The 264,398-nt window shown below is 36.7% G+C and overlaps 2 protein-coding genes and 1 non-coding gene across 7 annotated transcripts; all 3 read left to right on the top strand.

Moving 5' to 3' along the window:
• Positions 1–24,779: 24,779 nt before the first annotated feature.
• Positions 24,780–64,967, top strand: NDUFV2 (NADH:ubiquinone oxidoreductase core subunit V2). 2 transcript variants are annotated; one of them, XM_037805756.1, is made up of 8 exons: positions 24,780–25,001; positions 40,860–40,925; positions 42,402–42,464; positions 42,550–42,666; positions 47,715–47,883; positions 49,187–49,296; positions 52,305–52,381; positions 64,790–64,967. In XM_037805756.1, exons 1-8 carry the CDS (start codon positions 24,948–24,950, stop codon positions 64,881–64,883), a joined length of 750 nt encoding a protein of 249 aa, XP_037661684.1. In that variant the 5' UTR covers positions 24,780–24,947; the 3' UTR covers positions 64,884–64,967. The 2 variants fall into 2 exon arrangements, with proteins under 2 accessions (XP_037661684.1, XP_037661685.1); XM_037805757.1 differs by lacking the exon at positions 24,780–25,001 and adding an exon at positions 25,279–25,607.
• Positions 64,968–71,940: 6,973 nt separating this feature from the next.
• ANKRD12 (ankyrin repeat domain 12) lies at positions 71,941–230,276 on the top strand. Of its 4 annotated transcripts, none has more exons than XM_037805909.1 (13): positions 71,941–72,419; positions 101,376–101,513; positions 134,237–134,384; positions 142,212–142,280; positions 146,171–146,317; positions 149,274–149,474; positions 155,448–155,590; positions 168,628–168,775; positions 202,253–206,958; positions 212,720–212,818; positions 225,197–225,340; positions 228,286–228,381; positions 229,009–230,276. In XM_037805909.1, the coding sequence occupies exons 2-13, from the start codon at positions 101,427–101,429 to the stop codon at positions 229,192–229,194; spliced, it is 6,174 nt and encodes a 2,057-aa protein (XP_037661837.1). In that variant the 5' UTR covers positions 71,941–72,419; positions 101,376–101,426; the 3' UTR covers positions 229,195–230,276. The 4 variants fall into 4 exon arrangements, with proteins under 4 accessions (XP_037661837.1, XP_037661839.1, XP_037661838.1 ...); XM_037805910.1 differs by lacking the exon at positions 71,941–72,419 and adding an exon at positions 100,215–101,164; XM_037805911.1 differs by lacking the exon at positions 142,212–142,280 and having other exon boundaries at positions 71,942–72,419.
• Positions 227,518–227,727, top strand: LOC119511947. Its single transcript, XR_005212288.1, has one exon.
• Positions 230,277–264,398: the final 34,122 nt, after the last annotated feature.

The raw sequence follows: 264,398 nt of genomic DNA on the forward strand, positions 1-264,398 counted from the left end.
TTGCAGGCATGGAAGGTTTGCTGAATGAATGAAACACACCACCTTACAGCTACTTGGACTCTCTTCCATCATGTCCTGTTTCGAAAACATCTATTATCACTATCATTAAGCCTCTCATCATTTAAGTAACTCCCACTGGCCTTTAAAATAATATTTCCTGGCAGTGAGAATAACAGAAGCAGAGTACATCATAGAGAATAATTTACCACTTCCCTGAGGCGAGGCTATACTCAGGGTCCCAGTCTCCAGGGAACCCGGTGCCTCCTGCCCATCCTGCAGATTCCAACCTAGCAGCCAGCCCTTGGCTCACGGCTCACATCTCAATGCTCAAAGAAGGCTTCCATGAGCCCCTAGCATGGACACAGCTCTGCCATGCACTGCCTTGTAGCACTTAAAGTGCTGTTTTAATTAGTTGCTTACTATCTATTTTCCTCTCGAGTATAAACCTCTTCTACACTGCGTCCTCAGTGCCTTGGACCAGGCCTATCCCTAACTTTTGTAGAACCCAGGGCAAAAAGGCAAATGGAGGCCAATGTACCATGTGTTTAAGTATCCAAAAGTTGAAAATCAAATTAATGTGCTTAGGGGCGGGGCAAGATGGCAGACTGGTGAGCTGTATGTTTTAGTTATTCCTCCAGGAAAGTAGGTAGAAAGCCAGGAACTGCGTGGACTGGACACCACAGAGCAATCTGTCTTTGGGCATACTTCATACAACACTCATGAAAATGTCGAACTGCTGAGATCAGCGAAATCTGTAAGTTTTTGCGGCCAGGGGACCCGCGCCCCTCCCTGCCAGGCTCAGTCCCGTGGGAGGAGGGGCTGTCAGCTCCGGGAAGGAGAAGGGAGAACTGCAGTGGCAGCGCTTATCGGAAACTCATTCTACTGATCCAAACTCCAACCACAGATAGACTGAGACCAGACACCAGAGAATCTGACAGCAGCCAGCGCAGCAGAGAGGAGACAGGCATAGAAAAAAACAAACAACACGAAAAACTCCAAAATAAAAGCAGAGGATTTTTGGAGTTCTGGTGAACACAGAAAGGGGAAGGGCAGAGCTCAGGCCTTGAGGCGCATATGCAAATCCCAAAGAAAAGCTGATCTCTCTGCCCTGTGGACCTTTCCTTAATGGCCCTGGTTGCTTTGTCTATTAGCATTTCAATAACCCATTAGATCTCTGAGGAGGGCCCTTTTTTTTTTTTTTTTTTTTAATCCTTTTTTCTTTTTCTAAAACAATTACTCTAAGAAGCCCAATACAGAAAGCTTCAAAGACTTTCAATTTGGGCACGTCAAGTCAAGAGCAGAACTAAGAGAGCTCTGAGACAAAAGGCAATAATCCAGTGGCTGAGAAAATTCACTAAACACCACAACTTCCCAAGAAAAGGGGGGTGTCCGCTCACAGCCACCATCCTGGTGGACAGGAAACACTCCTGCCCATCGCCAGCCCCATAGCCCAGAGCTGCCCCAGACAACCCAGTGTGATGGAAGTGCTTCAAATAACAGGCACACACCACAAAACTGGGCGTGGACATTAGCCTTCCCTGCAACCTCAGCTGATTGTCCCAGAGTTGGGAAGGTGGAGCAGTGTGAATTAACAAAGCCCCACTCAGCCATCATTTGAGCAGACTGGGAGCCTCCCTACACAGCCCAGCAGCCCAGAACTGCCCTGGGGGGACGGCACTCACCTGTGACATAGCACAGTCATCCCTCAACAGAGGACCCGGGGTGCACAGCCTGGAAGAGGGGCCCACTTGCAAGTCTCAGGAGCCATACGCCAATACCAAGGACTTGTGGGTCAGTGGCAGAGACAAACTGTGGCAGGACTTAACTGAAGGATTAGACTATTGCAGCAGCTTTAAAACTCTAGGATCACCAGGGAGATTTGATTGTTAGGGCCACCCCCCCTCCCCGACTGCCCAGAAACATGCCCCACATACAGGGCAGGCAACACCAACTACACACGCAAGCTTGGTACACCAATTGGGCCCCACAAGACTCACTCCCCCACTCACCAAAAACGCTAAGCAGGGGAGAACTGGCTTGTGGATGACAGGTGGCTTGTGGACGCCACCTGCTGGTTAGTTAGAGAAAGTGTACTCCACGAAGCTGTAGATCTGATAAATTAGAGATAAAGACTTCAATAGGTCTACAAACCCTAAAAGAATCCTATCAAGTTCAGCAAATGCCACGAGGCCAAAAACAACAGAAAATTATAAAGCATATGAAAAAACCAGAAGATATGGATAACCCAAGCCCAAGCACCCAAATCAAAAGACCAGAAGAGACACAGCACCTAGAGCAGCTACTTAAAGAACTAAAGATGAACAATGAGACCATAGTACGGGATATAAAGGAAATCAAGAAGACTCTAGAAGAGCATAAAGAAGACATTGCAAGACTAAATAAAAAAATGGATGATCTTATGGAAATTAAAGAAACTGTTGACCAAATTAAAAAGATTCTGGACACTCATAGTACAAGACTAGAGGAAGTTGAACAACGAATCAGTGACCTGGAAGATGACAGAATGGAAAATGAAAGCATAAAAGAAAGAATGGGGAAAAAAATTGAAAAAATCGAAATGGACTTCAGGGATATGATAGATAATATGAAACGTCCAAATATAAGACTCATTGGTGTCCCAGAAGGGGAAGAAAAGGGTAAAGGTCTAGGAAGAGTATTCAAAGAAATTGTTGGGGAAAACTTCCCAAATCTTCTAAACAACATAAATACACAAATCATAAATGCTCAGCGAACTCCAAATAGAATAAATCCAAATAAACCCACTCCGAGACATACTGATCACACTGTCAAACACAGAAGAGAAGGAGCAAGTTCTGAAAGCAGCAAGAGAAAAGCAATTCACCACATACAAAGGAAACAGCATAAGACTAAGTAGTGACTACTCAGCAGCCACCATGGAGGCGAGAAGGCAGTGGCATGACATATTTAAAATTCTGAGTGAGAAAAATTTCCAGCCAAGAATACTTTATCCAGCAAAGCTCTCCTTCAAATTTGAGGGAGAGCTTAAATTTTTCACAGACAAACAAATGCTGAGAGAATTTGCTAACAAGAGACCTGCCCTACTGGAGATACTAAAGGGAGCCCTACAGACAGAGAAACAAAGACAGGACAGAGAGACTTGGAGAAAGGTTCAGTACTAAAGAGATTCGGTATGGGTACAATAAAGGATATTAATAGAGAGAGGGAAAAATATGGCAAACATAGACCAAAGGATAAGATGGCCGATTCAAGAAATGCCTTCACGGTTATAACGTTGAATGTAAATGGATTAAACTCCCCAATTAAAAGATATAGATTCGCAGAATGGATCAAAAAAAATGAACCATCAATATGTTGCATACAAGAGACTCATCTTAGACACAGGGACACAAAGAAACTGAAAGTGAAAGGATGGAAAAAAATATTTCATGCAAGCTACAGCCAAAAGAAAGCAGGTGTAGCAATATTAATCTCAGATAAAATAGACTTCAAATGCAGGGATGTTTTGAGAGACAAAGAAGGCCACTACGTACTAATAAAAGGGGCAATTCAGCAAGAAGAAATAAGAATCGTAAATGTCTATGCACCCAATCAAGGTGCCACAAAATACATGAGAGAAACACTGGCAAAACGAAAGGAAGCAATTGATGTTTCCACAATAATTGTGGGAGACTTCAACACATCACTCTCTCCTATAGATAGATCAACCAGACAGAAGACCAATAAGGAAATTGAAAACCTAAACAATCTGATAAATGAATTAGATTTAACAGACATATACAGGACATTACATCCCAAATCACCAGGATACACATACTTTTCTAGTGCTCATGGAACTTTCTCCAGAATAGATCATATGCTGGGACATAAAACAAATTAATGTGCTTAAATACTATTTTTTTTCATTCTTCTACCTTGACAACTCTGCATCCATAATGACCTAGAAGACCAGGCTGGAATTTTGAAAGCTCACGGAAACATGTGGCATGGAGCTGGCCAGCCTCTGGCCCATCCTCCTTCTCTACCTATCTGGGGTTCTGCAAAAGGTCTTGAGCACACGCTCACGCACACCACCATATCACGACATTCTATCGCTGTGTAATAAATCATCCCAGACAACTACTTATTATCACTCGTGAGTTTGTGGTTTTTACTGATTTGAAGATGGGCTTGGATAATCTTTTTTATTATTTATTTTTATTACAGAAGTTGTAGGTTTACAGAAATATCATTCAGAACTTACAGAATTCCCATATACCTGCCTCCCTCACACATACAGTTTTCCCTTTTATTAACATTTTGCATTTGTGTGGTATCTTTGTAACAACTGATGGACCAATATCATTATGATCATATTATTAACTATATAGTCCATACTTTACATTAGGACTTACTATTTGTCTTATACAGTTCTGTGGCATTTAATTTTTTAAAAAGTTCTGGTAACATATATACAACTGAAAATTTCTCATTTTAACAACTTTCAAGTATACAACTCAGTAGTGTTGATTACATTCACAATGTTGTGCTACCATCACCACCATCCATTGCCAAAACTTTTCCATCACCCTAAACAGAAACTCTGTACCACTTAAGGCTTGGGAATTGTTGGTGGGGCTTGTTCATGTATCTGTGGTCAGCTGTGAGGTCGTCTGGGGACAGCTGGTCTAGGATGGCTTTGCTTCTGTGTCTGGCAGTTGGCCAGCTGTTGGCTGGTGCAACAGATGTGACTGGGCACCTGCCTCTCATCATCCAGCAGGTTAGCCTGGACTTCATCTCATAGGGGAGGGGCAGGGCTCCAGGTGAAAAGTGAAAGCATGCACAGCCTCTTGTCATCGAGGCTCAGAACCGGAACCCTGTCACTTTTGCCACATCCTAGTGACCGAAACAAGTCAAAAGACCAAGCTGAGAGTCTGTGTATACTACCAGAGGTGTGAAAAATTAGGTTCACAATCAATATGTTCCCCTCTTTCTGCAGAAACAACCCCTTGCCCACCCCTCAGGGCTGTGCACATTCAGAGACTGCAGTGCTCTCTGAAGGAATAATCCCAAGAAAAGTCCATGCAGGCCCTGGAAGCCAGCACAGGGCTATTAGGGCAAGAAACTTCACATACCCAGGTACCCAGAACATGGTCTGCGTGGAAGGGTATGTCCTCTTGGCCCATGGACTCTGTGATGGTTGGGTTCATGTGTCAACTTGGCTAGGTGACCTGGCTGTCTGGTCGGGCGGGAACTGGCCTGATGGTTGCTGTGAGGATATTTGAGGCTGGTTAATAAACCAATGGGCTGGTTTGTTGGATCATCAGTCAATTGACTGCAGCTGACTGATGACTCATCAGGGGGCGTGCCTTCCACAATGAGAGAATGCAATTGGCTGGATTTGGTCCGGGTGATCAGTTGAAGGCTTATAAGCCGGATGGTTAGAGAACCTTCACTTCTTCTTCGGCTGCCCAGTGAAGCATCTCCTGGGGAGCTCGTCGAAGTTGCCAGTTCGTTTCCTGAGGAGTTCATTGGACATCTTCCTTGGAGTTGACAGTTTGTTGACGGCTCTGCAGAATTTGGACTCGTGCATACCCACAGTTGCGTGAGTCACTTTTACAATTTGATAATCAGAGACATCTCTCATTGATTCTGTTTCCCAAGAGAACCCTAACTAATACAGACTCCTTACCCCAGGAAGAGAGGAAAAGTCAGAGGAGGGCCAGAAGAGGGCATTTTAAAATATAGAGGCCCCTCTGTCTAAATCTGAGAAAAGTACTCATAGCAGGTGCTTAATAAATATTTTGGGAGAAGTTTTCAGCCATTATCTCTTCAAATATTCTTTCTGTCTTTTTCTCTCTCTCCTCTCCTTCTGAGACTTCCATTATGCATATGTTGGTACCCTTGATGATATCCGACAGTTTTCTGAGGATCTGCTTATTTTTCTTCACTTTTTTTCTGTTTTTCAGACTGGAAAATCTCAGTTGATTGTCTTCAAGTTTACTGATTCTTTCTTCTGTCTATTCAAATCTTCTGTTGAACCTCTGTAGTGAATTTTTCATTTAGGTTATTGTACTTTTCCACTCCAGAATTTCTATTTGAGTCTTTTAAAATTTATATCTCCTTATTGATGTTCTCTATTTAGTGAAACATTGTTATCATGATTTCCTTTAGTTCTTCAGATATGGTATCTGATTTGGTATTGGTACAGTATTTTAAAAAAAAATTTGGACATATTTAAAATAGCTGATTTAAAGTCTTTGTGTAGCATTGTGAATTGAATTGTGTCCCTCAAAAGTCATGTTCAGATCTTAACCCATGGTCCTGTAGGTGTGAACTAATTTGTGAAGAGGATATTTGAAGTTCTTATTAAGATGAGGCCAGACTGAATCAGGGTAGGCCTTAATTAAATATGACTGAAAAGAGGAAATCTAGACACAGATGACTGAGCTGGAGGAGTAAGAAAGTAGGAGACTGAAGGAGATAGCCATATGATGGAAGCAGAATTTGAATTAAGGATTGCTGTCAAGCCAACACAACAACACTATAGACTTTGTTAAAACATAGCCCACTGAAGTCTTGAATTTGGACTTTTGGCCTCCAAAACTGTGGAACAGTAAATTCCTGTTATTTACTACAACCAGTCTGTGGTATTTGTTTTAGTATCCCTGGAAAACTAATATTTCTAGTAAGTCCAAGGTCTGGGCACCTCAGAGAAAGTTTATATCAACTGCTTTTTTGCCTGTGTATGAGCCACACTTTCTTGTTTCTTTGCATGCCTCATAATTTTTGTTGTTGCTGAAAACTGTGCATTTTAAATAACATGGCAAGTCTGGAAATCAGGTTCTCCACTTTCCCCAAGGTTTGCTGTTTTTGCTGTTTGTTCTTGTTTTTCATTTATTTAGTGACTTTCCTGAACTAATGCTGTAAAGTCTGTATTCTTTCTCTCTGCTCAGATAGCTTAGTGGTCAGCTAATGATTGGACAGAGATTTTTCTTAGATGCCTGGAACCAGTCTTTACTGAGGGGCTCCTTGTGTATGTGTTGGGGCTTTCAACACTCTGCCAACCTGCTTAAAACTCTGCCTTAAAATATATAATCGGGCCCCCTGAGGAGCTGGGGGAGGATGCGGAGGTGTTGGACTTCCTCACCTGGATTGTTGCTGATGTTCTTACAAACACTGGGGACTGACAGCTTCACATGCTGAGCCCTCTGTCTTGGGGCTTGCCCCTATGAAGCTTGTTACTGCAAAGGAGAGCCTAAACCTGCTTATAATTGTGCCTAAGAGTCTCCCCCAAGTGCATCTTTGTTGCTCAGATGTGGCCCTCTCTCTCTAACTAAGCCACCTTGGCAGGTGATCTCACTGTCCTCCCCCCCTACATGGGATCTGACACCCAGGGGTGTAAATCTCCCTGGCAACGCAGGATATGACTCCCGGGGATGAATCTGGACCCTGCATCATGGGACTGAGAACACCTTCTTGACCAAAAGGGGGACGCAAAATGAAACAAAATAAAGCTTCAGTGGCTGAGAGATTTCAAATGGAGTCAAGAGGTCACTCTGGTGGACATTCTTACGCACTATATACATAACACTTTTTAGGTTTTAATGTATTGGAATAGCTAGAAGTAAATACCTGAAATTATCAAACTCCAACCCAGTAGACTTGACTCTTGAAGATGATTGTATAACAATGTAGATTACAAGGGGTGACAGTGTGATTGTGAAAACCCTGTGGATTGCACTCCCTTTATCCAGTGTATGGATGGATGAGTAGATAAATGGGGACAAAAACTAAATGAAAAAATAGGGTGGGATGGTGGATGATTTGGGTGTTCTTTTTTATTTTTATTTTTATTTTTGTATTCTTATTCTGATTCTTTCTGGCATAAGGAAAATGTTCAAAAATAGATTGGGGTGATGAATGCACAACTATAGGATGATACTGTGAACAGTTGATTGTACACCATGGATGATTGTATGGTATGTGAATATGTCTCAATAAAACTGAATTTTAAAAAAAAAAACTCTGCCTTAGCCTTCACTTCCTCATTGTGCAGAGCCCTATGGTCAGCCAGAGGTGAAAACCTAGGGACTTTTCTGGTCTTTCCTGAGCACGCTTACAGTCCTACATATGTACATGGCCTTCTAGATTCCTATGAACATGTGTGAATTTTTAAAAGCTCATTCTACAGACTTTTCTTCTAAGCTTGTTGGTTAGCCTCAGGCATCCATGATGTTCAACAATTGCCCTGGATTGTTTTCACCTGGGGAAAAAGCTGTTTGCACTGGAAAACTCAGAGTCAGCTCATATAAAGACAGTCTTGCAAGTGGGGCCTTCCAGGAAACCACCAGACAGGTCAAATAATGACAGTTCTCTGGGAATGGGGCTTTGAAGGTGCTCCAATATGATTTTGCCCCATCTAGTGGCTGCCAGGCTGCTGGTTTTCAGTGTGATTGTAGGCTGCTGGTTTTAAAGGCTATTGTGGAACTGGGGAGGGAGGCTGGGAATAGGCAAGTTAAAACACCACAAAGCAGATATTCTTAACAAGATTCAGCTATTTTTCTTGAATAAACACTCTCCAGAGAGCTGCAAGCCTTTGGTTAATTTCCAGAGTTCTGAAAAAGTTGATTCTGATAAATTTTGCCAGTGGTCTAATGGCTTGTATAGAGGACAGACTATTTGGAGGCCCTTTATGCACTACTCTTGCTGATATCACTCCTGAATAAATATTTTTTTCATTGATGCTCTGCACTGAGATTATGCACATTAACTTCTTAACATAGCTGTACTTGTAATTAATACATATTTTAGTTATTTTATGTTATTCTTATGTCCCAGGTACTTTATATGTTACAACATTTAAATCCTACTGCAACCTTATGAGAGAAGTAGCATTATTTCCATTCTAGCAATGAGGAAACTGAGTTCAGAAAGGCTAAACAATTTGCCCAAAATCACCCTGCTGGAATGTTGAGAGACTGGATTTAAACCAAGGATTCCCAGATTCCAAAACTTTTGCTCTCCATCACTGTCTCAGCGAAGACTCAGCTTCTTCTTTGCTCCCCTTGCTGAGTCCATGACTTGGCGCATGTTTAGTAATGAAGTCTCTCTAGTGCTGAGGCCCTGGTTTGTTCCAGCAGCTCATCCTCTGAGGACAGAAAGCTGCCCCAGACCCTGACTGAGGGAATGACTGAGTCTAGCTCCCTGATGCTAGTATTCCCTATCACCGTCTGGTTGCCTGGATACCCAAGCATGACCTCAACTTACCATCACTGGGATCTCCTGTCTGATGAGGTATCAGATTCCGGCAGGCCAGATCCCTGAGCCAATGGTTTACATAATCATAAGTTCTTGTTGCCACTCACTTTGGCTACTGCCCTGGGGCCAAATGTGCTCTTATCACCAATAGCTGGATGTTAAGTTCCCAGTGCTTACCCCACTGGAGTGAGTGAGTCAATCTACAAGTCCTGCCCCTCCCATCCTTCCCCACTGGATCCCAATGAGTGGCTGAAGATAGCACTCACCTTAACATTGTACTACCGTTAGTGTCCTGATACTCCAACTATCCTGTCAACTATTTCAGAACAGGGATAATTTCTGTATTAGTTATATATTGCTGCATAAAATATTACCCCTTAGTAGCTTAGAACACTTGCATTTATCATCTCACAATTCCTGAGGGTCAGGAATCTGGGCACAGCTTAGCTAGGTTCTCTTTATCAGAGTCTTTCACAAGTTTGCAGCCAAGATGTTGGCCAAAGCTGGCTCTCATTGGAATGCCTGACATGGGAAGGATCTGCTTCCAAGAGCTGATGGTTTTTGGCACAATTAAGCTCTTCAAGGACTGGTGGACTGAACACCTTAGTTCCTAGGTGGCTGTTGGCTGGAGACCACCCTCAGTTCCTTGCCAGATGGGCCTCTCTAACATGGCAGCTTGCTTCACCAAAGTGTGCAAGCCAAGAAGTCAAAAGAGAGAGTCTGCTCCTAAGACAAAAATTATAATGTTTTCTAACCTAATCATGGAAAGGACAGCTCATACTATTGGCTAGGAGCAAGTCACTAGGTCCAGCCCATGTTTGAGAGGAGGGTATCATATGAGGCCATGAATACCAGGAGGCAGGACCATTGGGGACCATTTTGAAATTTGTCTACCACAATGTCTTTACCACTTGGTTATAGTAGGTGCTCAGTAATATTTGCTATTTTAAGCATTTATTATTCCTAAGATGACAGGACAAGTTGCAAAATTGTACTATAGCAAAAAGAACAGCAGGTTCCAGAAGGGACAGATCTTGTGATAATAATAGGAGAGTGTGGGACTGTGGGTTTCATTCTCTTTAGCGGACAGATCTACCTAAGAACCAAGTCATGCACTAATGGCTAGACTGTGAGCTCCTTGAGGGAAGGACTCTGTGTTTATATCTTTGTTCTAGTTTGCTAATGCTGCTAGAATGCAAAACACCAGAAATGAATGGCTTTTATAAAAGGGGGTTTATTTGGTTACACAGTTACAGTCTTAAGGCCATAAACTGTCCAAGGTAATGCATCAACAATTGGGTGCCTTCACCGGAGGATGGCCAATAGTGTCCGGAAAACCTCTGTTAGCTGGGAAGGCACGTGGCTGGAGTCTGCTCCAAAGTTCTGGTTTCAAAATGGCTTTCTCCCAGGACGTTCCTCACTAGGCTGCAGTTCCTCAAAAATGTCACTCTTAGTTGCACTTGGGATATTTGTCCTCTCTCAGCTTCTCTGGAGCAAGAGTCTGCTTTCAACGGCTATTTTCAAACTGTCTCTCATCTGCAGCTCCTGTGCTTTCTTCAAAGTGTCCTTCTTGGCTGTAGCAAGCTTGCTCCTTCTGTCTGATCTTATATAGTGCTCCAGTAATTTAATTCAGACCCACCCAATGGGCAGGCCAACACCTCCATGGAAATTACCCAGAGTCATCACCCACAATTGGGTGGGGAGCATCTCCATGGAAACACTCAAAGAATTTCAATCTAATTAACACTTATATGTCTGCCCACACAAGATTACATCAAAGATAATGGCATTTGGGGGACATAATACATTCAAACTGGTACAATCTTCTCCACTTAGCGAGCCCTTCCCTGACTCATGATAGGGACTTAACAAACATGGAACGCACTGAAGAATGATCCGGTGAATGACAGACCAAGTCTGTCCCTCTAAGGTCATTTTCCCTCTGGGTTATACATTTAACAAAATACTATGCTAATTGTAAAAAGTGATCATGGAAAAGGGATATTTGCTATTGCAGGAAAAAGGTACTAAATAAATATTTGATTAAAGGCACACCAACAAGAAATTTCCCATGCTGGCTCTGGGTATCTTGATTTTTCAATAACACACCTTTAAACTGCTGATCTGAAGCAACCTATAACGTGGACAAATAGAAACTGTATCCAGTAAAATTTGCACTTGTCATTATAGTCACAAAGAGTCTTTATAGCAAAGGCATGGAGCAAGTGGAATTTAGAATTTAGGTTTAATCTAGAGAGGTTGACCAGCTGGTCTGAGGTGCTGCACGTACTCTGGTGAGCAGAATCTTGCAGAGATTTTTAGAGTCAAAGTGCAGCAGAAGAGCAAACCTATGTGAAAATTAATGCAAGCCTTTTTCTAAGCAAAGACAGCATAAGTTTTTGTAAACTCTTAGAAATCTAAGATTGCAGTGGTGTTTAAGAATTTGTTCATTTTCTCATTTACCTCAGATCAAATGTTGGTTAGAAAAGGACATTCATTTATTGAGAGAAATGAATCCTTGGTCTCAGAACTGATGTACTTTTCTCTTCTCGCACTTTTCTTCTCTTGTCTTCTCCCTTCCCTTCCCTTTTCTCTCTGTTTCCCTCACTTTCTCATTCCTTCCCTATATCTTTCTTCCCTCATTTCCTTCCTTTCCTTTCCTTTCTTCTCCTTTCCTTTCCTTTCTTTCTTTTCATGCATGTATGTTCCATTTCACTGGAAAATTCCATAAAAATAACTGAGCTTTTCTGAGCTGTTCTTATTTTTAGTCTAAATAATATTCACAACTATATCCTACCTGCAAAAGCAGATTGAATTGAAGAGGAGGGAACACTCCCTAATCCATTCTAAGAGACCAGCATCACCCAATACCAAATCCAAATAAAGATATCACAAGAAAAGAAATTACAGATCAATTTTCCGTATGAATATAGATGTAAAATCCTCAACAAAGTACTAGCAAACTGAAAGCAACATCACATTAAAAGGATTATACACCAGATTTATCAGAAGTGCAAGAGTGGTTCAATATGAGAAAATCAATCGGTATAAAACAACCCATAAATAGAATGAAGAAAAAAACCCCACACAATCACATCAATTTATAGAAAAAAGGCATATGACAAAATCCAGCACCCTTTCTTGATAAAAATACACAGAAAACTGGGAAATAGAAGGAAACTTCCTCAACATGATAAAGGGCATGTATTGAAAACACAGTTAACAACATCAGTTTTCTCCCTAAGATCAGGAACAAGACAAGTATGCCCATTTTCACCACTGCTACTCAACATTGTATTGGAAGTTCTGGTCAGAGCAATTAGGCCAGAAAAAGAAATAAAAGGCATCCAAATTGGAAAGGAAAAAATAAAACTATCTCAATTCATACATGACATGATCTCATATCCAGAAAATCACGAAGAATCCATAAGAAAACACTAGAACTAATAAATGAATTCGGTAAACTTGTGAGTTACGAGAGCAACAGAAGAGCAACTGTGTTTCTATACACAAGTAATGAACAATCCAAAATGGAAATCAAGAAAACAATTCTGTTTACAATAACATATAAAAGTATAAAATATCTAGGAATAAATTTAGCCAAGGATGTAAGAGACCTGTAAGTGGAAAACTACAAAACATTGCTGAAAGAAATGAAAGAAGGCCTAAACAAATGGAGAGAAACCCTGTGTTCACCGAATGCAAGATTTAGTATTGTTAAGACAACAATACTACCTTTGGTGGTTTGAAGATGTATGTACCCCAGAAAAAACATGTTCTTAATTCTAATCCATTCCTGTGGTGTAAACCCATTGTAAGTAGGTCTTTTGATGAGGCTACTTCAGTTAAGGCTTGCCCAACCTCAGTCAAGATGGGTCTTAATCCTATTACTGGAGTCCTTAATAAGAGAATGAAATTCAGACAGAGAGAAAGCCACAGGAAGAAGCTGAAATCAAAGAAACTCGAAAGAAAAGGGAACAACCAGGAGATACTGCCATGTGCCTTGTCATGTGACAGAGAAACCAAGGATTGGGAAGAAAGCATCACTTTGACGGAAGTTTAGATTTGGACTTTTTCCCAGAATCAAACTATGTTAAGCCAAACCATTTCATGATATTTGCTTAAGCAGTCTAGAAAAATAAAACACTATTTAAAGTGATTTTCAGATTCAGTGCACATTCCACATTCCACAATGTTTTTTTGCAGAAATGAAAAAGCCAATTATTGAATGCATATAGAATGGCAAGGGCTCCTGAATAGCCAAAAACATCTTGAAAAATAAGGATATAGTTCGAGAACTCAAACTTTCTGATTTCAAAACTTACTACAAAGCTATAGTAGTCAAAACAATATAGTACTGGTACGTGGACAGACAAATGGACCAATGGATTTGAATTGAGAGTTCAGAAATAGACCCACATATCTATGGCCAATTATATTTCACCAGCGTTCCAAATCTACTCACTGGAAAGAAGAGTTTCTTCAACAAATAATACTGGGATATCCACATGCAGTGAGTGAAGTTGGACTCAGACCTCACACTATAGACAAAAATTAACTCCAGATGGATCACTGGCCTAAATATAAGAGCTAAAAAACTATAAAACTCTTAGAAGAAAACAGGCAATTATCTTCAGAACCTCGTATTAAGAAATGGATTCTTAGATTTTACACCAAAAGCATGAGCAACAAAATTAAAAAAATAGATAAATGGGACTCCATCAAAATAAAAAACTTTTGTGCATCAAAGGACATTACTAAGAAAGTGAAAAGTCAATTTATGCAATGGGAGAAAATATTTGGAAACCACGTATCTGATAAGGATTAAATAGCTAGAATACAGAAAGAACTCTTACAACTCAGCAACAAAAAGACAAACAATGTGGGTGAATGTGGTGGAAAGAAGTTTAGAGTCATGTATATTACCAGAAGGAAAGCTGGGAATGTATAACAGTGAATCTTGTGGTGGAAGATGACTGTGATTAACTGTACAAATATAAAAAAACTCTTTCGTGAATTAGAACAAACGTTTAACACTGCATGTATTTTATTAAGTGATCTAACCCTACCACTTTCCATTCCATTCTGTCATATACTACACTATATGTCTGCATGGTTACACAAGGTAGAACTGGTCTCTCATGATTATCTTAGAAGCCAGTTGTTTTTTTTTTTAATAATTCAATTTTGTTGAGATATATTCACATATCTGCAGTCATACAAAGCATACAATCAATTGCTCACAGTACCACCATATAGTTGTTTGTCCATTACCAAAATTAATTTTTGAACATTTTCATTACCACACACAAAAATAATAAGAATAAAAATTAAAGTGAAAAAGAACAATTAAAGTAAAAAAGAACACTGGGTACTTTTTTTTTTTTTTTTTTTTTGCCCCTGTTTTTCCACTCATCCATCCCTACACTGGACAAAGGGGAGTGTGATCCACATGGCTTTCCCTTGTGAACCCTCATAAGCTACATTTTTATACAATCATCTTCAAGATTCAAGGGTTCTGGGTTGTAGTTTAATAGTTTCAGGTATTTACTGCTAGTTATTCCAATTCATTAGAACCTAAAAAGGGTTGTCTATATTGTGTTTAAGAGTGCCCACCCAGAGTGACTTCTCGGCTCCTTTTGGAATCTCTCTGCCACTGAAGCTTATTTCATTTCCTTTCATATCCCCCTTTTGGTCAAGAAGATGTTCTCCATCCCATGATGCCGGGTCTAGATTCCTCCCCAGGAGTCATATTCCACGTTGCCAGGGGTATTTACACCCCTGAGGGTCAGATCCCACGTAGGGGGGAGGGCAGCGATTTCATCTGCCAAGTTGGCTTAGCTGGAGAGAGAGTAGAAGCCAGTCTTTTGTACCTTTCTCAAGGTCTATCCCTGAGGAAGTAAGGGAAGACTTTCTTTTCTTGGAGTAATTTGTCTATCATTTCCTCTTGAGGAAGAGGAATGTCCTGATTGTATTCATGTAAGATTTTGGTGGAACGTCACCAACATTACTGGCCAATTCAGCCTTCTTGTTCTGTTTTTGGTGATTTACATGCATATTTAATCATGCATATTAATATTAGCATTCCTTAGAATATTGAAAAATAGGGAAGAATCATATTGTATTGTTAATAAGAACCACAGGGGGTTCCCAAGGATTACAAATTTCTGCAGAATGAAACCTTTAAGTAAATAATGGAAAACGATTGCTTATTTTTAAGTCTCTTGAAAAGTCAGAAAATGATGCAAAAGGAAAGAGCTCATTTTTCTTAGTCAGCTTTTGACCTTTGACTATATAAACACAAGAAATACATGAGCTAGAGCTAGGAAACAGAGCATTACTTCTTTATTATCCAGATGGACCAGAGTAAATCTCCCCATTAAATTCCACGGAGATAACTAGAGCGCCATTACATGCAACATTACATTTAATCATTTATTAATGAAGATGGCCATTCAGGATCGTAGCAATCTTAGGAACATTTCATTTTTAAATCTGGAAAATGAGACGATTTGATAGATGTTTTCTAGTCTTTCTTGATCTAAAATGCTGATACAAGGACTCATCAAATCAGGCCATCTTGGAAACCATACAACAAGTCCTGTCTTTCCACTTCTCTGATACCATGAACCCTTATCTGGTTTGAAAATTCTATCATCTGTCATCTTGTCCTTAACACAGTAGTGGGTAAGTTTCTGCTGAAGCATCTTGCTTCTATGAAAGATGATGTAGCCCCAGTACCAACATCAAATGCCTTTGTTACTGTGCATTGAAATTACCTGGTAGGAAGTGGTCCCCAGAAGAAGGTGGAACTGCCTCCTCTAACCTTTTTCATTATTGCAGTCAGTTCAAGAAGTTAGTTATTTGCCACCATGGCCTTCTAGCTGCTCTCTAGTTTCTTATCTCCAAGAAACCCTATTTATGACAAATTCCTATGTGGCTTTCAAGTGTCAGTCTGCGTGTCACACACCCTGTGAAAGCCTTTCTGACTCCCCAAGGGAGACTTTGGCTCTCCATACTCTCAGTTCTCATTTCATCTTGCACACACACTCTGTCTTTTAATTGCTTCCCTGCCAGTCTGTAAGGTCTTCCCAAAAAGGGACTACCTTCCTTCACCTTTGTCTCTCCAGTGCCATAGTGCCTGGCACATAATAGGGGCTGAAAAGATATGTCACAGTAAATGAATGAGTGAAAGTCTTTCCTGACCACTTTTACCCCCTTCTAATTACTCTTTCATAATATGCCTGTTTTAGTTTCTCAGGTTTCTCAAAGCAAATAACATGAAATGGGTCGGATTAACAATGGGAATTTATTTGTTTACAGTTTTGAGGCCAGGAAAATGTCCGAATCAAGATATCATCGAGGCAATGCTTTCTTCCCAAAGACCAGCTGCTGGTGATCCTCTGCTGCTCTATAACATAGTAAGGCCAATGGCGGACTCTGCTGATCTCTCTCTTCTCTTCTGGGTTTCTTTGATTTCAGTTTCTTGCTGCCATTGCTTTCTTTTCTTTGTCTGAATTTCATTCTCTTACAAAGGACTCCAGTAATAGGATCAAGACCCAGACTGAATGAGGTGGGTCATACCTTAACTGAAGTAACCTCATCAAACAGTCCTACACGAATGGATTAAATTTAAGAACATGTTTTTCCGGGGTACATAAAGCTTCAAACCACCATACTACCTTAGGCTTTTTAGACTCCACCACACAGATATATGAAGCAATAGATGAACTTATGAGATGCAATATAATTTTTCTTAGTCAAGGAGTATTTTATGTGCCCAGGAAAAATTGGCTATTTAAAGAAATTCGATATGAATCTTTTAGAAATTAACATGAATTTATGTATGCCTCAGAGGTTTCAAGAAGCAGCTTGTAGGAGGAGTCCAGAACCATTTCTTCTGCCTAGAATTAAAGCTGTGTAAAGATCCTAAGAACTAGCCATTTCCCTCTTCCCAGCCCAGGTTTGTGGATGCCCTAAATGAAAATCTGAATAGAAACCAATAGCAGATAAAGGAAGAAGTTTTTCATCCATAAGAAGAGGTTTTCGTCCATAAGAAGAGAGTGTAGAAGGGAATTACCCATTTTTCACTTTCATTTTTCCCTTACTGTTTCTCAAAATGAACACAACTTTATTTTTTTCTAATAATAAGAATAACACATGTTTCTTGAAATAAATCCAGACAATACAAAAAGGTATAAATAAAATATAAAAATTACCTTTCATCCAATCACCCTGAGAGAACTCTTACTAACTTTTTGATGTGGGCTTTTCCATATTTTTCCATACACACACAAAAAAGTTGTCATATTATACATGCCACTCTGTAATCTTCATATAAAATTAAACTTATGGGCATCTTTCCTTTACAATAAATAGTGATCTTCATTGTTATCTTTAAAAATCTGCATAGCAACATTCCACTCTCTGGCTGCATTATAGTTTATTTAATTGATTCTCAGTTGATGAACATTTAAAGGGTTTCCAGTTTTTCACTATTACGAGTTATGCTGTGAGGAACATATTTGTACATGGAACCTTGCATACTTTTCCAGTTATTTCCTTAGTATAAATTAACAAAAGTGAAACGCTGGGTAAAGGGTATGCATATTAACAAACTGAATAGGTATTACCCTCTAGGTAGGCTCAGCTTGTTTATACTACTGACCTCACTGGATGAGTATATTATGTCCCACACCTTACCAACATGAGGTATTAGCAAATCTTAAGATTTTGAGCTCTGTTAGGCAAAAATTATATTCATTATTATTTAATTACGTAGTTTGTTCTTGAAGTCTATATAGTAAAGTTATTGACTGTTGATTTTCATTTCCCCTTTTGGTCCCACATATTCAAGATTAAGTTGAGAAGAACTTGGGAGGATCATGAAAGATCATTGACCTTATGATCTCCTTCATCTCACTGTGAAATGGAGTGAAACGGATCTAACACTTCAGCTTATCACTGTGACTAGATCACTCTTTTTGCATCCCCAAATTTCCTGATTAAAATACAGTGTGGTTTTCTTTCTTTTTTTTTTTTTCAAAAACTCTCTCTGACTCATCCCTTTCCCCCCACTTCCGTTGAGTTGACCTTATAACAACTGGTTCTTAGCTGCTTTTCTTTCCTCAAAGCAGGACTGGATCTGCATCTCACATTATTCATTGGAAAACTCAGTGAGGTACACAGGTCACTGTTACCATATGCAGGCATGCTGAGGGGCAGAGTACATGAAATGCCTGTGGATACTTGAATAAGTAGGATGTGATTAAGGAGATAATTATAATTTAGAATACCTGACTAGAGGATTCTACAGGTGGAGTGGACTACCTTGTCAGGTATGGGAAAGACATCGAGCTTTTCGGAAACTTTACTGTGTGCCAGGCACCATGTTAATCACTTTCCATATTCTGAGATGACTTGATGTTCTAATTATACTTCCAGAAACCGAGGACTAGTGCTTCACAGAATCTAGTTATGAGGTCAGAATTCAAATCCAAGTTTATCTGATTCCAAAGTTCATGGTTTTCATTGCACTGTGTCCTCTATAGCATCTATTTGTGATGGTTTAAATGGAGAAGAAATCATAGCAATGGCAGAGCCAAAACTCCTATATTTGGTCATTTTCCTAGCATTGATTCTAGCTCCCTGGTTCCAGTTACCAACTGCAAACCAACCTTCCCCTTCATTCCCCCACCACCCACACAATCTTTATTTAAAGGATTGGCCGCTGTAGTTTGAGCCAATTTCCCTGGTAGGAGCGCTAACTTAGAATAGTGGGATATACCTAACCAGGCAGCCATAATGTTCATTATTTATATGTAATCAAGTCAATTTGAATCAAGCCTACAGGGGTAGGTCACTAATGTTTGAAATCACTGACGTCTGTATTGGGCTGTTCCCAGAAACAATGGCTTTCAGTGGGAAAGGAAGAATAGGGAGTGTTTTCAAACAGCTCCAGTAAGAATTCTGGGGAGAACAGTTAATTACGCATCAGGCTGCTTTGAAAGTGGGGTGGCTCTAGAAATGAAATCACATTACCAAGCATCCTGACTTTCATACTTGAGAGTTATTTGGATTGGAGATGGGCCTAAGCCACACTGGACATTAACAAACCTTTCAGACTGGCAAACCAAGTGGGGTCATACTATTGTCAGTTGAATGACTGTTGAACTGCAAGCATTTTACTTTCTGCATCAATTTAGAGAAAGTGTCAGTGGGCCAGATACTCTCTCAGACCTGATCCTTAATGTTTAAACATAGCTCTTTGCATTCTTTGATTCCATTCATAGGTAAGAAAAATTGGGGACACCCGATAAGTTCTTTGATTACTGTTGGACATTGTGGTAGATTGAATCATGTACCCTACAAAAGATAGGTTCTTAACGTTAATCCACATTTCATGGGTGTGAGCCTTTTGAAGAAGCATTATTAGCTGAGGCGTGACCAAATTGAATCAGGCAAGTCTTAATCTGCATTATTAGAGGCCTTATAAAGAGAGGAAATTTGGCTGCCTTCACTCAGTAGAAACCAGAAATCAGAAGAAGCTTTTAAGACGTAGAAGCCAGAAGTCAGAGAAAGCCACTGGAGGAGGCCAAGGACATCATCATGTGACAGAGGCAGAGATGCAAACCAAGAAATCTCTTGGCTTGTGGTGAGCCATCACTACAACACCATTACTCCAAAGCAAGTGTGGCCTTGCTGATGCCTTGATTTGAGACATCTGGCCTAAAATCGTGCACCAATAAATTCTATTGTGGTAGACATGATTAGTTGCCTTTCCAAGTTTATTCCTTCAGTCCCTTCCTTGCTGGCAGAGCTCCCATTTTGTTTAGGAGCTCACTGGCCCTGAATGGACCCTTCTACTCTTTTTCCCAGTGATTGGTTTAACGATTATAACATTATAATACCTTGTTATAAGATGAGCATGGCCAACACTTACTGAGCACTTAATTCTGTGCTAGGAACTTTAAAAAGCACCTTACAGGTGTTGACTCACGTAATTCTTCTAACAAAGTGATGAGGAAGGTACTATTTTTTATTCATTTTATTGAGAAATATTCACATACCACGCAGTCATACAAAACAAATCGTAAATTCGATTGTTCACAGTACCATTACATAGTTGTACATTGATCACCAAAATCAATCCCTGACACCTTCATTACCACACACACAAGAATAACAAGAGTAATAATTAAAGTGAAAAAGAGCAATTAAAGTAAAAAAGAACACCGGGTGCCTTTGTATGTTTGTTTGTTTCCTTCCCCCATTTTTCTACTCATCCATCCATAAACTAGACAAAGGGGAGTGTGGTCCTTATGGCTTTCCCAATCCCCTTGTCACCCCTCATAAGCTACATTTTTATTCAATTGTCTTCAAGATTCATGGGTTCTCGGTTGTAGTTTGATAGTTTCAGGTATCTACTGCCAGCTACCCCAATTCATCAGAACCTAAAAAGGGATGCCTATATTGTAAGTAAGAGTGCCCACCAGAGTGACCTCTCAGCTCATTTTGGAATCTCTCTGCCACTGAAGCTTATTTCATTTCCTTTCATTTCCCCCTTTTGGTCAAGAAGATGTTCTCCATCCCACGATGCCAGGTCTACATTCCTCCCCAGGAGTCATATTCCACGTTGCCAGGGAGATTCACTCCCCTGGGTGTCTGATCCCATGTAGCGGGAAGGGCAGTGATTTCACCTTTCAAGTTGGCTTAGCTAGAGAGAGAGGGCCACATCTGAGCAACAAAGAGGCATTTGGGAGGAGGCTCTTAGGCACAATTATAGGGAGGCTTAGCCTCTCCTTTGCAGCAACAGTCTTCCCAAGGGCAAGTCCTGTGGTAGAGGACTCAAACTATCAAACCACCAGTCCCCTATGTCTGTGAGCACATTATCAACCATCGAGGTGGGGCAGGCCAATACCCCTGCATTCTCCACCAGCTCCTCAAGGGGGCTCTGCATATTTTTTCTTTTCTTTTTTTTTTAAACTTTTTTTTAAAGCAACTGTATAAAAAATAAAAAAATAAAAATAATTTAAAACATACAATAAAAGAACATTTCAAAGAGACCATAACAAGGGAGTAAGAAAAAGACAACTAACCTAAGATAACTACTTTGCTTCCAACATGTTCCTACTCTACCCCAAGAAAGTAACCTAATATAGCAACATTTCTGTGAATTTGTTCCTACTATATCCATCAGAAATTAACAGACCATAGTCATTCCTGGGCATTCCCAGAATGTTAAATTTACCCACAATAGCTTATCTGTTCTTATTGGATTATCTTTCCCCCTTCCTTAATTGCTCTCTATCGCTAGCTCCCCTACATTCTACATTATAAACCATTTGTTTTACATTTTTCAAAGTTCACATTAGCGGTAGCATATAACATTTCTCTTTTTGTGCCTGGCTTATTTTGCTTAACATTATGTCTTCAAAGTTCATCCATGTTGTCATATGTTTCATGACATCGTTCCTTCTTACTGCTACGTACTATTCCATCGTGTGTATATACCACATTTTATTTATCCACTCATCTGTTGAAGGACATTTGGGTTGTTTCCATTTCTTGGCAATTGTGAATAATGCTGCTATGAACATTGGCGTGCAGATATCTGTTCGTGTCACTGCTTTCCGATCTTCTGGGTATATACCGAGAAGTGCAATCGCTGGATCGAAGGGTAACTCTATATTTAGTTTTCTAAGGAACTGCCAGACTGACTTCCAGAGTGGCTGAACCATTATACAGTCCCACCAACAATGAATAAGAGTTCCAATGTCTCCACATCCCCTCCAGCATTTGTAGTTTCTTGTTTGTTTAATGGCAGCCATTGGTGTGAGATGGTATCTCATTGTGGTCTTAATTTGCATCTCTCTAATAGCTAGTGAAGCTGAACATTTTTTCATGTGTTTCTTGGACATTTGTATTTCCTCTTCAGAGAACTGTCTTTTCATATCTTTTGCCCATTTTATAATTGGGCTGTCTGTACTATCATCATTGAGTTGTAGGATTTCTTTATATAGGCAAGATGTCAGTCTTTTGTCAGATACATGGTTTCCAAAAATTTTTTCCCATTGAGTTAGCTGCCTCTTTACCTTTTTGACAAATTCCTTTGAGGTACAGAAACTTCTAAGCTTGAGGAGACCCTATTTATCTATTTTTTCTTTCATTGCTTGTGCTTTGGGTGTAAAGTCTAGGAAGTGGCCGCCTAATACAATGTCTTGAAGATGTTTCCCTACATTATCTTCTAGGAGTTTTATGGTACTTTCTTTTATATTGAGATCTTTGATCCATTTTCAGTTAATTTTTGTGTAGGGTGTGAGGTAGGGGTCCTCTTTCATTCTTTTGGATATGAATATCCAACTCTCCCAGCCCCATTTGTTGAAAAGACCATTATGACTCAGTTCAGTGACTTTGGGGGCCTTATCAAAGATCAGTCGGCCATAGCTGTGGGGGTCTATCTCCGAAATCTCAATTCAATTCCATTGATCTATATGTCTATCTTTGTGCCAGTACCATGCTGTTTTGACAACTGTGGCTTTATAATAAGCTTCAAAGTCAGGGAGTGTTAAGTTCTCCCACTTCATTTTTCTTTTTTAGAGTGTCTTTAGCAATTCGAGGCATCTTCCCTTTCCAAATAAATTTGATTACTAGCTTTTCCAAGTCTGCAAAGTAGGTTGTTGGAATTTTGATTGGGATTGCATTGAATCTGTAGATGAGTTTGGGTAGAATTGACATCTTAATGACATTTAGCCTGAGGCAGGTACTATTACTTGTCTGAAGTCCAGAGAGACTAAATAACTTGTCTAAGGTCACACAGCTAGAAAGCAATGGAGACAGGTTCTGTACCCAGGCAGTCTGAGTCTCCAGGGTCTGCTCTCAAGCAGCATGGCAGGCATGTTAGTGAGATATAGGGAAAATCTGCTAGCGAATGTCTGGCATGCTTGAGAGGCAAGAGATTTTTTTTCTTCTGTGGAATGCTACCTCCTGCATCTGATACTTGGAACTGCTGTGGCCATCTTGTGACCAGAAGAGGCATGGCTGAGTGCGGCAGTAGAAAGATGTAAGGCACTTAAATTTTTGAGGACATTCTTGAGTCAATGGAGACAACTAACTTTGCAACTGCTCTATCTCTGGAATTCTTTTTATGTGAGGTAATAAAACCAGTATTGTTGAAACCACTTTGGTTAAGTCTCCTATTATTTGTAGTGAAAAGCATCCTCACCGATACACATACGAATAAGTGTAATTCCAACCAGAGAATTACAATTCTTTTAAAGAGGTGGAGTATTTACAGTATGTGCAACACTTTTACTCACCAAATATTAATTGCCTTCTGTTTACCAGAATAGGTAGTTGTCAAACTGATAAGATGAGCATGGTTGGTTTTTGCACCTAGTACATGCTATGAAAACGGGAGCAGGAATATTTAGAGAAGGTATCCTGAGGTCTAATTTCGACTGGGAGGTCAGTGAAGGCCGTTTGGCATGCACAGCAAATTCGAAGAATCCAGGCCATAGCGGTCAGGATCATCCCCTTGTAAGTTTGTTTGGATTTAATTTGCAATTATGTTTTGATTTTAGTTGTATAGCTACTAGAAGAACAGTACTTTGTGTGTAATAGTGTTGGATGCATATGTTTTCAGGTTACAATGTAATAAAAGAATTTAAATCAAAATTGAGTGTGCAGATATTTTTCCTGTTTAAAGGGAAATACTGAACCCTATTCAGGAGAACACACTAAAAAAAAAGATAAAGCAAAGGAGTGGGAACCAAGGCCTTTGGCAAATATCCTTAGCACACTGGGTCTTGAAAGCTATAATTTGGAAAATATGATTTATACGGAGTCGCAACAGTTGATCTGAGAGTTTTTGAGCTAAGGAAAGACACATTTGTAAATCGCTGTGCTGCTGGGAAAAGTTCCGGAAATTATTCACAAGTTTATTAAAGCAAAGAAAAAGGGCAAAAGGAACAGGACGTGACAAACAAGAAAAGAAGGCAGAGAAGGGGGAAACCGGGAGGCAGAACGTGCCGGGTAAACGCTCCACGGGAGGAACCAGAGCTGCGCACATTCTAGTAGTTACTGAATAAATACTTGCTGGAATTTCCAGAGATGACCAAGCAAACACCACGAAGGAAGTGGCTTTTTTTTTTTTTTTTTAAGTTTTACTATGGAAAATTTCTAACATATACGAAAGTACAAAGAACAGTGATAAGAACTACCACACATGAGCTCCCATGCCCCATAACTCTGAAGCAAATTCCAGATATCATATCATTTTCACCCCTAAGTCGGCACTCATCTGTAAAAGTCAGTTTTTGAAGAGGAGCCACGTAAGCACAATGAAGAAACGAGGGGGCTAAATTGGCACAGAGCTCTACAGGAAGAAAGCGTCCCAAAAGAACCTAGGGCGGCGCCTTACTTCCCCAGGAGCCCAGCGAGCCGCCGCCGAGCCCTTCCTTTCAAGGACTCCAGCCTTTGGGGCGTGGCCCACCATCGCCCCGCCCCCCAGGAAGTCTCCGCCCACGGGGCCCTAGCGGCCCCGCGCACCTCGCGCGCCCCCGCCGGCCCCCGCCGTCTCGGCGTCGGGAGCGGCGTGCCGCCCCGGGGAAGCTGGGCCCGTCCCGGGGAGCGCGCACGCTGTGCGTCCCGCGTTCGCTTGGGAGCTGGCGGGGCGCGCGGGGGGAAGGTGCACGGCTTGTCCCGCCATGTTGTTCTCCGCGGCGCTCCGGGCCCGGGTGGCTGGCCTCACCGCCCAGTGGGTAAGGAGGCTCCAAGCGAGCTGGAGCGCTGCCGCCGTCCTCCCTGCTCTTGCCGCGTCTCCGTGTGTCTGGGCACAGGAGGGTCCTGGCTCGGGACGGGCCTTGCAGGCGGCGGCAATTTCGCCGCGGCCTTCGTCTTCTCTCCAGGGAGGCCGCAGCAGCGCCACCGCGAGCGGGGAGCCCTGAGGGTGGGTCGGCAAGTGTAGCTGCTGTCGGTGCGTGGCTGCCCCGCGAGCGTGGGGAGTTGACGCTTCATTTGGTCGAGGAGAGGAGGAAGGAGGGGTCGCTGGGTGGTCTCTGTTTCGCTGTTGGGCTTTGTGGCGGGACATAGGCCTGCCCGGGATCTGGCAGGTCCGCTCCCAAGACCCCCGTCCCGGTGGCAGGAAGCGTCCGGCTTCGTGACCTTGTGACAATGAGGTTGCAGCGTCCCAGAGAGAACTCTTCCAAGTGGAGACTCTGGTTTTCTTGGTGAAGGAATTACTGAGCTTTTCCTCAGGTCAGGAGAAGGTTGATCGGTGTTTCAGGTTTTGGAGTTGTGCTTGCACATCGGAAATGCTCGGTAAAGAATCGTCACAAACAAATCGACCTGGAACGGCGGCGCTACAGGTAACACCCAGCTAAGGAATCGTAGGACTTGAGAGCTTGAAAGGTCTTCTGCGGTCATCCAAGGACGTCTTATTATAGGCAGGGAAATTGAATCTCAGAGAGGTAGAAGTGCAAGTTAATTTTAAAAAAGCAGATTCCAGAAATGACGATTATTAACAACGAGGCGTTTACTGGAAAGAAGTCTTAATCTTTTTCTAGAGAAAAAATAGAAATATGGGTTCAGTCTTCAGCAGGAGATAGTGTACATTAGTAATTAGAACGGACTTTGGGTCATGGCTTCAGGCCTTGGGCCGTTCATCTTTCTCATCTTAGTCTCCTCAGTTGTAAAATGGGAATATTCCAATTTGCAGAGTTTAGTCCATCAAACATTTTAAGTCCTGCTGTGGGTCACGTGCTGCTGGGCTCCAGGGAACGTTGTGGATGTTGATAGGTAACGTTTGTTGACTTCTTCCAGTGTGCCAAGCACTGTGTTAAGTTTTTACATTCTACATTTCATTTAATCTTAATAATAGCTCTTAGTCCTTGCTCTTGTGGAATTGTCTTATGTAAGAGGGGCTCTTAAATGAAGGTAAATGTGATACAATGTAAAAGTAGGATGTTAGAGATATGAATAGGGTCATTAAATTTGGTTTGCAGGCGGGATAAGAGTTTTCCTGGAGGTAATACTAACATCCTAGGCAGGCTGGGGAGACAGTATTATAGGTGGAAAGGACAACATAAGAAAAGACTAGATGTTGGCAAGAAAAATACTAGATGTTGGCAAGAAAAATCTTGGTGTGTATAGAAGCCTTAAGTGGTGTTGCTGAATGCTGTTTGAGGTTAGGTGTATTCTGAGATGAAACAAGAGAGGCAGGCCAGAGGCCCCGTCTTGAAGCTCCTTGCAGGTCATACTAATGCATTTGACTTTATCTTAGAGGCAGTGGGGAGTCGTGAAGGGTTTTAGAGCAGCAGAGGGACTTGGTCAGTTTTCTGTTTTGGATGGATCGCTGGGTGGGACTGAGGGTGGAACAGTTTCATTGGAGCCAGAGGCAGGGAGACTAAATAGAAGAGACACTTGAGGAACCCCAGTTGAGAGATGATAGAATCAGAACTTGTCTACTAGTCGAAACAATGGAAAGAAGAGTACAGATAGGGTACTTTTTGCTTGTTTTGTTTATTTTATTTTTGAGGTGAAGGGGTTAGAGATTTGAATTGAAAAACAATTTAAACAATGAAAAAGAGCTATAACTTCATGTAGTTGAAGAAATTTTTATATTAGTTTCTGCAGCTTAATTTTGTTTTTTACAAGCAGTACCTGGTATGTATACTGTGTGCCCAATAAATATTTGTTGAATTGATGAATAAGTTTAATTTTTATTACACAAGTAATACATTGTAGGAAAAAAAGAATACATTGTAAAAAATCAGTACATTGTGGGAAAAACAATATTGACAAGTAGAATATACTCAAGAATCTCCATTGCCACTGTTAACATTTTGATATCTACAATTAACAGACCTTACTATGCAGAATTTTTTACAAACATGGGATATATTGTTCCTGCAGTTTTGTGGCCTGCTTTTTTCCTAAAACATTTTGATCAGCTTTCCTGGGAGGTAATATCAATAAATGTTCCTATACTGTCATTTTTAATGCTTTATGGTATTTCAGTTGTAAGGATGTTCCGTAACATATAACCAGGTCTCTCATCATGATTATTTTCAAACCTTTGAGAAATAGCAGGTTATCAGAATGAACCTAGCAAAGATCAGGAAACACTCTTCCTGAGTAAAGAGTTCAGTCTAAGAAAGTTCCTTTCTTGAAATAGAAACCTTTAAACCATTTACATTTCCAAAGAAATTGCCTATACTGTTATAATTTCTGCTTTATTAGCTAGCTGCCAGTCCCTCTAACCACAGGCTTTTCAGTTCAGCAATGCTTAAAAAAATGTCCAGAACTTAGTACTGTGACTGGAGGTGCCTAGAAGACACTAGTTGGGTGCCCTTGAGCCATATTTCTTTGTCTCTTTGAGCCTCATATTACTCTTTTTTGAAGGGGGTGATACCTCATTAGGTGATTGTAAGATAGCTAGAAATGATGAATTATGGAGCAGTAGATACTCAGAATGGATTTAATCCTCCTTCTTTCAGTAATTGCCGTGGCTTTCTGTAATGTTGACACTTTTCAGTTCATCACTGCCTCATTCCCCAGCCATTCATTACTTTCAGTTTGGTAAGGGTGAGAGTTTTGTGGTGGCATTTTCAAATATTGTTGTTTTGTTTTTTTTTTTTTCAATTTTAGAATTTTAATTTGGTTCTTTTGTATAGTTTCTATTTTTATCCTTTCATTGTGAGGATATTTTTCTTCTGGAGCATGGTTTATAGCTGGTATTCTCTTGATTGTTTTTTCTCTTGAAAACAGGTGATATTTTCCCTTTTCTTCATATATTGAGTAATTTTGGATTGTATCCTAGACATTGTGAATGATATATTTTAGAGGCTCTGGATTCTGTTATATTATGCAAAGACTGTGTTTTTTTGTTATAGCAGGCAGTTAACTTAACTGAACTCAAACTTGAATCTCTGTCTTCCTTGTAGTGGGCTGCAGTTCAAATCTTGGTCTTTCATTTAGCTCGGCTGCTTAGAATCTGCCCCATGCATGTGCATGATTTTGGGTAGCCAGAGATATGGGTAGATTTATACTCAGAATTTGGAGTTCCCCCTCTGGCTCTTCTGTTTTTCTGATTTCTCACTTTACATTCATTTCCTTGCCCAAGGTTATTCCATACTCTATCCCCTGGTTCTCAAACCATGATGGTTGCATGCTTTTTCTTAGGAGTTTTAGCTGCTCAGACTGGGACTTGACTTCTGGTTAGAAAGTGTAAAGGAAGAAAGAAAAAAAGAAACGCATTGATTTCTTTCAGGTATGGATTCCCAGCTGCTTCTGCCGGCTGTTGGCTGTGCTCCAGTGCCTTCAGAAAGTTGTTGTTTTTGTTTTTTGTTTTGTTTTGTTTTGTTTTTTGATAAATTTTATCCAGTGTCTATAGTTGTCACCCATTGCGTTGGCCTGATAATATCCACTCAGCCATACTATAAGCAGAGCTTCTTGTGGTGACATTTTTCTTTTCAAATTTTAAGTTTTGTAGAATGAAAAATGTTTTTCCCATTCCATTAGAGAGTCTTAAACCTGAGTTGGCAGTGTCCCACAGTGTCTACATTTTAGTTCAAGGACCCTCTCTCTTATAACATTAAAAAAATAGCCATTGTGTTAGTTTTATATTGCTGCTGTAACAAATTACCACAAGCTTGGTGTCTTAAAACTTAAAATTTATTATCTCACAATTCTGTAGTTAAAAGGAGGTTAAAAGTCTGTCACTGGTCTCACAGGGCTAAAATCAAGTTGCTGGCAGGTTTGTGTTCCTTTCTGGAGGCTCTACAGGAGAATCCAATTCCTTGCCTTTCCACCTTCTAGAGGCAGCCCTCAGTCCTTGGCTCAGGGCCCCTCTTTTCTCCATCTTCAAAGCCAGTAAGAGGGATTGAGTTCTACTCACATTGTATCACCCTGACCCTGCTTCCCTCAGTCATATCTTCTCAATCTCTGACCTTCTGCCTCCCTCTTCCACTTTTAAAGACCCTTTTGATCGCATTGGACCCACCTGGGTAATCCAGAATACTCTTCCTATTTGAGGATCACTTGATTAGCAACCTTAATTCTACCTGAAACCTTAATTTTCTTTTGCCAAAAAACCTAACATATCCAAGGTTCTGAGGCTTAGGATGTAGGCATTTAGGAGGCCATTATTCTGCTCCTCACAGCCATAGACAGTTTAGGGAAGAGAAAATGAGCAGACTTTTAAATTTATTCAGTGAGATTCAGTAAGCCACTATTGTAAACTGAAAGCTGATGTCTCTGTATTGGAGGTATGAACTCAGTCTCCATTTCAAAGATGTAATACAAGAACTTCCTTTCTCTTCAGGCACTGTTTATTACCTAGCTAGAACATTGAGTAATAAATTATAGGTTCTTTGACTATATATAACCTATTGGGTGAAAGTAAGTATGGTTTTCAATGGGAAACCTTGACTCACTAATTTTTTTGTTAAGTTTTAATTTTTTTATTAGAGAAGTTGTAGGTTTACAGAAGAATCATGCAAAAAATACAGCGTTCCCATATAATCCCCCTCACACACAGTTTTCCTTATTAACACTTTGTATTAGTGTGCTTCCTTTGTTACATTTGATGAAACAATATTATTATAATTATGCACCGAATTGTAGTTTACATTAGGGTTCTCTGTATTGTATAGTCCTGTGGTTTTTTAAATTTTTATTTTAGTAACATAAATAACAACCTAAAATTTCTCCTTTTTACCGCATTTAAATGTATCGTTCAGAGGTGTTATTCACAATGTTGTGTTACCATCACCACCACCCATTACCAAAACATTTCCATTACCCCAAACAGAAACTCTGTACCAAATAACCCTATTCCCCATCCCCATCCAGACTCATGGTAACCTGTATTCTAGTTTCTGACCATGAATTTGCTTCTAATTATTTCATAATCAGTGAGATCATAAATATTTCTCATTTTGTGTCTGGCTTACTACATTTAACATGATATCTTCAAGGTTCATTCAAGTTGTCACATGTATCAACTTGAGTAGGTTGTCTTTTCACTTTCATGATGAAGTCCTTTGCACAAAAATTTTTAATTCTGATGAAGTCCCATTTACCTATTTTTTTCTTTTGTTGCTTGATCTTATTTGATATTTTCATATGTGAGAGGGTTCAGAACCTACCTATTGGCAAAAATACATGACAAAGCTACAAATTACATTCTGGTAGAGAAGCACCTGTTCAGGATTAAATTGCGGAATTGTTATCTATGACGGTGAGTGGAAAAAGTTCAATTTTATCAGGGTAGTAAAAGTATGCATTTTGGGCAAAAATTAGGAAATTTTGTTTATAATTTGAGGTTCTGAGCTGTGATTTGCAGTCTAGAAAAGCAATCTTGTTATTATAGCCATTTGTTTAATGTGGTGTTGTGGTAAAATGGAGACTTATTAGAATACTTAGAAATGGTCAATATAGACTGCTGGAAATAATAGCAGAATATAATTTTATCTTTTTACTTTATTTTTTTGTCTTTACCAATTTAAAATGCACATGGAATACTGCAGTTTTTAATCCCCTTCAAGAATGACACAAAGAAGCTAGAAAATGCCCAGAAAATGGTAACTAAAATCAAATGAGTGTTTCAGCTCCTGTATGAGGTCAGACTTAGAAAACTGTGAGTACCTGAGAAGGGACAGTTTCAGACAGGAGAAGCACCATATAAATCATGAAGGGCAGAGGATGGGTAAAAGACTTGTTAACTCAATCAAAAATAGGAGTAGTTGATATTTAAAGGAAATACTCTTGAAGGAAATAAAGGAATGTAAAGCTCTTCTAGGATATCATGGTAATATGTGAAAAAAATTACATAGATTGAAAAATACAGGGAATGTTATGCCATGCTCAGTTGGTTACATTTATTGTATTGTGTAGCTCATGACTTTAATCTTTTGAAGTATGGAAAAGGAAGTTTCTTCTAATTGCTGGCTACATATTCCTTAATACTTCCAACAGTAGAATCCTGGGTTGGAAAAGATGGCCTGGCAATTCTTGTTCTTGTTTTTGGGTTCATTAGCATTTTGAAAATTGTTTGTAAAATGCACGAACCGTGACTTCAGAATACCTAAAGCAGTAGTTCTCAAATCTGATCAAAAGAATTACCTGAGATGCTTTCAAAAATATGAATATTTGGGCTTTTCCTAGAGATAGGTTTATTAAATTTTAAATGAATATATACTTATCTGAGTGTTAGTGCTTAGGATAATAAATAAAACTGTAAATTTGTACAGCATTTGCTTGTGTTTATTTAGTTCTCATGTTAAACTGAAAAGTTTGTCTTTAATTTTACCCGTTAATTCTTTCCAAAAACTTCTTAAGTCATTTATCATTTTGAAAATGGAAATTTGCTCTTACAGTCAACTATTTATTTACTAGAGAAGTTGTGGGTTGAAAGAACAATCATGCATAAGATACCTGATTCCCATATACCACCCTTTTATTGACACCTTGCATTAGTGTGCTTTGTTTGTTACAACTGATGAAAGCACATTTTTATAATTGTACTATTAACTATAGCCCCCGGGTTAACTTAGGTTCACTGTGTGTGCATGCAGTCAACTCTTAATTATTCAGGGCCTCGTCTGTTTATGAGATTATTGCCTCCTATTGTTTGGCCCTTTGTTTCCTGCAGTAGCTTTTTAGAGTTAGCTTTTTTTCAAACCCCTCATCCCATCCTGCAATGAGAAAAAAAGATAATGGGGTACTAAAGTGCTACTGTTTAATTAAAATTCTAATAATAGTAATAGTAGATAACATTTGTTAGTACGTAGAGTACTGACACTATGCGTAAACACTTTATCTCATTTGATTTTCATAACAACACTTTAAAATAGGGACTGTTAATTTATAGATGAGGAAACCGAGATGCAGAGAGGCAGAACACCTTGTTCAGGGTTACAGTAATTGGAAAAGATGAGCGTAAATACAGGTCCATTGACTAAAATGTTTGGGCATTTTAGTTCTATGAATTATTCCTGTCCTTAGAACAATTGAGTTTTGCCTGTATAGTTACTGGATTTTAGATATCTAAAGAATGCTTTGTCTAATTTATGATCAAGATGGCTGAAACCAATCATTATTATGGCTATCTCCATCTTAATGCTCCTGTAATACCTGGGCTATTCATGTACCTCTTCTATAATATAAAATTTAACATTTTATTTGTTAGTTCTCATAGTGCGTGGGAAAATCACTTACAGTTCTTTAATCTGAGTGGACATTTTCAGTTAAAATATTGATGCAGTTTTTTTTTTTTGCATTAATGTACCTTTATTATAATACATGAAAGTACATTTTTATAATTGTACTGTTTAACTAAAGTATATCATTTATAGTAGGGTTCATTGTGTCGTGCAGCCCCATGTGTTTTTTTTTTTTTTAATTCAGTTTTACTGAGGTATATTCACATACCATACAGTCATCCATGGTGTATAGTCAACTTTTCACAGTACCATCTTATAGTTGTGCATTCATCACCCCAATCTATTTTTGAACATTTTCCTTACACCAGAAAGAATCAGAATAAGAATAAAAATAAAAAAATAAAAAAAGAACATCCAAATCACCCTCTCCCCCCAGTCCCACCCTATGTTTCATTTAGGTTTTGTCCCCGTTATTCTACTCATCCATCCATACACTGGATAAAGGGAGTGCGATCCACAGGGTTTTCACAGTCAACACTGTCACCTCTTGTAAGCTACATTGTTATACAGTCATCTTCAGGAATCAAGGCTACTGGATTGGAGTTTGGTAGTTTCAGGTATTTACTTTTAGCTATTTCAATATATTAAAACCTAAAAAGTGTTAATTGAGGCAGTTTTAGTCGGAGAACCTTTGTAAAATATAGCAAAACTTAAAATAGTGGTAAAGGCATGTAACCAAGTGAAGAAAACCTATATTTGACTCTGGCTCTTCATTTATTTAGTTGTGTGATCTAGGGAGTGTCCAAGTGTTCCCCCCCCCACCCCCCCTTAACCTTAGTTTTCATATCTGTAAAAGAAGGCATGATGATAATACCTGTCTCGTAGGGTTACTCTTCAGAGTAAATGAGTTACATTTGTGAAGTTTGTAGCATTGTATCTGACACAGAGAAAGCATTGATATTTATTATGCTCAGTTTGGAAATAGATTTCACATTTACTATTAAACCATCGTCTGTTAACATAAATTGCATTGAAAACCTTTCATCTTATTTTTCAAATAAGTAATTGTAAAATGTAAAAAAATCCAACTGGACACTTAATTTTTTGCGGGGGGGTGGCTAGAGTTTTAGTTTTCTCTTCGTACATTTGTGCTAGACAGCTGAAAGGAATGACTTGCTAGAGCTGGTAGTTGAGGTCTGTAGGTAACAAGCTAGCAGGCTTTAGGGAACAATGGGAAAAAAAGTATGGAGAGATCAGACATCACTTTTGACATCAGCTGTTTGTACATGTGAGTTGTGACCCCTGCACAGGTGCACCCATATATTGTGGATTTAATCTGTAGATGTTATGATACTCTAAAAGGTAAAGTCCTTGCTTGAGCTGACTGCTAATAAAGGAAAAGACTGTTTTTCAATTGCCTGACCTTAACCTTATTTTTTGACTGATTAGGTTACTGATTCTGTCAGTTTTGTCTTAAAGCTTCCTTGTCTCTTACTGAGTTCCCCTCCTCTGGCTGGATGTGGCCTGCATGCTGCAGATGTCTGATAGAACTGAAAGGTGGGCAGAATTAGATACTACCAGTGCTTGAACAGGAGAAGAAACGCTCTAGAAAAGAGTAGGGCCCATGAAAGGTAATTAAGGGATCATACTTTCGGGGAGAGGGTAGAAGAATGCAACATTTAAATTTTTGTCATTTTATGCTATTGAAAGAGCACAGGACTTAGATTCAAAAGGCCTGGGCTCAAAAACTCAAAAAATTCCAATGAATTGATAACCATTGACTATATTATAGATATTTCAGGGTCTAAGGAGAAGGTGGGGAAAACTCAGCTTATTCTTTGAGTTAGTCCAAGTTATCTAAGTTGTTTTTTCCAGTTCTAACATCCCATTTCTACAGTGGTCCATTAAGTAGTATAAGGATGTTAATTCAAATTTTTATAATTTATTTATTCCTTTATTGAAAGTGTCTGAGATGGATATTAAAACAAATGTAGAATAGGTGACTTTCTTAAAGAACAAAAAACAGGGCAGGATTAAGATGGCAGAATGAGATGCTTCAGAGCTCTGTACCCCCACAGAAGCTTTGAACTGCTAGCAAGAACTGGGAGAAACATTTTTCTAAAAGCTCCAGAATATAGTTAAAAGACTGCAGTAATAGGGCAAGGATGAAATCAAGAAAAAGGCTCATTTTTAGTAGGTTCTTCTGTACCCTGGCTTGGCCCTCCCTCACACCTTACCAGCTTCTTGCAGAGCCAGCCCATGCTCCCAGTATGGATCCCTGTTCGGGTTCTGGAGGGAACAGAGTAAACCTCATACTCGTACTGGAAGCATGTACGTCTGGCTCATTGTGTCTGGTGGTGGTCTGAGGGACTCACTATCTCAGAACTTGCCCTGTCTGTAGAAGGCAGCTCACTGAGCTCTCCTACCGTATGCTGTGGGGGGGCAGTCTAGCTGTGCTGCCTGGAGCAAGGAATATTTGACTCCCCTTCCTAGGGAAGGGGAGATGTTTAGAACTGCATAAACCAGGCAGTTCACAGGGCCACGTGCACATGCCCAACATTGGACACATGTACAGAAAGGATCAGGAAGGACTCTACACTTGGGTCTGTGGCTATTTTCCAAACTCATGGAATGGATAAGCCCTGAAGGAGAATATTCCCATGGGTCAATTTGCAAAGACTGGGAAAGATGTTTTCTTTCTTCTCTTTTGTTATTATTATTATTTTTTTTTGATAGCTCCTGGCATTGAAGGAAAACTCTGTTGAAACACTCCTTAGATACAAGCTGAAGGAACAGACAACTCAGTCCAAATTCCAGTGATAACCCTCTAAAATATCAAAATGTCCAGGTTTCTACAAACGTTTACAAAACATACAGAGGAACAGGAAGAGGTCAAAGCATTAGAAACCATCAGTGAGGAGGATCAGGCCTGGGACATTACAGAGAAAGACTTTAAAAAATGGTCCTAAATATGCTCAAAGAGATAAAAGAAAACATGGACAAAGAACTAAAGGACATCAGGAAAACAATCGATGAACACAAAGAGGATGTTGATAAAAAGATGAAACTTATGAAAAGGAACCAAACAGATGACCACAGTAACAGTGATTAAAAATTCCCTAGAGAGGTTTGTTTTGGTTTCCCTGACTGATGAAGCAAATATCATGCAAACAGTTGGCTTAAAAAATGGGAATTTACTGGTTTTGAGGCTAGGAGAGTCCAAAATCAAGGTGGTATCAAGATGATGCTTTCTCCCAGAAAACTGGCATTCTGGGGCTGGCTGCTGGTGATTCTTGCCCATGTTTCTTCCACATGGCAGTGCACATGTTGGCCTCTCATGGCTTCTCCATTCTGTTGACTTCTGGCTTCCTTCCTGTGGCTTTCTCTGTGACCTTCCCTATAAGGCCTTCAGTAATAGGGTTATGATCTACCCTGAGTCAGTTGGACCATACCCTAACTGAAGTAACCTCATCAAAAGGTCCTGTTTACAGTGGGTTAACACCCATATGAATGGATTAATTTTAAGGACATGTTTTTCTGGGGTATATAGCTCCAAGCCACCAGCTTGGAACTGGCAGAAGAAAGAATCAGTGAACATGAAGATGAGGCAAGTGAAATCATCCAGTCTGAGGAGCAGAAAGAGGAAAGAATGAAGAAAAGTGAACAGAGCCTGAGGAACCTGTGGGACAGCATCAAATGTACCAATACCCACATTGTGGGAGTCCCAGAAGGAGAAGAGAGAATATTCAAAGAATTAGTGGCTGAAAACTTCCCAATTAATGAAAGACATGAATATACACATTCCAAGATGCTCAACAAACTCCCAACAGGATAAACTCAAGTGGATCCACACCATGCCATGTTATAATCAAACTATCAAATGCCAAAGATAGAATTCTGAAAGCCACGAGAGAGAAGCGACGTGTCACATACAAGGGAGACACAATAAGGTTAAGTGCCAGTTTCTCAGAAACCACGCAGGAAGGAAGGCAGTGGGAAGACTGAAAGCAAAAAATTGCCAATCACGAATTCTGTGTCTGATAACACTGTATTTCAAAAGTGGAGGAGGGATTAAGACATTTCCAGATAAGTGAAAGCTGAAGGATTTTGGTCACCACTATACCTGCCCTAGAAGAAATGCTAAAGGGAGTTCTGACTAAAGGACACTAGACAACTGACCGAAGCCACATTAGGAAATAAGAGCTCCGGTAAAGATGATGACATGGGTACAACTGTATTTTGATTTGTAACTCCACTTTTTACTTCCTACAGGATCTAAAAGCTGTGTGTATAAAATGTAATGTTAAATCAGTGGCTTTGGACTCATAATGTATAAGTATGTAATATGTGACAACTACATAAAGGTGGGGGGACAGAGGGGTACAGGAACATTGTTTATGTAAGCTATTTAAGTTGTTAAATTGGTATGAAAGCAAATGACATTATTACAGATTTAGGATGTTAAATTTAAACCTCATAGTAACCACAAAGAAAATATCACAGAATATGCTAACTTATGAAGTCAGAAAGGAGAACAGGATACCAGGGGTGAGGGGTAGGGTCAGTGGTGAATTAATGCAAAATAAGTGTAGGATTTCTCTTTGGGTTAAAGAAAAAGTTCTAGGAATGGATAGTGGTGAAGGCAGTGCAACATGGTGAATGTGATTAATCCCACTGAATGGTATGCTTAGGAGGGGTTGGGGTGGGAAGATTTGTGTCATATATATGTTTCCAGGAAAAAAAAAAAAGAAACTAAAAAAACAAAACAGGGCGGCTTTGAGAATGGCCAGACGCTAACTTGCTATGGGTGAGTAACAGTTATTTGAGCTCTTTTTCCACTATGAAGAGGTTGACTTCAGACAATTGACTTTTTTTTTCAATTTTTGAACATTTTCATTACCACACACAAAAAAAGAATAAAAATTAAAGTAAAAAAGAATACCCCAAACCTCCCATCCCTTCCATCCCTCCCTATTATTCATTTACTTTTTATCCCCATTTTTCTACTTACCCGTCCATACACTGGGTAAAGGGAGTGTGGGTCAAAAGATTTTCACAATCACATGATCATACAGTGTAAGCTACGTAGTTGTATGGTCGTCTGCAAGAATCAAGGCTACTGGATTGCAGTTCAACAGTTTCAGTTATTTCCTTCTAGCTATTCCAGTACACTAAAAACTAGAAAAGGGTATCTACATAACACGTAAGAATAATCTCCAGAATGCCCTCTTGACACCATTTGAAATCTCTCAGCCACTGAAACTTTATTTTGTTTCATTTTGCTTCCTACTTTTGGTCAAGAAGGCTTTCTAAATTCCATGTTGCCAGGTCCAGGCTCATCCCCAGGAGTCATGTCCCACCTTGCCAGGGAGAGTTACACCCTTGGGAGTCACTCATTGAAAATTGTTGTTCAAATGCTGTACTAATTATTTAAATTCTGGTTTTCTGCAGGAATAGAAAAGAAGTTTGGCAAGGATAGAAAACAAATAAACCAGTAAATAACTTGTTTTAAATAGAGTACATACATGCATCCTTCTCTTTCTAAATAGGAGCCTTGTGAACCATGGGAGGCAGGTTTTTTTCATTTCTAATCTTTCTTTCTATATGCCTGCTTGGTTTCTTTCCTAAAACTCCTTGGTTTTTTAGATCTGTTTCTCTAGAACTTTGATACTATCAAGGAAAATAATGACATCTGAGTGGCTAATAAGGTCATGGCCTTTGTAGTCATATGGCCCTAGATCTAATGTAAGTCCTGCCTCTAATTAGTGATGTAACTTGGAGGAGTTCCATAACTAGTTTAAAATCACTGTTTTCTGGAAATAATACCCACTTTGAAAGAGGACTGTGAGAATTAATGTGTACAGAGCTCAGTGCCTGGCTCGTGGTACTTCTAATAATAATGGCTCATGGTAGGTAACCCTAATACCGTACTTACTACGTGCCAGTTAGTGCACTTTAGTTAGATCATCTCTTAATCCTCACAACAACCCTATTTTACATACTGTAATGATCCCCATTTTACAAATTAGGAAACAGGTTCTGGAGCTGGGTTCTTAACTGCTGTGCTCTCTGGAATATTAGATACAAGTGATACATCCCAATTTCAGAATGTTAGAATGTTTTTTAGAAATAGCAAAACAGACACTTTGTATATTTGAAGATATTTGGTATCAATCCTCTTTCATACCACTATCACCATCAGAAGGACAGTATTTTTAAGATTAGTTCGGTGACATAGGACAAGATGATTTGGATTGGAGGAGGGGTAAACTAGAAGACTTACAGAATGCACAGACATGGAATCATGTCTGAAATAGAGTAGAGATAGGAGCAGAGCAAAGAACTAAAGACTAGTAGTTTTAAAAAATTGAAGTGTAATCCCTGAACATGGCAAAAAATTCATACAGTATATAAGATTCTAGTATATAGTAAATGTACAATGATATGTCAATTATAGTACAGTGTAGGGATGCAATGATACGTGTCATGGTAAATATATACTATATATTACAGTAAAGAGTAAATTTCTTTCCCACTCTAGATCTTTGGTCTCCCTCCCTAGAGACAGCTGTGGTTACTGGTTTCTTTTATAATATCTGTATTCACAGAGATGTTTTGATAGAAAAATTAATAGGACATGGGGACCAATGTATTTCTGGAATTTAATGACCTTTTTGTCCGTTGTCTTACTTGTAAACTAGCATGTCACCCTGCCCCAGTTTCATGGCTGCTAGCAGAAGACACGAGACTCCCAGGTCTGAGACAAAGGACTTGATTACTTGTGGCACAGGCAGCACAAACTTCTTGTTTACAACTTGGTTCCCTTTGACCGTCAAAGGCCATGGGCATGACACGGAGTGGCCCAAGTAAATGTCATATATCACAACTATAGAACCCTGAGCTTAGGAAATTCTGGCTGCCAGAAAACTTGTCCAACCTTTGCTCCATGGAGAGACACTATCTCTCTACAAAAAAATCCTTGAAAAGATTGTCTGGAACAAAAGTTGTCAGTGCCTCTGTTCACAAGATGTGCAAAAATATGAGAGACCCATGGAGATCCTCCCAGTACTTCTTCCTCTGCTTTCTTTATTTTAAGTAGAAAAGAACTTTATATTTTAATTTCAGAGGAAGTAGGTGTATTTTTCTTAACCATCTAAAATAGATTATGCTTTGGCCAGAAAAACTGATAGCATTATGTGAAGATAAAAAGTTAATAAATACTTACATGCAAATACAAGAAACTCTCAGTAATCTCTTCTTTTCGACTGTAAAAAATGAATTATAGAAAAGCACACTTTTAAATAAATGCATTCAGTTTTTAAAATGCAATTGCTTGAATTTTCCTTTTTTCAGCTATTAAATGTTTTATCTCCATGTCAGCTAAGCAAATGATAATTCCTTAATAGATTATATAGTATTTCTGGGAAACTTTATTATTTGATCCTCAAAACAGCCCAATAAGAAAATACTGTTTTTAAGAAACACGATTTTTGTTAGCTTTGTAATATTCCAATGTTGGAATTACCAATATTTATTTAAAACCTCCCTATTTTTGGTTGCTTTTGTTCTTGCTGCAGTAAGCAACATGGATTTTTGTTGTTGTTGTTAAATGAAGCAAGTGTTCCATGCAAACTTATTTCTTCAACTGAAATATTGTTTGGACCTACAAGAAAGTTATGTCACTGCTTTTACTTTCTTCTCTATTATGTTTGCCTTCTTTGTATTGTCCATCTCTTTGCCAGTTCCAGGCTCGGTTTAATTCAGTGTTCTGTCATCTGTGATTAGAACTTTGAAATTGGAGGATTTCAGGACTGTAGGTTAATTGCTTTCTCAGGGAGGCAGGGAGGAGAGAATAAAGAAGCATGAGAAATGAAATGCAATGGAGAGAGGAATCTAGTGGATTCCTTCCAAAGCAGTTGAACATGATCAGTTTGCATTAATCAGAATCATAACTAGCTTACTGAAATTACTTTTAAGGCTAAAGTTTCTGAACTAATTTAGTAAAGAATTGAAAAGAGGGATACAATTGACTTATTTGTACAGAATGAAATCATGTTTATGAAGATTCGCATTAAATGAAAACTGACATGCAACTTGATTCAGGCAAAAGGGAGAGGCAGTAAGTTAATGGTACATTAACTCCCAAGTGTATGCCAGAGTAGTGTAGAAAGAAGGCTACATGACTCAGAGTCATGGATCATCGTGGGTCATCATCCTGGTTCTTCCATTGACTTTTTTTGTGTGACCTTAGGCAAGTTAATTACCTTTTTGGCTCTCTATTTCCCTACACTTCTGAAATAGAGATGGTCAGGGCATAGAGTATTTGACCATATTTCTTAAGATCGTTAACTTATAAATAGAGTCCATTGTTTTAATTATGAATATTAAAAAATTTCCTTATGGAAAAATTCTTAAGGCTTGTGATTTACTAGACTTAAATTTTTTAATTTTTAGGGAAGACATACAAGGAATTTGCATAAGACAGCTGTGCAAAATGGAGCTGGAGGAGCCTTGTTTGTGGTAAGTAGATTTCTTTAGAATGAAAAGGCTTGTAGATTTGGGTCAATTTTTAATAATTTAGATTATAATAATCCAAAATATTTTAAACACCAGTGTCTTTGGTATATGCCATTATGGGAACTTAAATATAGTGATATGAATTTCCTACTTTTTAAAAGATGTGTGGTTCTAGCTGAACCTCTGAAGTTTAAATTGGCACTAGGGCAACTCCGGGATTAAGAATTTAGATGATTTTATGGTGAAATTATTGTGACTGCTAACTTGATTTCTGGTCATACATTTTGGTTCACTGAAGATTCTGAGGCTGTAGCCTGGGAAATCTCAAATGGCACCAGTTTGAAACTCATGGATTTTAGGGTTGTAGTAAGTATATTAGCAGGTGGCTTTTATTTTTGGTTTATAGTTTAATTGCATATAGAGGCCTACAACCTCCCCGGCGTAGCTGCAAAGTCTCATTAAGAAACCTAGTATTGTAAATATTGCTTCCCTTTTCTATTTATATTGAGAAAGGATGGGATAGTGTTATCCCCTTTCTCTGACAAGGTACAGTTTTCAGGTATTAATCTAATATTGTTTAAAGGCAATTTAGTGGATTTATATGATGATTTAGTCAGTGGTATAGTTTTGTAAGCTGAGTTATTTCTAGCCTGAATCTTAACATATGAGTTAGAGTTCATAATATGGAGAATTAGATTCCTGTTTTATGTTTTGTCATCTTTGTCTAAAAACATTCAAATCCACCACATATTTAAGATGGTTGTCCAAAGTTTCCATTTTCTTTCCTCTTTTGGTTTATGTCCTTGAAAAAGCAGAGCTATGAGAGTTAACATAACATATCAAGGGATTCAGCCTGTATTCACCACACAGACAAAACATTAAGAGATGTGTTAATCTCAGTGTGACTCACTTGATTTCCTGTTGACATGCAATTTCTTGTCAGTTTATGAAGAGGACCTGCTCTGCTCTTTTAAGGAGTTTCTTGGGGGAAGAGATGGTACTTTTGAACCTTCTTGAAAGTAGTGGATTTTAATCTTTTTGGGTACTAGACCCTTTGACAATCTGAAACACTCTTGGAAAAATGCATATAGTTCACACTCCAATAATTGGTAATGTTTTTGTAATTATAATTAGATCCTATTTTCCAGTCAAGTTGGATAATACTTTTGTTTGCTTGTCTGCTTTTTGTTTTTCTGGTCCTAAAGCTACTTCTCTTCACATTTAATAGGTGCTTTCTAAAACTTTTCTAAAATTTTACAATTTGTTAGAAGTTAGTTTTTCATATCCCACTCCCATCATAAATACTCATTTGGTCAATAGTTTAGTCCTTTTTAATGGAAGGATAGATTGATATTTATCATGTTAGAATTAAGGTGAAGAGATTAAACAATCAGTACCAGTATAATAATGTTCAGAAGTTAATCACACTTTTGAGGGAATTTTGATAATTTTGGAAAACCTTTTTTTTTCTTTGTGTAGCACCGAGATACTCCTGAGAATAACCCAGATACTCCATTTGATTTCACACCAGAAAACTACAAGGTATGACTAAATTAATGTTATAATTAATCTATAGATATTTAGTGTTTTCTTGATGTGTAAAACAGGTGCTTTTTCTTTTATATAGAGGATAGAGGCAATTGTAAAAAACTATCCAGATGGGCATAAAGCAGCAGCTATGCTTCCAGTCCTGGATTTAGCTCAAAGACAGAATGGATGGTTGCCCATCTCTGCTATGAACAAGGTATTGAATTCATTTTTGCCTTCTTTTGAAAAGAGGAGCGATTTTGTATGATAACTTCCTTATGTACAAAATTCCTCTTGACAGTCACGAATGCCAGAATTTTAGGAGTTTGGAGCACTTTAACCATTTGTTTCCTCATAGGAGAATTGTGTTTTTGTTGTGAAATTTTTAATCGGAGAACTCAAAAGGCAGTCACATTATGGTGAAAGACAGCCAACCCTCCCCTTTTAAGGAGATGGCCATAATAAAGATAAAAGATCCCAAATGTGTATAATTTATGCCAAGATGTTCTGAAAATTAATGTAATATTTAAACACTAGACTTACAGAGAAAAGAATCTGTTCACAGCTAGTGGGCAATAGACATGAGCACATTAATTTCTATTTAGTAAGGCAAATGCTGATAGAGGTATGTAAAAAAAGAGCTGTAGGAGCTAGCCTAGGACTACTTGAGGGCAACAAGATCACAGTTAAGGACAACTTGGTAGAAGATGAGAGGGTATGACGAGGAAAGACCTGAAGAAAAATCAAGGGTTTGCTTAGGGAACAAAAGAATGTAAAGGAACTCAAACAGAGGAGTATTAAATATAAAAAGAGATACAAATAGAAAATTTCACTTTCTAAGTATTTGAAATGCCATGAAACCCTTTCAGAGTGTTGAATCTTTTTAATATTTTGCATCTTTGGCTATAGGCTTTAATAAAAATCTGAATATATGTGGTATTTAAACAATTGACTATGGCATCTTGGAATCACCACTGTAAAGAAATGATATGTCTTCATTTTATATGAAATAAGTCTATTCAGACATATTTTAAGATTCATTTTTTCCTAATAGTATCTTCAGTAGTAATCAAATTTCAAGTTTATTCATATCTATTGTTATAATAACTACATTTATGTGGTATTATAATGTAGTTTTTAGTTTACAAAGTGCTATACAAAAGCACATATTTGATTCTTATCAGAATCACACAACTAATAAGCCAACATGAGCTGAGAGATCTGATTTTTGGTCCTGGCCATGCTGCACACTTAGTTTTGTGAATGATGGTCCTAAACTCTCTAGACTTCCTCATCTGCATGATGGAGGCTTTGAACTTGTTAGACCTCTCCCAGTTACTAAGTAATGATTTCTAAGTGATAGAACTGGGATAGAACCCAAGTCTTCTGATTTCCAATTCAGTGCATTGTCTACTCAAATGTCATAGGGATTCTGCTATACATCATTCTTCTTATCCCTTTCTGAATTTTATCTTGTTCATAACTATTGGTGTATAGACTATTATGTTTCTTGGAGTATAGGAATCAGTTTTTTATCTAAAGGAATCCCAAATGCAATTTTTAGATTTAGCTCATTAATCTGTTTGTTTTGTATACGATCCTAACACAATTATGGACCCTTAATATTTTTTAACTATGAAAAAAAAAAAGTGGCATATTTTGGTGGTCTACAAGTTTTTTGTATTATAATACTCAAGTTTCTAAATGATGATTTAGGTATATGTCCCTGATCATAGAGTCTTTTTTTGTTTGTTTGTTTTTGCAAAAATTCATGATTTTAATAATGGCAAGTCTGTTAGCAATCTTGCAGAGTGGCAAGCTTAGCAGAGTGAAATAAACTGTGAGAACATTTCAAAACTATTGTCCTTTTTGAATTGGGTGTATGCGTGGGAGAGTAAGGAAACAGCATATAGAGAATAGAATCAAGATTGTTTCCACGTTATTTCTTTGCCCTCCCACCCCAGCAACCCCCAGAAAAGCCCAGCCTTATAAGAAAAGCAAAATTCAAAGGCTTGCTTTTTAGTTCAGTAACTATTACTAAGGCCAGTTTTTCCAGCACCATAATAATGAAGACATTATTTTTTCCCCATTGAATGTACTTGGTACCCTTATCAAGAATCACTTTGGCTGTAGATGTTTGGGTTTGTTTCTGGGCTCTGAATTCTATTTCTGTCTATATGTCTACCTGTCCTTACGCAAGTAAGGATTACTGTGGCTTTGTAGTAAGTTTTGAAATTGGTAAGTGTGAGACCTTCAACTTTGTTACTCTTTTTGAAGATTGTTTTAGCTATTTTGGGCCCCTTGTGATTCCTTATCAATTTGAGGATCAGCTTTTCCATTTCTGCAAAAATGGTTGATAGAATTTTGATAGGGATTGCAGTGAATCTGTAGATTGTTTTGGGTAGAATTGTTGTCTTAACAATATTAAGACTTCCAATTCTTGAACATGGGATGTCTTTCCATTTAATTTAGTTCATCTTTAATTTCTTTCAGTAGTGTTGTGGTTTTCCATATACAAGTCTTTTACCATCTTGATTTGATATAATCGTAGATATTTTATTCTTTGAGATGCTATTGTAAATAGCAAAAATAGCAAAAAATGTTGAACCACCCTGGCATTCCTATGTCAAATCCCATTTGATAATGGTGTATAATCCTGTTAATGTGCTTTTGTTTTTGGTTTGCTAGTACTTTGTTGAGGATTTTTCTTCTGGAATTTTTTTTTTTTTTTTTTTTTTTTTTGTGATGGCTTTATATCTGGCTTTGGTAATCAGGTAATTCTGGCCTCATCAAATGAGTTAGAATAGAATCGTTCTCTGCTTTTCAAATTTTGGGGAGAGTTTGAGAAGGGTTAGTGTTAATTCTTTGAATGTTTGATAGAATTCATCTGTAAAGCCATCTGGTCCTGGACTTTTCTTTGTTGCAGGGAAGGAGTTTATCTCTTTGTTACAGGTCTGATGTTATATTCTATTTCTTCTCAAGTCAGTTGAGGTAATTTTTAAGCTACTAGAAATTTGTCCATTTCTTCTAGATTATCTGATTTCTTGGCATATAGTTGTTCATAGTATCCTTTTATCATCCTTTTTATTTTTGTAAGATCAGTAGTAATGTCCCCATTTTGTTCAGATTTGTTATATCTTTTTGCTTTTTTCTTTGTCAATCTAACTAAAGGTTTCTGTCTTTTTTGAAAAAATCTTTTCCAAGAACTTTTGGTTCCATTGAATCTGTCAGTTGTTTTTCTATGCTCTATTTCATTTATATCTGTTCTAATCTTTCTCATTTCCTTCCTTCTGCTAACTTTAGGTTTGGTTTGCTTTTTTCCAAGTTCCTTAAGATGTGTAGTTTGATTATTGTTTTCAGATATTTTTTAAAAAATCAATTAAAAATTTGATTGCAGTAACATATACAACACAAAGTTCCCCAATTTAGCCACTTTCATATGTCCGATTCATTGATACTACATTCACGCCATTGTGTCATCGTCACCACCTCCATTACCAAAATTATTTCATCATTCCAAACAGAAACTCTGTACCACTAAGTAATAACTCCTCATTTCCCCTCCCCCCATTCCCTGGTAATCTATAGTCTACTTTCTGTCCCTATGAATTTCCTTATTCTAGGTATTTCATATAAGTGAAATGATTTGTCCTTCCGTGTCAGGTTTATTTCACTTAACATTATGTCTTCGAGGTTCATCCATGTTGTAGCATGTATCAGAACTCTTTTTTTTTATGGCTGAATAGTATTCATTTGTATGGCTATAACCCTTTTTGTTTATCCTTTCATCTGTTGATAGACATTTGGTTTGTTTCCATCTTTTTGGCTGTTGTGAATAATCCTACTGTGAACATTGTTGTACAAATATCTGTTCAAGTCTCTGTTTTCAGTTCTTTTGTTTTTATACCTAGTAGTTGAATTTCTGGGTCATATGTTAATTCTTTGTTTAACTTTCTGAGGAACTGCCAAACTCCTTTCCACTGTGCCTGCACTATTATTTACATCTCCACTAACAATATGTGAGGGTTCCAATCTCTTCATACCCTAGCCAACACTTGTTATTTTTTATTTTTTAAAAATAATAGCCATCTTAGTGGGCTTTCTCCTTTTTTCGTGTAGGCATTTACAGCTGTAAATTTTTGTCTGATTACTGCCTTTGCTATGTCTCATATGTTTTGGTGTGTTGTTTTCATTTTCATTCATATTAGATGTCTAAACATCTTTTGAGAAGAAATTCCCTTTAGAATCCCTGATTATGAGAAAGTTCAAAATGACATTTAATGAGCTCTGCTTTCATGTTAGGACATGGATAAATGCATAATTTTTAAAAACATGAGTTATCAAATCTTTAAACATGATAGATTAATGTAACCCTAGAAAATTGTAACCAGTATTATAGTCATGATGGACTCTGTGTGGATCAACCCAAGCAAACAGCTAGAAAGCCTCTCTTTTTCCTAACAGACTTGTCCTGAGCAAGAGAGTGTGCTGAGATAGTGAGTCCATTGCTCCTTAACCTCCCCACGATGTGAAGCATTGGGACATGGAAGAGCCAGCTTTTGTGAAGAGTATTACAATATGTGAAATAGAAGTAGTAGTGGTTTGGGTTATTCTGGAGAGTACATGTATGTGTTTGTATGTCTACATGAGTTTGTTTATATATGTCAATACATAAAATTTTGTTTTTACATATTTAAAAGCAGATATGTGAAGAAATATGGGCTAGTAAGTGAGCTTTGCTTTTCCATACCATTTGCAGATATTGTCAAGCACTATCAGTAACATCAAGGCTTTCTTAAATCAATGAAGGGTTTAAAAATTCTAAGTGTTTCATTTATTGGAGCTTGGTCGACATATTTTGTAATTTAAACTTTCTAAACAGCAAAAATTGTCGACCAAGCTCCAATAAATGAAACACTTAGAATTTTTAAACCCTTCATTGATTTAAGAAAGAGTTGAAACGATCAACGTTGATATTCTTAATAGTGAGAGACTTAGTGAAGGGTATTGGGGAAGGAAAAGGAAGAAGTGCTGTTCAACTCCATTAGTCTGTGGGCTCTGTGTGCTTTAAGTATAAAGTATCTGCAAACACTGAAGGGGCCTACCTCTACGTCACAACTGTCAGGTTTAAGTACATTTTCTGCTTTTGAAGAATGTCCTGTATTTAGCAAAGTGAGGCAATGTTAAAAATTATACTTTTTAAGACATATCTAAAAACTAACAAAAATTACGATTATCTTACTTAAAATTTCCCTAATATTTTAGGTTGCTGAAGTTTTACAAGTGCCCCCAATGAGAGTATATGAAGTAGCGACTTTTTATACGATGTATAATCGAAAACCAGTTGGAAAGTATCACATTCAGGTCTGCACTACTACACCTTGCATGCTTCGAGATTCTGACAGCATACTGGAGGCCATTCAGAGAAAGCTCGGTATGGGACATACTGTATTTGTAACTTTCATGAAAAATAGGATTGTTTTTCTAGATAGGATCTATTTCTACCTCAATTTTCCAACTTCTTACCTTTTATTGGATATATACTTCCCCAGTAAATTTTTGTCTTAGTGTTTGCTCACTTTTATTTCTTCCTATTTTTGTGTTCTTTCCTAGTTCTCAGCTTCAAAGCTGAGTTTTCACCTTTTTTTCCCTAATCATTAAATATGTTTGAAAAGTTTCTAAGAGCTTTAAAGCTTTCGTTGCTTAGAAAATTTTGTATGTAGCATGTGGTACATAAAAAAGTGAGTATATTGTCCTTGTACTCTTCTTCAAGAGCCAGGGAACATACAAGATATGTGCATAGTAAAAATGCCTCAGAAAGGGAAATTTGAAATAGATGTTGTTATACTATTATTTACAAAATAAAAGGGCATTTTCCATACATATAAGTTTCCATATATATAAATTTTCCTGCATTTATAACTATATATTGCAAATGAAATAGCAGGAGGTATCTTTTAATTTTGTTGTTGGACATAAAATACTTGTTTTATATGTTGTAAAAATAGTTGGGCAGTATTGAAGTATATAAAACTGAAAGCTAAAAACTGTTCAAAATCGTACGCCCGGAACTCCCAAGAAATACATTCTAATAACAGTTATAACAGTTTTATATTTTATATTAATTATTAAATACATAAATGTAATAGATTATGCTATCTTTTACACTTTATTTTGGCTATCTTTCTACAGCACAATATGTATGTTTGCTTCATTTTTCTATTAGAAGTTAAGTTACTCTAAAATAACTTTCATGTACACATATCTTTGCATACTTGTCCTGTTGTATACTAAGGTGGGTTACAAGAACTAGAATTGCTGGGTCAGCTTTACTGTATTTTGCCAAAATGCCTTCCCTAAAGGTATGAGAATACCCATGTTTCCTCCTAGCCTTAATAATATTTGACATTATTAGATTTTTGAGTCTTTGCCAATCTGATAGTGTGACTGTTATTTTAGTAATTTAATTTCACAGTCAGATGAAAATAATGCAATCTGATTCTTTGCTATGTAACAACAAAAATTGGAGATGTATCCCTTTAAATTTTATTGTTTTTAAAGGAATAAGTCCACTTAAGAAATCCTTGAATACTACATAGTGTATTTATAGAGTTTTATTTAAATTTAGTGTTCCTTATATTTGTATATCACTATAATACATTTTTTGTTTGTTTTTCTTAAACCAAATCACTATTCAAATATAACATGGACCTTACAGTGATCATTTATATTTTTAGGAATAAAAGTTGGGGAGACCACACCTGACAAACTGTTCACTCTTATAGAGGTGGAATGTTTAGGGGCTTGTGTAAATGCACCAATGGTTCAAATAAATGACAACTATTATGTGAGTATATCAATTTATATAAATTAAAAGTTGTGTGATGTCATATTTTAAATATTTGGTTCCTGTCCTATATATATTGGTTGTTTCTAAATTATTCATTTAGAATAAAGTGTTAGCATAAATACACAGAAGGTTTTACTTCAGATACTATCGTTGTTGTTATTATCATTAGTTAGAAATAATACAGATACTGGTGAAACCACCTAAACTCGCCCCAAACCCTCTTCCCTTCCTTTCATCCCAGACATAGCCACAATCATAGAGTTACTCTTTCTGGATATGTTTTCCAAATTTTTCTAAATATATCTTCATACTAGTATGTGATATTATGTATTGTTTTTAAAATTTTGTAGAGATGGTGTCATCCTTTTTTAAGTACTACTTTAGCCAGATCTTTCGAGTTTTGATAAATAATGCTTTATCATTTAGTTCTAGGTATTTTGATTTTCTTCTTTGACCTATGAGTTTTCTTTTTTTTTTTAAGAAGTGTTTCTAATATTCAAGAATGGGAGTTTTCTAGTAATTTTTTTTTTAATTGCTTGCTACCCTAAATATATGTTGTGGTTTTCATTCATGATACATTCCAGGTTAGCCCATATTTCTTAGAACTTCCTTTATGAAAATTCTTTGAGGCCTGCGTCGAAGGTGGATTCTTCAAGATGGCTTTTGCTTTGCTTTTTCTCTTGCTCTTGGAAGTGCTAGGATCACTTTAAATTAAATTCTGTGCTAGAATTTATAAAGACAGTCCTGGGGAATTCCCTAAAAAAAGCGCCACTCTTTATGTCCCTTCCCCTCTCAAATGCACAAGGTTCCAGACTAGCACTTTTCTTTGAGGGATAGTTTATTTCTAGTTTACCCTTATATTGAGGATGTAGCTTTTTGGGGTCTTAAATTTGTGTGGTGTGGACAGTTTCTTGTTAGACTTCCTTGGGCTGGCCTCGGGCTTTGTCTTCTGCCACTCTAGGCTGTGAAACCCTGAACCCAAGTATGCTTGGAGTTCCATTGGTCTGTTTGTGTTTTCATTAAGTTTTTGGCCTCTGGGTATTCCATATTTTCTTGTCAGCATACTGATGAATAAAGTTTTTGTTTGTTTTTTACTTTACCCAGCAATTTTAATTGTTACAGGAGGTTCAGTCAGGGATAGTTAGTCTGCCATTATATCTGAAATGGAAATTAAGTTACTTTTAAATGAAGATGAAATTTGATTTCTTTGGTCTTTTTTATTTCTACAGTGATTTTATTTGCTATCATGACAAGTGATTCAAATTTCTTACCCTCCCTCTTTATTTCCCATACTTTAAAAAAAAGTTGAAAAATATGGCAGTTCTGCAGTTTACTCATAATAATGAGGATCCTGATGTAAACAGGAATTAGACAACACTATAAGGCTACTAAATATAGTTGCTTACAGATTGGTTCAAGAGACAGACATTCTTTCAGTTAGTTGTAGGATGATTTTGGGCAAAGCAGATAATTTTTATAGATCTCAGTTTACCAGTAGATAAAATGAAATTGTCACATAAACTTTGGTAGTTTGCCGCGTCACACAAACTGCTATCAAATACACTTTGAGGATGGTTGGGTAGATTTGAACATAGACTTGACATTCGAAGGTAATTAGTTAATTTTCCTGAATGTGGTAATGGCATTGTGGTTACTTAAGAGAATATTCTTTGAGATGCCTGCCAAATTATTAAGGCTGAAGTGTCATGGTATCTACAACTTGCTTTCAGATGGTACATCCAAAACAAAAAATTTATGTGTACATCATGCAAATATGGCAGTACTAAAAATTGTTGAGTCCTGGTAGTCCATGCACATTTTTCAAATTTTCATAACAAAAATTTGAGAGAAAAATAAGATCGTTAGATGAGCTTAAAGATTCTTTCTAGCTATGAGGTTCTGAGCATCCATTGAATCTTAAGTGGTTTGAGAGCAGCTTTTTAATTTCTAAAAGTGTTTAATCATTTGACAAATATTAAGGACTTTCTATGTCCCAGGCACTATTCTAGGCACTGGTCTTGAATCATGATTTCTCTAGTATAGTATCTGAAGTAATTGTCATTGTCCTCCAGTTAACATTTTCTTAAGTACTTAACAGTTTTCGAAGGGTGGGGAGATAAAATGCTCTGTAGTGATTTTTTTAAATATTATCCATTCTGTTTTGACATCCCCTTCTGGTTAAACTTAGGCTATAGCAAGGCCTCTGTCCCACATGCGTTTTAATTATATTTTTTAAAATTGAAATAACTGAACCGTTTCTTAAAGTAAAATCTTACACAGGATACAGGCACATAGTATACAAAACAGAACTGCTCTGGTTGATATGGGAATCGAGGGTTCAGGATCATTAAACAAAATAAAAGTGTCAAAAATAGTGCTTAAGTGTTTTTACCTTTCCCTTCCAAAATTCAGTGAATTTTGAAACAGGGTGAATTTCAGCTGGGAAAGAAAGAAGATACTCTTTCTTTAGGGTGCTGGATCTTTAGGTTAGGGATATATATTAAGCATCTACTTATAAGTCATTACCACTACTAGTACTAATTAATTACTCTTTGTACCGCCCTGTGTTTCCTCAGGGGTATAGCATTTGTTGAGCATGGGCCTTGACAATGGTTCTGCTGTGTATTTTTCCCTATTTAATCCTCAAAACACTGAAGTAAGGTTTACAGATTAACTTGCCCAAGATTACTAGGTTTTAAGATGTGGAACCAGGACTCAAATGCAGATGTTTCACTCTAGAGCAGTACTCTGTATTATTAGCTCTTCAGCTACAATTCTTATTGCATACTGTATTTAGCATTCTGTACTATATCTCAGAGTTACTCGTTGTTGCTACCTTGGTAACTGTCCTGTGAGCTGAGAGCAAGACAGACAATAAACTGTTATTAGGGATTTATACAGATTTCAGCAAGTAGGAAGTAATTTTAACATGGCTATTGTAATTTATACAGATATCAGCAAGTAGGAAGTAATTTTAACATGGCAATTGTAATTTATTTTTTTAGGAAGATCTGACTCCAAAGGATATTGAAGAAATTATCGATGAGCTCAAGGCTGGCAAAATCCCAAAACCTGGGCCAAGGTATGCTTTTATTTATAGAAAATAAGTTTTAATGGGTTAACCTAAATTTTAAAAATTTTATACCCCGAGTTTATAGGCGTTGGAAGGAGCCTTGAATAGTTATCTAAACCAACTTGTCGTCTATAGCAAGACATTTTTTTTTCTCTCTAAAGTCCTATCAGATGATCATCTTGTTTCTGCTTGAATTTTTATAGAGAAGGGATATTTATTATGCACAGAAATCTGTTCCGTTGGTTAAAAGTTCATACCGTTAGAAAACTGACCTAAAGTCTTTCTCTTCTTATTTCTACCCAAACATCCAGTTCTGCCCTTTGAACTAATACAAGAAAATTTTAATACCTCTTTTGAAAGACAGCTCTTCAGTTATTTGTCAGATCGAATATCCACAGTTCTTTTACTGTTTTTCTTTGTGTGACATAATTCTGGTCTCCCTCTGTAGGTTTTTTAAACATCAGTTGGCTAGTGACTTTCCTAATGTGATTCTTAAAGTAATCACAGTATTTGAAATGTGAACTGAGCAGTGCAGAGCATTATGGGACTGCCTCCTTTGTTACTGACATTATACTTGTCATAATGCAGCCTAATTACATCATTTCAGAAACATTATTCAATTAATCGAGCTTATAGTCAATTACAATGCCTAGATATTTTTCATCTTATCTGCCGTTTTGCCAAGTTGCTCCCATCCTTCAATTGTACTAATACCTTTTTCTTTTTATTATGAACTTGAAGAACTTTTACCTCTAAACAAATTTCTATTCCATATCTAAGTGTTCACATAACTCCAAATTATCTCTTAATGCTGGCAAATGTCTGCATAGTTTTAATATTCCTCTGTACTTATTTCTTTTTCTGCTTATGCCTTATAAAATTTTCCTTCTTTCAACATATTTGTAAGTTATAAAGGGCATGTAGTATTCTTACGGTTAAGAGGTATAGCATGCTTTTTCCACTATTTTTAAATATTTTTCCCAATTTTTATTATAAATAATTCCCTGAATTTGAATTGCTAGGTCAGAAGGTATGAATGGTTCTATAGTTTGAACTTAAGAGGTACTCACCCATTCTTCTGACAGACTAATAACCCTACCTAATGAGAAAACGAGGCCAATTCAGGATGACTTAAGTTTAGAAAACCTAAGTTTGCCCCTACTGACATTGCCATAGTGAAGAATCATCCTCCTTTATGAAGGCAATTGATGTGAAATCTTGTCATTTGCTAATATTACAGTATCTTTTTCTTAGCTAGTAATCCTATTCCTTACTTAACGTTTACTACAACTATAGGTCCCCCCTGCCCAAAGTTTATGCTACTTTTATATTTGTACTTAAACCCGTAACTTCTTTCAACATAGGGGTACTTAGTTTTAATATCTAAAGTGCAGATTTCCTTGTGAAATCAACTTGGTTTCTAATTTGAATCTTCTCTCTTTTGATGAGATGTTGCCAATTCTGTAGTCATATGTTTACAGCCTCCTGCCTTCCGTCTTGTGATCCTGGGATCTGTGGATCATAACATTAATCTGCTGCCCCACAAATAGACAAATAATTGCAATGTCTACTTTATTACATTTCCTTACCATTCAGTTTTTTCAACAAACATTTTTTGGGTGCCTGCTATGTGCCAGGCACTATTTAGGCTGTGGATACAAATGTGAGCAAGACGAAGTCTCTTATATGTTCTAGTGATGGAAATGGACAATTAAAGTTGTAAATATCTCATAATGATAAATGCTATGAAGAAAAATGAAGCAGGGTTAGGTGATAAAGAATGATTAGGAGTAAATTTAGTCAGAATAGGCCTCTCTGAGGTGTAACATTTGAGCCTTAACGTGAATGATAAGCAAGAGGGAACTGTGCAAAGAGCTGGAGAAAGAATGTTCCAAGCAGAGGAAAGGCATGTGTAAAGGTCCTGGAAGGAAAGAAAGCAGGCTTGTTTGCAGTCAAGTGATGGAGTAGGAGAGTGGTAGAAGGGGTCTGAGAGGTATAGACAGGCCCAGATAAGTAATTTGGATTGAGTCCTAATTATAATAGAAAGCTGTTGTTGGAGTGTTTTTAAGTAGTAAATGGCTTGAGCGATCTTGTTAAAAATATTGACCTAGTTGATAAGTGAATAGTTTAGAATTTAGTGGTATTGTGGACTGCAGGAATTATGGGAGATTACTAGCTTTTTGGCCTGAGCATCTGGGCGGTTCACCTAAAACAGAGAAGATTTGGGGTAGAGCAGGTCTGGGGAAGAAAAGTCAAGAATTTTGTGTTGGACATGCTAAATCTGAGACAGCTATTAAAGATATCCATGGTAGAATGCTGAAAGGTCAATATGAGCCTGGAGCTTAGGGAATAGATGAGGGCTGAAATAGGAATTGAGGATTCATCAGTTATTATACATGGTATTTAAACCTGTAAGATTACCAAGGGTGAAATTAAGTTTTGTTGTTCTTTTTGCTAATAGATAATATAATATCATTGTATTTTTTTTAAATTTTTTTTTAATTCAGTTTTATTGAAATATATTCATAAACCATACAGTCATCCATGGTATACAATCAACTGTTCACAGTATGATCATATAGTTATGCGTTCATCACCACAATCTATTTCTGAACATTTTCCTTACATCAGAAAGAATCAGAATAAGAATAAAAAATAAAAGTGAAAAGAGAATACCCAAACCATCCCCCCATCCCACCCTATTTGTCATTTAGTTTTTACTCCCATTTTTCTACTGATTTTTTTTCAATTTTTTAACTTTGTTTATCAAAAAATTAAAAACAAACAGGCAAACAACAACCAAAAAAACCCCACAACATTTCAAACAAAGCAATGGATTAAGGAAAACAAATAACCTAAAATAACTACTTTGCTTCCAATATGTTCCTGCCATACCCCAAGAAAATTAATAAACCATGTCCAAACAGAGGAGTAAGAAAAACAAATAATCTAAAATAACTACATTGCTTCCAACATGTTCCTACCATACCCCAAGAAAATTAACAACCCCTAAGAAAACAAAGGAATAAGAGAAAAAAAAAACCTAGAATAACTCTATTGCTTCCAACATGATCTTACTATATCCAAGAAAGTTTACAAACCATAATCATTCCTGAGCATTCCCATAACATTGAGATTACCCTCCATAGTTTATCTGTTCTTATTAGATTATCATTCCCCCTCCACTAATTGGTATCTCTAGGTCCCCTACATTCTACAGTATAAAACATTGTACATTTTTCACAGAATTCACATTAGTGGTAACATACAATATCTCTCTTTTTGTGCCTGGCTTATTTTGCTCAGCATTTTGTCTTTTTTTTTTTTTTTTTTTTTTTTAATCTTCATTTTATTGAGATATATTCATATACCACGCAGTCATACAAAACAAATCGTACTTTCGATTGTTCACAGTACCATTACATAGTTGTACATTCATCACCCAAATCAATCCCTGACACCTTCATTAGCACACACACAACAATAACAAGAATAATAATTAGAGTGAAAAAGAGCAATTGAAGTAAAAAAGAACACTGGGTACCTTTGTCTGTTTGTTTCCTTCCCATATTTTTCTACTCATCCATCCATAAACTAGACGAAGTGGAGTGTGGTCCTTATGGCTTTCCCAATCCCTCCACTCATCTGTTGAAGGACATTTGGGTTGTTTCCATCTTTTGGCAATTCTGAATAATGCTGCTATGAACATTGGCATGCAGATATCTGTTCGTGTCACTGCTTTCCGATATTCCGGGTATATACCGAGAAGTGCAATCGCTGGGTCGAATGGTAACTCTATATCTAGTTTTCTAAGGAACTGCCAGACTGACTTCCAGAGTGGCTGAACCATTATACAGTCCCACCAACAGTGAATAAGAGTTCCAATTTCTCCACATCCCCTCCAGCATTTGTAGTTTGCTGTTTGTTTAATGGCAGCCATTCTAACCGGTGTTAGATGGTATCTCATTGTGGTCTTAATTTGCATCTCTCTAATAGCTAGTGAAGCTGAACATTTTTTCATGTGTTTCTTGGCCATTTGTATTTCCTCTTCAGAGAACTGTCTTTTCATATCTTTTGCCCATTTTATAATTGGGCCGACTGTACTATTGTCATTGAGTTGTAGGATTTCTTTATATATGCAAGATATCAGTCTTTTGTCAGATACATGGTTTCCAAAAATTTTTTCCCATTGAGTTGGCTGCCTCTTTACCTTTTTGAGAAATTCCTTTGAGGTGCAGAAACTTCTAAGCTTGAGGAGTTCCCATTTATCTATTTTCTCTTTTGTTGCTTGTGCTTTGGGTGTAAAGTCTAGGAAGTGGCTGCCTAATACAAGGTCTTGAAGATGTTTTCCTACATTATCTTCTAGGAGTTTTATGGTACTTTCTTTTATATTGAGATCTTTGGTCCATTTTGAGTTAATTTTTGTGTAGGGTGTGAGGTAGGGGTCCTCTTTCATTCTTTTGGATATGGATATCCAACTCTCCCAGCCCCATTTGTTGAAAAGACCATTATGACTCAGTTCAGTGACTTTGGGGGCCTTATCAAAGATCAGTCGGCCATAGATCTGAGGGTCTATCTCCGAATTCTCAATTCAATTCCATTGATCTATATGTCTATCTTTGTGCCAGTACCATGCTGTTTTGGCAACTGTGGCTTTATAATAAGCTTCAAAGTCAGGGAGTGTAAGTCCTCCCACTTCGTTTTTCTTTTTTAGAGTGTCTTTAGCAATTCGAGGCATCTTCCCTTTCCAAATAAATTTGATAACTAGCTTTTCCAAGTCTGCAAAGTAGGTTGTTGGAATTTTGATTGGGATTGCATTGAATCTGTAGATGAGTTTGGGTAGAATTGACATCTTAATGACATTTAGCCTTCCTATCCATGAACATGGAATATTTTTCCATCTTTTAAGGTCCCCTTCTATTTCTTTTAGTAGAGTTATGTAGTTTTCTTTGTATAGGTCTTTTACATCTTTGGTTAAGTTTATTCCTAGGTACTTGATTTTTTTAGTTGCTATTGAAAATGGTATCTTTTTCTTGAGTGTCTCTTCAGTTTGTTCATTTCTAGCATATAGAAACATGACTGACCTATGTGCATTAATCTTGTATCCCGCTACTTTGCTAAATTTGTTTATTAGCTCTACTAGGTGTATTGTCGATTTCTCAGGGTTTTCTAGATATAAGATCATATCATCTGCAAACAATGACAGTTTTACTTCTTCTTTTCCAATTTGGATGCCTTTTATTTCTTTGTCTTGCCGGATTGCCCTGGCTAGAACTTCCAGCACAATGTTGAATAACAGTGGTGATAGTGGGCATCCTTGTCTTGTTCCTGATCTTAGAGGGAAGGCTTTCAGTCTCTCTCGATTGAGTACTATGCTGGCTGTGGGTTTTTCATATATGCTCTTTATCATGTTGAGGAAGTTTCCTTCAATTCCTACCTTTTGAAGTGTTTTTATCAAAAAGGGATGTTGGATTTTGTCAAATGCTTTTTCAGCATCTATAGAGATGATCAATTGATTTTTCCCTTTTGACTTGTTAATGTGTTGTAATACATTGATTGATTTTCTTATGTTGAACCATCCTTGCATGCCTGGAATAAACCCCACTTGGTTATGGTGTATGATTTTTTTAATGTGTCTTTGGATTCGATTTGCAAGTATTTTGTTGAGGATTTTTGCATCTATATTCATTAGGGAGATTGGGCGGTAGTTTTCCTTTTTTGTAGCATCTTTGCCTGGTTTTGGTATTAGATTGATGTTAGCTTCATAAAATGAGTTAGATAGTGTTCCATTTTCTTCAGTGTTTTGAAAGAGTTTGAGTAAGATTGGTGTCAGTTCTTTCTGGAAAGTTTGGTAGAATTCCCCTGTGAAGCCATCTGGCCCTGGGCATTTATTTGTGGGAAGATTTTTGATGACTGATTGGATCTCTTTGCTTGTGATGGGTTGGTTGAGGTCTTCTATTTCTTCTCTGGTCAGTCTAGGTTGTTCATATGTTTCCAGGAAATTGTCCATTTCCTCTACATTATCCAGTTTGTTGCCATACAGTTGTTCATAGTATCCTCTTATAAGTTTTTTAATTTCTTCAGGATCTGCAGTTATGTCACCTTTTTCATTCATTCATTTTGTTTATATGGGTCTTCTCTCTTTTTGATTTTGTCAGTCTAGCTAGGGGCTTGTCAATCTTGTTGATCTTCTCAAAGAACCAACTTTTGGTGATATTTATCCTCTCTATTGTTTTTTTGTTCTCTATGTCATTTATTTCTGCTTTAATCCTTGTGATTTCTTTTCTTCTACTTGGTTTAGGATTGGTTTGCTGTTCATTTTCTAGCTTCTTCAGTTGATCCATTAGTTCTTTGATTTTGGCTCTTTCTTCCTTTTTAATATATGCGTTTAGTGCTATAAATTTCCCCCTTAGCACTGCTTTTGCTGCATCCCATAGGTTTTGGTATGTTGTGTTCTCATTTTCATTCGTCTCTATATATTTAGCAATTTCTCTTGGTATTTCTTCTTTAACCCACTGATTGTTTAGGAGTGTGTTGTTTAACCTCCAGGTATTTGTGAATTTTCTAAGTCTCTGATGGATATTGACTTCTAATTGTATTCCATTGTGGTCAGAGAATGTGCTTTGAATAATTTCAATCTTTTTAAATTTATTGAGGCTTGTTTTATGTCCCAGCATATGATCTATTCTGGAGAAAGTTCCGTGAGCACTAGAAAAGTATGTGTATCCTGGTGATTTGGGATGTAATGTCCTGTATATGTCTGTTAAATCTAATTCATTTATCAGATTGTTTAGGTTTTCAATTTCCTTATTGGTCTTCTGTCTGGTTGATCTATCTATAGGAGAGAGTGATGTGTTGAAGTCTCCCACAATTATTGTGGAAACATCAATTGCTTCCTTTAGTTTTACCAGTGTTTCTCTCATGTATTTTGTGGCACCTTGGTTGGGTGCATAGACATTTACGATTGTTATTTCTTCTTGCTGAATTGCCCCTTTTATTAGTACATAGTGGCCTTCTTTGTCTCTCAAAACATCCCTGCATTTGAAGTCTATTTTATCTGAGATTAATATTGCTACACCTGCTTTCTTTTGGCTGTAGCTTACATGAAATATTTTTTTCCATCCTTTCACTTTCAGTTTCTTTGTGTCCCTGTGTCTAAGATGAGTCTCTTGTATGCAACATATTGATGGTTCATTTTTTTTGATCCATTCTGCGAATCTATATCTTTTAATTGGGGAGTTTAATCCATTTACATTCAACGTTATAACCGTGAAGGCATGTCTTGAATCAGCCATCTTATCCTTTGGTTTATGTTTGTCATATTTTTCCCCTCTGTCTATTAATATCCTTTATTGTACCCATACCGAATCTCTTTAGTACTGAACCTTTCTCCAAGTCTCTCTGTCCTTTCTTTGTTTCTCTGTCTGTAGGGCTCCCTTGAGTATCTCCAGTAGGGCAGGTCTCTTGTTAGCAAATTCTCTCAGCATTTGTTTGTCTGTGAAAAATTTAAGCTCTCCCTCAAATTTGAAGGAGAGCTTTGCTGGATAAAGTATTCTTGGCTGGAAATTTTTCTCACTCAGAATTTTAAATATATCGTGCCACTGCCTTCTTGCCTCCATGGTGGCTGCTGAGTAGTCACTACTTAGTCTTATGCTGTTTCCTTTGTATGTAGTGAATTGCTTTTCTCTTGCTGCTTTCAGAACTTGCTCCTTCTCTTCTGTGTTTGATAGTGTGATCAGTATATGTCTCGGAGTGGGTTTATTTGGATTTATTCTATTTGGAGTTCGCTGAGCATTTATGATTTGTGTATTTATGTTGTTTAGAAGATTTGGGAAGTTTTCCCCAACAATTTCTTCGAATACTCTTCCTAGACCTTTACCCTTTTCTTCCCCTTCTGGGACACCAAGGAGTCTTATATGCGGACGTTTCATATTATCTATCATATCCCTGAGGTCCATTTCGATTTTTTCAATTTTTTTCCCCATTCTTTCTTTTATGCTTTCATTTTCCATTCTGTCATCTTCGAGGTCACTGATTCGTTGTTCAGCTTCCTCTAGTCTTGTACTATGAGTGTCCAGAATCTTTTTGATTTGGTCAACAGTTTCTTTAATTTCCATAAGATCATCCATTTTTTTATTTAGTCTTGCAATGTCTTTTTTATGCTCTTCTAGGGTCTTCTTGATTTCCTTTATCTCCCGTACTATGGTCTCATTGTTCATCTTTAGTTCTTTGATTAGCTGCTCTAGGTGCTGTGTCTCTTCTGGTCTTTTGATTTGGGTGCTTGGGCTTGGGTTATCCATATCGTCTGGTTTTTTCATATGCTTTATAATTTTCTGTTGTTTTTGGCCTCGTGGCATTTGCTGAACTTGATAGGGTTCTTTTAGGATTTGTAGACCAATTGAAGTCCTTATCTCTAATTTCTCAGATCTACAGCTTCGTGGAGTACACTTTCTCTAACTAACCAGCAGGTGGCGTCCACGAGCCACCTGTTCTCCACAAGCCAGTTCTCCCCTGCTTAGCCTTTTTGGTGAGTGGGGGAGTGAGTCTTGTGGGGTCCAATTGGTGTACCAAGCTTGCGTGTGTAGTTGGTGTTGCCTGCCCTGTATATGGGGCGTGTTTCTGGGCAGTCAGGGAGTGAGGGTGGCTCTAACAATCAAATCTCCCTGGTGATCCTAGAGTTTTAAAGCTGCTGCAATAGTCTAATCCTTCAGTTCAGTCCTGCCACAGTTTGTCTCTGCCACTGACCCACAAGTCCTTGGTATTGGCGTATGGCTCCTGAGACTTGCAAGTGGGCCCCTCTTCCAGGCCGTGCACCCCGGGTCCTCTGTTGAGGGATGACTGTGCTATGTCACAGGTGAGTGCCGTCCCCCCAGGGCAGTTCTGGGCTGCTGGGCTGTGTAGGGAGGCTCCCAGTCTGCTGAAATGGTGGCTGAATGGGGCTTTGTTAATTCACACTGCTCTACCTTCCCAACTCTGGGACAATCAGCTGAGGTTGCAGGGAAGGCCAATGTCCACGCCCAGTTTTGTGGTGTGTGCCTGTTATTTGAAGCACTTCCGTCACACTGGGTTGTCTGGGGCAGTTCTGGGCTATGGGGCTGGCGATGGGCAGGAGTGTTTCCTGTCCACCAGGATGATGGCTGTGAGCGGACACCCCCCTTTTCTTGGGAAGTTGTGGTGTTTAGTGAATTTTCTCAGCCACTGGATTATTGCGTTTTGTCTCAGAGCTCTCCTAGTTCTGCTCTTGACTTGACCTGCCCAAATAGCAAGTCATATCATTGTATTTTAACATTAAATAGGAGAAACTAAAACTGTAGCAATAATAGTGATGTTGCTTATCATAATTGTTAAGTTCTTCACTAGGATTTTGTTGACAGTGTTCAGGATTTGAGCCAAAGACTTAAAAATTACTGGTCTCTGAACTTATTATTTTTTATTTTCTACTTATAATTTCTTATTTAAAAAGCAGAAATTAACCTTTTTTATTTTTCAGTAACTGCATAGTACCCACTAGACATGCTGATATTACAGTGTCTTACCAGCATATGTACACAAGAATCTTTCCGTCTCCTTCCCTGAGTTAATTTTTTGGATATGGAGGATAGACAGGGATGAGAGCTAACCAAAATACTATTGTTTTTCTTTAAATTAATCAAAGCTGGTTAATTCCTTTCTGTTAATTTTTTATAATAAAGCACTCTGCTCACATATTTGAAATAAGTACTGATTATGAATCTTTGAGTAAGGAACCTCAGTTATTATATGTGGCTCAGTAATGACCTATTTCTGAATACCACCTCGGCAAAATTTAGCATCTTTTATTATTTTTGGTAAATGATGGTTAAAAAGAAAATACCAAACTAATAGTAAGAAAATATTATTTGTTGATTTTGACATCAATAAATATTTATGTCCAAGATTGTTATTTTAAAATAAAGTACTGAAAATAATTTCTAAAATTGCTTTCAAATTACTAAGAAATAGAAGTTTTTTGGTATGAATTAGCTAAAACTAATTTTAAATCCATTTGAATTCTTCATCTTTAGTTTTATAAATATCTTAAATTTTGCAGAACTCTGTGGGGTGTAGGTAATAGCTGAGATGTGAAAAGATGTTAGCTAGGCTAGTCCCAATATGATTGGAAATGAAGTCACTTTTTTTTTTTATACTAAAGGTGGGGCAGTGGCAAATATGTTGCAACAATATTAAAAGAAAAGCAGTAAACTTTAATAAAATAGCTTGTCTGTATACATTTTAAAAAGCCATAAAAAGTTTACAGAAAGGCCAAGTTTTCTAAAATGCAAAGGAGTTCAAATGAATGTACATATAGTGTTGCAATGGCCAAATAACCAGGTTTACTTTTTGAACTGAAATGCAAAGAGCAAGGTAATAGATGATATTTTAAGCAAAACATATCAGGGAAATCATTTTTTGTGTTTTATTAAGTGAAAATCCTAGTGCCAGTTGGGGCAGTCAGGTGAATGAGGGCTAAATCACTGCTTCTCACGTGTTCTGAAGCATGTTTACAGATGAAAAGGGAATACAAAGTTAAATGATTTGTAGATTAAACAAAGGTTACAGACTTTACTGCAGGATTTTTTAGGCTTTATATTGTAATGTGCTTTGTGTGAGTGGTAGGTGAAGGAGGAGACATTTCTCTTAAAGCATGGCATGCGACCGTAATTTCATGGAACAAGCTTTAGGAAACTTGGGAGCAGATTATTGCTAAAATTACTTCCATATATAAAATTCCACAATCCTGTGAAGAGCTGAGGCAACCATACATGATTAATTCTCCCATTTATTGTTTCTGGACACTTCAGTTCTTATAAAATCTTCCTAAATTTATCCTTTGTGTTGATAAAGAGAGTATTAAGGAGTTTATTAATTTGAAAGAATCTGTGTATCTATCCAAATGGGTAAGATGCTTTAACATAACCCTCTGAATGCTCAGCTTTTAGGAGACTTCTAAACAGAAGCATTTAAATCACATTCCATTCTGACATTTGATCAAGAGAAAAGTTTTAGGCAGAGAAGAATTTGACAGAAGGGGTAGGTGAGTTCAACCACAAGAAGAGGAACCTAGTGGAAGGAGGGGGAAGGTCCTCCAAAATAAATTCATCAGCAGTGAAAGAACAGCAAATATACCTGTGTTACTAGTTAGTATTTAAAAAATGACAAATCCAAATACTTTTAGTTTCACTTACCCTACAAAATTAGTTTTAGAGTGACAGCACACAGTGGTTGCTTTTTCATCTGGTTTTGATAGTGAACAAAAAGACCTATAATGCAAATACGTTAACTAGTTTCTGACTTGATAGGCGTTCTTCTTTAAAATACATTACTTAGTTGTATTTTGTACTATGACAACTGGAAAGATCTTATGATTGTGATGTCATTCTCCTGTCCCCTCCAAAAAAAGAAAAAAATGATTTTCTAAAGCTCTAAGGAACAGAATTAAAGGATTGATCACAGAAGGTGAAGGGAAAGCCAGAGTGGGTTAAAAATACATGAAGTGAACAAATTCTTCTGCTAAAATAGGAGCAAGGTAAATTAGTAAAGTCAGGGAATAGGAGGGGTGAAAATGACCTGGAGTACGTGCTGAACCGTGGCTGTAGCCCCAGAGATCACAGAGGTTAAACAACTACTTGGAAAAGTTATGTGTGGGTGTGAAAAAAAGGACAGATGGGTTCTTCTACCTCTGTACTGCCTCTCTTCGTAGAGCCCTTCATCAGAATCTGTTCCTGTTTTCTTTTCTTCATAGTTGTGGCAGTTACCCAGGTCTAGAACCTTTTTTTTTCCTTCAAAATTAATGACATTAATATAGCCTTAAGAAAGCATAAACACAAATAATACTTTGACTTTATTGCTTCTAAGGGACAGCCTCCCAAATCTTCCAATTTCTTCAGTATTCACATACAGAGTATACTAGTTAATTACAAGTGTATTCCCTTCTGTTCACTGTGACAGTGGATCTTGATCTACATAAAATTCAAATATAAAAAGAACAAATGTAGTGGTCACTTATTAAAATATGATTTCAAATAATGTCCTCTGAGGCTGGGTTGTCTTTACCATAGTATTTTGCTCTGATTCTTGTACAAATGCTTCATCCCTCCAAGGCTTGGTTTCTGCTGCTCATGGGATTGTTTTAAAGATTAAAGGAGCTACTCACTGTTCAATAAATGGGAAGCATTTTATTTTTGTATTTTTCATATTTATGTTTTCATAGTATTTAACTTCAGGAGGACAAAATCTTGCAGAAATATCTGAATTGAGTTATCCATGCTTATTCTTGGAGGAAAAAAATAGTTCCTTAACTTGTCTCTTGTTGAGGTAACAATTATAGTGTTTTAAAGTAAAAGTTTACAAATGTTAATGCTAATAATCAATAAAATGTTACTTGTTTTTCTTTTTCAGGAGTGGACGCTTCTCTTGTGAGCCAGCTGGCGGTCTTACCTCTTTGACCGAACCACCCAAAGGACCTGGCTTTGGTGTGCAAGCAGGCCTTTAATTTATATTCAACTGTATATATATATATATATATATATATATCACACAAGAAATAAAATACGAATCTCCTGTCTACTTAAACTTACTTTTTATATTATGTGTTAATTCATACGGTGATGGTTAATCCAGTCGGTGTATACCTTAGTGATAACCTAGCAACTTGAAGTAGTATGTATCATGTTAACAACACATAGCACCATTTTAAAGTCTTCTGATATCTGTGGCTAACTATGAAGACATTACTGCATAATCTAGTTAAAAGTTACTCCAACTTCAACCATTTTCAACTGCCAGGTCACTTTTGTCAATAATGTTACTGATGAAATAATAATTAGGTTAAAGTAAGTATTAGGTTACTACTATAAAGTAAAAGACCCACCAAATTTCATATGTTTGGCTTTTCCATCATTAGTCACAGCCAAGTCTGAGTTAACATGATCTTTCTTAGATGTCATTTGTCAGTATTTCATTTAAACATTTTATGAAAGAAAGTCAAGAATGTAGTATTGGCAGCTCACAATTGTCACTACATTTCCAACTGGTAAGTAATACTTCAGGCACACTTTAGGTATAAGGAGGAAAAGGCAGTTTTCTTTAAAAAGCATTGCTCATCATTTTTAAAGAAGAAATGTACAAAATACTTTGACATTATTCTCTGGCTATTTGGACACTGCCAAGTATACAAAAAAAAAAAAGTTGGGGATTAAATTGGAAGTATAATCTGATTTGGAAAAATTAGTGGATATGCAAAATATACTCTTCAGTTGTACTGATGTTATAACTTTAAAAAAAAAAAGGATAAAACCTTTAGTGTATTATATACAGTTCAAGAAGTTAGCCTTAGTACATTAGTTTTGCAAATAGGAAAAAAAAATAGCCACCTATTTCATGCATGGCTAAATCTAATTCAGTTGTTTCAGGATTTCTCAAAGTCACTATCTGGCCTTCCTCTTGAGACCAACTAGTAATTATTCATTAGGAAGTGTTCTGGTTTGCTAATGCTGCTGTTAAGCAAAATACCAGGAATGGATTGGCTTTTATAAAGGGGGCTTATTTGGTTACAAAGTTAACAGTTTTAAGGCCATAAGTGTCCAAGGTAAGGGGGTACCTTCACTGAAGGATGGCCAACGGCATCCAGAAAACCTGTTAGCTGTGAAGGCACATGGCTGGCATCTGCTCCAAAGTTCTGGTTTCAAAATGGCTTTCTTCCAGAACATTCCTCTCTAGGCTGCAGCTCCTCAAAAATGCCACTCTTAGTTGCTCTTGGAGTGTCTGTCCTCTCTTAGCTTCTCCAGAGCAAAAGTGCTTTCAAAGGTCATCTCCAAAATGTCTCTGTAAGCTGCAGCTCCTCTCTCAGCTCCTGTGTGTTCTTCAGTGTCCCTCTTGGCTGTAGCAAGCTTGCTCCTTCTTTCTGAGTTTATATAGTGCTCTAGTAAACTAATAAAGGCCCATGCTGAATGGGTGTGGCCACACCTCCATGGAAATGATCTAATCAGAGTTATCACCTACAGTTGGGTGGGTCGCATCTCCATGGAAATACTCAAAAGAATTACAATCTAATCAACACTAATACCTCTGCCCACACAAGACTGCATCAAAGATAATGGCATTTGGGGGGACATACATTCAAACTGGAACAGGAAGTATGCTGACTAAAAACATAATTGCTTATTTTTAAGTATGTCTTGTTAAAAATTAAGTTTTTGGTTTTTAATTGAGAAGATAAACAGTAATACATGATTATTTTTCAAGTGGCACAAAAACGTAACACAATAAAAATATCTTCCTTCTTGAACTTCCAATAGGCAACCATTTTTACCAGTTACTTTTATAAAATAATCCATACATATTGACTATCTGCTTATCCTATTTATTAATGCTGTTAAGCCTTTTATTTAAAATTATGGAACACAAATATTCCTGTAAGTACACTTAAAGAAATTTAATGTTGATGTAAAGCTTACATTCTATATTCCAATTTTTTCCTATGTCCCAATAATGTCCTTTTGACCCTTTCCTCCTCCATTCTTAGATGCCATCCAGTATCATGTATTACATTTAATTATCATCTCTTTAGTTCTTTTTTGAAATTGTGGAAACTTATACAACATAAATCTTCCCATTCCAACCCCTCCCAATCCTAACACTGAGATTAATCACATTCACAATGTAGAAGCACCCTCACCACCATCCATTACTAGAACTTTCCCTTCACCCAAATGTAAACCCTACACTCATTTTTCATTAAATTCCCCATTGCTCCTGCTCCCCACCCTTGGTAACCTATACTCTACTTCTGGTCTCTGAGTTTACACTCTGGTATTTTGTGGTTACCATGGGGCTTAAATTTAACATTCTAAATCTAGAATAATCCATTTGCTTTGATACCAACTTAATTTCAACAGTATACATAACATATTTCTATACCTCTTCATCCCCACCTTTATGTAGTTCTTGTCATATACTACATACTTGTACATTACGAGAACCATTGATTTATTAGTCCATTTTATGCATTTGCCTTTTATATCCTATAGGAAGTAAAAAGTGATGTTCTAAATCAAAAATACAATTTACTGGTATTTATATATACCTATAATATTATCTTTACCGGAGATCTTTATTTCTTCCTGTGGTTTCAGTCATTTGTCTAATGTCCTTTCCTTTCAACCTGCACAACTCCTTCAGCATTTCTGTCCAGTGATGATGAACTCTCAGCTTTTGTTTCTCTGGGAATGTCTTAATTTCGCTCTCATTTTTGAAAGAGTTTTGCCATATAAAGAATTAATGGTTGGCAGTTTTTTGGTTTTAGCACTTTAAATGTGGTTTCCACTGCCACCTTGCCTCCCTGGTTTCTGATGAGAAATTGGCACTTAATCTTATTGAGGCACCCCTTTATGTGACACCTTGCTTCTCTCTTGCAGCTTTCCCTTTGGCATTTGACAGTTTGATTATAACATGGTATGGGATGGGCCTATTTAGGTTTATCCTTTTTGGAGTTTGTTGAGCATCTTGGATGTATCTAGTCATGTCGCTCATTAAATTTGGGAAGTTTCAGCCAATATTTGTTTGAATATTCTCTGCTCCTTCTTTCTTCTTCTGGGACTCCCAGAATGTGTATAATGGTATGCTTGCTGGTATCCCACTGTTCACTTTTTTTCATTTTTTCCTCCTCCTACTCCTCAGACTGGATGATTTCAGTTTCTTATCTTCAGGTTCACTGATTTTTCTGCAGCTCCAATTGCTCCTGAACCCCCTTTAGGGAATTTTTTAATTGCTGTTACTATGGTCTTCAGCTCTTATTTGATTTTTTCATAATTTCGATTTCTTTGTCGATATTCTGTATTCATCTATTGTTTCCCTGATTTCCTTTAGCTCTTTGAGCATATTCAGGAACATTAAAAAAAAACTTTGTCTGGTATGGCCTAGGTTTGGTCTTCCTCATTGATGGTTTCTAATGCTTTACCCTTCTCCTTTGCCTGAGCCATTGCTTCCTGTTTCTTTGTAGGTTTTGTAATCTTTTGTTGAAAGGTGGATATTTTGATATTTTAATGTTTTATCCCTGGAATTTAGGGTCAGAGCCCTCTGTTCCTTAAGCTTGTCTCTACCTTGTGTTCCTTGAATGCCAGGAGCAAAGAAAAACAAAAGGAACAAAAGAAAACACCTTTTTCAGTCTTTTGTAGATTGGCCTGTGCAAGCACTCTCCTTATGAATTTGGGGAATAGCCTCAGGCATAAGCTTAGGGGCCTCCAGATCCTTTCTGAGCATGTCTGGTCTTATCTTGGACCTGCGAATGTAGCCCTGGGAATTCCTGTTTACAGATACAAATATCCCCTTTCCTGGGATAGTTTTCCTAGTCACTGTTCTGTATTCCTATAGCCAGCAGTCCCTTGCCCAAGACAGCACAACTTGATCTGCTCTCTCCTAGCAACTTTTTAGGTGCTCACTGAGCTGCCTTCAACACACAAGGCAGGTTTTAATATGCGTAGTCCCTCTGTCCACCACCTAACAGGGTGGGTCAGACATACATGGTCCTAGTATGTGCACAAGGATTGCTCTGCTCCCTCCAGAGACTACAGATCCATACTGTGAGTGCAGGGCTGCTCTGCATGTGAAGGGGGGGAGGAGGGATCAACAAGGGCTCCATGCAATCCTAGGGCTTTTAAGGAGCTTTTTTCTGAATTGGGAGCTTGCCTCAATCCTTTAAACGGTTTTCTGCAGTTGGGGGGTGGGGGACTTGAAGTGTCTCACTGCTATCTTGATCAGTGTGTGTGTGTGTGGGGGGGGAGGATGTCCAGATCTTTCCGTATTAGGATTATGAGTTGAGCCATGCGTAATTTTTTTGCCCATTTTTTCTTGGAGATCTTATCAATTTTAACACAGACCACCAATTTTAAAGACAGTTTTCTGATTAGCTTTTAAAAACACTAGGTACAATTCTATTATCATAATCCAAGATGGTTTCAAATTGTATATGATCACACTGATTAAAATCTCCCTGCCAGTTTTCAGGAGTTGGAGATGACAGCTGTATTTCAGCCTATTTCCCAAACCAGTAGGGAAAGAGAGGTGGGCATTAATTATAAATATACCACTACAGGCTCACCCATTTCCTGTTCTCAGCTCTTAACTCTCTATAATTTTGTGCTATTATAAAGGGGCCATTTGGGCAGGAAAGTTTACTCATTGCTGTTAGATGGCAAAAATAAACTAACAACCAATTCAACTTTATTTTCATCTTCCTTGTTGGCAAAAAAAATTAATAGCTGTTTTTGTTTTCTTTACAGAATGTCTACTGAAAATTGCTAGGTAAACTTACTAATTATTCCGAATTTCTTCCTGTAAGTGGATGGTTCCAATCATATTTACTGCAAAGACATTGCAATCTTGTAGACTAATTCATGTAATAAGTTATGATCTGATGTTGTATTTTTCATTTACTACTTTCAACTTCCTGAAATGTGGCAGCATCTTTGGGATCATCTGTTTAACTAGACTAAAAACATAATAGTAGCAGTTGATGATTCTAAAGAAGTACAGAACTAAATTACAAGATGGAAAGATATTAAATTTTGCAGAATGGTTTCTATGTCAGGTATTAAATATACACATTTTAAGTTTTTGCTGGTGATCACCCTAACTGTGTTAAAACTTTGGCTACTTTGGTAAAAAATTTGGTGAAAAATAACTTGTGCTAAATTTCCCATAAATTTATAGTGGTTACCCTTTTGAGTCCATTTACTCATATTTAATACAAATAAAAATATTCTAATTTCTGATAAAAAAAACTAAGACATCTAAAATTGGGGTCCTTGACGGGGTACATTTCGCTATAATAAAGAATTGGTAATGAGTACGAAGAAAACGTTTTAGCTGCTTGCTGGAAAATAGATGTCCACAACTTCTGACAAGGAAAGACAGGACTGTTCAACAATGAAGCCTCAGCACCTTACTATATAGCATAAGGATGTAAATAGCACAAGGATATAATAGCACAAGGATATAAAAGTTTTCTTCCAGCTTTTTTTGAGACCTTTATTCAGAGCACAGTTTTTGACTATGGCCTTAATTTTTCTATTACAATTAGATTTCTTGATTCCATTTCTTTCACACTGAAAAGGAAAAGTAGCTCCTTTTGCTTTCAAAGTTTCACTTGGACCTTTTGAATAATAAATCCTGGCTGATTTATCATTTTTCATGTTTGTAGATTACCAACTATAATCTTAATGAGTTTTATTAACTTTTTTTTTTACAACTTTTAACTCTACAATGAACTTTTCTGTTATAGACAGTGATTCTATTGAGCATAGTCCATACAGTGCACTGGCTCACACTTGCTTTATCAGAGGTTTATTAGGCTCTAGCTGTTGCCATAAATTTATGCTTAATTTATTTCTGCAAATTTTAAATCAAGATTAGCTACCTTTCTTCAAAGCATGGTGATGGTGGTAGCACATCATTGTAAATGTAATTAATGCCACTGAATAGAATACTTAAAAATGGTTAAAATGGTAAGTTTTATGCTATATATTTGTTACCACAAGAAATAAGAGATAATTGGCCACCTTTCCATTTTAAGTGCGGCACTACTTCTACAGAAATAGCTCACTGCCATGCAAGCAATACTAACTGACCTACTCCCTATGCCTGGGTAAATGAGAACCATTTCAATGACTTAGATGTAAAAAAAAAAGAGAAATAAGTCTCTCAGTTAGACGCAGGAGAAATCGGGAATCTAGAAAAGCGAAAAATAGTTATCTTTAATACAAGTTTATGCTTTCCCGTCATCTGCGATTTGTGACTACGCGGTGGTGTGGGAATTCGGAGGCCACCATTAGCGATGAAGGAGAAGGTGGTTTCCTTCCAATTATGTTAACACTTTGGTGGTTAACGCATGAACAAATTCTCGCAGATTGCCCTCGAGGTATAAAGCGTCCCGAAAGAGGTCAGAACCCACGCTGCTGCTACGCGGTGTCAGCTACAGCGACGGTAAATGTTCCCCACGCGCTACTCTTCCCCAGGCCCCTCAAGTCATCAAGCCCAGAGTGGGCACTTGCAGGTGTGAGTGGCAGCGGGCCTGTGCCACCATCCTGGCGCCCGCGAGTCTCTGCGTTAGAGGTAGCGACGGCGACCCGCGCCATCCACGCCGGCTAGGCGCCGGGCGGCTCCCAAGCAGCCCCTCCGCGGTAGCGCCTCCGCCCTCACACCATGACCTCCGCCCCGGCAGACGCTCGCAGACACGCTCCCCCAGCCCTGCAAAAGCAACGCATGAATACCCCATGTGGAGCCTTCTCGTCATCGCCGCCGCCGCCGCCGCCATTTCCAGAAACTTCCAGTCACATCCACTGCCATGGTCGCCACCACCAGCGGCTACGGAGCCGCTTGCTCGGCTGCGCCAATGGCGCCTCTCCTCGCCCCACTCCGAGTACCCCTCCCCTTCCGTGCCGGCTGACAGGGCCGGGGGAGGCGGCGGTGCCCTGGGGCGCCCGGGGCGGGGGAGAAAACGTCGTTGGTTCCCGGGCGAGGAACTGGCACAAAGGGAGAAGTCCCAGCCTCCACCCCCGACGCCGGCTTGCACTTGGTACGTCCCGCCCCCGCCCACGGAGCGGCGCGCTCCGCCAAAGCCCTGCCAGAGCGCGTCTGAGCGCAGGAGCTGCCGGACGGAAGCAGCGGGCGCCCCGGGGCGGGGCTCTCGCCGTCTGTCCCGTGCTGCCGCGTCACGTGCTGGCGCGCAGGCCAATCGCTGGGCGGCGCCGCGCTGGGGAGCGAGGAGGCTGTGGTGAGGGACCGACGGGGACCGGAGATGTTTTCAAGCCCGGTCCCGGCGGTGTTAGTGGCGGTTGCAGCGGTGGCGAAGACGACGACAACGCAGAGTCCCTCGTCCCGGAACTAACGCCTCCCGTGCAGGGCGTGACGCGGAGTCCGTGTGGGAGAGGGGGCGTGGCGAACGGGGAGGAGGCAGGAGGCTTGGTACGGAGCTGCCCCGGCGCCTGAGGGGACCCTCGGGTCTGCGCTGTGCCGGTCGTGCCCGAGAGAGGTAAGGGCCGCCCCGCTGTCTGCGGATGACAGGCCGTTACCGCCTGCCGGGTTCCCGCCCGCCCCGGGTCACCGCCGCGGTCCGGGGCGTGCGGGGGGCGGCGGCGCAGGTGCGAGCGGCCGGCCGGGGGTGCGCGGCGGCGCGGGGCGCTGTCAGGGACGCGGGGCGGCGGGCGCGGGACGGGGGCAGGGCCCGGGGGGCGAGGGCAGCAGGGAGAGGGAGGGCCCGGGTGGTTTCGGCGGGGGCGCCTCCCTTTCCTCGGCGCCACCAGCCTGGGCGCGCTCGGCGCCGCCGCCTCCGGTAACATGGCGGGGCTGGCGGAGCGCGTGTGCGCGCGTATGAGTGCGCGAGTGTGCGCGGCCGCCGGAGTCCGCGGGCGGGTCCTCGGCGCGCTAGCCGCACCCCGGGAGCTGACGGCCGCCGGCGACGGCCCAGCGACTCTTGGAGGCCCGGGGGCTGAACCTCCTGCCGCGAGGGCCAGAGGTGCCTGGGTGGCAGTGGAGAGAAGGGGAGGTGGCCGCTTCGATAGCTTTCGGCAGAAAGGAAAGCGGCGACGCTGCAGTTCCTTTCTAAATGTCAGTATCATTTCTCCTTGCCGCATTGGCTTGTCGGTTCACTGCATCGTTTGGTGTGCGGGTTCGAACATGTTCGTAGACCCTTGGAGCAAGTGAGGTTCTTAGATCTCATTTTGAGGAGTAATGTGCTGTGACGCATCCTGGAGGATCCCAAAGCGTTGCCTAAACGGTTGTACAAAGAGGCTGCCGAAGCCCAGCTGACAGCTGTTTTAGTAATAACAGTATAACACTGTTTAGGATGGGAAGTTAGCAGTATTGCACCAATTGAAACGGTAGGAGAAATTTTAAGCAGTGTATTTACTGGGATTGTAATTTTCCCTGCATACCCGCAGCTAAACTGAGAACGCGGGTGAATTGCGTTGCTGATCCAGTGATCTGTTAACACTTTGGAAGTATCTCTAATCCTGAAATTAAAATGGACCTTAGTTCTCAATAAAGTATTTCTTATTAATTTAATTTATTTAACGTTTTATGTTGAAATATTTTCAGTTTACGGGACAGTTATAAAAATAATACAAACCCCATATAGGGAAATCCAGCATACCCCCTTCTCTCCGATACCTAGATCCACCAAATTTTATGTTTTGCCACATTTGCTGTATCATTTTATCAGCCCATCTATTTATCCATGTATGTGTCCTTTTTTTTTTTTTATTTTAAAATGCTTTATGTAAATTATAAAGGAAGGCAAACTAGTAAAATGTAACTGTTTATTAAAAACATATGCTAAAGTAGGCTGTTAAAGATCCTGGGCACTGATCTGTTTCAATTTCTTCAATCATTATAAAAGGGTTTCCTGGAGATTAGCTCAGAATTGGCAGAACATATGCTGTATTGGTGCCAAGTGGCTTAAAAACAAAATGAGATTGTTGTCGACACATAAGATCAAATTGTTATATTAACTAATCTTTTTGTTGGAAAAAGTCTTTAATTTGGGCTAAAAGAAAAAAATGTTTAAAGATTTGAAATGTTTCCTGCTAGAAATTATAGCCAAGGGAAAACGCTTTCCTACTTAAAGAATTTTGGGGGTTGACCCAAGCACTAACTAAATTTCTCAAGGACTGCTGACAGCTTGACTAAAGTCAAGCATGACTGTTCAGGTATGCATTCGATTTTAGAGACAGGCAAGATGTTAAAATGAAGGAAAACCTCCGTGTTACGTGGTATGCATGGAAGAAAAATTGGAATAAAAGAGCAGGGTGCCTTTAATCTTGTGAATCTCTTATGATTTCTGTATTAGTCGTTAGAATAGTTTTATGAAAGAAGCACACCTGGGAAAGTGGGAATCTCTGGGTGTGTATTACATGAAGAAGAGGAGGAGTAAAGAGAACAAAACTATTCAGCTGAGGAAAGAACTTAGTAGGTGAAAATATATTGTGCAATATGTGGTAATTCTTTAATATAAGGAAGGGGAAAAAGTTTCTTTTATTTAAAGAGAAATGTCAAATTGTTGGAATAAGTTTAAAGAATATGATTTTATCAGAATGTTGATATGTTAGAAGTTGTTGAAAAATGTATATTGGAGAAATGGTAGTAAAGACATTTGGAAAACACTTTGTTGGAAAAGAGATTTTTATTCTAAAGAATATGAAGAATAATTGTAAAAATATTATTTCAATTTTTTGGTGTTAGTTGACCAGTGGTTAAATTTTTCTTTAAACTCCTTTTATGTTTTAAGAGTGTTATTTCAATCTAAAAGGAGACTGGTTAGTGAGATTTGTCGTTTCTGTCATAGTCCATGAGAGATTTAGACTGCTTTCTGTACATTAATGTGATGTGGAAGCAACATCTATCAGAGATGAAGAATTTGTCCAAATAGGAATTTGCAATAGGTTGTTTAAGAACTATTGACACTACTTGCTTATTTGGAATTTGTTGCTAACAACAACATGTACTTGTAAAATGCCTTACCAACACAAAGAGTACAATCTTGGAGATTTATCCTTAGAGCTGGAAGGGACCTCAAATTTTCTACTCCAGTTTCCTCATTTTACAGATGAGAAAATCAAGACCTAGAAAGATGAAATGACTTACCGAAGGCAACAGAGCTAGTTAAAACAGTCTGTGGTTTGGCCTAGAGGTTTCTTTCTGTGAAGATGATAATTTGCCTCTTTCTTTAGAAGTAGCTTCATGAGGTAGTGGAACTTGAAATGTAAGTGAAAAGGCCCAGGTTTAAATTCTTGATTTGTCACTTCCTAACATTGTGATTTTTGACAGATCGCATGAACTTTCAGAACTCTGCCTTCTTAATCTACAAAAATAATTTTCCTTCATAATTTTTACAAGGTTGTTGGATGGAGCAAATGAGAATGTTATATGGAAAGCACTTTGTTCAAACTTTTATGCCACTAAAAATGATGTTTGTTTGTTTTTTAAAGAAAATATAATTCTTAAAGTGTAACAAGTTGTCTAGATCCCTAGGTTTGTGCTTAGCTCTTGTTTTATCATTTTTCAGCATCTACTGGTTTACGGATTATCACTCCCTGTAGATACATTTTCTGATTCCCACTTTGTTCTAATCTTAGTAAAGCCTCTTATGAACATTTAAATATTACAGTTGTTAGAGCCTGACTTCCTCTGGTGAATTTGTTGTTTCTTCACATAGTTCTGGAAATATTCTCCTATACACTCATTCACACATAATTTGTCTTTTTTTCTTTACCATACAGTAGCTTTTAAGAAGTAATAGTGAAAATGTCTTAAATTCCTAAAACCTATAGAAACATAAACCCTAAATGGGGATGGTCTGTTTCTAGATATGGCAGTAGCTGGAGATAATTTTCTTTATAAGCTCATTGTTGAATAGTTCATGTTGAGGTCATATGGTAGATCTAAGGTATATAGAAATATTGAAAGTGTTTTTCGTGGTTTGTTTTTACCGTTAAGTTTAAAGACCTTTTTTTACTAGTGCTTTAAACTGAAAATACTGGTAACAAGTATATAAATACTGTAATGTTACATAGATTTTCAGAGTACTTGTATGCTTGAAAATAAGGGTAATGATAATCATAGATAACATTTGTTCAGCACTTGGAATATGCAAGTTTCTGTATTCCAAGTGTTTCAGATAATTTTCCTAACAACCTGTGAAATAGATACTATTAATATTCTAATTTATGATTATGGAAATTGAGGATTTGAGCATTTATGTGATGTGTTGATACTCATACAGCTAAATAAGTGACAGCAGGAATTCTAACTCAGGCAGGCTGACTACATTATCTCCACTTTTAACCATTCCTGTAGTGTTTAGCTGGTTTTGAAGAGTTTTAAAGAAATACAAGAATGATAGATGATAAGCCAACAAGCCTTTTATTAATTTTACTTTTATTATTTTCTTTTTATGAGAAGCTGATACAGTTTTTTGTTCCAAATATTAGGTGTCAGAAGCTGCTTATTCTCACTAGCTACAAAAAGACGATACTTGTTAATGTTACAAGAGGCTATTCTAAAAGACCCCACCTTGATATTAATGTTATTATTCTTAAGAGGCATACTGAAATCAGAGTGACTGAAGAAAAAAATAAATAAGCAATCTCATTCAGGATTTTAATAAAGGAATAGATTCAGCAATATAAAGTTTGAGTTTGTCTTGGTTAGAAAATAGCATCCCAAACTAGGTTTTCTGATTCGTGAGACTTTGCAAAATTCAAAGAAATTTAAAATTGAAACTTAATTCCTGCGGATATTAAGTTTAAATTCAGAAATGTTTCCAAATTGAGATAAGTAGAAGAGGTAAGTTATGAAGCTGCAAGTTATAGGGTGAAATGATCTTTGGCTTTTAAAAAATTGTAAATTAAAAAACCTGTATTCTTTGACCAATTCCTTGGCATCTTTCCTTAGACTAAAATTGTTTCAATACTTGTAGTAATTTATTTTTCTGGTTATCTGTTTGTATTTGGACATAATTGGGGAAAATATCACAGATGTTAGCAACTAATGTCATATTTTTAACTACTTTATTGCTTGAAAGAGTTTTGTGGAGAGCCTTGTAGCTTCTCAGATTTCAAATTGTTCTTCTTCCCACATAGGTCCTGTGACATTCTGACTTCTTAATAGAGAACAAAAACCATGTGTGGCTCTTTCTTCTTCCTAGAAGTAGCCATATTGACTCAGTAAAAAAATAATAATACCTTTGAAAGTGTAATGCATTGTAAATTCACAAAATACTTTTCACATCCAATCTCATTTGAATTTCACAACTCTGTGAGAGAGACAAAACAAAGATTGTCAGCTCATCTGATGTATTGAGCCGTGGATTGAATCCAGGTTATAAATATCTAGAGTAATGCTGGACTTTTTTGAAATTTACTCATGAAAGGGAAGCATTAGCAAACCTAAACGGAGAGGAAAGAAAGACATATACTTTCATTATCTTTTCACTGAAGCCACATTGTATACAGTTTTCTTTCTTTTCCATTATACATTTTCTGTGACTTAAGTCTAGTGGAAGTAAACATTAAAAAACACTATTTATACCACTTTAATAATTAGTGGTAGTAGTTAATGATGATAAAGAGAATCATAATACGTATTTACAGAATCTTTGTTGAGGATTTTTAAATGTTTGAGTCTCAGAGGTAGTGGTGAATATTAATATCGTGTGGAGTATAAGAAATTTAAAATTTCACAGAACGTTTCCTACCATAATTTGTACAAGATTGTTGTTATTTAGGATTAAAGCCTTGGCTTACTTTCCTGTGTTCTATATTCAAGTCTTGCAAACTGAGTTAAAATAAACCATTTTCACCAGAGTTTAAGTCTCACTATTTGGAAGTTTCTTATTTTGAAGTTTTGTGTACTAGTTGTTAGATACTTTCAAATATATTATTTTTATATGTGATCAGAGTAGATGTCTTACCTATCTAGTTAAGGAAACGCTTTGAAAAGTTGTCACTGGAATTCTAGAGCTTATTACTCAAGAACTAACTTGAAGTTTAGGAGGTATTATATAAATTTAAGTCCATTACTTTGAAAGAAATTGTTTCTTCATTAAGATCAATTCAGTTCATTCATATGTTTGTAGTTGAGGTGATCCATCCAGTAGTGATTATTCAACCTTCAGAAAGTATCCCTGTTTTCCAGGATTCTTATAAACATCCCCAAAATGAAATTGAGTAACTCCCTTTAACCTCCAGTTGAACAGGACAAAAATTACCTCTTTAACAAGTTGCTATTTGTCTTCATGTTATTGAAAGTAAACAGGAACGGTTAATAGCAAATTGGCTTACTCATTCTTCCGTTCTTTTGTCCTTTTTCCCCCTTACTGGTTTTTCCTTCCCCTTCAGGCATTAGTGCTCTCCTACTTTGCACATACTCTCCCGGTGAAATTAAGAACTATACCTTTCAGTTGTTGATGAATATTTTAAATTGTGTTACTTAATTCAGATTACAAGTTGCCACTTATATTTTACATTTTAAGGCTTTTGTCTTTTTATCTAACTACAGTAATTTGGAGAATGAGTTAAATAATCATTTGCATTTTCTCTTCTGTGAATTAGTTCTACTTGTGCTTTGGCCATTTTTCTCTCTCTGTTTCCTCTTAACTCAAAACTTCCTGAAGTATACTTGTCAAAAATTTAAACAAATAATTTTTTAACATTTTTATTGGGGTTTTAAAAAATTACGAAGTTAATAAATGCTTATTGTTACACTAAAAGCTATATAAATGAAAAGGTTGCTAATTCTTTGACCTTTGCATATTCTTTGTATATTAGAGAGTTTTCATATTTTGTGTTATATGTTACAAATATTTTTCCTAATCTATCATTTATCATTTGACCTTAGAACTTTTATTTTATCACAAAGCCCCCAAAGAAACTGGCTCTCTCCAAACCATCACCTTATTGGGGTGTTAACCGTTTAAGCACATTTTCTATGCCATTCACATCCCTAGACCAAGAATTTCCCTTGCCTATAGCTTTTGTATGCTCAAAATGTTGGGGAAGAGATAGCAGAAAACAGTGAGAATCCTTTGAACTCGGGAAAAAATGAGGAGTCTGACACTTGAGTCATATTCATTATTAAATGCTAATTGACTGGTAGTCACATAATTGCAAATACTCTGTAGTTGATAATGGGCTCTCCACTTAAATTTTCATTCACTCTTTGCAGTGGCCTTGTGAAGTTTATCTTATTCTCGTTTTACAGGTGAGGTTCAAGTTGTCATTTAAAGTCACATATATCTAGTAAATGATAGTGTGACTATTGCTTCCTTGTAAAATTATACCGTCAAAGAATTGATGCTATTACTAAGAGAAAAAAGGATAAAATGGTAGGCAAATTTTGAGCCTTTTTTAGGGAAAGATAAGTATTATGAATTGTGGATTTTACAAAGACTGAAAGAAAAGTCTTGAAGGATCTAGTCTGAAAACATGAGTTATCTGCATGTTGGACTTCAGAGGTGACTGGAATTTTTGTCTTTCTACATCTTTTATTTTTCTGGTTTTACTGCAGTGAACAAATATTATCAATATAATAAAGTTTTAAGCACTCTGTTCAGGTAACAAATGTTAAGGTGATGGCTCTATGCACAGCACTGCACTTGGCATTGTTGAGGCAGGAGTTTGGGGTAGGAAAAGACAAGTGAAGGCAGTCTCATAGTCTGTGTCTTTTTAAGGATTTAACTCAGGAAACAAAGCATAGACATGTGAAATAGCAGAACAGTATTATTCTTTAATTATCCAAACTGTTCTCTAGTTGGTGCAGGAAGGAATGCAGTAAGGACTTGGGTCACGTCTGTCTTCTTCACTGTTGTATCCCCAAATGCATGGCATTGTAAATGATCAGCTTATATTTATTGAATGAATGAGAATCACTTCTGCTGATGACAGAGGAATGACAAGAAAAGGTATATAGCAGTTTAGAAAAGGCTGTGATTATTAGGCTGAGGAACTTAGCATGTATGAATTTCCAGGATGGTGAATGATATAATACAAATTCTCTTAGATAATAAATCTGTGAGATGTATGGAACTCAAATTGGAGTCAGTGAGATCATTGAAATGGCTATTAGGTATTAGAGTTTTAGGTCCCTATGCTAAGCATACATCTGAAGACATTCTCTGCTCTGGTGGAGCTTAACATCTAGAAGAGAGAGATATTTAAACAGGTATCTGTAATTACGGAGAGGTTCTATAAACATTTTGAAGTTATATTGCAATTTTTTGTGTGTGAATATGTGTTCAGGAAAAAGGATTTGTGGATTTTTGGCTCTGAAGTAAGTCTACAATCCAAAAAAAGCTGAGAATCTCTGGCTTAGAAATTTAAGTTCAGTTTTTGAGGTAGAGCTATTACATTTTTAAATAGTCCTAAGCTTCTTTATTTAGGCATTATTTTTTCGTAGTATCTTTTCTTTAACAAATAAAGCTGCTTAATATTTGTATTGTTCATGGAATTTGCCTTTTTATTCAGTTATGTGCATGGTTATAGATCAGGAAATGTTTTATTGTAAAAAGAAAACTACCATAAGACTCAAAAGAAAACAGCAATATGGACTAATAATAATGTGCAAACTCTGAGAATTGAATCTGGGGGCATGGGTTATATAAGGGGAAGGCTTACCTAAAAGTTCCTAGATTGTAAGCTCTTACAGCAGTCACATATGTTCTTGAGCTGTAACAGTTATTTCTGAATTTTGAGATTCTGAGCTGTTTGTGTGTGACACTCAGTCCCTGGAGCTTCGGGGTCTGTGTGGTGCCTGGGACTCGGAGCCAGAGTTCTGCAGCTGTGAGTGTTGGCATTGCCCCGTGAATTAACTGTTAAAGAGGCTGAAAAAGAAATCAAACTTCGATTGGAGATATGAGATGAAATGGACTTGGTTGAGATTGGGGTAGATTGGGCTAAAGGGTAGAGGATGATATTAACCGTGTTTTGAAACTTTGGCTTCTGTGTGAGACCAAAGGAAGAGATGTTTATATGGTGCAAAATCTATATTTTCTGTAGCATACTATGTAATTTAACTTGTTTGGTCAGTTTATGCAAATGCCATAATTACTTGGAATCTTGACTAGGGAGTGACACCTTGTTGGTTAGTACAGGTTAGCTTGAAGCCCTGATACAACCCAGAGTAATTTGGGCAGAAAATAAAAAGTATTTACAAAGCCCCCTTGAGGGACTGGGGAAAAATGTGGAAATATTAGACTTCCCCAGCTGGGAAATTCCTGATATTCTCACAAGCATTGGGAACTACCAGCTTAGTAGGCTGAGACCTCGATCTTGTGGCTTGCCCTTATGAAGCTTTTTACTGCAAAGGAGAGGCTAAGCATACTCATAATTGTGCCTAAGAGTCACCCCCAGAGAACCTCTTGTTGCTCAGATGTGGCCTCTCTCTGTAAGGCAACTCGGCATGTAAACTCACTGCCCTCCTCCTACATGGGATGTGACTCCCAGGGGTATAAATCTCCCTGGCAATGTGGGACGTGACTCTCAGAGATGAGCCTGAATCCTGCATTGTTTGATTGAGAAAGCCTTCTAAACCAAAAGGTGGAAGGGAAATGAAACAAAATAAAGTTTCAGTGGCTGAGAGATTTCAGATGGAGTCGAGAAGGCATTCTGGAGGTAACTCTTAGGCCTTATATAGATATCCCTTTTTAGTTTTGAGTTTATTAGAATAGCTAGAAGGAAATATCTGAAACTGTTGAACTGTAATCCAGTATCCTTGATTCTTGAAGGCAATCATATAACCATATAGCTTATATGGTGTGACCATATGATTGTGAAAACCTTATGGCTCACACTTCCTTTACCTAGTGTATGAACAAATTAGTAGAAAAATGGGGACAAAAAGTAAATGAATAATATGGGGGAGGAGGCATATGGGATGTTTTGGGTGTTCTTTTTACCTTTTTTCTTTCTTATTTTTATTTTTTGAGTAATGAAAATGTTCAAAAATTGTAGTGATGAATGCACAACTCTATGATGATACTGTGAACAGTTGTTTTACACTTTGGATGATTGTATGGTATGTGAATATATTTTAATTAAAAAAAAAAAAAAACGTAAGGGAGCAGCTTCATGACCTTGGATTTGATCATGATTTCTTTGTTATGACACCAAACTCATGAACAACAAAAGAAAAAAGATAAAAACTTTTGTGCATTGAAGGACATTATCACAAAAGTGAAAATACAGCCTACAGATGGGAGAAGATAGTTGCAAAGCATTTATCTTGATAGAGTTCAATATCCAGAATATATAAAGAAGTGCTACAACTCAATAACAACAACAATAATAACCCAGTTAAATATGGGCAAAGGACTTGAGTAGACTTTTCTCCAAAGAAGATGTATAAATGACCGATAAGCACATAAAAATATGCTCACCGTAATTAGTCATGAGGGAAACACAAATCAAAATTGCAATGAGATACCACTTCACACCCACTAAGATGGCTATTAATAAAAAAAAAATGATAAATGTTGGTGAGGACGTAGAGAAATTGGAGCCCTCGTATATTGTTGGTGGGGTTGAAAACTGGTGCAGCCACTGGGAAAAAATGTTTGGGGGTTCCTCAAAGAATTACATATGGAATTATCATATGACCTCGCAATTCTGCCCTTTGGTGTATACCCAAAAGAGTTGAAAGTAGGGACTATCACAAATACTTGTACATCAGTGTTCATAGCAGCATTATTCACAATTGCCAAAACAACCCATGTGTCTATCACAACAAAAATAAACAAAATTTAGTATATACATATAATGAGATAATATTCAGTCAATAAAGGAATGAATTTCTGATACATGCTGCAACATGGATGAAATTTGAAAATGTTATGTTGAGTGAAATAAGTCAGATGCAAAAGAACAAAAAGTTTATGATTTCCCTTATATGAAATATCTAAAATAAAAAAATTAGTAAAGACAGAAGTAAAGCTACCAGGGAAAGGGGGAAATAGGGAGTTTTTGCTTAATATACATGGAGTTTGTTTGGGGTCATGAAAAAGTCTTTGTGATGGATGGTGGTAGTGGTAGCAGAACACTGTGAATGTAATTAATATCACTGAATTGTACACTTAAAAATGGTTAAATTGGGGCATTTTCTGTTTTATATGTGTTGCTACCTTAGGGAAAAAAAAACCTAATAGATACTTATTCTTTCCCATTGACATTGGAGTTTTCAAAGTACCAACCTTTTCAAGTTACTTCCGTAGATCAGCAATTAGAATACAGTGAATTTACTCACTCTGATCCCTTATTATGATAATTCTCATTGTCCTCAGCATGTTGTTTTTTTTAAATTCAGTTTTATTGAGATACGTTCACATATCATACAGTCATCCATGGTGTACAATCAACTGTTTACAGTACCATCATATAGTTATGCATTCATTACCCCAATCTATTTTTGAACATTTTCCTTACATCAGAAAGAATCAGAATAAGTATAAAAAATAAAAGTAAAAAAGAACACCCAAATCATCCCCCCCATCCCACCCTATTCTTCATTTAGTTTTTGTCCCCATTCTTCTACTCATCCATCCACTAGATAAAGGGAGTGTGACCCACAGGGTTTTCACAATCACACTGTCACCCCTTGTAAGCTACATTGTTTTACATTTGTCTTCAGGAGTCCAGACTACTGGTTTGGAGTTTGATAGTTTCAGATATTTACTTCTAGCTATTCCAGTACGTTAAAACCTAAGAGGTGTTATCTATATAGTGCATAAGAATGTCCACCAGATTGATCTCTCGGCTCCATTTGATCCTCAGCATGTTTTTTTGATTCATAAGAATGTCCACCAGATTGACACCGCGGCTTCATTTGATCCTCAGCATGTTTTTTTAATTAATTTTATTGATATATTCACACACCATAGAGTCCATCCAAAGTAGACAAACAGTGGTTCACAGTATCATCACATAGTTTGGTATTCATCACCATGATCAATTTTAGTACATTTGCATTACTCCAGAAAAAGAACCCCAAACATCCCATACCCCTTACCGCCCCCATTGACCCCTAGTATTGACTCTATGCAATTTTATGACTTACAGTAAAGGTAGGTTAACTAAGACTGTGTAGTATTGTCAGAGATGTATAAATCAGTGGAACAGAATAAAACTCTAGAAGTAGATGCATAGAAATACAGGTAACTGACTTTTTTTTTTTTTTCCTCCCTCTATAGCTATACAGTCATTTAAGATAATAATGGATTACAGCTCAATAATTTCTGGTGTTTCCTTCTAGCTGTTCTAATACACTAGAAAATAAAAAATATCTATATAATAAATCATTAGTCACAGTAATTTGTTAAATTATTTCTCAGTTATTCCTTCTCCCTCTCATTTGATCATTCTCTCAGTCTTCAGGGATATCTGGGCAATGACCATTTTAACTTCATGTTGGAAATGGGTGTTGACATGGGGTAGAGGAACGAAACTGGTTGATGTTCTTGGAGAGACTGGTACCTCTGAGTTTCAGGGCTTATCTGGCATACAACAATCTGGAGGCTTTAAGTTTCTGAAACAATAAACTTGCTAGGCAGAACATTTATAGAGTCTTGGATAGAGCCCAGGATGTTCTTTAGGGTTTTCAGGAGTACTGTTGGTTGGAGCTTGGCATACTGTGGCAGTTTGCGATATCTGGCTGAAACTTGCAATAATAGTATCCTCCAGAAATGACCTCTAGACTCTATTTGAAATCTCTTAGTCACTGAAACTTTATTTTGTTCCATTTCTTTTCCACCTTTGGGTCAAGAAGGCTTTCTTAATCCCACGGTACCAGGGCCAGGCTCATCCCTCCTCAGCATGTTTTGGCAGGGAAAAGTTTTTCTAAATTGCTCTGCACAAAAGAGCTACCAATGATACATATGTACTACTGCCCTAAATCAGTTTAGAACCTGTTGGGTTTTTTTAATATACAGTTATTTAAAAATACAGTTATTTTGAATTCTTGTATGAGAGATTGTATTGATGAGAGAGTGGGAGACAGGAAAAATGAGATAGTAGATTATAGCTAAAATAGAGTGCAGACTGTTCAACCCTGATATGAAGTTATACGGAAGCTATAATTTTAGGCTGTAACTGAAGCGGAATTACTCCTGACCCCTTTTAGAATCTGTAATTCCTTCCACTGTTGACCGTGAAGTGAATATGGTAGCTATTAGATTTCTCCTTTCAGGATTGGTTAATTTTTTCAGCATCAGCTGCTAGTGCCAGAGATGCAGGTAAAGCTCCCTTACCACTTTCTCTGAGCTGTTGCAGCCCTCTACTGGTTTCTGGAAGTTGGAACACTTTAGAACCAGGTAGGGCTAGAAGGAGGTCAGTAAATTAAGTAACTCATTTTTACAATCTTAGAACCTTAGAAGTAACCATATATGTATGCCAACTTCTGCAATTGCGATGAATAGCCCACATGCCTGTTTTAATTCTAGAATGTGTTTGTGTGTGTAGTGTGTGTGTGCATGTGTTAGAAACCCCTCAGGGCAGATAGATAATTGTAAATGCAACTGCCTGTATTACTTTCTCTACAAACTCTAAATGTATTGATGGAATGTGTCCTTTATAGTCAGATGTTTGACATGGTCTAACTAATCTAATTAGTTAGATTGTTCAAACTAATCTCTTTTGTAAATTATTATCTAATGAAGTAATGAGAATTTTATCTTTTAAAAATTTGAGGCATTGCTTAATTATTAACTCTTACAATATAAATGCAACATATAAATGCTAAATGCTTATTTTAAATTATTTTCAAAGCATTTTTACTTCTGCTTATCTATTGCTGGGACCAAAAACTTAGGTATCATTCTAGCCTCCTTGCTCTTGTTACTCTACTCCCTCTCCCCGCTACAATCTGGTCATTATACTTTAAGTGATCTCCTTGTCTCTCATCTAATTTCTCTTCAGTTTGTCTTCCAAAGTTTCACCAGGGTCACTTTTTAAAATACACTACTCAAATTATGGCATTACCTTTTAAAAAGACTTTAAATTGCAGCTTCTCACCATAAAGATCAAATTCCTCAATGACAAGGTGCTTTGCTACTTTTTTTAGCCTCATTTTCTTCGCACACTGTGCTTCAATTTGTGCTATTCTTCAGTGCGGCCTGCTCTCAGGTGTGGATATGTGTGAGTTTGTGCACATTTGCGTACATATTTATCCTTCTCCTACCCCATATCTATCTGTCTCATAATCATCCATCAAGACTCCTTTAGGACTCTGTTTTAGCATTCTTCTTCTTGGAATTCCCAGCCCCTCTCCTATAGACATGCATCTGATTTGGCTGATAACCTTTGTGCTACTACTGTGATACTTCTGTAGCATTTATTACTTGCCCCTTTAAAACAGTAAATTCTCTACAGTCTAGGCTTGTGTCCTGTTCATTTTGAGTTCCCAGTGCTTGGCAGATAGATGCTTAGTAAATGTCAAATGATTAATAATTGCATGAGCAAACCGCAGGTATGATAGCTAAAGGAACTTCCCATATTTAAGTAATTTGAAGTCACCCAGTTAATTTTATTTTGTTAAAGTTAAGATGAGAATCAGTTCTAGACCAGTGCTTATTGGGCATACTTGTCATGATATATCTGTATTGTGGAAAGGAAGCAGGAGGTTAAGAGTGGTAGAAATTTAGAGTTGGAATGGGCCTTATTTTAAAATGAGGAAACTGAAACCCAAAAAGTTTACTAGAAAGAGTTAAAACCAGAACACAAGTCTTCTAGTGCTTGTTCAACTTCTCTAAACTCTCCTAATATGTTTTGTCTTAGACTTAGTGACGCTATTGGTTGTTTATATTTCGAGCAATTGAGCTATCTAAATATTACTCTATTTTATATTACAGGTTTGCCTTTGTGGAATTTTAAATGTAATATACACATATAACTAAACCAAATTGGCCATTTATAAAATATATTTACTTTATATAGTTCCAGTTTGCTGAAGCTGCCGTTATGCAGAATATCAGAATGGATTGGCTTTTATAAAGGGGATTTATTAGGTTACACATTTATAGTTCTAAGGCTGTAAAAGCGTCCAAACTAAGGCATCAACAAGAGGATACCTTCAGTGAAGAAAGGCCAGTGGCGTCCAGAACACGTCTGCCAGCTGGGAACACACGCGGCTAGCGTCGCCTGGTCCTTTGCTCCCGGGTTATGTTTCAAAATCGCTTTCTCCAAAATGTCTTCGGGCTTCTCCCGGGTTATGTTTCAAAATCGCTTTCTCCAAAATGTCTTTGGGCTTCTGTCTCTCTTAGCTTCTCTGAGCTCCCTGCTTGGTACTCCTGGTGCGTTTCTCTCTGAGCATCTGGGGGGCCTCTCTTAGCTTCTCCGGGGCAAGCTCTGGGCGTCATCTCTTAGCTTAGTATCTCCAAACGTCCTTCTGCCTTCATCTCCAAGTGTCTCCTAGCGTCTCCAAGCATCTGAGTCTGTTTGGGCTCTCAGCTCTCTTAAAGGACTCCAGTAAACTAATCACTGGATGCATGGGGTCACACCTCCATGGAAATGATCTAATCAAAAGGTCTTGCCTACAGCTGGGTGGATTACATCTCCATGGAAACAACCTAATCAAATGGTCCCACCCTAATCAAAAAGACTAGTAAGTCTGCCCCCACAAGATTGCATTAAAGAACATGGCTTTTGTAGAGGACATAATAGATAAAACGAGCACAAAAGTGTTCTGAATTATCTGCCACATTCAGATTCCTGAAAGATACAACATTTAGCAGTGCCAATCCAAAATGTAGGTTACATTTACTGGATTGACCTTCTGTCCTAAATCTTTTGCTTCTTTTACTATTTTGATGACTGGCTTGGAAAGTATGTTAGTACCTTTTACCTTTTCCCTTCTACCTCTATCTGAAGCAGTCTCTTACTGGCCATCTCATGTATTCTTTCCCCTTGGGTTCAATCCAGAACGCTGTAGTTCTCCAGAACAAGTAGGTACCAGATAGAAGTGGACCTGTTTTATTATTATTATTTGCTGATTATAAAAGTAGCACATGTTCATTCTAAAAGTTAAAACAGGATTGAACTGTATTAAGTTAGAACTAAGCATTAGTTTAGTGACATCGCTACTAATTATTTATCCTTGTTTGATTAAACTTTAGAGTGGGTATAGTGATGCACATTTTTAGCAATAGTTTTTGGCAGTTTTTTCAATAACTGGACTTCTTAAGCATGTGTACATTGTGTCCTTTTGCTAAAGTAATGCCTATGTAATCTAAGGAAATTTGCTTGTAGATTGACTGTTTTCTCTTCGAAAGAAGGATTGTGTAAGGTAAATAGATGTTGATCTCTTTTTCAACACCTTAAGTAGGTCAAGGCTGAGAAATTTGAGGTACAGTAGCTTGCTTTCAGTTGTGTGATTTCCCCCCACCATCAAAAGCAGTTGAAGGAGGCTTTGAAAAAGGCAGTTTGTAAAACTTAAATCATTTTCTACACATAATCTAAAAGATAGAGAAATGATAAAAACTTTTAAACTGTTCTTTGCAAGCTTCTGTTGAGACTGTTTTAAAGTTAAAAATCTACAGAGGACAGTAACTGGCCAAGAAAAATGTTCTACCTGAAATAGAGGAGAAAATAGGCTTCTAGAGAAGCCAATGTTAAAGGTTGTCATTAAGAGGCAATAACAAGAAACCAGTAAATACGACCTATCCTACACAGAAGAAAAATGGAAACAGATCAGTCTACAAGAAGAAAACTATCTAACATTTATGGCATAATTAAGAATCAGTAAGAAAAGGGACAAACTAAATATGTGGTACAAGTATTTGAATGCTTTTGAGGATCAATCTTCTTGTAAGCTGAAATACTATCTGTTCTGGTTTGCTAATGCTGCTGGCTTGCAAAACACCAGAAATTGTTTGGCTTTTATAAAGGGGGTTGATTTGGGTACAAAGTTACAGTCTTAAGGCCATAAAGATAAGGTAAGGCATCAACACAGGGTCTGATGGCGTCCGAAAACCTCTGCTAGCTGGGAAGGCACATGGCTGGCGTCTGCTTGCTCCCACGTGGCGTTTCAAAATGGCCTTCTCCAAAATGTCTGTGTCAGCTTCCAAATGTGTCTCCCAGCTGCAGCTTCTTTGAAGTCCTTTTGTTTCTGAGCTTTTATGGGGCTCAAGTAGTTGAATCAAGACCCAAGCTCAATGGGTGGGGCCACACCTCCATGGAAGCAGTCCTATCAACAGGACACACCCTAATCAAAGGTGTTACTAGTCACATCTCCATGGAAACAATCAAAAGGTTCCAACCTAATCAACTCTTAATAGGTCTGCCCCCACAAGATTGCATTGAAGAACGTCATATTTTGGGAGACATAATGCATACAAACCAGCACACTATCCCAAGGAGTTATCATCCTGTAAAAAAAAAGAAATGAGCATAGGAAAAAAAAATTAAATGGGAATCAGGCCACCTAATGTAGTTATTTTTAAATTAAGAGGATACCTTCTCCCCTCCCCCATGTATGTTGTGTATGTATATATTTTGATATGGTGGGGAAATCTAGTATTTTAAATTATCCTAAGTGAATCCTTTTCAAATGAGATGTTTCATAGTGTCATTAAAACACTCCGTAAATTAGTTTTCAAACTTCCCAAATTGTAAGAACCACCAGGATACTTAATAAAAATACAAATCCCTATACCCATTCCAGAACTACTAAATCAGAATCTCCAGGGAAGAGGCCTGGGAAATGTATTGTAACAAATACTCCAGGGGATTTTTATCATAGAAGTCTGGGAAACTACCAAAAGTTATTTGCTTGATAAGTTGGAATATAATGTTATAGATTACATTTTCTTAAGTAAAATAGTCAAGTAACTGTATGAATTAACTCATACTAAGTTCTGATTTTCTGACCATTAGGGAGCTATGAAAACTTTTAAATGTATTCTTGAGAGTGGCATGCAGGTAAGAAGGAGGAGAAAATGGGATATGAGGTGCTATGATACAGAATGGTTTTAGATAATTATGTTAGCCAACCAGAAATGTTCACCCATCTGTTACTCCCCACTATGATAGAAATTTTTAAAGTATTTTGTATAATTTGGACTGGGTTAAGAAACACCTTTGTTTTTAAGGAGTTCTTAATACAACTTCTTCAACCAAATGATGTTAAGTTCACAGTAGCATTTTTGATGTTGTTAATGGTACCTTGGTACCCTTGAATAGCAGCTAGAATGTTTCTTTCTTCATTAAAAACAAAATTATTCAGAGAGAGTGGTGAGATTTTTGTTTTTATTTTTTTAGTTCAATTTTATTGAGATATATTCGCATACCATGCAGTCATACAAAGTGTACATTCAGTTGTTCACAGTACCATTATATAGTTGTGCGTTCATCACCAAAATTAATTTTTGAACATTTTCATTACCACACACAAAAAAATAATAAGAATGAAAATTAAAGGGAAAAAGAACAGTGAGTGCCTTTTTCTTTTTTTTTTTCCTTCCCCCATTTTTCTACTCATCCATCCATAAACTAGACAGAGGGGAGTGTGGTCCATAGAGGCTTTCCCAATTACATTGTCACTCCTCATAAACTACATTTCTATGCCATTGTCTTCAAGACTTAACGGTTCTGGGTTGCAGTTTGACAGCTTCAGATATTTACTGCTAGCTATTCCAATCCACTAGAACCTAAAAAGGGTTGTCTATATTGTGCGTAAGAGTGTCCACCAGAGTGACCTCTTGGCTCCTTTTGGACTCTCTCTGCCACTGAAGCTTGTTTCATTTCCTTTCACATCCCCCTTTTTGGTCAAGAAGATGTTCTCCATCCCACGATGCAGGGTCTAGATTCCTCCCCGGGAGTCATATTCCATGTTGCCAGGGAGATTCACTCCCCTGGGTGTCTGATCCCACGTAGCGGGGAGGGCAGTGATTTCACCTGCCCAGTTGGCTTAGCTAGAGAGGGCCACATCTGAGCAACAAAGGGTGATATTTTTAAAAATACATTTATTGTCCCTTGAATTATTACAATAAATAGTAATGCCATTAAAGGAAAAATACCAAGAGAATACTGGGTTATTTTATTTTAGAAGAAAATATATTTTACTGCTGAAGTTAAGTAAAGTGGAAAAGCTTGCAAACCTAGTTGCATAGTTTTACAAGCTATCAAGCCTGGCAGTGAGTTGCTGTTAGCTGAATATGCATAGACTGTGGTCTGTAGGGAACAGGAATGTATTTATTTCAAGGGTGTACTCATCTTTGGAAAGGCAGAATCATATTTTAAGCTCCATATTTTAACCTCAGCAACTGGAATTGTTGAATACCAAAGTCCAAAGTAGAACTTAACAACCAGTTGGCTTTAAACAAGGAAATAAATAGCCTTTAAAAAGTGTTGATGCTTTTGTGCAGCCTTCAGGTTAAGGAGATTGAAGTACAAGCAGTGTTGACAGCCACTAAAACTGTTATTTAAAGAATGACAGGTTATGAATAATAATTCTTAGTCACATGAAGATACCACCAACTGTTTTCATTTATAAAGTAGCTATACCACTTTGCATTTCCACTCCAGCCCCAACCCCCAGCAAGGTATAAGTATTCCAGTTTCTCCATCTCCTTATTAATACCTGGTATTCTCAATCTCTTAAATTTTAGTCCTGGTGGATATGTAGTGGCATCTCATTGTAGTTTTAATTTCCCTTAATTTTCAAAGAAATTTCTAAGAAATTTCCTTAATTTCTTTCAGCTCAAACTGACTAAAGAGGTTGAGCATTTTTGCTTGGGCTTATTTGCCATCCATTATATATTCTTGGTGAATTTTGTTAAAATCTTCTGTTTTAAAAAATTTGGTTGTTTATCTTATTGATTTATGAGGTTGTTATATATTCTATATATAAGTCCTTTATAAAGACATGGTTTCCAAATAATTTCTCTGTGTATGTGGCTTGCTTTTCATTTCTTAACATTGTCATTTGAAGAGCAAGGGGTTTTGACTGCGAAGTCCAGTTTATCCTTTTTGTCTTTTTGGTTAATTTTTCCTGGCTCCCTAATCTGCTTTCTACTTCAGTGAATTTCCTTTTTCTAATCATCTCTTATAAGTGATACCATACAATTTTTGTCCTTATGTGTATTGCTTATTTCACTGAACATAATGTCTTCGAGTTTCTTCCATGTTGCAGCTTATCTCATAACTTCATTCTTTCTTATGGCCAAATAATATTCCACTGTTTGTATGTACCACATTTTTTTTATCCATTTGTTTGTTGATAGAAATTTGGGTTGTTTCCACCTTTTGGCAATTGTAAATAATGCTGCTATAAACATTTATGTACAAGTATACGTTTGTGATGCTGTTTTAGTCTTTTTGGGTATACTGTATACCTAGAAGTGGGCTTGGTAATTGTGTATTTAACTGGTCAAATTGTGGAAAATAATATGGCAGTTCCTCAAAAAGTTAAATATAATTCTATATTACTTTCCACAGTGGTTGCACCATTTTACATTCCCAGCAACAACATACTAGAGTTAGTTTCTCTGCATCCTCTCCAACACTTTTTATTTTCCTTTTTTAAAATAATAGCCATCCTTATGGATGTGAAGTGGTATTTCATTGTGGTTTTGATTTGTGTTTTCCTAATGGCTAATAATGTTGAACATCTTTTCATGTGTTTATTGGCCATTTGTATTACTTTATTTAGAGAAATGTCTATTCAAATCCTTTGCCCATTTTTAAATTGGATTTTTCTTTGTTGTTGAGTTGTAGGAGTTCTTTATGTATTCAGGATATTAAACACTTATCTGATAATATCATTTGAAACTATTTTCTTCCATTCTATATGTTGTCTTTTCACTGTTCATTTTTAAATTTGAAAAATCATATTTGTTGTTTCTTTTGTTGGTCGTACTTTTGTTGTTGTATCTAAAAATCCATTGCCTAATCCCAGGTCATGAAGACTTGCTCCTATGTTACCTTCTTAGAGTTTTATGGTTTTAGCTCTTATAGTTAGGTAATTGGTCCATTGTGAGATGATTTTTCTATATGGTGTAGGGAGATATGTAACTTCAATCTCCTGCATGTTATGCCAACACCATTTCTTTAGGAGACTATTTTTTTTCTCACTGCATGTACTCAGCACCCTTATCAAAACTGAATTGGCCATAGATGTGTGGGTCTATTTCTGAACTTTCAATTTGTTTGTCTGCCTTTGTGCCAATACCACACTGTTTTAATTTCTGTCACTTTGTAATACAGTTTGAAATTGGGAAATGTGAGTCTTCAGCCTTGTTCTTTTTCAAGATTGTTTTGGATATTCAAGGCCCCTTTCAATTCCATATAAATTTGAGGATCAGGTTTTCCATTTCTGCAAAAGAAGGCTGCTAGAATTTTAATAAGGATTGCATTGAATTTGCATATTGCTTTGGATAATATTGTCATATTAAAGCTGTTAACTCTTTCAATCCATCAACATGGGATGTCTTACCATTTACTAGATATTCCTTAATTTCTTTCAGCAGTGCTTTATGGTTTTCAATATGCAAGTCTTTTGTATTCTTAAATTTATTACTAGGTATTTTATACTTTTAGAAGCTATTGTAAATGAAATTGTTTTCTTTATTTCTTCCTTGTATGGTTCATTATGAGTGTCTAGGAACACAATTGTTTTTTGTATGTTGATTTTGTACCCTGCCATGTTGCTGAGTTCATCTATTAGCTCTAATAGTTTTCTTGTGGATTCCCTTGGGTTTTCTGTATATAAGAGCATGATGTCTGCAAATAGAGTTATGTTCTTTTTTTCCAATTTGGATACCTTTAATTTCTTTTTCTTGCCGAATTGCTCTGGCAAAAACTTGTAGTACAGTTTTGAATAGTAGTGGTGAAAGTGGTCAGTCTTACCTTGTTCCTGAGCTTAGGGGGGAAGCTTTCAGTCTTTCATAATTGAGTATGATTTTAGCTGTGGGTTTTTCATAAAAGGCCTTTATGATGTTGAGAAAAGTTCCCATCTATTCCTACTTTTCTGAGTGTTTTTATCAAGAAAACGTGCTGAATTTTGTCAAGTGCTTTTTCTGCATCAGTTGAGAAAAATGTGTTGTTTCTTTTTTTCCTTCATTCTATATAGGTAGTGTATTACTTTGATTAATTTTCAAGTGTTGTACCACCTTTGCATTCCTGGGCTGAATCTCATTTGGTCATGGTGTATGATCTTTTTAATATACAAATTGGATTTGGTTTGCTAGTATTTTGTTAATAATTTTTACATCTATACTCATAAGGGAAATTGGCCTCTAATTTTCTTTTCTTGTGATATCTTTACTAGGCTTTGATGTCGGTAATGTTGGTCTCATAGAATGAATTAGGAAGTGTTCTCTTGAATTATTTGGAAGAGTTTGAGAAGGATTTTTTTTAAGTCTGTTTAAATTTGATAAAATTTACCAGTGAAGCCGTTTGGTCCTAAACTTCTCTTTGGTGGAAGGTTTTTGATTATTGAGTCAATCTCTGTACTTTGATATAGGTTTGTTGATATTTTCTATTTCTTCTTGAGTCAATTTGGATAACTGATGTTATTTTTAGGAAGTTTTGTGTTTCTTCTAAGTTATCTAGTTTGTTGACGTACAGTTGTTCATAGTATACTCTTATATTCCTTTTTATTTGGAGGTCAGTGTGATAGTACCATTTTCGTTTCTGATTTTAGCTATTTGCATCTTTTCTCTGTCAGTCTAGCTAAAGGTTGGCCTTTTTTTTTTTTTTTTTTTTTTTGCTTTATTTCAAAGAACAAAACTTTCTGTTTTGTTTCTCAATTGTTTTCTCTATTTTAGTTATCTGTGTTGTAATCTTATTTCCTTCTGCTAATGTTGGGTTGATTTTGTTTTCATTTTGCTAGTTTCTCAAGATATAAAAGTTAGGTTATTAATTTGAGGTTTTTCTTCTTTTTTTTTAAATATAGGTACTCCATAGCTATAAATTTCCTTCTGAGCACTGCCTTCACTGTATCTCATAAGTTTGGGTATGTTGTGTTTTTGTTTTTAGTTGTCTTAAGTATTTTAGAATTTCCCATGTGATTTCTTCTTTAACCCATTGCTTGTTTAAGAGGGTGCTTTTAAAATTTCTATGTATTTGTGACTTTTCCAGCATTTCTTCTGTTACTGATTTCTAGCTTCATTCTGTTTTGGTCAGAGAGGTTACTTTTTATGATTTCAGTATTTAAAAATTTGTTTAGACTCCTCTTGTGCCCTAACATATGATCTCTTCTAGAGAATGCACTTGAAAAGAATGTGTATTCCACCATTGTTGGGTGAAGTGTTCTGTAGACATTGGTTAGATCATGTTGGTTTATAGACTTGTTTGGGTGCTCTGTTTTGTTGTTGATATACTGTTTAGACTATTTTTTTCTGGTTTTATTATAGCTATCCTTGCTCTCTTTTGTTTACAATTTGCTTGAAATATTGTTTTCCATCCTTTCACTTTCAACTTGTTTGTATCTATGAAGCTTGTAAATAGCATATAGTTGGGTCATGTTTCTTCATTGGTTCTCCCACTCTCTGCCTTTGATTGGAGAGTTTAATCTATTTACATTTAGGGAAATTACCAATATGGAAGATTTACTTCTGACATTTTTGCTAATTGTTTTTTTTAAGTTATACTTTTTTTGTCCCTCCTTACCTCCATTACTGCTTTCTTTTTTTGTTTAGATTATTTTTAAAACATTTTTTTTATTGTGAAATATATGTATGTGGAAAAGTGATAAACTCAAAATACAGTTAAACAAGTAGTTAATTCAGGAACTGTCAAAGTATGATATGGATTATAGTTCCACAATTTCAAGTGTTTCCTTCTAGCTATTCCAATACAATAGAGACCAAGAAGAAATATCTGTTTAATGATTCAGTGGTCATAATTGATTGTCATATCCTATCTTCTCCATTATACCTCCTCTGTCTCATTTGATCATTTCTCTCCAACTTCAGGGATATTTGGGAAATTGAGCATTCTAACTTCTTCATGTTGAAAAAGGGGTATTGACATTATGGGGTAGGAGGATGCAACTTACTGTGTTCTTAGAGAGATTGGTATCTCTGGATTTCCAGGTTTATCTGGCATAGGAACAATCTGGAGGTTTTAAGTTTCTGAAAAATAAACTTAGCGAGTGAAACTTTTGTAGAGTCTCAAATAGAACCCAGAGTATTCTTTAGGGTTTTCAGGAATACCGTTGGTTGAGGCTTGGTATACCATGGCAATTTGCAGTATCTAGTGGAAGCTTGCATACGGTAACCTCCAGAATAGCATCTCAACTCTATTTGAAATCTCTGAAACCATGTAATGTTACATTTCTTTTCCCCCTTTTGGTCAGGAAGGCGTTTTCAATCCCATAATGCCAAGGCCAAGGCTCATCCCTGGAGTCATGTCCCATGTTGCCAGGGAGACTTACACTCCTGGAAGTCATGTCCCACATAGGGGGGATGGTGATCAGTTTATTTGCAGAGTGGGCTTAGAGAGAGAGGCCACATCTGAGCAACAAAAGAGGTTCTCTGGAAGTGACTCATAGGCATAATTATAGGTAGGCTTAGCTTCCCCTTATAGAAATAAGTTTCATAAGAGCAGGCCTCAAGATTGAGGCCATGGCTTATTAAACTGGGAGTCCCTAATGCTTCGGAGAGTATCAGCAGTTTCCCAGGTGGGGAAGTTTAATAGTTCCATATTTTTTCTCCAGTCCTTCAAGGGACTTTGCAAATACTTTTTTTTTATCTGCCCAACATACTCTGGAATGTGTCAGGGTGTTACATTAAGCTCTACAAAATTGCAAGATCTCATTCCCTCTTCTGGGTTCCATGTGTTTAGGTTCTTTAAATGAACTGGCCAGACACGTTAAGTTAGATTGTGTGCTGCAGAAAACTTAAATTTTGTACAAAATAAACATCTCTTCTTTTGGTCTCACACAGGAGGTGAAGTTTTAAAATATAGACATTATTATCTTTTACCCTGTATTCTGATTTAACTTAGTCTCAACCCGCTCAGCTTCATTTATAAATCTCTAATTGAAGTCTGATCTCTTTTTCGGCTTCTTTAAGAGTTGCTATATGGAGTAATGCTGACTTTCAGAGCTGCAGAACTCTAAGTCTTAGGTGTCACACAGGTACCCAAAGTTCTAGGGAAATAATCAGGTTATACACAGCACAGCATCTCAGAATTTAGAAATAACACTCAGGAATAAATGTGACTGCTTTAAGAGCTTAGAATCTAGGCCCCAATTTTCTTATAAGTATTTTCTAAATGAGACCATACAATATTTGTCCTTTTGTTTCTTGCTTATTTTGTTCAACTTCATGTCCTCACAGTTCGTTCACCTTGTTGCATGCCTCACGATTTCATTCCTTTCTGTAGCTGCACAATTTTCCATTGTATGTATATGTCACAGTTTGCCCTTCTTCTCCTTAGTTGATGTACAATGCTTCAGCCACCTCCATCCATTGTCTGTCATAAATAATGCCACCATAAAGATCAGTGTGCAAGTGTCGATTCCAGTCCCTGCTTTCAGTTCTTCTGAGTATAATCCTGTGGATCCTGTGAATCCGCTGCATTACTCCCTAGAGGGGCTGCACCATTCTGCTACCCTACCAACACTGAATAGGTATACCTCTCTCTCCACATTTTCTTTAGCACTTAAATCAGTTTGTCTGTCTGTCTGTCTATCTATATGTATCTGTCTGTCTATCTATCTATCTATCTATCTGTCTATCAGTCCTCTGCAGGTTTTGTTGAGATATATTCACATAACATATATTCTATCCAAAATAAACAACCATTGTCTTACAGTATCCTTTTAGTTGTATAATCATCATCACTCTCAATTTTAGACGATTTTCTGTGCTCCAAAGAGAAAAATAACAGACACAGCCACACCAAAGAGAAAACCTAAAACACCCCCAATTATTTACCTGTAGTATTGGTGTGGTACTAGTGACATATTCCTGTTAAATATAGTCCATAGCATGCAAAAAGTAGTTTTCCCCATATACCACTCTATTAACTTTTTGTACAAGTGTCATACCTTTGAAGTAGTTCATGCAAGAACTTATTATATTTGTAGTGCTAATCAGTGAGGTACATGATTTTAAATGGGCCTCTTTCAATCATATTCACCTTCAATATGGGACTATTACTTGTTGTCCCACTAATGACTATCATTACCTCTATCCATTCCCATATGTTTAAGCTCAACCTTGTTAATGAGTCTTACGTATTAGGTAACTGCTCCCCCTTCTTTAGCTTCTATCTCTAGGTCCCCTATATTCTACATTTTAAGACTCTGAGTTTACATTTTTTTTAGGGGGTTCATATTAGTGAAATCATACAATACTTATCCTTTTGTGCCTGGCTTATTTCACTCAGCATTATGCTAGATAATCTTTTATAATGATCCATTTTGAATCACTTATCCTTTCCTTTTTGTGTGGATATTTTAGATACTTATTTTATCCATGGGGATTACACTTAGCATACTAAATCTATTACAATTTAGTTTGTGCTGATTCCTGCTTGACTTCAATAGCCTACGCATACATAGTACCTATATCCCTTCATCCTTTCTTTTTATATCACAAATTATATCTTTATGCATTGTGTATCCAGTAACAAAGTTTTATACCTTGCATCTGAATTTTCAGCCTTATAAGAAGTAAAAGATGGAATTAAAAATGAAAAATGGAATTATACAGTCATATATTATCCATATTGTTACACTGAGTTCTTTATTTCTTCGTTCAGCATTGAGTTGCTGTCTAGTATCCTTCCCTTGAATGTGAAGGACTTCTTAAGCAGTTCATGTAAGACAGGCCAGTGATAATGAACTTCAGTTTTTGTTTATCTGGAAATGTCTTAATTTCTCCCTCAGCTTTGAGAGATAACTTTGTCAGATTTATTATTTTCAAGTAACAGTTTTTGTTTTTCAGCATTTGAATATGTTCTCTCACTGCCTGCAGGCTTCCATGGTTTCTGTTGAGAAATCAGATGTTAATCTTATTAAGAATCCCATATATATGACACTTCCCTATATTTGCAGATGACATGATCCTGTATACAGAAAAACCTGAAAAATCCGCAACAGAGTTAGAGCTAATAAATGAATTCAGCAAAGTGGCGGTATTCAAGATGAACACCCAAAAATCTGTAGTATTTCTCTACATTAACAATGAACAATCAGAAGAAGTAATCAAGAAAAAAATTTCCATTTACAATAGCAAGTAAATCTAACCAAAGATGTAAAGGACTGATACACAGAAAATTATAAAACATTTTGTCAAAAATTGCATATTTATGCATTATGAGACCACAACCATTGATAGACATTTTATGCATTTGCCTTTTATATTGTGTAGGAAGTAAAAAGTAGAGTTACAAACCAAAAATACTGTAGTACTGGTATTTATATTTACCCATGTCATTGTCTTCATTGGAGATCTTTATTTCTTCCTGCAGCTTCATCTGTATTCTTTTCCTTTCAACCTGCAGAACTCCTTTTGGCATCTCTTACAGGATCCGTCCAATGGTTATGAACTCCTTCAGCTTTCGTTTATCTGGAAATGTCTTAATTCTTCCTTCATTTTTGCAACAGTCATTGCCAGATACAGATTTCTTGGTTAGCAGTTTTTTGCTTTCAGTGCTTTAAATATGTCTTCCCACTGCCTTCTTGCCTCCCGGGTTTCCAGTAAGAAATTGGCACTAAATCTTATGTGATGTGTTGGTTCTCTTCTGCAGCTTTCAGAATTTTCTATTTTTGGCCTTTGACAGCTGGTTTTTAACAGGGTAGTACTGTGTGTCTATTTGGGATTATCCAGTTTGGAGTTTATTGAGCTTCTTGGATGTGTATATTCATGTCTTTCATTAAATTAGGGAAGTTTTCAGCCATTATTTCTTCAAATACTCCTTTTGCTCCTTTCTTCTTCTGGGACTTCACAGTGTGTATGTTGGTACACTTGATGTTGCCCCACGTGTTCCTCGGACTGTTCACTTTTCTTCATACTTTTTTACTTTCTGTTTCTCAGATGATTTCAGTTGTTTTATCTTCAAGTACACAGATTGTTTCTTCTGGCAGCTGTAATCTGTTGTTGATCCCCCTTGGGAATTTTTTTATTTCTGTTACCGTGGTCTTCAGTTCTGTTTGGTTCCTTTTCACAGTTTCCATCTTTCTATTGCTAGTCTCTCTGTTCATCTGTTGTTTCCTATTCTTGCTGGTTGTTCAGAGCTTCTGTATGGGGCAGAGCCTTGGAGTGTCTTATTCCACCATCTTCATTAAGGCAAGTATTCCACTTAAGGGATTTTTTTATTTTTTTTATTTTTTTTTTTTATTTTTCCAAAACCAAACAAATTTTAAAGCACCAGTATAACAATTTGAAGAACATAGATTTTATTTATACCTTTTTCAAGGTTTCCAAGTTTTAATAATTAACATATTGAAAGACAGCTGACTTAGATCTGTAGTATCCATTTACAGATTTATTGCATGATATAGTAAAACACATCAGCTGTTCTGTTTGTTCTTCCAGCCCAAGTAAAGTACCTCTTGATCAACAGCCTTAGTCTAGCCCATTGCTTTGCAGTAGAGCTTTCTGTGATGATAGAAATGTAGTATATCTACGCTGTGTTGTATGGTAGCTGTTAGCATACATAGCTATTGCACCCTTTAAATGTGGTTAGTATGACTAAGAAAATGAATTTTAATTTTAATTAATTTAAAATTAATTAGCCACATGTGGCTAATAGGTTATTGGATAGCAGCACAGGTGTAATATCAAAGCTTTCCCCTTTATAGCTAAGACCTCCTTCCTGGTATTTTTTCTGGATCTCAAAGCATAAGCTTGCGCATATGCATTAGCTTCTGGGAGGGTCCTTGACCTATTAAATCAGGCTGTGGAGCAGGAGAGAAGGCTGAACAAATTTTAAAGAAAAAGATTTGGAAAGTGATTGTTACGGTACAACCTAAGTATTATACCCATGAATAGGATGATGAAGTGACTAAAATGCCTGGAGTTGTCCCGCAGTTTGGAGAAGGAAAAGAAACCAGTACTGGGATTTTAGCTAGGAAGGGGTTTAATACTTAATGTGGAATTAAGTATTGTAAAGTTACTGATAAAATCTGTCAGGTTCTAGACTGGGCCTTCCAGACCATCACAGAACTACCAGGGGAACTGTTAGGACCTACTACCTCTGGACCATGCTGGAATGACAAGCCTCTTCTTCCACTTCTGCTTTTTGCTGCTCATTAAGGTGGAGATTGGATACTAGTCTAGAGAAGGTGGGAAGATATATAAAAGTAGTTATTTTTCTCTTCTTAGCAACAAACTGAGTAGAGTTGAATAATCAAGAACTTTAATTAGAAGCTTAGGTTATTAAATGAAAACATTTAGTGATAGGATAGCTTGCAGTTATTATGTAGGTTTTGTTAGCCTATTAAATATATTCTTTTGAGTATGCATACAAATAACTCATATATCCATTCTTTACAGATCCAGGATGAGAAGACTGATAAAGGAAGAAGCTAGCTGAACAGCTATAAGATGCCCAAATCTGGGTTCACAAAACCAGTTCAGAGTGAAAATTCTGACAGTGACAGCAATATGGTAGAGAAACCATGTGGAAGAAAGGTATATAATTATACTAAAAATATGTTGACTCTTTAAAAATTATGGGAAAGAAATTCCCAATTTAGTATTACTCATAAAATAAAATCAGTATGGGTGACAGACTTATCCTAACCTTAAAAAATAAAGTATTTTTTAAGGAAACACAATTGCTGAAATTTAGTTATTTAAGAGAGAATCATTGAGAGGTGAAGGAAAAAATTCAAGACCTTACATCATTTGGCATTTCTCCCCACCCTGCCCCAAACCCATCCCCTGTTGGCAAAGCACACATCTATGTACACACCCTAGCCATTTCATTTTCTAGGTTATAACCTTGGATAAATTTACATAACTTCTAACTTCAGTGTTCCATTCTGTAGTAAAGGACAGTAGTGCCTATTTTATATAATTGTGACATTGAAAGGGTGTAAGTATTTTGTTTACACAATGCCTGGCACATAGTAAAGAATCAATAAATGTTAACAGTTTTGTTTGTTAGTAGTAGTTGCCAAGGACCTGTGATTCTTTCCTTTTACATCCATCCTTTTTTCATTCCTATTTAATAGAGACCTACAGAACTTTTCGTTTGGATTTCTGAAATAGTCTCCTACCTGGTCTCACTAGCCCTAGTCTCTCTGTTATCTGGTTTTGCCGCATTATCACTGGATTAACCTATTTTTTTCTATTTTCTTTTTCTGTAAATCTTTCCTTTCTTTTTAATCTGTTCTATTTTGTTAAAAGACGTCTGAGATGTTCCCACTTTTGTGCCTCTATGGTAAAGCTGCTATAAACATTTGCTCACAAATCTTTTTTTCGTAAACAGCTTTATTGAGGTATACTATACATATCATAGCATTCACCCATTTTAAGTGTAGTATTTTATGATATTTAGGATATTTATAGGGTTGTACAACCATCATCGCAACCCAGTTTTAGAACGTTGCTGTCATGGCAAAAAGATCTTCATGCCCAATTACAATCAGTGCCTCCTCTCACCTCTATGCTCAGGCAACCCCAAATCTGCTTTCAAAATCAGGAAATATAAACCTTCATACTTTGTTCTTTTTCAAAATTGTTTTTATTATCCAGAGTCCTTAGCATTTCCGTGTAAATTTTAGGATCTGCTTGTCATTTTCTTTAAAAAAAGAAAAAAAAGGCTGCAGGGATTTTGATGGGGATTGCATTGAATTTGTAGATCAATTTAGGGAGAATTCTCATCTTACTAATACTCAATCTTCCAATCAGTGAACATGGGCTGTCCATTTATTTTAGATCTTCTTTAGTCCCTTAGTAGTACTTTGTAGTTTTCAATATACAGTCTTGCATTTCTATTGTTAAATTATTTGTCAGTTTTTTATTCTGTTGTAAATGGAGTTATCTTAATTTCATTTTTGGGTTGTCTGTCGCTACTACGTAAATATACAGTAGATTTTTATATAAAGAGCTTGTATCCTATGATCTTGCTGAACTTATGTATTAGTTCTAATAGTTTGGGGATTCCTTGGGGTTTTCTTCATTTGGGTTCATGTTATCTGCTTTTCTTTTCCAATCTGGATGCCTTTGATTTCTTTTTCTTGATAGACTGCATGGGCTAAAACCTACAGCACAGTGTTGAATAGGAGCTGAGAGAGCATACTTCCTTGTTTTTGATCTTAGGGGAAAAGCTTTTAGTCTTTCATCATTAAGTGTGATGTTAGCTATAGGTTGAGGAAGTTCCCTTCTATTTCTGATTTGTTGAGAGCTTTTATTAGTGGGTGTTTTACTGTGACAAAGCTTTTTCTGTATCTGTTATCATCTTGTGATTTTGTCCTTTATTCTGTATAATGTAGTGTATTATGTTGGTTGATTTTTGGATGAGGGACCAACCTTGAATTCATCAGATGAGTCTCGCTTATTCATACTGTATAATCCTTTTTATATGTTGGTGGATTTAGTTTGGGAATATTTTATTTAGAAATTTTACCTCTGTTAATGAAGATTATTGGTCTATAGTTTTCTTGTGATGTCTTTGGTTTTGGTATCAAGGTAATTGTCATCTCATAGAATGAGTTGGGAAGTGTGTTCTCCATTATTTTGTAAAACAGTTTGTGAAAGATTGGTATTATTTCTTCTTTTGATACTTGATAGAGTTCACTATTAAATAATTATGGGGTTAGACTTTTTTATGGGAAAATTTTTAAAGAGATTTTGAATTATTACTGTAAATTACAAATTAACAAGATTTTAAACTTGAAACTACTCTATTCAGATTTCATATTTCTTTTTGAGTTAGTTTTGGTAATTTGTGTTTTTCTAGAAATTTCACCTAAGTTGTCAGAGTAAAGTTGTTCATAATAGTCTCTCATGATCCTCTAAATTTCTGTAGAGAATATAGGGATGTATTCTTTTTCATTCTTAAATCTTGTACTTTATGTTTTCTCTCATTTTTTCTGATCTGTTTAGCTGGAGTTTTATGTATCTCATTGATCTTTTCAAAGAACTAATTTTTGAAGTCATTGATTTTGCCTATTTTTTCCTTCTACTTTCTGTTTACTTGATTTCTGCACTTAACTCCCTAATTTCTTTCTGCTTTCCTGCTTTGGGTTTAATTTGTTTTTTGCCTGTTCCTTAAGGTGGAAGTTTATATTATTGATGTGAGACCGTTATTCTGTCCTAATATAGGCTGTTGAAGCCGTAATTTTCCTATCCACACTGCTTTAACATTGTTTAAAAAACATCCCATAAATTTTTAAAAATGTAATTGTTTTTTAGAGACTTAGGTTTACAGAAAAATCATGCAGAAAATACAAGTTCTATATACCATCCCTATTGTTAACCCCTTGCATTAGTGTGAGACCTTCGTTACAGATGGTGAAAGAATATTGTTATAATTTTACTATTAACCTATCATCCACAATTTCTATTACACTTCACTGTTTGTGTTGTACAATCCTTGTTTTTTTTCTTTATTGAATTTTTTTTCTACTAACATATACAACCTAAAATTTCCCTTTTTAAACCACATTCAAATATATAATTCAGTGTGGTTAATTACATTCACAGTGTGCTACTGTCACCATATCCATTACCAAAACCTTTCCATCACCCCAAACAGAAATTCTGTACCACTTAGGCATTAACTCCCCATTTCCTACCATACCACCTCCCTCCAGCCACCTGTATTCTTGTTTTTTCACTATGAATTTGCTTAAGCTAATTATTTCACATCAGTGAGATCATAGAATATTTTTCCTTTTGTGAAATTATTTCACTTAACCTGATGTCTTCAGGTTTATCCATATTGTCACATATATCAGATCTTTGTTCCTTTTCTCAGCTGAATAGTATTTCTGTGTGTGTGTGTATGTGTGTGTTTCCATTCATTGGTTGATGGACGCTTTGGTTGCTGTGCAGGTTGGAAACTGTTGTGGACCCCAGAAGGGCTATGATCTTTTAATCCAGTCTTGTTGGGTAGGACCCTTTGATTGAGTGTTTTCATGGAGATGTGATCCCCGCCCATTCTGGGTGGGTCTTGATTGGATCACTGAAGTCCTTTAAGAGAGCATGCAGACAGAAGGAACTCAGGGAAGCTGAGAGAGATATTTTGGAGAGAAGCTGGGAGCCAGCACAGATGCTGATGCTTGGAGACACTTAGGGATGCAGACAAAAGGACATTTGGAGATGCTAAGCTAAGAGATGAAGCCTAGAGTTTGCCCCAGAGAAGCTAAGAGAGGATCCTCAGATGCTTAGGGAGATACTCCCTGGGAGAAAGAAATAAAGATGCACAGAAACAGAGAGAGAGGAGCGAAGACAGAAGCCCAGAGAAATTTTGGAGAAGGCCATTTTGAAACACAACCCAGGAGCAAAAGACTAGCAAACACCAGTTGTATGCCTTTGCGGCTGGCAGACGTATTCCAGACGCCATCTGCTGTTCTTCAGTGAAGGTATCCTCTTGCTGATGCCTTAGTATGGACACTTTTATGGCCTTATAACTGTAAATTTGTAACATAATAAATCCCCTTTATAAAAGCCAATCCAGGAGACTCAGGCAAAATGGCGGCATAGAGAGGAGTGGAAGCTAAGTAGTCCCCCTGGAACAACTACAAAAAACCAGAAACAACTAGTAAATAATCCAGAATAACTGCGGGGGGATGAACGAGACCATCCATTCATCATACACCAACCTGAATTGGGAGGAATGCCTGAGAACACAGCATAAAATCTGTAAGTAAAACCTGCGGAACGGAGGCGGGGCAAGATGGCAGACTGGTGAGCTGTATGTTTTAGTTACTCCTCCAGGAAAGTAGGTAAAAAGGCAGGAACTGCGTGGACTGGACACCACAGAGCAATCTGTCTTTGGGCATACTTCATACAACACTCATGAGAACGTGGAACTGCTGAGACCAGCGAAATCTGTGGGTTTTTGCGGCCGGGGGACCCGCGCCCCTCCCTGCCGGGCTCAGTCCCGGGGGAGGAGGGGCTGTCAGCTCCAGGAAGGAGAAGGGAGAATTGCAGTGGCTGCTCTTACCGGAAACTCATTCTACTGATTCAAACTCCAACCATAGATAGACTGAGGCCAGACACCAGAGACTCTGAGAGCAGCCAGCCCAGCAGAGAGGAGACAGGCATAGAAAAAAAACAACACGAAAAACTCCAAAATAAAAGCAGAGGATTTTTGGAGTTCTGGTGAACACAGAAAGGGGAAGGGCGGAGATCAGGCCTTGAGGCGCATATGCAAATCCCGAAGCAAGGCTGATCTCTCTGCCCTGGGCACTTTTCCTTAATGGCCCTGGTTGCTTTGTCTATTAGCATTTCAATAACCCATTAGATCTCTGAGGAGGGCTGTTTTTTTTTTTTTTTTTTTTTTTTTTTTTTTTAAATCCTTTTTGCTTTTTCTAAAACAATTACTCTAAGAAGCTCAATACAGAAAGCTTCAAAGAATTGAAATTTGGGCACATCAAGTCAAGAGCAGAACTAAGAGAGCTCTGAGACAAAAGGCAATAATCCAGTGGCTGAGAAAATTCACTAAACAACACAACTTCCCAAGAAAAGGGGGGTGTCCGCTCACAGCCACCATCCTGGTGGACAGGAAACACTCCTGCCCATCGCCAGCCCCATAGCCCAGAGCTGCCCCAGACAACCCAGTGTGACGGAAGTGCTTCAAATAACAGGCACACACCACAAAACTGGGCATGGACATTAGCCTTCCCTGCAACCTCAGCTGAATGTCCCAGAGCTGGGAAGGGGGAGCAGTGTGAATTAACAGAGCCCCATTCAGCCATCATTTGAGCAGACTGGGAGCCTCCCAACACAGCCCAGCAGCCCAGAACTGCCCTGGGGGGACGGCACTCACCTGCGACATAGCACAGTCATCCCTCAACAGAGGACCCGGGGTGCACAGCCTGGAAGAGGGGCCCACTTGCAAGTCTCAGGAGCCATACGCCAATACCAAAGACTTGTGGGTCAGTGGCAGAGACAAACTGTGGCAGGACTGAACTGAAGGATTAGACTATTGCAGTAGCTTTAAAACTCTAGGATCATCAGGGAGATTTGATTGTTAGGGCCACCACCCCTCCCCAACTGCCCAGAAACACGCCCCACATACAGGGCAGGCAACACCAACTACACACGCAAGCTTGGGACACCAATTGGGCCCCACAAGACTCACTCCCCCACTCACCAAAAAGGCTAAGCAGGGGAGATCTGGCTTGTGGAGAACAGGTGGCTCGTGGACGCCACCTGCTGGTTAGTTAGAGAAAGTGTACTCCACGAAGCTGTAGATCTGATAAATTAGAGATAAGGACTTCAACTGGTCTACAAACCCTAAAAGAACCCTATCAAGGTCAGCAAATGCCACGAGGCCAAAAACAACAGAAAATTATAAAGCATATGAAAAAACCAGACGATATGGATAACCCAAGCCCAAGCACCCAAATCAAAAGACCAGAAGAGACACACCTAGAGCAGCTACTCAAAGAACTAAAGATGAACAATGAGACCCTAGTACGGGATATGAAGGAAATCAAGAAGACCCTAGAAGAGCATAAAGAAGACATTGCAAGACTAAATAAAAAAATGGATGATCTTATGGAAATTAAAGAAACTGTTGACCAAATTAAAAAGATTCTGGACACTCATAGTACAAGACTAGAGGAAGTTGAACAACGAATCAGTGACCTGGAAGATGACAGAATGGAAAATGAAAACATAAAAGAAAGAATGGGGAAAAAAATTGAAAAACTCGAAATGGACCTCAGGGATATGATAGATAATATGAAACGTCCGAATATAAGACTCATTGGTGTCCCAGAAGGGGAAGAAAAGGGTAAAGGTCTAGGAAGAGTATTCAAAGAAATTGTTGGGGAAAACTTCCCAAATCTTCTAAACAACATAAATACACAAATCATAAATGCTCAGCGAACTCCAAATAGAATAAATCCAAAAAAACCCACTCCGAGACATATACTGATCACACTGTCAAACATAGAAGAGAAGGAGCAAGTTCTGAAAGCAGCAAGAGAAAAGCAATTCACCACATACAAAGGAAACAGCATAAGACTAAGTAGTGACTACTCAGCAGCCACCATGGAGGCGAGAAGGCAGTGGCACGATATATTTAAAATTCTGAGTGAGAGGAATTTCCAGCCAAGAATACTTTATCCAGCAAAGCTCTCCTTCAAATTTGAGGGAGAGCTTAAATTTTTCACAGACAAAGAAATGCTGAGAGAATTTGCTAACAAGAGACCTGCCCTACTGGAGATACTAAAGGGAGCCCTACAGACAGAGAAACAAAGACAGGACAGAGAGACTTGGAGAAAGGTTCAGTACTAAAGAGATTCGGTATGGGTACAATAAAGGATATTAATAGAGAGAGGGAAAAATATGGCAAACATAATCCAAAGGATAAGATGGCCGATTCAAGAAATGCCTTCACGGTTTTAACGTTGAATGTAAATGGATTAAACTCCCCAATTAAAAGATATAGATTCGCAGAATGGATCAAAAAAAATGAACCATCAATATGTTGCATACAAGAGACTCATCTTAGACACAGGGACACAAAGAAACTGAAAGTGAAAGGATGGAAAAAAATATTTCATGCAAGCTACAGCCAAAAGAAAGCAGGTGTAGCAATATTAATCTCAGATAAAATAGACTTCAAATGCAGGGATGTTTTGAGAGACAAAGAAGGCCACTACATACTAATAAAAGGGGCAATTCAGCAAGAAGAAATAACAATCGTAAATGTCTATGCACCCAATCAAGGTGCCACAAAATACATGAGAGAAACATTGGCAAAACTAAAGGAAGCAATTGATGTTTCCACAATAATTGTGGGAGACTTCAACACATCACTCTCTCCTATAGATAGATCAACCAGACAGAAGACCAATAAGGAAATTGAAAACCTAAACAATCTGATAAATGAATTAGATTTAACAGACATCTACAGGACATTACATCCCAAATCACCAGGATACACATACTTTTCTAGTGCTCACGGAACTTTCTCCAGAATAGATCATATGCTGGGACATAAAACAAGCCTCAATAAATTTAAAAAGATTGAAATTATTCAAAGCACATTCTCTGACCACAATGGAATACAATTAGAAGTCAATAACCATCAGAGACTTAGAAAATTCACAAATACCTGGAGGTTAAACAACACACTCCTAAACAATCAGTGGGTTAAAGAAGAAATAGCAAGAGAAATTGCTAAATATATAGAGACGAATGAAAATGAGAACACAACATACCAAAACCTATGGGATGCAGCAAAAGCAGTGCTAAGGGGGAAATTTATAGCACTAAACGCATATATTAAAAAGGAAGAAAGAGCCAAAATCAAAGAACTAATGGATCAACTGAAGAAGCTAGAAAATGAACAGCAAACCAATCCTAAACCAAGTAGAAGAAAAGAAATAACAAGGATTAAAGCAGAAATAAATGACATAGAGAACAAAAAAACAATAGAAAGGATAAATATCACCAAAAGTTGGTTCTTTGAGAAGATCAACAAGATTGACAAGCCCCTAGCTAGACTGACAAAATCAAAAAGAGAGAAGACCCATATAAACAAAATAATGAATGAAAAAGGTGACATAACTGCAGATCCTGAAGAAATTAAAAAAATTATAAGAGGATATTATGAACAACTGTATGGCAACAAACTGGATAATGTAGAAGAAATGGACAATTTCCTGGAAACATATGAACAACCTAGACTGACCAGAGAAGAAATAGAACACCTCAACCAACCCATCACAAGCAAAGAGATCCAATCAGTCATCAAAAATCTTCCCACAAATAAATGCCCAGGGCCAGATGGCTTCACAGGGGAATTCTACCAAACTTTCCAGAAAGAACTGACACCAATCTTACTCAAACTCTTTCAAAACATTGAAAAAAATGGAACACTACCTAATTCATTTTATGAAGCTAACATCAATCTAATACCAAAACCAGGCAAAGATGCTACAAAAAAGGAAAACTACCGGCCAATCTCCCTAATGAATATAGATGCAAAAATCCTCAACAAAATACTTGCAAATCGAATCCAAAGACACATTAAAAAAATCATACACCATGACCAAGTGGGGTTCATTCCAGGCATGCAAGGATGGTTCAACATAAGAAAAACAATCAATGTATTACAACACATTAAAAACTCAAAAGGGAAAAATCAATTGATCATCTCAATAGATGCTGAAAAAGCATTTGACAAAATCCAACATCCGTTTTTGATAAAAACACTTCAAAAGGTAGGAATTGAAGGAAACTTCCTCAACATGATAAAGAGCATATATGAAAAACCCACAGCCAGCATAGTACTCAATGGTGAGAGACTGAAAGCCTTCCCTCTAAGATCAGGAACAAGACAAGGATGCCCGCTGTCACCACTGTTATTCAACATTGTGCTGGAAGTGCTAGCCAGGGCAATCCGGCAAGACAAAGAAATAAAAGGCATCCAAATTGGAAAAGAAGAAGTAAAACTGTCATTGTTTGCAGATGATATGATCTTATATCTAGAAAACCCTGAGAAATCAACGATACACCTACTAGAGCTAATAAACAAATTTAGCAAAGTAGCGGGATACAAGATTAATGCACATAAGTCAGTAATGTTTCTATATGCTAGAAATGAACAAACTGAAGAGACACTCAAGAAAAAGATACCATTTTCAGTAGCAACTAAAAAAATCAAGTACCTAGGAATAAACTTAACCAAAGATGTAAAAGACCTATACAAAGAAAACTACATAACTCTACTAAAAGAAATAGAAGGGGACCTTAAAAGATGGAAAAATATTCCATGTTCATGGATAGGAAGGCTACATGTCATTAAGATGTCAATTCTACCCAAACTCATCTACAGATTCAATGCAATCCCAATCAAAATTCCAACAACCTACTTTGCAGACTTGGAAAAGCTAGTTATCAAATTTATTTGGAAAGGGAAGATGCCTCGAATTGCTAAAGACACTTTAAAAAAGAAAAACGAAGTGGGAGGACTTACACTCCCTGACTTTGAAGCTTATTATAAAGCCACAGTTGCCAAAACAGCATGGTACTGGCACAAAGATAGACATATAGATCAATGGAATCGAATTGAGAATTCAGAGATAGACCCTCAGATCTATGGCCGACTGATCTTTGATAAGGCCCCCAAAGTCACCGAACTGAGCCATAATGGTCTTTTCAACAAATGGGGCTGGGAGAGTTGGATATCCATATCCAAAAGAATGAAAGAGGACCCCTACCTCACCCCCTACACAAAAATTAACTCAAAATGGACCAAAGATCTCAATATAAAAGAAAGTACCATTAAACTCCTAGAAGATAATGTAGGAAAACATCTTCAAGACCTTGTATTAGGAGGCAACTTCCTAGACTTTACACCCAAAGCACAAGCAACAAAAGAGAAAATAGATAAATGGGAACTCCTCAAGCTTAGAAGTTTCTGCACCTCAAAGGAATTTCTCAAAAAGGTAAAGAGGCAGCCAACTCAATGGGAAAAAATTTTTGGAAACCATGTATCTGACAAAAGACTGATATCTTGCATATACAAAGAAATCCTACAACTCAATGACAATAGCACAGACAGCCCAATTATAAAATGGGCAAAAGATATGAAAAGACAGTTCTCTGAAGAGGACATACAAATGGCCAAGAAACACATGAAAAAATGTTCAGCTTCACTAGCTATTAGAGAGATGCAAATTAAGACCACAATGAGATACCATCTAACACCGGTTAGAATGGCTGCCATTAAACAAACAGGAAACTACAAATGCTGGAGGGGATGTGGAGAAATTGGAACTCTTATTCATTGTTGGTGGGACTGCGTAATGGTTCAGCCACTCTGGAAGTCAGTCTGGCAGTTCCTTAGAAAACTAGATATAGAGCTACCATTCGATCCAGCGATTGCACTTCTCGGGATATACCCGGAAGATCAGAAAGCAGTGACACGAACAGATATCTGCACGCCAATGTTCATAGCAGCATTATTCACAATTGCCAAGAGATGGAAACAACCCAAATGTCCATCAACAGATGAGTGGATAAATAAAATGTGGTATATACACACGATGGAATACTACGCGGCAGTAAGAAGGAACGATCTGGTGAAACATATGACAACATGGATGAACCTTGAAGACATAATGCTGAGCGAAATAAGCCAGGCACAAAAAGAGAAATATTATATGCTACCACTAATGTGAACTTTTAAAAAATGTAAAACAAATGGTTTATAATGTAGAATGTAGGGGAACTAGCAGTAGAGAGCAATTAAGGAAGGGGGAACAATAATCCAAGAAGAACAGATAAGCTATTTAACGTTCTGGGGATGCCCAGAAATGACTATGGTCTGTTAATTTCTGATGGATGTAGTAGGAACAAGTTCACTGAAATGTTGCTATAGTATGTAACTTTCTTGGGGTAAAGTAGGAACATGTTGGAAGTTAAGCAGTTATCTTAGGTTAGTTGTCTTTTTCTTACTCCCTTGCTATGGTCTCTTTGAAATGTTCTTTTATTGTATGTTTGTTTTCTTTTTAACTTTTTTTTTCATACAGTTGATTTGAAAAAAGAAGGGAAAGTTAAAAAAAAAAAAAGAAAAAAGACAAACAAGGATAAAAAAACAAAACAAACAAACAAAAAAAAACGATGTAGTGCCCCCTTGAGGAGCCTGTGGAGAATGCAGGGGTATTCGCCTACCCCACCTCCATGGTTGCTAACATGACCACAGACATAGGGGACTGGTGGTTTGATGGGTTGAGCCCTCTACCATAGGTTTTACCCTTGGGAAGACGGTTGCTGCAAAGGAGAGGCTAGGCCTCCCTGTATTTGTGCCTAAGAGTCTCCTCCTGAATGCCTCTTTGTTGCTCAGATGTGGCCCTCTCTCTCTGGCTAAGCCAACTTGAAAGGTGAAATCACTGCCCTCCCCCCTACGTGGGATCAGACACCCAGGGAAGTGAATCTCCCTGGCAACGTGGAATATGACTCCCGGGGAGGAATGTAGACCCGGCATCGTGGGATGGAGAACATCTTCTTGACCAAAAGGGGGATGTGAAAGGAAATGAAATAAGCTTCAGTGGCAGAGAGATTCCAAAACGAGCCGAGAGATCACTCTGGTGGGCACTCTTACGCACACTTTAGACAACCTTTTTTAGGTTCTAAAGAATTGGGGTAGCTGGTGGTGGATACCTGAAACTATTAAACTACAACCCAGAACCCATGAATCTCGAAGACAGTTGTATAAAAATGTAGCTTATGACGGGGTGACAGTGGGATTGGGAATGCCATAAGGACCAAACTCCACTTTGTCTAGTTTATGGATCGATGTGTAGAAAAGTAGGGGAAGCAAACAAACAGACAAAGGTACCTAGTGTTCTTTTTTACTTCAATTGCTCTTTTTCACTCTAATTATTATTCTTGTTATTTTTGTGTGTGTGCTAATGAAGGTGTCAGGGATTGATTTAGGTGATGAATGTACAACTATGTAATGGTACTGTAAACAATCGAAAGTACAATTTGTTTTGTATGACTGCGTGGTATGTGAATATATCTCAATAAAATGATGATTAAAAAAAAAAAAAAAAAAAAAAAAAAAAAAAAAACCTGGGGAACCAGGTCAGGAGACCCCCTCCCCCATACCCCGAGCTGCAAAGCCTCGTGGTGCCACAGAGAAGCTCTCTCCCAGCAAGCGAATACAGCTCAGCTGAGCTCCAGCTGGGGTTTTAAGTAGCGAGTGTGAACTGCTCACTACAGGTACGCAGCCCCCAAAAAACAGACAGAGGCTTTGAGTGACGACTGACCTTGGAGAGCCGGAGGGTCGCCTTGGACTGGGTCTGAAGGGGACTGTCTGTTTCTTTTTTGGCTCAGTGGAGAAAGCCCCAGTCATTTGCAGTTTCCAGGACTGTGACTCTGGGAAGGGTGGAGACAGCACAAGCAGAGAGCAAGACCATTGAAATGCTAATGACCTCCACCTGAGGGGTCTGTCTTCTCTAGGAGGAAAGGGGTGGGGCCCTTTCCTTTCAGAACCAGACCCCAGAGCCTGGGGGAACACGGCCGTACCTCCTCACACCAGTCAAGAATTATAGGCTTACAGGCGTCACCTGTTGGGCAGAAAAGCACAGTGACCTGAGGCATCAAAGGGTGGAGCAATTTTCTAAGACACACCCTCAGGGAAACCAGATACTGAATACTTCTTCCCTCTGGGACCTGAGCCTGTTCTGGTCTGAGAAAACCTGATTTGGATAACCAAGGAAACCATGCCTAGACAACAGAAAATTACAACCTACACTAAGAAAAACAAAGTTATGGCCCAGTCAAAGGAACAAACGTACACTTCAACTGAGATACAGGAATTTAAATCATTTCAATTCTATTGATTTCAATGCTAAATCAATTCAAAAAGTTTAGAGAAGATATTGCAAAAGAGAGGCTGTAAAGGAAGCACTGGACATGTATACAGCAGAAATCAAAAGTTCAAAAAGCCTACTAGTAGAATCTATGGAAATGAAAGGCACAACACAAGAGATGAAAGACACAATGGAAACATACAACAGCAGATGTCAAGAGGCAGAAGAAAACATTCAGGAACTGGAGAACAAAACACCTGAAAGCCTACACACAAAGGAGCAGATGGAGAAAAGAATGAAAAAATATGAGCAACGTCTCCGGGAACTCAAGGATGAAACAAAATACAATAATGTACGTGTCATTGGTGTCCCAGAAGGAGAAGAGAAGGGAAAGGGGGCAGAAGCAATAATAGAGGAAATAATTAATGAAAATTTCCCATCTCTTATGAAAGACATAAAATTACAGATCCAAGAAGCGCAGCGTACTCCAAACAGAAGAGATCTGAATAGGCCTACGCCAAGACACTTAATAATCAGATTATCAAATGTCAAAGACAAAGAGAGAATCCTGAAAGCAGCAAGAGAAAAGCGATCCATTACATACAAAGGAAGCTTAATAAGACTATGTGCGGATCTCTCAGCAGAAACCATGGAGGCAAGAAGGAAGTGGTGTGATATATTTAAGATACTGAAAGAGAAAAACCACCAACCAAGAATCCTGTATCCAGCAAAGCTGTCCTTCAAATATGATGGAGAGCTCAAAATATTTTCTGACAAACAGACAATGACAGACTTTGTGAACAAGACACCTGCCCTACAGGAAATACTAAAGGGAGCACTACAGGGTGATAGAAGACAGGAGTGTGTGGTTTGGAACACAATTTTGGGAGATGGTAGCACAATAATGTAAGTACACTGAACAAAGGTAACTATGAATATGGTTGAGAGAGGAAGTTGGGGAGCATGTGAGACACCACAAGAAAAAAGGAGGAAAGATAAAGACTGGGACTGTGTAACTTGGTGAAATCTAGAGTATTCAACAATTGTGATAAAATGTACAAATATGTTCTTTTACGAGGGAGAACAAGCAAATGTCAGCCTTGCAAGGTGTTAAAAATGGGGAGGCATTGGGGGAGGAATGCAGTCAGCATAAACTAGAGACTGTAACTAATGGAATCATTGTATTATGCTTCCTTTAATGTAACAAAGGTGATATACCAAGGTGAATGCAGATAAGAGGGGGGGATAGGGGAGGCATGTTAGACACTTGACATTGGTGGTATTGTCTGATTCTTTATTCTACTTTGATTTAAGGTTATTTTTCCTTTTGCTGCTTCCTAGCTGTCATTTTTTTGTTTCCTCTTTCTTTTACCTCTCTGCCTTCTTTGACTCTCCCTCCTGCCTTGTGGAAGAAATGTAGATGCTCTTGCTTAGTATGAGCAGAATGTTCAATTAGGATGAACTTAAATGTTTGGAAATGAACAGGGGTGTTGGTAGCAAGATGTGAGAATAACTAACAGTGCCGAATGGTGTGTGAATGAGGTGGAAAGGGGAAGCTCAGAGTCATATATGTCACCAGAAGGAAAGTTGGAGGTCAAAAGATGGAAATGTATAAAACTGAATCCTATGGTGGGCAATGTCCATGATCAACTGTACAAATACTAGAAATCACTTCATGAACCAGAACAAATGTATGACAATACAATTAGAAGTTAATAATAGAGGGGCATATAGGGAAGAACTATATACCTGTTACAAACTATATACTACAGTTAGTAGTATTTCAACATTTTTTCGTAAACAGTAACAAACGTACTATATCAATACTAGGAGTCAACAATTGAGGGGGGTTGGTTAGGGATAGGGGAGGTTTAGAGTTTCCTTTTCTTTTTTTTCTTTTTTCATCTTTCACTTTATTTCTTGTCTAGAGTAATGAAAAGTTTCTAAAAATTGAACAGAAATTAAGTGTGATGGATGCACAGCTGTATGAGGGTACCCAGGGGCAAGTGATTGTACACTTTGGATCTTTGGATAATTGTATGGTACCTGAACAATCTCAATAAAAATGAAAAAAAAAAAAAAAAAAGCCAATCCGTTTCTGGTATTTTTCATAATGGCAACTCTAGCTGAGAGAACTGAAAAAGTTGCTGCTTCTTTTTGGTAGTTGTGAATAATGGCACTGTGAACATTGGTATGCAAATATCTGTTTGAGTCCCTCTTTCAATTTTTGGGGGTATATACCTAAAAGTAAGAATTGCCAGGTCATATGTTAATTCTATGTTTAACCTTCTGAGGAATTGTCAAACTGTTTTCCATGTCACCTACACCATTTTACATTCTGCTGGTTGTGAACCTTGTGTTGCTGTTTCTCCACATCCTCTCCAACACTTGTAATTTTCTGTGTTGTTTTTTTTTTAATAGTAGCCATTCTAATGGGTGTGAAATGTTATCTCATTATGGTTTTAATTTGTACTTCCCTAATGGCTAATGATGTTGAGGATTTTTTCATGTGCCTTTTGGCCATTTGTATATCTTCTTTGGAGAAGTGTATTTCAGGTGTTTTGCACATTTTAAAAATGGGTTGTCTTTTTGTTGTTGAATTGAAGGATTTCTTTATGTATTCTGGATATTAAACCATTATCAGATATGTAGTTTCCAAATATATTTTCCCATTCTTGTCTTTTTATTTTCATGAAAAAGTCCTTTGCATAAAAATTATTAATCTTGATGAGGTCCCATTTATCTATTTTTTCTTTCATTTCTTGTGCTTTTGGTGTAATGTCTAGGAAATCATTGCCTCACATGTGCTGAGGATGTTTCCCTATGTTTTCTTCTAGGAGTTTGATAGTTCTGATTCTTTTGCTTAAGTCATTAATCTATTCTGAGTTGATTTTGTATATGGTGTGAGGTAGGAATCAACTTTCATTCTATTGCATAAGGATATCCAGTTTCCCCAGCACCATTTGTTGAAGAGACTGTTCTTTGCCTATTGAGTGGACTTGACACCATTGTCAAATCAGTTCACCTTAGATATCATGGTTTCTTTTTGAAGTCTCAGTTTGATTCCATTGGTTTATATGTCTCTCCTTGTGCCAGTATCATGCTTTGATTACTGTGGTTTTGTAATAAGTTTTAAATCATGAAGTGAGTTCTCCAACTTTGTTCTTCTTTCTCAAGATGACTTTCTTTTTCAAGATGACTTACCCTTCCATATACATTTGATGATTGGTTTTTCCATTTCTACAAAGTAGGCTGTTGGAATTTTGATTGAGATTGCATTGATTCTGTAAATCACTTTGGGTAGAATTGACATCCTAATAATATTTAATCTTGCAATCCGTGAACATGAGCTATCTTTCCACTAATTCATGTGTCATTTGCAAATAGGGAAAGTTTTACTTCTTCCTTTCCAATTTGGATACCTTTTATTTCTTTTTCTTGTCTTGTTACAGCTGCCTGATAAAACGGCCATTTTATCATTATGAAATGTCTCTCCTTGTCTCTGGTAATGTATCTTGTCTTGTGTGGTTTCTCTGATGTTAGTATAGCCACTCCAGCTCTTTTATGGTTAAGTTTTTAATAAGTTATATTTTTCCAAGCTTTTACTTTCAACTACTTTAGTTTCTTTGAATCTGAAGTGTATTCCTTGTAGATAGTATATAGTAGGATATTGCTTTTTTAATCCATTTTAATCCATTGATTGCAATATTTAGTCCATTCATCTGTAATGTAATTGTTGATGTATTTGAGTTTACATCTGTCATTTTGCTTTTTGTTATTTACCTATCATGTCTTTTTTGTTTCTGTCAACTGTATGCTGTCTTTTTTGTTTAGAATTTTTTTTCAATGCAACCTTTTAATTCTCTGATTTTTTTAAACTATTTTTTGAATTGCTAATTTTAGTTGTTGATCTAGGGGTTATAATGTGCATCCCAATTATCCTAGTCTACTACAAGTTAGCATTGACTCAATTCTAGTAAAATATAACAACTTTCTTCCAATATAGCTCCATTTTCTTCCCTTCATTTGTATTATTTACAGAATATAAATTGTATTTCTTTATGTTATTAAGCTAACTACACAGTGTTACAATTATACATTTTTATTTTTTAAAGAAATAAGAATAAATGAAAAAAATATATTTATATAGTTCCTTATATTGAATTTATAAATTTTGGCACTCTTAATTTTTTCCTATGGATTAGAGTTACTGTGTGATGTCTTTTAGAGTTTCTCTTACAATTTCCTGTAAGACAGGTCTTCAGCCATGACTTCTCCTCTTCATTGATGTAGGTTTGTCTTTATTTTGCTATCATTTTTTAAAATAGCTTTATTGAGATGTATAAGTGACATACCATATAATTCTCTCATTTAAAGTGTGCAATTCAGTAATTTTTTTGGTGTATCCACAGAGTTACGCAGTCACCACAGCAATCTATTTTAGAACATTTCTACCCAAAATGAAATGCTGTGTGTCCACTCACAGTCATTCCCCATTCTCTCTCCCAAACCCCCAGCCCTAGGGAGCCACTAATCTCTCTGTCTCTATAGGTTTGCCTTTTCTGGACATTTCATATAAATGGAGTTATGCAATATGTAGTCTTTTTTTTGACTGCCGTCAGTTTTTTTTTTCGCTTTAGTGCAATTTTACTGAGATATTCACACACCATGCAGTCCATCCAAAGTATATAGTCAGCAGCTCAGAACTGCATAGTTATGTGTTCTTGCCACAATCAATTTTCAAACATTTTCATTAATCCAGGAAAAAAAAAAAAACTTGAAACATCCTGTATCCCCCCCCCCCCAGCCTCCAGCATTGGTGCAGTATATTTATTACTGTTGATGACAGAATATTAAGATATTACTGCTAACTATAGTCCATAGTTTGCAGTAGTGCATTTTTTCCCGTATACCACTCTATTAATTAAGTCCTTGTAATAGTTTCATGTATTAGTTCCAGTTCATGGAGGAAATTTTTTGTATTTGTCCTATTAATCACAGCCATCATCCACCACAAGATTTACTGGATTATACATTCCCATGTTTTAACCTCTGGCTTTTCTTCTCTTGATGTATATGACTCTAAACTTCCCCTATCAACCACACTCACACACAATTCTGAATGATTATTTATTCACACAATAATGTGCTACCATCGCCTTTATCCATTTCCACTCATTTAAATTCAACTGAGTTAAAAATTCTGTGTTATCCTAAGCAACCACTCCCCATTTTCTAGCCTCATTCTATCTCCTGGTAACCTATATTCTAGATTCTCTGTCCATGAATTTACACAGCATGATTAGTTTATGTTAATGAGATCATAAAATATTTGTCCTTTTGTGTCTGACTTATTTCACTCAACATAATGTCCTGAAGGTTCATCCATGTTGTTGCATGCTTCAGGGTGTAATCCTTTCTCATGCTGAGTAATATTTCATTGTGTGTGTATACCACATTTTGTTTGTCCATTTATCAGTAAATGGACACTTGGATTGTTTCCATCTTTTGGCAGTTGTGAATAATGCCACTGAGAACATTGGTGTGCAAATGTTCTGTTCGCGTCCCGCTTTCAGTTCTTCTGGGTATATACCACGTTGCAGGATTGCTGGATCGTAGGGCAGCTCTGTACTTAGCTTTTTGAGGAACACCAAAACTCCTTTCACAGTGGCTGTAACATTTTACATTCCCAGCAGCAGTGAATAAGCATTCCTGTTTTTCCACATCCTCTCTAACACTTGTAGTATCCTGTTTGTTTAATAGTTGCCATTATAATAGATGTGAAATGATATCTCATTGTGGTTTTGATTCGCATTTCCCTAATAGCTGGTGCTGTTGAACATCTTTTCATGTGCTTTTTAGCCATTTGTATTTCCACTTTGGAAAAATGTCTGTTCATGTCTTTTGTCCGTTTTTAAATTGAGTTGTTTGTCTTTTTATTGTTGTGTTGTAGGCTGTCTTTATGTATTCTGGATATTAAACCCTTATCGGATATGTGGTTTCCAAATGTTTTCTCTCATTGAGTCAGCTACCACTTCATCTTTTTGGCAAAGTCCTTTGAAGCACAAAATTATTCAATTTTGAGGAATTTTTCTTTTCTCTTTCTTTCTTTCTTTCTTATTTTATTTTATTTTTTGTTGTTGTTGTTGTTTGAGCTTTGGGTGTAAGGTCTAAGAAACTGCCTCCTACTGCAAGAACTTGAAGGTGCTTCCCTTCATTTTCTTCCAGAAGTTTTATGCTTCTAGCCTTTGTATTTAGGTCTTTGAACTACTGGGAGTTAATTTTTGTATAAAGTGTAAGATAGGGTTCCTCTTTTATTCTTCTGGATATGAATATCTAGTTTTTCCTGTACCATTTGTTGCAGAGACTGCTCTGTCACAGTTGGGTGTCCTTGGCTGCCTTGCCAAAAATCAGTTGAACGTAGATTTGAGTCTATTTCTGAACTCTCAGTTTGTTTCTCTTGGTTAATCTATGTATCTTTATGCTAAGACCATGCTGTTTAATCATGGTAGCTTTGTAATATGTTTTATAGTCAGGAAGTGAGAGTCCTCCAACTTCATTTTGGTTTTTTTCCAAGATATTTTTAGATATTCAGGGCTCTTTACCCTTCCAGATAAATTTGGTAATTGGCTCTTCCAGTTCTGCAAAGTGGCTATTGGAATTTTGATTGGGATTGCATTGAATTTGTAGATAAATTTGGGTAGAATTGACATCTTAGTAATACTTAATCTTCCAGTCCATGGAATTGGATTGTCCTTCCATTTATTTATGTCTTCTTTGATTTGTTTTAGCAATGTTTTGTTGTTTTCTGAATACAGGTCCTTTACATCCTTGGTTAAGGTTATTCCTAGGCATTTTCTTTTAGCTGCTATTGTTAATGAAATTTTTTTCCTGATTTCCTCCTCAGATTGCTCATTACTAATGTATAGAAACACTATTGATTTTTACATGTTAATCTTGTATTCCTTCATATTCCTGAATTAATTTTTTAGGTTTAGTAGCTTTGTTGTAGATTTTTAGGTTTAGGTTGTAGATTTTTAGGTTTAGTAGCTTTGTTGTAGGTTTTTTGGAACTGTTTATGATAGGATCATATCATCTATAAATAGTGAAAGTTTTACTTCTTCATTTCCAGCTTGGATGCCTTTTATGACAGTGGGCATCCTTGTCTTGTTCCCCATCTTACAGGGAACAGTCTCTCACCATTGAATACAGTGTTAGCTATGAGTTTTTAATATATGCCCTTTATCATGTTGAGAAAGTTTACGTCTATTCCTATCTTTCAAAGTGTTTTTATCAAGAAGGAATGTTGGATTTTGTCAGATGCCTTTTCTGCATCAATCAAGATGATCATGTGGGTCTCTTCTCTTTTGATTTGTTAATGTGGTATATTACATTGATTGATTTTCTTATGTTGAACCACCCTTGTATACCTAGCTTGAAACCCACTTGATCATGGTGTATAATTTTTTAATGTGCCGTTGAATTCAGTATGCGCATATTTTGTTGAGAATTTTTACATCTGTATTCATTGGAGAGATCGGTCTATAATTTTCCTTTGTAGTATCTATCTGGTTTTGGTATTAGAGTGATGTTGGCTTCATAGAATGAGTTAGGTAGTGTTCCCTCTTCAGTTTTATGGAAGAGTTTGAGCAGGATTGGTATTAATTTTTCTTGGAATGATTAGTAGAATTCACCTGTGAAGGCATCTGGTCCTGGGCTTTTCTTTGTTGGGAGGTTTTTGTTTGTTTGTTTTTAAATGCAATTTTATTGAGATATAATCACATAACATACAGTCATTCAAAGTGTACAATCAGTTGTTTACAGTATTGTCATATAGTTATGCTTTCATCACCATAGTCAAACTTTGAACATTTTCATTACTCCAAAAAATAAATGAAAATTAAAATGAAAAATGAACAAGAATATCCAAAGCATCCCATTCCCCTCCTCCCCTCATTGTTCGTTTATTTTTAGTACAGTTAATTGAGATATATTCACACACCCTACAGTCATCCACAGTGTACAATCAGTTACTCATAGCACCATCATACAATTGTGCATTCATCCCCAGAATCAATTTTTGAACCTTTCCCTTACTCCGAAATAAAAATAAAAGCAAAAAAGAACACCTAAATTTTTCCATTCCCTCCATCCCACTCTACATCTAATTTTTGTCCCATTTTTCCATTCATCTGTCCATACACTGGATAAAGGGAGTGCAAGCCACAAGATTTTCACAGTCACACTATGCAATGTGCATAGTTACACAGTTGTCTTCAAGAATTAAGGTTACTGGGTTGCAGTTTGACAGCTTCAGGTATTTCCCTGTAGTCATTCCACACAGTAAAGACTAAAAGGTGATATATCTGTTTAATAGCGCATAAGAATACCCTCCAGAGTGACCTCTCAGCTCCACTTGAAATCTCTCAGCCACTGGAACCCTACTTCGCTTCATCTCTTTTCCCCCTTTTGGTCAAGAAGATCCTCTCAATCCCGCAGTGCTGGGTCCCGGCTCATCTCCAGGAGTCACTTCCTTCGTTGCCAGGGCGATTCACACCCGTGAGTCACGTCCCACATAGGGAGGAAGCTATTGAGTTCACTTGCCAAGTGGGCTTAGAGAGAGAGGGAGCCACATCTGAACAAAAAAGAGGCTCTCTGCGGGGGACTCCTAGGCAAAATTGTAAGTGGGCTTAGCCTCTTGTTAGGAGGTTTTTGGTGATCATTTCAGTCTCTTTACTTGTGATTGGTTTGTTGAGATCTTTTTTTTTCTTTTGGAGTCAGTGTGGGTTATTGGTATGTTTTTAGAAAATTGTTCATTTCATCTAACTTGTGTAGTTTGTTGGTGTACAGCTACTGATTGTTTAAGAGTGTGTTGTTTAACCTTCATATATTTGTGAATTTTCCAGTCCTCTGTTCTTGATTTTCAGCTTCATTCCATTATGGTCAGAGAACATGGTTTCTATAGTTATATATATATATATATATATATACATATATATATATATTTTTTTTAACAATTTTATTGAGATGTATTCATATACCATGTAATTCATCCAACATATGTAGTCAGTGGCTCACAGTATCCTCTTATCGGTGTGCATTCATCATCACAGTCCGATTTAGAACATTCTCATTATACCCCCCCAAAATAATAACAATAAAATGAAAATAAATATATAAAACTAAAAAAGAATACCCCAAGCCTCCCATACCCCCCTCCCCCCATTATTTATGTATTTTTGTCTTTATTTTATTACTCATCTGCCCATACGCTGGATCCAGGGAGTGTTTCACTTAACAAGGTTTTCACAATCACACGGTCATACAATAAAAGCTATATATTTATACAGTTATCATCAAGAATCAAGGCCCCTGCATTACTGTTAACAGTTTCAGGTATTTCCTTCTAACTATTCTAATACACTCAAAAGTAAAAAGGAATACTTATAGAATGCGTGAGAATAACCTCCAGAATGGCCTCTCGACTATTTGAAATCTTTTAGCCACTGAAACTTCAATTTGTTACATTTCTCTTTCCCCTTTTGATCAAGAAGGCATTCTTAATCCCACGATTTCATGGCCAGGCTCATCCCTGGGAGTCATGTCCCACATTGCCAGGGAAATTTACACCCCTGGGAATCAGTTCCCGTTTGGGGTGGGGGGTGGGGCAGTGAGTTCGCCTGCCAAGTTGGCTTACCCAGAGAGACAGGGCCACATCTGAGCAACAGAGAGGTACTCAGGGAGACTCTTTGGCACAGTTATAGCAGGGCCTCTCCTTTGCAGTAAGGAGCTTCATAAGGGCAAGCCCTAATACAGAGGGCTCAGTATACCAAATCATCAGTCCTCAGTGTTTGTGAGAACGTCAGCAGCAACCCAGATGAGGATGTCCAACCCTTCTACATTTTCCCCAGCTCCTCAGTGGGGCCCTGAAGATACATTTTTTTATTCTCTGCCTAAATTACTTTGGGATGTGTCACTATTTCAAACTAACGTGTACAAACCTACCAGATCTCATTTCCTATTCAAAGTTCCATGTAATTGTGTTGTTTGAACAAACTATACCAGTTAAATTGTTTAGAAAATACAGATCCTGCACCAAAGAAACATATCTTCCCTTGGGCTCACAGGGAAGTTGAAGTTTTAAAACACAAGTCAGTATCGTCCTTTACCCTTTGGCCCGATTTGTCCTAGTCCTAACCAGATCTACTTCATTCATATCTCTAATTGAAGCCTGGATTCTTTTTCAGCTTTTTTAACAGTTGCTGTAGGCGCTAATACTTACATTAATATCTGCCGAGCGCTAGCTCTGAGTTTCAGGTGTCACACAGATATCCAGAGTTCCAGAGACCGATCAGGTTATCACAAAAGGATCAGCATGTCAGAATCCGGGGATAGCCATTACAATTCAGGAATAGATGTGATTGCTAAAGAGCTTACAATTTAGGGACCTTTACAATAAGTGTACCCCTGATAAGCTGTGCTCTAAGATTCAGTTCTGAGTTTACACATTGTAGTTAGTCCATGTTGGTGAGGCATTATAATGTCTGTCTTTGTTTCTGGCATACTTCATTGAAAATGCTGTCTACAGGATCCATTCACCTTGTAGGTCTCACTGTTTCACTCCTTCTTATACCAACATGAGGGTTTTTATTGCTGCTTTTGTTTTGTTTTTAATAAAACGTTTGGGCTTTCCTTTTAGTATTTGTCTCTTTCACAGTGTATGATCAATTTTGTTTTTTTTTTTTCTTTTTTTCTTTATGTCTGGCTTCCTAGGGGTCAGCCCTTTGTTTGCAAAGCTTAGTCAGCAGCCATTGATTGGTTAGATATTGAGCTCAAACATGGTCAGCCAGTAAAGAATCCACTCTTTGCTGACCACTGTGCTGGTGTTTTGGGGAGTGCATTCAATGTTAAGGCATTTTTCAAGTATGCCTCTGCATTTACTTTTCTTCCTGTTGCCATGTGTGCAGTCTCCCAGTCAGTTTATAGAGAGATTTAAAGAGGTGTAGAGCGTTTGTACCCACTGCATGTCAGAATCTCTCAGTAAGGGTTATATGGCTAGATTGGCCTCTCTCAGGTTTTTCCTTCATATGAGCACAGCACTGTCAGCAAGGGATATGTGGTGATCTTATCCAGCATCTTCTGTTGCTCTCTAATTTCTGCATTTGCATTGTTACATTTCTTGGTAGCCCCACCAGTCAATTGCTCTCCTGCACTGGGACTGCAACCTTAGGCTAATAGAACTGTGGGTTTTCTCCATTGGTTTCCTACCCTGTTTGCTATTTTTATCAACAGTTCTGTTAGGGGTGGATTTTGGCCCTTCACACCAGTTTAAATCAACACTCTCTGGCATTGAAACTGCTGGTTTTCAATGCCAGCTCTGCTCTAGCAACACTGCCATGCAAACTAAACAAGGGCCAGGGTACAGGAGCAACCCCAGGCAAGACTGCACAGACTCCTACTATTCTTACCTACCTCGGGTTCAGGAATTTTTTTTTTAATTAATGCTTTTGAGTTTCTTTTTCTTCTGTTCAGTTTCCAGAGCCTCAAAATGGTTGTCTTGGACAATTTATAATTGTGCTTTGGGAAGAGGAGTTGCCATTATCTTCTTGCTGCCATAGACTGCTATTTCCTCAAATGCATTTCAGTGTGTTAAAACTCACTGCATCCAGCAACCTTATATTGGATTTTCACTGTGCTTTGTGCCTGGTGCTATCCTATGACCCTGGAAAGAATACAGAGAGTGGTTATGGCATGGTCCAAATCTTCATGAAGACTGTTCAGCTATTTACCAGTGCTCTGAAATGTTTTGCTCTCAGGACTTAATACTCTTAAATACAATTGAGGATCATAAAGAGGTTTTTTGTATGTGGTTTATCCATTGAAAAAACAGTATCAGAAATTAAATGAGAAATTTATTAATTGGCTTAAAAAACAAAACTATTACATGTTAAAATACATAATATGTTTTCATGCATAATAGTTAAATTTTCAAAAATATTAGTGACAAAAATGTCATTTTTTTAATTCTTTCATATGTCTTTAATGTCTAGCCCAGTAGTAGACAGCCAGATTTTCATTTGTGCTTCTGCTTTCAGTGTATTGGGATATCATTTCTCATGTATTCTCTGAGAAACTCCAGTATACATTCTTGAGAGAGAGAGAGAGAAAAATACAAATAATACCTTAACGTTATTATGAAAATTCTTAAATAGTTCTGGCCTCACAGATCCCGTGAAATGCTCTTAGAGAGCAAAAGAAAGAGACCATTCTTTTTCTTTGAAAAGAACTGCTGTATGCTCTCTAATGAAAGCATTGAGTATATAGTGATGAGGCAAAAAGGAGGGAAGTGATCAGTTCTATTTATTGGGGTTCAGGGGTGGTCTCAGTGGAAAAGATAGTCTGGATTTTTAAGGATGGGAAGTTTGACCAGCAGGAAAGTGGAAGCAGAGATAGTCTAAGGAGAAGAAACAGCAAATGTGAAAGCTCACAAGCATGAATCTTCTATAGTACTTATGCTAGGTTGGGATGGAACCTGTGAAGGATGGAGGCATAGGAGATGAGTCTAAGCATTAGGCTGGGGCAGTTTATTATGGCTGTGTGCCTTGCTAAGGATCTTGGGATTTTTTGTGTAGCCAGTGAGCCAGAATGGAAGGGCCACAGTGGATGCCAGTTAGAATGCTATTAAACAATCCAAGCAAGAGGCAGGGTGGGAAGATAAACTGTACTTCATTAAAACTAAAAATGTTGTTTATTGAAGTACATTATTAAGAAAGTGGAAAGACAGTCTACAGAATGAGAGAAAAATGTTTGGAAACCATATTATCTGATAAGCATTTAATATCCAGAATATATAAAGAACTCCTACAGTTTAACAACAGAAAGACTAACATCTCATTTTAAAAATGGGCAAAACTCCCTGCTATGTGGGACCTGACTCCCAGGGGTGTAAATCTCCCTGGCAATGCAGGATGTGACTCCCGGAAATGAATCTGGACCCAGCATCTTGTGATGGAGAACCTCGTCTTGACCAAAAGGGGGATGTGAAATGAAACAAAATAAAGCTTCATTGACTGAGAGATTTCAAATGGAGTCGAGAGGTTACTCTGGTGAAGATTGTTACACACTATATAGATACCACTTTTTAGGTTTTAATATATTGGAGTAGCTAGAGGTAAACATGTGAAACTACCAAACTCCAACCCAGTAGCCTTGACTCTTGGAGACAGGTGTAACAATGTAGCTTACAAGGGGTGACAGTGTGATTGTGAAAACCCTGTGGATTGCACTCCCTGTATCCAGTGTATGGATGGATGAGTAGGAGAATGGGGACAAAATCTAAATGAAAAATAGGGTGGGATGGGGGTGGTGGTGATTTGGGTGTTCTTTTTGTATTTTTATTTTTTATTCTGATTCTTTCTGGTATAAGGAAAATGTTCAAAAATAGATTGGGGTGATGAACTCACAACTACAAGATGGTACTGTGAACAGTTGATTGTACACCATGGATGATTGTATGGTATGTGAATATATCTCAGTAAAACTGAATTTAAAAAAATGGGCAAAAGACTTGAATAGACATTTCTCCAAAGAAGATATAAAATGGCCAATAAGTACATGAAAAAATGCTCAGCCTCATTATCCACTAAGGAAGTGCAAATCAAAACAATAAGCCCCCTCAAATCCACTAAAATGGCTGATATTTAAAAAAAAAAAGAATAGTAAGTGCTGACAAGGTTGTGGAGAAATAGGAATCACAGTTTCTTCTTGGTGGAAATGTAAATTGGTACAGCTGTTGCAGAAAAATGTGACAGTTCCTTAAAAAGTTAACATAGAACTTCCATGTGGTCCAGCAGTCCCTCTGTAGATTATATCCAAAAGGATGGGAAACAAGGCTTTGGACAGATATTTGTATATCACTGTATTATAGCAGATTATTCACAATAGCCAAAAGGTGGAAACAACCCACTTGTCCATCAACAGATGAATGGATAAACAAAATATGATATATGTATATAATCAATGGAATATTCAGCTGTAAATGGAATATATTTCTGATACATGCTACCACATAGATGAACCTTGGAAGCATCATGTTGAATGAAATAAGTCAGGCACATAGGGATTCCACTTATATGAAATAGCTCAAGTATGCAAATTCGTAGAGACAGAAAGTAGAGTATAGGTTACCAGGAATAGGGGCAGGAGGAAAGCAGGGAGTTGGTGCATGTGGGTTAAGGCATCGCTGTTTGGCGTATGGGAAAGTTCTGGTATTGGATACTGGTGAGGATAGCACAACATTGTAAATGGAATCAATCATACTGAATTGTATGCTTGGTAGTAGCTGAGATTGTATATATGTTTCAGCAGTTTAAATGCAATACATGATCTTGAACTGGATCTAATTATGGATGAGAAAAGCCCCAAAGGACATTATTGGGACATGAAAAAAATTGGAATATAGAGTTTAAGCATTATATCAATATTAAATCTCTTGAATTTGATAACAGTACTTAAGGTGGTTACATAAATGAATATCCTTATTCTTAGGAAATGTACATGGATGTATTAAGTGTTCAAGAAGCATGATGTATACAACTTTCAGATGTTTAAAAGATGGATAGATAGAATGATACTAGAAATGTGCAAAATGTTAAAAGATGTTGGAGCTAGGTATCTGGGTTAGGAGTAGGTCTCTATATGGGTTTTGTATTATTTTTGCAAATCCCGTGCATTGAAATTATTTCAAAATACAAAGTAAAGAAAAAAAAAGGGCAGCGTGGGCAGAAACCTAGACTGGAATTAAATGATGAAGATTTATAGAAATGGAAGCTTCGGGTCTGGCAATGTCACCCAAAGAGGATACATAAAATGGGGCAAGAATGAGGAGGGTATACCCTGAGGAATTCAAATATGTTAGTGGAGTAGAGAGGGAGGGCAAGAAGAGGGCAAGAGAGAACCAGAGAGGTTACACAGAGAAAAGTGACTCAGGGAGGGGAGACTCTACAGTTCCAGATGCCATAGAGAGGTTAGATTAGTGGGAAAGATGAGGGCAATGGATTTGTCAGTTGAGATGCCTTAGAATACCTTAGTAAAAGTAGTTTCAGGGAATTTGGGGATCAGAATAGAATGTTACAGTTGCAGAAAGAATTAGAACTTTTATTTCTAAATGTTTATAATGAATTTTACATTTGTGAAAATTCATGCAGGAGTTGTTACTTTTTGAGTTTGAATTTATAAGCTAAAGTTCTTGACGTTTTTATTCCTCTTAGATACTGTGTATGTACCTTTTGAAAGCTGCCAGTAAATATAAGGAGTGTGAGCACTGCCCTCAGATCTGAACACTAGACTTCTTAAAAGTCTAGAGGCAAGGGCAAAAAGCAAACACTTTCCACTGACATATTTTTATTAGAAATATTGCTTAAATAAGTTAAGAATTCTTATTAATCATTAGATTCATAAAATAAACAGGAAGAATAAATACAGGCTGTTAGATCCTTCATTTATTAGCCATTAGTTTCCATAAAGGGTTATATTTAACTCTTCTCAGTTTTTGTTTAATCATACTACATATTTGCTAGATCACATGTTTGGGTAAGGATCAAAATCTTTTCTGAGGCAATATAAGTGGTGCTTAATTACTGCCATGCTTTGGAGTTTCAGAACTGTTGTTAGAGGTAATTTTCTTCATTTTTTTACTAGATACTTAATTCCTAACTTATAGTTTAAAAGAAGGGCCATAATTTCCATTCTAAAATTCTTGCTTATAGACCCTTTTGCAGTTGTTTCTTCAGACAAAAGAAGCAATTAGAATCAAAGGCAGGAGGGAAAAAGAAGACGGGACCATGTTATGCACCTATCTATTTGCAATGCATATTCTTATGATTGTCTTTTCCTAGTGAGTTATTGGCCTTGAAGCCAGCTTCTGGGTTTAGTTGGGTTTCTTTTTTTCCCATAAAATTTTAGAAATGAATGTAGGGTTGTTCTTTTAGGTAAATGGATAACGTATTTGCAGTTTAATATGCAGAAATATTGCTGTTATGAGATCCTAAATTAATAACATGAACCACATTTGAATTCTTAAATGTACTTAAATAGAACATAGTTTTAAATAGTAATGACATTCTGTAGCAATTTTTGTTTATATGAAGTGTTTTCATTACCTCATATAAAAATCACAGTAATCAAGGGTTCTTCAAGAATATCTACTCACATTTTTTTTAAATATATCCTTTCACTGCTTATCTTTGCTCTTTTTTTCCCCCATTGACCTTTAGTTTAGAAATTTCTTCACTGCAGTTTGTAGCTATGAATCAGTGTTTGAAATTTTAAATACTGATTTATATTTGTAATTTATATTTGTGTTTATATTTGAAATTTCTTTTATAAAACCTCACAGAAATCCAAAACCAGGGCTAAATTCATAAGTGTGAAAGTGTGGATGTTAAACATTCTAACCTTATAAATAGTTTTGTCCTCCCCTTTCACTCTTGGTGTAGCTCGGATCCTTGTTATCTCTTCAGACCCTCCTTATCTCCTATCCAGGTGATAATATAGAAATTATTTTCTTTTAGTATTCAAGTAGTATAATACATGTTCATAGGAGAAAAATTTTTAAATATATATATATAAGAATAATGAAAATGAAAATCACCTTGTCAGTAACTGTAAAGGATCTGAAATTTTACCCTATTTACTGGCTAACCAGTTTCATGAATGCTGGCAGAAGGCATCTGACTCCTGGGTCAGAGATAAAGTAAAGTTTATTCATCATAGCAATAACAGTAGCCAGATTGTCAGCATATTTGCCGGTTCTCTGAGCCGCATTTCACCCAGAGGGATGCAAAGATAGTAACCTGTATCTCATTATCTTTATTATACTGGACTGTAAACACTGTCTCTTATCTTCCAAGGTTGTTCCCTGCACAAACATCCTTGAAAAGATAATCCTGAATAAAGGTAGTCTGTGCCTCTGCTTTGCACTGTGTTCAGAAATGTGCGAGATCCTTGGAGAATTGTCTCCCAACACACCTCTAATGCTACTACCCCCAGATAGCTAGTACTAACATATTGGTTTATATTCTTCGAGACAGTTTGTTATTAACATATGCACATATACATATATTTTCTTGTTTTCTAGTTAGACGATTTTTATCTCATTTCTTTTTTTTTGTATTACTGTGGTGGTCAGTGCTCTCCCAATACATTGTTTAATAGCAGCAATGATGGCAAGTCACTCTTATCTTGCCATTGATAATTTTATTACTATCTATGATAGTTGTTGTAGTTTACTGAGCAAATCATTTCAATTTAAATGAAGAAGACTCTTAAATTATTTTAAAATAATAAACTTGGCAGAATCATAGACTTATTTATGTCATGGATATGGAGGAAGATTGTGCCAATGATTCACTTCTGAACTGACAGTATTTTAATAACAAAGACTCATATTTCTAAGGCAAGTCACTGGAATTTTGTTGGTTAACTTTATAATCAAAATTCATACCTGTGGGTGTCTGTTTCATTGGCAGAAATGAAAACAAGAGAGCAAGAGGATTTTACCCTCTGGGAAATAAAAAAGATTTTTATTCTTAAGTAACCTTTACCAGATTAAGATATAAGGAAGACATATCTCTTCCCACTTTGCTAATAGATTTATCAAGAATGAATGGAGAATTTATTCAGTTATTATTCTTGTCACCTATTAAGATCATCATATGGTTTTTCTTTAACCTTTTGACACAATGAATTGTCTTAATAGGTTTTCTGATAATAAACTATCCTTGTATTCTTTGGATGAATCTTGCTTGTTTATGAAATATTGTTTTTCTTTATAAGACACTGAATTTGATTTGAAAGTTTAGGATTTTTGCATCTGTGTTTATGATTTTTATCTTGTACTATTCTTTAGTAATCAGTTTTATTTAAACTTATAAAATGGATCAAGTTGCTTTTTATCTTTATTTCCATTCTGTACTATTGCTTACATGAAATGGGAAATGTGTATTCCTTGAGTTTTTGGCAAAACTTTCTTGTATAGTCTTCTGGGACAGGTGCTTTTTTAGATGCAAAATCTTTGGCTATGGATTTATTGTCTTCTGTGGTCATTGGTATATCCAAGTTTTCTGTTTCTTTTGTGAGCCAGTTTTCAGTAGTGCATGTTTTCCTAGAAATATTTCCATTTTCCCAAGACTTAAATTTTTTTTTAAATTAAAACTAATTTTTATTTACCTAAGTTTCTTTGGTAGTCAATCTTAGCAAAAAGTTTGTTTTCTTTAACTACCATTTTGACTTTTGATTATTAAATCTGTATTTATATTAGGCTTATATGTCAGCCATGCAAATGGGGTATGCATGTGTAATGAAAATAGCAGCAACAATAGAATTTATCCCGAGGTCAAGGGAAACCAAGTCCCAAGTCCCCAAAGCTCACTCTCTCCAGAGTCCATATAAAAATGCACGGGCTTCTATTTAGCTCCAGGTATCATGATAATTAGCCATCATTTATTAAGCAACTATGTGCCAGGTGCTTCATTTACAACTGCTACTCTTCATAGCATGTTAACAGGGATCAGTATAATCCTAATTTTTCAGATGAAGAAACAACTCAGAGAATGCCTGCTCATAGTCACTCAGCTGGTATGGGGAAGTGAAGGACTGCAGCCAGACCTGTCTGCTAATCTCATGGTCATTCACGGGGCTACTCAGCTGTTCCAGTCCCAGTAGCTTTGGTTTAGGTACTCTGAAATCTAGTCCAAGGCCTCTGGCAGAACTGTTTAGAAGTGCCTTTCCAGAAGCAAATGGATTCCTAAACTCCCTGACCTATCCCCCATGGCCTGCATATCCTGTGACCCTGAGGCTCAAGGAATACCTGGCACTTTAACCCCCAGAGGCGAAGGGACCTTGGTCATAGTCACAAATCAAAGGGAATTAGGGCAGGGTTGAATAAGAATAGGAATCCAAGGAATGGAGTCAGGGGCAGAAGGGCTGGATTTTCAGCTGGTTTCTGGACTTTAATGGGAGCTACCTGTATAAGGCATGCGGGCAGTTTTTGGGGGGTTGGGAGTGAGGTTTTAATTTTTACTTTGGTAACCTATGTAAAATATAAAACTTCCCATTTAAACCACTTTCAAGTACCATATACAGGTCAGTGGTGTTAATTATATTTACAACGTTGGACTACCGTCAACTCCATCTCTTACCAAATCTTTCCTGGTACCCCAAACAGAAACTCTGTATCAGTTAAGCATTAACTCCCCATGTGGGCCCTTCTTAAATCTAGGAAAAGGGCCATCAGTGTAGTTGCTGGGCGTAAGCATCTAGCCCAGGCTTGGTGTGGCAACTGTAAAGAAGGTGTTAAAAACCTTGGGCAGGTCTTGACCAAAACAGGGAAAAGAAGGGAAACAAAATAAAGTTTCAGTGGCTGAGAGATCTCAAATAAATATTTTCATGGTACAAAAATGAACATAGCGTTCTTTTACAGCTTTAAAAAATATCTATTGTGGCAGTGTACCTATAACAGATGATTTGCCGTTTTAACCATTTTTGAGGGTACAACCCAATGACATGAATTACATTTACAGTCTTTTGCTATCATTACCATTATGCTTTACCAAAACTACTTTATCTCACTTCAGACAGAAACTTTGTATATGTTAAGTAGTAATTCCCCATTCCACACTACCCCTGGACAATATTAACCTCTAATATACTTTGTTTCTGTGAGTTTGCTTATTCTAGATATTTCATATATCTTCATAATATTTTTATTGTATAAAAAATGGTTTGTAATACCTCTCTCTACTTTTGTGTATGTTTGACAAGTTCCTTAAAGCTATTTTTTGAAATTCTGTAGCTCAGCTCATATTGTTATAACTTTATTCATATTTGATTTTTTAATAGAGTAAAGATAAAATCACATCCTACAGCAAAAATCCGAAAATCGATCAAAGTGATGTGGTCAAGGAAATGAAAGAGAAATCATCCATGAAACGTAAACTTCCTTTTCCTGTTAGTCCATCGAGAAATGAAGAACGAGATTCAGACACAGGTAGAATAATTTGTTTCCTGGTAAAATCTTGATCATTCATTTGCTGTTTGTATTTCAGTATTTCATATTTTATCTTTTTTTGGGCAGAAACTGATACATATTTCCTTTTCCAAACATGATTTCTAATCAGAGATTTTTTTTTAAATGTGTTTTTCTCTTACTTCTCTTGATGTTTATTACAGATTTCTTACCACTTTCAGAACTTAATTTTGGGGGAGAATTCCATTTATGAAATGTACTCAGTGATAGGGAATATTAGAATATGCTAGATTTGAGAAAGAATTGTTCTACTTTGGAGAACACATTATTGAACCCATCAACGAAAAGAAGTTTAGGTATTTTAGATTCAGAAATGAATTACAAATATGTATTAAACACACAAAATTTGGAGGCCAGCTGTCTCTGTTTATAGTGCTTGTTTCTTAAGTCTCTTGTATACCAGTGATTGATACTTGACATCATCATCCCAATTATTCATAATAGAGAACAACCTTATTATCCCCATCTGATAAATTATTATTGTGTTTTAGCCCTAAACTAACCAATTCCTGAAACTAATGTAAACTTGAGTGTTTTTACTTATGGGTTTATGTATTTATCATGAAATATCATTGATAAACTCTTCTAAAGAATGTTCTCGTTTCAGAAAGTTCCATTCAAGTTTATGTACAGTGATTATAGCCTGCTTATATCATTCTATACATTTTAATCATCAGTACAGAAATGATCTTGACTCTGGAAACTGTAAAATTACTCTGAAGATTTTTGAAACTCTCTTTGCCATTTCATCCTTAGAATTACCAAATTTTGGTTATATACACTTTTAGTAGACAGGTGTCCTTTTATATATTTTACTCTCTCTCTTAGCTTGAGTTAGAAATTGTCCCTGATCACTCCTGACATTTTGAAACTTTAAAGTTTCGTACTTTTTGCAGAGATTAAGATCTTATGTGCTTTGTCCATTTTAAAATACAGTGGTAGCTTCTAGAGAATCAGAATTCTTTTTCTGAAGCATGACTTTCCTTATCTTTAAGTTGTCTTCAGCGATTATTAGGTCATCTCACTGAGAAGAAGGTCCTGTGCATCCGAATTCTTTTTCTGAAGCATGACTTTCCTTATCTTTAAGTTGTCTTCAGCGATTATTAGGTCATCTCGCTGAGAAGAAGGTCCGGTGCGCTATTGGATATCTATTTAAGATTTAATCTTTCTTATGTTTTCTCCCTGGAAGTCCTTTTACTCAAGTCATTTTTAAGTTATTTATGTTATCCAGATTTTGTTTTCCAGTGACAGTGATATTCTTATAGTAGTTTGAAAGAAGGGGTTTTGACAGATTTAAAGATAGCCTTAACAATGTTTTAGGAATAAATAAGATTTCAAAAAAATAAACTTTCCATGAGAGTTTTTGTTATTAGATCAGGTGAATTATTTGTCTTTTATCTAGAGGAAAATAAAGTAGAAAAAGTTAATTAGGAAGACATGAATAAACAATCTGAATCATTTTGTTAATTAGATTATATCTCTGCCCACCCCCCACCCCCACTACATTTTTCCATTTATTTGAATTTAGCGGGATATTGCAACTCTCTCTATGACTGTTTCATAACAAACCCTTATTCTTCTTTTAATCATATTTTATACCATCTCAAAACAAGGTTTTGATGGACTTAAATATATTTATATTTTTGATAGGCTGGATTTATAAATTTTAATCAGTAATAGATGTGAAATAATAATAGATGTAAACTTTGTTTTTACGTACACACTCACACACACACAATTGTAAAGAATTGTCCTAGGCCCAAAGCAAAATACGTTATTTACAATCCAGCTGTCTTTTGTATTTGAGTAATTTTAGAAAATAAAGTAGAATCTAGAGTACCATTAAATGAAATTTTTCATATATTCAGAGATTATTATATATCATCAAACTCCATAGGTGACATTGGTCTTTTTATGAGTGTACTATATTTTAAACTAGCTGAACTATAAAGATATTTTTAACAAAGAGAGGGAGGGGAGACTATGTACAACATATATGACAACCATTATCTTAATATATTTATAGTAATTAAAGATCTCTCAAATATGAGAAAAAGAACACAAAAATGGGGAAATGGGTCAAAGGAGACAGCTCAGAGTAATGGAATTACAGTTGACAGATATATTTTAAAATGTGTCAGTAGTAATCAAAGAAGTACCATTAGAATGATGGTAAGGTAACCTTTTTTTTTTTTTTTTTTGCCTTTGTACTTGACAAAACTTTTGCTGGTTGAAATCATACCTTGTGGTCACGGGATGGAAATAGGAACCCTCTTTAGCTGGTACAAATTATAGGAATATTTGTTGGAGGTAAATATGACATTACATATCTAAAAACCAAAGAAATGCTTAACATTTGACAGTAAATTCTTCTTTTGGCATTCTACTTAAGTATTTATTGATGAGGACAAAAATTTATCTTTAAGGATGTTTATCTCAGCTTTGTTTATAATAGAAAAAGCAGGAAAATGTCATAATATAGAATTTATTAAATTATGGTAAATATAATGAAGAAATGTGGTTTTTACCCTTAAAAAATAATATTGCAGAAGAATACATGATATGGTAAGACGTTTATGTGGAAAATTGTGTTCCAGAACAGTATGTACTGTTTGATTCTGTTAGACATTCCATTGTGTATATTTATATTTATAATGCACACATGGCATATATAATCACTCATATGGGAAGATTAGTTTAAATATAAGAGACTGGTTCAGTGTAGAGCTAAGCTTGGACCTGGTGGGTGTATTATGCCTACAGAACAAAATGTAAATGTTATAAGCCCTGACTTAAAGAAGGAAGTGTTAGTAATGCTACTCAGCTCATCTCTATGGAACAGGATTAACTGGTACTGTTTAAAACTGGTAGATGTTTTTTAACTGATTACTTAACTTCTTAATGTTATTTAAAATTTCTTTATATTTGTGTTTATATGATATCTCTCATAGAGAAAAAAGTAATTTCTGTAGCTTCTTTGTTGAATTAAAATTAATTTTAAAGCTTTTTATTTAAAAAGAGCATGTATATGATATTTTCCTATTCTTACATAAATTCATTTCTTTCCCTCTCTAATACTTCCTTATCTTTATATGTATTTAGATGGATGCTTGGGATGATGCTCAACAGATGTTAACACTTATATCCAGGATTTGGGGTGATCTGTTACTTTCTCTGTACTCTTTTGTATGGTTGGAATTTTTAAAATAACATATATTATTTTTGTAAAACAAATTCATTATTTTTATTTAAAAACGTATTTGAATCATTGTCCAAGGAAGGCCCATTGGTCCCACGAATCAGCAGAAATGCTGTCAACTGGATAAGTGATTCTTAGTCTTTATTTAAGATACCCCAGTGTGTCTTAAGCTTTCTAATTCTCAGTTATTTATTACATATTAACTCTTAAAGACACTGCTTTCTGGAAAAGTCATTGCTTGATGTTTTAGTCTCTGCTAAAACAAATACCATTCAGTGGGCTGGCTTACCAACAGGAATGTTTTGGCTCATGGTTTCAGAGTCTGGAAGGCTTGCTTCCTCGTGGGGTCAGTATCTTCTGGCTGGCTGGCAGGCAGTCTTTGGGATTCCTTAGCTTTTCTGTCACTTGGCATTGCATATGGCAGTGTCTTCTCCTTTCTCTTCTGGGTTCTGTTGACTTCCAGCTTCTGACTGTTCCTCATAGTTCCTCTGTCTAAATTCATTATGCTTCTAAAGGACTCCAGTAATCTGGATTAAAGCCCACCCTAATTCAGTTAGGCCACACCTTAATTAAGGTAGTTTCTTTAAGAGATCCTATTTACAATAGGTCCACACCTACAGGACCAGGAGTTGGGATCAGAACATGCCTTTTGCAGGCGACATGATTCAGTCTCCAGTACTTGACTAGACAAATAAAATTTGGGAAAGAATTTCAAAGCATAATTTGAAGTCATGTCAGTGTGTCCTTAGCTGCATCTTTCTGAATTACTTTATTAATTTCAGCAAATCTCCAACATACCTGCTTATATCATTCCAGTGTCTGTCACCCTATCAAATAATCCCATAAATTTTGCCCGTGAAATGTTAGGAAGACAATATATACAGTGACCCACTGAACCTGTGGAAACATAAAATAAGTGCTTCTTAACTAAAAGACCTAATACTTCTCATACCTACTTTATTAGGTTGCTTTATCATTGTAGTTTTTACTTTCAGTCTCTCCTATTCTAGAATCCTGACAGGGTAAGTTATTGTAATAATAATGGAGGTGAATCATAGCATATGGTTATTATCAGACAGTTTGGGTCTGACCAACCAGGGTTGAGTCCCTGCTCAGGCCCCTATTGCTGGCCAAATAATTTGACTTCTGAGTCCCAGTTTCCTCTGTAAAAGTGAATATTCTAAAAATACCAACTTCAGAGAACTTTTAAGTGATATGTATAAAATCAGTTTGTGATATATTAACCAACATGACAGAAGAGTGACTAAGACTGGCTAAAATACATAAGTAATAAATTGCTAAATAGATTATTGAAAGATTAATCTAAGCTTATTAATCTAATGCAATCAGAAGACCAGGTTTAGGCAGTCCAGTGTTGGTATAGTACCTTAATAATGCCGTTAGGGTCCGGGCTCTTTTTATCTTTCTGTTCTGCCACTGTAGCTCATATTTGGGCTTTGTCCTTAAGTTTTTTACCTTATAGTCACTAGATATCAGCCGTATCTTCTTGGGCAGGAAGTAGGAGGGGGAGTAGCAAGAACTGAAGTATCTTTCTCCTAGTAAGACTTAACCATTTTATTGATTAGACAGCCTCTGTGGAACTTCCTGCATCTCATTGGTTAGACTATTCTAGTTGCACAGGAGTCTTAAGTCAAATATTTTTGGCTGGGCATATTGTCACCCTGATCAAAACTGGGGTATTCCTGGTAGGAAGGAGAAAATGAGTATTGGGTAGGCACCTAATGTGCCTAGTTAGTCAGTAACTAACTACTGTTATCTTCAATAATTTATTAATATTTCTACTTAAGTGAACTTCAGTCCTGCATTATCGGTTATAAAATCATACTTTTTTTCTTTTCCAGTCTCATACCATCCAAGGGAAAGCCATTTCCTTGGTGTGAAAGATATTGTACAGCTATCTTGAGGCTACATATAAGAATACCTCTTCTTAGCCATCATACTAAATCTACAATTATTTTATTATAAATAATGCTATCAAATGCATTCTTTGAAAAAAAATTTACTTTTATTACACCCTAAATTATTTATTATTCATTCCCAGGAGCTAGGGTTACAAGGCTAAAAGGGCTAAACATTTCTCTGATCCTTTGTGTTTTTCCAAAATAATTATATTTAGTTGTAAAGCCTCCAGCAGTATTTGAATGTTCTGTAACCTCAAATTGCATTAGGGGCCCTGCTGTTTCTTTTGGTTCGATAGATCTTCCATTCTATAGAAGTAAACCAGTGGTCATCACTTTAGTTTGCATGTTTAACTAGAAAGATACAGCATTTTTCCTGTTCTTTCCTTTAATATTGTTTCCTTTCAGTAAGCATCCTTTATTTTCCTTTGCCACACGTTGATATGGTGGTACAAGAAAATTCAAGATATCACAATATGATCTGTTTGGGGGAAGTACTTGGTGGCAGTTGTAGAGCTTTTACATTTGTAAACTAAAATTATCTGCCAGTCAGCCTTGGAAGTTCTATTTTCCTGAGCTCATTAGAGGATTTGCCCTATTTAATATGACTCAAGCAAATTTAGGGAGAGAAACTTTTTAAAAGGAAAATGTAGACAGTTTTTCTGGTGACTACACTAAAGTAGCAGATAAAATCTGTGCTTTGCTTAATAAAAATAATCACCTTATGGTGGATTTTAATAGAGATTATTTATTACAGACTTACCATCCCTAATATTTATTTTGTATATATTTATATACTATATATAATTTCAAACAAAAAGTGCTGACTTTTTAAATCATTTTTGGAGTTTTTCTCGTACTCTCTTAGAACCCAAAGCAGAATATTAACTTAAAAAGATGGCTCTTAAGATAAAAGTATTACTTGTCTTGCCTCGCTATAAAGAATATATAATTGCCCTGGGAGAGATCATTGCTCTGGTTAGCATGCAGTGTTTTATATCAAACTCATAGACAGCGATTGACAAGGCCCAGTATAACATAGAAGGAAGTAGTAGAATAAAGTACAGGATTTGTCAACTTTTAATTTTCCGCAACTACTGAATTAAATTTTTGTAGAATACATATTCAAATGTCCAAATATAAATATACTGAATTGAGTAGAAGCCAAAGAGTGTGCGGAGTTGGGGTGAATTAGTTACATCCAAAGTAAGAGTTGGATAAACTTTTGCACTGCTTTCAGTATTAATGTATAATTGAAAGTTAAGTTTATCCATTGTGTGTTAAACTGTAAAAATAATATGATTTGCTTTCAGTAATATTTTTAATTTAATTTGGAAAAATTGGTCACTTTTTCTTTGCTTTGCAAGCTCTGGAAGTTATTTTTAATTTTTTGCTTGTCTTTAAATGAAATGGGATTCTTCTAATTGCTAATTTAATGCATTCAGTTCCAAAAGATAAGTATTCATTGGAAGCCTTGTTATTTAACCCATTGAACAAATATTTGGGCACCTTTTGTTTGCCAGCTACTGTATTAGGCTCTGTATAACATTGATAAATAAAGCTGACATAATCCCTGGTCTCATGGGGCATAATCTGGCCATCATTTTGGAACAGGTGCTTGAAATATGTATTAATAAACAAATACAGATCACAGTTCATTTCTCAGGATTAAAAGAAAGTGTAGTGATTAGCATTAGATTGAAGGGTAAGTTTGAATTTTCAAATTGTGTCAGAATCTCCTACTTGGAAATTTATATAGAAGAATTAAATGACCCACTTACTTTTAGAATTGATCTAAATCTTGTTTCAGTAATGATTTTTCTCTATCGGTTGAGTGAACTTCTTTATCATTAAACTTTTAGGCTTATCTTTAAATATTCCAAGTACTATGTTCAGGGGTTACCTGTTCTCTAAGTTGTTGTTTTTCAGCACTTTTGTTTCCTTATTCCTAATTGAAATCTTGACTAATGCCAATAATAATAATCCTGTAAAGAATAGCATATGTCAATAAATTAAGTGTGTGATGATCACAGTATTATTGTGAGTTAAAATGGCATATTGTTTATGAGTTAAAAAGTATCCGCTCTGGTTATATAGCCAAGATCAATTTCTGCATTTTCTTATTTCTGTCATGAATTGTCAGACAGAATTCTGTTATCTTTATCTTAACTGATGGACTCTGTTCTTCTATAGTGACCGTTATTGTAATTCATATCATTTTTAATTTGTATAAATTATTCAAAAGTCTGTAGGCTACCATGGTTTTGCAGTCATCCAAAATATTCTAATGTCTTACGAGGTTTTGAACGTCCAAATTTAAACCAAAAAATGGTGATAGAGTACTCTTTTATCATTATGCTGAGATTGAAAAAATATACAGCCTCAAAGGAGGTATATTTCAATAAGCAGTATTAGTATTATCTATTATCATAAGCTGCATGGTTGACTTTGTCAACTTGTGAGATATTCCGTTTAAAGAAACTGAAATCTTAGGTGTTGGCCAAAGCTGTGTTTTAAACTTGCTTTGGCTTTACCTTAAAAATAATCTTTTGGAAAAACAATGTTAGATCATTGACTGACAGGTGGTCTTTTGAAAAATGTTGGTTTGTTGAATTCTGCATTTCCCTTCGTGTGCTTTTTCTTTTTCTCCTGTCTCTTCTCATTCTGTAGATTCAGACCCAGGACATACAAGTGAAAATTGGGGGGAGAGACTTATATCTTCTTACAGAACATACTCAGGTAATTAGATTATCAGGTGACCGTGATTAGCCAGTGGTTTCTGTCACATTTACAATTAGTTACGGTTCTATAACTCCTTTTCAAACCAGCATATACATATCTTTGGTTGAATAAATGAACTATATGAATGACACCAAGTTTTCCAGTTTTTTTTCTGAGAAATCCAAATACATGCCATGTGTCAACATTGTAAGTAGAACTGCTGTATACTGCCACCCAAATTTTGTGCAGCACACTTTGAGGGCAGATTCATGTAGAAAACAACGTGAAAGGCAATCCCTGGAGTTGTACAGTGCAGTGGTCCCTATGGGAGCATTGTTAAGATCTGTGGTCTGTTTTGTTTTATACCCTTCACAAGATGTACGGAGTGTATTGATTGTGATGGACGTCATCTTATCCTTCGATCAAGCACTGTTTAAAAAAAAAAAATTTTTAAAAGTTTTCCATTGAACTCTCTAGTCTTTGTTGACTTTGTGCCATGTTGAGTTTAACTAAAACACCAAGTGATCTGGAGAAAAACCTTTACCATTAACTTGTTGGAACTTCTTTTTTCTTCTGTGGCATCAGATACTATATGTTACTGATTTATAATTACTCCAGATAGCGAAATACAAGAGACTGTAAAAACAGTATTATTCTCTAGTAGGTGAAAACTAATTGGTTAAGTGTTTTTTAGTTGTCTTTTTTTTTAATAAGCTGATATCCTTCTCTTTGAACAATTAAAATGTAAATATTGGTTAATCCCTGAGTATCTACATATCCAGTTTTCACCATATGACATTAAGCTATAAAAAGTGAAATAAGTCTTATTTCTAGTATACTGGTTATATCCTTCATTAGCTTGTGCAGTTGAGTGGGAGTGGTAGAACCAAATGATTATCCTAAATTTATCTGAAAGCTATTAATTGAGCTGATAAATCAATAGTACCTAGTTGTCAAAATTTGGGAGAGCATGTTGACAATCAGCATTAAATTTGAAAGGCCTACAGTTCTTGTGACATTAGCCATACTTTTCTAAAATGGGACTCCTAATCACCTAAATGCACCTGAAAGAGCTGTATGTGATGAAGCTATCTGTGATCTGAATAGCAGTGTTGAAAATCAGCAACCGAAAGATGTAGGCACTCAGCTGTTAAGGATTGATGTAGATATTTCAGAGGCAGAGAATATAATGGCAGAAATTGTTCACAGAAGTGAAGTATATACATTGCAAATCTGATTGATTTAATTGTATTCAACTGTATTTGAATTTTGCTCAATTGTTTCCTTCCTTTTACATTGACTGCTTTGTGAAAAAATGTCCTTTTCTTTAATTTTTGAGACACTGGTAGGTTTATGAGCCAGTTTCCCGAGAAAAACAACTTTGTCTCTTCTCCTTAATCCAGATGTGACAATGTTAAGTTTCTTGCTTATTCTGATAAAACCCGAAAAGAAAGCATTTGTTTTAGACTATAAGTCTGTATTTCTGAAGATTCTCTGAAATTTCAAAGAAAGGATGTTGAATTGTTGGGAATTCCATTCTTTATTTTTGAATAGTCTTAAATAAATCTTTGGATTTTTCCTAAGACTTACTTCTTAGGCTGGCTGAGTGGAATTTCAAATCTGCAGTAGATTGTGCTAAACGAACACATTTGTCCTTATACCTATGTTTAAACTTCAGAATACTGGCTGGTATTAGGACAAATAAATACATATTTTAGTAACTAAAACTCGAGAAACAATTAACTGTTTTTCATATATGTAATATTTGAACAGGTCAGACAGAGGAGACAAGTTCTTCTCAGGATAGATCCCAAATAGTCAACATCTTGTTGAATGCATTAAACTAGAAAAAGTACACTTTGGCACATTAGTCTAGCACATGATTTTGAAGAATGATATCTGTAACCTAGGTATCTTATACTAGCTACCATTCATTTACCATCTTTTCTGATCTCATGTAAAACATGAATTTACTTACATTTCTAAGGTAACTTAGAGCAAAAATGGAGTTCAGATTGAATGCTAGCATCTTATTTAAAATTTTGCGTGAATATTTTCCCTATACTAAATTTGCTTATCCTTTTCTAAAATGTAATAATTATTTCTTTGATCATTTGGCAGTATGAAATGCTAGTAATGAATTTATAAGTGTCTCGCCTTTTTTGTAGGCTGGGTATGTATCACTTTAGAGAGTATTCTTTTTAAAGCATTGTATTAAATGCACTTAAAGCAGAAAAGTCAGAAGGTAAAAGGCAAAAATTTTCCTGATATTTTACAAAATATATTAATTATAAATACTAAAGTTTTTTACTTTATTTTATTACTGATTTTTACTTCTTTTCCTTAAAACATCTTTTCTGCTTTTTATAAAATTTTCAGTGTTAAAGATTTTAATTTTAGGATTGACAGACACTCATTATATATTTAAAAAGTTGTTATTCAGATGGAAAACCATTTAAACAACAATTCTGATTGTTAAGTACTAGACTACCCAGACATATTGAACATTAGTGGGAGAAAAAGAATACTATTCAAGAAAAAATAGCCTTCTCCAAAAGACCTGCTTAGAGGGCTTTACAGTAAAGTTAGTGATAAGTTTGGTTAGACACTGCTCATGTGGGATTTGTATTAATTGGATCATTAATGATAAGATGAGAAATACAAAAGTAAAAAAAATATTAGAACTGTTAATAAAGGTTGATTTAAGTAAGTCTTTTTGGAAATTTTTTGTTTTATAAAAACAAATACTTAAAGTAGACATTTTAGGAGCAATTGGATTTTGGGTGTTTGTGAACAGTAAGCCATTAGGATGCTAGTTTATCTTAATGAACTAAGTGTGGTATACTGGAAGAATTATTACTTTGAGTTCTTATATTATTAATATCAAACTATTATTAGTTTCTTGAAACGCTAAATTAATAAATGCTTATTGCCTGAAGTATTCTAGCTGCTGGTCATATCTGCCTGCTATGTTTCATTTTTTAAAAAAATTTACTTATATATATTTTTATAGTCTCTGTCTGCAGGCACCCTCAAACTTGGATCTGTAAATCTCAAAGATTTCCAAAGGGCTATGGATTTTCCAAGAAGTGGGTGCCTTAATAGTTAAAAGCCAGGCATCTTTATTAGCTTACACAGGGCCACCTGCATGAACTTCTAGAGAATTCCTGAAGGAAGGATAGACTTCTGTATTTCTTTTACCTTTGGGATCCAGTTTAGTCTGAATTTCCTGGAGGTTAATGGGGAAAGCTGGCTACATTGCCGAAGCATCCTCCCAGATAGCTAAATCTGGGAGCTGATTTTATGACAGATTAGGTCTCTTTGAAAAGGTCCCTGGAAACATTTGGATCTTTGCAGTTTCTCTATTAACCAATACAGAATCTTTAATTTGCACATTCTTAGCTTTGATGAATAAAGTGCTTTTTTCCAGTTTAATTTTGTGTAGTGAGACTTGTCTTAAACACTAAACTCCTTGGAAGACTGTATAAATCATTAGTGGAATTAGAGAAGAAATTTGAAGAGCTATAGCTATATACATTTAGCAATAATTAAGATGAAATTACAGTGAGTGAAATGGAAGTTTCAGAGATGTAATAGTAAGGAATATTTGAAATGTTATTGAAGAAGTTAAATTTTAATAGAAAAGTTAATTAAAATACAAATTTTATTAGAAGTAAATTTCCAAATGCTATTAATTTTGTAAAAAAATAAAATAGAATTACTGTAGTTTTCCGACGAATTCAGGAAGAAAATTGCTATACAATATAATAAAATTCTAATGCTCTTTTGTCTGGCTATTACTAGTTATATGTTTCTCATATAGCATTTATAAAAATATGTTATCTAATGTTCTGCTTTTGAGTACTTACATTTGCTTCAAATTCTTACGTATCTATGAATAATTCCAGAGAAAGAAGGCCCAGAAAAGAAGAAAACAAAAAAGGAAGCTGCAAGTAAGAAATCCACACCAGTTAGCATTCTTTTTGGTTATCCACTTTCTGAGCGAAAGCAGATGGCACTCCTTATGCAGATGACAGCAAGGGACAACAGTCCAGGTGATACCTACCATCAAGTTTGTGTGTGTTCTTAGTTTTCTGCAGGCAACCCTGGCTTTGTTTTTAACAATTATTGTTAACTATGATTAGTTTTTATCCTTTCTTGGATTTAGTCAGAATTGTTTGTAACATGTTTGTAATTTTACGTTTATTTATGTGACAATTTATGTATCATCCTCCAAATCCCCTGCTTAGTTAGAAGCTGTGGAAGAGGAGGGATCTGTGCACTTTGAAGGCATTCAGTAAATATTTGTCAAATCTAATGGGTAATGAGAAACCCAGTGCAGAACTATGTGCTTTTACATAAAGATTTTTCTAGAAAGCTGCAACTTTCTGGTTCACTAGTGCCCTGCTGATAAATTCTTAATCTTATCACATTACTGCTTTTAGAAGTGTGTAATTCATGTTTTATTGTTTAAGACTTACTAAATTTTTTTAAAAAGGAAAAATGTTTGCACTATGCTAAATAATTTTATTTCATGTTTAATTTCATACTTCCAGTGAAGGTGTTTTGTCATGTTTGTGTATTGATTCATGTTATTTATTATTTATGTACTGTGCCCTCCAAAAATAATTGTAAGATGGCTTACCAACAGGGCAAAAACTAAAATCAAACAAACAGCCAGGCCTGCTAATTCATTAAAAGGAGCTAAGAGATACATAAAAGCCAGACAGCCGGCTTGATGTAGTTATTACTAGTAAGCATTAAATTTAGCCACACACTCTGGCAGGTAATAATACAAAAGAAAAGCTTCAAGTTATATAGTTCTCACTGACTGATAGAAGAGGGTAAATCAGTTTTATCTGGAGAAAAAAACTTTCTTTTAAGAGACTGGGTAATATAATAGGTAGACCCTGTTGAACTGCATTGAAAAAAGACAGTTTCTCTAGTGGGCTTTTCCTGTATTAGCTCTTTGTTAAAAACTTGGAGTACATCCTAAAATTCTTAGTGTTTCTAAATATAATTTCCATCAAAGCATGAATATATGTAATCTTTCACTAATAAAAACCTTTTATGACTTACTGCATTTGAAAATAGAGCATATTGTTTTGATTGGTTTAATTAGAACATAGTGTTTTGATTACTTTCCCACCCCCAAGCCAGAAAACTGGCCAAATTAAAAATATTTTACAGAGTTAAAACTTTAAATGTTTCAGTAAAATGTTGACTTTGGGTCAGATTTAATAGGATGGAAAGACTTTTTTAATAGTGACTTTGTATACCATGAGCCTCCATCATTTTTTAGAATAAATTAAAGAATTAACATATAAAGGCAACAAGTAAAAGTCGTCTTTCATTTCAGTGCCCTCATTTCCAAAAGCAACCATTAACAGTTTCTTATATATATTCCCAGAAATTACCTTGGCATATACAAGCATATAAATATATATCTTCTGTTGTAGTTTGTTTTAAAATACAAGTTGATTATACTATAGTACTGTTCAACAGTTGGTTCTTTTTTAAAGGTAGATCTTAGCTTTCATTATTAATACTATACAACTGGAGTGGAACACTTTTGAAATATCAAGCTATTTGCCAACATATAGATACACTTGGAGGTTAGGGTTCATTGTTTTATCCGAGAACATAATTAATTTTCCATATTTTTATGTTTACTCTGATTTCATGATGGATAATACTTTTTTGTGTGTATGAATATTTTGGTTATGGCTAGCAAAGTTAGGTATAAATGAATTTCTTGCCAGGTTAGCAAGAATTTTTACAATTAATAAAATATGTGTGAATTTTTAAATTCAATAAAATATGTCCTTTAGTTTTTCAGCAATTCAACGAGCTAATTTTTTAAATCAGTACTTTGACTATAAAGATTATAAGAAAATTCATTTACTCATTCAACAGATATTTTGAGTACACTTTGCTATGTACCAGAAAGCCTAAGAAGTCAAGATACGGTGATGCTTAAGATAGAGAAGGCCTTGCTTGTATGGAGTATACATTCTAGAAATGCATAGGCACGAAATTCTTACTGAGACAATATATTTTATAGCCTTAAAATCTAAAAGGTAAACCTAAAAAAATTTTCTTACTAAAGACATGATGTTATTGTTTTAGGTGCTAATCGTGTTAATTTACAAGATGGATGCTGAAAAATTTAGTCTCCGTAGACTTTTTTCTCTTGGAGTAGTTGTTTCATTTAAATAGTTATGAATTTTCAGAACTAATTATTAACACTGTGCTCATATCCTGTACTGAATCTTTAACTAATTAAGAAATCACTTTTGTGTGTGTGTGATGTTTTTTTGATTTGGTTTGGTTTTCCAGTGATTCTGAAATGGGGGGGTGGGAGTTAGACTTCGGGTTTCATTTAGCTTAAGTTTCTTATTTTTAGATATATAAACTGGAATAAAAATCAAAGATGAGAATCAAAGAATCAGCTTAATTTTTATAGGCCTTTTTCCAGACTGCCCTTATTTTTTTTGGATCTTGGGTTTACCTGCATTCACTTTTGTAATAAAGTCATCCATGACCTTAATTTGTGCTCAATACCAGAATAGAACACCACTACTTTCGAGTCAGATGTGTGAATTGTAGCTTTCCATTTCATTGCATCTGGAGCTTAGAACAATCGTATAACATGCCAAAGAAAATAAAAATGCCTTTTTTTTTTTTTTAAACATTTCATCAAATTATTCATTGACCAAATACTTTCAGGGAGCCTACTTGATGCTTTATCGTCATTTTAAGCCAGTTTTTATGAAGTGGCAGAAGGAAACGTTTTTCTAAATTGACTCGTGATCTTCCATTTAGGAAGATTCAGTCCATATATTTAGGTCCATTTATTAATGTATCATCCAAGTCAAGTTTAAGATTGTTAAGTTCTAGCAGCTATTCCCTCTCTTTCAGGAAATTAGTACATTTTGCCAATAAAACGTTTAAATAAGTGTACAAAATATTTAGCCTGGAAACTTTTGTTAATGTCCTTCTTTCTTACAGATACCACCCCAAATCACCTGTCACAAACAACACCGGCCCCAAAGAAAACTCCCAGTTCCTCATCTCGACAGAAAGATAAAGTTAATAAAAGAAACGAACGTGGTGAAACTCCCTTACACATGGCAGCTATTCGAGGAGATGTGAAACAAGTCAAAGAATTAATAAGTTTAGGGGCAAATGTGAATGTGAAAGATTTTGCAGGTAAGACTACTAATTTAAGACTTAATTCAGGAAATAAACTTTAAAACTTTTATCAGCCAAACAGACACTGGTTACAATTTAATTTCACATTATGTTTTCCCTCTTGCTGAAAAGCAAGAGTTCTGAAAGTGTACATTATTTGTTAAAAACTGTTTGGGAGTGTGTATATGATATCCTGATCTCTGTTAAGTTCCATGTCAATAGTTGTTCAAATTGTTAAACATAAAACATATTTTAGTTGACATATTGGCATATAATTCCTTATCCAATTTAGGTCCATTCTAGGTCAATTTGAGTTATATAATGTTTTCAGAGTAGTTATTTAATTCATACTTCTTTCAAGTACATTTTTTAATATAAGCATGAGGACTGTAAGAGGGTGGTGTTATTTTCATTTAAATTACTCAAATACATTTTATTTTTTCTAATTAGAGCATTGGAAGGTATACAGAAAAACCACGCAAAAGTACAGAGTTCCCATATACCCTCCTCACCAAACAGTTTGCCCTATTATTAACATTTTGCATTACTGTGGTACCTAAGTTAGAATTGATGAAATAATAGTTTTAAAATTATATTATTAACTATAGTCCATGGTTTACAGAAGGGATCATTCAATGTGTTGTACAGTTCTATTTTGATAATATATATATACAATTTAAAATTGATCATTTTAGTCACTTTCAAGTATACAATTTAGTAGTATTAAATACATTAACAGTATAGTGCTACTGTCATTACCATCTGTTACCAAAACTTTTCCACCACCCAAACAGAAACTCGATACCAATTGAGCATTAACTCCCCATTCCTCATTTGCACTCCTGCCCCTGGTAACCTTATTCTAATTTCTGACTATGAATTTTCAAATTCTAATATTTGATATAAATGAGATCATACAATATTTGACCTTCTATGTCTGGCTTATTAAACTCAGTGTCTTCAAGGTTCATCCATGTTGTCACATATATCAGAATTTCATTCCTTTTTATGGCTGACAATAGTCTTTTGTATGTATTTACCATATTTTGTTGATACACTCTCCCACTGATGGATGCTTAGGTTGCTTCCACCTTTTGGTAGTTGTGAGTAATACCACTGTGAACATCAGTGTGCAAATAACTACTTGAGTCCTGCTTTCAATTCTTTGGGGTACATACCTAGAAGTAGGATTGCTGGAACATATGATAATTCTATATTTAACTTTCTGAGGAACTACCAAACTGTTTTCCACAGTGGCTGTACCATTTTACATTCTCACCAGCAACATATGAGGGTTCCTGTATCTTTACATCCTCATCAGCACTTGTTATTTTCTGTTTTTTTAATAATACCTATTCTATGAGTGAGAAGTGCTTTCTTGTGGTTCTAATTTGCGCTTCCCTAATGGCTAATGATGTTGAGCATCTTTTCATGTACTTATTAACCATTTGTATATCCATGTATCTTCTTTGGAGAACTGTCTATTCAATTCCTTGGCCCATTTTTTGATTGGGTTGTTTTTGTTGTTTATTTAAAAGAATTTTTATGTATTTTAGATATTAAACCCTTATCAGATATATTGTTTCCAAATATTTTCTCTCATTCCGTAGATTCTTAACACTTTCTTGATAATGTCCTTTGAGGCACAAAAGTTTTTAATGTTGATGAAGTCAAAGTTTTCTTTTTTTCTCTTTTTTGCTCATGCTCATGATGTAAAGTCTGGGAAACCATTGTCTAATGCAAGTTCTTCAAAATGTTTCCTCTTTGTAGTTTTAGTTCTTATATTTAGCTCTTTGATCCATTTTGAGTTAATTTCTGTGTATGACGTAAGGTAGGAGTCTGCTTTCATTCTTTTGAATGTGGGTAGCCACTTTTCCCAACACCATTTTTTGAACAGATTATTCTTTCCCCATTGAAAGGATTTGGCATCCTTGTCAAATATCAATTAGACAATATGTGTGAGAGTTTATTTCTCGATTTGTATCTATTCCATTGGTCTGTATGTCTTACTTTGTGTCAGTACCACACTGTTTTGATTACTGTTGCTTTCTAATACATTTTAATACTGGGAAGTGTCAGGCCTCAAGCTTTATCTTTCTCAACGTGTTTGGCTATTCCATACAAATATGTTAATAGGATTTTCCATTTCTGCACAGAAAGCTGTTGAAATTTTTATTGGGATTGCATTAAATCTGTAAACCACTTTGGGTGGAATTGACATCTAACAGTATTTAGTCTTTCATTTCATAAACATAGAATGTTCTTCCATTTGTTTGGTCTTTTTAAATTTCTTTCAGCAATGTTTTTATTTAAAGTTCATTTTAAATACTCCAGCTTTCTTTTGTTTACTGGTTGCTTGGAATTTTTTTTCCTCCATCCTCTCACTTTCAGTCTCCTTGTGTTTTTGAATTTAATGTGACTCTCTTGTAAACATCATACAGGTGGGTCATGTTTTTAAATCCGTTCAGCCAGTCTGCCTTTTGACTGGAGAGTTGAACTCATTTACATTTCAAGTAACTGATAATGCAGGATTTGTTCTGCCATTTTTTAATTTGGCGTTTTTAAGTTCTGTACCTTTGTTGTCCTTCATTTCTTCCATTGCTGCCTAATGTTCCGTAACTGCCTTCCATTAATGACAAAATGTGAACTATTTTGAGTCCTTTCTCTCTTCTGTGTATTTTTTTCAGATATTTTATTTGTGTTTGCACTGGTGCTTAAATTTAACATCCTAGGATCTGTAACAATCACACTGAATTTGATGCCAACCTAACTTCAGTAGCGTATGCAAACAGTGCCCTATACCCCTCAGTCCCCCTTCCTTTTTTGATGTTTTATAAATTATGTATCCAAAACCATATGTTCATCATTATATTTTTGCATTTGCATTTTCAAGCCTGTAAAAAGTGTAGTTACATACCAGAAATACAATGGTTCTGGCATTATAATCACCCATAGGTTAACCTGTACTTGGAGGTCTTTATTTCTTTATGCTGCTTCAATCTGTTGTGTAGTGTTCTTTCTTTCAATTGAAGAACTTCCTTTAGCATTGCTTACAGGGCTTGAGGTGGGATAACCTCCCTCAGCTTTTGTTTATACAGGAACTATCTCTCATTTTTAAAGAGAATTCTCCCAGTTATAAAATTGTTGGTGGAAATTATTTTCTTTCAGTACATTAAATATTTTACCTTACTGCCTTCTTGCCTCCATGGTATCTGATGAGTACTCAGCACTTAATCTTATTTGGATTCACTTGTACATTAAATTTGCTTCTCTTTTGCAGCTTTCTAGATTCTCTCTGTGTTTGGTATTTGATAATTTGATTATCATGTGTCTAGTTGTATATCACTTTGAGTTCATCCTGTCTGAGGTCCACTGAGCTTCTTGAATGTGTACCCATAAATATGTCGAGATTCCAGCCATTATTTCTTTGAATAGTTCTTCATCCCCTTTATCTCTTTATTCTCCTTCTGGAACTCTCATAATATGTATATTGGTATGCTTGAAGATGTCTCATGAGTTTCTTAGCCTGTGTTCACTTTTCTTATTCTTAATTTCTGTTCCTCAGACTGAATAATTTCAATTGTCTTATCTTCAGGTTCCCTGAATCTTTCTTCTGCCAGCTCCAATCTGCTATTGAACCCCTTGAGGGAATTTTTTATTTTGTTTATTGTTGTCTTCAGCTATTTAGATCCTTTTTATAATTTCTCTTTATTTATATTTTTATTTTGTTCATATATCATTATCCTGATATCCTTTAATTCTTTCTCCATGTTTTCTTTTATCTTTTTTAGCATACTTAAGATGATTTTTTAAAAGTTTTTGTCTAGTATGAGGTTTGTTTCTCGTTGTTGGTAGTTTCTTACATTTTGCATTGTTTCTTTGAATGGGCCACATTCCTTTTCCTTTGCCTTATAATCTTTTGTTGCACACTGTACATTTTAATAGTTTAATGTTTTAACTCTGGGATATAGTCCCTGAGCTGTCTGTTCCCTGAGTTTGTATCCAGATAGTGTTATGGCAGAGATTTTTCTTGAGTGCCAGGAGCTAACAAAAACAAACAATTGTAAAGAACACCTTTCACATTCTCTGGCTGCCCCAGGTTTTGCTTTCCCCAGGCCCCATGCAAAACTGCCTGTTAGAGTCACAACAAAGAAATGGTTTATTGCTCAAAAAAAAAAAAAAAAAAAAAAAAAAATTTTTTTTTTTAAGTTGTACTTCTTGATTGGCACTCCCGTAGTTACAGCAGCCCTTTAACTGTTTTCCAGAGATTCAAGGAAGATTGCTCTGCCAGTTTTCACCACAAGTACATTCTTATTGTAAAGAATTTGAACAGTAAAAGTATATAAGAGAACAATATTGAAATTCCCTTAATTTCACATACCATACTCCCCTCAACCTGTTTTTATCTCTTCCAAAGAGCTATTAACAATTTTAGAAGTCATCTTTTCAGTGCTTTTTAATTATCATGCATATGAAATTTTCATTTACTTATATAAGTATTTGGGGGAAAAAAAGAGGTCATTCTCCATCTATGTCTCTCACTGTGTAGTTCTGCAACCTCCTTTTGTTTAAAAAAAACTAAATATTTTACAGATATTTGTCAGTACATATAGGTAGGTCTAATTGATTCATTTTAACAGCTGCATAATATTTTATAGTATAGATTTCTATAGTGATTTCTGAAGTTTACACCCTTGTATAAATATTTTTGTCTATAATTATGGAAGTATTTTAATAGAAGTGAAATTGTTCAATCAAAGGAGATGTATATCTCAAATGTTTTGAAATACAGCCAAATTGACCTGTAAAAAAATCCTTCATCAGTTTATACTACCATTAAGAGTACATGAAAGAGCCTTCTTCCTCATATCTTCATTAAAATTGGATATTATCAATTTAATTAACAATCTGATGAATGAAAAAAACCGACTTCTGTTGTTTTGATTTGGATTTTCATAAACGCTAGTGATGGTGAAATTTCTTGCTCTGGATATTATAAATAAATTTATTCTTTCAGTTGCCTGATCCTGTCTTGTGCCCATTTTTTGTTTGATAGCATTATTAATATGTAAGAGCTCTTTATTTAATCTAAATTTTAATTCTCTATCAAATATGCAAGTATTTTCAGTCTGTGACTTCTGTGTGAACTTTCTTAATGTTATTTATTGTAATATTTTAATTTTTTACATCGTTAAGTAAATTAGTCTTTTCACTCATGGGTTCTTGGTTTGGTATCTTATTTAAGAAGGTCTTTTCTGTCCCTATATCATGAAACTGTTCTGCTATATTTTCTGAACTTTGTTTTTTTTTTACATTTAGTAGACCTGTAATTACTCAGGGTTTTATGTCTGTATTTCTTTGAATAGAGAGAGGGGTAGTATACAGTACATACTTTAAAGATAAGACTTACAATACACAGCATCCATTCTAGAGAAAAACCTCTAGGGGAAAATATCTATCTAAAACCTCAAAGTTATACTTTCCCTTTGATCTCCAATTACACTTCTCAGGATTTATCTTTTTATGTTTTCTGATTTTTGTTTAGTGAACATACAACTTTATTACAAATGTAAGACAATAATATAATAATCTTAGTTAAAGTAAGTATTAAATCCAAAAAAGATTGTGTCAGCTTAACAGGTGAAAGTCTTTAAAACATCAAGGTTTTTGTGTACTGAAAGACTCTGATCAAATGTACTTTTCCATTCTTTTTCGATAGCTCAGATGATTTTTGTAAATTAGTAAGTTTGTTTATTGGATAAGTTTAATATTCAATAGTTTGTTAAATAACTCAGCCCCAATGGAAGTACTGTCTTTAATGAATCTTTGTAAAATTGGTGTTCTTAAATATTTTCAGTAGCTTCTTTGTCACTCCTTTTTCCTTTGTATCATGTGCATTCAAAATTGATATGTCATACATGAGTATGTAAAAAGCATTTATCTTGAATTAATGCAAGTGAACCATCTGGTCAATTAATTTTTTAACTTTAGGTTGGACACCACTGCATGAGGCTTGCAATGTTGGATATTATGATGTTGCTAAGCTACTTATAGCAGCTGGAGCAGATGTTAATACACAAGGATTAGATGATGACACTCCACTCCATGATTCTGCTAGTAGTGGGCACAGAGATGTAAGTATGATAGAAAAATGGTAACATACATTTTCAAAATATAAATTCAATCCAAAGTAATTTAGTTGACGTCTTATATTTCATTCATTGCCTCATCAACTCATAAATATTTTTATTTTTATTTTCCTTTTTTTTTTTTTTTTTTTTACCTTCTAACTGCTAATTCCTGTCAGATTAGCATAATTGGGTTAATATGACAATTGAGTAAACTGATAGGGAAAGTTTTTATTACAAGGTATTTTACTATCAATTAATTAGATATAGTGGCAAAAGCAGATTTTATTTACGGTAAAAATTTTTGGTGTCACGCTGCCTGTCGTTAAAAAGCATTTTAGTCTACTTGAGAAAAAATTGAAAGCTACCTTCATGTTGCTATATTTCAAATATAGCCAAACATTTTAGAAACCAAAATGTTATACTGTTTTTCTCATTTATATTTTCCTTTTAAGTTGCTCTCATTTTGAATGAGGAAAAATGTAGCCTAAAGGTATTATTTTTCCTAAACTGATTCTTATATAAAGGTGCTTACTGACCATTTGACCAGTCTTTTCTCTCTGCCTTCTTGACAATTTATACATACATATATGATGGCATTTACTATGTTATGTTTAATGATCTGTTTCCTGCGCTAGACCAGGTATCATATGTACAGGCATTTTTGTTGTTTTCTTTTATAGATTCCTGGAACCACTTGTCACATAAGAAGTGCTTAGTAAATTCTGCATGGATGCATCTGTAGGTGGTTGAATGGGTGGGTGGATGGATAACTAAGTGAGGATAGATGATTGCCAGTAGGCAAATGCCAAAGACTTATTAATCCATAAGGCCTGACAACATCTAGGGTTTACTTCCCTTTCCTCTGAATTAATCAGAATGTGTTTTTTTTCTGGCTATGCTCTTTTTAAATACTCTTATTTTTTTAGTGTTCCTTTGAAAAGCATTATCGACAGTAATTTGCCAAATATAAATGGCTTTCCTTTAAATGTGATGTGTAAAGTTTTCCTAATTTCTAAATGTAATTTTATAAGATTAGGCCTTGTGCCTAAGACATATTTCTATGAGTACAAGTTTCTAAATATGCACAAAGCTGCAAAATAGTTCCAGAAGCTGACCTTTGAGCTCATATACTTACAGAGACTCAAATACTATTTCCAGTCTCTTTACAGAGAGAAACTGGCATGCTATTTTCAAAAGAGAGAAGACATTTACTTTCCTCCTACCAACATGCCTAGGATAGTAGGAGTCACAATTAAGAGCTATTGATAGCTCTTTTCTTTTTTTTTTTTTTTTCACTTGATCCTAAGGAGTTGGAGGAAGTAAATGAGAGCCACCATAAACTCGTTTGTATGTATCCATACTATATGCTCTGAGTCTGTAGCAAAGAATGGGATTTCTTTTGATCGATAATAGTCATGACGACTTCAACCATCCATAAAACATTTCTAGGTGGAGAAGCAGAAAGATAGCAGTTTTGTAGCCTGGTCTAAATTATTTAGAATAAAAGAAGATATGTATAGCTTTTACATTATTTCAGAATGCTTTCAACATATCCTTGTCATCAGGAACGGTTGCACCTTTTCCTATTAACTGATTTGTTTCATCTTGACTTTCTTATACATTGTGCCACAACTGATTATTTTTATGTCTTAGTGTTGTCTCCTAGAAAGCTAAGCACTAAATATTTGGCCCACCTTTTCCACATGTGTAGCACTGTATAATAAGTGTTTTTATACTAACCTTATTACTAATTCCATTTTATAAACCTATTTTTGTTTGTCTTCATTCTGACCTACTTCTAGTTTGTTGACTGCTATGTTTTATGCAACTTTAAGTTGCTTTAAGTCCTTTTTAGAATAATTATTTGTATATGAAGATGACCTATAAAATGTTATTTAGGTTAGAATTTGTCAAACATGTTTGAATGAACAACAATAACTGACTCACCATAGGCATGTAATAAATGTGTTACTTCCTGATGGTAGTAAGAAAGCTTTTCATCAGTACGTATAAGGAGCCTTGATTCTGTTTTCTCATTCTAGGCCTCTAGTCTAAGAAAATAGACTAAAAATGGAAAACTTTCAAGTCATAACAGTGTTCTCTACAGTATTATTTATGACTAAAAATTATTGACTTCATTTCCCTTCCCAAATTCCTAAAATGGCAGTAAGGGGAGATTTTAAAGAACATTGACCCACAAGGACAAAGAATGAAAGAAACAAGAAAACCCATATTTTGAGAGAGAAACTAGGGGAGCAAGTAGTTACTGACCTAAAACAGAGTCTAGCAAAACTTTTTCTGTAAAAGCCAGAGAGTAAATGTCTTAGGCTTTATAGGCCACATGTGGTCCCTGTTGCATATTCATGTTGTTTTCCTCATCTTTGTTGTTGTTTTCCTCCCATCCCTTCCTTCTTCATCTTCCTCCTCACCTTCCTCTTCCACCTTTTTAACAATCTGTTCCAGTTTGCTAATGCTGCCGCTACACAGAATACCAGGAAGGGATTGACTTTTATAAAGGGGGTTTATTTGGTTACGAAGTTACAGTCTTAAGGCCATAAAAGTGTCCAAGCTAAGGTGTCAACAGTAGGATACCTTCACAGAAGAATGACCAATGGCATCTGGAACACCTCTGTTGTCTGGGAAGGCACGTGTCTCTTGTCTTCTTCCTTTGCTCCCAGGTTGTATTTCAAAATGGCTTTTTCCCAGGATGTTTCTCTCTAGACATCTGGGGGTATTTTCTTAGTTTCTCCCAGACAAACTCTGGAGTACCAAAAGTCTACTTTCAATGACCATCTTCAAAATGTCTCTCTTGCTGCAGCAAGCGTCTGGGCCTCTGTAGTTCTTTTTAAAGTACTACAGTAATCAGTCAAGATCCATGCTGAATGGGTGGGGCCACACATCCATGAAAATAATCCAATCAAAGTATTACCCACAGTTGGGTGAGTCACATCTCCATTGAAACAACCTAATCCAAAGGTTCCAACCTAATCAACACTAATACGTCTGCCTCAACAAGATTGCATTCAGGAACATGGCTTTTTCTGGGGGACATAATATATCTAAACTGGCACATAGTCTTTTTACAATATAAAAACGATACTTAGTTGGCACTCTGGATTTGGCTTAGAAGATCCAAGAAAATTTAAACCAAAGCAGTTCAGTTTACAGCACAGGATTACAGAAAAACTAAACCTCATGAATTGATGGCACCAGTTATTTCTGGAAGTCCCTGTTAAAGTGGGACTGACTCAGTGAAAGAAAAAATAGATAAATAAGTAGGATCTCATCAAAATTAAAAATTTTTGTTCCTCAAAGGACTTTATCATGAAAGTAAAATGACAGCCTACAAAATGTGAGGAAATATTCGGAACCACATATCCATTAAAGGTTTAATATCTAGAGTATATAAAGAAATTCTTCAACCTAACAACAAAAAGACAACCCAATTAAAAAGGAGCAAAAGACTTGAATAGAGACCTCTCCAAAGAAGATGTACAAATGGCCAGAAAGTACATGAAAAGATTCTCAATATCATTAGCCATCAAGAATATGCAAAATCAAAACCACAATGTGATACCATTTCACACCTGTTCGAATGGCTGCTATTGAAAAAACAGAAGATAAGTAATGCAGAGGATGTGGAGAAGTAGGAACACTTGTTCATTGCTGGTGGCAGTGTAAAATGGTATAGCTGCTGTGGAAGATAGTTTGGTGGTTCCTCAGAAAACTAAGTATAGAAGTACCGTATGATTCAGCAATCCCACTACTTGGTATATACCGAAAAGAATTGAAAGCATGGACCTGAACAGATATTTGCATATGCTTGTTCGTAACGGCATTGTTCACAATTGCCAAAAGAGGGAAGCAACCCAAGTATACATCAGCCAATGAATGATAAATGAAATGTGGTATATCCATACAGTGGAATATTACTCAGCTGTAAAAAGGAATGGGGTCCTGATACTTGTGACAACACGGATGAACCTTGAAGACATCATGTCGAATGAAGTAAGCCAGACACAAAAGGACAAATATTGTATGATATCACTGATTGGAAATAATTAGTAAAGCAATCTCATGGAGTCAGAATCTAGAACATAATTTCTACCAGTTGATGAGATGGGGTTACAGAATGGGAAATTAAGGCTTAAAATGTACAGAGTTCCTTTTTGGAATTATGGACATGTTTTGGTAATGGATGATGGTGATGGTGGCACAACATTGTGAATGTGTAAGTAACAGTACTGAAATATGTATCTGAATGTGATTAAAAGAGGAAGTGTTAGACTGTATATATGGTGACAAATTTTTTTGAATTCATGGAACTATGCTATATAAACAGTTAAACCTAACTTAAACCACGGACTTTAGTTGATAATACAGTTAGAAAAATGTGCTATTATCAGTTGTAACAAATGTTCCATACCAATTGCAAAGTGTTAATAATAGGGTGGTATATGGGAATTCTGTATTTTATGTGTAATTGTTCTATAAACCCACAGCTTCTTTAATGAAGAAAAATAATAAGAATGAAAAAATGAGGATTCTGTTAAAGTCTTTTAGCCCTCATTTGCCCTCCCTAGTCCCACACACCTGGTTGACCATCCCGCCCCCACCCTGGCAGATGACTGGTGGTTTATTCACTGGTAAGAGTAAACCAGAGACTCTGGGCAGAGGTATAGCAAGAACATCTGAGTTAGCTAAGTGTAACTCAAATCCAGAGTGCCAACTAAGTATCATTTTTATATTGTAAAAAGACAATGTGCCAGTTTAGATATATTATCTGAGTTAGGTTAAGTGTAAGGTAATTAAGTGAAATATACTGAAACCCCAGCCTCCTTACCCCATTCAGTAACCAGTATGCTGACAATTAAGTTTTTATTTCTAAGCATGAGATTGAAAGATTTCTTTTCAGGAATCAGACCAGAAAAGAGAGTTACTTCAGTGGAATAGCCTAGTCAGATCACATGAGCATGAAAGTCCATTGTCAACAACCATACCTATCCGTACCCACAAAGCTTTCAATAATAAATTTAGTGCCTTGTTTTATATGTGAACAGACAGCCAAGGATATAAACTTGGAAGAAACAGCAATGCCAGGAGGAACTTACCAAAAAGCTATTAATGCCCCAGAGATGAGTTTATTGTAGCATGTAACAAAAACTAGGTGCATTTAAAAAGTAACAATGAATTTAAAAAAAAAAAAAAAAAAAAGCCTTTGGAAATGAAAAATACAACAGAAGTGAAAAATAGACTGTGGATTAAAGTTGAGGAACTCTTTCTAGTAGGAGATAAAAAGAAGGAAAAAAGAGAAGAGAAGAGCTAAATCTAAGAGATGGAGTATCTAACAGGAGTTCTTGAAAGGCAGAACAGTGAAAACATGGAAGGACATTATCAAATAAATAGTAACAAAAAATTTTTCAGAACTGAAGGCACATGGTTTTCAGATTGAAAGGGCAATTGAATGCTCAGCACAGTGGATGTAAAAAGAATGAGGCGAAGACACACTGTTTTAGAAATCTCCAAGAGTTGGTTGGTGATCCAGCAAAATGAGGGGGTAAACCAAGAAAGAAGATAAGCTGGATCTAAAGAATCTAACACAAAGTTGAAGGCAAGATACTACAGAATAATACAATGAAGTTACGTGTCAAGACGACAGCTGGGTCACAGGTCTAGAAAGCAGCCGGTGCGTTTTAGCACAAGTCAGAGAAGGTTGAGAAAGCGGTCTCTAATAAGATAAAGTTGATAATGCATTGAATTGAAAATATCTATATAGCAGAATGAGTGATAAATTAAGATGACAATGGAGAAAACTAAGCAAATGAAAGTCAAGATAATTTCATGGTGGTGCTTGTAGGAAATGGTTGTGCAACAATGGAAATTCAGTCATAGTGTATTCTCCTTGGCTCAACATTTACATTAATTATAATGTAAGGACTGTATCTTTCCATCCGATAAAAAAAAGAGGAAGAATACAACTATTTGGGGAAGGTTGGAGGAAGGGACTTGCATGTGTGTGAAGTTGGGGTGGAAGTTAGCTAAAGAGAGTTGAATACCAAACTTCCATTGCAAGAAAAAATAGACAATGCCTGAAACTGAAAAATACAGAATGTGTAAGCTAAGTGTATTATTTAGGTATATGAAGTAATAAGTTATCAGGGAGAATTGTCCTTGATAAGCAGCCTCAACAAGTCATTTTTTTTGTCTTGTTTGTTCTTATATATTCAATTTATATATATATATCTCAATTTTATTGAGATATATTCACATACTGTATAGTCATCCATGGTGTACCATTATATAGTTGTGCATTCATCACCACAGTCAGTTTTTGAACATTTTCCTTACTACCACCCACAAAAAAAGAATAAAAAGTTGAAGTAAAAAAGGACACCCAAAACATCCCATACCCCCCAGCTGTCTAAATTATTCATTTACCTTTTGTCCTCATTTTTCTATTCATCTGTTCATACACTGTATAAAGGGAGTGGAAGCACAATGTTTTCACAATCACACAGTTGCACAATGTAAACTGTATAGTTATACAATCATCTTCAAGTATAAAGGCTACTGGGTTGCAGTTCAACAGTTCAGGTGTTTCCTTCTAGCTATTCCAATACACAAAAAACTTGAAAGGGATATCTATCTAATGCGTAACAGTAACCTCCAGAATGATCTCTCGACTCTATTTTAGATCTCTCAGCCACTGAAACTTTATTTTGTTTCCTTTTTCTTCCCCCTTTTGGTCAAAGAAGGCTTTTTCAACCCCATGATGCCAGGGCCAAGCTCATCCCCACAAGTTATGTCCCATGTTGACAGGGAAATTTACACCCCTGGAAGTCATGTCCCACGTAGCCGGGGAGGGCAGTGAGTTTACTTGCAGAGTTGGCTTAGAGAGAGAGGCCACATGTGAGCAACAGAAGAGGTTCTTTGGGGGTAACTCTTAGGCACAATTTTAAGTAGACTTAGCCTCTCCTTTGCAGTAACAAACTTTATAAAGACAAGCCCCAAGATCGAGATCTCGGCCTTCTTAATTGGTAGCCCCCAATGATTGTGAGAATATCATTAATTCCCAGGTGGGGAAATTCAGTATTTCCACATTTTGCCCCAGTCCCTCAAGGGGGCTTTGCAAAACATCTTTATTCTCTGCTCAGATTACTCTGGGGTGTACTGGGGCTTCACACTAACTTGTAGAAACCAACCAGATTTCACTTGCTGTTCAATGTTCCATGTAATTAAGTTGTTTGAATAAACTGACCATACAAGTTAAATTGTATAGTGTGTTACAAAAAATACAGATTTTGCGCCTAATAAACATCTCTACCTTTGGTCCCACACAGAAGTTGGAGTTTTAAAAGACTGTCAATATCGTCCTTTACCCTTTAGTCTAATTTACCTTAATCCTAACCAAGTCCATTTCATTCGTATCTCTGATTGATGTCTCATCTCTTTTCAGACTCCTTAACATTTGCTGTATGGGGTAATACTGGTATTTATAGCTGCTGGACCCTGGCTCTGAATCTCAGGTGTCACACAGATACCCAGAGTTTCAGGGACCCACCAGGTTATACACAAAGAGCTCAGCATCTCAGAATTTAGAAATAACCATTACAACTCAGGAATAGATGTAACTGCTGTTAAGAGCTTACAGTCTACGAACCTTTACAGTAAGCCTTCCCCTGATAACCTGTGCTCTCAGACTCAATTCTCAGTGCTTGCACGTTATAGTTAGTCCATATTAGTGAGGCATTGTAATGTTTTTCTTTTCATTTCTGGTTTATTTCATTCAGCATACTGTCCTCAATGTCCATTCACCTCATAACTTCACTCCTTGTAGCAGTTCAGTATTCATTCCATTGTATGTTTACACCACAGTTCGCCATTCCGTTCATCAGTCGATCTACCCTTAGGCCACCTCCATCTGCTGCAGATTGTGAATACTGATACCATAAACCCCACTGTGCAGATGTCCATTCATGTCCCTCTTTTCATTTCTTCCAAGTATAAACCCAGTAACCAAGTTGCAGGACTATATGGCAGCCCCATGCTTACTTTCCTGTGGAACCACCACACTGCCCTCCAGATGGGCCGCACCATTCTACTTCCCCACCGTCAGTGATTAGGTACATCCCTTTCACCACATTCTCTCCAGCACTTGTATCTCTTTATTTTTTAGATCGTTTTATTCACACAGCATACATCCCATCCTAAGTAAACAATCAGTGGTTCCCTGTATAATCACATGGGTATGCATTCACCAACACTATCTATATAAGGACATTTCCGTTTCTTCTACAAAAAAAAGAGGAAGAGATGAAAAAAGAAAAGGAGAGGGAAAAAATGACAATTAAAAAGCAACTAAATAAAAAATTAAAATAAAATACAATTAAAAAGTCAGACAGCACCACCACCAAAGCCAAGAATCCCATACCCTCTACCTTATATCCCCCTCTTACAGACATTTAGCTTTGGTATATTGCCTTTGTTGCAGTTAATTGAAGTGTATTACAATGTTAATGTTAACTGTAGACTCTAGTTTGCATTGATTGTATTTTTCCCCAATATCACCGCATTTTTAACACCTTGAAAAGTTAACATCCGTTTGTTCTCTCTCATGTAAAAACATGCTTGTACATTTAATCACACTTACTGACCACTGTAGGTTTCACTAAGTTATACAGTCCCAATCTTTATCTTCTGGCTTTCCTTCTGGTGTCCTACATGCCCCTAACCTTCCTCTTTCGAACATATTCACAGTCATCTTTGTTCAGTGTACTTACATTATTGTGCTACCATCACCCAATATTGTGCTCCAAACCTGTGTCTTCTGTCTTTTCCTGTCTGCCTGTAATGCTCCCTTTAGTATTTCTTGTAGAGCAGGTGTCTTGTTCACAAACTCTGTCATTGTCTGTCAGAGAGTATTTTAAACTCACCCTCATTTTTGAAGGACAGTTTTGCCAGATACAGAATTCTTGTTGGCAGTTTTTCTCCTTCGGTATCTTAAATATATCATACCACTGCTTTCTCGCCTCCATGGTTTCTACTGAGAAATCCGCACATAGTTCTATCAAGCTTCCCTTGTATGTGATGGATCGCTTTTCTCTTGCTGCTTTCAGAATTCTGTTTGTCCTTGACGTTTGATAATCTGATTATCATTGTCTTGGCATAGGTCTGTTCATATTTGTTCTGTTTGGGGTATGCTGCACTTCTTGGATTGTAATTTTATATCTTTCATAAGAGGTGGGAAATTTTCAGTGATTATTTCCTCCATTCTTTTGTCTGCCCTTTTCTCCTTCTGGAATACCCATGACACATGCATTTTGCGCTTTATAGGACGCCGCTCCTATTTTTCCATTCTTTTCCCTGTCTGTTGTGTGTAGCATTTCAGATGTCCTGTCCTCCAGTTCATGAATCTTTTTTTTTGCCTCTTCAAATCTGCTGTTGTATGTCTCCATTGTGTTTTTCACTGTATTGTGCCTTTCATTCCCATAAGTTCTCCCAATTGTTTTTTCAGACTTTGGAGTTCTTCCTTATGTTCATCCAGTATCCATGATCTCTTTTTCCTTATCTTCCATCAACTCATTGGTTTGACTTTTGGATTGATTTAGAACATTTGTTTGATTAATAATTCATTGTATCAATTCTTGCATCTTAGTTGAAGTGTCAGTTTGTTCCTTTGGGTCATATCTTCATTTTTCCTAATGTGACTCGTAATTTTTTGTTGTCTATTCATCTGGTTTCCTTGATTACCTGTCAGATTTTCCCAGACCAGAGGGTCCCAGGTCTCAGGAGGAAGATACAATCAGTATTGAGTTTCCTTGAGGAGCAGGTTGTCAGACTTTCCTGTGAGGCCTCTACACTTGGTGCTTTTCCTATCCTGTCCAGTAGGTGGCACCTGTCAGCCTGCAGCTCCCCACCACCATTTTCCAGTATTCTGAGCTCAGCTGTCTCCAGAAGCCTCTGTTTTTATTTATTCATGTATTTTTTTTTCCATCAGCCCTGCCTCCTCTCTGCCAGAAGGAGCCTCAGATTCCTTTCCTGTTTGCTCTGGGTTTATCTGTATTTGTAATTTGTATTCAGTAGTCCACATTTATTAATTAAAACTTTAGTTGGAGCTTAGTTACTTTCCCTCGCTCCAAGTAACTAGCTTCTTTTTTCCAGAGGGAAGTATTTCAGCTCAGCCTGCTGTGCCTTTGGGTTGGAGCGCCATCTCCACAGTTTGGGGAGGTTTACTTACAGTTTATGCTGCGATCTCAGCCATTCCACCCATTCCAGGCTGGTGTACAGTGCATATCTAGTCACAGATGTTCCCCAACGGTTGTTCCAGACTATATACTAGTTGTTCCTGGCTGTTTACTAGTTGCTCTAGAGGACTAACTAAATTCCATACCTCTCTGTGCCGCCATCTTGCCCCTCCTCCAAGTTAGTTGATCTTATTATTAGAAGCATGTATAATTTGGTAAAAATAAAAACATAATAAAATACACAAGATAGAATAAAACATAAAATATTAACAGTTTGGGTAATGAGTAATTTGTTTTCTATATATATTCTTTTATTTCCACATTCTTACAGTGATGATTTATTCTTCCATGGTCTAGAAGAAAGTTCATTATTTATTCAGTGTAAATCTTCATTATTCTAGAATGCTTTAAACTAGTTTCTTAGAAATTGCTCTTTCACAGCATCTTGTTTAAAATTGTTCCTTTTAATGGTGAGTGCAGTTATTATCGATCTGCTTTGTATTTTTCATTTAAACATGCCCATGGTATATTTTCTGAATACTAGAAAACAGCATATTAATGTGTTGGTGATACAAAGATGAATAAAGACCTGATCCCACAGGTGCATGTAGTTTAGAATAAGGGGGGAAATAAGTTAATAGGTGGTATTATAAAATGATGTATGTTATAAGTAAAGGCATGATGCACCATGAGCTCATAGGAGGAATGGTCAGTTCAGCTTGAAAATTGGCATCTTCAGAGGAGGGATGCTTCTTCACCTAGGTCTTCAAAAATAAGTATGGGTTTAGCAATCCAGGTATCTTTGTGAAGAATATTCCAGTTAAAGGGAAAAGCATGAGATGAGCAAAAGTATGGAGTCATGGATTTGCAAATCCTGTTGTGGTACAGGAACTTCAAATAAGTGGAACATGTACGGTTTAATAAAAGTTAAGGCTAGAAAAGGTGGCCGGAGACTGGCTTAGACTGGTTTATGGAATCACAATATAACTGCCTGCGAAGTTTGAATTTCCTCTTGTTGACTAGTAGTTCAGATTTATAGGATGACCTTAGTAACATCAATAAGGTTTTAAGAACCGTCAGACAATGGTAATTGTGCATTAAGCCTCTATTAACTAATGCTTTTATTCATATTTGTATTAAATCACAACAGTGCTTTTGTACATTTGAAGATAATAGTACATAAACGACAAATGATTCAAGGTTCAAACCAGTTCCTCAACACACAAATTCAGAATCATTTCGTAAGCATTAGAGAGGAACTGAAAGGTTTTAATCAAAGCGGGGAAAACATAATTATATTTGGGTTTCAGAAATACTACAGTAGTAATGTAGACATACAAGAATCAGTTTAGGGAATTTTACAGTAAAATGGCAAGATGTATGATAAAGGCCATAACACACTAGTATCCATTGAGAATAGACAAGATCAAAACAAGAAGGGATATGATAAGGAGGCAGTATTAATAACACTTGCTCACCTGTTTGATTTAGAGTATGAGTGAAATTGTTGCTGATGGTGCCCAGATTTCTGGCTTCAGTGTATAGGTAGATTTTGGTATCAGTCACCAAGCAAGAAAATAGATATAAGAGTACCAGTTTAATGCTTTTGGTTTGGAGCCTGTTGGTTTCAGGTTTTGTGTTAACTTACAGATATATTCAGTTGCATGTGTCTAATGAGCATGTGGACATTTGAGTTTGGAGCTCAAGAATGAGGGCTGACAGGGAGAGAGCAAGTGAGGAAGAATGAAAACAAATAAATTAATTGCGTAATTTTCATTACATTCATACCATCAGAATAGATGAGATCTTCAAGGAGGTGATGCAGACTAGAGCACAAAAAAGTAGATCAAGGATAGAGTCCTAGGGAAACAATCATTGGCTTAAATCTTGACAGACCTTAGAAGAGCTATTTCATAAGACTGGTGGTAGCATAATTGCAGGTAAAAGGGAAGAGTCGGTAAGGACATAGAGACTGAAAAAACAAACGTCTTTTCAGAGCTTGACTGAAGGGAAGAAGAAAGATTTAGTCACAGGAGCAGAATACAGGTTTGAACAAAGTTTCTTGTTTTGTCTGTGTTTTGTTTCTTTTCTGTGTTTCTATTATTTCCTTTAAGGTGGAAGAGACATGCTATGGAAAGACTGGGTTCCAGAAAGGAGCCTAACAGAGGTTAAAAATATAGAAAGGAAGAGGGTATGAAAAATGAATACAAAATTAAATAAAAGACTTTGTAAGGGATCCATGAAAGTGAGGGGCTTTGAACTTTAACCTTTGTTAGTTTTTAAGTAAATCTACCTCAGGTAATGATAATTTACTTTCTTAGGAGATGGAAAGGAGAATAGTAATGTTAGCTTTAAACTGAAGGAAAATATTTCTTTTAAGACTCCTGGAATGTTCATTCCAAGCATCCATGGACCTTGTTACTCTTGTTCATTGATTTATCTGCGGAACTTGGAGCACTGCTTGTCAGTCAATAGTCAATAAATATCTGTTGAATGTGTGGTGAAACAGGAAGAAAAGCAGTGAGATTAAGTGCTAAAATAGCTCAGTTTAAATTTCAGGGAATGCATTTCTTTGAGTAGGTTAGGTCGTCTGATACAGGGTGTTTCAATGAAAATGGAACTTGAAGATAGTAAAGATTTAGTAACAGTAATGATAGCATAGTAATGATGTAGACACTATGAGGAATGAATGGAGGGTAGATCAAGCAGTGGACATTACATTATTAGTGTTATCAAGAGGATGGTTGAAATATGATCTGTGAAGAGACTAAATCTTTTCATTGTTTAATTTTACAGATAGTAAAACTATTACTTCGTCATGGTGGAAATCCATTTCAAGCAAACAAACATGGGGAGCGTCCAGTGGATGTAGCAGAAACAGAGGAGTTGGAGTTGCTGCTAAAGAGAGAGGTGCCTTTTTCTGATGATGATGAAAGTTACACAGGTTGGTTTCAAATAATCTAAATTCGCTTGTTTTGACATGGTATTTGTAGAACATGCTAGATTGGTTTATAATTCAAAATGTTTTGTTTATTTTAGAATAATGCTAGCAGAAGAGTAAGTCTGGTGAGTTTAGTAACCTTTGGTATTTGCCACACATACCCTGTTTAACTGGACTCATAAGATCATTGTCTTATTTCTAGGAAATTTTTTCCACAAATTTATGAATTATTCCTTTATTACATTCAAACTGACTGTAGAACTTTTCCCCATGCATACCTACTCTGACTTCTTTTCATTCCGTTATGAATTTTATAGCTGCTAACCAAGCCCTCGATGTGTCTTTCTAGCATTGAGTTTTCTGTGCATTTTAATTGTAATTTTTGTGATTTAGATGGTTGAACTCTGGTCACTGATGCAAGGTAGGGGCAGTTTCTTCAGAAACACAATATAAAAAAGGAAAAATCCAAAAGAAATTTTCAGAAAACTGTTGGTACACTTAGAATTTAAAAACAAAAACAATAAAAATAAAGCAGAAGGTGTTTTTGCTCAGTGGGTATAGTGTTTGTAAATAAAAATTAATTTACAAAAAAAAAGAGGGTACAGGTACTGGGATGAAGCTGAGAAATGTGTAGACATCGCTCAGGACACCCTGAACACCAGCAACTGCTACAAAGCCCAGAACTTCCTGCAGAATTGCATATGAGAAGATACGGCAATGAAAGTTATCATAAATAATTGGATGATAGTACTATCATGCACTGTTAGAAATAATTATGAAAAATGGAAACACGGCTGGAAATACCTCTCATTGCCGAAACCGTCAAGTAGTGGTGACCACAGCAAGGCTAATTGTATGAAGGAGAGCACATCTGGTAGTGGCAAGAGTGGCAAAGGCTACACCAAAGACCACAAATGTCCTTGCAGTAACGGTTAGGCCCTGTGCTTGCTTGATCAAGATGCCTGAGTACTATCACCTGACCAAATTGACACATGAACTTAACCATCACAGATTCCTAACTAAAAATGTCTCAAGAAAGAATTATCACACCTGTAGCAATTTCTAGTTTCAGTGATTCTCCATATTTTCATGTAAATATTTATGGTATGCTGATTTTGTATACATACATTGTATTGCCTTTTTATTTAAATTCTTTCTTTGTTTAGCTCCATAAGACACTCTGGCTTCAATCAATGGATTAAATGTTATATGACAGAATTACCAAAAAAAGACGGTACAGATTGAATCCTGTCCCCATTAAAGGTGTCATCAGGTTCTAACCCCTGTTCCATATGTGTGAGAACCCATTTATAAATATGATCTTTGAAGATAGTTAAGTGCCCAACTGAATGAGGATGTGCCTTAATCTAGTATGACTGAGGTCCTTCAGAGAACCATAGGAGAAGCTCCTGGAACCTTGCTGGCCCCTTCTTCATCTTCTCCCTCACCTCTTCCCCAGGGCATTGTGCAGCCTGCCAGGGCTCCTTTTGTGGGTCCCTGGACTCTTTCCAACTTGAAAAGACTGACCTAGGAAACTCCTCTCCAGCTCGCCCCACCCCCACCCCAAATTTTCCCTCCAGGCAAAAGCAGATTGGAACAGGGAAACAGAATAAGAAACAATTGAGTCACGTGCCCGGGACAAAGGATTACCTGCTCTAAGTTCCACAGTGGTGCAACCAGGAGGGGGAGGTGTTTCCTAGGGAAAAGGGGGGCATTCAAATTCCTGTAAATAAGGTAACTCCTAAGGCCATTAGTAAGCACAGGCCTAGGACAAGACAGAGGCTCAGAAAAGACTAGGAGGACCCTGCACTGTGCATTCACTTTCGCCTAACCTTGATAGGAAGGCTAAAGGCTGAAGGAGAGAATCGGCCAATGCAGAGGCAATTTGCAAAGATGATGAAAGGTGTTTTTTGCCTAGGTTTGTTTGGTTTTGTTAGTTCCTGGCACTCAAGATAATCTCTGTCTTCACTAGCTGGATACAAACTCAGTAAGCAACTTAAGGACTAAATCCCAGGATTAACATTTTAAAATATTAAAATGTACAGTGTGTAAAAAAAGATTACAAGACAAGCATAGAAATAGGAAATGATGGCCCATTGAAAGGAAGAGGATAGAAATCCAGAAAACACCAGACTGTGAACATACCAAAGACTAAAAAAAATGATCTCTAGATGCTCAAGGAGATGAAGGAAAAGATAGAGAAAGAACTAAAGGATATCAGGGAAACAATGAATGAACAATATGAAAATCTTAATGAAATTTTAAAAAGGAACCAGAGACTCCAGGTCTTCTCCTGGACTTGAAAACCATAATAACTGAAATGAAGAATTCGCAGGAGGGCTTCAACAGCAGATTAGAGCTGGTAGAAGAAGGAATCCATGAACTCGAAGAAAAGACAATTGAAAGAGGCTGAGAGGCAGAGAGGAAAATGGATATGAAAAGGCAAGAATAGCCTAAGAGACCTGTGGAATATCATCAAGCATACCAACATACACATTATGGGAGAAGAAATACTGAAAGAAATGACAGAAAACTTCCCAAGCTTAGCAAAAGACTTGAATATGCACATCCAAGAAGCTCAACAAACATCAAACAGAATAAACTTAAAGAGAAATAGTCCTATACACATGTTACTCAGACCATTGAATATAAAGGACAAGGAGAGGGTTCTGAAAGCTGTAAGAGAAAAGCAACGTGTGTGTACAAGGGAGTTTCAATTAGAGAATTGCTGGTTTCTCATCAAAAACCATATAGGCAAGAAGGCAGTAGAATAGAATTCTTAAAGTGCTAAGAGAAAACGATTGCCAACCAAGAATTCTATGTCCAGCAAAATGAGTAAGAGATGAAGACATTCTGAGATAAACAAAAGCTGAGAGAATTCATTACTACTAGACCTGCCCCACAAGCAGAGCTAAAAGGAGTTCTTCAGATTTAAGGAAAGGAAACCAGGCAGTGAATTGAAGCAGTATATAGAAATAAAGACCTCCAGTAAAGGTAACCATATGGGTAATTATAAATGACAGTGCTATTGTATTTTTTGGTATGTAGTTCCACTTCTTATTTCTTAACAGGTGCTCAAATGCAGAAGCATAAACAGTAATGATAAACCTATGATTTGGGACATACAGTGTAGCAAGATATAATTTGAAACAAGTACAAAAAAAAGTTGGGAAGATGGAAGGGATAGGAACTGTGTATGCTTGGGCTATTGAAGAAACCAACTGGTTTCAAATAAAAAATGTTTGTTTTTTTATGATGTTAAGTTTTAACTGCATGGTGACCACAAAGAACATATATGAAAAATGCACTCAGAATACAGAAAGCTCCTAATTCAGCTGTTAGGTTTTTTCTGTATTCACAATTTCACATATCTATCTTTCCACTCCATCAATCCATTGTATTTTTTATACATTTCAAAATAAATTACAGACATCCATCAATACGTCAGCATACACTTCATTATTAAGTATAGTCTGTGCATTTTGAGAAATGTATACAACTGTGTAATCCAACCCAAAATACAGAATATCTCCATCACTCCAGAAAGTTCCCTTATGCCCCTTCCTAGTCAGTCCCTGCCCCACCACTGTGTTTTCATGATGAGTTATTTTTACATGTTCTTGAACTTTACGAAAAATGGAATCATACAGTATGTACTCTTGTGTAAGTTTTCTTTCCCTCAGCATATTGTTATTGCAAATATTACTAGTTCTTTTTTATCTTGAGGTAGTAGTCCAATTCATGACTGTGCCACAGTTTGTTTATTCAAAAAATGTTTATTCATTCCTTTGTTTACAAACACCTGGACTTGTTTGTATCTTTTGGCTCTTACCAAATACAGCTGCTAAGAATGGGCTTTTTGTAGACATGTTTTCATTTGTCTTGAGTAAATAACTCAGGGCAGAATTGCTGATTTATAGGGTAGGTTTATGTTTAGTTTTAGAAGGAACGCATTTTCCAAAATGTACCATTTTATACATCCACCAACAGTGTATTAGAGTTGTGGTTGATACCTTAGTTTTAGCCATTCTGTGGTATATAATGGTATCATTGTACTGCTTTTTTTTTAATTGCTGTTTTATTGAGATATAATCACATAACATACAAAGTGTACAATCAGTTATTCACAATATCATCATATAATTGTGCTTTCATCACCACAAACTTTGAACATTTTCATTACTCCAAAAAATAAAATGAAAATGAAAATTAAAAAGAATATCCAAAACATCCCATTCCCCCTCCCCCATTGTTCATTTATTTTTTAATACAGTTTAATTGAGATATATTCGCACACCCTGCGGTCTTCCACAGTGTACAGTCATTCACAGCACCATTGCACAGTTGTGCCTTCATCCCCAGAATCGATTTTTGAACCTTTCCCTTACTCCAAAATAAAAATAAAAGCAAAAAAGTACACCAAAATCTTTTGATCCCCTCCATCCCACCCTATTCTTCATCTGATTTTTATCTCCATTTTTCCACTCATCTGTCCATACAGTGGATAAAGGGACTGCAAGGCACAAGGTTTTCACAGTCACACGGACACACTATGCAATCTACATAGTTATACAATCATCTTCAAGAATCAAGGTCACTGGATTGCAGTTTTACAGCTTCAAGCATTTCCCTCTAGCCATTCCAGCACACTAAAGATTAAAAGGTGATATCTATATAGCGCGTAAGAATACCCTCCAGAGGGACCTCTTGACTCCATTTGAAATCTCTTAGCCACTGGAACCTTATTTTGTTTCACCCTTCTTCCCCCTTTTTGTCAAGAAGATCCTCAGTCTCACAGTGCTAGGTCCAGGCTCATCTCCAGGAATCATTTCCCCTGTTGTCAGGGGGATTCACACCCCTGGGAGTCACGTTGCACATAGAGGGGAGGCGGGCATGAGTTCACCTGCCGAGTCAGCTTGGGAGTGGGGGTGGGGCTACATCTTAGCAACAAAGAGGCGCTCTAGGGGGGGACTCCTAGACACAATTATACGTGGGCTTACCCTCTCTCTTGCAGCCATTGTACTACCTTTTAAAGAGTCTTTTGAAGGCTGATTACAACATGATCCAGCACTTAGAATTCTGTAATAATTATTAAATCTTTATTAATCTACTTTGTTTCCTTTTTCTCTTTTTAACCAATCCTCTCAGGTGGCTTCTATAACTGGAGTAGAGTTTTTGGCTAATGTGACTTCCAAATTAGTTTAACAAAACTCAACCATAATGCAGTATTTGGAATCCAAAAAATTTAATTGTGTATTATGCAAGCCCGTGCTTTCTGAAATTAATGGAATGACAAGATAAGCCTCCACAACTACCTGAGCAGTAGTTTTGGTGGTCTAGCTGTACAATCTAAAACTACCTTTCATTGTTACAGATGTAGTTTGGTCACAATTCTGTGTCCTGTGGTTGACTTGGACTTCTAGCAGCAATTCTAGAAGTTTCCAGGTTGATTGGCTTTTTATGTCATTGATCTGATTACAGGAGATTGGACAGAATATTGAGGACACATAGAATCGCCTCTTCCTCCCCAGTTTGTCCTGAAACATTGCTTCCTCTTTCTCTACCTGGCCTTGCCCTCCCTTCCATGACCTCCACCTACTCTTGTTGTATCCAAACTTACATTATTGAGGGGTGCTGTCATAAGAATTTCACTGTAATTAAGAGAGTTCTTTAAGGCATCATATTAGGGTATCTGTCTTAGTTTGCCAGGGCTGCTATAAACAAGTTACCAGAGACTAGTTTAATAACGTGAATTTATCGTCTCTCCCTTTTGAAGGCTAGAAGTCCAAAATCCAAGGTATCAGCTTTCTTTGAAGTCTGTAACGCTGGTGGTGGCTTGCCAGCAGTCCATAACTCAGAAGGAGTCCTTCTGCCTCCATTGGCCATTTATTTCCTTCTGACCCTTCCTACTAGTCCCCCTGTGTACAAGTTTCCTCTGCTTATAAGGACTCCAGTCATACTGGATTAAAGCCTACCCTGATGTAGTTTGATGTCATCTTAGCAGGATGTTCATAGTTCCCACTTACAAGTGAATTCACATCCACAGAATTAAGTTTAGGACTTGCATATGTTTTGGAGAGACATAACCCAGTCCGTAACAAGGTATAAGGAGAAAAAATGTAAGATTATCTCCATAGATTCTGAAAATGCCTTTAACAAAAGTCAATCCCCATTCTTTATAAAAACTCTTTTAGAGAGGGAAAATGGAAGGATATTTTCTTAACATGGTAAAATATGCATATACCTTGATTCACCATCCTACTTGAATCAGAAAACCCCGCTGGAGGCATTCCCATTAAGGTCAACATCAAGACAGGAATCTTCACTTATAATTTAACATTGCATTGATGGTTATAGGCAATCGAATTACTAAACTAGAGACAGCAAAATTGGAAGCATAAAAATAGGGGAAGAAGAAATAAAACTCACTCTTTGCAGATGACATGATAATATCCCTGGGAATCTTAGAGAATCAATGATAACTCCAACAACGAAAGAATTTCTCTAAGTTAGATAAAATTAACATCTGAAAACCAAGGGCATTCATATACATAAATAACAACAGAGGAGGTATAATAAATGGGAAAACCCCAATCACAGTGTGCATTGAAAGGATAAAATTAAAATATGACCATTTTGCAACCCCCAGTTAATTATTTATTGCACATCAACAGAAAGGCTTTTTGGAGCTGATAAAACATAATTATACAACCAAACAACTCAGTAGATGAAGTTGGGGAATGGTCACTCTTGAGACTTAAGTTACTAGATTGGAAAATCGAGTAAAATAAATCCTCAGAACACAGAGCAAAATTAATAGGGGAAGGGTCATGGGAGAAAAGATAAAAGATGTAGTGAAAAGATCCAGGAAAGCTAACAGATCTAACATGTGAAAAACAGTTACTTGTATGAGAAATTAAGAGGAAGAAAAAGAAACAGGTTGAGGATAGGCAATAATTATATAAATAGAAGAAAATTTTCCTGAGCTTAAGAAAATTATAGTCTGTCAATTGTGAAACTCAGCTCCAGGTAAATTTATGAAAACAGGTAACGCAACCTTTAACATATATTGACAAAATTCCATAGCTCTCAAAGTAACAAGTTATCTGCAAAGAAATATTGTCATATTGGCATTGGGCTTCTTCTTATTTCCAATGGTGGAGGACAGACTACTGAGAGAAAAGAACTGCAAAATAAGAGCCCTGTACCTGGCCAAGATATTGTTCATTTGTCAGAGTAAAAGAAGGATATTTGCAGACATTTAAGGATTGAAAAGTGTATATATGTCTGTATATATATATACATACATATATATATATATAATCTGTGTGTGTGTGTATATATACACACACACACACATATTTAGATTTTCAAAAAAGAAATTATGGAAGGTTAAACTGAAAAGTAATAGAAGTGGTTACCTAATATGAGGGGATGAAATGGGATATATTTTAATTGTTAACAATCTTTTTGAAAAACAGTCTAGACACAGCTAACAATATACAAGAGTTCTTATCTTTTTTTTTTTAATTCAGTTTTACTGAGATATATTCACATACCATGCAGCCATCCATGGTGTACAATCAACTGTTCACAGTACCATCTTGTAGTTGTGCATTATTCACCTCAATCTATTTTTGAATGTTTTCCTTACACCAGAAAGAATCAATAAAAAAGAAAAAGAAAAAAAGAACACCCAAATCTCCACCACCCCCAGTCCCACCCAATTTTTCATTTAGGTTTTGTCCCCATATTTCTACTTGAACATCCATACACTGGATAAAGGGGGTGCAATCCACAGGGTTTTCACAATCACACAGTCACCCCTTATAAGCTACATTGCTATACAGTCTTTTTCAAGAGTCAAGGCTACTGGGTTGGAATTTGGTAGTTTCAGGTATTTACTTCTAGCTATTCCAATATATTAAAATCTAAAAAGTGTTATCTATATAGTGCATAAAAATGTCCACCAGAATGACCTCTCAACTCCATTTGAAATCTCTCAGCCACTGAAGCTTTATTTCGTTTCATTTGACATCCCCCTTTTGGTCAAGAGGATGTTCTCAATCCCAGGATGCCGGGTCCAGATTCATCCCCGGGAGTCATGTCCTACATTGTCAGGGAGATTTCCACCTGTGGGAGTCAGGTCCCACGTAGCGGGAAGGGCAGCGAGATCACCCGCCAAGGTGTCTTAGTTAAAGAGAGAGGGCCATATCTGAACAACAAAGAGGAACTAAGGGGAAGACTCTTGGGTACGATTATAAGCAGATTTAGCCTCTCCTTGCAGCAATATCATAGGGGCCAGCCCCAAGACAGAGGGCTCAGCACATCAAGCTGTCAGTCCCCAGTGTTTGTGAGAATATCAGCAACAATCCAGGTGAGGAAGTCCAACACCTCTGCATTCTGCCCCAACTCTTCAGGGGGGCCCTGAATATATATTTTTATTCTCCACCCAAATTACTTTAGGGTGTGTTGCTGTTTCATTCTAATCTATACAGACCCACCATAGCTCAGTTCTTATTCAAAGTTCCATGTAGTTGTAGTGTTTGAACAACCTGACTGTAGAAGTTATATTGTTTAGAAAATATACATCCTACACCAAATAAACATCTCTTCCCTTGGTCTCACATGGCAGTTGAAGTTTGAACACAGGCAGTTTCAGCTTTTACCCTTTGGCCCAATTTGCTCTAGTCTTAACCAGATCCACTTTATTCATATCTCTAATTGAAGTCTGGGTTCTATTTCAATCTTTTTTTTTTTTTTTTTTTTTTTTAAACAGTTGCTGTAGGCTTTAATACTGATATTCGTATCTGCCTAGCTCTAGCTCTGAGTTTCAGGTGTAACACAGATACCTATTGTTCCAGGGACCAGTCAGGTTATACATTAAGGGATCAACATCTCAGAGTTTGGAGATGCTATTACAATTCAGGAATAGATTTGACTGCTGTAAGAGCTTACAATCTGGGGACCATTATGATAATCATTTCCCTGTTAGGCTGTGCTGTAAGATTTAATTCTGAGTTTACACATTGTGTTTAGATCATATTGGTGAGGCATTATAATATTTGCCTTGGTTTCTGACGTACTTCACTCAACATGCTGTCTGCAGGATCCATTCACTTCCTTGCGTGTCTTGCAGCTTCACTCGTAGTTGCTCGATATTCCACTGTATGCACACATCACAGTTCACCATTCTGTTCCTCAGTCGTTGCACCCTTAGGCCCCCTTCACCCGTTGCACATCATGAATACTGCCTCCATAAACACCAGTGTGCAAATATTCATGTCTCTGCTCCTGGATCTTCCAAATGCATACCCCATAATGAGGTTGTAGGATCTTACGGCCCCACAGACTTAGCTTCTTGTGGAGCTACCACAGTGACCTCCGGAAAGGCTACACCATTCTGCCTCCTCCTCAACAGTACGTAGGTACATCCCTCTCTCCATGTTTTCTCCAGCAGTTTTACCTCTATTTATATTTTTTCCTACCAAATTAGAGATTCATTCACATAGCATGCAACCATCCACAGTGTACAGTCAGTTGTTCATGGCATCATCACATAGTTGCGCATTTATCACCACAGTCAGTACTTGAACATATTGATGATTATGAAGAAGTGTTTTTGTCTTTTTGTTTTTTTGTTTTTGGTGAATAATAAAAATATAATAAAAAGAAAAAGAAAAATGTCATACAATACAATAAAATAGTAAGGACAAAAAACAATACCACTGCCAAGAATCCCTTATATCCCCCTCTCATACACATTTAACTTTGGTGTATTACCTTTGTTACATTTAATGGAAGCATATTGGAATGTTACTGTTGACCATAGACTCCAGTTTGCTTTGATTATGTTTTTTCGCAAATACCATCCCTTTTTCAACACTATACATGGTTGACATTCATTCTCCCATGTGTGAGAACATTTTTATATTTGTACATTTAGCAACAGTCATGGGCCACTCCAGTTTTTGCCAAGTTACACAGTCCCAGTCTTCGTCATCTATCTTTACCTCTGGTGTCATACATTCCCCTATCCCACCTCCTTCAGCTTTACTCACAGACATCTTTGTTCCATGTACTTACAATATTGTGCTACCATTACACAGTATTATGTTATCCATTTCTGGATCTATACAGTCAATCCTGCTGAACATTTCTGTAGTCCTTCAGCATCAAATGCCTGATCTCTACCTTCTTTCTATCTCCTGGTAGCCTGTGTTATCAGCTCTTAACTCTCAAAGTTTGCTCATTAGTGTTATTTCATATTAGTGAGACCATACAGTATTTGTCCTTTTGTTTCTGGCTAACTTCATTCAACATAATGTCCTGAAGATTCATCCACGTTATTATATTTTCCATGTCTTTGTTCTGTCTTACAGCTGCATAATATTCCGTCATGAGTATATACCAGTTTGTTTATCCACTCATCCGTTGATGGACATTTGGACTGCTTCCATCTCTTGGCAGTCGTGAATAATGCTGCAGTAAACATCGGTTTACAAATGTTCATTTGTGTCTTTGCTTTCAGTTCCTTTGAGTATATACCTAGCAATGGAATAGCTGGGTCATATGGCAAATCTATACTTAGCTTGCTGAGGAAGCTCCACACTGTCTCCCAGAGTTGTTGTACCATTCTCCATTCCCACCAGCAGTCAATAAGTGTGCCTCTTTCTCCACATCCTCACCAGCACTTGTAATTTTCTGTTTTTTGGATAATGGCTATTCTGGTAGGTGTGAGATGGTATCTCATTGTGGTTTTGATTTGCATTTCCCTAGTAGCCAGTGAGGTTGAACCTTTTCTCATATGTTTTTGAGCCATTTGTATTTCCTCTTCGAAAAAGTGTCTGTCCATGTCTTTTGTCCAGTTTTTAATTGGGTTGTTTGTCTTTCTGTTGTTGAGTTGTAGGATTGCTTTATATATTCGGGATATTAAACCCTTATCTGATATGTGGTTCCAAATATTGTCTCCCATTGTGTAGGCTGCCTTTTTACTTTTCTAACAAAGTTCTTTGATGTACAAAAGTGTTTGATTTTGTGGAGATCCCATTTTGTTCTTTGGTTGCTCACGCTTTTGGTGTAAGGTCTAGGAAACCACCTCCTATTCCAAGATCTTCATTACAGTGCCCTACGTTTTCTTCTGAGAGTCTTATGGTCTTAGCATGTATGTTTAGGTCTTTGATCCAATTAGAGTTAATTTTTGTATAAGGTGTGAGGTAGGAGTCCTCTTTCATTGTTTTGGAAATGGATATCCAGTTCTCCAAACACTATTTATTGAAGAGGCTGCTCTGTCACAGTTGATTTGGCTTCACTGCCTTATCAAAGATCAGTTGTCCTTAGATGTGAGAGTCTGTTTCTGAACACTCAATTCAATTCCATTGGTCAGCATCTCTGTCCTTATGCCATTACCGTGCTGTTTTGTGCACTGTAGCTTTGTAATATGCTTCAAAGTCAGGTAGTGTGAGACCTCCCACTTCATTCCTCTTTCTAAAGATATTTTTGGCTGTTCCGGGCACCTTGCCCTTCCAAATAAGTTTGATATTGGTTTTTCTATTTCTGCAAAGTAAGTTGTTGGGATTTTAATTGGTATTGCATTGAATCTATAAATCAGTTTAGTTAGAGTTGACGTCTTAATTATATTTAGTCTTCCAATCCATGAACACGGTATGTTCTTCCATTTTTTTAGGTCCTGTTCGATTTCTTTTAGCTGTTTCTTATAATTTTCTTTGCATAGGTCTTTTGTGGCCTTCATTAAGTTTATTCCTAAATACTTGATTCTTTTGGTTGCTATTGTAAGTGGATTTTTTTTTTTAATTTCTTCCTCTTGTTGCACATTACTTGTGTATAAGAACACTACAGATGTTTGTGGGTTGATCTTGTAGCCTGCCACTTTGCTGTATTCGTTGATTAGCCCTAATAGCTTTGCTGTAGACTTTTCTGTATTTTCTACATACAGAATCATGTCATCTGCAAACAGTGAAATTTTTACTTCTTCCTCTCCAATTTGGATGCCTTTTATTTCTTTTCCTTGCGTGATCTAGCTAGAACTTCCAGCACAATGTTGAGTAACAAGGGTGACAGTGAGCATCCCTGTCTTGTTCCAGGTCTTAGAGGGAAAGCTTTCAGTCACTCCCCATTGAGTACAATGTTAGCTGTGTTTTTCTTATATATTGCCTTTATCATATTGAGAAAATTCTCTTCTATTCCTATCCTTTGAAGTGTTTTCATGAAGAAAGGATGTTGAATTTTTTCAAATGTCTTTTCTGCATCAATCGAGATGATCATGTGGTTCTTTTGCTTTGATTTATTGATGTGGTGTATTACTGTAATTGATTTTCTTATGTTGACCCAGCCTTGCATACCTGGAATAAACCCCACTTGTTGTGGTGTATAATTCTTTCAGTGTGCTGCTGAATTTAATTTGTGAGTATTTTGTTGAGGTTTTTTGCATCTGTATTCATTAAAGAGAGTGGTCTGTAATTTTCTGGGTTTTTTTTTTTTTTTTTTTTGTAGTATCTTTGTCTGATTTTGGTATTAGAGTGATGTTGGCTTCATAGAATGAGTTAGGTAGTTTTCCGTCCTCTTCAATTTTTTTTGAAGAATTTGAGCAGGATTGGTATTCTTTCTTGAATGCTTGGTAGAATTTACATGTGAAGCCATCTGGTCCTGGGCTTTTCTTTTTTGGGAGCTTTTTGATGACTCACTCAGTCTCTGCTTGTGACTGGTTTGTTGAGTTCCTCTATTTCTTTTTGGGTCAGTGTCTGTTGTTAATGCTTTTCTGGGAAGTTGTCCATTTCGTGTAAGTTGTCCAGTTTATTAACATACAATTGCTCATAGTATCTTCTCATTATCTCCTTTATTTTTGCAGGGTCTGTAGTTATGTTTCCTTTCCCGTTTCTGATTGCATTTATTTATTTATATATTTATTTATTTTTGTTAGCCTAGCTAGGGGTCCATCAATTTTGTTGATTTTCTCAAACAACCAGCTTCTGGTTTTGTTGATTCTCTCTATTGTTTTCCTGTTCTCAGTTTCATTTATTTCTGCTCTGATCTTTGTTATTTCTTTCCTTCTGTTTGCTTTGGGTTTTATTTGCTGTTCTTTCTCTAGTTCTTCCAGGTGGACAGTTAATTCCTCAATTTTTGCTCTCTCTTCTCTTTAAATATAGGCATTTAAGGCAATAAATTTCCCTCTCAGCACTGCCTTTGCTGCATCCCAGAAGTTTTGATATCTTGTGTCTTCATTGTCATTTGCCTCGAGGTATTTACTAATTTCTCTCGTAGTTTCTTCCTTTACCCACTGGTTTTCTAAGAGTGTGTTGTTTAGTCTCCATGTATTTGAATTTTTCAGTCTTCTGCCTGTTACTTATTTCCAACTTCATTCCGTTATGATCTGATATAGTGTTTTGTATAATATCAATATTTTTAAATTTGTTGAGGCTTGCTTTGTGACCCAGCATGTGGTCTATCCTAGAAAATGTTCCATGAGCACTTGGGAAGAAAGTGTATCCTGCTGTTGTGGGGTGTAGTGTTCTATAAATGTCTGTCAAGTCTAATTCATTTATCATACAATTCAACACCTCTGTTTCCTTGTTGATCATCTCTTTAGATGTTCTGTCCATTGATGAAAGCAGCGTACTGAAGTTTCCAACTCTTATTGTGGAGTTATGTGCTTCTCCTTTTGGTGTTCTCAGTGTCTGCCTCATGAATTTTGGGGCACTTTGGCTTGGTACATAAATGTTTATGATTGTTATGTTGTCTTGATGAATTGACCCTTTTATTAATATATAGTGTCGTCCTTTGTCTCTTTTAATTGTTTTACTTTTGAAGTCTACTTTGTCTCATATTGATGTAGCTACTCCCACTTTTTTCTGGTTGCTGTTTCCATGAAATATCTTTTTCCAGCCTTTCACTTTCAGCCTATTTTTGTTCTTGTGTCTTAGGTAAGTTTCTTGTAGATAGCATATAGATGGGTCCTGTTCTTTAATCCATTCTGCCCGTCTGTGTCTTTTTACTGGGGTGTTTAATCCATTAACATTTAGTGTTATTACTGTAAGGGCAGTACTTTCTTCTGTGATTTTGTCTTTTGGATTTTATATGCCATGTCTTACTTTTTCCTCTCTCTCTTTTTACCCTTCCTGATACTGTTCATTTCTACACTCTTCTCTAAACCTCTTTCTTCTGTGTTTTCCTATCAGCCTGTAGCACTCTCTTTAGTATTTCCTGTAGCGCCGGTCTCATATTCACGAACTCTCTCAGTGTCTGTTTGTCTGAAAATATTTTAATCTCTCCTTCATTTTTGAAGGACAGTTTTGCTGGATATGGAATTCATGGTTGGCAGTTCTTCTCTTTCAGTATGTTAAATACATCGTACCACTGTCTTCTCGCCTCCATGGTTTCTGCAGAGAAATCAGTGCATAGTCTCATCGAGCTTTCCTTGTATGTGATGGATTGCTTTTCTCTTGCTGTTTTCAGAATTCTCTCTTTGTCTTTGACATTGGACAATCTGATCAGTAAGTGTCTTGGAGTACGCCTGTTTGGGTCTGTTCTGTTTGGTGTGCGGTGTACTTCTTGAATCTCTAATTTTCTGTCTTTCATAAGAGTTGGGAAATTTTCAGTGATTATTTCTTCTGTTATTCTTTCTGCCCTTTTCCCCCTCTTCTCCCTCTGTGAAAACCGTAACATATGTTTTTGCATTTCATGTTGTCGCTCAGCCCCCTAAGACTCTGCTCATGTTTTTCCATTCTTTCCACTGTCCTTTCATGTGTGTGAATTCAGATGTCTGGTCTTCCAATTCACTGATCCTTTCTTGTGCCTGTTCAAATCTACTTGTGTATCCATCCATTGTCTTTTTCATCTCCTCCACTATGCCCTTCATTCCCATAAGTTCTGTCATTTGTTTTTTCAAGTTTATGAATTCTTCCTTATGGTCACCCAGTATCCTTCTTATATCCTTCATCTCTTGCTATGTCTTCCCTCAGTTCATTGACTTGATTTTTTAATTGATTTAGATTTTTTTGAACATCTCCAATTAGTTCTTCCTTCAGCTCATTGAATTGATTCAGCATTAGTTGCCTCAAACCTGGATCTCAGTTGGACTATTAGTTTGTTCCTTTGGCTGATCCATATTTTCGTGTTTCCTAGTATGACTCGTTATCTTAAGCTGTCTAGGCATCTGACTTTCTTGATTAGTTTATTCTGGAGCTTGTTTTCACTCTTACCCAGCGTTTTCTTGTTGATTGGCTTTGTTCTCTAACCTTTGGTGTTTAGTTCAGCTTTATTCTAGACCTTTAACTTAGATTCTGTTTAGTTGATGAGAGCTTTTCACCTCTTGTTTTTCTGTTTCTAGCCCTGCCTCTATGTAGCCTTTTTGTGTGGTGATCTCCTCAGATATGGTCAGCCCCAGTCAGGTTTTCCTAGTCCAGAGAGGCCCAGGTCTCAGGAGGAGGGTATGGAGTTTCCTTGAAAATGAGACCCTCCTGTGAGGCCTTTAGACTCTGTGCTTCTCCTATGTTGTCCAGCAGGTGGCGCTTGCCAGCCCACCACTCCCCCACCAGTATAAGGAGGCAGGGAGCCTTTAGTTCTCCAGGTGACCCTAACCCAGTCCAGAATGTGGCTGACTGAAGCTAGTTAATGAATTCCAAACCCTGGGATCTGAGTTCCCAAAAGGGCTGGGAATTTATGGTGTTTAGCGAATGTTCTCCACCACTAGACTTATTGCTTTGTCTCTCAGAGCTATCTTAGCTCTGCTCTTGCCTAGGCCCAAATTGCAAGTCTTTGAGGCTTTCTGTAGTGGGCTTGGAGTAATTGTTTTAGAAAAAGAAAAAAATTTAAAAGTAAAAAAAGGAAGGGCCCAGTATGGATTATTTACAGTCTTTGCAGATCTAATGAGCTATTGAAAAGCTAAAAGACCAGCAATTGAGGGTGATTAAGGGGCAATCAAGAAAGCAGAGAAGCTGGCTTTTCAGACAAGGGCTCTCCCTCCCTGAATTTGCATATGTGTCTGATTCTGTTTGAGCCCTGACCTTCTCTGTATTATGTTCACCTGACTCCCAAAAGTCTGGTTTTTTTTTTTCCTTTTTTTTTTTTTGCTGTTTTGCTAGCCCTGGCTCCTCTCCGCTGGGCTGACTGCTGCCAGATTTTTCGATGTCTGCTCTCAGTTTATCTAGGGTTGCAGCTTTTGTACTCCTTCATGGTTCCCAGCACAGACGCCCCCTCCTCCCTTGGGATTGTGCCTGGCAGGGAGGGGCACAGGCTCCCTGGCTGTGAGAACTTTACAGATTTCGCCCATCTCAGCTGTTCCACACGTTCGTGAGTGTTGTATGAAGTTTGTCCAATCTCACATTCCTCTGCAGAGTACAGTCCACACAGTTCCTGGCTTTCTACCAATTGCCCCAGAGGAGTAACTACAACCTAGACCTCCCCACTCTGCCATCTTGCCCGGCCTCTCAAGAGTCCTTATCTTTTAAAGATACCTACTGAAGTATTTACGAATATAATGAAAAGATGAATGTAATGTACTTCAAAGTAATACAGGGGTAGAGTGAATGGAGTTGTGGATGGGCAGTACTGGCCAAAAGTTGATGGTTGTTGCAGCTATGATGGGCACTTGGGGGTTCAGTATAACATTCCGTTTAGTTTTGTATAAGTTCAGATTTTATCATATAAAGTTTTTGAAATTATGTATATCCCTTGATCTAGCAATTGCCCTACTGGAAATTTCCCATGTTAATTATAACACTGTTTTTAGTTGCAAAAAGAAAGACTTACCCGCCACTGAGGGATTGGTTGAATAAATTGGGTATAGCCCAACCATTGACTATTGTACAACCAGGAAAAAGTATGTCTTAATATTGCTAACTTGGATTGATTTTCATATGATGTTGATTGAGAAAAATCAAAAAGAATAAATTATTCATAGTACCCTGTTTTTGTAAAATGAACAAGTAGTTTTCAAAACCTACATTTGTGTTTGCGTATGTACAAAGGTTTGTGTAAGATTTCATAAGCTTGGAGCAAAATAGGAAAGAACGTATATACAAGGGTGTATACCAGGCTCTTAACACGGTATACATTATTAGGGAGTGGAGAGGAGGAGTGGACTCAGGTGAAAGAAAGGAAGGTAGAGCTGGATACGGTCATGTGATAATATTTTTGTGCACATAAATATACCAGGCTCTGAACAACATCTGGTGGTGTTCCACATCCCTGGTCATTTAATCCCTTATGTCCTTCCCTTCACAGCTAAACTTCCAGAATAACTTCTATTTCTACCTCTTCATTAAATCTATTTTTACTGATAACGCAAATTATCTTCTAGTTTCCAGATCCCTTAGCTGTATTTTACTGCTTGTCTTTTCAGTCTGTTGAATTTACCAAAGATGGCCACGGTCTTCTTCCTGATATTCTCCTGCCTTGGCTTCTGGGATATACCTCTCTCCTAGCTTTCATCCAACTCCCCAGACTGTTCCTTCTCACTTTCCTTTTGGAATATCATCTTCACTCTTCTTCATTCCCTGCCCACACACCCCTGTGTTTGTTTTCCCAGAATTTTACTTTCAGGCACTCTTATTATGCTACATATTCCCCTAGATAAAGCTCACCTGCACTCACAGTTTTAACTACCATCTATATGGTATCTCTCTCTCCCTGGCCATGATTTTGAAAAACAATGTTTTTATATGGTATTTTAATTCTGCTGTTGTTTATTATGGCTACAGATTATTTCATTTTGGTGGCTTCAGAAAACTTGCTGTGAAAAGCAGCTTTTGTTATAAACTTTCTATACAAAACTTTCCATTAGAAAGAAGTTCTGCTACAAGTTTTCCCATGGAAGAAGAAAGTTTATTTGAACTTACCTGTTTAATTAGAATGAAACACATTTTCTGGAATCTTTTTGATTTTCACTGATTTTGATTGTTTCATGTGTTCATCAGCTATGTATTGATTTTTCAGAATATTTATTTTCCACATGGTGAATGTGCCTGAATTATTGCTTGATCAAAGTCCCTCAAGGAATGATGCAAAAATCATCAGTAAGTATCATACAAAAATTTTGGAGTTGCTAGAAAAGACTGATGAAAATACCCAAAATTTGTTACTTAATTTACATGAGGTCCTTTACATGAGTTTATCAAACTTTATCCAATCTAAATCCAGAACTTATTAATAATTAGTGAAGAATTAATTTAACTGCCCATAGATGTTTTTGTGTATGAAGTCTGATAGCATTATTACCCATCAGGGTATATCATGTCATCCATGTGACAGATACACTTTAAGTGCTGCAATTTAGAAAATATAAACAAGCCTGTGAATTTCAGAACTTAGTAAGTTTGAAGTAAATAAAAAAGATCTTATAACAGCATGTAACATTCTAAATTATGGTTTATTCCATTACATATATATTACACCTTATGCCAATGCTACTCAGGGTAGCTATTCCACAAACTGTTTGCTACCGATCCGCAAGATAAGGAGCTTGTGCCAGAATATAAATTAATGTACAACGTCCTTCATCAAAAGGGATTGCTATAAAAAGTTTTTAGCTGAACGAAACTGTATACTTGGTGACATTATTGCTTTCCATTTTGGTCCAGGCTCCTTATTTCTTCACTGATCAATAGCAGACACTTTGCAGACTGACTTCAGTTCATAGACTGCACTTTGAGTGGGCGTTTTATGTCGTGCATATCAGACATTTGTGGCATTGTTTCAGGAATACATTTCCTGATTAATACAGCTTATGTGTGTACAAATGTGTGGTACTTTAAATTTTGCATAATTCTGTTGTGTTTTTCTCCCTAACTTCTGCCCTTTTCCCAGGGTCTTATTTCACATTATCTTTCTGTACAGAAACTCTATCTAGTAATAGTGTTTGCCATACATAATTGCTTCTTACTACCCTGCTGAGAACTCATTCATATTCAGAGAGCCAGATCATGCTTCTAAATCATAATCATGATAGTGGAGAAATGGTTAATTCTGTGTCCATGGTGTCCTTCAGTATTTTCTGACACTAATTGCCAAAGTAGACGTTCTTCCACAGGTTTGCAGACACTGACTTTTATTACTTAAACAGAGTACCCAGTGGGCAAAGTTGAAAATGCCAGTCATTAAAAGAGCTATTCATCTTTTTTCTTCACTCACTTTGCCAGTAATCTGGCCTTGTTTATTAAACAGCTGCTGTAAACTTTGCTTGTTCCATACTTCAGTTTAACCAAGGAAATGCTCCATCATAATAAATAAATAGCCTAGCTACTTTTACAGTCTACTGTGAAAGAAATTAGGAAACTTTTTAAAAGACAGTGATTTATTAATGACCAGTATTTTGAAGCCTTATTTTCTCAATGTTAAAATAGCAAATTGTATGATTATATTACAAATGTATTGTCACCGTTTGTGAAACTTACTTCCTCAGTTTTATATTTCAGGAACTATGAAAATACAACTGTTGGTACATGCATATATGGAGTTATGAGTTAATAAATAAGGAGATCCAAAAAACACTTATATAAGCCAAAATATATCAGAATTTTTAAATAAAATTGGATTATGTGATGTGCTAGCAAGTAGGAAGAAACATCACCTTAGTAAGTTTTAAAGCAAACCATTTAGCCTTATAAATATAAAGACTACAGGAAGAAGTTTATAGGGTGTTTTTAGTGTCTAAATATATATCAAGATATTTGAATTTGAATATAGGAATTTATATAGAGTGTTTTATACAGTAAAGGAGTTTGCATATTAATATACCTAGAATTAAAGATTCCTTCATTTAACTTAACATATAAAGATGTTAAAATGTAATGAGTTATTTTATCTTCTTGCTTCCCAAATGGCATGTTTTAATAATTTCTTTTGTATTACTTAGGTAAGAGGGACTAAGCCTAGTATGAAAATTAGAATCCATTAATAATCCTAGAATCTTATTTAACTAGGCCTAAGTGACCTCTGTGATTAAACTCATTTAAAGAGTTGTGGAGTGCCAGCAATCACCATGTTTGACTTTCTGCAGTTTTTATTTTTCACATTCCCTCTGGGGTCAGTGCTTAGAAGAAATGAAATAGTGCTTAGGTATCCATCGTATGTAGAAAGCTAAGCATACTGAGCATGGTAGGCAGGAGAGGTATTGTTTTTTTAATAACCATTTAATGACCAGTTAAAAGAAATTCCATTATATTGATTTTGATTTGCCTGCTCTGCTTTTACTCCTCTGCTTTTGACATGTGGAATTCTTTACACGTAGAGCTGAATTTTGAATTGGCTAAATCAGTATTACCAACTTGCTTCTGCCTGAATATTATGCAAACAAAACCTATACAGTCCTCTTCCTTGAAAATCAGTACTTTTAAATCAATACAGATTTTGTCATGTGTTTTATGTGGATAAATTATGTTCACCTGGTTCTAAAGCTTTAAGAATTTAAAATTTTTGGTACAGTGTTTTTTAGAGGAAAAAAAAATATATGTCAAAATTTGTTAAATGGATAAAAAAGGATATTATGAACACTAGATTACCATAAAATGGTAAAACTTTACTCTTTAGTGGTGTCTATAAAAATTACATAAGTTCTATATATTTTTTGACTTGCTCATGTATCACAAAAATGGGAAGTGGTTGTATCTCAAATGTTTTCTGAATGTCTGCAAATTAGCGTATTTATAACCGGCTTTAAAATTTTATTACATGAAATAATAATCTGGTAAATCCTCTCTTTGAAGTTCATGTAAATATAGTATTCAAGAAGTTTCTAGTGACTTGCCCAAAAAATGTAAAATTGTTTATTGCAGATACCAAAACTAATAGTTTTTTGTATAAAAGATGTTAGCTTGATGGTTTTCTTTAAAAACTGAATTTCTACCAATGCCTAGCAACTTAAAGTGAGTCTGTCACATAATTATAATAGTTGAAGTATTGCTGAAAAAGACTGAAACTCTATAAAGGATACATTTGGGCAGAACCCTAAAAAAAAAAGATTTTTAAACGTATTAATTATATATGTATGCATTTAAACGAGTTCAGCTTTAGATATATCATCCTATCAGCAGAAAAATGTTGTATTTAGTCATGGTTAAATGGACCTCCATGTAATGTATATATTTATGATGGAATAGCTGAGACTGGGTGATTTTGTCAGTTTCCTTTAGTGACATCAAAATTTTTGTAGTGATATCAGACCTATTTTTAGAGGGGAAAAATTCTTAATTTATGCTTTATAGAATTAGTTTATTTGTTACTGATATTTTAGTAGAAAAGCAATCTATGATAACTAATTGAGGACATACTCAGAGTGCTGTGGTACTTGATTTTCTTATGTAGATTTTGCTTTTATACTTAGTATTTTCATCTATTGATGTTCTCTTTCCTCCCTAGTTGACCCCTGAACACTCTAATTCTCTTACTTATGTCTATTACTATAGAAATACAGTGAAAATAATAGTTTTATCCATTATACTTATTTCCAAGTAGATAAATGACTACTGTTCTCCAGAAAACTAGAATTAAATACCTAATCTTCACTTAGGAGAATTGAAGTTTCAATGTAGAGATTTAGAAAAGACTATAGAAAATTACCTACTATTTTATTTCCCTATTTCTAAGCTACATTTCTCAGTCAATTTAGAGATGAGAAAGCTGTGAAGATTTGTTTCCTAAAATGCAGGTGTATTTTTTCCTAATGTTGCTTCTCTGGCTAAGTAACATAAGTAACAATTACATTTTTTTTAATTATTTCTTAAATGTATTAGCTGTGGTTTAGTGAATTATTGCAAGCCAAGGTGCATACCACCCAAGTTAGGCATAGGAGAGACCTGTTAAAATTATGACATCTTCCCTCCCTGTGAAGCCTCAGAGAATCTCTTAAATTCAAAGTCAGTTTGTTCAGGGAACAGTCTTAGCTGGAAGACTAGATTAGTGATATCTCACTGCAAACAGGCCTCTCACTAGGGGAGAGACCTGTTTTAGAGACTTACAAAATTGCTGAAGAAACCAGTTTTTTCCTTATAAATACAAAAAGAAATCCAGAGATTTGAGGAAAATCAATTGAATGAAAAAGAAAGGTCAAGATTAACAAACAGAACAGTTGATACTGGATGAGGTAAATAATGTAGGGATCAGAAGGGTAAGTTCTTAGTGTCCTTGAAGATTACAGAGGGCAATTGATTCATCACCAGTAATAACTGCTATATAAAAAGAGAGTAGTCAGAGAACAAGAAAGTTCTTGGAATTAAAGATATGATTACTCAAATTATATATTTTATAAAGGACTGAAAAAAAAAAAATAGGACTTTCCTGAAGATCTAATTTGAGACCTAGGAGAAGGAGAATTTCTATAAAACATATTGGAAAAAAAGACGTTGGAAATATGAGAGAAATGTTTAAAAACATACCCAGGATATACATTTATTCATTTTATAAGAAGGAGCAACTGGTGGGACAAAATTATTTTTTTTTTTTTGATTAAGAAAGTTTGCCTTAACTGAAGAAAAACTTAACATTTTTAGATCAAAGGGAAATTTTTTTAAAAAGAGAAAAAACCCACATCTAGGTACATCACAACATCTAGGATAACGATAAAAGAACATTCTCCGTGCTCCAAGAATCAGAGGGAAATGCATTATCTACAAATGAAGGAGACTGGCATTAGACTTCTCATCCTTAAATATATTTCTAGAAGACAGTGGAGCTATAGTTATAACATTTCAAGAAAAATTATTTGCCCTTGAATTCCATTCCCAATAAATATAAAGGCCAAAGGAAAACATACTTTTTATTCCCTTTCTGAAAAATTATTCAAGTATATTACTTTCAGTGACAGAAAGTAGAAGTTTAAGAGGAAGACAATGAAGACTGATCCAGGATTTTGATGAAAAAGTACGGAATGACAGCTATGACCAATTGGCATGTTTTAGAGAACAGTGTCAAAGGAGTTTGTGAAGAATGTTATCAAGAAAAAGAGTAGATTCCAATACACATACTGTGTGGATTTGATTCTGAGAGTTCAGTAGTGTTCTGATATGGATTATATGAAGAAACGTTTCTGATGAATGAGCAAAAAAAAAAAAGGGCAAAAACTCCAGGGAAAAACTATATGAACAATTCATAGAATAAATATGAAGCAAGCTAAAATCTGGTGTGACTATGGACAGCTCATGGAGTATAAGGAGGGTTCTGAACTGACCTGTTCAGGCCATCTAGAAGGGCAGAGAAGGCAGACCTTGAGGTTTAGAAGTCCTGTTTACCTTTGTGTTATTCTCATTAGCTAAACTGAAATAAAATGTCGTACTTTTAAATAAATTAGAAAAAATGGTTCTCTTGGGTGGTGGGATTATTTTATGGGTAGCTTTTATTTTCTTCCTTACCCATGTCTGTTTTTTCCCAGGTTTCCTAATACGAACTATTCTGCTTTTATAATTAAAAGAACAATGAATGCTACTTTAAATGAAACAAAAGCAGTTTTAATAAATTAAGATCACTGAAGAAGTATAGCTTAGGATTTTACATATACATACACACACTAGTCCACCTCTGAATAAAAATGGCATATAAAACAAACAATAGTCCAAATTTAAAGATGGTTTTTTTCTTAGTAGTATTCCTAGTATAAAAAGAATACTTAATTCTGATTGTGTACATTACTCAAAAAGAAAAAAACTTTTTACTTTCTAACAATTTTGACTAAATTAATTAAATCATAAACAATAATTCTTTTTCACTCTGTTCTTTTGAGTGGTTATACTAATCATAAGAGAGGTCAGACTCCAGCACGACCATATTGTCTTTGTTTTGATCCCTGTCACCATCATAATCTTGGGCAAGTTAGTGTACCTAACCTGTATGTGCTCAAGTTCCACATCTTTGAAATAGAGATTACAAGATACACACCTCATGGGGCTATTGTAAAGGTTAAATAAATTAATTTATGAATGCACATAAAATATCTGGCACAAAATAAGCACTTGATGAATATTAGCTTACAGTAGTGAAAATGTGAAATAAGGTTATTATATTCATTTCCAGTTATTTAAAATGAAATATTCAGAACCTTATTTATATGATATTACAGCCATAAAACCTTTAAAGAAAGAAATGTCATTTGTATTTACTATTAAAAAGGTAGAAACTTTAATGCATGTTCCTTAGCTTATCATAATTTAAGGTAGTCAGGCATGGCTTTTTTCTTATAAGCTTTGTTTAAATAGTGAATGAGCTGTTTATCTTATTCCATGTCTTTATGGGATATGTAAATCAAGTTATTGTTTATCTGAGTTTTGAATACCTCAGAATCAAGCAAAGAATAGAAAAATATCAAGTTCATATTTGAAATTCAACCTTAACCTCAGGTGGGTATGTTTAACAAGTATTATTTATTGCTTTTTTTTTCATTCAAAACATTTTACATGTAATTAAATAACAATCGTACTTAGTATTATCATTTGAGAACCTAGTTTTTGTGGCACAGTTGTTTTCTCAAAATAATCATGAAATAGTAATAGAAAGTATTCATTCGAATGCTCATGGAAAGATCACAAAGTATGACATTGTTTTACTGGATATACTCAGAAGTAACACTGCATGATTCTTGGGCTTACCAATTTTGGAGTCAGAAACCTGGGTATGAAGACCTAGCTCTGCCACTTGTTGTCTATATAGTCATGGACAAATTTATTATTATCTGATAGTATTCTGCATATGTAAGATAGATACAAGGATGAATGAGATCATTTATAGGCTTGCATAAATATGAAATTCATTTTATGCTTTCACCAAGGATAATATTTTCTCTAAAATGTTCTGTATCACTTGAGTTGTAGAAACTTTTTAAAATCAGTACCTGGGCAATAAATTGCAGTTAAAATGAAACAAGGTTTCATTCGTATTGCTTCCCCTCTGCATCTCTATCCCCTGTGCATTTTCTTCTCACTCTTCCTTGAGGAACACTAAAACATTTTACACAGATGGTTGTCAATTATGACTAGTACCTTTATGTATAGAAGTATAGAATTCCACCAGACAGTAAGACATGGGATTTCCAATGTAAGAAAATAGTTTCTTCATTCACTTTCTTCCCTCCTCTTGCCGTCTCCACCCACCCACCCCAATGAAAAGTCTGTGTCTACCGAGGTCTATTTTACACTTGGAGGTCTATTTTACACTTGAAAGACTGGTGGTTTCCATTGTCCATATTCTATAAAAGGGCCACAAACCCCCATTGTAACCCTGTGGTAAGTGAAATGAGTGACCTGAGTCAGCTTTAATCCTTTTACCCTTAATTTTCTGGTAAAATGTTAAGCAAATATGAAAAGTTCGGAGACTGCACTTTGGCCTTTCTTAACTAGCATATGTGATTTATTGAATTTGGCAGTATTTAATGTTAAAGGTATATTTTCTTAAAATGCTTTTAATTTACACAACATAGGTTTCTCTTTTTTCTAGGCCTGAGTTAATGTTTATCACATGCATCATATATGCCAGGTATATGCCAAGCACTTTACATAAATCAGCTTGTTTAATCCTCACAACAACCCTGTGAGTATTATTACTGATTTATTAAGTACCAGAACAAAGGTTTGAACCTGGGGTTAATGCCAGAGCCCCTGTACTTTGTACCATGCTTATTATTATTGAATATGGGGATTTCAGAGTCACATTGTCCTGACGTCATGAAGGTAGTGTACATTCATTTGATTTCATTCCTAAATGAATCGTACCATGACTACACTCCTCCTAATTATGTAATTGTGTGTGAATGTAACACTATTGGGTAAAGGGTGCTGAAAATGAAATAAATTATTGTTTGGTTGGTTTTTGTCCCAGAGTCTACCATTAACACATTTAAAAAGAATACATTTTCATACTTAGTGTTTTCCTGAAAAAGTGCCTGCATGTTAACTTGATTTTGTACTAAGAAAATTAATAAGAAAATTATAAAAATCCCTAAGTGTAGTATATATGTTTTTACTAGTTTTGGGTTTGTTTCATTTTACATTCACATAATGTCTTCAGTCTTTAAAACATAGGTTAAAATTTAATTGTAAGCTAATGAATTTTTTTAATGCTTTTATTATAGAAATTTTCAAATATATAAAAAAGTAGAAAGAATATTGTGAACCCACATGCACCTCTTACCCAGTTTTGATAATTAATGCTTTATGGCTAATCTTGTTTTACCCCTCTCCATTCTTCCCCACTCCATTGATTTGAAGTCACTTCATTGGAAAATATTTCAGTATGTATCTCTAAAGGATAGGGATGCTTTTTTTTGATGTAATCAATACCATTGTCATACATAAGCTAATAATTCTTATTACTATTAAATATCCAGTCAGTGTTCTAATTGCCTCATAAAGCTGTTTTTTTAAAACTTTTTCAAAATCAGAATCCACATGAAATCCATATATTGTAATTGATGAAAGTAATTTTTTCGTTTTTTTATTAGATGATGAAAGTAATTTTTAAATCCTTAGTTTTTCATCATTACTCCTCAGAATGTTGACACAGTCTATGACAATGTGTATCTAGTATTTCATATATGTTTTCTAATTCTTTTCCTTCACAATTGAGCAGTCTTCTTTTCACAAAGTTTCTGAAAGGAGGCTAAAGATTTGCCACTTCTCTCACATCTAACAGTTTCCGTCTTTATTTTAGTTATATTATTACTAGCATCAGCAGTTTTTCCATCTACATAAAATAGAAACAAATTGCATGAATATCTCAAATATTATACAAACACCACAATGTAAAGATGGTGCCACTATTTAGAAAAACTTCTGGCTGAATAAAAAGATGCATAAATGCATGTGCTCAGTATAGGAAGATAGGCACATTAGGGCCTGATGTATGACAGTGCATGTTATGTGAAAGCTTAGGATTGGTTGTAAGGCAAATTAAGTAATAGGTCTATGCTCCACCTAGCAGGTGATAAGGAAACTAATGACTTGTGGATGAAATTTTTGCCACCTTCCAAATTACTGAGTTTGGAGGAGACATTAGCAGTGAATTAGCCAGACAGTAGTTACTGCCAACATCAGTTTTCACCAATACAATATATTAAAACTGTAAAGTGGAAAAAATTTGTATTTGATGTTTATAATCCTTTCTGCAATTCTGCCATCCCACCGTAAGTGCCCCCTTTTGATTTCTTGATATCTTGAAACAGTTCTAAAACTCCCTGTTCTACATTTAGTCAGCACTTACTAAGAACCTACTCTATGCTAGGCATTATGAAGTCCGTAAGTATAAGTCTCAGACTTACATTTGAAGTATTCATTGAATAATATGGGATAGAGAAGCAAAAAATAAAAGATACCTCAGTGGGTGTTACCTTCCCCCAAAGACCCACAAGTTCTATAAATAGGCCTTTATCTCGGTGACCACATTCTCACCTCTTTCACCCCCCACCCCACAAATATAAAAAATATTAAGTCTCTCCTTCTCTGGTTGCTATAGATTTAGGCAGGTGCAAGGTTAATAAGGTAGTATAGATTTTATGAGCTTACAGGAAGATAAATCATTTGTGGGTGTGTGTATATATAAAAAGCATTTATTAGAATAGGTAGAATGCAATGGGGATATATTGGGGTGCAGATAGCCTTCTCTTTGCCTCTTGCCTTTTCTGAGACATGGACAGTCTTGGCCCCCCCTGAATCCCATTGATCAGAGTAATAGGGATTTTAAAAAACAAATGCATACCCCTTGAAATGGTTGCAAACCAGTGAGGTTCCCAAGGAGTGACTGGGAAGTTAACTTCAGCTTCTTCAGACCAATGCAAACAGCTTCATTACCAGTCCCGACAATAGGTTACTTACTGCTCCTCAGCCCTTGCTATATGTTAATTCATAAGCCTCCACTCTCCTTGACCACTAATTTAAAATATCTCCTAGTTAAGCAGATGGAAAATAATAAAGAGCAAGTGATCAGAATCCAGAATTTTAAATAGGCATGGAAGTTAAAGGAAGAGGATGTAGCATACTAGTATGCTAATTTGTTGTATGTAGCAAGGAGAATGGAAGATTGGAGGCAAAGTAGAATGCTCTTAAGTTAGACGAAACACCCTAGACTACTTCCCTTAATGGTGAGGTAACCTTGGACAAACCACTTAAGGTCTGTGAATCTGTTTCCTTGTCTGTTAAATGGGGATAATAATACCTGCCTCATACAGCTGTTGTGAAGATCAAATACTATTTGCCTAGCAGATAATTAGTGGTGGTAGTGGAGCTGGTGTTCCAGATTTTGAAAAGTGTTCTGTACCATCTTTGGAGTTTTTATTTTATCCTAGAGTAGGAAGCCCTCAGATAAGGAAAGACACATTGTGATCTGTAGTGCTGACTACATTGTTGATTCTAGGCAAGAAGTGATGAGAAAATCTGAGGCAGTGGCAGTGGGAGTAGAGAGATAGAAGATGGATTTAAGAGGTATTCCAGAAACTGAAACTGAATAGTTGATTTGGAAGTTGAGGGACTGAAAGAGTTGAAAGTGTCTCTGAGGTTTTTAGTAGGAGTAACCAGCTTGGTTGTGCCACAAAGGTAGGCAGTACTGGCTTTAAGCAGCAAGAAGAAGCAGTTCTGGAAAGGAAAGTAATGAGCTAAATGATTTCAGTCCTGAGCTTAACATGGTTGAAAGGAGCCCAAGAAGTTCCCAGTTAGTCAGTTAGGTCTCAGAGGAGAATTGGGAGGTAGAAACCTGGACTTGACTATAAGTTCTTTAAGATCATGATATATTGAGTTTTGTACCATCATCACCCATATCAAGGATTAATAAAACAGTAGTTATGTTTCCTAAAAATGTATAATAATTAATTCAAAAAATTTTTTTTAATTTCTGTCCTTTTGCTCCCCTTTGTTCCAGGTGCTGTATCAGTCACTAGGGCTACTTAGGGCTAGACATGGTCTCTGTCTTCTGAGAGCTTACAGTCTAAAGGAGAGGTTGGTAAATTACTAAAAGTGTTGAGAGTACATTACAAAGGCATGTACACAACTTTTTATTACATTTCATATCTATTGATTGGAAGTTGTCTGCACATAGCTAGTGGTTATAGTTGTGGGCATACGTAAGTTTACTTGTAAAGGGCTTCTAGAGAAGGCAAGAGAATTGTGATGGGAGGATTCTTGCAGAGAAAGAGAGAACTAGATTGATTAGGGTCCAGTCAAGAAACTGAAACTATGCCATTTATTTGAACCAAAAAAAAGCAAAACAAAAAACTGTACTATGAGGGATTATTAACTACGTGATGAAGAGGGAAAAAGAACACAAAGTTTCGCGGAGTTAGTAATAACAGAAAACCGTTCCCGCCCATAGGGAATAGCTTAGAATTAAGAAAACTTTGACGTTTGGAGGAGGAGACCTGTGTAGAGAGAAAACTCAGACCTCTGAGGAGGGGATTCTGTTTGGCTGCTGCTGGATGTCTGAGCTTGGAGGAGAAACTGCCAGGTGTGACACCCTCAGGAACAGGGAAGCCCACAGGAAACTAAGAGGAAGGAACAAGTTACCTCGTTCCATAGTCCCACCATCTCCCTCCAGTACCCGATATTGGCAAAACCTAAGCACCCTCTAGCAAAGTAGAAATGTGGTTTTCAGGGTCAGTCCCAGCATCCCAAAGCAAAGTGTAGAATGGTGGGTTTGGAACTGAAAGGCGATAACGTAATAACTGGCATGGTCTGTCCCTTTGGCTTCTTGGTGTCATACACATTCTTCTACACATACTTCAAACAATTGTTTTTTAATCCACCGTATATTGGCTTTCTTATTAGTCAGGCATGTGAAATGTAATTGCTTTGTCAAATTTAAACATGGGAAGTCAAACCCTCTATCTAGTTATTTTGCAGAGATTTTGAAGGAGGGATTTATTTTATATACATCATCTCCCTACATTTTTTTTTTCAATTTTGTAAGAATTTAATTTGTAAACAAATGCAGGAAAATAAAGACACCTCACCACCAAGTGCATTAAAGCTTACGTTACTATGGAAATGAAATTTTAGTTTGAGATTTTAAGCCACAAAAATAAGACTCCTGCTGGTAAAGCGCCAGCAAATACTTTGTCTGTTGTTCCCACATTTAGCATATTTTACAGTTGTAAAAAGATTCTCCAAAGAGGGAAGACTACATGCAAGGGAGATGGGCACTGTTTGGTTGCTGCTCCATTTTGATAACATACAAGAAAGGATGGAAATTTATGGTAGGCTCAGTTGGGAAAAAAGTAAAGCCTGAGGGTGAGAGAGAACTCAAATAACATGGAGGTATTTTTAAGATATCACTAGTCTTGATTATAAATATCTGAAAGTGCCTTGGAGTATACAAGAGCAAATTTCAAGTTTATTAAGTGTTTTTAATCAAGTGCCATTTGATTATTTTACGTTTTTCATGAAGAAGGAAAAATGCTTTTATGAAAAACTTAATGAAATGTTTTCATGATTGCTTAACTTTTCTGTTTCTCATTTTCCTTCCTAGCTACTCGAATAAGATTGTTAAGAATTGAGATAATAAACATTAAAAAATGCTAAAAGAACATTTTGTCAGAAGTTGTTTTATATGATATTTTAAATACTAGCTCAAATTTAGTGAAGAAATGGACATTAGAGACTAAAAATTTTAGAATAAAATGGGAAATAACAGTATAATGATAGCCTTGGCCATTTTTGAATGCAGAAATTTGAGGTTTTGGAGGTTTTTGGTGATTTTCTTACTGAAGCAGTCATCTTAGAAAAACAGGGCAAACATTCCTTAAGGCAGACGTTCCTTAAGGCAAACATTCCTTGCCCACTAGAATTCCAGGACCAGGTTAATCTATGTTCTTGGGTTATGAAAGTAGGTCAGAAAGTTTGGGAGTGCTTGGAGAAGAAAACTGATTTCCGTTTCAGCCAGGCCTGCACTGGAAATGGCGTAATTGAAGTGTAGTGGTCTTTGCCAGTCATGCATAGACCTGCCAGATTCCTGAGAGTAATGAAGGTCCTTGCAGGTGGCAGTGCAGTAGCTTGTCTGCAGAACAATGAACCTGATGAGTAATGAGTGAGAATTTCCCAACTCTCATCCTTGACTCTAACTGTTATCCTGCTAACTTACTTACTTTAGAATTGACTTTTTTTGCTCTTTTATGAAAGAAGAGATCTTTTAAAAAGAGAAGTTGGGGGGAAAAATACATCTGCGCTGGAAAGTGTTACTTAATTACCTTCAGTTGATGAATCTGGAACACAAATGACAAACTGTGCATCTCGCGTTATATAAATACGGGTGTGGCTCCCTTAAAAAATTTGCACTTAAAACTTTAATGTGCATATTAAAAAATGGCAGGCATTACGATGGAACTGTTGAGTGAAAAATACCTAAAAGTATATGTATAGTATAATTCAAGTAATATATTAATAAGCATAGCATCCCCCCCCAAAAAGACCAGAAGAAAATAGGCTAAATAAATTATAGTGACTTTATAAAAAGAAAATATGTGGAAAAATGTACTATACTAGTAATCAAAAAATCAAGCAAAATAGTAATTCCATTTTATACCTATGAAATTAGTGAACTTTTTAAAAATATTTTTTTCTGATGATACCAGTAATACATCTGTAGTATCAAGTCAATGGAAGCAACTTTAATGTCCCCTCAGAAGAGGAATCAGTTTAAATGATTACATAATAACTCAGTGTAATGTGCAGCCATTAGAAACAGTAAAGAAAATGTAACTTCAAAGAAAATGTCTACTATCTGTTAAATGAAAAAAGCCAAATACAAAATTGTATGCATACTGTGATTTGAGCTGCTTGTTTATATAATTTTTATTTTTATACCCTTAAATCCTGCCTGAAATTCCTATACATTCTTCATGCCTCAGCTTCAGCGCTACTTCTTATGTCTTTGAGAAGCCTTCCTTAATTCTCCAGTTCTCTCAATATGCTTTCAGGTGCACCTTTTGGACCTCATGTCTACTACCTTTTTAGCAATTGTCATGTTACATTACTGTTAGGAGTACGGTTGCCTCCTGAAGCAGAAACTGGGATCTTTTCATCCCTAGGGCCTAGAACTATGTGCCTGGAGGAACTTTCCTTGTAAATATTTATTGAAGACTTGTTCTAAGTGTTCTAAGTGAGGTTTTGTGGCATATACAAAGGAAGAAATAATTCCCAGTTTCCCATAAAACTAATCATCTAATGAGAAACAGCATAAATAGAAATAGTTACATGTAATCCAGACAGATTAAAATCCTTGAAAACTGCAAGTGGAAAAAGTCCTCAAGACCAAATTACAAGGTGTTAACAAGAGAAAATAGTACCTATTTTATAGGTTATGTATTCTTTGATTCATTTAATCAAGGGCAAGAATAAACACTGTTCCCAAGATAGATGTTTCTTTTGGTGGCATAAAGTTCTGTAGTTTGATAGTGTGGACTACAGTATTGATAACTGCAAACTGAGAGCATTTTCAAATGAGCTGTTATAGCTCCAAAATGCTCATTTTCATACCCTATGCATCAGAATAACTATATTGCTTATTGGCAACTAATTATAATACTTTCATTTTAAACTGTTGCCACATTTTTTGCAAAACAGATTGTGATGTCTCCAAGCTCCTTATGCAGTGCCAATGCCTCTGCTTGAAGTTAAATTTCCATGTGAAGAAAATATTTGGGAGCTAGATTACTTTAGAGGAAGCTTAATGTATTAAAATAAATGTATAATTTTAATATTACATATTTAGCAAATGAAGTGTTTATCATTTTTCTAATGTATTTTGTTTTCTTTTTCCTTGATTAGAGGCCTAGGTTTTCTTTTCAGTTAGAGGCTATGTGTATTCAGCATTAAAACTAGGAAAAAATGTCAACCTGACATCATTTTGTGAGAAAAGATGTAATGAAGTAGAATGTGGCATTGCTTTGACTGTATTTATATAGCAGCTTGTATGCAATTTCCTAAAACTAAATTTTCATGTACTTTAAAAACATGTAGGTATTGAGTCCATTATTCCTTATAATATACTAAAGTATATGTTAATACCAAGTTTAAGTTACAGGTAAGAAAACTGAGAAATAGAGCAGCTTTTTTTCCAAAGAATCTGATTTAAATATTCTCTCTCCTGAAAAAAATCACATTTATGAAAATGTTACTTAACATTTTAGTAGCTTAATGTTTCCCCTGAATTCAGAGCCTGGGTAATGGACCCACTACTCTATATTTACACATTTTTTATATTATATACTTTACTTATAAATATGTAATTTAGTATTATAAAATTTAGACATAGTGAATTCGACATATTGTGTGCTTTTAGAAATGTCCAAAGAACCTCATCCTAAAGCAGATTCTTTATAAAGCTATTTCCAGAACAAGGTAGCAGATTTCTTATATATTTCTATTGTGTTATTCACATGTATATCTGAAGTTATTTTTTTAATTGTTTTAAATATTTACTGTATATGTTACATTTTCTCTCATTCTTCTTTTTCTGACAGTTGTCTTTTGGCCAATAACAGATTTTCTCTTCTTACTCTAGATTCTGAGGAGGCTCAGTCTATAAATCCTTCCAGTGTGGATGAAAATATTGACTCGGAAACAGAAAAAGACTCTCTCATCTGCGAAAGTAAACAGATAATTCCCAGCAAAGCACCTCTTTCATCTGCCCTTGATGAGTATGAGTTCAAAGATGATGATGATGAAGAAATAAATAAAATGATTGATGATAGGCATATTCTTAGGAAAGAGCTACGAAAAGAGAATGAATCTGAAGTAGAAAAGAATAGTATATTTGCAAAACAGGAAAAAACAGCTTTCTATCCTAAGTCATTTAAAGGCAAAAAACAGAAGCCATCTAGGGTTTTGTATTCAAGTTCTGAAAGTTCAGATGAAGAAATTCTTCAGAGCAAAAAGCTTTCTGCTCCATGTTCTGTCCCTGAAACATCAAATTCTGATCTACAAACCAGAAAGGAATATGTGGTTTCAGATGAACAGAAACAGAAAGGCAAAGTTAAAAGAAAATTAAAGAACCAGAACAAAAACAAAGAGAACCAAGAGCTGAAACAAGAAAAAGAAGGGAAGGAAAACACCAGAGCAACAAACTTGACAGTTAATACTGCCTTAGATTGCTCAGACAAGACCAGAGAAGAGGGGAATTTTAGGAAATCTTTTAGCCCAAAAGATGATACTTCATTACATTTATTTCATATTTCCACTGGTAAATCTCCAAAACATTCTTGTGGACTAAGTGAAAAGCAGTCAACACCACTAAAACAAGAACATACTAAAACATGTTTATCACCAGGAAGTTCTGAAATGTCTTTTCAGTCTGATCTTGTTCGGTATGATAACACAGAATCTGAATTCTTGCCAGAAAATTCAAGTGTAAAATCTAAGCATAAAGACAAGAGCAAGCACCAGAAAGATTTCCACTTAGAACCTGGTGAAAAATCAAATACCAAAATAAAGGATGAAGATCATAGTCCAGCTTATGAAAATTCAGATTGCACACTGAAAAAAATGGATAGAGAGGGTAAAACGTTAAAAAAGCATAAATTGAAACATAAAGAAAGAGAAAAAGAAAAGCATAAAAAGGACATTGATGGCGAAAAGGAAAAATACAAAAATAAGGATGGTGCCAAAGAGCTGCAGAGGAGTGTGGAATTTGATAGAGAATTTTGGAAAGAGAACTTTTTTAAAAGTGATGAAACGGAAGATCTGTTTTTAAATACGGAGCATGAGTCCCTAACCTTAGAAAAAAAATCGAAGTTGGATAAAAACATAAGAGAAGATAGATCAACCAAGGAAAAGCATATCTCAAAAGAGAGGAATTTTAAAGAAGAACAGGAAAAGATTAAAAAAGAAAATGAGAAATCTTTAAAGGAGGAAAAAATAAAAGATTTGAAAGAAGAAAGAAATAATGTACCCACAGATAAAGAAACAGAACTCAGTTCATTGGGTGTAAGTACCAAAGAAGAATCTACAGGGTTACATTCAGTAGAAAAGGAAGTGGACATTGAAAAACAAGAAAAGCATATAAGAGAAAGTAAGGAAAAATCTGAGAAAAGATTTCAAGCCAAAGAAAAAGATATTGAGAAAACAGATAGAAGAAATTCTGAAAAAGAGAAAAAAATGAAGCATGACCATAAGTCAGAGAAAGATAAATTAGATCTTAATGAATCTGGTGATAGAGTAAAAGAAAAAGACAAGCTATATTCGCATCACCAAGAGAAATGTCATAAAGAAGGAGAGAAAATTAAAAATGTTACTACTCTTAAAAAATCTGATGACAGAGAGAAGAGTAGAGAGAAGATAGATAGAAAACATGACAAAGAAAAACCTGAAAAAGAGAAGCATCTAGCTGAAAGCAAAGAGAAGCACTTGATGGAGAAAAAAAATAAACAATCAGATAGTAGTGAATATACAAAATCAGAAAAAGGCAAAAATAAAGAAAAAGACAGGGAGATAGATAAAAAGGAAAAATCTAGAGATAAAGAAAGTGTAAACATAACTAACTCCAAACACTTACAGGAAGAGAAAAGGTCAGGTGTAGCAGACAATAGTAAAACACAACATGAAAAAACTTTATCCTTTAAAGAAAAAACAAAAGATGAACCTTTGAAAACTCCAGATGGAAAAGAAAAAGATAAAAAAGATATAGACAGATACAAAGAACGAGACAAACATAAGGATAAAATTCAACTAAATAGTTTACTCAAATTAAAATCTGAAACAGAGAAGCCCAAACCTAAGTCATCACCAGCATCAAAAGAGTCTCGACCTAAAGAAAAGAGGTTAGTGAATGATGATTTAATGCAGACAAGTTTTGAAAGAATGCTAAGCCTTAAAGACCTAGAAATAGAACAGTGGCACAAAAAGCATAAGGAAAAAATTAAACAAAAAGAAAAGGAACGGTTGAGAAACCGTAATTGTTTAGAACTTAAGATAAAAGATAAAGAAAAAACAAAGCATTTGTTAGCTGAATCCAAAAATAAAGAACCTACTAGGTCAAAGAGTTCAGAGTCGACTGATTCATATACCAAGGAGAGACAACCTAAAGATGTAAGTAACAGATCACAGTCTGTAGACACCAAAAATATAATGAATTTGGGGAGGTCGTCCTTTGTTTCAGATAATAACTTAAACAGGTCTCCGAGATCAGAAAGTGAAAAGCCAGGTCTCAGCTCCAGATCTGTATCCATGATTTCAGTTGCTAGCTCAGAAGATTCCTGCCATACCACAGTGACAACCCCAAGGCCTCCTGTTGAGTATGACTCTGACTTTATGTTAGAGGGTTCGGATTCCCAAATGTCCTTTTCCCAGTCACCTTTTCTGCCAATTGCCAAATCTCCTGCCCTTCATGAAAGGGAGTTGGATAGCCTGGCTGATCTGCCAGAGCGGGTTAAACCACCATATGCAAACAGACTTCCAGCATCCCATCTCAGGTCATCTTCTGTAGAAGATGTTAAACTAACTATCAACGAGGGTAGACCCACTGTAGAAGTTCGAAGATGTAGCATGCCGTCTCTCATTTGTGAACATACAAAACAATTCCAAACAATATCAGAAGAAAGCAATCAAGATAGTTTATTAGCTGTGCCAAGAGAGATTTGTTCTTCTCCCAAACCTGAGGTATCCTCAAATGTGCCTGAAAGAGACCTTTCAAATGTGTCCAACATACATTCCAGTTTTGCATCCTCTCCAACTAGATCTGTAAACAGCAAATATATTTCAGCTGATACAAATATTATGAAAAGTACTGCTTCAATAAGCACTCTAATGGAAAGTCCTGTACATTTTGAGCCATCTAATCAGGTTGGTGTGATCCAAAATAAGTCATGGGAGGGACCTGTAGACAGACTGGAGTCAAATGACTTTACCTGCCCGAATTCTAGTATACCTGATCAAGATTCCTCAAGTCAGGGTTTTTGTAATTCTGAAAACAGAAAGTTGAAAGAACAGAATACTGATTTTGTATCTCTGCACCAGTCTGAACTGCCAGGCAATTCTTCTGCTCAGGATCCATCATCTTTTGTGACTTCACAACAACCTTGCTCTTTACACAGTCAATCCTTTTCAGATGCTGAATCCATTTCTAAGCATATGTCTTTGTTACATGTTGCCAAACAAGAGCCAGGTATTTTACAACAAAAAAATTCAGTTCAGATGATCAGTTCTGTTTTAGATATTGATCATGAATCAACAAAAGATATGGAGAATACTTTTGTCCCAGAACATGTTCAAAAAACAGATGTCTTTGTCTCAGAGGACTGTGAAAGCACCATTCAAGAAGCATCACCACATTTTGAGAAGGCTAATGCATTGTCTGAATTACCATCAGAAAAGAATGTTAATGGAAACGATGCCTCTTCCCAGCTAAATGCACATTATGCATTTAGCAGGCTAATGTATAAGTCTTCCAATGGCCATGGGATTGAAGATAAGACAACTGATATTCAAGTTATTTCACATGAAAAGGAAAACAAATTGGAGGGTTTGGTTTTAACTTATTTGAATAAGTATGATTCTGATTTATGTGAAGCAAATGCAGGGATACCTAAAGGAAACCTAAATGAACAAGATAATCCAAAACATTGTCCTGAAAGTGAAAAGTGTTTGCTTTCCATCGAAGATGATGAATCTCAACAAAGCACTTTATCAAATCTGGATAACCATTCACAGCATTCCACTCAACCAGAAATGCATAAATATGGTCAGTTAGTTAAAGTAGAAATAGAAGAAAATGCTGAAGATGATAAAACTGAAAACCAAATTCCTCAAAGGATTACTAGAAACAGAGCAAGTACAATGGCAAATCAAAGCAAACAGATCCTTGCTAGCTGTACACTGTTGTCAGAAAAAGACAGTGAATCTTCATCTCCTAGAGGAAGAATAAGATTAACTGAAGACGATGATCCTCAGGTTCACCATCCACGGAAAAGGAAAGTGTCACGTGTACCTCAACCTGTGCAAGTGAATCCCTCTTTGCTACAAGCAAAAGAGAAAACTCAGCAATCTCTGGCAGCCATTGTAGACTCTCTGAAACTAGATGAGATTCAGCCCTACAGTTCAGAGAGAGCAAATCCTTATTTTGAATACTTGCACATAAGAAAAAAAATTGAAGAAAAGCGCAAATTATTGTGTAGTGTTATTCCTCAGGCTCCTCAGTATTATGATGAATATGTGACATTTAATGGATCATATCTCCTGGATGGAAACCCCTTAAGCAAGATTTGTATTCCCACAGTAAGTAACATCCTCATCTGTTAAAATCTACACACTGTCCAATAGAAACATAATGCAAGCCACATGTAAAATTGTAAATTTTCTAGTAGCTACATTTTAAAATGTACATAGAAACAGTTGAAGTTAATTTTAATTGTTTAACCCAGTATATCCAAAAGATTGCAGCATATAATCAATATAGAAAAATTACCAAGATCTTTTACAGTCTTTTTTTTTTTTTTTCCCCCCTTTTTTGGATTAAGACTTCGAAATTCACTGTGTTTACAACACATCTTGATGGAGACTTAGCCACATTCCAGGTGCTCAGTAGTCATGTGTGGCTTAACTGGACAGCCATGTGTGGCTTATTGGACAGTCTTTTCTTTTTCCTTACCTGCTTTTCGTTTTGTCTCAAAGGAGGTATCTTTTTACTTCTTGAAGGCTATTCTGTTGTTTCTACATGTCTTTTGATCCCATTTTCTCCAATCTCTTATAGTACCTTTCTCAGTTAAAATACTGTTCTCATTAGTATATTGTTCAGTTTTCCCCTTTGCTGGCTTTTATCCAACCACTCCAAACATATTTAGGTGACTTCCATCTTGGGGAGAGAAAAATCCCTTGACAATGCCAGTCTGTGAAGCTACAACTCTCTCTCCAGTGCCACGCTGTTAAAATACTGTGCCTGATATTTTCTTTTTCTCATTTCCAATTCATTCTTTAACCATTATGCTCTGGCACAGGTCACCAGTGAGCTGATAATTGTCGAATTCATTGGCCTCTTTTCATTTTTCTATTTGATCTCTGACACAGTTGGCATTGTGACCGAGTTGTTCCTTGTTCTTAAAATTCTCCCCTTCCTTGTCTTCCATGATGTATGTTCTGGCTTGCTGATGCTGCCGTTTTGCAAAACACCAGAAATGCTTTGGCTTTTATAAAGGGGGCTTATTTGGTTACAAAGTTATAGTCTTAAGGCCATAAAGTGTCCAAGGTAAGACATCAACAACGGGGTACCTTCACTGAAGTATGTCTGATGGCATCCGAAAACCTCTGTTAGCTGGGAAGGCACGTGACTGGCGTCTTCTTGCTCCCAGGTTGCGTTTCAAAGTGGTGTTCTCCAAAATGTCAGTGTCAGCTTCCAATGGCTATCTTCAAAATGTGTCTCTCAGCTGCAGCTCCTCTCCAAAATGTCACTCTTAGCTGCTCCCGGCTGCTTAGAGGTCCTTCTTTTTGTGAGTTCTTTTTATAGGACTCCAGAGATTAAATTAAGACTCACCCTGAATGGGCAGGGTAACACCTCCACAGAATTTATCTAAGCAAAGTTCTCATCCACAGTTGATTGAGTCACATCTCCATGGGAACACTCAATCAAAAGGTTCAAAACCACTCAGTACTAATACATTGGCCTGCACAAGATTGCATCAAAGATAATGGCATTTGGGGGAACATAATACATCCAGACTAGCACAGTGGGGCTCTTCTGGTTCCCTTACTCATAACTGATCTTTTTTCTGTCTCTTGATGTCTCCTCTCCTCTACCCATCCTTTAAGCATCAGAGTTCTTTACAGATCTGTTCTTCAGTTGACTTGCTCTGTGTGCTCTACAAATGTGATCTTACCTATTTCTGTGGTTTCCACAATCTTCCGTGGTCCAGGTACTCCCAGCAAATTCTTATGGAAGCGTATCATCTGTGCTAAATTCCAGAAGCAAATAGAGGTGCCTCCTGAGCACCACCACCTAAACATCCTTCAGGCACCTGGTCTTAGGTTGGGTTAGCCGGGAAGCAGACTCGTGAGGTTTTTGTGCAAGAGTTTATTGGTGAGTGCTGTCAGGAACTATACCTACAAGTGTGTGAGAGAGGCAGAACTGGGCAGAGCAAGTAAACTAGATGTAGTTGCAACAGTGAACACCCTCAGGGAGGGAGCATGATGGCCTTGGGCATATAGACTCTCTTTCCTTGAAGGTAAATTCTGGAAAGGGACTCCACAGTGCTTCATTCCTGAAAGGGAAGTCTGATCATACACTGCAGTGGCATCTACTACACAAATCAAACTAAATGTGTAACAAAAGGACTTATTTACCCCTCACTCCCTTAAAAAGAAAATTCTATATTCATTGATGATGTCAACCTGAGTAGAAACCAGTTAGTCACCAAGTTCACAGAAGATCAAGAAGTTAGAAAAAACTGTTTTTCTACTCCCACATCCACAGAATATACCTGATTCTAGTGCCTTTAAAACCTTATTAAAAGACAGGGATTTAGATGTTAGCCTAGTAATAATCAACAATAGTGGAAGATTTTGAAAAAACACAGTTCTTTTATAAGAGTGTATATTATTAGGTGTACATGTGTGTACTGTCACCTTATTTCTGCAAAAGTGATGTTTAATATAGGTTCCCTTACAGCAATTCTTAGGATATGTTTTTTATTATATTAGAATTTAGTTGTATTAAATATTGTTTCAAAAGGGGCTATAAGCAGAATTTTGAAATATTTCTGGATGTAGTGAGAAGTTTTTTTGTTACCTGATTTTTTTAACGAGCATTACTAAAGTACGGAAACACACAGCACAATATAGTACAAAGAGCAATAGAGTTGTGGTTAGCATACACGAACTGAAGTCTAGATTTTGCTACAAACCAGCTGTGTGATCTTGAATAATTCACTTAGCTGCTCCAATCCTTAGTTTCCACACAAGGAAAACAAGAAATAATGCCTGCCCTACCTCAACACAGATTGAAATAGTATATGCCAAAGCCCATTTAACAATTTTAAAACACTACAGATTTGAGGGGCTACCATTCTTTTTTTCAGCTCAAAGCAACTTTTAAGGTTCATGTTTACTAACACTAATATGTGAATCCCAGCCTTTTGCTCATAAAGAGCTGTGCTTTTCAGTTTACAGGACTGGAACTCATTCAGAATTTAGTTTCAACAAATAATAAAGACCCAGAATAATAAAAATTAGTTTGACACTTCATTATTTTTCATGCTTTCCAATATGGTTTTATCCATTCATTTTTTCCCCAGCCAGCTGATTGCATTTTATTGAAGTAATCTTTCCTCATATATGTGTAATATTTTTATAAAACCTATTTAAAATGTGGTAAAATGTCTCCTAAATCACTTTAAGAGTTTATTCATCTATCAGATATTTTTCTCATATTTCAACCAGAATGCTGGCATTTTTCTAGAGGAAACCAAGGGAAGAAAAATAAAACTGCAGGTCAGGTTCCCAAAAATCAAACAAACAAGGGGGGAAGAAAACGGAAAAGAGACTTGTCACAATCTGGCATCTACTGTGGCCACTGATAATAATAATGTACTCTGCAGAAACGCTAGAGAGGGATTCCAGACATGGGTGATAAGAGGAGAGTGTATCCCTGGGAAGATATGGAGAGAGTAACTCTATTCCAGAAACTCCTGGGATTCACAGATACTGAAAGACAAACTCTCCAAGCATGATTTACTTAACGGTAGAAGAGAACAAACCCAGAGAAAAAACCCAGCAAAGGGAAAAAGTCTCCATAATCTTCTGGTGATTTCACCTGTCCTGTGTTCTTTGATATATACTTTGATAATTCTGAAATGTACGTTCAGCCCACACCTTTCCTCTGCATTTTTTTTTTTTTGCCAACTGGTTAGCTCCACCTGAATTTCCCTAAGCTCTGCAAACTCAATATATTAACACCAAAATCTGCTTTTATTTCTCCTACGCCTTCCTGTTGTCTCTTCTACCAGCTGTCCAGTCTTCATACTAAAAACCTATGAATCCTCCTTGACTGCGTTCTTTTTTTATCCATGTTATTCAGTCGGTCACCAGCATTTTTAGAACCCATCCCCCATCCCTCCGTCCCCCTCACCAACGTAACAGTGATCTGCTTCCTTGATTCCTTACCTATAGTCTACTCCATACAGACATAGCAGTGAGCTGCAAGACCTTTCAGTGCTTTTTACCATAGTGTGTCTGCGTAATACCTGCTCCACAGCATGTCAGTGAGAGGAAAAAAGGTTTTTATAATCAAATAAGTTTGAGAAAACCTATTAATCTAAAAATGTTTCTTCACTGCAGGATTTCTCAGAACCTTTAATGTGTTAATTGTGAGACTCCATGCAGTGTTTCCCAAACTTACCTGTTTTTGGAACCATTTCCCTCTAATCGTTTTAAGTAAACAGTGTTGTGTGCAACATAGCTTTGAAAAAACTGACTTACAGAAGAGAATACAACCTTCAAAGTTGCCCCTGCTGATCTCTCCATTCTCATATCCCACCATTTCTTTTTTCATTTGATGTTCTGGAACTCAAGATTGTTATTGCCTGGGGGTACCATACTGATTCTTTGTTTCATGCCTGTCATCATACCATCCTCTCTTCCAGGGATCGTCTCCCTCCCCTTCTTTCATTTTCCCCACAACAGCTCTTTTCTTCTGGCTCTTCCTTTAAGCTGTAACTCAGGCATTATCCTGAGATTTCTGTAGAGAAAGTTTTCTCTGAAGCCTCAACCTCAGATGAGTGGATATCCTTCCTTTATGCTCCTTGAAATAACTGAAGGCCTTTATGACTTCGCAAAACTGAAACACTAGAGCCAAACTATACAATGCTTGTTAAATTTAAAGCGGTTCACAGGACACAGAAACCAAACAAATATTACTGTGGTTAGAGGCCTGAAAAACATCAGCCTAATACATTGTTTTTCCTGTAGAATGTTCCACATTCTGGATTCAACTGAGTGAATCCTTGTGATGTCATTTTACATGTTTTTGAATCACCCATACTTTCTGTTAACTTAGTTAAATCTAGAGCCTTGATTAGATCCAGGTTTGATTATTGTCAAGAGCTCTAAATGGATGGTTGGGTAGAATTCATTCCTGTGTACCATATCAGGAAGCACCTAATGTCTGGTTGTTCCACTTTTTCTTTCGGAGGTTACAGTTACACTGTTAGGAGAATCAGCTAAGTTATTATACTGTGCCAAGACATACCAAGATATCTTACTTTGTCCTAATATGCTGACAGTTATTATAAACAAGGGTAAGAGGAAAGGAAAATATAGATACTCCATTGGGTAGTGGGAAAATGTTCCTTGGGTCACAGATAGTTATTACCATACTCAGATTCTCTTTGTGTATACAGTAGACTGCGTGCATAGATTGAGTCGACTTCCTTGACCCCAACATCTACCAGAAAGCACAGTCCACTATAATATCAAATTAGAGATTGACTGTGAGCCGTTGGAGTAGTGTTAGACACAGTAATGTTGGGCAGCACATATAATGAACATCCCAGAAAACCACAAATTTATTTGGAGACAATGTTGTCTTACTTTTTTAAAAGATTAAATTCACTCAACATACATTCAGAACTTTACTGTTTGATCTTTATCATGTCTGCAGACTTCGCTTACTGATATTCTTGAACTACTGAGATATTTAGGACTGTTTTCTTTAGATGTTTATACTCCTCCCTCCCAGTCTGTGAGCTATCACTCTGATGCTCGAAAATAGGTCTACCTGTAGTAAAATCTTCCTTAGGTCTTCTAATTTGCTGTTTGAAGTTTGTTGTAGCCTCAGAATCAAAACATCTAAACTTGCTGGAATTCTCTGTTGCTTCAAAAAGTTGAACTTGCCTGAGAAATAACAAATAGTTATATGAGTTATTACTGATTGTTTCATTCACAGAGTATCAGAATTTGTTTTTATTAACTTATGCACTAAAAGGGTTTAATTTTAAAAAAATACTCCATTGTAAATAAAACCTAATATTTTAAACTTTTTTTTAATTAGATTACACCACCACCTTCATTGTCAGATCCACTTAAAGAGCTTTTTCGGCAACAGGAAGTTGTAAGGATGAAGTTACGTTTGCAACACAGTATTGAAAGGGTAAGAATGTTTAAATTTACATTTATACTAAAAATAACAATTGTCTTAACAATAGATTGAAATGGCCTCCAGTTTTTTCTTACTGGCTTTTCCTTAGTTAAAATCATTGGGAGAAATGGTTTGATTTTATCATCTTGTGCTTATATAATTAGCTGGAGAATTTTTAAGCCTATTTTAGAATAGCTTCTCCCATATTACAATTCATGTTAAATGTATTTTTTGCATATAAAGTCTCTAATAATTTCTTTTTTATTTGATGAATTTGGCAAATTATCACAGTGAATTCTAGTGGGATGTCTGGGTTTCCAAGTTTTACAATTGTTGCTTGGTCTAGCTACTTTAGGACTAATGTGCAAAATACTTACAAAAGGCTGTGCCTATTGGTCCTTTTAAGGACCTATAAGTTTGCCTTAGTAGCTGGTTTCCAGTGGCTAGTCTTGGCATGAAATAACAGGAAAAAAACCTATCTAGTTGTTTAAAGCAACAAAAGTCAGTACACTTGGATTGGCAAAAATATAACACCTTCTGTCTTCTTAATCTTTTGTAAGTATCATGGACCTCTGAAAACGTGATGTAAGCTACAGTCCTTGTTCACAAGAAATATATATATGTACAAAAAAATCCTATATACATTTTCTTTGATCCTTCCATACCTGGTCCCTTAAGGCAGAAATCCTTACCCTTTCTTGTGCTCTGCACCCTTATAACAATCTATTGAGATCTGTCGAACCTCTGTCTTCTCAGAATAAAGTTTTTAAAGGCATGACATAAAATTCGTAGAGTTAAAAAGAAAGCTACAAGTAAAAGAACAAAGCACTGATATTCCCAGCACTTGAAACACTGCACATGACCCCCATATCAATGAGCAATTTGTTAGCAATAAGAAGTTCATGTAACACACTTCAGTAGTCATTTCAGCCTTCATATGTGTTTGAACCTATCTGGTTTATGTTCATCTATGTGTCTGTCTGGAGTTCAGTAGAACAGTGTACAGCATCCAGGGAAGAGCTAGAGGAAGATGCTGGTAAGTTGCCATGAATACCAGTGAATTTCCCTCTTGGTGCAGTGGCTTCTGTCACCTATCCCCCAGTCTCTCACCAGGCAACAGTGAAATCCTCACTCCACTTCCTGGTGCAGCTTACTGGTCGATTATAAAGATTCCCCAAGACCCAGGGTGGGGGATGTGGTCTGATCACTGATTACTGCTTTTGATCAGCTACTTCAAATTGCTGGGCCCAGCTCTGAGGGCAGCCATTGTTCCAAACCACCTTGGACAATAGCAGCAGAGGAGTCATAAAGATAGCACCCATCCTCAAAACCACGGAAAACACAGATAAAGTTAAAGGCCTGCATTTATTGGGCGAGTGCCAAATCAAGAAAATACAGCTTCAAAGTGCCATAGAGAAGCTCCTGGCATCCTTGCAGGGCCCTCACTCACTAACCTCCCCCACCCCCTAGGTCAGTGTGGAGCCAGCCAGTGCTACCTTTGTGAGTCCCTGACCTGCATCCAGCTGGGAAAGACTGGCCTAGGAAACTTCCTCAGTTCATCCACCCCTCTTTGCCCTCCAGGAAGAATCAGCTTGAAACAGAGAAAACAGTTTAAGAAATAGTTGAGTCGAGTGGCCTGGAGCGAAGACATAACTGCTTCAAGTCCTATGGTGGAGCAGCCAAGAAAGAGAAAATGTCTGTTTCATAGGGAGTAGAGGGGGCATTTAAATTCTTATAAACAGGGGAACGCCTAAGGCCATGCTCAAGGAAAGCTCAGAATGCTCAAGGAGATGAAGGAAAATGCAGAGAAAGAACTAAAGGGTATCTAGAAAACAATGAATGAACAATGAGAGAATGTTAAGAGACAGAATGTTAAGAGACAGAAATTTTAAAAAAGAACCAAACAGAACTACTGGAGTTGGAAGGCCACAGTAACTGAATGAAAAACTCCCTAAGAGGATTGCAACAACAGATTGGATCTGGCAGAAGAAAGAATCAGTGAACTAAAGAAAAACAAAAACAAACAAAAAAAATGAAATGAGTCAGGCTGAGAAGCAAAAAGAAAATTAATGTGAAAGAGCAAAAACAGCCTAAGAGACGTGTGGGACACCATCAAGTGTATTAATATACACATTATAGGAGTCCCAGAGGAAGATGGAGGAGCACAAGAGAATATTCAAGAAATAATGACAGAAATTTTTGCAAGCATGGCAAACGATGTAAATATGCACATTCAAGAAGCCCAATAAACACAAAATAGGATAAACTTGAAGAAAATATGCCCAGTTTGACAGTAGTCAAACTGTCAAATGCAAAAGGAAAGAGTTCAGCTCCAAGAGAAAAGCAACATGTTATGTACAGAGGAATTTCAGTTAGATTAAGTTCTGACTTCTCATCCAAAACCATGGAGGCAAGAAGGCACTGGAATGAAATACTTAAAGTGCTAAGGGAAAACAATTGCCAACCGAGAATTTTGTATCCAGCAATATTTTCTTTCAAAATTAAGGAAAAGATGAAGACATTCCCAGATAAAAGCTGAAGTTCATTACCACTAGACCTGACCTACAGACAATGCTAGAGGGAGTTCTTCAGACTGAAAGTAAAGGATTCTAGACAGTCAGTCGAAGCAGTATAAATAAATCAAGACCTCTAGTAAAGGTAACCATATGGGTAATTATAAATGCTGGTACTATTGTATTTTTTGGTATATAGCTCCACTTCTTATTGCTTACAGGTTCTAAAATGCAAATGCATGAACAGTAATGATAAATCTGTGGTTTTGGACATACAGTGTACAGTGATTCAATTTGTAACAAGTACCATAAAAGGGTGGAAAGATGGAGGGGTATAGGAACAGTATATGTGTATGCTGTTGAAGTTAAATTGGTATGAAACTTTTTAGGATGTTAAATTTTAACTCCATAGTAACCTAGAAAAACAATACATCCAGAAAGAAATGAGAAGGGACTCAATATGATACAATATAAGAAATCAAATAAAAATGAAAGTCGGCATTAAGGAATGTTTTGAGAGCCAAAAAAGGTATAAGATGTATGAAGACTAAATAGCAAAATGGCAGAAGAAAGTCCTGCAGTCTCAGTAGTTACTTTACATATAAAGGGATTAACCTCTCCAGTCAAAAGGCAGAGACTGGCTGAATGGATTTAAAAAAAGCATAATCCAACCATATGCTGCTTACAAGAGTCTCGCCTTAAATTCAAAGACATAAGTAGGTTGAAAATGAAAAGAGGGTAAAAAATAGCAAGCCGTAACCAAAAGAGAGCTGGAATAGCTATATTGATATCAGATAAAATAGACTTTTAAGTCCAAAACTGTTTCAAGGGAAACAGATCATTATATACTGATAAAAGGATTAATTCAACAAGAAGACATAATAACTATATAGATTTGTGTGTATGCCCCTAACAAGAGAGCCTCAAAATATATGAAACAAATATTGACAGATTTGAAGGGACAAATAATTCTACATTAATAGTAGAAAGCATTAATATACCACTTTCAATAATGGATAGAACATCTAGACGGAAGATCAATAAGGAAATACAAGACTTGGACAAAACTCTAAACTACCTACACCTAACAGACATATATAGAACATTTCATCCAACAGCAGTAGAGTATACATTCTTTAGTGTCCATCAGTCATTCTCCAGGATAAACCATATATTAAGTCACAAAACAAGTCATAATAAATTTTAAAAATACTGAAAATATACAGTGTATTTTATCACAATGGAATGAAATTAGAAATCAATAAAGGGAGAACTGGAAAAACAACATACTCTAAATCAATCTTTAGGTCAAAGAAGAAATCATAAGGGAAATTAGGAAATATCTTGAGATGAATGAAAAAATACAACATACCAAAACTTATGGGATGCATCAAAGGCAGGTCTGAGAGGGAAATTTTTGGCTCTGAATACATTATAAAAAGAAGAAAAATATCAAATCAGAGATATAATCTCAAAACTGGAGGATCTAGAAAGAAAAGAGCAAACTAAATCCAAAGGAAGCAGAAGGAAGGAAATAACAAAGATAAGAGCAGAAATAAACTACAAGATAGAGAGAGAATCAACAAAATTAAAAGTTGGTTCTTTGAAAAGACCAATAAAATTGGCAAACCTTTAAATAGACCAATGAAGAAAAAAAGAGAGGACACAAATAACTAAAATCACAAATGATAAAGGGGCCATTACTACCAACCCCACAGATATAAAAAGGACTATAAGAGGGATACTATGTACAACAGTACACCAACAAACTAGATAACCTAGTTGACATGAACAGATTCCCAGAAACAAACTCTTACCTACACTGACTCAAGAGGAAATAGATGATCTCAAAAAAACCAATAACTAGGAAGGAGTTTCACTGTTTACTGAAACTCCCAACAAAGAAAAACCCAGGACCAGATGGCTTTCAAAGAGGATTTTTACCAAATATTCCAAAGAGAAATAGCACCAATCCTGTTCAAACGCTTAAAAAAATTGAGGGTAAGGGACACTCCCTAACTCATTTTATGATGTCAACATCACCTACATATAAAAGCCAGATAAATACACTCCAAGAAAAGAAAATGACAGACTAATATCTCTTATGAACATAGATGCAGATATCCTCAACCAAATACTAGCAAACTGAATCCAACAGCGCATTAAAAGAATTATACACCGTGATCAAGTGGGATTTTTCCCAGGTATGCAAGAGTGCTTCAATATAAGAAAATCACTTAATGTAATACACCGAATTAACAGGAAGAAAAAGGGAAAACTGCATATAAACATACGATTATCTCAATTGATGCAGAAAAGGTACTTGACAAAATCTAGCACCCCTTCTTGATAAAAACACTTTAAAAACTAGAAATAGAAGCAAACTTCCTCAACATGACACAGGACATATATGAAAAGCCCACAGTGAACCTCATAATTCATGGTGAAATACTGAACTTTTTATCTAAGCAAGGATGCCTACTGTCAACACTGTTATTCAACATTGTACTGGAAGTTCTAGCCAGAGCAATTATGCAAGAAAAAGAAATAGAATGTGTCTAAATTGGAAAAGCAAAAGTAAAACTTTCCCTGTTTGCAGCTTACATGATCCTGTGTGCAGAAATCCTGAAAAATCCACAACAAAGCTACTAGAGCCAAGAAATGAATTCAACAGAGTGGCAAGGTACAGCATCAACACCCAAAAATCAGTAGCTTCTGTTCACTAGTAATGAAAAATAAGATATCAAGAAAAAAAATTCCATTTACAATATCAAATATTTAGGAATACATCTAACCAATAAATCTAACCAAGACTGTAAAGGCCCTGTTCCCAGAAAACTATAAAAGACTTCAAAAAAGAAATCGAGGAAGATCTAAATAAATGGAAGTACATTCCATGATCATGGATTGGAATTTTTGCGTCTACATTCATTAGGGAGCTTGGCCTCGTAGTTTTCTTTTCTTGCAGTATCTATCTGGTTTTTGTGTTAGAGTGATGTTAGCTTCATAAAATGAGCTAGATAGTTGTGGTGGTTTGGATCTATTATGTCCCCAGAAAAGCCTTGTTCTTTTAAGCAGTCTTGTGGGGGCAGACTTATTAGTGTTTTGGTTAGGGTGGGACCTTTTGATTAGGCTGCTTCTATGGAGATGTGATCCACCCAACAGTAGGTGAGACCTTTTGATTGGATCATTTCCATGGAGGTGTGACCCCTGCCCATTCTGGTTGGTTCTTAATTAGATCACTGGGGTCTTTTAAGAGAGCTCACAGAGAAAAGGAGCCCACAAAAGCTGAGAGAGAGATTTTGGAAAGAGGCTAAGATACGTAATGCAGTTTGTCCCTGGGAGAAGCTAAGAGCTGACATAGACCCAGACACTTGGAAATGCAGGCAGGAAGAATTTGGAGGTGCTGAGCTAAGAGGTGAAGCCCAGAGTTTACCCCAGAGAAGCTTAAGAGAGCACCCCCAGACACTTAGAGAGAAACACCCCAGGAGGACCAAGCAGAGAGCTGAGAGAAGCCAAGAGAGGCAGAAGTCCAGAGACATTTTGGAGAAAGCCATTTTGTAATGGAACCCAGGAGCAAAGGACCAGCAGATGCCAGCGACATGCTTTCCAAGCTGACAGAGGTGTTCCAGACACCATCGACCTTTCTTCAGTGAAGGTATCCTCTTGTTGGTGCCTTAGTTTGGATGCTTTTATGGCCTTAGAACTATAAATTTGTGACCTAATAAATCCCCTTTATAAAACCAGGTCCATTTCTGATATTTTTCATGAAGGCAGCTGTAGTAAACTGGAACAGTAATCTGTTTTCTTCAATTTTTGAAAGATGTTGAGCAGGAATGAGGTCAGTGCTTTTTGGAAAGTTTGGTACATTTCCCATGAAGCCATTGAGCTTTTATTTGTAGGGAACTTTTTGATAACTGATTGGATCTGTGTACTTATGATTGGTTTATCGAGGTCTTCTATTTCTTCTCAGTCAGTCTAGGCTGTTCGTTATGTTTCCAGGAAATTATCCATTTCCTCTAAATTGTCTAGTTTGTTGGTATACAGCTGTTCATAGTATCATCTTATGGTTTTTTAATGTCCTTGGGATCCACAATAATGCCCCCCTCTCAGTTTTGATTTTGTTTATTTGGGTCTTCTGTCTTTTTTACTTTGTCAGTTTAGCTAAGGGTTTGTCGTTCTTGTTGATTTTCTCAAAGAACCAACTTTTGGTTTTATTTATCTCTATTGCTTTTTTGTTCATTTTTTTTCTTCTGCTGGCTTTAGGGTTAGTTTGCTGATCATTCTCTAGCTTCTTCCATTGTTCAGTTTGGTCTTTGATTTTAGCTCTTTCTTACTTTTTAACATACGCATTTAGAGCTATAAATTTCTCCCTCAGCACTGCCTTCACTGCATCCCATAGGTTTTGATATGTTGTGTTCTAATTTTCATTCATCTCTAGATAGTTAACAATTTCTCTTGCAATTTCTTCTTTGACCCACTGATTGTTTAGGAGTGTTTTGTATAATCTCCACATATTTGTTTATGTTCTGGTTCTTTGGCGGATGTTGATTTCCATTTGCATTTCATTATGATCAGAGAATGTGCTTTGAATAATTTCAATCTTTTTTTTATTTGAGGCTTGAATATGATCTATCCTGGACAGCTTTCCATGAGCACCAGAGAAGAATGTATATCCTGGTAATTTGGGATGTAACACTACATATGTCTGTTAAGTCTAATTCATTTATCACATTCTTTAGGTTCTCAATTTCCATATTGGTCCTCTGTCTAGTTGTGCTATCTATAGAAGAGGATAGTGTATTGAAGTCTCCCACTGTTATTGTAGAAACATCTATTGCTCCCTTCAGTTTTGCCAGTTTGTCTCATGTACTTTGGAACACCTTGATTGGTACATAAACATTTATAATTCTTATTTCTTCTTAGTGTATTGTCTCTTTTATTAATATATAGTGTCCTTCTTTGTCTCTTATGACATCTTTGCATTTAAAGTCTATGTTGTCTGGTATTACTATAGCTACCCCTGCTTTCTTTTGGCTGCAGCTTGCGTGGAATATTTTTTTTTCTATCCTTTCACTTTCAATCTCTTTGTGTTGCAGAGTATAAAATGAGTCTCTTGTAAGCAGCATATCGATGGATCATACTTTTAGTCTATTCTGCCAGTCTGTATCTTTTAATTGCGGAATTTAATCCATCCACATTCAATCTTACTATTGTGAAGGCCGTTTTTGAACCAAACATCTTATCCTTCAGGTTTATTTGTTAGATTTATTTTTCCCCCTTGTTTTTAACTTTGTTACCCTTACTAACACTCTTCATTTATGTGCCCTTTTCCAGACCTCTCTCTTCTTTCTTTTTTTCCTCAGCCAGTAGAGCCCCCTTTAGTGTTTCTTGCAGGACAGGTCTCTTGTTAACAAATTCTCTTAGCACTTGTTTGTCTGTGAAAATTTTAAACTCTCCCTCAATTTTGAAGGAGAGCTTTCTAGATGAAAAATATTGGCTGGCAGTTTTTCTCTTTCAGAATTTTAAATATGTCAGAGCACTACCTTGTCACCTCCATGGTGCCTGCTGATTATAGTCAGTACTTAGTCTTATGTTGTTTCCCTTTTGTGTGGTGAATTGTTGCTCTCTCGCTGCTTTCAGGAGTTTCTCCTTCTCTTTAGCATTTGACAGTCCGATTAGTATATGTTGTAGATTGGGTTTATTTCCATTTCTTCTATTTAGAGTTCATTGGGTATCTCTGATTTGCAGATTTTTGTCATTTAGGGCTAGGAAGTTTTCCCCAACTATGTCTTCAAATACTCTTCCTAGCCCTTTTCGCTTTTCCTTTTGGGACAGCAGTGATTCTTTATTTGTGCGCTTCATCTCATCCATCATTTCCCTGAGATCCATTTCAAATTTTTCAGTTTTTTTCACCATTTTCTCTTTTGTGCATTCACATTCGTGTGTCATCTAGTTCACTGTTCTTTCTTCTGCCTCTTCAGATCTTCTACTGTGTCTCTAGTATTTTAACTTGATCAACAGTACCTTTTATTTCCATAATATCTGCAATTTTTTATTTACTCTTCCAAATTCTTCCTTATTCCATTCACAATCTTCTTGATGTCCTTTCAGTCTTTTGCCAACTCATTGAAGTTGTTTTGGAGATTTGTGTGTACTTCTTTGATTAATTGCTCCAAGTTCTTTGTCTCCTCCAGCTTTTTAATTTGGTCTTTTGGCTTGTCCATATCTTCTTGTGTGTTCATGTGCTTTATGATTTTCTGTTGGCTTTGGGGCACTTGCTTATCTTGAGAAGGTTATTTGGGAAATGCAGGGTTATTTTAACATATATATATTTGGTAGAGCCACAGCTTGCTGTAGTACACTTTCCCTGTCTTCCCAGCATATGGCACTCTTAAGCCACCCCTCACCCTCAAGCCAGCTTTCCCTCAACATTGTCTATGCACTGTGCAGGGTCCAAACCAGGTGGGAACCCAGTCAGCACACCAGTTCTCTGTGTGGGTCACTCTCAGGCTGTGGGGCTGTGCATCTCACCCTCCAGTTCAAATGTGCCCCACTCTCTGCCTACTGTGTGCCTGTGAGCCTCTGGGGTATAGGAGGGGCTCCTGGTGCTTCCATGTGGTGCCCTCACCTATCCCTGCCTCTTGCCCATGCACACCGTGGATTTCCATGGAGAGAGAGTAAATGCGGTCAACACTGGTCCATTGCCTCCTGGGTTACCTCATGGAAGCTTCTGGCCATGTGGCTGTAAAAAATTACCTCCCTGGCTAATTGCTGAGATGGGTGCATGGGAGTAGAAAGCTGCTCACTCCCCTGCTCGGCGGCAATCTTGCCACCGCCAGACCCCAGTAGCGGTCCCAGCTGAATAAACTTACCCCATCCTTTAAGTCGCAGTTTCTCCGCTTTTTCATCCAAGTCGCTACCATGTATTGTAGAAGTCCCTCTGTGGCCACTCATACCCTGAAACCACTGTCCTGGGAATCCTCCAGCCCTTCTCTTCTCCCTCATTTTTGAAGGACAGTTTTGTATGGCCAACTGATTTTTGACAAGAATGCCAAGTCCAGTCAACTCTGAAAACATTGTGTCTTTAACAAATTGTGGTGGGAAAACTTGATGTGCATATGCAAAAGAATGAAGATGGATCCCCCTACCTCATAGCATATGTAAAAATTAATATAAAGTGTATCAAATTCTAATATATATCAACCATGACTTTAAAAATCCTAGAAGAAAACATAGGAGGCATCTTCACGACCTTGTGTGAGGCAGTTATTTCTTAGATCTTAAACCCAAAGCACAAGCAACAGAAGAAAAAATAAATTGAACACTACTAAAATTTAACACTTTTGTGCATCAAAGGGCTTTATCATGATATAAAATGACAATCTACAGAATGGGAGAAAATAAAGAAATCCTTCAACTCATCAACAAAAATAGAAACAGCCCAATTTAAAATTAGCAAAAGTCTTAAATAGATATTTCTCCAAAGAAATACACAAATGGCCAAAAGTACATGAAAAGATGCTCAACATCATTAGCCATCAGGGAAATACAAGTAAAAACACAAGATGCTATTTCACACCAACCATAATGATTACTCTTTAAAAAATAAAAAAAGAAAATTACAAGTTTCAGAGAGAATGTTGAGAAATGGGACATTCATTTATTGTTGGTGGAAATTTAAAATGGTGTAGCACTGTGGAAGTGAATTTGATGGTTCCTCAGAAAGTTAAATATAGAATTACCATATGATCTGGCAGTCCCACTTCTAGATTATACCCAAAAGAATTTAGTTATTTGCCCACCAAGGTTCATAGCATCATTATTCACAATTGCCAAAATAGGGAAGCAACCCAAGTGTACATCAACAGATAAATGGATAAAGAAAATGTGTATACCTGAATGGAATATTATTCAGCCATAAGCTGGAATGAAGTTCTGATACATGCAACAACATGGATGAACCTTGAAGCCATCATGTGGCTTAAAGTAAGCCAAACAGAAAAGGACAAATATTGTATGGTCTCACTGATATAAAATCATTAGAATAAGCAAACTCATGGAGTCAGAAACTAGAGTATACTTTACCAGGGACTGGGGTCTGGGGTTTACAATAGGGAGTTAAGGCTTACATTGTACAGAGTTTCTATTTGGATTGATAGAAAAGTTTGGGTAATGGAAGGTGGCGGTGGTAGCACAACATTGTGAATGTAACTAATAGCACTAACTAACTATATATTTGAATGTGGTTAAAAAGGGACATTTGAGGTTGTATATATATGACTAGAATATATTTTTTTTAAGAAGACTTAAATTTGTAGTTAAATTAATAAATCATAAGTGTTGGACTTGTCTCTTCTCTTTTGACTATCATTTATCACATAAAAATAAATTAAATAGGACCCTGTTTCTTCTTCATTTAAACAACTAAATTATAAATACAGTTAAACTGAACAGTAATGCATACTTGGATATAACGTGGGCTGCATTCTCCAGTGAGGGAATGTTGCGGTTTTCCTCAGTTGAGGGGAAAATGGGGAACATAGTGGGGAGGAGAAAACCAGGCACACCCTTAGTATTCTCCCAGTCCAGCCTTCCAGACAGGGCCACTAAAAGAGATATTATAAAAGCTAGGGAATCCTGGAATCTCTACCTCTTTCTTGAAGTTGTATTTAGTCACAAGTCCCAAAGTTGTGCCCATTGATGCAGGAAGGCAGTCAACACCAGTTGGCACAAGTCTGTAGCTAGGATCAAGGTGGTTTCGGATCCACAGTTGGAACCCAAGATTCCCAGTCTGCTAAATGCAGAAGCTTTCCTAGATCATTTCATTAACCTTACATAGGTGACTCTGCATTTTGCATAATTGGAAGTTTTGGACCCCACTTAATACATTACTGTAGGATTTTACTCTAATTATCAGCAGTTTACAAGTAGCTAGCATCAGGACAGTATGTTTATTTCTATGAAAATACTCATTATAAAAGGGAAACCACCACCACAGTGACATACCACATTCCACCCACTAGTGTGGTTATCATAAAATAAAAGACCGATAATAAGTTGTGGGGGAGGATGTGGAAAAATTGGGACCCTCATACATTGCTGGTGGGAATGTGCCATGGGACAGCGGCTATGAAAGTAGTTTGGCAGTTTCTCATAAGTTAGAATATAACGCAGCAATTCCATTCTATTTTATCCAAAAGAATTAAAAACATGTGTCCAAACAACTTGAGCATAAATTTTCATAGCAGCGTTATTTATAATAGCCAAAACGCGGAAATAACTCAAATATCTTATCAGCTGATGAATGGATAAACAAAATGTAGTATATTCATAAATAGAATATTACTCAGCCATAAAAAGGAATAAAGTACTAATACATACTACAACATGGATGAACCTCAAAGACATTATGCTTCATGAGAAATGCTAGTCACAAAAGACCATATATTGTATGATTCCACTTATGTTAAATAATCAGAATAGGTAAAGACAGAAAGTAGATTCGTGGTTTCCACAGGGTGGGGGAAAGGGGAAATGGAAAGTGACTACTAGTGGGTACAGGGTTTCTTTTTGGAGTGATGAAAATGTTTTGTAGTTAGATGATGGTTAAATAACTTGGTGAATATACTAAAAACCACTGCTGTATACTTTAAAGAAATAATCTTTAAAAACACTGCCAGTTTGGGAAAGAGAAAATTTACTTAAACTTTCAGATCAGTAGGAATTCTCCAATTTCTCATGCTTGCCTTGAAGAAGCAGCTATTCTAAAATTCAGGTTCTTTACCATATTTTAAATGACTTTTTTATTTATAAATATGAGTTGCAGGATAATAGATGTATATATATATATATTTTAAATTCTTTGTTCAACTAGGAAAAGCTCATTGTATCCAATGAACAGGAAGTTCTACGAGTTCATTATAGAGCTGCAAGAACTTTGGCAAATCAAACACTGCCATTTAGTGCTTGTACTGTTTTGCTGGATGCAGAAGTATACAATGTACCACTGGACTCTCAGGTAAAATGTTTCTTGGCTCATTTAGAATGCTCTTACATATAACTTTGGTTACTTTTGTGATTTATTTCCATAGAAGAAACATGAATCCAACAATCAAAGGAGAAAGCAACTCTTTCAGACCAAAGCACTATCCAGATCAGCTGGTCTTCTATTTCCTAAACTCCTGTAAACATTTGGTGTATGTTATAAGCAGATAATTACAAAACAGATATGTGTTTAGGATAGTGCCTTATTTGGTTCTAAAGTGGATTTTTATATGTTTAGTTCTGACCCTCAAGCCACTGGAAAGCTTGCCCCATGTACCTTAAAGAGCAATACAGGTAGGTTGTGACATGGCTAAAATAGTGCCAAGCTCCTGTTTCAATCTTGAATGTTGATGAAATAAATTAGTATAATTGTGAAAAACTGTAGCCATCTTTGATAAAGTTTAAAGTCACATATTGCATGATATCACATGAAATCAAATACAGTTGTCAGAAATTTCTTGTGCCTCAAAAAACAGAATGAAACTCATCAATAATAATAAGAAGACTCTAAAGATTAAAATAAAATGTACAACCACAGGCAGTGAAGGATTATTACAAAAAGACTAGGAAATGCTTGTTTTAAAGCAGACAAACTATTGTACAGAGTATGCAGGGTGTACTGCCGAATAAGCTACTTAGTCCTCTCTGGCTGTATTTTTCTTAGCTATAAGAAGAGGATATTGAACTAAACAGTGTTTTTCAAATTTTTTAAACTACCAAATGTTTCATTCAAATGGAAGTATTGAGAGATCTGTGAAAAGGCAATTAAAATGAGTAACCAAATCTTAAGAAACTCGCTAAGAAAATAAACACTGGATGGGCCACAGAGGGAGTTCCTAAAATTTCCACCTTTAAAGATTGTAAGGGGAAGAACGGATGGCCTTAATAAATTAACAGTTTAACCACATTGCTAGAAGGTGTACTAGACAATGTGGTATCTTGAGGTCTCTTTAAGTTTTGTGCAATTATGGTGTAATAAAATCAATTTTAGAAAAATATAAATGGAGTTTTATAACCAAGGCATAAGGAAAAGTCTCAAGAGATCTCTAGTTCAGAATGGTTAAGAAAACACACCTGTTTTCTTTTTTCTTCCTTCCAAAACTCATTGAAGTGACAAAAGAAATAAAAATAGAAATAAATCCATAGCAGAGCTGGAAATCCAGCTGTAAGGCTGCTAGACCAGAACATTAAGAAATGTCTGTTGAGATAGAAGGCAGAGAACATATTGATAGAGTTCGGGAATGCACAGCCTCATGCAAGCTGTACACAGATGTTCAAAGATAAATGACTTTCCAGGAAAGCCTCAGAAGGATCCCCAAATTAGAGATTAAGGATCAGTCTGCAGACAATCAGTCTGATAATTAAAAGGCAGAAGAATTTGGTCATTCTTTTGAGGAAAATGTTTTTCACATCATCAAGCTGAATAAATTAACACTTTAGACTACATTTAATTTTCTTCGATTTCTACCCAAGTCTTGTGTTCTTTATTCTCTGGCCTATAAGCAAATAATATAAATTTTTAATTATAAAGAGATTGTGATAACTTAAGTAATTTATTGTACTTTGCCCCAAATTTTCTTATATAGTGTTCCATACCACTTGATTTTAAATTAAAATTAAGCTTAATGAGATATCAAAATGTGGGGCTCATTCTCTTTATAGAAAAGCTTAGTATTTTGACTCCTCTGCATTTTAGAGACTTATTTAAATATGGCATTGTCACCACCCTTTTAAGCTGTCTTTAGATTAGAAAGTCCCTTGACCAAGTAGAGACTTAATTCATAGGACAATAGTCTCTGAGAAACAAAGAAAGAAAAAACTAAGTCCACCTTTCTTTGTTAGAAGCTTGAGTCACCCGTCAGCACTTTTGGTTCTTTTTCAAAATAAACTTGTGATATGACGATAGATTCACAATAACATTCTAAAATAGTCAAAAAGTCTTACTTGAGGATCATGGAGCAAATGAAAGCTGCTAAAATTGTAACTTGTGTGATTGTGGAGCTACCTGATGCCCGGATGTCACTTTGATAGCACTGTTGGTAATATTAACAGTTGCAATAATTATAGTGAGTATTTATTGCATTTTCAGATGCTTCCTATATTCCCAGATGTTATGGTGAGGACTTTAGAGACGTTTTTAATTCTCAAAACAAGTTTAAGAGAGTTACTGTTATCCTGTTCTACAGAACAGAAAACTGAAAGCATAAATAATTAGTTCACAATTACACAGGGCACTGTTGCCATGGTGGCAGTGACCTTGCTATGTCTCTGTCTACCATCCAGCAGAAAGAGAAGCTTTGCAGTTGAGATAGTGTTTAGCAGATGAGTAGTTTCTTTTGTACGCTAACTACTGCTGTAATTTTTTTTTTAATTACACAGTAAGGTACAGAGCTCAAATAAGAATATTGTCTGTCTTGATTCCTAAACTGGCATTCTTAAGAGTTGATGCAGAATTTCTTCATAAGCACTCTAAAAAATTGATCCTGGACAAATGTCTAAGACTCAAGGCAGCTGCTTACTACCTCTACCCTTATACTCCCTACATATGGTAAACTTTAACATTAAAATTAAATCTGAAATTGATTATACTTGAGTGTCACAAGCACAATATTTCATATAAAGATAGACTTCTGATAGGAAGCATCTTTGAAAGGCAGAATAGGAGGATTCTTTTTAATTAATAACTAAACCCAGCATCTTCAGAGTTCTAATAACTAATCTGTCTAGTCAACATGGAAATAAAAGCTTTATCAAATTTTAACACTGTTCAATTTTTATTTTATGGTATATGAGTTATATTTCCATCATTCCTAAAAAAGTGATATATACCATAAAAAGATATTATAATGGCATCGAGATTTTTTTAAGTGGGTTAGTTGTATTTTATAATAATCAGTTACTTTTAATGTTCTCTTTCAGTCTGATGACAGTAAAACTTCTGTTAGGGATCGCTTTAATGCAAGACAGTTCATGTCTTGGTTACAAGATGTGGATGATAAATTTGACAAATTAAAGGTATGTATATTTAGAAATTTAGTTTAAATAAATGCTTCCTCCTTCATAATCAAACAGAAACTGCAACTATATTAGAGAGGAATATTTACGAGAGGAAAATATTGGTTAGTCATGAGTTCTCATGCTGGACCACAATTGAAAAGATCAAGAGAAATAAAGACCACAAATCCATTTTTAAAAACAGCATGGTATAAAAGATGACAATACCAGGGAAAAGACAGTTTCTAATTTGAGTTTTCATGCTTATTATTCAGTTTACAGGTCTGGTTATATGGGAGAATGTTAAAGAGAAGGAATGTATTTTGCAAGTAATCTATAAAAAAGTTACTTGATTTGAGATTTTGAATCATTTCAAAAATCATTTCTCAATGGATTTTCATGATTGCTTTGATAATTTGAATGAACATTTTCAAATTAAAATCTCCAAGATGAGATGAATATGACGTTGCAGACCCACAAATAGTTGGCATATGGATTTGGACAGAATAAAACAGGGTATGGATGTAATTTAAAAACACTATACTGATGTGTGCATCTCAGACCCTAAAGAAACCATATATGAGATTATTTTTTTTTAAGTAAATTTAACAGAATAATCAATTAACTCTCTTCTTGTCTTTTAAACAGACTTGTCTTTTAATGAGGCAACAACATGAAGCTGCAGCTTTAAATGCCGTCCAGAGATTAGAATGGCAGCTCAAACTCCAAGAACTTGATCCTGCCACCTATAAATCTATCAGCATTTATGAAATCCAGGAGTTTTATGTTCCCCTTGTTGATGTTAATGATGACTTTGAATTGACTCCTATATAACGGCCATTCCTTCTGGTTGGTGTCGTCCTAAACTGATGAGGCTTGAGCATGATACTGTGGAATACTGCCTTTTTACAAAAATACTGATATTATGCCTTCACAATTGTTAGGAAAGTTTGATTAAAGTTGGTTATGTAGTAAACACTGTCATTTTATAAAAAGTGAGGAGAATTACTTTGGATCTTAGATCCAAACACAATTTGTAGCTGAAACTTGTTATTTATATTGGTGAAAGGTAATTATTGTGTTTAGGGCATGACAGCAGACTATGGTAGATATTTAAAATGTGGAGAATCTGCTAACAGCGCTGGAAGCTGTTAACAATCTAAGTAACAAGATAACCACTAGTATTGAAATCTCTTTCAGGTTTTATTAAAAATATATCAGTAAACTGAAAGGTTCACTTCCTACCAAATAGTTTCTAAAGTGGAAGAAAAACTTGGCACAAAAAAATTCTTCAGTTTAATATCTGTAAATTGTACAGGTTTCTTTTTGAAAGTTTTAATATTGTCTTCCTTTTTAATAACTTATTTTATACATATTGTGCAGATGTAAATCTTGTAATTAATGGTCAAAATGTATACAAAGGGATTGGTAGTCAAAACATGTACAAAGAGATACTTGTAAAACTGTTTTGTCTCATGTATTATTGGACCAAAGTTGTAGTTTATATGGAGTGTACTAGTAGTGAGTTCAGGTAGCAAATCTTTTAAATAAAGCATGCATGTGTTTGAGTTAGCTTATTTTCATCACCATAATTGTAAAGATTGTGACTTAGTTGTATTGCATGCTTTCTATAATTTAACTCTTTCCATAATTAATGACTAAAACAGTGTAATATGTTTCATACTAGTCTTCTGTGATAGTGCCTATGACTTACTATGTTGGACATATTATTTAGGATTAGGCATACAAAAAAAAACTTAGCTCTTTTTTCATCACACAGTAGAGCCTGTTTCTTCCCCCAAAAATGCCTTTGAGTGAAAATTCTGAAATTGTAAATGTCTATTTTAATACTCAACTATGAAAGACTCTGTGAATATATGTAAATATGTTTAATAAATTTTATTGGTCATGTTAAATCATTGTAAACTTTTTTATATTGCTTAAATTTAATGTTTTAAGCTTAATAACCTTTGCACTTTTAAAATAAAAACTGAGTACTCAAATCAAGAAAGAGATATTTGGTAGTTAAAATAAGTGAAAGAAATTTAGGTATATACCAATCAACCTCTGCAATGTTTATGAAAAATTAATATGTTGTATTTTTTCCTTCTGTCAAGATGCAAAATATATAATTTAAATAAGATTTGGTATGTTGTTTTATAATAGAATAATTAGCAATATACTTAGAAAAAGTCCAGTTTCTCCTGTAACATGATGTGTAGATTAAATATTCAGGAATGTTTTAGATCTGAAACAACTTTTAAACATTTTTGAATGGAAATTTAGGTTAGTGTAAAGTTAGTCATTAAGTATATGAGAGAAAATTTACAGAACTTTCCACAATACTCTCTTGAATTGTAAAATAATACTGAGTGTTTTTCTATTCTGATAGAGAAAAGTGAAAAGAATGTATGAGGAATGAAGTGATTTAAATTCAGCTGGTGAGTTGGAAATTCCAGCAAAAGAGAATGTAAAACTCAAGGTTTTTGAGTGCAAAGGTACATATTAAGCTTAGGGTTTTTTTTAATTTTCACATCAGTTTATATTTTAATTAATACTGTACTTGGCATGCGCACTATAACAGCACGTGTGAAAAATACACTGTGCAAGGACTTTATTATAAAGGTTGGATGTAGTTTCTTCAGAAATTTAAATGAAAGATTTTGGCCTTTTATTAGAGAAATGGGGCCAGGGAGGCAGGGTAGATTTTGAAGCATTGGTTTTGTTGAAGCTAAGTTTATAAAGGCTGGGAACATTGAAAGCTAATTCATAAAAGCAATACTTTTTAATATGAGAAACTTAATGCCAATTTTGTTTATACTTTTGCCTAAAAAGGAAATTTGATGGGATAGTATGGCAAACAATAAAAATGAAAAACCAGCTAACGGAGCATTGACATTATAGAAAATAACAGAGGGATGGTTTGTAGGGCTTTTTGTTCTGAAGGTGCAACTAGAGAAGAAGCGGGGCGGGGGGGGAATCCCTGTTTGACCAAACAGAACAAGCTACAGTAGAGAAAAGAAAGAATGAATCTGGCATGTTTTAGTCATCCCAACTTTTTAGTGCTAACCACAGTTCTCACCCTCTTCAGTGGCACTTCAGAGAACTAGATCTCTCTGCCAGGATTCAGCTTTCTACAGATTTCCTTTGTAAAGTGAGTCAGTGCTAATTGAGATAGCTTAAAGGTTAATGCTTAAAAGCTAACGGGAAATTATAATCAAGTAAGTAGTTAAGGGCTTCTGATATCCTGAAGCTCTGAAATACTAGGGAAAAAATTGAAATGGGATATATGCCTAAAAAGATTTTGGATTCTGAAGGAAAAATAAAGGATAGTTACTTCAATCAGTATTTTTTTTAACTATTCAAATATCATGAACAAGATACTAAATTGTACCTAAGGATTTGTATTTCTTTACATCTTGTTCTAAATCATATCTGTTTAATAAATGACTAGTTGATATTTGTGCATGTTATTTAATAAAGAGTTATATTTTTATAGAAAAAATAAGAGTGAAGTGTGTGCTAAATGATTTTTATTTTATTTTCTACTCCCATGTGACTATAAACCAACACCAGTTTACTTGGGCAGTTAGCAAAATTGCAAAAATACTCATCCTGTGAAAATAGCCAATGAAGAATTCGTTTTTCCAGCTGAAATCTGTTCAATAATGAAAGTTCACAGATTAATTTTAAGTTTTAGACATGCTGCAAAGGTCTTAAGCAAAGACCCCATGAAGCATATTTTAATGAGACTTGAGAAATATACAGTTATTGTAGAAATTGAGTACAGAGCTAAATATTTGTTTTTCTCAGTTATCCAAAAAGTTAGTAATATTTCTTTATTCTCCCTCTGATATCCTGAAACATCAAAACCCAAATATTTATAGAGAGGAGATTGACTACTTAAAACTCATGCAATATTCTTAACTTTTTGTAATTAAAGCATTTTCATCATTTAAAAATGTCATTTCTAAACCCCTAAGGCAAAAAGATTATTACAAGATATATGGATCTTTGGAAAAGCTTACCATGTAAAGTTTAGTTAAAATGCCTTGTAATTCATTTTCTTAGTGGCTTCTTGGGACTGTGGTCTCCTTTGTACTTAAAATGGAGACTTTTAAGTCTGCACAGAAGTAGTTGTCCAAAATATTTCCAGTCAATAAAACCAGGATTCATGGAAAAAACAGGCAGATAAAATTTAAGCAATTTCACTAATCAAAATGACTTAAAAAATGTAGAATTAGAATTATTAGCATTAAAAATAGGAAAATGTACAACTAAGAGATTGGCTGGATTTTTCCAATGATAAAATGTTAAATAATATACACTATTTGCAAATAATGTCATTTTTATATGTGGTTAATAAGGTAGAAAATACCACTGAAAATTATTTACCTAAAGGTAAATATAATATTTGCATGGGGATTCATTTTTACTGGGTGGATTAATTACACAGAACTAAGAAACCTATGAAGCATGTTTGACTATTGATGAATTTTTAAATGCAATTCTTTATAAAGTGGATGCCATATTCAGGTATCTCACTATTGCTAGATAAAAAGCTTTTAGGTACCCATCTTTTTTCACCTTAAAAAAAAATTTGTTAACATATATAATGAAGTGTATATAGCATGCGTGTATAGGTTAAAGAATACCACCTGTGTACCCAACTGCCCAAGGAAGAGAATTTTAATTGTATAATATTTATCCAGCAGAAATACCCCAATCTTACATAAACAGTTTGATGGGTGTTGACAAATATATTCACTAATGTTACCATAACTCAAATCAAGATATAAAGAATTTTTCCATCACCCCAGAAAGTTCCCTCATGACCCTTTCCAGTCAATACTCCCTACCCCAGAGGCAACCAGTATGCTGATTCCAATACCTGCTTAGTTGTGTGTGTTCTTAAACTTCATGCAAATAGAATCACTATATACTCGTGTCTGCCTTCTTTCTCTCAACAAAAAGTTTTGAAATTGATCCATGTTGTTGCATATATCAGTAATTTGTTCCTTTTTATTGATGAGTAGTAGTACATTGTACAAATTTGTTCATTCTCTTGGTAGACATTTGGATAGTTTCCAGTTTCAGGTTACTGTGAATAAAAACACTGTGAACATGGAAGTCTTTTTTTGCGGACATACTCATTCATTTCTCTTTGGTACATAACTTAGAGCACAAGTGCTAGGTCATAGAGTAGGTAGGGATATGTTTAACTATTAGAAACTGACAGTTAGCAAAGTGGTCATACAAATACCCCCTACAGCAACCCGTGACGGGTCTAGTTGCTCTGAACCCTTACCAACATTTGGTATGTTAGTGTTGAATTGCAGCCATTCTGATGGGCATGTAGTGGTATCTCATTATGGTTTTAATTTGCATTTCTCTGATGACAAATGAGAGTGAACATAGCTTTTCATATGCTTATTGGGCATGTATGTGTACAGCTTACTTTTATGAAGTGTCCTCAGATACTTCGCTCATTTTTTATTGGGTTGTCTTTTTTATTAGTGATTTGTAGAAATTCCTTATAATATTCTCCATACATGTTCTTTGTCAGATACATTTGTCATGAATGTTTTCCAAGTCTGTGGCTTGCCTTTCCATTTTACTTAATGACTAGTTTCCTCACTTTTTGTAACAACTTTTTTGCATCTTCAGTGAATATCTTAACAGAACCCTTTGTCCCCCAAATTTTCTTCTTAGATTCCTAGCAACCATGAGGCCACGTTTACACAACCATAGTTTTAGTCCACTTAGGGCACCACCTCTATTAATTTGAAAGCCATTAGTTTTTGAATATAAGAAGTTTTTAAACCTTTACAGAATTAACCTATTTTCCTGACACCCTTTCCATATTGTCTCATCAGCTAAGATGTGGAACTACACTTTATATAGTTCTTAATAACTGCTTGTATTGTCTGGTGGTTTGTCAAGCAGGGTCATGAAAAAGCCCGGTGTTAATAGGTGGACTTCAAGAAGCAGTTGAATAATCTGAACTGTGTCCCATCGGCTCTGTTTCCAGCTCCTCTGCTGATTCACTTACCTAACCATGGCTTAAAGCAGCAAGCATCTCTTGGAAACAAGAGGTGTGCCAGGGAGCAGACTGCGGGAGGATTCACACAGCATTTACCTAGGTCAGCAGTTCTCAAACTTGGTGGAGGCAGGACCCCTTTGTAATCTTAAAAATACTTTGAGAGCTTTTGTGAGTTATATCTCTTCCTGATATTTACCATTATTAGAAATTAAAACAATTTTTAAAAATATGTTATCACTAAACCAGTTCCATGTTTTTTTATTTTTATGAAAACATTGCCAAAAATAAAAATTAATGAAAAAATTAATTAGAAAAGTGCATTATTTTACATTTTTGCAAGTGTATTTAATGTCTTGACCTAATAGAAGATAGCTGGAATTTCATATCTGCTTCTCCATTCATTGTGTTGTGAATCTGATTTTTTGCTTGAAGGAAACCTGGCCCCACACAAATTTGTAGAAGGAAAAAGGAGTATTTTAATAGCCTTTTCAGATAATTGTGGGTATTATACTTTGACTCATTATCACAACACAACAAATGGTAGTTTCTAAAAAGTTAGTAGCACTGTAGAATCTGAAACCTTATCAGTGAACTTTTCCTAACTCCATTTCACCCACTGGTCTGTTTTATACTTTTAATGGATCTTTTACTGATGCATGATTTTGTAACATTACGCGTCGGTCATTTGGAAAATATTGGTTCCTTGCGTTATGTATATCTTCTAAATGTTGACACATTTTATTATGCTACAAATGTGAATTATATCAAAAAATTCACATTTGTTAACATCAACACAGTTATTAGAAAAGTCTTTCATGTATTGAGGAACTGTTAAGCTCTAGGTGACAGATACTCGTTTTCAAGAAAAAAAGCTTTACTTTTCTCTTGAAAGCCTGAGCTTTATCACTGGCAACCAGCACTGTCTTTTGTTTACCTTAAAGTGACAAGTTCATTTAGTTTATATTCAAGAGAATGTCTGCCAGAAAGTCAAGTCTGAATAACCGTAGTGTGTCAGTTGTTTTTTCAAGTAAAGATGGTACTCTGTGGAAAAAGTACCGTGGCATGCAACTCATTTGATTTTCCTAGAGGCAATCATTTTACTTTGGTATGCAACAAAAGTAAAAAGACATGTGTTCACAAGTTGAGATTTAATAAAAACCAATGCGTTTTACTGCTTTATTGAGGCCATTGATAAGTGAAATTGGGTTTTTCATCTCTGTTTTTCACCGGAGTGCCTGGCAGAGGAGAATACAGTGCTCACTGCTACACCTCAGTGCAGCTGCCTCACTAGCAATTTAACCTACCACAGTAGATTGAGTGACATACCCCAGAAAATACAAATTCTTAATCCATTCCTGTGGGTGTGAACCCATTGTAAACAGGACCTTTGGATGAGCTAAGGTGTGATCAGCTGAATCAGGATGGTGTCAGTACCATTACTGGATGCCTTCTAGAGAAGGCCACAGGGAAAACCACAGAAGCCAAAAGTCAACAGAGCCCAGAAGAGAAAGGAGATCTCGTTGCCATGTACCAGAAGAGCCAAGGACCCAAGGACCGCCGGCAGGCAGCCCCAGAACGCCACAGACTTCAGGGAGAATGCATCACCCTCCTGACCCTCTGCTTTTGGACTTCTCCTAGCCTCAAAACCATGAGCCAACAAATCAGTGGTGTTTAAGCCAACCCATTGTATGGTATTTGTTTTAGCAGCCCAGAAACTAAAATACCTATCATTGCTTTAGTTTAAATGGCAACACAGGGAAAAAGGCAAATAATGTCTTAGTATCGTTTTGAAAGTAGTTTTCACACCTCACGGACCCTTTCAGGGTCTCAGGGATCATGACAGATCTGTGGGTCAAACATTGAACATTGCTGACCTAGATTAGCACATGAGCAGAATAAAATTGACTTAAAAATAAATATACTAAACTTGCACAATGATTTACTGTATGAATATAATAGAAGGGAAAGGAACTAGATTTATGTATTGATTGGTTTTGGCTAAATGAAAGTGAAAAACTAAATTTACCTCGATGGCACTGGTGGGATATAAGGATTAAATTCCCCTATGAATTCCTGAATTGGAGAAATAATGGGCACACTTGTCTGAGTTGTTAATTTCTGGATAGCTTTGACTGTTAGAAAACTCTTTCTCAGAAAGAGCCCAAACACGACCTGTTGATTCTGCTGCCCTCAGATCAGCACAAATAAGTGTTGCTCATCCTTCCTCCCTTGAGCTGAGTTTCATATGTCTAGACAATTCCTTCATCGTTCCTTTTTCAAGTTTATTTTCATATTTTTCAATCATCCCTTATATGACATGTTTCCAGATCTCTCAGCCAACCTAGAGATGAGTTCGATGATCAGTTCACAATGTGGTACCCAGAGCTGAACCAGATGTTCCCAAATGTCGATTGGCCACATAATGAGTCTTGCGACCTCCACGATTTATGGAATTGCTCTATAGCTCCACTAGTTTAACAGATAATATAAAGAGTTCATGACTGAAATATAGATTCCCTGATAGGCTAACCATGTTTATCTCCACTCCCAGAACCCCACTAAAATAGCGAGAGAAATTCAAAGATACGTCCACAAAGACAGAGAGAATGGGGTGGGACATAAGGGCAGAATGAGATGTCAGTCAAATTCTGAAAGAAGTGGTGACCAACTGGAGAAAGGCAAGGTGCCAACAAGAAACAAACAGATTTGGGCTGGAAAATGTGCAAAAGGCTCAAGAATTGGTAAAAAGAGAGACTGTTGAAGGCCAGGGTGCAGGGTAAGGCTATCTGAGAGTATTTGAGAAAAGCAGTTGAATTCCCAGATCTCCTAACTCAGCCTGTGTAGGAGAGAGAAGCCTCTCTTCACTGTCCTGACAGAAGGATTACTTTCTGAAAGAGCTCTGGACTAGGGTGAAGGCAAGAGTGAGAAGCCAGAATGAAAACAGATTAAGTAAAATTCTCCACGATGCCCCCTTCTCTTATCATTTCCCAGTATCACAAGGAGACTTGCATGCATAATGATCTGGAGCCAAGTCCCAATTCTGTCTGTACCCTTTAAACTGTAGCTCCGTGGCCACCTTGGGTGTCCACACTGGCTGTGCACTGCATCCTCAGAGGACCAACCCAGAGAAAAGGCGCGCACAGGCCCTGAAAGTCAACTCAGAGTCCCAGAAGCCTGAAGCATGGCCAGGAGAGGGGTGTGGGGGGCATATGTCCCCTTGGCCCTATAGATTCCCCATGCTGTGGGGACCTCTAAGTTCAAGATCTAGGGAGGGCCCCTCCTGGAAGGGTCTAATGCAGCTGTGACCATGCACCCCAGTTTGCCCCAAATGGACTTGGCTTATCCCTAACCCTTTCACTCTTAAAAATGTCCCATTTGGGATGATAATTCATAGACTTCAGTTCTCTGGGCAGAAGGAAAGTGTCTGGCACATAATAAAGGCTAATAAATAATGGCCAAGTGAATGAACAGTCTGTCTTTAAGTCATACAGAATTTTATGTGAATTTGTCATTGTGCCAGTTTGAAGGTATTTTGTCCCCCAGAAAAAGCCATAATATTTGATGCAGTCTTGTGGGGCAGATGTTTTGGTGCTGATTAGATTTGCATGGAAATGCACCCCACCCAACTGTAGGTGGTAACTCTGATGAGATATCTCCATGGAGGTGTGACTCCACCCATTAAGGGTGGGCCTTGATCAGTGGAGCCATATAAATGAGCTGACGGGCAGAGGGAACTTAGTGCAGCTGAGAGTGAACTTTTGAAGAGGAGCTACAGCCAAGAGGGACACTTTGAAGAAAGCACAGGAGCTGCAGATGAGAGACAGTTTGAAGACGGCCATTGGAAGTGGACTCCTGCTCCGGGGAATCTAAGAGAGGACAAATACCCCAAGTGCAACTAAGAGTGACATTTTTGAGGAACTGCAGCCTAGAGAGGAACGTCCTAGGAGAAAGCCATTTTGAAACCCAGAACTTTGGAGCAGACGCCAGCCACGTGCCTTCCCAGCTAACAGAGGTTTTCCGGACACCATTGGCCATCCTCCAGTGAAGGTACCCAATTGCTGATGTGTTACCTTGGACACTTTATGGCCTTAAGACTGTAACTGCGTAACCAAATAAACCCCCTTTATAAAAGCCAATCCATTTCTGGTGTTTTGCATTCTGGCAGCACTAGCAAACTAGAACAGTCATAAATTATGTCTTCCACCTGACCCAAAACCATAGGTTTTCGTCTTTATCTGTTATTCACCAAGAAGAAATACTCATCATGCCACCACATTTCCGTATTTATCAGTGTCTCCATTTGATCTATTTGTCCTGTGCTGATATTAATTTATTTTTATTATGCTGCTTTTATATAATATTTAAATACAATATTTTTTAAAAAGTGCATGCCCGATGTTAAATGTTTACTCTTGCAGGCAAAATTTAAAGTCAGTTAGCATTCATGGATGTCCTTAGGCATCTGCCTCCTCCTACCACAAGAAAAGTAAATTTTAAATGAAAAATCAAGACAATGTGAATAAACGAACCAGGCCTTCCGTGGTAAGTAGAATAGTCATTCCACAAAGTGGGACTAGAGGAAAGGAAGGGAGACAAATTTTATAGAGAAGACAAAGAAAATAAAAATATGTCCTTGAGTTTAGTAAATATTTGAGTGTTCAGTTGTAAAAGGCCTAATGTCAAACGGAAGGATGCAAAAGATACAGACCTAGATCCATTCTGGGAACGATGCTGATAAAAGTTCTCAAGATAAGAAGAAAATCCCAAAAACTTCCGGGAAGAAAAATTTTAAGAATATACTACAGAAAAAAAAATAATTTAAAAAATAGAGGAGGCTTATGAAGAACATCTTCAGAAGGAAAGTAGATATTATTATACAATTAAGAACTTGAGAAGACAGTGGTTGTGATAAAGACACAGGGTGGTTCTAGGTCTGTATCTCTTGCATTATTCTCATTTGACATGAAAAAAAAAAAAGGCAATTTTAAGAAAGTTCTACAAGAAAAAGTCATGTGCCAAATACGGAGAAGCTAGTCAATTTTGAGGAACTGGGAGAATATTAGAAACAGTACTTTCTGAAATAAAAGAGTCAAACCTCTATTAGGTAATAACTAGAAGGAGAGAACAAAAAGGATACTTTAAATTCATATATACTTCTTTTCTAGTTTATAATATATAATTTTATTATATAATCCTTTTGCTTTTCTCTGATCTGCTTATTTGCCTTAATTTCCCCCAAACAGACTAGGTATTTCTAAGAAATATTTTGCTTAGAGATCAATGATTTCCTTTAAATTTCTCTTAGAAAATCATTGTAAAATTAGGCTAACATTCTAACCTTTATTTCAATTTTCTTAATTTAAAAAAGGTTATTCCCACATCAAAGGTGTTTTATCATTTTTATGAGAAAGTTGTTTAATTTTTACCAACTAGAAGCCTATATCTACACCCATTAAGAAAATTTCATTTTAAAATATGTAATTCTTTTTTTTTTAATTGAAATTTTTATTGGAAAAGTTGTAGGTTTAGAGAAAAATCATGCAGAGAATACAGAATTTCCATACAACCCCCCTCCTATTATTAATACTTTACATTAGTGTGGTACCTTTGCTAAAGTCAGTGAAAGAATATTATTTTAATTTTACTGTTAACTATAGTCCATTGTTTACATTAGGATTCACTGCGTCATCTAGTCCTATGTTTATTGTTTTTATTTTTTTATTCTAGTAACATATATACAACCTAAAATTTCTCCTTTTACCACCATCGATTACCCAAACTTTCCCATTACCCCAAACAAAACTTATGTACCAATTTTTTTTATCTTCATTTTATTGTGATATATTCACATACCATGCAGTCATACAAAACAAATCGTACATTCAATTGTTCACATTACCATTACATAGTTGTACATTCATCACCTAAATTAATCCCTGACACCTTCATTAGCACACACCCAAAAATAACAAGAATAATAATTAAAGTGAAAAAGAGCAATTGAAGTAAAAAAGAACACTGGGTACCTGTGTCTGTCTGTTTGTTTCCTTCCTTCCCCTATTTTTCTTCTCATCCATCCATAAACTAGACAAAGTGGAGTGTGGTCCTTATGGCTTTCCCAATCCCATTGTCACCCCTCATAAGCTACATTTTAATACAATTGTCTTCGAGATTCATGGGTTCTGGGTTGTAGTTTGATAGTTTCAGGTATCCACCACCAGCTACCGCAATTCTTTAGAACCTAAAAAGGATTGTCTAAATTGTGCGTAAGAGTGCCCACCAGAGTGACCTCTCGGCTCCTTTTGGAATCTCTCTGCCACTGAAGCTTATTTCATTTCCTTTCACATCCCCCTTTTGGTCAAGAAGATGTTCTCTGTCCCACGATGCCAGGTGTGCCGGTTTGAATGTATTATGTCCCCCAGAAAAAGCCATATTCTTTGGTGCAATCTTGTGGAGCAGACAGAATAGTGGGGATTAAGTTGGAATGTTTGGATTAGGTTGTTTGCATGGAGGTGTGGCCCCACCCATTCGGGGTGGGCCTTGATCAGTGGAGCCATATAAATGAGCTGGCTCAAGGAGAGGAAACAGAGTGCAGCTGTGAGTGACGTTTTGAAGAGAAGCAAGCTTGCTGGAGAGGAACGTCCTGGGAGAAAGCCATTTTGAAACCAGAACTTTGGAGCAGACGCCAGCCACGTGCCTTCCCAGCTAACAGAGGTTTTCCGGACACTATTTGCCATCCTCCAGTGAAGGTACCCGATTACTGATGTGTTACCTTGGACACTTTATGGCCTTAAGACTGTAACTGTATAGCCAAATAAACCCCCTTTTTAAAAAAGCCAATCCATCTCTGGTGTTTTGCATTCTGCAGCATTAGCAAACTAGAACACCAGGTCTACATTCCTCCCCGGGAGTCATATTCCACGTTGCCAGGGAGATTCACTCCCCTGGGTGTCTGATCCCACATAGTGGGGAGGGCAGTGATTTCACCTTTCAACTTGGCTTAGCTAGAGAGAGAGGGCCACATCTGAGCAACAAAGAGGCATTCGGGAGGAGGCTCTTAGGCACAACCATAGGGAGGCCTAGCCTCTCCTTTGCAGCAACCGTCTTCCCAAGGGTAAATCGTATGATAGAGGGCTCAACCCATCAAACCACCAGTCCCCTATGTCTGTGGTCATGTTAGCAACCACTGAGGTGAGGTAGGCCAATACACCTGCATTCTCCACAGGCTCCTCAAGGGGGCTCTACATAAAATATGTAATTCTGACCTATAATTTTCTTATTCCTGTTTTAAATTGAGTAAACTTTTAGAAACAAACATCTGTTGTTTTCAATATAAATTTATCAAAATCTTGGTAATTCCTTCACCTAACTTTAAATCCTTTGTCTTCTATTAAATGCAGATAAAGTTAAATAAAATTTTAAAAATATATTTTATTATGGCAAAACATGTATAAGGTAATATTTGCCATTTTAATCATTTTTAAGTGTGCAATTCAGTGGTATTAATTCCATTCACAATGTTGTGCAACCATCACCACCAACTATTTCCAAAATTTTTCATCACACCAAACAGAAATTCTGTGCTGATAAAACAATAACTCCCCATTCCCACTTCCCCACCTGGGTTATTGCTCATTTTCTCACAAACATTGAGGACTGCCAATTTAGTGGGCCGAGCCCTCAATCTGGGGGCTTTCCCTTGGGAGGCTTGTTGCTGCAAAGGAGAGGCTAAGCCCACTTATAATTGTGCCTAGGAGTCCCCCCCCCAAGAGAGCCTCTGTGTTGCTTAGATGTGGCCTCTCTCACTAAGCCAACTCAGCAAGTGAACTCACAACCCTCCCCGCCTACGTGGGACGTGACTCACAGGGATGTGAATCCCCCTGGCAATGCGAGAAATGACTCCTGGAGATGAGCCTGGACCCAGCACTGTGGGATTGAGAAAATCTTCTTGACCAAAGCGGAGAAGAGAGATGAAACAAAATAAGGTTCCAGAGACTGAGAGATTTCAAATGAAGTCGAGAGGTCCCTCTGGGGGGTATTCTCATGCACTATCTAGATATCACTTTTTAGTTTTTAGTGTGTTGGAATGGCTAGAGGGAAATACCTGAAGCTGTTGAACTGCAACTCAGTGACCTTGATTCTTGAAGACGATTGCATAACTATGTAGCTTGCACAGTGTGACTGTGTGATTGAGAAAAACTTGCGACTTGCACTCTCTTTATCCAGTGTATGGACAGTGAGTGGAAAAATGGGGACAAAAATTAGATGAAGCATAGGGTGGGATGGAGGGGATGGAAAGTTTTTTGCTTTTAATTTTCTTTTGGAGTAAGGAAAAGGTTCAAAAATTGATTCTGGTGACAAATGCACAAATATGATGGTGCTGTGAATAATTGTACACTGTGGATTACTGTAGGGTGTGTGAATATATCTCAGTAAAATGGTATTAAATAAAAGTAAATGAACAGTGGGGAAGGAGGGGGATGGGATGTTTTGAATGTTCTTTTTTATTTTAATTTTTATTTTATTTTTTGGAGTAAAGAAAATGTTCAAACATTGTGGTGATGAATGTAAAACTATATGACGATACTGTGAACAACTGATTGTACAATTTGGATGACTGTATGTTATGTGAATATATCTCAGTACAATTGCATTAAAAAAAAACAAAAACTCCCCATTACCTCTCCCAGCTCCTGGTAACCTGTAATCTACTTGGTCTAAATGAATTTTCTTATTCTAGGTATTTCATATAATTAGAATCACACGATATTTGCCCTTTTGTTTCTGGCTTATTTCACTTGGCATGTTTTCACAGTTATGCCATGTTGTCACATGTATCAGAACTTCATTCCTTTTTACAGCTAAGTAATATTCCATTGTATGTATCTACCACATTTTATTTATCCATTCATCTGTTGATTGACAGTCAAGTTGTTTCCACCTTTTGACTATTGTTAGAAATGCCACTACGAACATTGGTGTTCAAGTATCTGTTTGAGTCCCTATTTACAAATCTTTGGGGAATTTTTCTAGGAGTGGGATATATCTAGGAGCTGGGTCATATTATAGTTCTATGTTTAACTTTTTGAGGAACAATCAAACTGTTTTCCCCAGCAGCTGCACCATTTTACATTCCCACCTGCAATGTAAAAGTGTTCCAATTTCTCCGCATCCTCACAAAATTCATTTTCCATTAGAAAAAATTATTACATCCATCCTAGTAGTCTGGAAGTGGTATCTCATTGTTGTTTTGATTTGCATTTCCTTAATGACTAGTGATGTTGAATATCTTTTCATGTGCTTCTTGGCCATCTGTATATCTTCTTTGGAGAAATGTCTATTCAAGTCATTTGCCTATTTTGCTGTTCAGTTGTTGAGTTTATATTTTCTAGACATTAAGCCCTTATCTGATATATAATTTGCAAATATTTTCACCCATTCTGTGCTTTGTCTATCTTGATAGGGTTCTTCAGTGCACAAAAGTCTTTAATTTTAATGAAGTCCAATTTACCAGTTTTCACTTTTGCAGCCTAGGCTTTTGATATCATGTTTAAGAAACCATGGCCAAATAAATTCAAGGTCATGTGGATTTGCTCCTCTGTATTCTTCCCAAGAACTTTAGCTCTTAAATTTAGGATTTTGATACATTTTTTATTCGTTTTTGTATATAGTGTAAGGGTCCAACTTCATTCTTCACATATATATATACGTTTCGTCTGATATTTGCATAGTCAACCACAGCTCTCTTTTGATTACTATTGGTGTGGAATATTTTTTTTCCATCCTTTTACTTTTAAACCCATTGTGTTTTTTATATCTGATGTGAGTCTCTTGTAGACAGCATTGGTAGATCATACTATTTTACCCATTTTACTAATGTCTGAGTTTTACTTGGAGAGTTTGATTTGTTTACATTTAAAGTAATTACTGATTAGAAAGGACTCACTTCTGCCATGTAGCTTTTTGTTTTCTGTACATCTTACATGTTTTTGTTCCTAAGTTCCACCATCACTACCTTTTTTGTAATTAGTTTAATTTTGGAGTATAACATTTTGATGCCCTTCTTCTTTCCTTTTCTGTGTAATTTTTAGTTGTTTTCTTAATAGTGTTTTGGGTATTAAAATTAACATCTTAAACTCATAACAACCCAGTTTGAAAAATGCCAACATAATTTAAATAGTATACAAGCTCTTTGCTCTTTGTCTCTCTCCATCCCTCTCCCTTTATATTGTTACTGTCACAAATTATATCTTTATACATTGTTTCCTTAACATAGATTTTTTTTGCATGTATGGGATTTTCTGATGTTTGTTTCTCTGTTTTTATTAGAGAAATTGTGTGCTTACAGAAAAGTCATGCATAAAATACAGGGTTCCCATCTACCACTCAATTATTAACACCTTGCATTGGTGTAGAACATTTGTTACAACTGATGAAAGCACCTTTTTATAATTTTATTATTTACATGGTTTAACTTAGGGCTCACTCATTGTGTTGTGCAAAAATCGACTTTTACTACTGTTCTAGCTATTTGTCTTTGAAATCATAAATGGAAAAAAGAGGAGTTACAAACCAAAAGTACAATAACACTGGATTTTATATTTACGTAGTTACCAGTGTCAGTCTTTTTATTTCTTCATGTAGCTTTAAGTGACTGTTGTGTTCTCATTTTCATTTGTCTCAAGATATTTACTGATTTCTCTTGTGATTTCTTCTTCTTTGACCCACTGATTGTTTAAGAGTGTGTTATTTAACTTCCATTTATTTGTGGATTTTTCAGTTCTCTACCTGTTACTGATTTCCTGCTTCATTCCACTGTGGTCAGAGAAGATACTTTGTATAATTTCAGTCTTTTAAAATTTATTTATACTTGTTTTGTGACCTAACTTGTGCTTTATCTTAGAGAATGTTCAATGTGCACTTGAGAAGAATGTGTATCTGGCTGTTTTGGGGTACAATGTTCTGTATGTGTCCACTAGTTCTAGTTCGTTATCATATTGTTCAAGTTCTCTGTTTTTTTATTGATTCTCTGTCTAGATGTTCAATCCTTTGATGAAAGTCTAGATGTTCAATCCTTTGATGAAAGTGTATTGAAGTCTCTAATTCATTATTGAAGATACACTTATTTATCCCTTCAGTTTTGCCAGTGTTTGCCTCATGTATTTTGGGGCACCATGGTTAGGTGCATAAATGTTTGTAATATTTCTTCATAGTGGATTGACTCTTTTATTAATGTATGTTGTCCTTCTTTGTCTCTTGTAACAGCTTTGACTTAAAGTTTATTTTGTTTGATGTTCGTATAGCCACCCCATCTCTATTTTGGTTACTATTTGCATGGGTTAACTTATTCCCTCCTTTCACTTTCAATCTATTTGTGTCTTTAGGTCTAAGGTGAGTCTCTTGTAAATAACATAGATTCGGACTGTGATTTTTCATCCATTCGGCCAGTCTATGTCTTTTGACTGGGCAGTTTAATCTAATTAACATTCATTGTTATTACTATAAAGGCAGGACTCACTGCAGCCATTTTGTCCTTTGTAGAGGGTTTTTTTTTTTTTTTAATGTCAGATTTTTTTACTCTCTTTTCCTTTACTGCAGGCTCCTTTTTTGTATAGTTGACCTTTTGTAATGTATCTGATTGATCCCTTTCTCATTTCCGTTTCTGTATATAAAGCCATTTTATTGCGATATCTTTATATAGCATAAAATTCATCCAAAATGTATGGCTTTTAGTATAATTACAGAGTTGTGCATTCATCACCACAATCAATTTTAGAACATTTTCATTTTGCAAAAAAGAAAAATCCCATATTCCTTAGCAGTCACCTCTCAGATCCCTATCCTTCCCCAGCATTACCACCAATCTGTCTCTAGATTTATTTATATTTACATGTTATATAAATGGAATCATACAATATGTAGTACTTTGTGTCTAGTTTCTTTCACTTAGCATAATGTTTTTAAATTATTGTTATTTTTTTAAATTAGAGAAGTTGTAGGTTTACAGAAAAGTCATGGAAAAAATACAACGTTCCCATGTATCCCCCTACTGCTGACACTTTGCAATAGTGTGTGGTACCTTTGTTACAATTAAAGAAAGAATATTAAAATATTACTGTTAACTATAGTCCATAGTTCACGATAGTTGTCTTTTTCCCCCATATACCAGCCACTATTAACACATTGTAATAGTCATACATTTGTTATAACTTATGAAAGAACATTCTTATACCTGTACCATTAACCACAGTCCATTGTCCACAACAGAGTTCACTGTGTTATACAGTCACGTTTTATCTTCTAACTTTCATTCTAGTAACATATACAAACCCAAAACTTTCCCGTTCAGCCACAATCACAAACATAATTCAGTGCTGTTAATTACCCTCACAATAATATGCTACCATCACCTCTATCCATCTCCAAACACTTACAATCAACCTGAACAGCAATTCTGCACAAATTAAGCATCAGATCCCCATTCTCTTGTCTCATTCTATCTCCTGGTAATCTATATTCTAGATTTCAACTCTGAATTTGCTTGTTATATTTAGATCATATTAGTGAGATCGTACAATATTTGTCCTTTGTGTCTGGCTTATTTAATTCAACATAATGTCTTCAAGGTTCACCTACATTTTCTCAGGCATCAGGACTTCATTCCTTTTTACAGCTGAATAAGATTCCACTTGGGTTGTCTCCATCTTTGGCAATTGTGAATAATGCTGCTGTAAACATTGGTGTGCAAATATCTGTGTCCCTCCTTTCAGTTCTTCTGAGTATATGAGTAATGAGATTGCTGGATCATATGGCAGTTCTGTACTTAGCTTCCTGAGGAACTGCTGAACTGCCTTCCAGAGCTGCTGCACCATTTCATATTCACACCAGCAGTGAATGAGTATTCCTATTTCTCCACATTCTCTACAACACTTGTAGTTTTCTGTGTGTGTGTGTGTGTGTGTTTTAGTATGGAAAAGGCACATACTAGTGAGGCATGTTAGATGTAGGAAAAACATCTTGCAGACTCTGAGACACCTTTGGACTAGGTGCAGGGAGGGAGGCATCTGGTGAGAACAGTCAGGCTCTTACAACCTTGTATCATCCTTGAATTCCTTTTTTTGATTAGATGGCAAGCTTGGAATGGAGCTTTGGTAACATCTTTCTTGGCAAAAGGGAGCTGACTTGCCAGAGGGGAAGATACTTCTTCCTGATCATGTGAGTCATGGCCTTTGACTAGGAGGCTTGGCTGCTTGTTTTTGCTTTCCTTCTCATTGGGCTCAACTCTGCATCCTCCCCAAGGGGTGGAATCATTTTCATAATTCTCTCTAGATGTCTGGGGTGGGGGTGGGGGGGACTCTGATCTGGCTCCCCCATGATATAAACTCAGGGTTCACTCTGAGCCCCTGGCTCTTTCCTTATAGGTTGCAGGGGCCATCTACGTGCCATGCAGGCTGAGGCGGCTCCTGTATATTTTTAAAATACTCTCTTTGTGGCTACCCTGAGGTTTGTATTACACAACCTAATTCTGTAAACCTACTAGTTTGAAAAGATAGCGACTTGACTTCAATAGCATATATGTTCTCTGCTCCCATATCCCTCCATTTTCCATTTTTATGCTGGTTTTGTTACACATTGCCTCTTTTTATTTTGCATATCTGTTAACAGGAAATATGATTATTTCTTATTCAATTGTATACTCTTATAGGAATTGAAGGGTAGAATCATATATTGAGGTCACAGCACTATTGGGTTTTGCATTTTCCTATTTAGTTATCTTTATTGAAGAGCTTCACTTCTTCATACTGCTCCAAGCCAGTGTCTCCTGTCTTCTTCTTTCAGCCTGAGGAACTCGCTTTAGTAATTCTTGTAGGGCAGGACTTTTGATGAAAAAGTCTCTCAGTTTTGGATTATCTGTGAATGTTTTAAACTCTCCCTCATTTTTTTTTTTCATTTTTATTGAGATTGTTCAGGTACCATACAATTATCCAAAGATCCAAAGTGTACAATCACTTGCCCCCAGGTACCCTCATACAGCTGTGCATCCATCACACTTAATTTTTGCTCAATTTTTAGAAACTTTTCATTACTCCAGACAAGAAATAAAGTGAAAGATGAAAAAAGAAAAAAAGAAAAGGAAACTCTAAACCTCCCCTATCCCTAACCAACCCCCCTCAATTGTTGACTCCTAGTATTGATATAGTACGTTTGTTACTGTTTATGAAAAAATGTTGAAATACTACTAACTGTAGTATATAGTTTGTAATAGGTATATAGTTCTTCCCTATATGCCCCTCTATTATTAACTTCTAATTGTATTGTCATACATTTGTTCTGGTTCATGAAGTGATTTCTAGTATTTGTACAGTTGATCATGGACATTGCCCACCATAGGATTCAGTTTTATACATTTCCATCTTTTGACCTCCAACTTTCCTTCTGGTGACATATATGACTCTGAGCTTCCCCTTTCCACCTCATTCACACACCATTCGGCACTGTTAGTTATTCTCACATCTTGCTACCAACACCCCTGTTCATTTCCAAACATTTAAGTTCATCCTAATTGAACATTCTGCTCATACTAAGCAAGAGCATCTACATTTCTTCCACAAGGCAGGAGGGAGAGTCAAAGAAGGTAGAGAGGCAAAAGAAAGAGTAAACAAAAAAATGACAGCTAGGAAGCAGCAAAAGGAAAAATAACCTTAAATCAAAGTAGAATAAAGAATCAGACAATACCACCAATGTCAAGTGTCTAACATGCCTCCCCTATCCCCCCCTCTTATCTGCATTCACCTTGGTATATCACCTTTGTTACATTAAAGGAAGCATAATACAATGATTCTATTAGTTACAGTCTCTAGTTTATGCTGATTGCATCCCTCCCCCAATGCCTCCCCATTTTTAACACCTTGCAAGGTTGACATTTGCTTGCTCTCCCTCGTAAAAGAACATATTTGTACATTTTATCACAATTGTTGAATACTCTAGATTTCACCAAGTTACACAATCCCAGTCGTTATCTTTCCCCCTTTCTTGTGGTGTCTCACATGTTCCCCATCTTCCTCTCTCAACCGTATTCATAGTTACCTTTGTTCAGTGTACTTACATTGTTGTGCTACCATCTCCCAAAATTGTGTTCCAAACCACACACTCCTGTCTTCTATCACCCTGTAGTGCTCCCTTTAGTATTTCCTGTAGGGCAGGTATCTTGTTCACAAAGTCTCTCATTGTCTGTTTGTCAGAAAATATTTTGAGTTCTCCATCATATTTGAAGGACAGCTTTGCTGGATACAGGATTCTTGGTTGGTGGTTTTTCTCTTTCAGTATCTTAAATATATCACACCACTTCCTTCTTGCCTCCATGGTTTCTGCTGAGAGATCCGCACATAGTCTTATTAAGCTTCCTTTGTATGTAATGGATCGCTTTTCTCTTGCTGCTTTCAGGATTCTCTCTTTGTCTTTGACATTTGATAATCTGATTATTAAGTGTCTTGGCGTAGGCCTATTCATATCTCTTCTGTTTGGAGTACGCTGCGCTTCTTGGATCTGTAATTTTATGTCTTTCATAAGAGATGGGAAATTTTCATTAATTATTTCCTCTATTATTGCTTCTGCCCCCTTTCCCTTCTCTTCTCCTTCTGGGACACCAATGATACGTACATTATTGTACTTTGTTTCATCCTTGAGTTCCCGGAGACGTTGCTCATATTTTTTCATTCTTTTCTCCATCTGCTCCTTTGCATGTAGGCTTTCAGGTGTTTTGTTCTCCAGTTCCTGAGTGTTTTCTTCTGCCTCTTGAGATCTGCTGTTGTATGTTTCCATTGTGTCTTTCATCTCTTGTGTTGTGCCTTTCATTTCCATAGATTCTACTAGTAGGTTTTTTGAACTTTTGATTTCTGCCGTATACATGTCCAGTGCTTCCTTTACAGCCTCTATCTCTTTTGCAATATCTTCTCTAAACTTTTTGAATTGATTTAGCATTAGTTGTTTAAATTCCTGTATCTCAGTTGAAGTGTACGTTTGTTCCTTTGACTGGGCCATAACTTTGTTTTTCTTAGTGTAGGTTGTAATTTTCTGTTGTCTAGGCATGGTTTCCTTGGTTATCCAAATCAGGTTTCCCCAGACCAGAACAGGCTCAGGTCCCAGAAGGAAGAAATATTCAGTATCTGGTTTCCCTGAGGGTGTGTCTTAGAAAATTGCTCCACCCTTTGATGCCTCGGGTCACTGTGCTTTTCTGCCCAGCAGGTGACGCCTGTTAGCCTATAATTCTTGACTGGTGTGAGGAGGTATGGCCGTGTTCCCCCAGGCTCTGGGGTCTGGTTCTGAATGGAAAGGGCCCCACCCCTTTCCTCCCAGAGAAGACAGACCCCTCAGGTGGAGGTCATTAGCATTTCAATGGTCTTGCTCTCTGCTTGTGGTGTCTCCACCCTTCCCGGAGTCACAGCCCTGGAAACTGAAAACGACTGGGGCTTTCTCCACTGAGCCAAAAAAGAAACAGATAGTCCCCTTCAGACCCGGTCCAAGGCGACCCTCCTGCTCTCCCAGGTCAGTCATCACCCAAAGCCTCTGTCTGTTTTTTGGGGATGCATACCTGTAGTGAGCAGTTCACACTCACTACTTAAAACCCCAGTTGGAGCTCAGCTGAGCTGTATTTGCTTGCTGGGAGAGAGCTTCTCTGTGGCACCACACGGCTCCGTAGCTCGGGCAATGGGGGAAGGGGTCTCCCAACCTGGTTCCGCAGGTTTTACTTACAGATTTTATGCTGTGTTCTCGGGCATTCCTCCCAATTCAGGTTGGTGTATGATGAATGGATGGTCTCGTTCGTCCCCCCGCAGTTATTCTGGATTATTTACTAGTTGTTTCTGGTTTTCTGTAGTTGTTCCAGGGGAACTACTTAGCTTCCACTCCTCTCTATGCTGCCATCTTGCCCGACCCCCTCCCTCATTTTTGAAGGACAGTTTTGCCAGGTAAAGAATTTGGGGCTGGCAGTTCTTCTCTTTTATTACCTTAAATATAACATACCACTGCCGTTTCACCTCCATGGTTTCTGAGAAGTTGACACTATATCTTATTGAGGATCCCTGTATGTGACAAATCATTTTCTCTTGCTTCTTTCAGAATTCACTCTTTACATTTGGCATTTGACATTCTGATTAGTATATGTCTTGGAGTAGGTCTATTAAGGTTTATTCTGTTTGGAGTATGCTACGCTTCTTGGACATGTAGATTTGTGTCTTCCATAAGAGTTGGGAAATTTTCAGCCATTATTTCCTCAAATATCCTTTCTGCTCCTTTTTCCATTTCTTCTCCTTCTGGGACACCTTAATGTGTATGTTTGTACACTTCATGCTTTCACTCACGTCCCTGAGACACTGCTCAGTTTTTTCTATTCTTTTTTCTATCTAACCTTCTGACTGTATGCTTTTTATTGTCTTGTCTTCTAGTTTGCTGATTCTTTTGTCTGTTCAAATCTACAGTTGTATGCCTTTAGTGTATTTTTAATCTTCATTATTGTGCTTTTCATCCCCATAATTTATGTTTCTTCTTAAACTTTCTAATTCTTCTTTTTGATCACACATTGTCTTAATATCCTTTAGCTCTATACCCATATTTAGTTTATTTCTATCCACTGAGTAAGGGAAAGCAGTTGAGCAAATCACAAGAGCTGGGGAGAAAAATCTGCACAAAAACAAAACAGCTCAGGAATCCTGGAGAAGGAAGAGGAAGGAAGCCATCTCCTGAAAGTGAAACAACTGCACATAAAAGAGCAATCTTAAAAGTTGTACAACAAGTCCAGGACAAGAAACAGGTGCAGAAGACCTGAGAAAGTCTGAAAAGTTAAACATGGGCTGCTCCAAGGTTCAGTATAAGCTGCACCAAGTATCGAAGAGAGTTAACATGAAGCCAACCTACAATAAAATCCTAGGCAAGAGGGAAACCAGATACTGAATATTTCTTCCTTCTGGGACCTGAGCCTGTTCTGGTCTGGGAAAACCTGATTTGGATAACCGAGGAAACCATGCCTAGACAACAGAAAATTACAACCTACACTAAGAAAAACAAAGTTATGGCCCAGTCAAAGGAACAAACGTACACTTCAACTGAGATACAGGAATTTAAACAACTAATGCTAAATCAATTCAAAAAGTTTAGAGAAGATATTGCAAAAGAGATAGAGGCTGTAAAGGAAGCACTGGACATGTATACGGCAGAAATCAAAAGTTCAAAAAACCTACTAGTAGAATCTATGGAAATGAAAGGCACAACACAAGAGATGAAAGACACAATGGAAACATACAACAGCAGATCTCAAGAGGCAGAAGAAAACACTCAGGAACTGGAGAACAAAACACCTGAAAGCTTACACGCAAAGGAGCAGATGGAGAAAAGAATGAAAAAATATGAGCAACGTCTCCGGGAACTCAAGGATGAAACAAAGTACAATAATGTACGTATCATTGGTGTCCCAGAAGGAGAAGAGAAGGGAAAGGGGGCAGAAGCAATAATAGAGGAAATAATCAATGAAAATTTCCCATCTCTTATGAAAGGCATAAAATTACAGATCCAAGAAGCGCAGCGTACTCCAAACAGAAGAGATCTGAATAGGCCTACGCCAAGACATTTAATAATCAGATTATCAAATGTCAAAGACAAAGAGAGAATCCTGAAAGCAGCAAGAGAAAAGCAATCCATTACATACAAAGGAAGCTTAATAAGACTATGTGCGGATCTCTCAGCAGAAACCATGGAGGCAAGAAGGAAGTGGTGTGATATATTTAAGATACTGAAAGAGAAAAACCACCAACCAAGAATCCTATATCCAGCAAAGCTGTCCTTCAAATATGAGGGAGAGCTCAAAATATTTTCTGACAAACAGACAATGAGAGACTTTGTGAACAAGACGCCTGCCCTACAGGAAATACTAAAGGGAGCACTACAGGATGATAGAAGACAGGGGTGCATGGTTTGGAACACAATTTTGGGAGATGGTAGCACAACAATGTAAGTACACTGAACAAAGATAACTATGAATATGGATGAGAGAGGAAGGTGGGGAGCATGTGAGACACCACAAGAAAGGAGGAAAGATAAAGACTGGGATTGTGTAACTTGGTGAAATCTAGAGTATTCAACAATTGTGATAAAATGTACAAATATGTTCTTTTACGAGGGAGAGCAAGCAAATGTCAACCTTGCAAGGTGTTAAAAATGGGGAGGCATTGGGGGAGGGATGCAATCAGCATAAACTAGAGATTGTAACTAATAGAATCATTGTATTATGCTTCCTTTAATGTAACAAAGGTGATATACCAAGGTGAATGCAGATAAGAGGGGGGGGATAGGGGAGGCATGTTAGACACTTGACATTGGTGGTATTGTCTGATTCTTTATTCTACTTTGATTTAAGGTTATTTTTCCTTTTGCTGCTTCCTAGCTGTCATTTTTTTGTTTCCTCTTTCTTTTGCCTCTCTACCTTCTTTGACTCTCCCTCCTGCCTTGTGGAAGAAATATAGATGCTCTTGCTTAGTATGAGCAGAATGTTCAATTAGGATGAACTTAAATGTTTGGAAATGAACAGGGGTGTTGGTAGCAAGATGTGAGAATAACTAACAGTGCCGAATGGTGTGTGAATGAGGTGGAAAGGGGAAGCTCAGAGTCATATATGTCACCAGAAGGAAAGTTGGAGGTCAAAAGATGGAAATGTATAAAACTGAATCCTATGGTGGGCAATGTCCATGATCAACTGTACAAATACTAGAAATCACTTCATGAACCAGAACAAATGTATGACAATACAATTAGAAGTTAATAATAGAGGGGCATATAGGGAAGAACTATATATCTATTACAAACTATATACTACAGTTAGTAGTATTTCAACATTTTTTCATAAACAGTAACAAACGTACTATATCAATACTAGGAGTCAGCAATTGAGGGGGGTTGGTTAGGGATAGGGGAGGTTTAGAGTTTCCTTTTCTTTTTTTCTTTTTTCATCTTTCACTTTATTTCTTGTCTGGAGTAATGAAAAGTTTCTAAAAATTGAACAAAAATTAAGTGTGATGGATGCACAGCTGTATGAGGGTACCCGGGGGCAAGTGATTGTACACTTTGGATCTTTGGATAATTGTATGGTATCTGAACAATCTCAATAAAAATGAAAAAAAAAAAAAAGAAAAAAAAAAAAAAAAACAGTAACAGTCAATGGAGAAACCTGGAGGACACCACCTTAACCAAGTGGTCAAAGTTAACATCATCAGTAAGGGGACAAACCAACATGATGCGTCTCCTGCTATGGCTTCTTAAGAAGGACACATTATCATTTCTGTGGTATTCCTATTAAAAATGCATAACCTGAATTTTAAAATAAAGATAAAAAAAAAAAAAAAAAAAAAAATCCTAGGCAAGAGGGAGAAACTGACCTTTGGAGTTAGCACATGAAAATAGCTGTCCAGACAATCACCTGGAGTCCACCTGCCCTGAAGCCGCCATCTTGTGAGGAAGTCCACACGCCCACAAGAGCGACCACATGGGGAGGGCCCACGACCACACAGAGCAAGAGCAACACTTGCCTGCCCCAGCTGCTCCAGCGCTACACACACCTCCCTCCTCCATTCCAGTGCCAGCCATCTGTCCATACCTTCATGAGAGACCCAAGATAAACCACCCAGCAGAGCCCTTCTTGAATTTCTGACCCACATGAAAGCATGCAGTGACAAAATGATGGTTATCTTAAGCCATGAAGTTTTGAGGTGATTTGTTCTACAGCAATAGTAACTGGAATATGGGACATAGAAGCAAAGAAATTTCCTGAGATGATTTTTTAAAAGGTAAATATAGAGCTAGACCCTACCAGTACAGAGATGTATTCATATTGAACTCAGAATAGTATCGATTGCCTTATCTTCAGCTCTATAACAGAGGTTTGTTTTTTTATGGCCTTAAATTATTTTCCCAACTTGGGCAGGGTTCAGGTGCCCATTTGTAAAGGTATTAGTTTGTTAAAATAGTTGAGCACTTATTTTGTGCAAGCACTGGGTTATGTTGCCTATGAATGGCTCCGGTTCCCAATATAGGACATAACTGGCATATTTTTGTAACAAATTCTAGTCTATTGAGTGACTTAAGCTTATTGATATAAAAATATCAGAGAGAGAGTCAATATGTGTCTATTAGAGTGATTATTATGATTCAGGCCCAGACCCAAAGGGCTGAATGTAATACGATACTCTAATTTGTAGTTTAAAAAAGGCCAGATACCAGTTAAGACTCTGCTTTATGCTTAAAACTGATGAAGCCAGCACTCCCAGCCTCTTGGCTCTCATTCGCAGGGCACGGCATTCACATCCTTGTGAGAGACCCTGACAGCATCCTCTCCTAGCTATTGGTTTATAGCATTCTCTCCTCTTAGTCTTGCTCTCCTTTGTATCTTTCATGCCTAGCCCTGTGCCTGGCACACAGTCGGTGCTCAATGGATGTGTGTTCAATGAATGTGTTGACACTGGGGGCCTAATTCCTAGTCCTCTGTTTGCCACAAGATCCTTTGGCCTCCTGGGTGGGCCGCCCTGCTGCCCTTCCCTCACTGGCACCACTTCTAGGGCGTCTATCAATTCTAACATATTTGGAGACCTCCATGAAATCATCACATGCTGCTTTTTATTATTTTATTGCACACCCGCGGAGCTTCTCATGCACGTGTGCCACCTTCTGACCCCATCTTACCCACTCTTCAGGTGCTGCTGGTATCTGTATTTTAACTGGAATCTTATTAGAGCCACTCCTTCCCATCCCTATTAATCATCCACTGGAGCCATTGCTAGCAAGTGTGGGCAAGCACTTGGAGTGGAGCCAGATGACACTGCCTGCTTATCCTGATAAGATGCCAGATATCACACTGGTGCAATCAGGAGCATAACTACAAGTCTGCAGCTCCCAAGAAAAATATGCGGAAGGGCTCATCACGCCATAATTGCAGAACCCCGGAGCCCTTATCAGCATGTGGGTCATGCAACCCGTGACCAAAGCAAAAGGAGAGGGGGAAGAGCAGCTGTCTCCAGAGCTGTGATTCAAGCTTCCACTCATTCCATTGCCTTTCCTTTTCTTTTTTATTTCCATGTATACTTGAGCTTTAAGAAAGTATCTCACAAGGAGCTAAGTACATGACCATTAGAAAGTGGATAGCACAAGAGTAGAAAATTGGATCATCTGAATCACATTATTCTGGTCCCTCCTAGAATGGGCAAATGCTTTGTGTTTTGTGGCACCTCAATATTTAGGGACGCTTTTATATTTTAGGCATGGTGCCAAGAAAAAGCATCCCTGACACCACGTAAGGGACCACCATCACTATTTTCTTCGTTTTCCTCCTCCTCCTACCCAACCTTTAAATTTTGGTCTTCCCCAAGGCTGAGGCCTTCTCTTTATCTATCCCTCCTCCCTTGGTGAATTCATCAATTTCCAGGGTTTTAAGTGTCCCTAATATGGTAGTTACCCTTAAATTTCTATTTCCAGGCCAAACCTCTCCTTGGAGCACCAAACCCCATACCTATCAACCCCATTGTCATTTGAGTGCCCAATAAACATCTCAAACCTGATATGACCCATATTCCAGCTCTTTTCTCCATTTTCCCAAGTCGATCATTGGCACCACTAATAGCTTGAACCAGAAACCAAGGAGTCATCTCCCTCTCCTTAACCCCTCCCATCTCCAATCTGTCACCAAGTCTCATTTCTACCCCAAAACATACCTCGTATTCTTCCATTGGCATGGCCACCACTCCAGTCAAAACAACAGCATCTATCTCAATAGCCTAAACAGTCTCCCTGCTCCAGCCTTCAAATCTAGTTTCTACACAAGGCCAGAGACACTCTTTTGAAAACATAAATCTATACACGTCACTGACTCCTTAAAAATCTAAGTCACTGAGTGCCTCTCTGTTGCTCAGATGTGGCCCTCTCTCTCTAATTAAGCCACGTTGGCGGGTGACCTTGCTGCCCTCCCCGTTACGTGGGACCTGACTCCCAGGGGTGTAAATCTCCCTGGAAACGCAGGATATGACTCCCGGGGATGAATCTGGACCCAGCATCATGGGATTGAGAACATCTTCTTGATCAAAAGGGGGATGTGAAATGAAATAAAGCTTCAGAGGCTGAGAGATTTCAAATGGAGTCAAGAGGTCACTCTGGTGGACATTCTTACACATTATATAGATAACATTTTTTAGGTTTTAATATATTGGAATAGCTAGAAGTAAATACCTGAAACTACCAAATTCCAACCCAGTAGCCTTGACTCTTGAAGACAATTATATAACAATATAGCTTACAAGGGGTGACAGTGTGAGTGTGAAAACCTTGTGGATCACAGTCCCTTTATCCAGTGTATGGATGGATGAGTAGAAAAATGGGGACAAAAACTAAATGAAAAATAGGGTGGGATGGGGGGGAAGATTTGGGTGTTCTTTTTTTATTTTTATCTTTTTTTATGATTCTGATTCTTTCTAGTGTAAGGAAAATGTTCAAAAATAGATTGGGGTGATGAATGCACAACTATAAGATGGTACTGTGAACAGTTGATTGTACACCATAGATGATTGTATGGTATGTGACTATATCTCAATAAAACTGAATTTTAAAAAAAGAAAAAAGAAAAAGCCCGCACAATCCAGGGACTGTGCCTTCTGTTTCACCTCATTTCCTCTTTCTTGTCTTAGAGACATAACACAGGCTCTCCCCCTCCCTAGAATTCTTCCCCTGTCCCTGCAAATGGTCAACTGTGGCTTAAATGTCGCCTCCACAGAGAAAGCTCCCCTAATCACCCTACCTAACTGTGTTTCTCCCTGGTATTCTCTCCCCCAGCACTCTTTCATTTCCTTCAGAAAGCTTATCATCTTTTATAATTACAATCCTAGCTGTTTATTTGTCTTTGATCTTTCTTCTCCCTTCCCCCATCACACACCCTCCAAACTGTAAGCTCCAAAGGTAGCATCTTCTTCATCACCATTATCATCACCACCACCATGGTGACAACTGACAGTTCTCAAGAGCCTGCTTTGCACCACATATTTGACATTATTTCAACTAATCCTCAAAACAATTATGCCCAGTATGTCTTATTATCTCCATTTCACAGATGATGACACAGAAGCCTAGGTTACTTGTCAGGTTACTTGTCCAGAATCAAGTATCTAGCAATATCCAGGGCCCAACATGGTGCTTGACACATAATACATCCTGAACCTACTTGCCCAAAACAAATTTCTGCTGAATCCTTCAATGTATTTTTTCCATGGGTTCCAGGGGAAAAATTTCTCTCAAACATTAATATTAGGAAAAACAATGCTTCTATTTGGTTTTATCCTACAAATACTGTGGATTTTCTAATGAATTGTGTTTTCTTTCTTTGCCTTCACTGCTAGAATGCTTAAAACTAATTTGTTACCCCACCATCATCTTGCTGAGCCATTTTTTGTTGCCATTCTGACCCCAGTCTTATTATTTTGTTGACTTTCTTATTCCTCCTTTCACATCCTCTTAAGTGTTTACTTGACCCTTTCCGTATTACATGCATTTTGTAAGCCTTACCCAATCCTTCATGAATGAGATGGGTATACACATAAGAATGAAAATAAATAAGCACTACAGTGAGACTCCAATGATCCAATTAACACGCACCCTGAGTTGGGCGGGGTAACACCTCCATGGAAATTATCCAATCAAAGTCATCCACCACAGTTGAGTGGGTCATATCTCCATGGAAACATCCAATCGAAACATCATACCCTAATCAAAAAGATTAATCAATCTGCCCCCACAAGATTGCATCAAAGATAATTGCATTTCAGGGGCCATAATACATCCAAACCGGCACATTCACTAATTGAAAAGATCAATAAAATTGATATACCTTTAGCTAGACTGACAAAACAAAAAAGAGAGAGGATGCAAATAACTAAAATCAGAAATGAAAGGGGGCATTACTACTAACCCCATGGAAATAAAAAGGATTAAAAGAATAACCATATGCCAAGAAATTAGATAACCTAGATGAAATGGACAGATTCCTAGAAACACACACTACATTCATTGACTCAGAAAGAAATGGAAGATCTCAACAGACCAATAACAAGAGATTGAATCAGTCATCAAAAACCTCCCAACAAAAAAAAACCCTGGACCAGATGGCATCACTTGTGCATTTTACCAAATATCCCAAGAAGAATTAACTCTAATCCTGCTCAAACTCTTCCAGACAATTGAAGAGGAGGAGAACTCCCTAACTCGTTCTTTCTATGGACATCAACCACATATGATGGAAGCAACCCGTGTGACCATCAGCAGATGAATGGATAAACAAAATGGGGTATATACATACAAGAGAATGTTATGTTATTCAGCCACAAAAAAAATAACAAAGTACTGACACACGCAACGACGTTGAGGAATCTCAAAGACATCACGTTGAGTGAGGTAAGTCAAACATAGCATGAGCTCACTGATATGAAATACTTTGAATAAGCAAATTCATAGAGTCAGATACTAGAATACAGGTTACTAGGAGCTGGTGGAGTGGTAGGAAATAAGGAGTTAATGCTTAATGAGTACAGAGTTTCTGTTTGAGGTGATGGAAAAGTTTTAATAACGGCTAGTGGTGATTGGAACACAACATTGTGAATACAATTAACAGTACTAAATTATATATTTGAATGTGGTTAAAAGAGGAATAGAATACATATAGGGTAAAAAATTTTAAAAAAAACCATAGGACTGTACAACACAGTGGACCCTAATGTAAACAATGGACTATAGTTAATAGTATAATAATATTGTTTCATCAATTGTAACACTAATGCAACATGTCAATAATAGGGAAAATTCTGTGCATGTGTGTGTGTTTGTGTGTAGGGGGCAGGTATGTAGAAACTCTGTATTTTCTGCATGAGTTTTCTATAAACCTACAACTTCTCTAATACAAAAGGAAAAAAATGAATTACTCAAAAAAAAAAAAAAAAAAAAGGCTGAGGAACTGTTCCAGACATGACTACTAAATGCTGATTCTAGAAGTATCCTGGACCAGAAAAAAAAAAAAAGGACATTAGTGGAACAATCCACAAAATTGGAATGAGGTCTGTAGATCAGATACTAGTGTTGTATCAGTATTAATTTCCTGTTCTTGATAATTTTGCAGTGGGTATATAAGATGTTAACATTCACAGAATCTGGATGAAGGGTATATGGGGAATCTGCATACTATTTTTGCAAATTTTTGAAATCTGAAATTATTTCAAAATGAAAAGCTAAAGAAATTAAAAAAAATTTTTTTAAAGAATGGTGCAGATCTACTGATATTGACATGAAAAGATTTTCTCACACGTTAAGTGAAAAAAGCAAGTTGCAATGCAGAATGTGTAACATAATTTCATTTTTTTTGCAAATATATGTAAAAATATGTGAATTTTAAAACCGGCAGGAATATACGTGAGACTCTCAATGGTGACAATCTCTGGGGAATAAAATGGCAAGGGGCTTTCACTATGTACATTAGGAAGTTCCATACTTTTTGGATTTTCCCCAACTAAGCATGTATTATTTCTTCAGAAAAAATAAAAGCTAAAATAAAAATAAATCAATAAATATTTTAATAAACCAGGGAGTTTGGACTTAATTTGGAATGCAATGGTGAGCCAAATGTAACTGTTGGATTTTGAGAGGCCTAGGACACTTTTGAGAATGCTTTGTAAATATCCCAATAACCCTTGAGGAACCTTTGCAAATATGTTCTGCTGACCTCGTGTTTTCAGTAGATGGAGCCTCCATACTTTCCCAGGGGCTGGGTGGAACTCTTGCAGCCTCTAAAGTGTTAAATTTTCCCTGGTGGATTATCCACTCATTCGGAGCAGAGGGAATTACAAGGAACTTTATAATTCTAGACGAAACAAACCAAAAATATAGTCAAAAATTTCTACATTTCTTTTTTGTTTAAAACAGGAAGGGTTTAGAAGCCTTTGAAAGTAACCCATTTTCTTTCCCCATTCTTTTTTTAATGCAATTTTATTGAGATATAATCACATAACATGCAATCATTCAAAGTGTACAATCTGTTGTTCACAGGATCGTCATATAGTTGTGTTCTCATCACCACAATCAAATCTCGAACATTCTCATTACTCCCCAAAATAAAATGAAAATGAAAATAAAAAAGAATATCCAAAACATTCCATTCTCCTCCTTCCCCCTTTGTTCATTTACTTTTTCTTAGTACAGTTTAATTGACATACATTCACACACCCCACAGTCATCCACAGTGCACAATCAACTATTCAAGCACCACCACACAGCTGTGTGTCCATCACCAAAATCAACTCCTGAACCTCCTCCCCACCCCAAATTAAAAATAAAAGCAAAAAAGAACACCCAAATCTTTCCACCCCCTCCATCCCACCCCATCCCCCATCTAATCCTTGTCCCCACTTTTCCACCCACACACTGGACAAAGGGAGGGCGAGCCACAAGGTCCCCACAGCCACACAGCCACACTATGCAGTCTGCATAGTTATACAATCATCTTCAAGAATCAAGGTCACTGGGTTGCAGTTTGACAGCTTCAGGTATTTCCTTCCAGCCATTCCAACACACCAAAGACCAAAGGTGATAGCTACACAGTGCATAGGAATACACCCCAGAGTGATCACTCAACTCTACCTGAAATCTCTCAGCCACTGAGAGAACTTTATTTTGTTTCATCTCTCTTCCCCGTTCCGGTCAAAAAGATCCCCTCAACCCCACAATGCCAGGTCCAGGCTCATCTCCAGGAGTCATTTCCTACGTTGCCAGGGGGAGTCACACCCCTGGGAGTCATGTCCCATGCAGGGGGGAAGGGCAGCAAGCCCACCCACCGAGTGGGCTTAGAGAGAGAGGGGGCCACATCTGAGCAACAAAGAGGCTCTCTGGGGGGGGACTCCCAGGCACAACCACAGGCGGGCCCAGCCTCTCCCTGGCAGCAACCCGCCCCACAGGGGGAAGCCCCCAGATCGAGGGCTTGGCCCACCGAACCAGCAGTCCTCAGTGTTTGCGGGAAAATCAGCTGTAGCCCAGATGGGTAAGTCTAACACCCCTACACTTGTCCCCAGCTCCTTGGGGGGCCCGCAAATACACTTATACTCTCCGCTCATATCACTCTGGGTTGTGTTGGGATTTCACCCCAGCCTGTACAAACTCACCAAATCCCACTTCCCATTCACCACTCCCTGTACCCATGGTATTCAAACAAACCGATCCTACAGGTCAGAATATTGAGTGAGCCACAGAAAATACAGATCCCACACCAGATTAACATCTCCTCCCCCAGTCCCACACATAAGCTGTAGGTTTAAAACCCAGTCAGTATCGTCCTTCACCCCCAGGCCTGACTTGCCCTAGTCTCAACCAGATCCTCTTTCCTCATTTCTCCAATTAAAGTCCAAACTCCCCCATAGCTCTTTCAACAGTTGCCGCATGTCTTTTCCCCATTCTTCTGATACCATTTCAGGAATTCTAACAAAGCGGGAGAGAACTTCTGGAAGGGAGAAGGGAGGGGAGAGAGAGTGAAAGGGAGAAACGGAGGGGATTTTTTTCTTCAAGCAGGCCCCCTGGATCCACCAGGGAAACCTGGGGGGCCCAAGAACTCTAGCACTCTTTATTCCTCATCTGTAAAACCAAGTCAGCTGATTCGGTCAGGTCCCCCAAGAGGGAAGAGATAAGAAGGGGCCTCTGGGTTCCAAATCCGAATCCCCAGATGCTGAGGTTGGTAGCTCCTGGGAGACAGAGGGGTTTCCTGCACATACCTCACCCCAGGAGCCTCCCTTCCTTGGCTCCTCACTCTCCTTCCTGCCAGGCCTTCCCAGTTCTGGGCTCTGAACCACCTTACAGAATCAGCCATGTGGGGCTCGGAAGGGGAGAAGGCAGACCCATCCGGAGTGGCCGGCAGGGACAACCAAACTGGCCTCGGCCTCCCTGTCCTAGCCTTCTCCTCCGGGTGGCTTGGCTGGGAAGGCCCACAAGTGAGAGTGCAGAGGTTCCCAAACTGCAGTGTCCTCTTTTCACCCCTGGAGTAGGCAGATAACTCCCACCCCCACCCTGTGAATATGTCACCTTATATGGCAAAAGGGACTGTTGCAGATGTCCTGGATGATCTGGGTGGGCTGAGTGCCCTGTAAGATGGAGGCAGGAGGGTCAGAGTTGGAGAGGGAGATACGACTACAGAAGGAGAGCAGAGGGAGAGGGAGATTTGAAGATATCTTGCAGCTGGTCTTGAAGATGGAGGAAGGAACCTGAAAGTCAGACCTGCAGGTGGCCTCTAGAAACTGGAAAAGGCCAGGAAACAGATTTTTCCCCAGGGCTCCGGAAGGAAAGCAGCCCTGAAGACACCCTGATTTTAGAACGCCTGACCTCTGGAACTGAACCATAATAAATGTATGGGTTTTTTAAATGCCAAGATTAAGATCCTTTAGGATAATATTGTGTACACTTTAAGTATATCGTTAGGCTGATTTTCAGGGATGATTTTTAAAACCTATGCTTGTTTATTTATTGTACAAAAATGGACAAACAACAATAACTCAATCCTCCCCTAACCCAATCAACTATTTCCATTCTTTGTTTTCTTTCATCAACAAAAGGGAATGTGAGGTATCTGAGATTCCTAAGAGCTCAAGGGTTCGGCGCTAGGGCATCATTTCCAAGGAGAAAAGTACATTGTGGACCATCCAAGTCCAGTAATTCTCCAACTCAGTCACCGGAAGTCCTGTTTAAAAAGCAAATTCCCAGGGTTATGGGAAAGAACTGAGTGCGATTGTCGATTTTGTCTACGTGCTAAATACTGATGAGATGAATCCGTTTTTCCAAAACAAAGCTGACCCAAGAGCGGCGGTCGTGCATGCTGCGGTAGCCCGCGCCTCCCTACGCTTGGGCAGGTGCGCGTAGCGGTTGTCTAGTTGTCCGTCCTCTCACCCAGACC

Source organism: Choloepus didactylus, chromosome 16 (genome assembly GCF_015220235.1).
Source record: "Choloepus didactylus isolate mChoDid1 chromosome 16, mChoDid1.pri, whole genome shotgun sequence".
Taxonomy (NCBI): domain Eukaryota; kingdom Metazoa; phylum Chordata; class Mammalia; order Pilosa; family Megalonychidae; genus Choloepus; species Choloepus didactylus.

What these genes read in the sequence shown, in the direction of transcription:
- NDUFV2 (XM_037805756.1), top strand. Translation starts at nt 24,948, where the DNA reads ATGTTGTTCTCCGCGGCGCTCCGGGCCCGGGTGGCTGGCCTCACCGCC. An exon ending in GGCCATTCAGAGAAAGCTCG is followed by an intron (nt 47,884 to 49,186) that starts GTATGGGACATA and finishes TTATATTTTTAG; the next exon opens with GAATAAAAGTTGGGGAGACC. An exon ending in ATCCCAAAACCTGGGCCAAG is followed by an intron (nt 52,382 to 64,789) that starts GTATGCTTTTAT and finishes TTTCTTTTTCAG; the next exon opens with GAGTGGACGCTTCTCTTGTG.
- ANKRD12 (XM_037805909.1), top strand. Translation starts at nt 101,427, where the DNA reads ATGCCCAAATCTGGGTTCACAAAACCAGTTCAGAGTGAAAATTCTGAC. An exon ending in AGAAACCATGTGGAAGAAAG is followed by an intron (nt 101,514 to 134,236) that starts GTATATAATTAT and finishes ATTTTTTAATAG; the next exon opens with AGTAAAGATAAAATCACATC. An exon ending in ATGTACCACTGGACTCTCAG is followed by an intron (nt 225,341 to 228,285) that starts GTAAAATGTTTC and finishes GTTCTCTTTCAG; the next exon opens with TCTGATGACAGTAAAACTTC.